At 38.4% G+C, this 204,778-nt stretch overlaps 5 protein-coding genes across 8 annotated transcripts; 1 reads left to right on the top strand and 4 right to left on the bottom strand.

Annotated features, from left to right (window-relative positions):
• Positions 1-28,317: 28,317 nt before the first annotated feature.
• pdzd2 (PDZ domain containing 2) lies at positions 28,318-135,549 on the bottom strand. Of its 3 annotated transcripts, XM_051682266.1 has the most exons (25): positions 135,248-135,549; positions 122,499-123,426; positions 85,191-85,674; positions 76,356-76,501; positions 72,931-73,063; positions 72,370-72,540; positions 60,151-60,250; positions 59,520-59,668; positions 56,743-56,862; positions 56,009-56,123; positions 55,392-55,465; positions 54,746-54,962; positions 53,898-54,015; positions 48,503-48,635; positions 45,554-45,626; positions 45,077-45,183; positions 44,685-44,859; positions 41,921-42,804; positions 40,027-40,171; positions 33,963-36,795; positions 33,591-33,708; positions 33,075-33,176; positions 31,439-31,712; positions 30,941-31,075; positions 28,318-30,723 (listed from the first exon to the last, which is right to left on the bottom strand). In XM_051682266.1, exons 2-25 carry the CDS (start codon positions 123,008-123,010, stop codon positions 30,557-30,559), a joined length of 7,485 nt encoding a protein of 2,494 aa, XP_051538226.1. In that variant the 5' UTR covers positions 123,011-123,426; positions 135,248-135,549; the 3' UTR covers positions 28,318-30,556. The 3 variants fall into 3 exon arrangements, with proteins under 3 accessions (XP_051538226.1, XP_051538230.1, XP_051538227.1); XM_051682270.1 differs by lacking the exons at positions 122,499-123,426; positions 135,248-135,549 and adding an exon at positions 108,289-108,696; XM_051682267.1 differs by lacking the exons at positions 122,499-123,426; positions 135,248-135,549 and adding an exon at positions 108,317-108,696.
• A 6,812-nt stretch (positions 135,550-142,361) lies between these two features.
• Positions 142,362-158,376, bottom strand: golph3a (golgi phosphoprotein 3a). The gene is made up of 4 exons (XM_051682342.1): positions 157,942-158,376; positions 151,962-152,093; positions 147,581-147,695; positions 142,362-144,295 (listed from the first exon to the last, which is right to left on the bottom strand). Exons 1-4 carry the CDS (start codon positions 158,155-158,157, stop codon positions 143,871-143,873), a joined length of 888 nt encoding a protein of 295 aa, XP_051538302.1. The 5' UTR covers positions 158,158-158,376; the 3' UTR covers positions 142,362-143,870.
• Positions 158,377-161,556: 3,180 nt separating this feature from the next.
• On the bottom strand, positions 161,557-176,111 carry mtmr12 (myotubularin related protein 12). Its single transcript, XM_051682314.1, has 16 exons — positions 175,886-176,111; positions 173,432-173,489; positions 172,872-173,011; positions 171,729-171,801; positions 171,450-171,586; positions 171,280-171,367; positions 170,440-170,563; positions 169,823-169,892; positions 169,493-169,590; positions 169,017-169,141; positions 168,780-168,858; positions 168,601-168,671; positions 167,962-168,131; positions 167,204-167,380; positions 165,551-165,709; positions 161,557-164,468 (listed from the first exon to the last, which is right to left on the bottom strand). Exons 1-16 carry the CDS (start codon positions 175,994-175,996, stop codon positions 163,896-163,898), a joined length of 2,253 nt encoding a protein of 750 aa, XP_051538274.1. The 5' UTR covers positions 175,997-176,111; the 3' UTR covers positions 161,557-163,895.
• A 1,198-nt stretch (positions 176,112-177,309) lies between these two features.
• On the bottom strand, positions 177,310-200,564 carry zfr (zinc finger RNA binding protein). 2 transcript variants are annotated; one of them, XM_051682282.1, is made up of 20 exons: positions 200,421-200,564; positions 200,155-200,236; positions 193,358-193,640; positions 193,034-193,178; positions 192,367-192,597; positions 190,433-190,671; positions 189,266-189,469; positions 188,641-188,941; positions 187,334-187,527; positions 187,108-187,227; positions 186,761-186,906; positions 186,498-186,663; positions 185,854-186,062; positions 185,598-185,748; positions 184,775-184,916; positions 181,599-181,696; positions 180,654-180,749; positions 179,771-179,882; positions 179,330-179,427; positions 177,310-178,970 (listed from the first exon to the last, which is right to left on the bottom strand). In XM_051682282.1, the coding sequence occupies exons 1-20, from the start codon at positions 200,455-200,457 to the stop codon at positions 178,788-178,790; spliced, it is 3,237 nt and encodes a 1,078-aa protein (XP_051538242.1). In that variant the 5' UTR covers positions 200,458-200,564; the 3' UTR covers positions 177,310-178,787. The 2 variants fall into 2 exon arrangements, 1 of the variants encoding a protein (XP_051538242.1); XR_007895649.1 differs by lacking the exons at positions 177,310-178,970; positions 179,330-179,427; positions 181,599-181,696 and having other exon boundaries at positions 179,864-179,882.
• A 657-nt stretch (positions 200,565-201,221) lies between these two features.
• Positions 201,222-203,961, top strand: LOC127439735 (activated RNA polymerase II transcriptional coactivator p15-like). The gene is made up of 5 exons (XM_051695979.1): positions 201,222-201,237; positions 202,791-202,845; positions 203,129-203,243; positions 203,601-203,709; positions 203,882-203,961. Exons 1-5 carry the CDS (start codon positions 201,222-201,224, stop codon positions 203,959-203,961), a joined length of 375 nt encoding a protein of 124 aa, XP_051551939.1.
• The last annotated feature ends 817 nt before the right edge of the window (positions 203,962-204,778 follow it).

The raw sequence follows: 204,778 nt of genomic DNA, 5'->3' as shown, positions 1-204,778 counted from the left end.
TCCAGGGGGAAACTTCAAAATAAGAGTCCATAGACAAAATGACAATAATACAACATTAAGAATGTAATCAGATGTAATAATTTGATTACATTCTTAATTTTGTATGTTTTTTAATTTTATTTACTGTAAAATACTAAATCAAATATTCTATGTAATTATGCATTTTCACTATTTAGTTGAATAGTTCTATAACTGAATAATGACAGACAAATCAAATAGCAGAATCCCAGTCAAAGAGATTCTTCTTAAAGATAAACCTGTTCTACAAAATACAGTATATACTGTCCAAGCCAATGAATATACCATATAAATACATAATTAGACTGCCAGTTTTTTGTTGAAGGGATGTCATCATCATTCAAGGAAATGTACATCTTACGCATGTAATTATTTAACATTAACCCAGAAATTATAGTAATTATTAAACTAAATAATAATAAAAATAGCACCAGCAACAACATGCCACTGGTGACTTTCTTAGCCCAAGGGTCTAACTTTCCACTTTGAAATACATTTTAGTTCAGAATGCAGCCACAAGGTTTCTGACCGGAACTAGGAAGAAAGTATTACACCTGTTCTAGCTCTCTTCACTGGTTACCAGTCAAATACAGGATTGATTTCAAAGTATTATTGTATGTTTTATTAGCTATAAATGGCTTGGCCCCACTTTATCTCTCGGACCTCCTTATCCATCATTACTCCTCTAGGAGTCTCAGATCATCTGACAAACTTCTCCTACATATACCATGCTCTCGCATGAAGTCCAGAGGAGATCGTGCTTTCTCTGTAGTCGGCCCCAGATTATGGAATAATTTACCTTTGGACATTAGATCAGCTCTTATTGATATTTTTAAATCACTTCTAAGACTTATCTGTATTTCTTGGCTTTTGAGTGATATCGATTTGTTTTATTGCTTGTCCTTGTATCTTGTATTATTCTATGTCTATGTTCTTTGTTTTAATTGTTTATGTATAGCACTTTGGTATACATTTGTTGTTTTTAAATGTACTTTATAAATAAATTGACCTTGACCTTGACCTTGAAATAAAAACAATATTTTTACTCCACAAATCTAAACAGATAAATGCATCCACAAATCCCATTGACAAATTTACATACGATTTTAGATAATGTCACAGATCCCTATTTTCCAACGACACAAAATTAGACCAATTAACCTCAAAACAGTTCTGATGGAATACATCTCACAAATGGTGATATTCAGTTGAAAACTGAAGATTCAGAGGAACAAGGCCATTCAATATATGTGGGGTGGGAGGTGGTGGGCTTCTGATTCAGAGGTTGCATTTTCCCCCCTAACATTACATTTTTGCTCCACCAATGGTTAGGTTTAGGTTTGGGTTTGGGTTGTGGGGTACAAGTACAGCTGAAATCAACTCACTCTACAACTCACTTTTGGCATCCCTCCATGGATATTTCACCCAGAAAATGGAGCTCACACATGCCCATATGCCCAAGGCCCTGTCCCAAATGGCAAACTTTATGTGGACTTGCAGTGTCGTGGCCTTCATTTGCACTTTCCCGCCACAAGACCATAGGGTGTCCCATTTGACATTTTAGCGCTCTGAGGGGTGCTCACGAGCGCCCCCTTTGCACCCACAATGCGGCCTTCAGCTGAGCCTGCATCAGTGCGAGCACCACTGCAGTCTACTACCCAACAGTCCCCACTGCTGATCCTTATGACCAATCAGTTTCCGAGCTGGAGAAAAAATCATTACGTTCGAGGCGATTTCATTTGAGGATTAAATATTGATTTTACTAATCTTTTTTCCTGATTGTCAATGTTGGATCAGTTCCTTTTCTTATGTATATAGTATTAAAGTTTAGTCTGATGTGTATAACTGGTTAAAAACTTCCAGCTTTCCAGATGGAATTATTCCTATTCAGTTTTTATTTAAGTTTTTCTTGGGGAATTTCATAAAAATAACCAAACAATAAACCTTTGCTATTGTTGTTTCAAAGAGGATTTTAGAATAATTGTGAGTCCCTAATATATCAAGACAGGAGAGAATAATTTAATGCACATAGCTGTAGTTTGTATGATTGGTTGTCTTGTGTGACTGTGCATATTTTACAATGATTTTTGCTGTGTGTGGCAGTGTGTGAGACATATGTTCTCCTTTCTATTCAACTGAGGTGTTCTTAGCACCTGCCTGTAACCATCCATGTGTCTGAATCATGTTAACTGACTAGCGCGCCATCTTTCTGCACTCACTTACATCACCAAAGTCTGCACTCAGAGGAAGACCGTAAGGGCGGAGTGTGCCATTTACTCATCAATACTTACCGCTTCGGCCAATGGGGGAAGTGTTTTCTAATTTCGGTAAACACAGAAGATTTTACCTTAAGAGAAGTCAACCTACTCTTCCAATTTCACTGTGAGATCATTCTGGTTATTAACCAAACTTAATCAATGAATAAGAACAATAATAAGAAAATGACTAAATTTGTTTGGTTTATAAATTAGCATCCAATAACTACATTGATAAAACCGAGATTCCTTTCACACGAGAGACGACAAGCTGTAGAGCTGCACAATTAGGGCCACAGTAGCCCGTCCAGCCTGAAGATGGATGGTTGTGTTAGTGGCACTTTGATTAACAGTTCCATCCAGACTTTGGCTGGTGGCTCACCAGTCTGGAGTAGCTCCAAGGAGACCCCACTAACCCAGCTGTGCTGAAGCAGACAAGGCCTGTGCTGATGACTGCAGTGGCAGATAAATCCATCCCCTTTCACTGAGCTTCAAATGTTCCTCCCCCTTCTACATACACTCTGTGATTGAGGATTTATTGCATGTTCTGATGAATACACATACACAAACAAACACACTCATCATTTTTTTCTTTCACTGGAGAAAAAATCATTACGGACGAGGCGATTTCATTTGCTGATTAAATATTGATTTTACTAATCTTTTATCCTGATTGTCAATGGCAGATCGTTTTCTTGTGTAGGCCTATATAGTATTAGAGTTTAGTCTGATGTGTATAACTGGTTAAAAACTTTGTTTTATTTAAATTTCCAGATATATGGAATTACTCCTATTCAGTTTTTATTTAAGTTTTTCTTGAGGAAGTTCATAAAAGTAACCAAACAATAAACCTTTGCTATTGTTGTTTCAAAGAGGACTTTAGAATTATTGTGAGTCTCTAATATATCAAGACAGGAGAGAATACTTTAATGCACATAGCTGTAGCTTGCATGATTGCTTGTCTTGTGTGACTGTGTGTATTTTACAATGATTTTTGCTGTGTGTGGCAGTGTGTGAGACATATGTTCTCCTTTCTGTTCAATTGAGGTGTTCTTAGCACCTGCCTGTAACCATCCATGTGTCTGAATCATGTTTATTTGTTCTTTAAATATTTAAAATGATTGGGTTTTGTTTCTGTAGTTATGTGCACTTTGTTTTTCAGAGGTTCTTGACTAAATTGACTAATGCTTTGTTGTCAGTGTGTTGCTTATAATTATTTAATAAAAAAAATATTCAAGAGTGAGTTTAAAGTGTGTTCCTTTACCCTATCTATCAATGTCATGACTTTTTCCAAATAATAATTTGTAAAGTTGCATGTAGCCTATATGAAAAACATAAAAAACTGCGTCATCTGATTAAAGTCTTGAAGTCTGTTCCAAATGCAGACTTTATAACTCATGCACCCACATGCATTTACTGACTAGCACCCCATCATTCTGCACTCTTACATCACTAAAGTCTGCACTCAGAGGAAGACCACAAGGGCTGAGCATGCCATTTACTCAACAACATTTACTGCTTTGGCCACTGGGGGAAGTCTTTTCTAATTTCTAATTTTCTAAGAAGTCAACCTACTCTTCTGATTTCACTGTGAGATCAGTCTGGTTATTGGATGCTAATTTTATAAATTAGCATCCAATAATTACATTAATAAAACTGAGATTCCTTTCACTTGAGAGACGACAAGCTGTAGAGGGGCACAATTGGGGCCACAGTAGCTCATCCAGCCTGAAGATGGATGGTTGTGTTAGTGGCACTTTGATTAACAGTTCCATCCGGACTTTGGCTGGTGGCTCACCAGTCTGGAGTAGCTCCAAGGAGACCCCACTAACCCAGCTGCGCTGAAGTAGATAAGGCCTGTGCTGATTACTGCAGTGGCAGATAAATCCACCACCTTTCATTGAGCTTCAAATGTTCCTCCCCCTTCTGCATACACTCTGTGATTGAGGATTTATTGCATGTTCTGATGAATACACATACACAAACACACTCATAATTGTTTCTTTCACCTAAATGGCATCTCATCTTAATGAAATGTTGATGGATTCATTGCTGCTGATGTGCAATGAAGAACTGTTAATGATTCTCCTCTGTGTTGTCATCAACACATCATTCAGGGCTCCTTTCAATGATTTTACCATTATGGGGTTGATAAAGGAGCCCTGGTGTATTTCAATGAAAGATACTTTTGAGAAGAATTCTACTGATAGAGCTCTCCAGAAAGTAGCACGTAGTAAATACAAATATTTGAGGTACGTGTACGTATTTACTGCCAGCTGGCCAATGATGAAGGGAGAATGAGAGAGAGAGAGAGAGAGAGAGAGAGAGAGAGAGAGAATGAATTATAGAAGCTGGCAGATAGAGAGGAGATGCGCTGTCCCTATTCTTGTGGGGAGTCCCACATCATTTGTGTTGACTTCTTGCTGAACTCGGCTCATTAATTCCCAACAGAGCGGTTATCTGAGTTACCATAGACTTTGTCAGTTCAAACCAGTCTGGCCATTCTCTGTTGAACTCTCTCATCAACAAGGCATTTCTGTCCACAGAACTGCTGCTCACTGGAGGCTTTTTGTTTTTGGCACCATTCTGAGTAAATTCTAGTGACTGTTGTTTGTGAAAACCCAGGAGATCAGCAGTTACAGAAATACTCAAACCAGCCCGTCTGGCACCAACAATCATCCATGCGATTATCTAATCAGCCAATCATATAATTATAATTTTTTAATTATAATTTTTTATAATTTTTTTAATAAAAATTTTATGCAGTGCATAAAATCATCCAGATACGGGTCAGGAGATTCAGTTAATATTCACATCAACCATCAGAATCGGGAAAAATGTGATCTCAGTGATTTGGACTATGGCATGATTGTTGGTGCCAGATGGGCTGGATTGAGTATTTCTGTAACTGCTGATATATATATATATATATATATATATATATATATATATATATATATATATATATATATATATATAGGAAACCTTATTACCCTGGTAACTTATCTAAATTACCTAATTAAAGTTATAGGTCACCATTAATTTTCGTGTGTGTGGTTTGGATGGTAGATATGATTTTATTCATATGGCTCTCTTCTGCAATATGATTGCCATGAACAACATGAGCAGTCTGGGACTTGAGATGTCTTACAAAATAAAAAGTCCAAGGATAAATGTTTTGGTGGAACACTGCCATTTCCACCCTCCTTCTCCAAAACATTCTCCTAAAATAGGCATTTAGTTCCCAGATGGGCAAACGAGGACACAGATTTGTTAGGTGGGCACTGAGCCACTCCTCACTCAGTGGGCATGCATGCTATTTGTGAGCCATATAAGGGCTTTGTTCATTTACTCGAGATCATCTCATTTCCCATCCCGCACCTTCTGTAGACTGACCCAGGAATGAGATCAGCATTCCAAATATCCATGGCTGTGAGTTATGTAATTGATTAGCTTAGCTTACAGGAACCATCATTGTGTGACACAGTGAGCAGACAGGTACTGCTGATAATCTGGATGTTTCTTGATGAAACTTACAATACTGTATTTAAAATTTTCACAACAGTTAGTTTCAGTCCTCTAATCTGATTGGACAAGCGACAATATTAAGTACAACTGCATGATTGTGAATGTGATATTGAAATTCTGAACTTATGTTATTCTTTGGATGATTTAAGGCTTTTTGTCTACAACACAAATCTGTATGTCAACCTCAGTAAATTCTTGATTCACATTTAAGGTTCACTTTCATCTATAAATTAGCTTGAACTTTTAGAGGGATTCTTCATTTGTACAACACTACAGACAAGTACATTGATGTTTCTGTTCAATTTCAAGTTTCAGTTACATTATTCAAGAAATCCTCTGTCACTCAAAGAGTTTGTGGTGAACAATTTGACTGACAAAGCCTACATGACCTTGCAAAGTGATCTAGCTTAGAATACATGGATGCCTAAATAATACAGCAAGTACTGTAACTGTAAAATTTAACACAATTACATTTTCTTTGACCACAGTTATTTAGGTGGATGAATTGCTGATATGTAATAACAATGAGAAATGCACTGAAGAAACATTTATAGATACAAGCCCTTTTCGTTTTTCTTGTAATCAAGAGTCTAAATCTGAATACAAAAAGGGGCTAAATTTGAGGTTCAAAGAGAGCACATCAGAAAAGATTTTAGGGAAAGGTAATTTGCAGAATGACAGAATAGTCTTTCTTTGAAAAAGGAACAAAGGAGATTGAGTGGGGCACAGGACTCCCAAGGGGAAGGCAGAAAGTCAACTTCAGATGTTAGATTACTTCAAAGCGTCAGAAAATGAGATGGAAAATTTCAAGGACTGTGTCCCTCCAGAGTATTTTATGCTTAGCAGATTTTTATTTTATTTTATTTTAGTTAATTTTAGTTATTTAGTTTAAATAGTATTTACATTTGCATCTGTTCATTTTACAGACACCCTTTTCTGATCCCTAAATAATAATGCTGCATACAGTGATGCATTGTCTCTGATATTTTACATATATATATATATATATATATACAGTAGATAGATAGATAGATACAGTATACTGTGTATATATACACACACATTACATATACAGTTATTATAATTATTATAATTTTTTATTATTATTTTATTTTTAACAATTTTATTGATTCCCTTCCACAAATTAAACAGACATAACAGAAAATACATAATCAATTTATATAAAATTGAACCCTTCCCCCTGAACATGAAATGAAATTTGAGTGTCCAATACGTCACACATAAAACTCTGAACCCTCAAACAAAATGCTTGGATTAAGAAAATTAACACACCACCAAAAAACATGGGTTGTGTCCCCATCTTCTGATTGGCATTGCCAGCAGGTGGGTGTGTCTTTAAGACCAAGCCTATACAATCTAGAGGGGGTCCAGTAGAATCAATGTAAAATCATATATTGCATAAGTCGCATCCTTGCATCCCTGGATGTAGACTTGATGTTTTTTAGAATCCTAGCCCACACTCCCTCCTCCAATACCAAGTTTAAATCTTTCTCCCATAATCTCTTGAGAGAATTTGAAGCTCCATCCCCCAGACTCTGAATTAACAGGGAGTAATACACTGATGCCTCATGACCTTTTCCAAAGGCAGTAATCATCACTTACAGAGTATCTGCTGCTTTAGGGGGGTGTATGCTACTCCCACAAATAGTATAGAGCAGGTGGCGAAGCTGAAAATACCTAAAGAATTGAGACCTGGGAATCCCAAAATGTTGAACCATATTTTCAAAGGATCTCAACACTCCACTCTCATATAGGTCACCGAGCGTATTAACCTCCCTTACAATCCACTCTGACCAGCAGAATGGGGACTTATTAATACATAATTTTGGGTTCAGCCATATACTCGAGGCAACATTTAAATAAATGTCCAAATTAAACACTCTGGACACGTTTTTCCATACTGAGTGCAAATGCAAGATAACGGGGTGTAACTTAACTTCTCTGATTAGTTTGAAAGAAAGGCTTTGCATTGGCGAAATAGGGGCAAGAACTTCCTGTTCAATACAAAACCAGGGAGGGGCACTCTCAGGTGGAAGCGACTAATGAGCCAAATGTCTGAGACTGAATGCAATATAATAAAACAAAATCTTGGGTAGGCCTAGCCCACCTTTGTCAATCGGACTATGTACCTTACTGAAATGTAATCTGGGACGTTTACATTCCAAATGAAAGACTTCGCTATGCTATCAAATTGCTTGAAGAGAGGGGGACACCTATAGGGAGAGATTGTAGCAGGTAGTTGAATTTTGGAATACAATTCATTTTAATAACATTAACCTTCCCAGTCATAGATAAATACAGTACAGTATATTTGATATTTGATAAAGACCAGTGAGTCTACCTGTGTGAGTCTACCTGTGCGAGTCAACCTAGCAAGGAGACTGACAAGGCACTTAAGTAATGCACTTATTATCTTCTTTTCTTGTCTACTGCTTTTTGACATCTTTATTCTCTATCCTATACCACTATGTGCTTCCAAATTCCTACTATAACTAACACTCATCACTCATGCTCCAGACACAGGAGACTTGCGTACTAGTTTTAGAATTACTTTCTCTTCCTGTCGGTCTTTGGAATTGCCAGTCTGCTGTAAACAAAGCTGACTTAATTCTGTCCATTGCTAGTCATTCAGGTCTCAATATTCTGGCCCTGACTGAGACCTGGATCAGACCAGAGGACACTGCCACACCCACAGCCATCTCCACCAACTTCCTCATCAGACAGGGAGGGGTGGGGGAACAGGTTTGCTGTTCACTGTCTCTGTTTGACAATATATCCTTTGAATCACATGCAATTACTATCACCCACCCTGTTAAAATCCATTTTGTAGTTATATACCGTCCCAAAAGTCAGATAGGTAACTTCTTGGAGGAGCTGGATGTGTTGCCCTCAACTTTCCCTGAGGATGGCAGCCCTCTTGTAGTACTTGGGGATTTCAACATCCACCTGGAAAAACCTCAGGCTGCAGACTTCCACACTTTGCTTACCTCATTTGACCTCAAACAACTCACAACTGCGGCAACACACAAGTCAAGTAACCAACTGGACCTCATCTAAACATGTAACTGCTCCACTGTTCATGTTCTTGTTACTCCACTGCACACTTCTGATCACTTCTTCCTCAGTTTCAACCTTAACTTGCCTCGTGGTGCAACACACACTCCTCCTCAGGTCTCTTTTCGGCATAACCTACACTCACTCTCGCCCTCCTGTCTCTCCTTTATAGTGTCATCCTCACTTCCTCCCTCTTTAACCAGTTCTCCTCACTTGATGCAAATAATGCTACTAACTCTCTATGCTCCACTTTAACATCTTGTCTAGATAAAATTTTTCCCCTTTCATCCAGGTTAGCCCGTGCTACACCTTCCACCTCCTTGTCATCCGATGTTCTCCAAGAACATCGCTCTAAACTCAGAGCAGTGGATAAGAAAATGCAGCAAATCGAAAGATCTTGCTGACCTAAGTACTGAATGTATCAGTCACTCCTCTCTTCTCTGCTAACGTCTCCACTGCAAAAACATCATACTATCACAACAAAATTAACAATTCATCTGATACTCACACACTTTTCAAAACTTTTTCCTCTCTCCTTTGCCCACTTCCTCCCCTCCCAACATGCTAGACAGCAACCATTCTGGGTCCAAAACAGACACTCTACAGAGACTGCCCTGCTGTCAGTTACTGAAGCTCTGAGACTGGCGAGAGCAGCATCCAAATCATCTGCACTCATCCTGCTGAATCTGTCTGCTAATTTTGATACAGTAAACCACCATATTCTCCTGTCAATCCTCAAGACAAAGGACATCACAGGAACCATGTCTTGCCTCACAGGTAGGTCTTTCATGGTGTCTTGGAGGGGAGAGGTGTTTAAGTCTCACCAACTAGCTACCATGGTGCCTCAGGGTTCAGTGCTTGGACCGCTCCTCTTCTCCGTATACATGTCATCACTAGGATCCGTCATTCAGGCACATGGCTTTTCCTATCACTGCTATGCTGATGACACACAACTCTACCTCTCATTCCAGCCTGATAATCTGATGGTAGTGGCCCAGATTTCAGCCTGCCTAGCAGACATTTTGTGTTGGATGAAAGATCACCACCTCCAACTCAACCTTGCTAAGACAGAGCTGCTTGTGCTTGTAGCAAGCCCAGCAATTCATCACAACTTCACCATTCAGCTAGACTTGTCATTGATTACACCATTCAGGACAGCCAGAAATCTTGGAGTTGTGTTTGATGATCAGTTGAACTTCACAGACCACATCGCAAGGACTGCCCAGTCATGCAGATTTGCCTTATACAACTTTAGGAAGATCAGGCCCTTCCTATCGGAGCATGTTACACAACCCCTCGTCCAAGCTCTTGTTATATCCAGGCTGGACTATTGCAATGTTCTTCTGGCAGGACTTCCAGCATGTACTGTCAAACCTCTGCAATTGATCCAGAATGCAGCAGCAAGAGTGGTCTTCAACGAGCCCAAGAGAGCGCACATCATGCTTCTCTTCATCAAATTGCATTGGCTGCTAATGGTTGTTTGCGTTAAGTTCAAGGCATTGATGCTTGCTTACAGAACAACCACTAGCTCCACACCCCACAATCTAAACTCAATACTTCAGACTTATGTTCCCTCCAGAAGCCTACGTTCTGCGGGGTGAATGGTGCCTCGTGGTGCCATCGCATAAAGGCACAAAATCACTGTCCCAGACCTTTACCTTGACTGTTCCCCACTGGTGGAATGACCAGTAGTGATTTTAACCACCACGCAAACCACGCAATTAAGAGGGGCCCCAGACATCGGGGGCCCCCCCTCTCTGGTAGGAAAGCTCCAAAAAAAAAAAAAACACTTGAGGGGTAACATGTCACATGTTGTTCTGGGTACACATGTGAATATGCTGTTGTCAGGTCTCTCAGAGCGTTTTATGTTAAAGGTCCGCCGGGTTCAGGACAGTTTTTCAATTAGGAGTTCGGTTTGTAATTTATGAAAAAATATCCAGGCCTTCCGAACTTGTTTCACCCACTCACTCTCACTCACAGATATACGCAAACGAATGAGTAAGGGGCCGTTCACACTGAACATGTTTTGCGCGTGTCTGCTCTGTTTTTCAGTGGTTTTCCTATGTGAATCACTTCTATTTTTCTCCTCATTTGTAAGTCGCTTTGGATAAAAGCACCTGCAAAATGAATAAATGTAAATGTATGTATATATATAAACTGTGTACTGTTCGGACGCTTCTGCTTCCTGCTCTGGGCTTTGCTCCGTTGCTTTTGCATTTTATCTCTAATTTTCATATCAGAAGTTTAGCACAGTGCTCAAAACGCCTAATTTGGCACCCACACAACAATCAGAGACTTTTGGGACTGAAATATTACTACAAAATGGGGATTTTCTGTGAAAGCAGTCTACCAACCTCCTATTACCAGCAGTATACATTCCTGAAAAGGGACAACACAGCTGCCTTCATACAGACAGATGAGAAAGAAAATGCCTCCTTTCAGATCAAACTCCACTTAGTGCACAAACTGCTATAGATTTCTACAAAAGATCACATTTCTGAAAACAAAACTACTTGCAGTACTGCCACCCTTGACGGAACACACAGGAAAGCGTCACCATGGACCCCCTCAGCCTACAGCCGGTGAGTCCTGTGAATCTAACTTTCCTCGACAGGCTATACTGAACTTTAGAAAAACTAGCAGAACAGGTGGCAAAAGTGACTGATGAAAGTGAGATCAAAAATCAATGGCATAAACAGGGAGTTAGACCCAAAGGTGCTCAACATATCAGACAGTCACAAGCGTTGCATATTGCAGCATTGGCATCTTCCACTCCACATATGACTCGACTAACCAGTACTGGTATTCTTCCACCCCTGATGCATCTTGAAAATAGATTTAAACCATTAATGAATGTGGAGGAAGAAACCCCAAATGTGATCAGGTATAGATCACATCAGCCAGCAGCTAACATTGCAGCTGGCAGGCACTCAAGTTTAAGCAGGCAGCGGCATTTGGCTGAGACCACAGCTGAGCCCAGCACTCTGATAGTGGAAGACTCCATTATTAGAAACATTGGTAGCAGGGCTACTACCACTTGCTGCCTTCCTCGGGCAACAGTTTCTGAGGTAAATAAGGAACTTCTGAACATTCTGATTAACCATAAGACTGTGAATTGGGTTATTATACAGGTGGGGGGAAAATTATATTCAGAAAGAGCAGTCTGAATGCTCTGAATAACTCCTTAAGAGGGATTTAAATTAACTCTATGAAACATTTGGTAGATTGAAAGTGCAGTTGTTCATCAGTAGACTGCTCCCAGCCCGAGGAACAAATATGTATTCTCGGTTGCTAAGTCTAAACACTTAGCTCCACAAAACCTGCAACATGAGAGGACTGAACTACATTGATAACTTTAAACTTTTCTGGAGTCAAAGAGAACTGTTTAAATCAGATGGCCTCCACCCAAACAAACTTGGTGTAAAGGACAAAATCTACTTCTCCCTCCTACATCCATCTGCAGCGTGCACAAATCCACTCAACCTGGATGGCACACAAACACCACCGCAGTGTCAGGATGACCACAGGATCACACTTCAGCACCTGGATGGACATTTGATTGACAAATCCCACAATAACACAGTGCAGCCACAACATTCACTGCACAGGGACACAATCCAGGCTGAGCACCACCCACAGAGCATACTACTGTCAGACTGTGACAACTTAGAACTGCTCCAAGATACAGGACCCAAGGACGAATTCCTGGAAAAAAGCAAAGGGAGCTAGATAACATACTTCAGCCTCCAGAAACAACAGAGCCACAGCCTCTCTCACCACACACTTTCTCCCTCTCATCAATATCCCTACTTCTGAGCTTCTCATAGAGAATGGAGGAACTAGTATATGCTGGAAGAAAACTCTCCCACTCCATTGCTGCGAGCCCCCAGATACCAACCAAAAAGCGGTAGGCCCCTCTAACACCAAAGCCTCCAGGCCCAGCTCACCCTCCCACTCCCTCTGAGAGAGCTCTCTGGCCACTGCCACAATGCCAGGGCACACATCATCCTTCTTCTGCTCTCAGTGAACAACAAACAACTGATAAAAGCTCTCAGTGATATGTGTCAGGTCCCCGCTATGGTAGCAGCAACACTCACAAATGTTTACAGAACAAGCGGGAACCTGCTGTGCTAGTAACATTTTCTAAATTTGTTATGTTAAGTGAAAGGAAGACTAAGGCCTTCTCAAGACATATGGCAAACCTATCTAATCTGTTGCCTACTAGACATCAATCCAACATTGCTGTGGGGTCAAAAACAGATAATGTCAAGTTAGCACTTTTAAATATCCGCTCACTAAAGAACAAATCATTTTTTAGTCAATGACCACAAACAACCTGGACTTTATGTTTCAAAATGAAGCTTGGTTAGATAACAGCTGAAGTGCAACAGTCCTCAATGAATCAGCCCCTCCAAACTTTACTTTTATTAGTGTCTGCAGAGCTATTAGGAGAGGTGGAGGTTTAGCTGTGATATTTAAAGATGTTTTCAATGCAAGCAAGTGTCACTTGATGATTACTTGACCTTTGAATATCTAAGTATTGTACTAAAAGGTATGCCACACATTCTATTTATAGTTATTTATATGCCTCCAAAATACTCTCTTGGCTTTGTTGATGATTTTACAGAACTGTGAACAACTTCCTCTGAATTTGACTGTTTTGTTATTATTGGGGATATCAACATTTATATAGATAATCCTGAACACAACACTGCCAAAGAACTCATAAAAGTTTGAAACCTCTTTGATCTGACTCAGCATGTAGATGGACCCACACACAATCGCGGACATGCTCTTGATCTACTAATTAGTCACGCTATCTGCCCATTTCTGTATTTTCTTTGAAGTATTCAGTTCTCCTGCCACTGAAGTTAGATCTGTCTCTGTCAAAAAGAGGTACTTAAATGAGAATACAAGTGTGCAATTTGTCAAGGCTATATCTTTTACACCGAGTATATCCGCAGACTGTGTTGATGTTCTTCTCAATAACTTTAACTCAGAAGTTAAAAATTCTATTGATGGCACTTGCAGGCATAAAGCACCTTGGAAAAACACAACAGCAGTGCAAAACATGAAAAGAAAATGCAGGAAAGCAGAATGAATGTGGCGGAAAACATAACTTGAAGTCCATTATAATATCTATAAAGACAGCCTTCATGTTTTCAATTTGGAACTATGCACAGCTAGGTAGACCTTCTTCTCAAACATTATGTTGGGCCTCATGTGCTCAGATAGGAGACAAAGGCAAGCCTACATACAGTCATAAAGCCTGACTGAGGCCTGTAGGAACACTCAAAGCCTGATAACACAAAATCGGATCCAAAATCAAACAAAGGGAGTCCAAACAGACTGCAGATCCCATCAAGCCTTGCTCACTTTACATCTAGGTGTGAAATTCTGAAAGATCGAACTCTCAACTCCGATTGGATGAAACGCACGACAGAACATGTACCTCAACCATGATGCCATCAAGAGTATAAAACCCTGGAGATTCCTCCTAAGCCTTGCTTCCAGCAACAGTATTTGCCACATCTAGTTGCAGCCCTGCTGCTCCCAGGTGTAGCTTTGCTGCCCAAGGAAGTAATGTACGTACCTGAACTTTGGCCATACAATCTCCATCTCGCTGGATGAGCTGAGATTCTCCATGTTCCACCGAGCACACTAACGCATCCAAAGGAGACCGCTGAGCAATCCACGTCTCACCCTTTTGCCTGCAGAAGTGAAGAAAGAAGATTTCTCTTCCTTCTCCAACCGGGTCGACTTCACTGATTTCTCCACCAACCTGCCGAGAATCAGTGGCCTTACTGCCTGCAGACAGAGCGAGGAAATGGCCTCCCACTTCGAGGAACCGATACGGAGTCAAACGATGAACACACATTCTACCTGCATCCTCACACAACTCAAGTAGGGTTACGTCTGGGCAGAGATAGATTATTATAGTGTGTTTTTCTTGTGTATCAAGGTTATTGCTTGTACAGTTTACGGACTGCCGAGTCCTCTCATTGCTGCTAATAACACACACACACATACACATACACACCTACACCCATTCACACACACACACACACACACACACACACACCTCTACCCTCCTCTCATGTATTATAGGCTTAAATATTACCATATCTAAACATGTTACTGTTTAGTTTGTAGTTGGAAGTTGGAAGTTTAATGACTGCACTGTATTGATTATTAATTGGTATTACTGCATCAATACACTTTGTTATACTTTAAAGAGAAGTGTTTTGGCATTGTTCTGCCTGCACCTGTGCCAAGGGCTGGCAGGGGATGTCAGTGCTCAGATTCAAGCCTTCATTGTTCCCCTTTTGAATGTCGATGTTCTCCGGATGTTGACTTTCCTAAGAGAACAATCCTATATTGAGACTGCTATACTGTCTGGTTATAAGTCCCTGATTCCAGGGTGGTACCCCAGCAATATTAATTCTTATTAATATTCTATTGATTTTGATAATTGATGGTTATATATGAAGGTATTTTTGGAGCAAATCAACTGAGCGCCTGTGACAGTGGAATTTGTAGTTGTAGAGATTAGCCACACATATGTACCAGTAAATTTGAAGTCACAGAGAAAAATGTTTTAAGAGTTGCAAACTTGTAGATTTTTTTTTTCTCTCCCACAAACACAACACAACAGTTACACCTTCTCAAATTCTTCATTGCAGGTGCACAAATCCTATTCTACGAATCACAAATTAAGAAACTCATACGATCACCTTTTTGCTACAGTTGCTGCAGTGAATATGGTGTAAAACACATTCACACACCCGCATCAAAAAACGTGAAGTCGCGGATATTTTTAGCTCATCCGCAAATCAGTATATGAATTCATCCAATGAGAGTTGCACATTTATAGAATATATTTTCACAAATAAATTTTTTTTTCTTGGATATTTTTCTAGCACAAACATAAGTACATAACTACAACTGCTTGAATCTGCTGCTACGAGTCTCACACACTGTTTATCGCTTGCAAATGACAAATTTCGCGCACTCACCCTTTTGCACCACATATCTGTGGAAAATATGGAGCAAAAGTGATTAGTGCATCTGTAGAGGCAGCAGCCTCTAACGACCCCAGTAATTATTACTCCCATAGGGAAGCAGTCCCGAAATTAGAAGCTGCAGTGAGTCACAGAGTGGGTTAATTAACATTTTATAAAGCCTATAGGCGATTTAAAGCATGTTTTTCATCCAACGTCACTGCAAATATGTGTTCCATATAATATAAAATCAATGTTTACATAGTCTAAGAATAGTAAGTCATCTCACTCCCATGTGCCCTGCAGTGTCCCACTAAATCACATCTGCTGACCTACAACAGAGGATTAATCACTTGGAAACAGGTGCTTCCAGCCCCCTTAGTTTATTTGGTTAGTTTCGCTCAATTTCTGGATACCTATGGGATCAAGATTATGTTATTTATAGCTTCGAGTTTCGGGACTGCTTCCCTATGGGAGTAATAATTACTGGGCTAATTGCCTACCGTAGTGCAAACTCTGACATCACTTTACTTTACTATGGTATTCCTATAAAAATTACTAATCACCAAAACAAAAAAAAAAAAAAAAAATGGTACCCATGGTTCTGACCATGGTAAATTCTCATAAGGGTAATCTTAAATTAGGTGCATACTTATGATATGATACTCAACTGCGAAGACCTACCCTTTTCTGTCATTTTTCTAGAAGGTAAAGCAGAAGAGAATATAAGGAATAAATCGTTTAATATGAGGGTATCATTTAATATGAGACGACTGAATAGCAAACTTAACAGTGCAGGTAGTCTAGCGTTAGCTTACCTTTCGTGAAACAAGAAAGGCTAACCTAACTAAGAAACATTGATTACCAACGTAGCTGACCAGCGCGCATATTTAAACTATAAACAAATGTATAATGGTGAGTGATTTCAGAAAAAGAAAGAAAAAACATACCTTTATTGGTATAACTAGCTCTTCTGATTGGCCAAAATGCTCTGATCTCTGAACAGTGCCCACTGCTGCCTCTACAGATGCAAAAAATCACTTTTGCTCCATATTTTCCACAGATATGTGGTGCAAAAGGGAGAGCACGCGAAATTTGTCATTTGCAAGCGAAAAACAGTGTGTGAGACTCGTAGCAGCAGATTCAAGCAGTTGTAGTTATGTACTTGTGTTTGTGCTAAAAAATATCCAAGAATTTTTTTTTTATTTTTTATTTTTTTTTATGAGAAAATATTCTACAAGCGTGCAACTCTCATTGGATGAATTCATATACTGATTTGCGGATGAGTAAAATTTGTCTGTGACTTTTCGTTTTTTGATGCGGGTGTGTGAATGTGTTTTGCACCATATTCACTGCAGCAACTGTAGCAAAAATATGAGTGTATGAGTTTCTTAATTTGTGATTCGTAGAATAGGATTTGTGCACCTGCAATGAAGAATTTGAGAAGGTGTAACTATTGTGTTGTGTTTGTGGGAGAAAAAAAAATCTACAAGTTTGCAACTCTTAAAACATTTTTCTCTGTGACTTCAAATTTACTGGTACACATGTGTGGCTAATCTCTACAACTACAAATTCCACTTTCACAGGCGCTCAGTTGATTTGCTCCAAAAATACCTTCATAGTTATCTTTGATGATTGTTGATTTGAATGATTAATAAGCTAATGTTGATTCTAATCAATGTTCTATTGATTTGAATAATTAATAATTATCTTTGATAATTATTAATTATTGAACCGTTTTTCAACCAGCTGAACAAATTCTTAATCTCGAATGGCTACTTGGACAATTTCCAGTCTGGTTTCCTACCGCATCATAGAACAGAGACAGCACTCTTAAAGATTCTTAATGATATTCGGCTAAATACTGATTCAGGCAAAATATCAGTGCTGGTATTATTAGATCTCAGTGCTGCTTTTGACACTGTTGACCACAACATTCTCGTAGACAGACTGGAAAACTGTGTAGGGCTCTCTGGGACGGTCCTCGGCTGGTTCTGGTCATATCTACAGTTGCAATCAAAAATTATTCAACACCCCTGACCAGCAATACATTGTGGTGATGTGAATTAAAACACATCAACTAAAACCTCAGTAAACAGTCAAAGCAAGTTTTTAATACACATTTGAGTGATTTTGAGAACAAAGTGTTCAGTTTACCCACATTTTAAAATAAAAAATATCTAATTCTCTCCACAAATGTCATGTCAAAAATATTCAACCCCCAAAGTCAATAATTTGTGGAGCATTCTTTATCCTTAATAACAGCAAATAAATGTTTCAGGTAAGTGTTCTCAGGCTTCGGACACCTCTCTATCAGAATATTTACACATTTCTCATGAGCAAAAGCTTCCAGCTCATTGACATTCTTTGGTTTCTGTGCTGCCACTGCTTCCTTGAAATCCCAACAAATGTTTGCAATGGGATTTTAATGATGGACTGAAAGGGCCATTTAAGGACATTCCACGACCTATCCCTGAACCAGATTTTGGAAAACTTGGATGTATCCTTGGTATTATCGTCTTGCTGGAAAGTCCAGTGATCACCGAGCTTCAATTTACACACTGAAGGCATCAAATTTTTCATGCCAAAATGGCCTGATACCTGAAAGAATCCATGGTGTCAGTCACATAGTCAGGGTAGCCGTTTCCTGCAGCCGCAAAACACCCCCATAACAGGACTTACCCACCTCCATGCTTGACTGAGGGGATGGTGTCGTTCTTGTCATTACCTTGTCATCTTACTCCAGACGTACTGCTGACCCATGGGTCTAAAACTCATTTTCAGTTTAGTGTCATACGTCTATAAAACCTTCTTCCAGGACTCCACAGGTCTTTCCTAATTACTTCTTGAATTTTCAAGTCAACATTTCCCTTGGTGAAGTTTTGCTTTCTTCCACACCCCAAGAAGGTTGCTGTTGTACCATATTTAAAAAATGTATGAATGGTGCTGCCAACTTTGTCTATTGGAAATTGAAGTGCATTGGAAATGTACTTTTAGCCATGACCTTTCTTGTGTAATGAAATAACCTCCTCTATTAGCTTTTGAGACAGCTTATTTTTAATTGCATTTTTTGCATAGAAATACATTTTTGCTTACAACGCTAAACTAAAATTCTAAAACTTAAATAAGTGCCATTGCAGATTGATGACTTAATTTTGTTTTAAAACAATTACTTGTGTAGCCTTACATATTTAAGATACAGCTACATGCAATAGGGGTTGAATAATTATGACATGGCTGTATTTTAAAAAAAAATCCTGCTATTTAGAAATATTAGGTTATATATTCACACTATGACTTTGAATGAGTCACTCAACTGGGGGTTGAATAATTTCGATTGCAACTGTAGAAGGGAGGGATTACTATGTGAACATAGGCAACTATTAATCTGAGTAGATGATGGAGTGGATTCCCACAAGGCTCAATTATTGCACCACTCCTGTTTAACCTGTAAATGCTCCCACTTGGCCAAATTATGAAAAAGAAACAAATTTCATACCATAGCTATGCAGACGACACCCAGATCTATCTAGCCCTGTTGCCAAATGACTACAGCCTCATAGACTCTCTGTGCCAGTGCATTGAAAAAAATGAACAGTTGGATGTGCCAAAACTTCCTTCAGTTAAACAACAAGTCAGAGGTCATTGTATTTGGCAACAATGGCTAAATTCCCAAGGTGAACACATACCTTGACTCCAAATGTCTAAAGACAAAAAATCAAGGAAAGAATCTTAGTGTCATTTTGGAGTCAGACCTTAGTTTCAATAGTCACATCAAACCAATAACGAAATTTGCCTACTATCATCTCAAATATATGTCCAGAATTAGATGTTTTTTATCCAGTCAAGACTTAGAGAAACTTGTTAATGCTTTCACCACCAGTAGGGTGGACTACTGCAATGGACTTCTCACCGGCCTTCCCAAAAAGACCATTAGACACCTGCAGCTCATTCAGAATGCCGCTGCCAGATTCTCACCCGAACCAAAAAATATTACTCCAGTCCTCAGGTCTATACATTGGCTTCCGGTTACATTTAGAATTGATTTTAAAGTACTATTACTCGTTTGTAAATCGCTCAACCACTCCAGGCGGCCAGCAGTGAGCCCCTTCTCCACTCGCGGACGGCGGCCGCTCCTTTGGGACACGACAGTGCATCCCTCCTCCCTTCCGGGTATCGGCACCAATATAACAAGGTAAAAATGAGCAAGGAGGAGGCAGGAACCGGATGAAGCATCAAAGTAATATTTTAATAAAAACTTAAACAACAAGCATAAACACACACACACGGCAGCTGCGTGTGGCTCTCTCTCTCCCGAACTGTCACATCTGTCTCAGCCTTATCCCTCTCCTCGACTGATTAGCCCAACTGGGGTCCGGCGGTGCGCAGTCACGGCCCAGCCCCTCCCTCCTCCTCATCACAACAGTACTGTGCAAAAGTTTTAGGCACTTGTGAAAAATGTTGCATAGTGAGGATTTCTTAAAAAAAATAGTGCCATAATTAGTTTTCATTTTTCAATTAACATCATCCAAAGTAAAAACATTTTTTAAAAAAAAAGCTAAATCAATATTTGGTGTGACCAGCTTTGCCTTCAAAACAGCACCAATTCTCCTAGGGACACCTGGACACAGTTTTTCTTTGTAGTTGGCAGATACGATTTTCCAAGCTTCTTGGAGAATTCACCACAGTTCTTTATATTTACAGTTTATATATTTAGGCTGTCTCAATTGTTTCTGTCTCTTCATGTAATCCCAGACTGACTGGATGTTCAGTGGGGGTCTCTGTGGGGCCATGCCATCTGTTGCAGGGCTACATGTTCTTCCATTCTATTCTTTTTGCAGAAGGAATGTTTGGGAGTCTAAAATGTATATTACCTATTGACACACTACAGCTAAAAATATAAATAACCATCTTAAGACAAATTTACTTGTTAAACATCTTATGTGCCTCATTAAGCTACTAAATTTAGTTTGATGGAATGTGTAAATCTTAGAAAATACACTGAAATATATATTTCAGTGTATTTTCTAAGATTTACGCATTTCACTTGTATGACACATTTCCATCAAACTACATTTAGAGCTTAATCTTTAAATAGTGTACATATGAATTCAGAATAAATGTATTTCATTAAGAATATGAATTCTATAATGAGAAGTTTTAAACAATACAGTTTGGTAAATGGCAAAGCAACTACATCTGCTTTGACATTAATTTAAAAAAATGTATGCTTAACAAAGTAATATAATATTTCAAATAATTCCAATTTAAACCATTTGTTTAAATCTTAATTTTGCCAGGTTTCATTTTTGAGAGATTTTTATTCATTCATTTATTATCCGTCATATTTATAATATTCATAGTTTAAACATATCCAGATGGGATAAAGTCTGTACACTTAGACTTGGAATTTATAAATATCCATATCTATGTAAATATGCATGCTTAAGCCTACTTACTTTTTTTCCATTCTAGTTGTCAAGTCATGCAGGTCATACATTAAAATATGCCCCACAGTTTTGCTCCCACCCACACAGCTGACATTTCATTTGGTGTGCATAAACATCACATCCAAAATCAGTGTCATATATCAGTTATTCAATGCAATCTTGTAAAAAAAATTACATCTGAAGTCATACACAAAAGAAATTCTGCATTCTGTCATTCATTAGAGCTTATAGCAAGTTTGTGATATGTCATATTTTTTTCATCTGCTGATTTTACAAGCGGATCTTGTGGCTTATAATCATGTGACTGTTAAAATGTAGAACAGGAAATGTGAGAAGTGAAACTTGTGACATTTCAAGTGTCAGCTTATTTTTTAGATGACCATTTAACTTATAGCTTTAAGTAAATCTGCATTGTTTTAGTCATCATCCTACATTGTTTAATGACAAATGTTCTCTCTATTTCAGTACAAACTGGAAATAGGCTATATTATTTTTCTCAAAAGACTATATAGTGTCTGACATATTTTGAAGAAAATATCAAAAATAGAGATAAAAAAAAAATGTCATTCAATTGTTACACTGCAAAGGAAGCACAAGTGTTGCATCTAAAGCACCATATGTACTACAAAAAGGTGCATTTAAACAGAGACTACTTAATGTTGCACAAAGGCAGCATAAATGCATTTTACACCAAAATTACAATTGTGAAATAATGTAGTGAAATTATTATTTTTTTTGTATATATAATTATAAATAGAAAACATTAATTATGAATTAAAAGACTGATGCATTTTAAATAAAGAAATGAAAATATAAATAATAAAATATAAACAACAACTAAAGTTTAAGGCTGCAATGAAGTTGCCTTTAATTTATTGAAAACAAAGCAGCTTCAGAGTCCTTTGTTATTAGGGGCTGAGGTGGGTCAGAGCTGGCATATTTTAGTATAACTTTTCTTTGGAATTGAGTCTTAATACAGAATATAAAGCCAACACAGAGCCTGCTCAAAACAGCCTTAACTCTGCTGTGTAATGACCCTTTTGTTTTGATAAGGCTATCATTGAAACCATGTGGTTCTATATATTGTATTGATATCGCTTTGGTTCACACAGCAGTCTCAAGTTATCTGCACAGTTACATCACTTCTGTCTATGGTTATAGTCCTGCATACTGAAACAGGCTGTCTGCTGACAAAGAGAAACCCTCTACAACTGTTCTACTGAATGCCAGGACAGTCACAACAGCTGTCGCCATTTTGGGATAACAGAATCACAGACAGGTATTCACATAGAACAGAGACATATTGTGAGAAGATCGATGTCTGCCAGCAATTAATGACCCCTTGGCAGGTAGTGCAAGATGGTGGTAGTTCCCAGGAGACTGTAGCCACCATCTGGACTGGAACAAGATGCAAATAATCCCCCCCCCTTTTTTGGGCTGTTGCGTCAATGTTCTTGCATTAATATTACTAAGTACTGTAGATATCAAGCAAATTGAAAAATGCTAATATGGTAAATCTTACAATAAATTTTGATTTAGTGCCATAAATGTATCTAGCATTTTCTTTTGTTATGTTAGAGAAATGTTTGCTTACAGGACTGATAAAAAAGCCGAGCAGAGTATCTTCTCTTTGTCTTAAAAGTGGTCAGTAATCATGATCAAAAGTGGAAAGCTAGCGAAAGGTTGAAGGCATAATGTTCAAATGAAACACTCAACCTTATAAACAATAAATATATAATTTTGTAATTGTTAAATATCTGTGGATGGTTCTAAGGAACACAAATGCTTTAGTCAAGTTTGAGTACAACATTTAAAGGAGCAGTTCACACAAAAATGACAATTATTTACTCAACCTCATGTTGTTACAAACTTGTATGACTTTCATTCTTTTGCACAACACAAAAGGATCTATTTTAAAGAATGTTGCGATATTGACTTCCATACAAGTGACTCACTTTAAAACTTAAAAAAGCATCCAAATGTGTCATAAAACTAGTCAACTTGTGGGTCGTATTCCAATCTTCTAAAGGCATGAAATCACTTTGTACAATGAACAGACCAAAAATGTAAGTCTTTATTTACCACAAAATCAAATTAATTCTACATTAAAGGGGTCATTCCATGAGGAATCTAATTTTCCTTGATCTTTTAACATAAAAGAGTTCATTGTACAATTAAAATATATTTCAGACCTCAAAACTTCATCCTCACTGCAAAAAGAACATTTGTTGAAACCAAGCTGCCTCCACAACAAACACATCAAAGCCTACTTTGTAGCACCTCCAAGTATTGGTGAGCAGTGAGATGGCAAGGAGTAAGCAGGTCAGTCAAGAGCAGAGAGCCAGTCATAATTGGGCATTAAGGCCTCGAAATGCTTCCTATGAAATCGTAGAACAAACGGGTGTAACAACACTGTGGTGGTGGGGGTGTGGTTGAGCGCCGGCTTGTGAATGGAGAGCGAGATCAGGAGATGCACAAGGAGGGTGCTGCCGCCGCGACCCCGCGACCGCCCAACCCCATGTTCCGCTGTTCAAGATGGGCCCCCAAGATGATACAGAAGCGTTACTGGAGCTCTTTGAGCAGACGGCGGGGGCCTGCGGATGGCCGAGAACCCAATGTGCGGTCTGGTTAAGTGACCTGTATTATCCTGTAGTGACTGTGATGGTTCAATTTCAGGGACAAAATCATAGTGTTGAGGCTGTGGTTAGTTCCCGCCTCACCCATCCCCTAATTTTGGGCACAAATTGGGCAGCGTTTTCCACCATATTAAGGGAAATTTGTGCGGATGGGTCCTGTAACAGAGCGTCTCGGTCTGGGATTTGTGATGTGCTGGCTGGGGAGGCGGAGGCGGTGTCGTCAACGTCAGCTTCGAGTCAGTATGACGTAAGGGAGGGGGAAGTCTCGGCTTCCCCAGCACTTAGAGGATTCCCGTCAGGGATTTCCCTCTGGAGTAGACACGAGATGAGACTCTTAGGCACGCCTTTGATCAAGTGAGAGTGAATGATGGTCAGTGACGTCAGCCAGACATTGCACTCGCCTCTCCATACTTTTCTATTATAAATGACCGGTTGTATCGAGTGACGCAGGATGTTCAGACAAAAGAAGTTACAACCCAGTTGTTGATACCGAAGAGCCGTCGGGAAATGTTATTCCAGACGGCTCATTATAATCCGATGGCAGGTCACTTAGAGCAGGAAAAACACTGAACCATCTAATGGCTCGTTTCTATTGGCAGGGCATTTTCGGGATGTTCACAGATGGTGTACGGCATGCCGTGAATGTCAGCTGGTGAATCCGCCTGCCACCACAGGAGCGCTTTTGCGCCCGCTTCCTTTGATCGAGGTCCCCATTGAAAGAATTGGTATGGACCTCATCAGGCCATTAGAGTGGACGGCACGCAGGTATCGCTTTGTGTTGGTTCTGGTGGACTACGCAACGCGATATCCGGAAGCAGTGCCTCTATGCATCATATCAGCACGTGTTGCACTCTTCAGAATTATCTCCAGAGTGGGGATTCCGTAAGAATTCCTCACTGTTAAAGGCACTACTTTCATGTCACATACACTATGCTAGCTGTACAAATGATGGGTATTAAATCAATTCGGACGAGCGTGTACCACTTTCGGCTTGGTCGAACGGTTTAATAAAACCCTGAAAAACATGATTCGTACATTTGTGCACGAAGATGCTCGGAACTGGGATAAGTGGCTTAAACCCCTGTTATTCGCAGTTCGAGAGGTCCTGAAAGCCTCCACGGGGTTCTCCCCATTTGAATTATTGTATGGGTGTAAGCCTCGTGGTGTCTTAGATGTCATGAAGGAAAATTGGGAGGAAAAACTAAATTCAATACGTTCTTGACCTGAGAGCAAAATTACACACTTTGGGGCAACTATCACAGGAGAATTTGCTACAGGCTCAAGAACGTCAGTCCCGGCTGTATAACGGGAGCTCTACTATGGGAATTTATACAGGGAGATAAAGTCCTTTTATTACTACTCACATCAAGATCTAAATTACTCGCAAAGTAGCAAGGGCCCTTTGAGGTCACACAGCGAATCTGGGAAGTCAATCATGAGGTTAAACGATTGGATGGGGCGGAGTATGGCAAATTTACCACCTCAACCTCTTAAAACCGTGGAGGGAGGTGGTCCCAGTGGCTTTGGTGACAGTGGTACCAGAGAAGGAGGAGCTCGGGCCGGAGGTGAACTTAAGAGCCAATCGAGGCACCCCGGTCACTTGCGGAGACCATCTCTCACCATCGCAAATCACGGACATGGCCCGGTTGCAAAGAGAATTCTTGGGTCATACGAACCTCATAAAACACCATATTGAAACAACCCCAGGGGTAGTGGTAAGCAGTCATCTCTACCGATTACCCAAGCACAAAAAAAGGTGGTTCGAGAAGAATTAAAGGCCATGCTCGATATGGGGGTAATAGAAGAATCCCACAGTGACTGGGCCAGCACGGTGGTGCTGGTTCTGAAGAGAGATGGCTCGGTCCGGTTCTGTATGGATTATAGAAAGGTCAATATGGCATCTGGGGTTCCACTTGGGCCATGGGCAGATGTGTCCCGAAATTGACAAGACCGCAGCGGTTGCGGCCTTATAGAAGGTTTGTGCCTAATTATTCGGATGTCACCAACCCGCTGACCGATCTCTGCCCCAGACCTGGTCCAGTGGTCGGAGCCTTGCCAACAGGCGTTTATGCAGGTAAAAGCTGCGCTTTGCGGTGGGCCGTTGTTGCATGCTCCTAATTTTTCTCTCCCTTTTGTTGTACAGACCGACGCGTTGGACAGGGGGTTGGGAGCCGTGTTGTTCCACTTATTATAAAATAAAAATCTTAATAAATTATTATAAAATGTATTATAAAATAAATACAGTTTGAGTTGGATTTGCCATCTCCCGCTTCCTCCTTGCAACCCCATTACGAACTTTGTTACAGTCATTTAGAACAAAATATGGCCAGAAAGGTGTTTTTCTGTTCGTTTCGGTGAACTTTTAGGAAAAATTCCAATCGGCTGCCAAACACCTTCTTACTGCCAATGGTCCACGTCATCGGTAGGTCCTGGAGCTCCACCTGCCTTGAGGACCTGGAGCTCCAGATCAGCCAACATGAACACATCGATGTGCAGAGTTACTAGCGAGCTGGTGCAAATGTACCTACATCTGTACGGTTGTTCGCTTAGAGACATTTTCCAAGACCATGTTGTGTGATTTTTTTTTTGTCTACTAAAGGAGTCAAATCTTCTCAAATACACTCAAGTACACATTCACTCATGTGCCATCTGCAGCAAAAGCAATTCACACATCTGTCTTAAGTAATATATGCCTCTATCTTCATTGTTTTATCTTTGTCCTGCACATTAACACTTTTATACACTCGTCTTTGCAATGGTATCAGTGTCATAATAAATTACAATAACAGAGTGTAACCGGTGCATATTATGGATGTGTGTAGCACGTTAGCACATTAGTGCCATTAATTCATAATGTAAATGTGGCAGGGCGAAGGGCGGGGCCGGGTCGTGATTCCGCACACCCGGCCCCTAATAAGGCTGATTAAGCCGGAGAGGGATAAGGCTGACCGGAGATGGCGGTGCGACAGAGAGAGAGTTATGGACAGCTGTCCGACATCTGCGTGTGTGTATTTGTCTTTTTGGTTCAGTTTATCATTAAACCTTTATTTATATTATCAAGCCGGTTCTCACCTCCTCCTTTCCATTGAACTGTGTTTCACTGGTGCCGAAGACTGGGAAGGAGGAGGGATGCACCTTAGTAGAGTTCTCGCCGCTACCATCCACCCCAAAGGAGCAGCCGCGGCCATCCGCCGGGGGACGGCGAGGGGAGGAGGGGCTCCCAACCAACTGCCTGGAGTGGTTCCCAACCAACTGCCTGGAGTGGTTACCACTGCCAGGAGCGGGGGAGACGCCTACCATCCACCAAAAGAAACGCGGCGGGGCGTTCCGTTCGCCAGGGGCCGGAGGACTGCCTCCGATCCACCCGGGGAGGTGTGGCTGTTGTTCACTAGAGGGTGGAGGAGTGGCCGAGGACCAGACTATGGTGTATCGGAGAACCGGCAAGTAAACTATTTTTTTTCTCTCTCTCTCTCTCTCTCCTTGCTGCTCCGTGTCATTGATAACACATTTTTAAGGTTTTGCATGTAGCGTCCTCAGATTTAAGTGTATTTCTAAATGCCTCCCACATCGGTGTGTCGGGTGTCTGAATGTTCAGAAACAGTATATTAAATCTCGGCTGTTTAGAACTTCTTTTTACCCCTGAACGAAGAACAACTTCTTTGGAAGTATATCGAGGCCTTTAACTGTCAAGTCTTAGACAGAGGGTCAGAATGAGGGTGGAAAATGATCATGTTTTACAAATATATGACGCTTTTTGTGTAAAAACCTTTTAGAGTATAAGTGAACCTCAAGGAACATATTAAAATAATAAAAAAAGGCATGAATGCAAAACGTCATGACCACTTAATTAAACTAGTGAATCAATGTGGCAATATGTCAGTAACATTAAACCTCATTGTTTTTTGTGTCATGACATTGGGACGTGTCTTCGTGAAACGTGGAAGAGCAATGAGGTCTGACGTTACTGACGCATCACCATATTGAATTTATGGACTTTATTAATGATTTGATAACAAACAAGGTCTTTTATTACCCTTTAAGGAACTTTTTTTTTTTAAGCTTTTAAGTGAGACACTATCACCTGCTATTGTATTGAAATTAGCGATCACAACTTTCTTTAAATATCTCCAGTGTTCTAAAGAAGTCAAATGGGTTTGGAATGACATGAGGGTGAGTAAATAATGACTGAATTTTTGTTTTCGAAATGACTATGGAATGGAGTTGAACAACAATAACACAGTTAACAAGGTCGCTGTAATTGTGGATGAGGAAAACGGATTAATTAATATAAGACCTGTAGCCCTGTCAAATCCAATAGGCAGAATTTTTTTTAATGAATGAGCATTTCAATTACTGTACAAAATATTCTTTATTCACAAGAGCAGAACAAAAATTCTGATAGACAATAGAAATAATTATGATCGTTTCATGTACATCACACTTTTGCTTAAAGGGATAGTTCACTCAAAATGAAAGTTCTCTCATAATTTACTCACCCTCCTGGCATCCCAGATGTGTATGACTTCCTATCTTCTGCAGATTTCTGCAGATTTTTAGAAGAATATATCAGCTCTGTAGGCCCATACAATGCAAGTAAATGGGTGCCAAATATTTGAAGCTCCAAAATCCACATAAAGAGAGCAGTGGTTAAATCCATATGTTCAGACACGATATGATAGGTGTGGGTGAGAAACAGGTCAATACTTGAGTCATTTTTGTCATATATTCTCCTCCCAGCCCAGTAGGGGGCAATATGCATGAAGGCTGTGAATTACCAAAAACAGGAGAAAGAGAAAGTGAAGGAAAAAAGACTTAAATATGTATCTTTTTCTCACACACACTTATCGTAACGCTTCAGAAGATATGGATTTAACCACCAGGGTCGTCTGGAGTACTTTTATGTTGCCCTTATGTGAATTTTGGAGCTTCAAAATGTTGGTACCCATTCACTTGCATTGTATGGACCTACAGAGCAGAGATATTCTTCTAAAAATCTTCATTTGAGTTCAGAAGATGAATAAAAAGTCATACGCATCTGGGATGGCATGAGGGTGGGTAAATGAGAGAATTTTCATTTTTGGGTGAACTAACCCTTTAATGCTTAGTTCAAATAAATTACAGTAATATCAGTGGGATCTGCAATATTTACATAAGACAATTCAAGTACAATAAAGAAACAGCACTGAATACTCAGGGTATTGACTTTCTTAATTTTTTAGATGCGAGTAAACATGACAAATATTCACAGCTGAAAAAATATCAAACAGACCTGAAGGACCTTGTTAAAATGTCAATACTTTAAAAGTCAATATTATTTCAGTCTAATTAAACAATGCGTTTCCACACCAAAAATTTCCACAAAAATAATATTTGCTCTGGTCTCCCATTCACTGCTATAGAAGTTTACCCCACTATAGTTGCAAGTGTTCTGTATCTGGAAAGGGTCCATAAACAGGCACTGTAGTCCTGCCCAAAACTCACCATTGGTTGAGCCAGAAGCTGACAAACAAACAGATTAATGTTTTGACAGTCACCCTAGACAATGCTCATTTTATAACTGTATATTTCAAATGTTAATAATCAGATTGAATTCAAGTATTTTAAGCTGTAGTAAGTGTGGCACTGTCAAAACATTGATCTATTTATTTGTCAGCTTCTGGCTCAACCAATGGTGAGTTTTGGGCTGGACTACAGTGCCTGTTTATTGAAAAATGGACACTTTCCAGATATGGAACATGTGCAACTATAGTCGGGTAAACTTCTATAACAGTGAATGGGAGACCAAAGCAAATATAATTTTTGTGGAAATTTTGGGTGTGGATACATGTCATCGCAGGCTGTGAAAAGAGTAGCAATAAGGAGTGTTTGGGAAACCTTTCAGAAACAATCATGATTTTGTAAATACGCTTAATCTCGCTAGTGGAGAATTTACCTTGAAGATAAAATAAAGAATGAATTAAAACCAAAAGGAGCATTGAATTTTCAAAAGGAACAATGAAAATTCAGGTACATTTCAATGATAACAGAGGAAAGATCAACTCTACAATTCCATTTAAAGTTATAAACCTGTTCAAACATAACTTCACTTTGATATCTACTGTATGTTGATCAAAATAACTAATCCATCAGATTAGGCAGAGTGACTCTTAAGTGGTTTGATTTATCACCATAATTATAGCTGTAGAACCATTGCAGATACTATATATACAGTACAACAATTTCACAATATTGAAATTAAGTTAAATTATACAAGGGATGCAGTTATAAACATATCACTCATAATTCTTACAAGTATGTTTTAAATGTCTTCTAAAAGTAATAAATGACACAGTTCAAAATTTTGTGTGATACAAAGTTCAAAGTCAGGACACACAAAAAAATATACCATAACCTCACATATTGTATGTGAGACCACCGCAATATTGCAGAAGCCTCGTTTGTATAAAAAATCAATGTGCAACAAATTCTTTATCACAGAGATCCTGTTATAAACACATATAAAAAAACAATGCAAAGTCGGAATATGTACAATAAGACCACCACAGTTTGGCACCTTCATCACATCTGTGTAATATGTGCAGGTAGATCAGACGTCATACAGAAGTCCTGGGTTTTTTGATGACTAACTGGACGGGGCCCTCAGAGACCGTTTTAATGATGTTCCAAGCATCATAGTGCATAAGGCCTTGCAAAGACCTGCCGTTGATGGCTAGAAGTTCATCTCCAACATCAATAACCCTGGACAGCTCAGCAGCTCCTCCTGAGTGGTGACAGAAACAGCTCACAATCCACACTTTTACATTTCCCATAATAAACTAACCCAAAAGGACCGAAAGCACTTTTGTGTGTCCCTACTAATACAAGGGAATGTTTTTCCTCTAATTAGGCACTGTGATGAACTGAACTCTTTCTGTTTCTACTTAGATTAAACCATGTGTCACCCCCTTGTGGACATCATTAAAAAGTGCAGAACTCACCTCGGAAAATGCGTTTGATGTAGAGTGATCGATCTCCATGTGCAGATGCTTTGCCTCCATCTAGACTGAAGCCTAGACCAGCTGTAGTCTTCTGTAATTCCACACTCAAAGCCCCATCCGGTCCCACCTCCACACCTACAACACACCAACAGCCAATTAGTGACAAAGTATTTTTCTGGAAATATATTTTTGAACAACGACTGCTAAACTGCATATTTTTAGCACTCCTATACTGTGCTAATTTTATGTTTATCATAGAACTTCACATACTCTTTCATCTCACATATTAAAATAATTAGCAACTCAGTATTTCATGTTACTTTTATAACTTATTTGGGAAGTATAACCAAGTAACAAGAAGAATAACGTACAGTCAGCCAGTCATTAAGATAAAATAAACCCCTTAAAATGATACAAGACGTTTATTGAACATTATCCCTCACCTCTACCTTTATATGCAAGGCTTAAGTGTCATTAACAATAATTCCTGCCACTTACTTGCTTTATTCTCCCTGAAGCTGCCTTTAAGGACAGGTGAAGGGAAATGTCTAGCCTGAAGGGGAAGTTCTGGTCTTGGTGATGTTGGCTCGGTATCCTTGCCCTTCTGGATCACCACTAATGCCTGTCTTGGCAGCCTGGTCTGATGAAGGCAGGACAGCGCCTCTCCGTGTGTGATCCCACTCATGCTGGTCCCATTTATTGACAAAACCCTATCTCCTCTGTGAATGGTACCTTCAACTCCTGCCACCCCACGAGTGAACACCCGATGAACCTGTTCAAAAAAGATATTTAGTGTGCTAGTCTAACAGTGGATTATGTAGTTTATTAATTAGGGGCGTAGCAACCATTATAACATTTAGAAATAACAAAATACGTCCCTTGCTTAATTGTAGTGCAAGGGGAAAAATCCAGCTGGTTGCTTTGGCAGTAGGCGGAATTGAATCAAAAGCAGTGATCCCATTGGTTAGCGCTCACATGTCAACAAGATAAACAGATGAAAACGTTTGACATTTTGGTAACTTTTAATGATTTTTTTTTTTTTTTTTTTTTTTTTTTGCCATTAAAAATTTTATTGATTCCAAAATTAAAATTAACACATACAACACATGAAAACTCGGAATCAACTTTTAACCATATATGCCGCCCCCCCCACCCAACATACATCCCAGTGGTCAGACATTAAATAGCAACAGACACACATATAAACATGCAGTTAAAAGAAAATACTCTATGACATAAAAAGACAAAGAAATTAACCAACCAAAACAAAAAAAAAAAAAAAAGAACAAAGATTCCACATATTAATTACAGAAATTACCCAATTGTCCCTCTTCACTACTCCTGCCCCTCAACCCCCCAGGAAGGCCAAATAAGTGCCCCACTTCCTGCCATAATCACCCAACCTGCCCAGTAGTCTATATGATAGCTCTTCAAAAGCTGCCACTCTGCCCAACTCGGTGCACCACTCATGAAATGAGGGTGCACCCGGTGTCTTCCATCCCCTGAGTATCACCTGCCTGCCGATCATCACGCAGGTAAGGACCCAGTTTTTTATGTGTTTATTTATAATATTAATACCCGCCCCATCACCCAAAATACAAAGTCTGGGGCAGAATAAAGTGTCCAAGACCTTGCAGACAAATCTCTGAACCCCAGACCAAAACTCCTGAATCTCAACACAGGACCAAGAAATATGGGCCATGTCCCCATCCTCCAACCGGCATCGCCAGCAAGTAGGACCAATGTTTGAAATGTTTGATATCAGTCATTAAATTATATGATAATTATTTTGTTTAATATGAAAATTTTCATTCATACATGGTTTCTACATTTTACCTCTAATTATTAAAGTTCTATCATAAAAAAAAAAAAAAATGCTGCTGTTTCTTAAAAATTCAGTTGATATGCTTTCTTTCAAATTATATCATATACTTTCAGATTGTTTTAGTTGCTAGGTTGTTCCAGTGGAAGCAGGTTCTTTAACTACCACAAGGGGGTGACAATATGTTGTTCTATATACTGTAATTATAAATGCTAATGAAAACAAATAGCTAAAAAAAATCTTTTTTTCAAAAAGCCAGTTTATGTACTAAAACAGTCAGTTTCTGTTTTTGCTTAAAAAAGAACAGCTTACCGTAACAGATTTCTGCTCCAGGTCTACCCCTCCAGCGATGCTGAAACCCAGACCAGATCCCTGCTCTTTCGTTAAGATGACAAAGTAAATGTCCTCTTTAACCTAGATACAAAACAATTCGTGAAAAATGATATTTTGTTAATTTTGAAGGATTAAAATAAATACAGCTTTCCTGATTTTACCAGGCTCAAAAGAAATACATGTATATGAAACTATAAATAGGGCCTCCATGGTTTGGTTATGAGCATTTCTTCTGTACTTTTAAAGATGATAAAAATAACACAAAAAGTGACAGATAAGTAAACATGGTAAGCTTTTTAAATATGAATAAACCAGAACAAAGAATTTCCATAACTGCCTGTGCTATATCTGAAAGCATATCTTCCCCATCTCTTAAAAGATACTTCAGACAGTCAGATGGTCTTTTAACATAGACTATACGCTTTTTAAAAATACATAAAATATCATTTGAGATGTACTTTGAGGAATGTATGTGGGAGAGATCTTATAAAGTACCTCTGAGAGAGATTCTGTCTCCTGCATGAGAGCCATCACATCCACTTTAGTTGTGAGGGAACACAGCACATCTTTTACCTTATTTTGGTCCAAGGGAGAAGATTCAAGATCTTTCAAACTGTCATAAGAAAGACACAACACAGGCATCAGCTGCAATATTGCTTTTTTCCTAGCCAAAGATATGTTAAAATTGTATCAACTAATCATTGAATATATTGGTTCTGGTTTTAAATAAGAGCATTTATACAGAATCCAGTTACATATTACTGAAATCCGCACTATGATATGTGGGCAAAATGTAAAACCATACAGCTCTAACAGCATTACACAGAATCTTAGCATTGCACATTTATAATACTACCCTTCACTCACCTTATAGACCAGCATGAAAGTCCTGTGGCCTGACCTTCATGTTGCTCCACATTGCTGGTGGTACCAGGTGCCCCAGTGTTAACGCTGCTCACCCTGGTAACCACATTGTACTGCGGGTTGTGTGATGCTGGGTCTGTGGAACTGCGAGGATGGATTTCCAGTTCGGTCTTAAAGATCACATTGCCAGAGTCACTGGAAAAATCCTCAGTGCACAGCTTGTCCAGATCAGGCATGCTTAGCGCCCTAATCTCTCTCAGTTTGGAGCGTGACAGGCCTCCATTTGCACGCGCATTGCGGTATCGCAGCACTGGTGGTGTGTGAATAGTGGGCTGGTTCTGAGAGGCTTCATTATTTGCTTTCTCCTTCATAACTGGCTCTGTTGTTCCATTTGAAGGAGCCACCTCAGTGTTGGTGATAACTGCACTGGAGGAAGAATTCTGCAGTTGATGCAATGGAGATGGAGCTGAACTCAAATTGTCCACACAAGAGCTGAGACTCCTCCTCAAAGAACGACTGTCACTGGACTGACTGCTAACAGAGTCAGTGTACTCAGACAGCCTCCGATTGAGAGGTGGTTTGGACTTTATAGCATAAGAAGGAATGTCTAAACACCTAACCACAGAGCCATCGAAGCTGGCCAGGTTCTCAAAGGACTGGATTCGTTGTCGAACTGAGAAAGGGTTTGGGTCAGAAGACCCACTGGGATCGATAGAGTAGCTTCTGTGGTCAGGTGCTCTTAGGTACAGTTTGGATTTGCTTGACTTGAGACTAGAAACCGCATCCTTATTATTTGAGCTCCCTCTGGGGCTTTCTTCCTGGCCATTGCAGTACATTTTCTCAACAGTTTCATTTGTACTAACAGTACCATTATGTTGCAGAGGACTAGATAAAGAGCTGATTGATTCTAATGAGATTGTATGTGCTCCTAGAGACGGTTCCAAATTAGATTCCTCCAACTCGACTTTATTGTCTGACACTGAGACCAAATTTAAATGGCTTGTATTCACAACTTCCTTGCGTGTCAGGATAGGTGTGGACGTTGAAGAAGATGGGATTGAAGAGGATGAAAGTCGTACCTTGATGAAAGTTCTTTGTGTGGTGGCCACGGTGATGTCAGACTTAGAGACTTGCTTCTTTTGATCCAAGACCTGTTCCTCTCTTGCAGATTTGAGTTCTTCTTTGGCGAAGTTGGTGAGATTTGCCTTCAAGGCACTGGACACAATTGATTGAATTTGGTCAGTCTTGCAAGAAGAAACCCTAGTCTTATCAGACATTCTGCTTGATTTTGGGCTACCAGTCGGTGTAGTTCTTCTAGCATGGAGTTTAGGAGACTGACTTGGGGAGCTGAGAGCTTTTTTCAGTACTGGACTTTCTGCCCTGGGCGATCTGGAGACAGACTGTTCTTGCTCTTTGCATTTACTCTTAATACTCAATCCCTTGAGTTTAGAAGTAGTGCTTGGTTTTTTATCATTAAGTTTGAGTCTACCACTCAGCAGGGGTGAGACAGGGCTGTCATTGGGGGATTTAGTGCCCAAAGACCTGATACAGTAAGTGGTGGATTTACTCTGGTTTTGGGAAAGTGATGATTTAGAGTCAAGTGTGGGATAAACCTTCTCTTTCTCCTTGTCTCTTGGAGTGAATGTAGTGGAGGCCTGTACACTAGATTTTCCATTGGCATAATTTGATGCCATTGGCTCTGACACATTTGACTTCAGTGGCACTTCCGCAGTGTTGTGTTTTTCTGTAGACAGGGTTGCATCTGAGCGCAACTTAGCAGTCCTCTCTTGACTCCTAAGGGTGACATGGCGGTTGCTCTGAGTAATAGGGGGACAACTGACACCTGTCGGTGACTGGCAGGTTTTGACAGGTTCTGAAACAGTTTCACATATTTCACCAGCATTGCAGTTTGAGGGCACTGTGCATGGCGAAGTTCTCTCACACATAGCCTCTTGTTGTGTGGGACTGTGTCTGGTGTCCCCATTCAAAAGGTTATCACCTGAAAACTGAGGGCAAAGCGGGCCCTGTAACACAGGTGAAACGGAATGATTGTTCTCTTGTAAATCCTTGTCTGGTACGGATAGTGATGGAGGGTTGTGGAGATCAGTGCTAGCAAGTGTCTGGTCAACAGTTTGACTATAAGTAATGCTGTCTCTCTGTGGAAGACAGCAACCCTCTGATTGGCTGAATGCAGGCTGACTGACTGCAATGTTGAAGCAGTGTTCAACCTCTTCCTCATCTGAGTCAGTGTCCTGAGGTTCCTCACAGTCACGTTGAGACTTCTCTACTTTGATAGCGCTGTCAGTGGCAGAATCACTCTCAGAGTCACTATCCTCAACCAGACTGTACATACTTGGTTTCTCTCCAAGTCCTTTCTCCAGAGGCACAATGTCCTCTTCCAGATGACTAAAGTTCCTAGAGTAACTATTTAAAAATGTCTTTCCTATAGGAAAATGGCAAGCGCTATTACCCACATCTAGTGCAGAGAAATCCAGAGGATTTGGTTGTGATGGTGCTGTGGTTGAACTCCCTTTGTCTTCTGCTTTACTGCACTCTCCTGTATTTGCAATTGTGTCTGTGAAACCTGAGACATTTTGGTCCATATATTTGTCTTCAGCAGAGTTCAGTTCAGTTATTACATCATCAATATTAGTGACACTGTTGCTGTGGATTGCTACCGCTTGTTTTGCATTGGTTTCAGATAAAGGGCTCTCCTGAGCCACAACTGGAGTTTTGTTCATATTGCTGCTTTCCTCAGAAGGAGGCCTAGGTGCCTCTAATTTAGGTGAGCCCTCACAGCCAGAGGACATTATTAAGCTGGAAAGTCGATTTACAGCTGCAAATGTGGACAAAAATACACTGTTATGCATTAAAAAATTGTCTTGGAATGGAAAAAGAATGGAAAAAGAATGGAACAATAATTTCAAACTTTAAGGTCAGTTGATCACCAAAGTTGACAAATCACAATTGGCAATTCAAAACAAAAATAAATTACAGGCAGTTAAAAATATGGCAGACTTTATATTAAGATAACCCACCATTAATTCACCACCAGGTGCTGCTAGAAAAGCTACAAATTGCCTCAGTTTAATAAATCAACATTCCATTTGAAAACTATTCCAACTAAACCTTTTCCATTCTCCAGAATGTTCCTTGAAATTTGCGTTATCAAATTATATATATACACCCAGACCACTACCTGTGCTAAACACACTTCTGTCTGTTGCTCATTAGTGGAAGGAGTCTGTGCTCAGTCTAAACCAGCACCTCCAAACTCCATATTAAACTTTGGACTACTGTCTCTTAAACTTTTCCTCTGAGGAAAAAAGTGAACACTCTGAGCCTTTCCAGGGTATGGTGGTGGTAGACATGATAAAGCCAATCTGCAGAGAGGAGATTTTTTTCCAATGATGTAGTACTGGCATCCTGGAGACACTCATATTTTTAAAGACTTTAGTCAGTTTTACCTGAAGCAGATACCTCTTAATTCAATTCACAATTTAATTAAACACATAAACTTAAAATATGCAACATCTCCTGAAATGTTTTCATATTTAAAAGGGTATTTAATTATTCAAAGGGCATAACTAAAAGAGGTAGACCCAAAAATTGTGCATTCAACATGAATGACTATGAACATGAACATGACTAAGTGCAAGTTATTTTAAATATCATACACACAGCTGATAAATGCTCATGTAAACAAACATGTATATGAGCATGTTTGCTCTGTCAGGGGTTCTCAGAGGGGCCGTACCACCCCCCAGTGGGCATTCAAAGGATACCAGGGGGTGCTGAGAGCAGATTAGTAGAGAAGGGGGGCATTAGGTTGCAAATGGCTCAGGTTTGTCAATCATGTTAATCAAATCTATCATCAAGTTCCTGTTTGCATTAAAATGTTTATATAGACTCCATTATACGGGTTGGTATACATTTGTACCATGGTTCATCTGATTCTGAAGTCTAGCGACGCATCAGAAGTATCTGGTTTAGCAGCGTCAAATAGACAGGCAAAGTCACAACTTCTGCTAATGCACCTGTATGGCTCTGTAGGTGGATACAGCTCAACGTACAGAGCAGCACGAGCGCAAAGCAGGTGTGTTTTTACTCACAGACCGGTCTCAAGCTCTTAAATGCGCACCTCTGATCATTGCAGCACTGCGAGAACCAGTGAGAATCTCGGTGCGAGACGTGGAAACCATTTGAATTCGGCACAGAATTCTACATCACCACCCTTGAATTTACTACAGTAACACTACTATAGGCAGAAATAGATTGATAATACATATTATCATATCACTACTTCAGCTCTATTAAATTTGTCATACGCTACATTAGGGGAGTGAGGGAATATAATAATTTATTACAACTTCTAAATGTTTATATTTTGTATTTATTGTTTTTAAATGTGTTTAGAGTTTTTAATTACAAAACTGCCATAATTTGTTTAATAGAAATCATGTTACATCTAACCACGATAGTGAAGAAGATCCATGCTTCCATGTGCTTACTATGGTCTTGTTACAAATACCACTGTTAAAACTACAAAAATAAATAAATACACTTACATTTTCATACGGGCAAATGCAAAATACACTATTTTTTTTAGATGAAATAGGAATGCATAAAAATAGGCTAAAATATTTTTGAGTGTAAGAAAATATAACTGATTTTGTTTGCCTTCAGAAATTCCAAGAGATGACAGAATTTTAATCAATAAGAACCTCATGAAAGGAGTTCCAACTCAGTCACACTGTTAGAATAATTTTGTCACAAAAATTAGGTGTTAACTTTAAACTTTTTACAGATGTTAAAAATAACCTTACTGTTGTTGATACCAGTAAATTTACATCTTCATCCAACTCAAAATCAATGCTGTAATGTAGAATGAGCATTTCAGTGGGACAAAATATGCAATTGGTCTTTTAACTTATTTTTGAAATATAATAACAATACCCATTTTATTATTAGTTTCTGTCTCCGCATTTTCATTTTATAGGCCCCAGATATAGCCCTCCATCTGCTTGAATTCAAGAAATGCAAAGGGAATGAAGTATTGGGGCCTACATCAAAAAAGGTTGAGAACCACTGCTCTATGTGATAGACAAACAATGTATTGTTAATCACATATAAACGTTAGGTGACAGACAGGTGTTGTAGGCCGACAAACACATAACAAATATAATATATTAACACAATTGAACAGTTGTTTTTTGAGGCTATTGCTCTGTATGCCAAAATCAAAAATATGATTCAAAAGATCTACTAGTAAGAAAGAGCAAGAGTTAATACAGTATAGTAAAGATTAGAATGCTTTTGACAATGTAATATAAAATATTATGAATATTACCTCTTTCAAGAAACATTTTAAATTTTAAGGTGGCATCGCAACAGTTGTCAGAGCAATAACACCAAATCTACATTCCAAAATGACTAAAGGCCTCTAAGAAGCATTAGCGCTGTTAATCTACACTTCTACGGAGGCTACTGTAGTAAAATAATCAATAGTCACCATTGACAAATAGCCAGCAGCCTGCAGTTCCCTTTGAGCTGGTGAAGAGTACTGCCAGAAAGGGGAAGTCTGTAGTACTCTTATCTCTTTAAGGCAGCATGGGAAAAGACAGACTGGTCTTTTTATTGCAGTGGCAACTCTACCTGTGCTAACAGTCTCTTGTGAAGTATAAACAGGATTTGTTTAAATTGTTATGCACTCTTTATATAATTAGGAAATAGCTGTAAGATACTGAATATGATGGAGCACCACAGACTGCAGGGAGTGGGGAGGTGATGTGGACAAGACCTAGCCATCTACAGCAACATGACACTAACACAGCATTGACTTCTATTCTTTCAAATCAAATTAATTTTGGATTGATTATAACTTGTATACAAATAAATTAGGAGTTGTTTAGTTATATTATACTGAATCCTCAGATTAGAGAAAACAGGCTGTGAAGTTAGGAAGTTGTTTTAAAGGATCAACTTTCTTGTGGAACATATAAATGAGCAGACAAATTGGAAAAATCCATACCTCAAGGAAACAACAGACATTCTGGCTGCTACTCACCTGAGACTGGCTTCTTAATCTCTAAGGTCAATGTGATTGGCAGGTTGTGCATGAGGTCACAGATCTCCTGATAGGTGGATGTACACACAGAGGTCTCACCAATAGTTACAATCTCGTCGCCTACACTCATCTTCCCGGAGGCATCCTAATGAATAGATAAGAGAAAAATGGGTGAAATACATACCTAAGATTAATTCTGGAGATAGTTCCTCCATGCCTCTGACCACAACCAGCTGTGTATATTAGAACGACTGCCCTACACCTAGTATTACCTAATATAAACCACACAACTTTTTTCCCACGGTCACCTTAGGGGCATTTCACACAGGATGCGTTCTTGCATTCATCTGCATTGTTTTTAAAGGTACAGTAATATTTCTGTTTAGAGTGAAAACATCCAATTACAGGGGATTATCGAGATAAAGCGACTAATATTCTGCTGGTCATATGATCTCAACATGGCAGTGCTCGCCACCATTTAGAATAAAGCAACTTTTTTCTAAGATTAATATGACTAGTGTTTGTCTCATTTCAGTGTAAAACATTTAAACTATGAATTATTTTTTCTTTAAAATTTTAGCAAATGGCAAAAAATAAATAAATAATAATAACTGGGCACACCTTTAATTGTACATGAACACGCACCAGACTGCCATGTTTGAATGCTCTGATGACTTAATTTTTTTAAGGTTTTTAAAGTTAAAAACTCCTCTCTTGACACCTGCATACTGCTCTATTCTGTTGCGTCTAATTGTTTTTGAACACAAGAATGCATCCTGTGTGAACGACCCCTGATTGCATTTTTTTAATACAATTAATATGAGAACATATCTTATAGTGCAAATTAACTGACATTTCCAAATTTACTTGAAACATTATAGGAAAATATCAAAACAGTTGTGTCCGTAATACCTTCATGAGTGCTAAGAGATAGCTTGTTCACAGTGGCACTAATAACAACATGAGCAGCATGGACTACTTTTATGATACTTTTGGGTCCTTTAAGCTTTAAATTAAAGGAATGTTCCAGGTTCAATACAAGTTAACCTCAATCGACAGCATTTGTGGCATAATATTTATTCCCAACAAAAATGCATTTTTACTCACCCCTCCTTTTCTTTATAAAAAAAAAAAAAAAAAAAGCAAAAATCTGGGTTACAGTAAGGCACTTACAATGTAAGTGAATGGGGCCAATCCATAAACGTTAAAATACTCACTGTTTCAAAAGTATAACCACAAGACGTAAACAATATGCGTGTTAACATGATCTTAGTGTGATAAAATCACTTACTAACCTTTTCTGTGTGAAGTTATAGCCAATTTTACAACTTGGTTACCATGACAATGTAATGTCAACAAACCCTGAAGCCCTAAAATGACTGTAAAAACAACGATTTAACCAACTTTAAAGCTCAAATAATACACAAGTTTTAACAGAAGAATTAATGTTAGTGCTTTTATAAAATTATAGGCTTGTGATTTCTGCCTTTAAACCCCTCAAAATTTGGCCATATTCACTTTCATTGGCCAAATTCACTTCCATTGTAAGTGTCTTACTGTAACCTCGATTTTCGCTTTTTTAAAGAAAAGGAGGGACAGATAAAAATACATTTTCGTGGTAATTAATATTATGCCACAAATGCTGTCGATTGAGCTTAACTTATATTGAATCCAGAACATTCCTTTAAGGCACTATCCACTGCAACTGTATTTCAAAGACGCAGAGGGATCTTCATTAAAACATCTCCTTTTGTGTTCCGCATAAAAAGGAAAGTCATACAGATTTGAAATGACATGAGGGTGAGTAAATTGTGATATAATTTTTATTTTAGGGTAAACTATTCCTTTAAAAAGTTGGAAAATCAATCAAAATATCACATTTTGTTCAACCTACCCTCTCTGCAACACCTCCTGTTCTCAACCCTGTGATCAGCACCTTGAGAGGAGAGGACTTAATCTCCAGATCCAGACCAAAAGACTCCATCTGACTACGCTGGAGCACTATGGTTTCAATAGTGCAGACCCCAGCTAGCTCGCTGGATTCAGCCTTCTTGCAGTGTAGCAGTCTGCAGGGAGGCTGTGTGTTGTTCTGCATGACCTGAGCAGGGGTTGTTGGGAGTAATGGTGACTCCTCACCCTTGGGCCTTTGAGGAGGGTTGGGGTACTCGATGCTCATCATGCTCTTCACACGAGTCACGGCTTTGTGCTCCAGCTTTGGTGAGCGTCTGATCTCCTGCCCTTCCCGATGGGGTTCTTTTTTCACACCTAGGTTCATTCCCACAGCTGCCCCAGAGTTGTGCTCCATACAGCGAATGGGCATGAAGGGAGATTCCACACCGGGTAGCCCACTAGGCCCTTCCTCTGATTCTAGCGAGCTGCCGTAGAGTGGAGTTGTAGGCTCGCTGCCGATTTGTCTGTGGCTTTCGCTGCTGTCCTGGCTTTCGTCATCAACTTCAAGAGATGAGGTGGCTATTACAATACCAGAGTCTTCCTCCTGGTGGTGGTGGTGGTCGTGGGCTCCCTCCGTTACTCCACGGAGAAGACGATGAAAGGGACCACTATCCCCTTCAAGGTCGTTTTCATCGTCACTGGGTTCATCCTCATAGCAGATGACCCGACGCTGGCGGAGAAGAGGGCTGCGCACAGAACTGGGGCTGCTGCCCACACTGGCCTGGTGGGGAGGGTCTCCAGCACGACCAAAACCAGCAGTGGCTTTAGAACAGTCTGGGGTTGTAGGACTACTATCTGAGCCTCTATAAGTACCTTCCCTGTACATCTCTGTATGACAAGAGAACAGACAAATATATAGCTCTAGTAATTAAGGAAAATCAATTACAGACCTTTTTAAAACAGGCAATAAAAATAAATTTCTTTTGGTGTACTCGACTCGCATCCGTTTAGCTGTTTATAGAAAAAAAAAAAAAAACATGAATCTGAAGGGGGGAAAAGAAAAAAAGTGTTGTGGGGTTTTTTTTATTTTAATTATTTTTTTTTTTTTTACAACCCCTATCCAAACCACATCAATATGTAATTTGAAATCTGATCAAAATAAGATTTTTGGAAATGCATTTCAGTCAGAACGGTCGGACCAGATCTGAAGTATTTTTTTTTTTCATCATCTGGGACGTGGCGTGACTATAACATTTTACACAATGTGCAGTACAGTCCAGTCCCCCCAGGATTCCGCTGCACTTTTTCTTTATTATTGAAGCCCAAAATGCGGCTTTTGTCAAAAATTGTGATGCGATTTTCAGCTGGTTTATTTTGTGTTACCTGTAAATATTATTATGCATAGTAACTGTATATGTATTTACTATTATACAGTTAGCAAGTAAAAAATAAATACACAAAAATCCCATACATTTAAGAGGTGAAGCCCATGATATGGCTAATACGAGTTCAATGGAAGATCCTTAATGGAAGATCCCCAAAAAAAAAATTATATTTAAAATTTCAGCCTCAAACAATGCAAGTAAACTTTGGTTAAAACAGTAGACCTACGTTAAAACTGTAAACTAAAAACATAGATATATTAATTGGACCTGTTGTGCTTATTACATCAACAGATAGCAATCATTTGATCTAACTGTGATAATTTAGGACAAGTGCAATTTTTGAGCACTTAAAATTTTAATCACATTTGACTTATTTTAATATATGACATGACTTATTTATATGACTTATATGACTTATTTTAATATATGACATGAACTCTACGTTTTCTTATTTTCTGATACAAAAGTGCATAATGTGAGCACTCATCGACCTGCACTGCCCACCGCACTCAGAGCAGCTCTTGAAGAGCGCGTGAAGAAATGCTAGATGTGATGTATGCGCGCCGTTTGTGGTCCCCTGAAAGTTTAGATTAGGTATAATTTTGAATTTGATAGTGAACGCAATTGGATCCCCCTCCAAGCATTTAGGCTCTACAATACAGGACTAGGATTCCCGTTAGACATCGTTATTTCAGCCAAAATATGGGATGTCCCGGCTACTATGGGACAGTTGTGTAACCCTATGTGGAGATGACAGAATGGCAGCTGTGCAGTTGGATATGTTTTGACTGCGTGAAGCGTTTCAAGCATTTGTTTTGCTGCTGTCAAACATAGAGAAAAGCGATCTGATTACCTCAGATTCACTTTTTTTTTTTTAAAGAAAAAGTTCGGAAATAATACAAAATTGCAAGTTACCACAAATTATGCGGAGAGTGGCTGAATTTGCATTAATTCTTGGAATCACAAAATCCTGGAGGGACTGATTGTCTACAGCTGTCTAATTTCACTCATTTAGAGCATTAATGCTCTGACACTTATGTTATTTGATGTGCCTCATGAGTTCAGCACCATGGTGAGATGTCATGACAATTTTTCATTTTTTCTTTCCACAGCGACAACTACTCTCTTACTATGTATAGTCATTACTATAGCAACCACTGTATACCAGATATTGACTACACTGTCAAACTAAACAAACAGATCTGATTTCATCACTTGCAAAATGACAGTGGGGACAGTCAGTCCTAAAGATTTGACAAAACAAATCAGATTTATGCACAGTGTGAACAAAACCTTGGCTTTAGCCAAACACTGACATATTGTGATTTATCTTTTTTATACACAGGAAAAATCAGCATGGCACTTGAGATTTAGTGGTGCTACCATGTGGCTGAGGTGCAGCTGATTCCTCCATGGAAGTATTACAGCTCCTGCTGCTGTGCAGCATGTCATCATCACTGGATCCCATTGGCATGGTCTCGGAGAGGGAAGACTGACTGGGCACATTGTGAACTGAGAAATACTGAGAAAGCTCTGCTTCTGAACTCAGCGAGCCTTGCTGAAGGGACACATAAACAGAGAAAGTCACATTGGCAACTCAGTGAAATCAGGTTAAAGGGTGATGTTTAAATATTTAATTTAAAAGCCTCTTTCTGATGCAAAAGTGTGATATGCAAATTAATGTCGTAAAGTTTCATAACTCAAATTTAATGCAAATCTGTTACGGCTGAATAACTGATTTCCCCTGTGCACTGAAGTTTGAGTTGCAAGTTTACCCTGCTAGCTGGCTCCAGGAATCTCTTCATGGTCCAGCTAAGAGCTGGGTTACCCTCACCACCCTGCTTGACCTTAACAGTGGGAGATGGACTCTTGGATGGCAGGCCTGTGCAAGAGAGCACAAAGGAAAATGGCAGTCTTTAAAATCATAGAACAGACATCAAACAAAACATGGCCTAGATTCAATTTCGAAAAAGCCTTGTAGTAATCCTTACTGATGTTCAAAAAATAATAATTTGTTGTGTTTCTCAAGGCAATCAGGAGACCACAAATGATAGTCAGATTTTAACTACAAATATTTGGTAATCATTTGTTAATATGTTGTCCAACACTTTAGAAATCAAAGCCAAAACAGCTTTTCAGAGCTTTGAACTAAACAGAAAACCATAAACTAAAGTTAAATACCATCCAGCTTTTACATTTCTGATACTGTAGATACCATAAAGGCTTTAGTTAGAGTAGAAAGGGCATCTTACCCAGTGTATGGGAAGAATGGCTATCTCTGTGTGTGGAGCGAGCGATCACTTCATCCATCTCTTGTTCAGACACCTGCAGGTGAAAGAGGCAATGAGGATATAAGATATAAAACACTTGAATACCATAGAGCTTGGAAAAACACCTGTGTGTTATCTCACAGCTCCAGCCAGCAGCTTATGCCTTGATCAAATATCACACAGTAACAGCAAGAGCAAAACTTTTACTGTAAAATGCCTGCTGTGTAGGAAAATGTCATATTTTGGAAATGTCAGTATTGACCACCAGGTGGCACAGTTTGTTAAGCAGAATAGAGTCAGCTTTACATTGGTTATAAATTTTATGTTCAAATGGACATACTCTTGTAATCTTTGTCATATTCAATGCAGGTTCTTTTTCTTATCAGTGGAAACCTTTGAAAAATAGACACCACACTTAACCCATTCAATGAAGAAAACATTTATTTTGTTGTTATTGCTTCTGTTTCTGGCATTTCACATTAAATATGGATAACATTTACATAATGGAGAGCATTACTGCTATTGTGACAGTGACTGGCTGTGAACGCTTCAGATGTTGCGCTGTGTTGTGTACACTAAGGATGTTGCTAAAGGCAGATCTATTGTTATCTTTTAGAACTCTGGCATAAAAGCTCTTGTCTCGATCAGGAAACCAATCAGGTTGTGCAAGATACATTTTCGGTGACTTTTTTTGTTGACTTCAATGCAAGTGTCTTTCTCAATGCAAATTCAACAGAACTGATGAAATTTCTAATGAATGCCCTGGTTTTCAAAAACAAAATTACAGTCCATCTATGACAATCAATCATAAAGACCCATCTGCACACATAGTACACACACACACACACACATGTTGGTGCGGCTACCCTTATGAGGACTCTCCATGGACATAATGATTTTTATACTGTACAAACTATAGATTCTATCCCCTAACAAAAAACTTTCTGCATTTTTACATTTTCAAAAAACATTGTTTAGTATGTTTTTTTTTTTAAGCGATTTGACTTATGGCGACACTAGAAATGTCCTCATAAACCACATTTATAGCATAATACCCTTGTAATTACCAGTTTGTAACCTAAAATTTTTTTGTCATAAACCACCCAAAAACGCCCCCCCCCCACCTGACATCATAAACATAATTTTAAGAAATTAATAACCCCTGTGAGAAAGATTTTTGACCTAGTGTCACATGGTAAGTGCTAAGCTAGTTCTAACACTGCCGCTCTCATGCCATATGAGCATTAACTATCATTTACCAGATGGAGTGAACAGGGAGACGGGGGAGGAATGTTGTTTACTTTTTGGCGAGCTTCAGTGATTCATGGTGGGGCAAATTAAAACTTTAGCAGGTGGATGGTGCTTTTGATTTCCACTTGATATATGGCAGAGGGAGAGGACTGAGATTACAAGTGAGTTACTGAGGAGATGACTGAAAAACAACACTGATGGGAGTGTGACCAAATTACCACACAGATGTTTGGGGCTTATTTAATTATAAACTGAACTTTAGCTGAAGATCAGCTTTGCCAGGCTGGGAGATCATCTTAATCAGTGATAATCTTATCAAATGTTTGTTAACAAAACAAAGACAAAACGAAAAAGACGCTTATGATGATAACAAATAATGTTGAGGAAAACGTTGATGAGAAAAAACATACTGCAAGATATTAACAGTGCACAAACAGGAGAAACAATTGAATCACCGAATCCAGTGTGTTGGAAATTTCTCTGCTTGAGCTGCATGAACACAAAAGCGCTGAACACCAGCAAAATAAACCACTATACAAACAAACTAATTACCATAGTCAAACACATGCGATTTATTTACTGTATATGTAATCTGCACAGACAATGAAGCAAATCAGCAGTTGATCTTGAACCAAGTTATGTGCTGGTCAGAATGCGTAACTTGCACTGAGTTAATAATGTTTGCCCAAAAAAACATGATTTCAAAATATAATAACTTGAAAAGTAGCTAATACCTTTATTTTTTATTTTTATGCAATTATTTCAGAGCTCTGGTTTTCACAAGTAGTATTTTGTTGTATCTTTAATGTTGTATATATGTTTAAATGAGTAAATGTTTAAAACAAATTCTAAATGTTTGAATATTGAATTAAATTTTGGTCTAGGGGCCTGGGTAGCTCTGCGAGTATTGACGCTGACTACCACCCCTGGAGTCGCGAGTTCGAATCCAGGGTGTGCTGAGTGACTCTAGCCAGGTCTCCTAAGCGATCAAATTGGCCCGGTTGCTAGGGAGGGTAGAGTCACATGGGATAACCTCCTCGTGGTCACGATTAGTGGTTCTTGCTCTCAGTGGGGCGCATGGTTAGTTGTGCATGGAGGGTAGCATGAGCCTCCACATGCAGAGTCTCCACGGTGTCATGCACAACGAGTCACGTGATAAGATTCACAGATTGACTGTCTCAGAAGTGGAGAGACTTGTCCTCCGCCATCCGGATTGAGATGAGTAACCGTGCCAACACGAGGAGCTACTAAGTAGTGGGAATTGGGCATTCCAAATTGGGAGAAAAGGGGATAATAAAAATAAAAACCTTTGGTCTATAACAGTTTGACAAATGTTTTTGTCATTTTGCACATTATCATTAACTAAAATATGATATTATCATTGACTAAAATTATGTCATTTTAAAACTGACTTAAATTAATGAATATGGCGAAATCTTGACTAAATTTAAGGGACATTTTTGTCAGAAGACTAAAACTATGACTAAAACACAAACCATCTAAGACCAGCATAACCAGCTAAGACCAGGAAACCAGCTTATGCTGGTTTAAGCTTTTTTTCAGCAGGGTTCCCAAACTCAGTAGCTTCCCAAATTTAGTACTTAATGAGACAGTTTGTATATAATTTTTTCAAGAGTTAGAACAGAGTTAAATTGAGATCATACAAAGTTTGGCTCTTACTTTGGGTTTAGGATGTCGGCTAATGATGAGGCTGACTGGGCCGGGTCCACATTCACTCAGAATGGCGTATGCTTCACTCAGGGCTGCATGTCTCAGGCTCACAGAATCCACCTCTAAGAGCTGGTCTCCTCGACTAAAACACAAACACACACACACACACACACACACTCATTAGTCTTTATTATCAAGAATTTGATAAAACTTTGCATTTCAGAAATTATTAGCTTTATTTAGTATATTCCAGCATGATTTCAGAATTGTGACACCAGTCTCACAATCAGCCAATCAAAGTTCTCCATCCCCAGCCTACTGACACCACATGTGGCTCATCACAGTTGCCCATTAGTATCATTATAAAAGACTTTGTTTTCAGTTGTAGCTTTGTGAAGTATTGAGTGCATGCACCTTACTGAGCCTGTACTTTTTCTGCTATCTTGTTCTGCCATTACCTGTTTTCTGACTACGATTTTGGATTTGTCCTTGTTACTAACCTTAATTCTTAAGTAAAGTTTCTGGCTTTGCACTTGGGCCTCTGCTTGCTTCATTACAGAATACTTCACCATGGATGAGGATCCAACAAAGCATCTGATTGAACCAAGAGATCCTATTGCTAGTGGGCTTGAACATCTACATGCAGCATTGCTTAATCAAAGAGCCACAGCAGGAAGACATGCCACACTTCTGAATAGCCAAGAGGAAACTTTAGCCCAACATGAACTGTTGCTAACTCAAATACTGGAAATCCTACAGCCTATGACCAGCCCCAATTCCCCAGCCCAACCACCCACAGCAGCAGCTGCTAACGTATATGATCATTCCAGATCCCCTCCAGTGCCCTTGTTGCACCACACCTACCAGCGCCCCCTTGATTTGATGGCAAAACAGCTGAGTGTTGGGGATTCTTAACCCAGTGTTCCCTTTCATTCGAATTGCAACCCACCACATATCCCACTGACCATTCCAGCATTGCAGCCATTACCACTCTCCTCACCGGTAAAGCTCTGGCCTGGGCCACAGCGATCTGGGAACAACAAGGGACCTTGTGCTCCAACTATCAGCTTTTCACTAAAGAAATGCAGAAGGTCTTTAACCATTCAGTCAGTGGTCGGGAAGCAACTAACCAACTCAAGCTTCGTCAGGGTTAGGGTTAGAGTTTTCGAACCCTTGCCACAGAGAGCCAGTGGAACACTGATACACTCATCTCAGCCTATCACCATGGCTTGTCTGACCCTCAAGGATGAACTGGCCTCCAGAGAATGGGTGAACGACCTCGAGTCCCTCATTGACCTCTCCATATACGCCTGGATAACAGGATACGGGAAAGATGAAAGGAACGCCACACATTGAGCCTCAGTCTTTCAGTGAATTGTCCAGTATCAATCTCAAAGTCCACCTAACCCTGATAATCAATTTATAACTCAAGAGGAACCTATGCAGCTAGGACATGCCCCATTGTCCCAGGAAGAACATAAAAGATGCTATCAGCTTGGTCTCTGCCTCTACTGTGGAGCAGCTGGACATCAGCTATCAACCTGTCCCATGCGCCCTTCCAGAGAAGAACATCCGTCAGACTTCTGGGAGAGAATTTCAGCCTTACTCAATGTTTCTCACAATTCTCGGTGCCTGTGCATTAGGGCTGCCCCCTGATAGTCGACCAAAGGTTAGTCGATGAGAAGAGTCTTGGTCGACCAAGTTTTGATTGGTCGGTTGGTCGCAGAAAAAAAAAAAACGAACACAGGTATTAGTGCTGGATGGATGCTAGGTGGTACTATGGGATCATTTTCATTACGCAGGGTTAGGGTTAAGCTTACACAATAAAGCAAGACACCTTAATTTCAAACTTAGAACTTTATTTTTATTTATTTTAACTAAAAATTCAAATGAAACTGGAAAAAAAAATATATATATATGTGCAATTAAAATGCACATAAATGCAATTAAAGTGTGTTGTTCAACTTTTTGAAAGATGGTTTTACAACAGTTGTCAACATCTCTCTGACAAAGAACCTACTTCATCTGTGCATTCTCTACCAGTATCCGGGAAAATACATCATGCGTGTGAATAAATTCGTTTTGTTCCCTCCTTCACTAATATATATATATATATATACACTATATTGCCAAAAGTATTCGCTCACCCATCCAAATAATTGAATTCAGGTGTTCCAATCACTTCCATGGCCACAGGTGTATAAAATGAAGCACCTAGGCATGCAGACTGCTTCTACAAACATTTGTGAAAGAATGGGCCGCTCTCAGGAGCTCAGTGAATTCCAGCGTGGTACTGTGATAGGATGCCACCTGTGCAACAAGTCCAGTCGTGAAATTTCCTCGCTACTAAATATTCCACAGTCAACTGTCAGTGGTATTATAACAAAGTGGAAGCAATTGGGAATGACAGCAACTCAGCCACGAAGTGGTAGGCCACGTAAAATGACAGAGTGCGGTCAGCGGATGCTGAGGCGCATAGTGCGCAGAGGTCGCCAGCTTTCTGCAGAGTCAATTGCTACAGACCTCCAAAGTTCATGTGGCCTTCAGATTAGCTCAAGAACAGTGCGTAGAGAGCTTCATGGAATGGGTTTCCATGGCCGAGCAGCTGCATCCAAGCCATACATCACCAAGTGCAATGCAAAGCGTCGGATGCAGTGGTGTAAAGCACGCCGCCACTGGACTCTAGAGCAGTGGAGACGCGTTCTCTGGAGTGACGAATCACGCTTCTCCATCTGGCAATCTGATGGACGAGTCTGGGTTTGGCAGTTGCCAGGAGAACGGTACTTGTCTGACTGCATTGTGCCAACTGTGAAGTTTGGTGGAGGGGGATTATGGTGTGGGGTTGTTTTTCAGGAGCTGGGCTTGGCCCCTTAGTTCCAGTGAAAGGAACTCTGAATGCTTCAGCATACCAAGAGATTTTGGACAATTCCATGCTCCCAATTTTGTGGGAACAGTTTGGGGATGGCCCCTTCCTGTTCCAACATGACTGCGCACCAGTGCACAAAGCAAGGTCCATAAAGACATGGATGAGTGAGTTTGGTGTGGAAGAACTTGACTGGCCTGCACAGAGTCCTGACCTCAACCCAATAGAGCACCTTTGGGATGAATTAGAACGAAGACTGCCAGCCAGGCCTTCTCGTCCAACATCAGTGTCTGACCTCACAAATGCGCTTCTGGAAGAATGGTCAAAAATTCCCATAAACACACTCCCAAACCTTGTGGAAAGCCTTCCCAGAAGAGTTGAAGCTGTTATAGCTGCAAAGGGTGGGCTGACGTCATATTAAACCCTATGGATTAAGAATGGGATGTCACTTAAGTTCATATGCGTCTAAAGGCAGATGAGCGAATACTTTTGGCAATTTAGTGTGTATATATATATATATATTGCAATATCCAATTACATCGGCAACCCCTGGGCTAAGGGATCGGTGAATATTCTTGCTTTAGTGATTTTGCATTGAAAATTAAATTAATTTATTTAAAAAACAAAAAACTTAAATCAAATAAATTTCTAAATTCAAATTGCACTCCAAACGAAACGAAAAAGCAATTAAAATAATTAAGTGATAAAAGAATAATATATATATATATATATATATATATATATATATATATATATATATATATATACACCTTTCCATTTATCGTCAGGCAAGAATCCGTCTTAACATCATGGTGGAAAATTACTTACACAAATGAAGACATATAAACAATTATAAATGTAAAAATAATAATTATAATGATGATAATAACCACTGAAATATAAATCATGGTTCGAGGTGAATGTGTTTTTGTATTATTTTATGTTTTAATCACAGATGTATGCTATAGGCTGCAGAGTTGGTCACAATAAACTGCTCTGTGGAAATAAAGCGAATTGAACTCAAAACACCTCCTGAGCTGAGATGTTTGAGGTCATTTACAGCACTCATAGACGATACCGTTCTTGAAAAAAAAAAATAAATCCGAAGACAGAAACAAAGAGTGAGAACCTTTTACATGCATGTGTTCCACGAGACTGCACACCTCCGTACAAACAGTGTGTCATACATGCGCATAGATGGCTTTTCTGTTCTTAATAATATAATAAAGTGTGTTTCTTCAAGCGCGTGTCTGTGTGTCTACTGGCAAATTATTTGTAATATTAATTAGATAATAAGAAGAAGAAGAAGAAGAATTGAATACATGGGAAAATGAGCAAATATCATTTTGACACTGCCAAAGGCATCAGCTATTGGTGATCACTCTGACCATCGTCGATCCCCGAGATCATCGTCTGTCGGCACGACCCTAATTTGCATTTCTCTCTATAAATTAACAAAATGCTCAGACAGTCTCCTTGCTGGTTTTTCCGACACATTCAGGATCATTACAGCTTTTGCCGGTGTCACATTTTCCTATGTGTGCTTCAATGAATGCAAGAAAATCTGAACTTTTGACTTTGACAACTTTTCATTTTACATCATAACCAAGATTTCTTTTTCTTTTCAAAATCCTAAAACTTGTTTAAATTTGATTTTGAATCCCAGATTTTCAATGTGGTCTCAGATAGTTGGACCCCACGGTATAACATAAAGATTACCTAAAGTTTATTTCAAGTGTAAAAAACCAATAGCATTTGTGTATATATATATAAAAAAAAAAAAAATGTCTGAAAGTGTATGTAGTCTTATCTTTCCCTTCAGACAGCTGCAACCACTTTCATGACTAGATCCAACATTCAGGACCTCATTCTATCTCTAGACATAAAGACCACATTCATGGTTTTCTGGCTCTTATTGCACATTCTTATTTAGTCAAAAACAAGTCTGCGAGTTACATCTTAAAAGGCAGAAGCACATACACCTCATACACTATTAAATCACAACAAATATACAAACAAGTCAGAATTAGGTTTTTAGGATGTTATACGCATGAAAGGGAATTGGCAACACTTGTACAAACACACACAAATTGTGGGCTCTATTGGGAAAATAAAGATCTATGCGACTGTTTTCCCTAGTGGGGTTTTACTCCTACCTCTCCCTTCCTTAATTAACTTTAAGTGAAGAATTTAAGATCAAAGATCAAAGGGGCCCATGTCTGCTAAGTCAGAGAAACCAACACCATTCACTCTAAAATATGTATCTTTTATATATGGCAACATACTGTTTGCATTATGAATCACTTCACTGCAATAGCCATGAAGGAGAGTAACACCATAATCGAACGGTTTCATTTGACTGTGTACACTGAAAGCCAAAATACTGCATGACGTGACACAATCACAGCCAATCAGAGCATATTTGATGTTTAATAACCACTATAAGGAGTGGGATTTTGGACCTAAATTTCAGTTTTCTCACATGAGAAATGCGGAACTTGGTGGAGCTATAATCTGACCACTATTTGACCAAAAACCTACCTGAGTCTGCCATCCATTTTTGCAACAGATCCTGGTGCCAAGCTGTGGATGTAGATTCCAGGAGCGCTATTCTCTAGTGTTAGACAGCAGGCACCAATACCCAGCCCCACACCTGGCTCTGATACACACACAAACACAGCATTCCAAAAGGTTTAGTTCACTACAAGCAAGAGTCTCATTTCATATTATATCCTGATATAAAAGTAAAGGTATTTCAGACATTGTAATTATATAATTCAAAGTATTTCAGACATTGTAATAATATAATTCAAAGTATTACAATTATTCAAATTAATAAAAAATAATGTCAAAGAAATATGCATTGTCCCTGAATTGAATATGTTAAAGGAACACAAATAATGAGAATATCTTTTGAAGGGTCTACTTAGCAGAACAATCCAAGAATAACAGTTTTTATTTTGGCAGAACATATAATAAGCCCATGACTTAACCACACATTAATTCTCATGCACAGGTGTGAGTCTAAACAGCTGAAAATTACTTGGAATAAAAAATATTTTGCTGATTGCTGAAGCCAGTTTCACATGCCAAGGAGAGTTGCCATAACTTTGAAGCTGATGGAGAAATTAACATGGGCCTATGGGTCTTTTCAAGACTATTTTGGCCAACTTTGCAAATTTTACGCTAAGCACGTACAGTATATAAAGTGAATTAGCAGAACTTTTACTATGGTGATACAGAAGTGTTCCAAGACCAGGGTTAGAAACCCAATGGTGCCAGGTTCAAACACTGGAGCAGATGAGTGTGCTCAACATGCTTTTATTAAATTTATAAACAGATCTCATCAAATCATTGTATTTGTTTGTAATAGAGACACACGATTGTACCTTTGTTTAATGTCACCTCCATGATAATGCGGTCTTTGGGACCCGGCCCCTTGCGAGAGTCCCCATCTTCAAAGCTAGAAGGGACTGGTGTCCCACCACTGGCGTTTGAGTTTGGTGAGCTGGATCTACTGAGCAGCGTAGGAGTGGGACAAGGGGTAAGACTGGGGCTTCTCAGACGGGTCCGCACAGTTAGGGTAACTACTCCCTTCTTCAGTTGCTAAAATGGAGAAGTCATTCATTAGATGCTGGATGGGACAAACAACCAAAGAAGCCAGCTGTTGCAAAAAAATAAAAAAATAAAACAAATAATTGGTTTTAAATGTCTCAAAATCCTTAAACTTTTTTATACCGAATTTGATTTTGAACTCCAGATTTTTAATGTGGTCTCAGACTTTTGGACCCTCACTGTAAATGTTTACTGTACAGTAAAGCTACTGATGGACCAAAGAAAATCAATTAGAATCAATCTCATTGAAAGCAACAGGTTACACATTTCTAGGAATTCCTTTCTTTACAAACTGTTGCTGAGAAAATAATTCAAGGGCATGGAATTGAGTTCAGTGATCTGGATAAAGGCAGGGATTAATTCCTTTCTGTGGTTTCATGCACCGTTGCAGTTTTGTCTGAGGATGACTGAGCAGTTTACCTTGAAGGTCTGAATGGCCTGCTGGTGCGTGAGGCCTTGGAGAGATTCTCCATTCACCTCCAATATCTCATCACCTGAAAGAGACAGAATGAAGAAGCAAGAGTTAAGAGTTAGAGGAACAGTTTACCCAGTTCGGTTCATTCAAAAATTTGCTTCAGTACTGTATACTGTAGATATCATTGCCGCCAAATGGCATTGGTTCTCACATGTTACCAATCGTGACACATTGAAAACGTGACCACAATTGACATTTAAGCACGATGGAGGTGCGGAAGATTATCTGTTCCTTTTTGGAGCTTGGCATTTAAAATTATTATTCACTTTCATTGTATGAAATAGAGTTGCACGGCCATTCTGCCAAGATCTCCTCTTTTGTGGTAGAAGGAAAATAATACTGTGTTGGAACGGTTAGGAATTAAATGATGACAAAATGTTCACTGAGGAAAAAAGAGAAGGGACAATGGATAGATATTCAACAGTGAAAAGCACATGATAAAATGCAGAGAATATGAAAACACAACTAATTATTCTCATGCCATTTTGAGGTCCAACTGCTTTGATGACCAATTGTTTCAAGTGCATTAGAGCTACTGTATCATGATCAGGAGTGTGTCTACCTTCTTTGAGCCTCCCGTCAGCTGCAGCTGCTCCATTGGGGAAAATGGTCTTGACAAATATACCCATCCTCCCCCGAGCTGAATCCTGCCCTCCGACAATACTGAACCCCAGACCCTTGATGCATTCAAAGACATACACCTCTATGAGCCAGGTTTACAATAGTACAGGTGTTGATATATCTGTATGTTGTAAATGGTGCTTACGCAGAGGTTTCTATATGAATTTCTTTACTATTTGAACACTGCAAAATAATAATTTTCTTAAATAATAAAAAAATAAATCTTGTTTTCAAGTCTTGTTTTCTGGTATATATCAAATTAAGTTTATTTTTCTTACACAAATGGCAAATAGCTCTTTCTTGTTTTAAGCATAAATCTAACAAAATTGAATGAGGTTTTTGCTTAAAGCAAGAAATAAACATAATTCAAGCTATATTCTCTAAAAACAAATTAATTTATCTAGTTTAAAGAATTATTAGATATTTTACTGGAATACAAGACAACACTGATCTACGAAAATAGATCTTTTAAGTTTTTTTTTTTTTTTTGCAGTGAATCAGGGTATGCAAAACACGAATACCCCGAATATTTAAAATAAATAAATAACCAATATCAAAGTGCACATTCATGTACAGATTATATCTAAAATTTTATATATATGGAAAAAAATCCCTTAAAAAAAAGAATACTTATGGTGACAGCATATATTGTCAAGGCTGCAGGGCCTCCCTCACCTTGCCCTGTCCTTTCATCAGAACAATGTTGGAAATTATAGATGGCTGTGCCAGTCGCCATGGAGACTCCACTTGAACGGTGCTCAGTGAACGAGACGATTTCTTGACGATTTGATATTCCTGAAGTGGACGATAAAAGAGGGTATGAATAAACAATGATGAAAAAAAAAGCATTATTTTTATTGTTTATAACTGAGAACAGAGAAATAAGTAGCTATCTTAAGCAGGAACAGTATAGTCATTTGTAGCTATGTGTCATGATTCACTGTTGTTTTGCCTTGTGTTTTGCCCCTGTCATCTGTTTCCCCCAGACTACACTTCCCATAATTCCCTGCCCTCATCACTGCCAGCTGTTCCCTATTGTTCTCACCTGTGTTTCATTTCCTCATTTACCCCTGTGTATATAATGCCATTATTTCTACCCAGTCTTTGTGAGTTGTTGTGTTTCTCCCCTGTTTCTATGTACCAGTTCCCATCGTGGATGTTTCTAGTTCCAAGTTCTGCCTCGTTACTGTGTTTACCGAGTTCTTTTATACTTTGCTTATATTCTTTATTAAACTTCTTCCCGCATCTTGATCCAGCTCTCGTTCCAAACGTTAAAGAACAACTCACCACAAAATGGATCTAGCGGCATACTTCGTGTAACTAAGCTAGGCCGACTTATCGATAAGGGAATACTCCCACTTCTTCAACACCGTAGCCTGCCACACGGGTTTTGATGATTCCACCCTGAAATCCATATACCAGATTGGACTCGCAGCTTGCCAGTGGAGGGAATTGCCGGAGACTACACGTGGGAGGAATACGTGAAGCAAATATTAGAAACACTCGCTTCAGAGGATCCTCCTCTCTCAATCCCGATGTCACAGCCACGTCTGAGTCCGCTCCACGCCATGTCACAGCCACGTCTGAGTCCGCTCCACGCCATGTCACAGCCACGTCTGAGTCCGCTCCACGCCATGTCACAGCCACGTCTGAGTCCGCTCCACGCTATGTCACAGCCAAGCCTTCCACGACTCCTTGCTCCAAGTTGAATGATCCGCCACTGATGTTGGTGCGTAGGGCCATGAAGACCCTTCCTCACAAATAGTCAGTGCCTGCCACAGCCAACAAGCCAACGCCCATGCCTGCCACGGCCAACGCCCACGCCTGCCACGGCCAATGAGCTGGAAGCCTCGTCCGTCCCAGAGCCAGCGTTGCCAACTTCGGCCATCCGGAGAAGGAGAAGAAAGGCTTCTAGCCTCAAGTCTCTTCCCGTGTACATGCCCACAAAGGTCGTTTCCAAGTCTCTTCCCATGTTCGCAACCACAGAGGTCATTTCCCAGTCACCAAGACTCTTTGTCTCGAGCCTCCCACAGCTCCGCCTTCCACGGCTTCGCCCCTCGAGCCTCCCACGGATCCTCCTTCCACGGCTTCACCCCTCGAGCCTTCCACGGCTTCGCCCCTCGAGCCTCCCACGGCTCCGCCTTCCACGGCTTCGCCCCTCGAGCCTGCCACGGCTCCGCCTTCCACGGCTTCGCCCCTCGAGCCTGCCACGGCTTCGCCCCTCGAGCCTGCCACTGCTCCGCCTGCCACGGCTTCGCCCCTCGAGCTTGCCACGGCTCCGCCTTGCATGGCTTCGCCCCTCGAGCCTCCCACGCTCCGCCTTGCACGGCTTCGCCCCTCGAGCCTCCCACGCTCCGCCTTGCACGGCTTCGCCCCTCGAGCCTCCCACGGCTCCGCCTTGCACGGCTTCGAGCCTCCCACGGCCCCGCCTTGCATGGCTTCGCCCCTCGAGGTCTCCTTGGTCTCCTTGGTCTCATGGCCGTCCGCCTGATCTGCTCTGGGCTCCTTGGTCTCATGGCCGTCCACCTGATCTGCTCTGGTCTACTGGGTCCCCTGGCCATCCGCCTGATCTGCTCTGGCCTCTTTAGTCTCCAGATCCATCTTGGCCCTGCCTCCCTTGGGCATCAGGAGCTGCCCATGGGGGGGGGGGGTTTATGCCACGATTCACTGTTGTTTTGCCTTGTGTTTTGCCCCGTCATCTGTTTTCCCCAGACTACACTTCCCATAATTCCCTGCCCTCATCACTGCCATCTGTTCCCTATTGTTCTCACCTGTGTTTCATTTCCTCATTTACCCTGTGTATATAATGCCCTGATTTCTACCCAGTCTTTGTGAGTTGTTGTGCTTCTCCCCTGTTCCTATGTACCAGTTCCCATCGTGGATGTTTCATTTGTTTTATGTTTCTAGTTCCAAGTTCTGCCTTGTTCCTGTGTTTACAGAGTTATTTTATACTTTGCTTATATTCTTTATTAAACTTTTTGCTGCATCTAGATCCAGCTCTCGTGACTTCCTTCCAAACGTTACACTATGAAATAAATGAAAGTCACTTTGGAGAAAAGCATCAGCTAAATTAATGTAAATGAAATGCAGTGCTGTTGCACTGGCTTTCGGTCAGCATTGGGGCAACAAATTGTGGCTATTACATTAGATTCATTTACAAACTACCGGTAATGTTATATTTGGGTTCATGTAATGGTTGAGACTTTTGATAAACATTGTAATTAGTGCAGCCAAAAGAAACCCTCCAGCCTAATGTAAAGAGAGACTGAGTGGGGGGATTGTCTTTGAAGTGGTCGTACCACAAAATAATTTTGGTTTAGGACAAGAATAAAACTCGCAACCCATGGAATTTTAACTAAGTACTTCATGGCTTGATGCTAAATAAGCCAAAAATTAACATACTGTGTGACCATCTAGCTTGTAGCTCATGGTTGAAGAAATTCAGTAGTGACCTGTCGGATGCCGACTGTGTCCAGTTGCTGAGGAAGAGAATGTTTGCGTCCTCCTCGTGCAGGCTTTTTTGCCATGTCACTTCCTGTATCACCATTTTCCACGACTAGTTCATCGTCTTCGCCAACAGACTCCAGACGACTCCCTCCACCTGATCAAAATGATATCAAGACATTAACTTGGTAGAATGCATAAACTGACATCTAATTAAGAAATTTGCATTCACAGTGGATGACAAATCTAAAATTAATTCCAAGCAATACGGCTGACAGAAACTTTTCTTAGGGATAAACAGATTTAAAGCCATGCATAACTAGAAAAATGTATATTCACTTTAGAAATTTTTTTTTATATATATTTATTTATTTTCACAGACTTTCTCAGGCCTGGATATCACAATAATAAAATTCCCTGACATTTCCAGGTTTTTCATGACAGTGGGAACCTTGTTCATAATGTCTATGCTGATTAAGTAAGCATAATTAAAGCATAAGTTCAGTACACCTTCACATGGTACAAGAATCTATAATAAAGGCATTAGAAATGGTGGCTACAGTCCAGTACAGCGCAATCCAATTACAAAATTTTCATGCTCTACAGTGTTTTGACATGATTCAATTGGACATGTTTGACCTTGAGACCTGCTGCGGAACTTCATAGGTGTGGGGCTACGGCAACATCCCTTGGGACCCTCAATCCTGCCACATTCCTCCAGTTTATCAAGCTCTGTAAACTAGAGAAAAGGCAGAGGGAATTAGTGAACTTTCCTTGAACAGTCTGACAGGGAAAGTCATGAGACAAATTGGAGAAAGCAAATGGAGTACACATTTTTCTGTTTCCTGTGACCTGTGTCCTCTTAAAAATGTAAGCCATAACCTTTTGTTTGTCTTTCACTGTGCAGGGCAAGAGGAATGTTGCAGGCTCATGCTGCTGAACTGTTAGTCATCATTTTACAGAGAGAGATCAAATCTCATGTGTATGTGATAAGAAAGGAATTCACAGAGGCTTCTTGGAAAAGTGGAATGGAAATGTGTCATGTGATTGTGCCCTTACTCAAGTGATCTGGTATGGTAACTAAACTGAACCAATGAATGTAAAATCAGCATAATACAGATTTGCAACAAAAACAAAAAAAGATTTAAAAAAAAAAGAAGTTTTTTAGACCACAGTACCTGTACAAACCATTTTAATTCTGGCAAGAATGTTCTATTAATAAGTGCTTTGGAGGAAGTCAAACATTTCAATTGGCTTGAAAGCCTCAACATTATAAACAGCATCTATGAGGAAAAAAGCATAATGTGTACAAGTCAGCATAATTTAACTAGCCCTATATAAATAAGGTGTTAATTTACTTCCATCTTACTATAAAGCAGAAAATTCTGTTTCAAATTCAAAAGGCTCCAGATGCTTGGATGATCAATAATAATCAGTAACATAAAATGTAATTAAGTTGCTTATGTTAATAGAATCACTGATTACGTAAACAACCAACTTTGCAGGTGTGGATGTCCATAAATGTAAACTATCACTGAACACCTTTGTAATAGTTGTCAGTAGTATTTAAGTGAGGAAATCTCTTCATTCTATGCAACCCTTCATGTGTTGAGCTTTGGACTTCAGAGCAGTATTTGGCTGAGGATCATGTGAGCAACCTCACCCACTTGTTTTAGTGTGCTTTGTGTGTGTGTGTGTGTGTGTGTGTGTTTAGCGTGTTCCACCCCTACTAGCAAAATGTCTAATGTTTTTTGTGATAATGGGGAAAATACTTAACTGACTGAGATAACGGAAAATAAACTCTCCTTTAATTATGATGCACTCACAGAATCACAGAACACTCAAGGTACTGCAAGATACAAGCAGGTTATATTAGTTTGAAAGTTAGCACCATCCTAGTGTTGCTCCACCCTGGCTGCTCTGAAAAAAATCGAAATAGTTTTCCCTTTCCAACTGTCTGAGCTTTAAGAATGAGCTACAGCTCCTGTTTCTTGAAACAAGTTTGAACAGCAACATGTAGGGGAAGTTCCACTTTTCAGTCATGCATACAGGAAGCCATTCTCTCAGTTGACAGAAATGAGATCTGTCTCTTGCATGAGGGAGCTACGCTAGTGTGTCTGTCGCAGGTGAGCCTGTGGGCTTCCTAAAACCCCACACCTCTGTGCCTCACAGGACTCAACGTGACAGTCACAGCTGTGCTCTTCTTCTAGATCCTTTCCCCTTCTTTCTCTTTTTTTAAAATTTCCTCCCCCGTTCTTCCCTCCCTTTCTTTGTCTCATCAAAATCACTGAGCCTGCCACTTCAGAACAGATCTGACAGGCTGCTCTGTTCTGGAGACACACCCAATGCTGTCAACACTGGACGCCCACATAATAGCAACCGTTCATTGCCTTGTTGTAGGCCGTAGAAAGGGAGTGTAAACAGTTTGGACAGGTGTTTGGTTCTGGAATGTCAGAGTGAAAGAGAAAGCAAACTGAAAAAGTAATTGACCTATTTACACTCTCCTTGTATCATTTTCCATTAAATATTTTAAGAACACACTAAACAGAAAACCACAATGACCATGAACACACTATAAAACGTTGGGAGTGACAACTGCACTTAAATGCAGGAGTGAATCCTCAACGTTACTGTCCCGTGTATATATGGAATACAGGAGGCACTCCCAAATCTGTGATGATTTTTAAACGAGAAACATGGATGCTAACAGTTTAACCAAAACTTGCTTAGACCAAAATAATTTAAGTGACCAAAGATGTACTATCATCTGGCAATATTTAAAGGTGATGTGTCTAATTTCTGCACCAAACAGAATAACAAAAATAATGAAAGAATAAATAAATAAATAAATAAATATTTTGGCACCATTTTGTTTATGCCGTTTAAGATACTTTTAAACATACTCTCTCTGGACTGTAATGTACGGGTAAATGCCCCTAGATCGAGAGCTGGTGGGAGCAACTTCAGTTTAGAGAGACTCATGTCAAGGCACTTCATGAAACACACACTTTAAAAGAAAGACGTGATGTGAGATGTGCATTAAACACTTCCTCAGCTAACAACCTGCATTCAAATATTTGCTTGTCATGTATACTTGGACAGATAATTGTACAGTTGTGGCCAAAAATGTTGGCACCCTTGGTAAATATGAGCAAAGAAGGATGTGAGAAATATGTCTTTATTGTTTATCCTTTTGATCTTTCATTCAAAATATTCACAAAAATATAGCCTCTAATGCAGGGTCTTCAACCATTTTCAGGCCAAGGACCCCTTGGTATGTAGAGAGATGGAGCAGGGACCCCCGTTGCATATTTTCTGAAAATTGAATGTTACATTTTTGCCTATAAAAACGTGTATGGTACAATATTATTGTATGTACATATTTTATGATGTTTACATTGCAAAGTCATTAAAATAATTATTAAATTAGGCATAGCAGAGATCTGCAACATATTTGACATGAAGTGCTATTTTTAATTTTCCTTTTTAATCAATGTTCCACACCCCCTCCAAAAACAAAAAACAGAAAGACAGACCCTGTCCACGCAGAATTAAAAAAAAAACTTTTATAAGGTTACTGATAGGCCTATACCTGGAGTCTTCATCTTATGTTAGTGTTCGATTTTAGACATGTTTCAAAATTATTGTTAATTTCTGTAGGAAATGAGGAAAAAAATTACTGTATACACGTTTAATTATGTTGATTTGACAGTCAAAGCAGACGCGTTTACTTATGAAACCCTCTACTGCTGCTCAGCCTGATTTGTGTTGCATTATGACTGCGTAATATGCACATAGGGAGTGGCGGTACTGTCTCTCACTCGTGTGCGAGTGATTATTACGAATGCCAGTGGTGGATCAAACAATAATTTGTGGACCCCCTGCGGTACCACCACGGAGCCCCTGTTGAAGACCCTTGCTCTAATGGATATCATACAATTGCAAACACAACACAAGTTTTATCAAAAAACAAATATTTTTGTCAAATATATGTGTAGCACAATTACTGGCACCCTTTTATTCAATACTTTGTGCAAGCTCCCTTTGCCAAGATAACAGCTCTGAGTCTTCTCCTATAATGCATAATGAGGTTGGAGAACACATGGCAAGCGATCTGAGAACATTCCTCCATACAGAATCTCTCCAGATCCTTCAAATTCTGAGGTCCACGCTGGTGGACTCTCCACTTCAGTTCAACCCACATGTTTTCAATGGGGTTCAGGTCAGGAGACTGGGATGGCCATGGCAGAGCCTTGATTTTGTGGTCAGTGAACCATTTTTGTGTTGATTTTGATGTTTGTTTTGGATCATTGTCTTGCTGGAAGATCCAACCAGGGCCCATTTGAAGCTTTCTGGCTGATGCAGACCGGTTTAGATTTCTTTACCTTTTGGTATTTGAGTCCATGATGCCATGTATCCGAACAAGATGTCCAGGACCTTTGGCATAAAAACAGCCCCACAACGTTGAAGATCCACCACCATATTCAACCGTGGTCATGAGGTACTTTTCCATATGGCTACCTCTCTGTGTGCACTAAACACATCTCCGGTGCTTGCTGCCAATAAGCTCTATTTTTGTTTTATCTGACCATAGAACCCAGTCCCATTTGAAGTTCCAGTAGTGTCTGGCAAACTGAAGATGCTTGAATTTGTTGTTGGATGAGAGCAGAGGCTATTTTTCTTGAAACCCTCCCAAACAACTTGTAATGTAGATGACATCTGATTGTAGTTTTTGACCTCAAGACCCAACTAATTTTTGCAACTCTCCAGCTGTTTTCTTTGGAGAATTTTTGGCCACTTGAACCATCCTCCTGACTGTGCTTGGAGACACTATAGACACGCGTCCCCTTCCAGGTCAATTCCTAACATCTCCAGTTGATTGGAACTTGTTAATTATTGGCCTGTTGTGAAATGGGCATTTTCAATGCTTTAGCTATTTTCTTATAGCCATTTGTGAAGCTCAACAACCCTTTACCACACATCATAACTTTATTCTTTGGTCTTACCCATTGTGATAGATGTCTAAGGGAATTTGGCTTGTGTGTTACTTCATATTTATACCCCTCTGAAACAGGAAGTCATGGCTGAACAATTACATGTTCCTAATCACCCAGGTGTACTAAAAAAAATTAAAATATGAATGGGAATATACTTCAGATATATTTTACTTATAAGAATTTCTAGGGGTGCCAATAATTGTGGCAAACATATGTATGAGAAAAATATGTATTTAATTATGAGACCCCATGTTTTGGAGAAAAATATTTAATTATGAGACCCCCCCCCCCCCCACACACACACACACAATCATGTGTTGGGCCTCATGTATTCAGATAGAAGACAAAGGCAGGCCTAACAGTCATAAAAAACATTCCTCAAGCCCCCTCCTTTTAAGTCAGATGTTGTACTGATAAAAATCGCGCCAAAATCAAACAAAGGGAGTCCAAAACAGACTACAGATCCATGAAGCCTTGCCCTCTAAAGGATCGAGCTCTCAACTCCTATTGGATGAGGCACACAACAGAACGTCCCTCAAACATGACATCATCAGGACTTCAAATAATTCTGAAATGCTTCCAAAGTGGCTTCCAGCGACTTAGTTCACCGAATACGGACGTAGCTTTTTGCTGCTCTCCGGTGCAGCCTCGTGGCATAAGGAAGTAATGTCCGACTTGAAACTGTAGCCATACAATCTCCATCTCGCTGAACGAGCTGAGATTACTCTGTGTTCAACCGAACACTCTAACGGATCCGAAGGAGACCGCCGAGCAATTCGCATCTTCATCCGTTGGCCTACAGAAGTGAAGAGATTAAAGATTTCTCTTCCATCTTCAATCAAGTCGACATTTCTGAGTTCTCCGCCAGCCTGCCGAGAATCAACAGCCGTACCGCCCTCTGAGAATCAACAGCCGTACCGCCTGCCGACAGTGCATGGAAATGGCCTCTCGTCATCACACGAGCCTCAAGAAACCGGGTCAAAGTTAAAGGACGGAGGAAAACACATTCTACCTGTGTCCTCATGCGATTCAAGTAAGAGTTTACGTCTGGGCAGAGATAGAATATTATAGTGTGCTATTCTTGTGTTTCGAGGTTTTTGCTTGTACAGTTTACGGACCGCCATGTCCGCTAATTATTAATACTCACGGTATTAATTATCACGAATTTGTTTTGCTATATTGTGGTCCAACCAAATTGGACTGTTGTGCATTTTCGCCATCGCAGGTGAGACAGCAACTGAGTTCATCCATTAAAGAGTCAAATAACAAGGGACTTTTACGAGCCCCGCTCGTAAAACCGCATCTCTGAGTGATGAACACGGCTGCTTTATCTCCAGCTATCGCAAAACCAGCTTTCGGGCTGTCACTTAATCATCTCTCTCTCTCTCTCTCTCTCTCTCTCTCTCTCTCTCTCTCTCTCTCTCTCACTAACCACACTGACACACACACACACACACACACACACACACTGTCACACACACACCTTGTGTTATAGAATTATTTTTATTTCCATATCTAATCATATCACTGTTTAGTTTGTAGTTGTAAGTCGGAAGTTTATTGACTGCATTGTATTAATTATTAATTGATATTACTGCATAAATAAACTTTGTTTATATTACAAAGAGAAGTGTTTTGGTTTGTTTTGCATACGCCTGTCTAATGCTGACGGGATGTCAGTGCTCGGATTCAAACCTTCATTCATTGTTTTTTTTCCCCAAAAATCGATATTCTTCGGATGTCGATTTTCCTAAGAAAACAATCTAATATTGAGACTGTTTTAATATTCGGTTATTAGTCCCTGATTTCAGGGTGGTGCCCCGTCAATGTTAATCCTTATTAATATTCTATTGATTTTTGATAACTGATAATTATCTTTGATTGAATTTGAATAATCAATAAGCTAGTGTTAATTTTAATGTTTCATCGACGTTAACAATTAACGATTATCTTTGATAACTGTTGATTTAAAGGATTAAAAAAAGCTAACATTGATTCTCATCAATGTTCTATTGATTTTAATAATTAATAATTATCTTTGATAATTATTAATTATTGCTAATAACCAAACTTGCTCCTAAACGTAGCACACTACATTTACTGGAGTCCCATATGAGGTTTTAATGAGTTAGATCCAATTAATTAATTTAAATATTGATTAATAACTACAGAAATAATTATTAATTATTTCTGATAGTAACCCTGATCTAAACAACCAGTAAAGCCCTACACATGTTTTACAGCCTTCTTTGCTCATAATTACCAAAGGTCCCAATATATTTGGCCACAACTGTAACTGTGCATGTAAACATATATGTCAAAAACAGTGTCTTCCCGGTATTGACAACTTCTGTACACACTGACTTAATGAATTCAGACACCACAACCTGAATTGTGAATTGAGTGAATCAGTTCGGTCATAGAATGCAGTTGTCACTTCTGTAAACAATGTGCTATGTGTGTAAAGAACAGGATTAAGCACCAAGAAGGGGAGAGACGACCATTTTTGGCTGCAGTGTTTACATGGTTTATGTGTCATTTGAAAATCTCAGGCCCTCTGAAAAATAATATAAATCATAGCCTCAGTTTTGCCTGCTTTTTTCCCAGCACATTTTGCTCTACTGACACAGCTCATGATCCCTTCCGAGTCAGTGAATCATGGGAAAGTGGAACACGGGTGAATGAAGTGGTTTATTCCTCCTTCAATCTCTTTCATTTTATAAGAGCTCCCACTTTGTCATTCATTAGAGACTGGAGCCTGGAGGGAGAGAATCCTAACTAGAGACAAGAGAATGCACAAGCATACAAACACACACAGGATGAGAGGAAGCTACTCAGGCTCTTTAAACCTGATCACTTTATATAAGCTTCTGCTTACAAGTGTTTATCAATTCACTGATGAAGTGAAATCCTCCTGTTGTTTAATTAGGATAAGATGGTCTTTGTCTATCCTCTTGGAAACAACTTCTTTGGCATTTTAACATCTGTGGCACAGAAACATATGTACTTACATATACACTTATAAACAGTATGTGTATATATGTATATATATTAATTTATATATATTAATTTCCGTGATAAATATTTTTTAACGTGTTAATAATTAACGCAATTAATGCAGAATCCTGTATTTATTTTTAATTCATGAAACTTCACGCAATAGGAGAAAGGTGTCCCGAGTTGTTCCTGGCAGGCTACTCAGCCTTCAGACTCCGATTAGGGTGGGGGCGGGGTTAGAGCATCTGCTGCCTGCCAGGAACAAACTCAAAGGGCGAAACATCACTAATGTTTTTCCACACTTTCTGTGGCTACAATTGCCATATATACATTTTCAGGAGGTACACACTCGACTCAACTGCACATCCTAGCACTGAAACTAATTGTGTGAAGCAGTGCATGCTTATTCATTACGCAGTGCATGTCTCGGGCAAAATAAACACAGGAGCGGATTTACTGTACGGAGAATGAAGACTTTCCCCGTAAGCAGTGAACCAGCGGTGTCTTATAATGCACACTTATGCTCTCTTGCCTATAAAGTTTGTTAGGAATTTAATCTGCCCATCTGATCCTATTATAAAAAATAAAAAGATTTTGCCCAAATTGTAATTACAACATGTCCACTGATTTTATGGCATGTAAACATATACTTGTATCAAAGAGCAATACCTGTAAAAAATTTGTCTATCCGCAAAAAAACAAACAAACAAAAAAAGTCTAATGTCTTAGGCAAATAAGATGTTTCACAAAAGCATTTGTCTTAAGATGGTTATTTATATCTTCAGCTTTAGTGTGTCAATAGGAAATATAAATGTTAGACTCCCAAACATTACTTTTGCAAATAGAAAAGATTAGAATAGAAGAACAGGGAACCCCGCAACAGATGTCATGGTCCCCACAAAGCCCCCCACTGAACATCGTGTCAGTCTGAGATTACATAAAGAGACAGAAGCAACTGAGACAGCCTAAACAGACAGAAGAACTGTGGCGAATTCTCCAAGAAGCTTGGAACATCGTATCTGCCAACAACCAAGAAAAACTGTCCAGGTGTACCTAGGAGAATTGGTGCTGTTTTAAAGGCAATGGCAATCACATATTGATTTAGCTTTTTTATGTTTACTGGACTTTGTATGACATTAAATGATAAATGAAAACTATTTATTTCATTATTTTTTAAGACCCTCAATATGCAACATATTTAAATAATTAAAATAAATGATGACTTACCAATTTCTTGCAAAGTATAAAGTAAATATATATACTTTATTTACTTATGATTTTTTTTTAATGATTGTTGTAATGTATCATGTACCATAATTTAATTGTGAGTAATCACAGAAAACTGTGCAATTAATTAGTAAAAAATGTAAATCGATTCACAGCCCTAATATATATACAGTATATATTTCAAAACCTTTTTTTAAATAGTTACTGCCTTCTAAGGCAGCTTCCTAAACATGCCTTTTGGAACAGCCTTCATGCCAGGGGTGAGCATATGATGCCTTAAAATGCATCCTCTGTAAGCAGCTGACTAGATTCTGAAACAGAGCTAATTGTCAGTACAATAAATTGAACAATATTCAGTATGTAATAGTCTTTGCTATTTTTATGAAAGCTTGAAAAGTGTCACTATGTATAACTTGAAATAGACACTGGAATTCTACGGAAAAGCAAACAGAAGCTTTACTCCCCCAAATTCAAGACTACAATCAGCAGGAGATGCAGAATGCAAATGTAATTAGACAGCAGGCAGGGAAGGCTGTTCTTTTAAAAAAAATTGTCCTGAAACCAAAGAATGTGTGCGCAGTAAAGGCGTGGTGGGGGACGGGGAATGACCCACTTTACTCTGCACTGCACAAGATTTCAAGCAAAGCACCATGGGGACTGCTCTCCAAAACAACAATGCTTAAAATGCATGATCCTAATAAGTATGTTGGGTTGTGTGGTCCTGTCAGTGTGCCATTGAATTAATTAATGACTGGCATTAGCCATGTTGTCATCACTGATCATCAAAAGAGTACAACATTTAGTCTTGTATGATTAAACATTAACACTGTGTAGCGTTGCAGATTTGATGCACAGCTGCTTGCGCAGAGCAAATTAATCATTTGTTATCTGTGATGAGACCAACAAATGCAGAACAAACGGCTGCTTTAGTGAACAATGGCACTAATTTATATTATATACAGGTTGTGGCAAATGAATAGGGGTGGGCGATATGACCAAAATTCGATATCACGGTATGAGTAATTTTATATCACGGTAATGGCATGTATTAATATACAGTACTTTGCTAAAGTCTTAGGTGCATTGTATTTTTCACAAAAACATGTGTCTTAAAATGTTTTTTTATATATTCTGCTTTTAGTTTATCAGTAGGAAATATCAATTTTGGATTTCAACATTGCCTTTGCAAATAGAACTGAACTGAAGAGCAACAAGAAGTCCTACAACAGATGTTATGGCCCCCACAGAGCCCAGATCTCAACATCATCGAGTCAGTCTGTGATTACATGAAGAGACAGAAACAACTGAGACAGCCAAATAGATAGAAGAACTGTGGCAAGTTCTCCAAGAAGCTTGGAACATCCTATCTGCCAACAACCAAGAAAAACTGTGTCCAGGTGAACCTAGGAGAACTGGTGCTTTATTAATGGCAAAGGCTGTCACACCAAATATTGATTTAGCTCTTTTTTATGTTGACTGGACTTTGTATGACATTAACTGAAAAATGAAAACTGTTTATGGCATTATTTTTGAAGACATCCTCATTATGCAATTTTTTTTTTCAAGTGCCTAAAACTTTTGTACAGTACTGTATATTTAAAAATACAGCTTTTCTCTTCCAAAAGTTTGGAATTATGTACAGATTTTGCTCTTATGAAAAGAAATTGGTACTTTTATTCAACAAAGTGGCATTCAACTGATCACAATATATAATCAGGACATTAATAAAGTGAAAAATTACTATTACAATTTGAAAAAAATGTTCAGAACTTCTTAAACTACTTCAAAGAGTTCTCATCAAAAAAATCCTTCACGTGCAGCAATGACAGCTTTACAGATCCTTGGCATTCTAGCTGTCAGATTGTCCAGATACTCAGGTGACATTTCACCCCACGCTTCCTGTAGCACTTGCCATAGATGTGTCTGTCTTGTCGGGCACTTCTCCCACACCTTACAGTCTAGCTAATCCCACAAAAGCTCAATGGGGTTAAGATCCATAACACTATTTTCCAATTATCTGTTGTCAAATGTCTGTGTTTCTTTGCCCACTCCAACCATTTAAAAAGTGGCTTTTTCTTTGCAATTATTCCCAAAGGCCTGCACCCCTGAGTCTTCTCTTTACTGTTGTACATCAAACTGGTGTTGAGCGGGTAGAATTCAATGAAGCTGTCAGCTGAGGACATGTGAGGCATCTATTTCTCAAACTAGAGACTCTGATGTACATATCCTCTTGTTTAGCTGTACACCTGGCCTTCCACATCTCTTTCTGTCCTTGTTAGAGCCAGTTGTCCTTTTTCTTTGAAGACTGTAGTGTACACCTTTGTATGAAATCTTCAGTTTTTGGGCAATTTCAAGCATTGTATAGCCTTCATTCCTCAAAACAATGATTGACTGATGAGTTTCTAGAGAAAGCTGTTTCTTTTTTGCCATTTTTGACGTAATATTAACCTTCAGACATGCTAGTCTATTGCATACTGTGGCAACTCAAAAACAAACACAAAGACAATGTTAAGCTTCATTTAATGAACCAAATAGCTTTCAGCAGTATTTTATATAATGGCAAGTGATTTTCTAGTACAAAATTAGCAATTTAGCATGATTACTCAAGGATAAGGTATTGGAGTGATGGCTGCTGGAAATGGGGCCTGTCTAGATTTGATCAAAAATGACTTTTTTCAAATAGTGATGGTGAAGTTTTTTACATCATTAATGTCCTGACTATACTTTGTGATCAGTTGAATGCCACTTTGGTGAATTCAAGTACCAATTTCCTTCCGAAACAGCAAAATCTGTACATTATTCCAAACTTTTGGCCGCCAGTGTATATATTTATTTATTTATTGGCAAAACAACAGATAAAACCCCAAGAACATAAATGGGCCTCTGGCACACAGATCAAAAGAGGTAACCAGATAAAGGTACAACTGTGCTGTCCTTAAAAGGAAAAGCTGTATTTCAATTACAACAGGTGGGTATTTTGAATTTGTTGAAAAATATCAGGAAAGTCCTCTCATTCTTATCAGACAGACTGTGTGTTGTGCATTTACTCATTATCAAACACTGAAACGAGGTGCAAATGAGGGGTAAGAGGAAAACAATAACAAATGCATACACTCACACTAACATCCAGATATATGCTTATAAAAACATTATACGTACTAGGACTGGGAAGTGTGATCGTATATATACATATTTTTAAAATGGTACACCATGCAGAAAATTATGAAATACTCTCCAAACTGTATAGGTAGCTACAATGATTGTAATAGGACCAATATAGTAACAAAGCAAAACAAAAAACTAAAATAAAACAAAACAAAACAAAACTAAAATTACCAGAAAAAGGGGAAAAAAATATATTAAGACATGGTTATGTAATATATAAAACATTTTGTGGTTGAATTCCCAGCAAAAAATGACTATATTGAGATATCTTCTGTGATATAAAATTACTCATTCCACTATATGACATTCTGATCATACTGCCCACCACTACTCAAAACCAACTTTTAATCATAAACATAGACACAAAGGAAAACAGCCTGTTGTAGCTCCAGCTGTGTATGGTAAGGGCAGTGGAGGCAGCACAAGATGAAAGCGGCAGATAATCAGGCTGATAGGCAGCATGCGAACGTACCAAGTCCTGGGTGGGCAATGAAAGGCTGCTGGCCCTCACGTCCTCCACGTCTGGCTCCATGTTCTCCTTCTCCTCCCTGGGGGAGGGTGAGACATCCGGACCCAAACATGTGCTCACTAGGTCGGGCAGGCTGGTGGATGGGTACTTGTGAAAGTCCACCTCAGATTCATCCTGGAAAAGGAAGGAAGAGCAGCTGGAGATAGCATGTTGTGTGCTGTTGAGCTGCCTGAGAGTACTTTTAACTTTATCTCAGAAAGCCGAGCAGCAAGCCCGTCAACGTTTCCCTCTTCAATTTTTTAGCTGCTACAAGCTGCCGGTCATTACATCTTTATGTGCTGGAATGGTTAATGCACTTTTTATAGAGCAGAACTCTTACAATGAATGGAGGAAGACCAGTTCATCATTTGTGTGTGAAGACACTTCCTTTTAATGATACACAATTATTGATTATGTACAGTATGGGCTTCATTTTCAAGACAAAATCATAAAGGAATTAAAACTGTTACAGTATATGTTTGTGTTTGCATTGACTCACCACTCTTCCCTTGAACTAAAACTCACCCTGCTGGCGACCACCAGCTGCACTAGTCCAGCAGTAGAGCGGAGGACAGCTACGGCCTCCTGGTGTGAGAGGCCGACAAGCGAGTGACCGTTAATCATCAGCAACTCATCACCTGCCTTCAGACGTCCATCTCTGAAATAAAAAAGAACCACAGACAGCATGATCAGGTTTTACCCTCCTAAAGAAAATACTAGTGCATCCACCCTGGATTTTACCTGGATTTAAAGTGAAATGTTTAAGTCAGCACGAAACAACATTAGCAAACCATTTTTCTTCCGCAATGTGATGTATTTCAGAGCGAAACAATATTCAGCGACTCCGTAGAGAATTGATGAATAGTGAAAAGTGGTCTGTATGACAGGTTGGCTGGAAGGGAAGGGTTATAAAAGTAATAGGGCTTAGTGCCATCAGCTGAAAAAAAAAGTTGTTTCAGAGGCGGAGCAGTTATAACATTTAATAAAAGATTAGAAAGACAAATTTCTCTTTTATTTGGAATAACATACACTGATCAATCATTCACAATAAAAACATGTTTACTGAGAAAGTAAATAGGGTATATTTTGCAGAGCAATGAAACAGAGCAATTAAAAGGACAGATGAATAAATCCTAATACTGTTCAAGAATTTGTTAAAAATTACATTTTAAACATGATGGCCCATGTGTTGTGAGACAAAAGGAAAGCAAGGATGACATACTCTTGGAGATTTAAATCAACAAAACACTCAAATGATCCAGTTCCATCATACTTTTATCAAGAAGCAAAATAATAGTTTAGCTACAGCCATGAAAATCCCCAAAGGCATCTCTTTCTCTTTGCAATTCATTTTTTTTTTTTTTTTTTTTCATTTTCAAATAAGCTCAGACTTCATGGATCATTCTAGCATGGACACTCAATTGATGCATCGTTATGATCAAGTTGATGAATAGTGTGCAGTGAAGAGATTTTGATTTAAAATGTTAAGGCATTATGCCTCTCGCTGGTCAAAATCCTCAAGACTTCCCTCGCAGACAAAGGAATTTGAGGTTATCTCAGTGTTAGTTGTTATATAAGAACAGGAAGCTTCAGAACTATCAACATCATGTTGCAGTGATGGCACTGATCTGACTGCCCTCTTTGTGCCTCACTTAATAGAAAGAAAGATTTGGAAAGCAGCTAATTTGATTAATGCACATGCTTCATGTCCGCACGTTTCTCAGAAATGACCCCCATTAAAAACTGTGTGGGAGAAAACATTTTATTGTTAAATCATAACAATAAATCTCAGTGCTGTTACAGAAATAGCCCACTCTGACTATGGGGGTTCTGGACAACACTGTGTATGTACAGTATTTTCCAACAGATCTTTAATGTATGATCATGAATTTGTATCTCCTGATATTGATTTGTTTTTTCACGGTCTGTTAAACAATCCCAAGGCAAAGCCACACAGACTACTTTTTCTCTGAATGGATTAATTTACCTTAACATATCACCTAGGGGGAGTAATTCAAATGTTCTGAGGCAAGGAGGGTTAATTTCAGCTTTTGGCTCATTACCTTGAGGTTTTTGTGCTTCCTCCAAACTTTGCCAAAGTGTGCATTAATGAATAACAAAGGGAAGCAAGTCAGCAAATTCCCTAACATGTTACAGATTAAAAAACAGAGTCTGGGGCTAGTATGCCTAAGGACTGAGAGGGAAAGATTTCTTCAGTACTGAGAGACATACGTTAGTCTCAGTATTATTATTTGTTTTTTACTGTATTTGTATAAAGTGAAGGAAGATATCATGTGCGTACGGTTACAGGTACACGACACGGTTAAAAGTGTGTTGACACCCAACGAGCACACTAATATGTGTTTGTTAAGCATTTAATTTAAAAAAACCATGGGCAAAATTAGGGAGTTGCTCCTCCTGCAGCTGCCATAACTGTTTCCATTCTTCTGCGAAGGTTTTCCACTAAGTGTTGGGACACAGCTGTGGGGACTTGCTCCAATTCGGACAAAACCAGTGAACATCAGTGAGGTCAGGCACAAAAGGTCATTGCAATTGAGTATTGCAAACCACCTCACGATACATATCGCAATATAAATGTGACAATTCAATATACATCACATCACAATTGTATTGCGATTGAAACTGTGATGATCGTTTGACATTGTATGGCTGTATGATTGATTTTATGCACCTGTTAGTAATGAGTGTAGCTAAAGGAGCCAATTAGGAGGTGGTACCCACATACTTTTGGCCAATCAGTATAATTGCTTCTACACCATGGTACTGAAAATTGCTCAGTTTAAAATAAACAGTAGACACAAAGTCAACAAAGTACAAAGAGTATTTACACACTCTGTGTTTTTCCAAACCTCTAAGACTTTCTTTCTTCAGTGAAACACAAAAGGAGATTTTAGAAAATGACAGCCTCAGTCACCATTCACTTTCATTGCTTCTTTTTTACCATACTATAGGTGTGTCCCAAACTGCACACTTTTGCACTATTCTACGCCATTTTGTAGTGTAAGTAGTGCGAGTAATATGTAACACTGAAAATGTAGCAAAAAGAAGTGTACTTAAGTATCCGGATGATGCACTTTTTCAACCGTCAAAACGGAGTGTGGAATGTTGGACACCGTGCACTCAGAGCTCGCGGCTTGCCGTACATAGCGGAAGGAGCGGAGTTACCTGGCTGCGCTGCTGGTCTGACAAAACAGTTGTAAATTATGAAGAATGTAGCAGCTAGCAAAACTTCAGTGTATACAGCACCTTACAAATGTGAGTTGAATGCTTTACCATCACCCCACACTGTGTCAATATGTACATTGTTTGAGATACAAGTGTTAAACTGAGGTTGGCTAATGCGCTAAAACTAGTGGCAACACATCACGTGCGCTTGAAACGTCACTTCCGTCAGCTGTTAAATGGCGAATGCTTCCGTGCAGTAAAACAGCATTAAGAGTTCCATTTGGGATGATACTACACTTTGAAAATCCAAACACTACATGGCTGAGTGCATAGTATATTTTGTAAGTGTAATGTGTATAGTGTATTTTTGGGACACAGCTAATGAAAAAGAATAGTAAGTGAGGTTTCAGTAATTAACATTCAGCCTAACAACTCTTACGTTTCACTGAAGAAAGAAAGTCATGCAGGTTTGGAATGACATGACTTAACGATGACAAAATTTACCATTTTGGGTGAACTATCCCTTTAATCTTTTGAAACCTTGTAGACTGGTCATTATCATATATGCGGCAGCGTGACAGGATATTTTCCATGAATCTCTGCGAGGATGTCAAATTGGCTTTGAAGATTAATGAGTATCGTGGAGGGCACTCAAGACTGCCTGACGATTGCATATGCATGAGATGCTGATTGACCAGTGTCACCACGGCACCTACCGTTGCCACGGCAGCAAATGAAAACCATTGCTAATGCAAGCTTTTTACCTCTGTGTGGCTCCTCCCTCCTCCACGTGGGCTACGATGATGCCGTGAGGAGAGCGTTTGGACCCACGTCCACCAGTGATCTGGATACCCAGTCCATCCTGACCTTTCACCATGTGCATTTTCCAGATTCGGCTGCCCTCACAGGGCTGTAGAAAAGTAAAAGAGAATATATTTACCCTTAGAGGGCGTTTACAAGAAACTAATAGAACGAATAGAATAGAACGCAAGTGTCTCAAGAAGAGTTTTTCAACAATTGAAGTTCTGTTTAACTTGACATGGCATCTAAAAAATGTGGCATTCCTGTGCAAGACACTGAAAATAAAACTGTGAGATGCAGCGCAATGATCAAATCCATCTAGTGCATGTTTACATAAGAAAACAATTGAAGAGCAAGGACGGACTAAAAAAACGTGTTTGGTTTTAACAGACCCTTATAGTGAAAGAATAAGCAATGTGCTTTATTATAAAACACTAGCTAAAGCACACTTCCTTTTTTTGTGGTTTTAAATAACATTACAATTCATTTGTATTTTACATTGTTTCATGTTGAAATAATGACCTGTAATCTTTTTACAGACGTTTCAGCTAATAAATACCTTTTTTTTTTTTTTTGGGATCATTTAAAGAGAAAATACCATCTTAATTTACTCACTCTCATGTTGTTCCAAATCCAAATTCTTTATTTGAACACAAAAGATGTGTTAACCTCGGTCACCATTTCATTGCATATTGTTTCTATAAAATAAAAGTGAATTGTGACTTCTGTGTTCCACAGAAGAAGGTAAGTCACAACACAAGGGTGAGTAAATGATAACAAAATTCTTTTTTGGGTGAACTATCCCTTTAAGTATATTTACAACTCTTTACCCTCACTCAAGAAAAAAGTTTTGTAAATCCACAACTGAGTGGAAGCACTGAACTTTTTATGTTTTTATCCAGGCTAACTTGTTCCTTTGGTGGGTCTATAAATCAGAGTAAGGGAAACTTTAGGAGCACCTGTTTCTGAAAGCTTCAAGAACCCACCTTGTCTCAACCAGCTCTCTCACTGCCTGAGGAGCACTTCATTTATCTAAATATGCCACTGTCATTATGTTCCCTGAGTGTTCTCATACTTCTAACAGGCAAATATGTCTCAAATATGAATTCAGGTTGATCAAATGACAGAAAAGTAACTTCTGAGATATTGGGAGAAAGTGTTGGATATGGTACGGGCTAACAAGAAAATAGGTTTAGAATTAGAAAGATTTTGTTCTATGTCCCACATTAGGATGGCTAAACTAATAAACAAATAAATAAAGGACCTTCTTTTTGAAAAATAAAAATCATAAAATTTATAGACGGCTTCAGAATACATGCCTACATAAAGGTTAAATGGACCAGATCCTATTTCTCAATTCCGTTTCTAGGCACAAATGGCATTTTCCTAATGTACAATATATTAAATGTTTTCAATTCAATCCAATCGTATCTTTAAGTCACTCTATCAAGATGTTGGTCATTCTTAAAAAGAAGGTCAGGAGGAAGGCCCCTAATTGTCTTCACTCATAAAATGAGCACCACAAGGCCAGACTAAAGCAGTTCAACGTTTGAGCAAGAACCCTACAGCTACTGCAGGAGTAAGATCCACTTGACTTTATTTATATGTCTTTATTAGTCATAAGTAGTTGCTTTCCCTGCTGTGGGTACCCAGATCAGTCAAACTGATGCAAATGCCTGATACACAGTTGATTAGTCAGACATCCAATACTAAGTTTTAGTTCAGAACCAATTAAAGCAAGCAGGTGTTACAGCTCTAACATTGCAGAGGGTAGAATTACAGCAACGTGTTCCTCTCAGAAACATTTGTTATGTACTTCATACATTGACTCAACACCTTTGTTTGATTTTAGGTTTTAGGCTCTGGCTGGGTTTAATGAAGCAATAAGCAGAACGTTAGTAGCACACAAGAAGTGCTAAATCTCTACGGCATGTTTCCCAAAAGCATCTTTGTTGTTGTCATGACACTCACAGCATGCTTCCAGTCGGCTGCACACAAGAATCAATGGTAACAGTTTCTATGAAGCCCATATTTATAATGCACTGTAAAGGCATAATAAATGCATTATATAATTATTACTACAGTTATTATAATTGTAACTACAGTTATAGTACATTATAATACTTAACCTATTCATAGTAATACCTAAAAGAGTATAATGCAATATAACACAATCAACATGCAATTTTATCCTCAGAAGGTGTAATGTAATATACAGTATATATTAGGTATTGTAAAAGTGCTGTCATGCAAAAGCAGCATAGTGCAATCAGTCATAAGGCTTGACAAAATCATATCCCATTATATGTGGTCTTGATTTGCTTTAAGTTACACAGTGTCTTCTTATAAACATGTAATATACAATACATTACAAGTCAAGCTTATATAAATGTAATTTATAGAATTCACAGAATACAAAGTAACACATTCAAGATGTAAATCTTTAGACAATTTTTTAAAAACACTTGTAAAGCTATAAGAATAAGACTTATGTAATGTATTATAATACCATATAAACACGTAAAAATATCTTATGGATGTTAGTAAAACATTGCTTTTGTCACTTAAAGCATACTTATTAATAGATATAATACATTATAACTTCTAAAGATCAAATTTAAATGATATAATGCATTTAACTCTAAGGTATAACTATGAATAGGAAAGTATTACAGTTTATTAAAATTGTGGTTACAATTATTTATAAGAAGTTACAAGATATTATATGAGATGTTACAAATGCATTATAATACCTTTACAGTACATTATAAATATGGGCTTCATAGAAAGTATTACAAAATCACTAGTGCAATGTAAAAGTGGCTATAAATGGTTACAGTTATATGCAAAGAAGGAAAGACCAACCACAATTCAGCATACAAATATTACAATGATGCCAACATGGTCGGTTAAATTTTAAATGCTTAAGATTCTTTTACTCTATTACTAAGTCAGTGGTAGATTTTCAAATGTAATCTTTTTATAAAACAGAAAATAGACAGCACACCTAAGGCTAAAATTATCTACAAAGCAAATAAATATTGGCAAACGTACATTTTAAGTTAATACGATCTTAAGAGTGTGATTTGTATGTTACTGGAAAGCCTGACTTAGAAATAATATTTGAGACATTTATTCAAATCAACACAAGAGCCATCTCATGGACATTTGGATAGTGTTTCTATCACGTGTAAGTACACATGGCCATGTTTACCTCCCCCTTCATCAGGTGATGTGCTAACCTGAGCACATGAAAAGTATGGAGAATGCTACAGCCTTCTGTTCTCATGCTAATACACTCACTTCAAAAGTGGCCAATTAGACCACAGCACGTGATGCTTCAACTTTCCATTTTAAATAGTGCCCTTGTTGCCCTCTGCTCAGATATGCCCATGAGCAACAACACATCAATATTAAATTATAAAAACAAAACTAATGAATGTGTATTTCTTGTTGGATTTTAAGAATTAAAATAGAGTTGTACACATCTGGATTAGCCATATCTAAATTTCCCATTCTATTCATCTGAATTTAATAAAAACATGTCTTTTCTAAACTGCTTGTATCACAGTTTCAATAGTCTTACTCAAAAGATAGCCCTAAAATGCATGAATTAATTTCAGCCACTGAGCCATTTACAGCACAGCTATTGTGTCTAATACACGGAATTATAAGTCCATGAATTTTTCAAACACTATTTCAAAGATGTGTCCTGAAACTAGCGTAAAATACATTTTTAAACAATTATCCTAAAAATATTCCCTTAGCATACTAATATGATCTTACATAACGTAATGCTTACCCTTCATATTGATAATTCTGTCATCTGTGTTCTTTTGCTATTTTGTAGTTCAAAGCGCTGTAGTATGTCTGTATTTGCACAGTTAAAGTATTAACAAGTATTTAAAATACTTTCTCCAATCCCAGTTTAATGTGCAAAGACAACTATACTCCCCGAGGAGACTAAACACAGTGGTACCATAGCTATGTCAAACAGACTTTTTGTTTGAGAGGAATCAATAATCTGTCTTTGCTGATGGTACACTTTGCATTATTTCCAACACAGACGTTTTCTAGTTTTTGTTATCATGCAGACAGAGGACCCGACATGTTTATATCCTCCATAATGTTAACAGTTACACAAATGATGTGAGTATAACGATATGCTGATGGCCACCAGCTTTTTTCCACACTATTTTGTTGTAAGAGCTTACTGACAAGATTCCACACTTTCTTCAGCCTTTGACTTCAGCAAGGTAACTTTGCTCATTATTTTGCAATGCTATGTTAATTTAGCAGTTCCTTATGTAAAGTTACCTGTATGTTTAACTTTAAGAGTGCACTGGGAGAGAGAAGTAGAGAGAGGCACCCTCCTTAGCTAGTAAGCTAGTGTGCAAAATATTACCAAAAGAAACTATTTGCATATGAATTTTGATAGATTTTGTTATCTGGTGACATTTAGTTGATAACATCATCAGTTCGGTGTAGGAGTAACATTACTGGATAAAAGTTCAATTGGAATCGTGTGTGTGTGCCCGTGTGTATGTGTGCGTGTGTTGGTGTGCTAGCTAGCTCCGTTTGGAGAAGCTTGTCACTCGTTTTTCTCTTGCTAGCTACCGTGAGGCATGGGATACCAAGCACTAAAGCGGGCCGAGGCTAAACAAAATGCAACAATGGGTAAGACTTTCAAACAGCATAACATTTTTGATAGGATAGAAACTTGGTGGGTGTATTACACTCCCATGGAGCAGCAAATACCACAATATGGGTAAGACTAACTATCACTGTTTTTCTCCTTGGCTAGGGTAAATGTATGATGCCTTTTATATTTACAGATTTTTTTGTCAGGATAAATTCAGAGCAGAGTAAGTGTGCTTCCAAGGTCCAGGTGAGCAGAAGGACTGGCAAGATGGTCCAATGAAAGAATGAGTCCCTCAATCCACATGTGGCATCGTTCATCAGGGACTTCATTGAGTATGACTGGCAGAACAACTGATACCAGGTGAGACTGTTAATTAATTTTTACCCTGAATACTTTCCATAAAGACATTACTCTAGAGTTCACAGTTACACAGAACATAGGGCAGTGGGACTTAATAATGCCCTTTTGTGTGTGTGTGTGTGTGTGTGTGTGTACCATTGTACCATGCTACTGCCCTTTTATGTAGTGTTGTCAGTAGTAGAAAAATATAGTGGTATTTCTAATGGGAAGTAATGAGCCATCAGTCTTTCCTATACATTTCTACATTAGTAACTAATTCCTTCCACTGCAGGGAAGAAGACTCCAGCCCAGGAAGAAGTATACAGTTCAGGAAGAAGAATACAGTTCAGGAAGAAGAAATGTCAGTCTTAGACATTTTATTGTTTAAAATTCTACAGTTTTTGGTTCATATTTAATTTAATTTCCACTTTTAACTGAACATTTTAATTGCTTCCAGTGCTTGGATTTTACTGTTTTGTTTGTAAAAATTACTTGAAAATATCTTGTGTGACAGAGTTTTCTACATAGGTGATGCTTTTGTGTGTTGTTTCACATTGAATCAATGTTTCTAGGATACATGTGACTGTCAGCGAGTCTCAGAAAGCAAATGTAAAACAATAGAGGACTTGCATACAACTTTATGATTAACAACTTCCCTTTGTTTTTTCTTTTTCTTTCTTTTATATTTGTCACTAGAAGTACAGTCAAATTAACTAAAACTCCTCAAACAATCAATCAATCATTTTAAAACTCGAAATGAAGTCTTCATTTTACAGTATGTAATTATTTTACAGTATTAAAATTAATGCAGTAATGCCTGTTACAGTAGTATAATATTTGCTGTGATAAAAAATACAGCATCCTATTACTCTGATGACAATTACAATACTGTGATTATTACTGCAATAACAATTACAGTATTTTATAGGTACTGTGATTAAATTTACATTAAGCATACTGTGTAATGTACTACAGCAACTTACTAGCTAATTGCTGCCAGCCAGTTACTGTACATTTCACAGTATTCTTTTTACAGTGCAGGTACTGTTACATATGTAAATTTGCTAATACAGTACTCTACAGTATATGTTTCTAGTCATTTAGATAATGTTTTAAAGCCAAGCAAAGGTTACAACTCAACTTTATGTAATCTTAAAATATATGAACTACAGAATTTTGATTTAAAACAAGAATAAACTTATTTCCATTTTTTACCCAAATTGTTATTATGGACAATGAAAGTCAACTGACAAGCATCAGTCATTTGCAGATGAAATACAGTATATAAATCCTGTAAAAATATAAGCCATTAAAAAAGACCTTCAAAGAGTTTGACATGTATTTGCTAAATCTGCCTGGGAAAGCTTCAGTTTTATTTTGTTTTAAATGGAAAGTAAAGGATATAGTTATAGAATTACGCATATGGATTTAGTCTGCTGTCCTCTCATGTGGCTTTCTGAAAATGGCATGTCGCAGAATCTCATGGAACCCAGTCCATCTTGGTCTTTTAAATCCCCTGTGATTTTTCAAAATCAGACTCGTACAGCTTCTTGGGATGACCCCTTTAAGCAGTTCTTGTAACCACTGACACATGCATATATTTCAAAACAAAAACCCTTATGGTTATTTTAAGTGAGCCACTCGGTCTAATGTCACAAGGCTTACATGTTCGGAGGAACAACAGCAGTCCTAATGGAGGATCGAATTAGAAACGCATGCAGTTAGCTGCACGGAGGGGTCCAAACTACTAATTACATGATGAGCATCAAGCAACCACTCATCCTGACTCAAAGGGAAGCCAATGGCATAGTGCATGTATGTTCAGTTTGTGCACTTGATGGGGGTTGACTTTAAAGCGATCTTCTGTTTTCTGTTTGCTTGCGCTTTTTTTTTTAGCTATTTAAGTAGCTAGGGGCTAGGCAACATATTCAAAATGATTTTGCTGGAGATTTAAAATTGAGCAACATCATTAATACTGAAATGATTCTAATGCATTTTTTATTTGGGCTCTTAAGTTTCCTAAATAGTGTGTCATTAGACAAGATTTGCAATCCTTCTTTGACTTGCAATCCTTCTTTTGACTCGTATGAGAGCATTAAGGCAGAGATGTTTTACATCTCTGATTTAAACTTAGGAAACAAATACAGCATTAGAGTAAGTTTGATTCATTTCTGTTATTCAGTTCAAACTGTCCGTTTCACAGAATTGATTAAAAACTCTGATTAACTATTAGTTTGTGTTATTGCTCAAAAATGTGTACAGAAGTCCCCATGTGGCATTTTTAATGCTTTAATATGTTTTAGTAAAACACATATGTAGGTAAATATTGTTGTCCCCTACTATGTATTGTTACAGTATACATAAACTTCCCAGCCCTAATTGGCATCCTTAGACCAGTGGTTCCCAAAGTGTGAGGTGGGCACTGCAGGGGAGGCGCAGGGAGACAGTGGGATTGGAGAAGTCCATTAAAAAAACTAGCTAAATTATTATTATTATTATTATTATTATTAAGTGTAAACTTTTGATGCATGCTTCCAATCCAATTGACTGTCAATTGTGCAACTGACTGATAGCCTATATTTCAGCTGGACTGTTGAGTCTGTAGAGGACAAAGACTCTCAGTGGAGAGAGATGGCTACCATGCCAGTTTGTTTTCTTGTTGTAAATATTAAAGTATTAAATCCACTGTTTAATCCTCTGCTTTTGTGAGAAAAGGGGTTTCCTGCTTTGAACATTTTTAGGCAGAATCCAAAGCAAATTATATGATATTCAAATTCATCTTGCTTTTGCCATTTTATAAGCGCTAAATATGCTTCTCATCCAGAGCGTGGACGGGTTTCATGTGAGTGTTGTGCGATCCACCGAGAATCACACGCTAGAATTGCTAGAATCGCATGCTCTACTCTATCCTATTGTATCTCTGGAGCACACAGGTGCGCGCACGACACGCGTCAACCAGGCTTCCATCAATATGTGAGCTCCGGTAACAGGATAGCTCAGAGCGGATCACATGACTGTCTCATTAAACTGGGCTTCTCTCAACATCATGGCGCAGATGACAAAACTTACGTGACCCATTTGAATTCTTCATGAGAATTTTCTATTTTAAAGCGCTATGCAGCAATTCAACCATTTCAAATGGCTACAGCACTGACATACAGAACAGTTTTCTGTCCTTTCTGACAAGAGAAAGGGAAAACACCTGCTCTTCACCAGCATTAATTACAAGACTTTTTACATTTATGCACTTGGCAGACACTTTTAACCAAAGCGACTTACAGTGCACTTATTACAGGGACAATCCCCCCGGAGCAATGGGGGGGCGGGTAGTTGTTGTGCTTTCAATATAGCAAAGAGTGAATATAATTTACAAATCACTCCTTTTTGTTTTTAATTAGCATTTTTCATACTGTCCCAACTTTTTCAGAATTGGGGATGTATTTCAAAATTAGTTATTAGTAATTAGTTACAATTACATTTGAACAAAATGACATCAACTTTAGTTTTATCTTTTGTATTCTTTGTTTATAGAGACAGTAAATCACTTTTTGTATGACTGCAACCATTACAACTCATTTTACTATGAAAGGTGCGAATGGATTTGGGGGAGGGGGCTGAACATTTTCTGATTAGTAAAGGGGGGCTTGACTGAAAAAATTTGGGAACCACTGCCTTAGACAAAATATGGCATTATTCCACAGCTATAGTGGATCCATGAATACATTCAATTCAGATTCCGTTATGTTATTCAATAACCAGTTCTATCAGCCAGGTCTTATTATATTAAAACAACTTTTACTGTTCACCAATCTCTTACCTGAGTGGAAGGTTCACTGCTTATTGACTCTGTTTTGTAGCTTTCAGAGAGGCGTGAGTGGGAACAGCAAGGTAGGGTGGCCGTGCTCCCCACCTTCAAGTGACTGGCTATCAGTTCTGAGGAACCAGGGACTGGACTCTCATCGGTTGGTGTGTCCTGAGGGGTGCTGCTCTCTGGGGACATGACCTCTGCCTCCATGGAGCAATAGCCATTCTCATGCTCAAAGTCCTGGCTATTATTTCTGTCCCTGCTGTCACGAGTGAACGAGGAGCGGGAAATGACGCCAAATTTGCGAGTTCGCTTGCCATTCTGTGTGGGGCTGCCTGTAGGCTCAGAGGAGACATTGTTTCGGTGCTCGGTGGGGACGTCCATGCAGTTGCCCCCACTGCTGCCATTGCATGGAGGAAGAGAAGCCTTGCGTTTGATTCTTCGCAACATGATCAGGTAGATGCAGCCTCCATTCCAGCACTGGTCTGCCAAGTAACTGTAGAGAAATTAGAAAACATTGTTGAGTAAACTGAACACTGAACTTCACATGAACACTGCCCTGCTGCTGAAAAAAGACCAGCTTAGACCATCATGAATTTCCATGCTGGCCCAGACTGGTATATTGGTGCTAATCTAGGTGATCATCCAGCATAGTCTTTCCAGTGAAGCTGGTTGACTAGTGGTGACCAGCAATGATGGTCTGTTAACCAAAAGGTTTAATGACAAAATAAGATTTTTTTTCTTGGTGGTGTTGATTATAGAGGTGGCCATCAAATTGAACATTTGGAATCACACTTTTAGATCCACTGACATGCAATCAAATGCTGTATGTTTAGAGAGCTGACACTAACCACACTAACCTGTATCAGTCAGAAAGCACTCAAGGAGTTTCTCAATATGCCATAAGTCATTAATGATAAGGGATTTTCAGTGAGTTTTTGAAATCAGGAAGGGCATTGATACTGGATACTGTAGAGCACATTTTACACCATGTCTAGACAAGTGCAAAGGAAAAGTCATAGCAAAAGAAACTGATACTATTGATATAAGGCACCTCAGGGCCAAGGCATGAGAAACATGCTAACTTAACGTCACTTCCAAAGTAACCTAGATTTTCAACGAGTCTAACTGTAAGCTGCACAAAACAAGTTCACATGTCTATCTTTTATTATACCATTTTAGGCTGTCTCTCATGTGACTCTTGTAATGAGTGACTGGATTCACACAAATAGCTGTATTCTGAACATGACTGACAATCTCGGCTGGACCTGCAATCTGTCACTGAACATTAACAAGTTAAAATGATAATTTAAAATTAATAATTTGTGCAGCTTGTTTTGCAAAGTTTGGTTTTAATGATGTCACATAAAAGGTGACCTCATGGGAGCACAAACCATGAAGGATTTAAAACTCTTACATAAAGCTATAGGCTTGATCACATTATGACATCCTGTTACTTAATCCATTAAAGCTGACCAATGGAAGATGTAGCTAAAACACCAAACAACTGTCTAGCCAAAGAATCGCTATATAAGAATCGTTACAAAAGAGTGCACACACCTTTAACTTGATGAAGTTATTTACAAGACTGTGGTCAGGGTCCCATGGTCAAAAATTGAAAATTGTCCTTCAATATTTTGGTAAAACTATTTCCTTATACCTCTATATTCCTGCACATACATCTAGCCTAATTAATTGTGGCTGAGTGGTACTTTTCCCCAGTTTTCCAAGCTTACAGCTGGACACAAGCATGGGGGAGTGGACTCTCTATGACAATGTCCTTCTGACTAGCTGTACTGACAGTGCTGATGCAACACACCAACTAAGAATTTGCAACAACCCCTAAACAGCAAGCCAGACAATGGAGGGAGATACTAATGAAAGAAACAAAAGAGAGAGGAGGAAGTTTCATAAAAGAAAGAGTGGAAGAGAGTGATGTGTTATGAATGGACTTTCATAAATATATGTTAACCCCTGCATTTGCAATTTTGCTGATATCCTTTTAAATATCGACAACCAATGGACCCTTTTCACATACTGTGATGACACATTTCTGCATTAATTTAGCAGTGTAAATCTAGCTTACACTTTTATATTTTCAGTTTTTTAATTATTTAATGGCATTCAATAAATTAAAAAAACTAGTTCACACTGAAGCAATGGAGTTTCTTATACAGCTGCTGAGGAAAAGAGAGAAAATTTGGCATCTTTCTGTCTTCTGACTGCTGTAATCCACCATTCTGTTTTTTCCTCTTTTGGAAAGTCATGAAAACTAATAGTGGATATTTTTCTTTTGCAGTTGGAGCTAGGGATGTTAATGAATACTCAATGATCAATTATTTGTTGTAATTAAGGATGCCACGATAATACGGTTTCACTATTAACCACAATTAAAAATGTCACAGTTCATTTAACTGCAAGAATTTAGAATCCACGGTTAGAACTGTGAAATTCTTTATTTAGACGTGGCAAAAATAATATACATAATTTTAAATATATCATATAAAAAAGTTATTCATAAGATTTTGTAAGCCTAAATGTGAGAACACTTGTGCCTGTGTGGGTACTGGAGCTGTTACTATGGTTACAGACGGTGGCCGCGTGGTGCTTATCCAGGTATCGCGGATTGAACTTGAACTTTGAATTCATGTGAAACTGGGGTTTAAATGCACGAACTACAAAATATAATTCGATCTACCAGACTCATATCCACCAAAAAGCGACTTAAATAGTCTGTTAGGGAGCATTTAAATGACTGACTGAATAAGACGGATGAAAATTATGCAGACAGAAGTCATAGAAAGAAACACATCTTACAAATGCGACAGGATGCTCCACTAGTCGTCCACCATCAAACTAGTAAGTTTAATATTTTTAGCTTTGGTGATTTCAAAGTGATGAATTAAAAGATGGCACATTTTGTAATGTTTAAGCATGCTGACAGCACGCGGTGCATTGCGTGTAGTTACATACTATCAGCCAGTAAACATTGAAAAGTTGCGTCTTCATCCTTATTATTGAAATCATTGCTTCTGTACAAATTCATCGTTTTCAACAATAAATGTAAATTTTAGTAATTATCAGACTTTAAATGGCCTGCTGTGAGCAATGTTCCCGTTATTATTCGTAGTCCAAAGGTTTATTTGTAAGGTTGTGGAGAGTATTTTTATAGACTGTTTTATAGTCTGTTGCCGATTCTTTATGTTGGGGTGTCTGACAGACAATGGATTGCTTTAATAAACTGTTGCAGATGAAAAAAACTGTTGGTTGCCTTGAACTAGGCTACGTGTTGTGCACCCAAAATAATCTTGCATTTACACACTTTTGAAGCACTCCGATTACATTGAAGCACATCACTGAGCTCGGGATGCGAATAAGCGGTGTCATGCCCTAGATTGAAGCGTCTCTTATTATATATCTCCAATTAATTTTTTTGTGTATTTATCAGTTTTCTTATTATAGGGCTGCCCTTGGCATCCACATATCCACCAGAAATACGTCCACAAAGGCGTTCAGCTGTTATATGTTATGCATTTTTTTCATCAGTGCTATTGTATAATAAGAAAAATTGCAAATAATCATAAAACTGTTAACCGTGATTTTTTCCTCAGATAGTGTTGCACCGATCAGGATATTTGAGGCCGATATGATCTCCGATTTTATTTACACTAAGATCGGACGATACCAATTTATTTTTAAAGTGCCCTTCGACCACACTTTTGCACGTTATATTGTGCAGTTATATGTTTATGCCCCACACAGTAAAATTATGGTAACCCTTTACAAAAAGGTTCCATTTGTTAACAATATTTAACAACATTACTGTAGTTAACGTGAACTAATGAACTTAAATGTGTTACAACAAATACGATTTCATTTTTAAATTCAAAATTTGTATTAGTTAACATTAGTTAATGCACTATGAACTAACATGAACTAACAATGAACAACTGTAATTTTATTAACTAACATTATAATTAATAAAGGCTGTAAAAATATATTATTTATTGTTTGTTCATGATCTCTAATGCATTAACTAATGTTAACGAATGGAACCTTTTTATAAAGTTACCAAAATTACATTAAAATTACATTAATTGTGAATTATTAACATGTATTTGTTTTGAAACAGTTATGAATAGTTCTGTTGTCAATATCAAAAGGTCATTGTGACATACTGGTAGGCAATAAAAAACATGAGAGCATCACACACAGCAGAGATACATTCAAAAATAAGAAAAATATATCCATTACAAGCTCTAAAACTGCTCCAGTGAGAAATCATTATTATCTATGATTTGCTTACGGTCTCTGGCGTTTTGCTGTAAAACAAATCACAAATTATTAAGCAAATGCATAAAGACGCGGTACCGTTATGGTTAAAATGTAATTGCTGTGATTAGTGGTAATGTGACCAATATTAATCTGATTTAAATTGGGATCCTCACAGAATAGCGCTGAGATGAGTGACTGATGAGATATTGAGAGCACCCGGAGAGTGCACATGTTTGATTGACACCGCGAGTGAGCATATTGAAGAGAGTGAAGCTGAAAGTGCTCATGATCGTTCAAACAGTCTCTATCGCTCAACACAACGTCTGATTGTCATGACTCACGTTACATCACATATACTCAGATTTGTTTATGCATGTTTATTTGTTGTTTAATTTGTTTTTATACCCGTTTGCAGTCTCTTTATCCTCTCGAGTCAGATTACTACCATAATGACTCTAGAAAATGGGAAACTTAATATTCATACACATGTAATTCTTAAACATTTTTAAAAAAAAAACCTTCATATTCATCTGAATAACAGCATGTCTGAAAGTTTACATTTGTGAATACTTAGAACTGCCAACAATTCACCCTCCAGAGGCCACACTGTCATGCATCAAGGGCTGAGAAAGCACTCATTCATTAGAGTAGCAGTGTATGAGTGACTCCCTGCACACCGCAAAAAAGATCGGCCCCGATTCTAGGCATGTTTGACCAATTGCACCCCTGCATCGAGCATGTATGACATGCTGCTGCACAAATAAAAGATTACAAACAACCCCCCAATAAATCAGTGAAGCTGCACAAAATACATAACACATAAACACAAAATACAGCCCCCCAACCAAGAGGATCTATTACCAAGACTTGTGTATTGCTGCTACTCCGAAGAGCCATGTGCACTGAGTGTATACTAGCTATGCATTCCTTGGCCACAGGCCAAATGTCGCAATGCTAATTAACTAAATTTCTGTGTATGCCTCGGCCTGCTTAGCCAAATTGCTTAACCCTCTGTGGTCTGAGGGTGTTTTGAGCCCTGGAGAAGTTTTGACATGCCTTGACATTTGTGCTTTTTTCAGTTGCTTAAAAACATATTAATGGCTAAAGTCTGATAACACTGTATTCAGCACAAACTGGGCTACAATAATATGTGAACAACATGTATGTACATGTTTGTATTTTTGAGAAAATAACGTTTATGCATGGTTTTTGAAAAAACAAACATTTTAAGTCACTGAAATAAGGCCATATAACACATACTTGTTCACTAGACTTTTGAGAACTGGATCTTGTAGCCTAGAGTTTTTGCTACAAAAATGATGTGAAAACCATCCTGATCACTCATTCAGACAAAACAATATAGTCATTTAACATTTGTAAGACACTTTTAGTGTTAGAAAGGCCATATGTGAGGAGGCGTGGATGATCATGAATATTGATGTAATTCACACCTGAGGAGAAAAAGACCCATCCCCTGAGAGAGAATGAATGTGAGGAGACTTAATGATTGAATGTATTGTTTGTAGCTTATTCACAAAATCATGTTTAAGTTAAAAGAAGTAATCTGACTATACATTTTCTTTACATAAAGACTTTACTTAAAAACTTTAGACTTACACTACCATTTAAAAGATTTAGATCTGTAAGATTTTTTTGTTTTTTAAAAAAAGTCTCTTCTTCTCACCAAGGCTGCATTTATTTGATCCAAAATACAGCAAAAACAGTGATATTGTGAAATATTTTTACAATTTAAAATAACTGTTTTCTATTTGAATATATTGTAAAATGCAATTTATTCCTGTGATCAAAGCATCATTCCTGTTCATCCTGTTTTCAGCATCATTACTGGAGTCTTCAGTGTCACATGATCCTTCAGATATCTAATATCAAAAATTCTAATATGCTGATTTTCTAATATGGGCATATTTACAGTTACACATTTACACCCGAACAGATATTTGCAAGCACAAGCTTAGTTCATGATAATGAGGCAGCATAAACACTAGTTAAAATATAATCTAAACATTCATATTATTTTTATATCATATTACATATCATATTGTTATCATACAGCATACAATTTAAATACCTGCTTTAGCCGAAACAATATTTAAACATAACTAAAACTTGCCTATTAGGACATATTTCAAATTTCAATACTCTGAATCCTGGCTGGCAAGTCTGGAAATAGTCCAACTAGTAAAATATGTACAGGTTTATTTAAAATAGCATGTCAACTAAAACTAAATGATTTCCTCATCCAAAATTGTATCCTCGGCTGGATCAAGTCACTCTTCAAAATGCAAACGTTCCTCGTCGGAGTCCCGCTCTTATTCTGAGGAAAATGTGAACTCTTCGTCACTATCCAGGACCATCTGAAGAGCTTCCTCACCTGTGTAGCGTGCCATCTTTCAAACGTGCAGAAAAGTGAATGAACTTGATGCTTTTTAAGGCACTGTCGGGGGCGTTTACCATTTACATTGATCGCCTCAGCACATTACCGTATGAATAGCGCGCTCTGTTGGTGGGTGGGATCTCATTAGCGATAATTAGCTGAGCCAGGAGAAACTGTACATCTCTTTGTTTCATACAGATTACACGGCAGGAGAATATTTGTTTTAAATTTGAATTGTTTTATTTAAAAGTAGACATTTTAAGCTTTCTTTAGACATATGTTTCATGTTTGTCTGATAAGTATTCGCGGAGTTTCAGTTTATTTTTGTGACGTGTTTAAGAAAGATGCTCGCGAAGACAGAGACGGCTGAAAGCGCACCGTTTATTTTCTTTATTTTACAAAAGCACAAGGTTTTGTTGTAATTGTGAGTGTAAACAAATAAAAGTAGACCCTTTATAGTCTCTAATGATGTCTTACACTTATCTGTATGCCCAAAAATGACGGAGTATTTTAAGTTGTTTCCGCTGTTATGAGGACAAAATCCAGCAGGTCGCGCCGGTGCGTCCGTCGACCCCAGAGGGTTAAACGGCTATTGACCTAACTCATATTGTGTACCCGAGACAGGAGAGCCCACATATTATTTAACTAGTGACTTAGACTAGCAATGTGTGAATTTATTTAATCGAATGACCTAAAATAGCGATGTTTGCCAGCCAGATTTGGCTAAGGCTTACCTTGGTAAAGATGTGCTTCTATGTTTCATGGCAAAAAGCAGACCTTGCCATGCAAGCTGATAGAAAAACAGCCCCTGCAACTACCTGAGCAAATAGTATTTTTATAGAAAACTCTTGCAATGCTCTGCAGAGAAATCAGCTTATCTGCAAATCCGTTTTGAAATGTTGCCTTGTGAAAGTGAACCGAACCAAGAAGAAAATGTAACACTGTAACATTCACAAGGCAACATTTCAAAACGGACCAAAACTATGTCAATAAAAGTCACATGTGAGCAAGCTGTCCCCTTATTGGTCACTATGTTTGTTTGCTGTTCCAGGATTAAGCTCATCCATTGATATACCTGTTAAAATTATATGCCTGTAAAAAATTTGTCAACCATTACAAATGTTAGAGAATTTCTGAGCATTGCCAGTTAGAGGTTGTGCTCCAAATACAAATTATCCATCACTCAGATGGATATGAGTTGTAAAGTTTCTGTCATGGTTATTTTTATTTTTATCCATCATAAGTTGCTTTTGCATTATTTCTCCATTGAAACGTGCCTGTCCTCACAGATCTCTCTCTTGCACGTACACACACACACACACACACACAGCAGAGTAAAGCCGGGTAAAAATGTTTTTTATTTGTCAAAAAGTTGCTAACGCCATCCTACCCGTGTTCTGCCACTATCCATAAGAGAGAAACGATCGTACTAAACTTACCTCAGGAATTATAAAACAGCTCCTATTTTAAACATGCAATTATATCTAATATAGTTGCCAAAAGTCTATATCCATGTTTTGATGATGAATTACAGAGAAGTGCTGATCTACAGATGTCGTCTCCAAAGATCCCTCAGTTATGTTCTTGGTTTTTATAGGGATATTGTTTGGTTTGTTGGTCCGTTAGGTCGGTTTGCATTCTTACCACAAGCGAACCGTTCCAGAGTTCATTTGCAATCGGTCTGAGACCACCTCATTCAGGCTGTCTTGGATCGATTGTTTTGGTGCGGATCCGAGTGCGATTGCTATATTCATATATGCCTAAATGAACCGAACCAAGGGAGAAAACGCATCAGGTTCCAAAACAAACGCTCCAAACGAGCCAGGTGTGAAAACGCCCTAGTTTCACACTCATGTTAACATTGGCTATTGGAAGAGTGGAACTCGATGTTTTCTGAAATTGCGCCTTTTATGTAAATTTGGATAGTGCCTCTTAAAATGGCAAAGTGCACAACAAATAATACAATGGCGTATATCAGTGCTGCACAGAAATGTTTCCCAGAAAGTTCTCATGACCCGGTAGCAACTCTTCCACGGCCCCGTACTGGGTCGCGACTCGGGGGTTGGGGACCTCTGTCCTAAACAACTTGCCAAAACTATAGTTTCCTAATATTAAATCTGTGGAGTGGTAAAAAAAAAGTTTTAATGACTTCAACCTACTGTAAGTGTATGTAAACTTCTGACTTCAACTGTATTATTGTTATTTTTGTTATAACTATATATATTTGCAACCCTAGTTGGAGCAAATAAGAAAGCAAAAATAATAGGCTATTAGTACTCCCAGTCAAAGCTATAAAAGGTGACAAGATGACTCACAATAGTTCACTTCCACTTTCCAAACCTGGAAATGTGAAAAGGGTCAATGCCAGTCTACCAATCTATATTTTTCACTGTAAATTTATGATTTTTTTGGAACTATTTTTGACTGTAAAATTTAAGCCTAAAAATTCTCAAAATGTGTTGGAAGGGTAAAGTCTCCTCCTTTTTTCTACTTAAAATGTCCTCATTACTATAAAGAAAGGTAGTATGTAAACATCCAATCAGCTGGCAGAGCTTTATGTACTGCACCATCTATGTTCCATTTTTATTTCCAGACTTACTAGGACTTATGTTATTACCAAAACATCTGAAACAACACGTTAAAAAGTAAAGTAATAATAATTTTTTTTTTTTTTGTTAAGACTAACATCAGTTTTATGCAATCAAGTCATTTCTATTTGTATAGCGCTTTCACAACACACATTGTTTCAAAGCAGCTTTACAGAAAACCCTGCATTAACAGAAAATGAAACTGTAATACCTATAAAGTCTTAAGAGTCATCATTGTGTAGTTTGATTAAATATGATTGTAAATTGTGTATAAAAAGAAATAATTAAATAGTTAAATAATAATTGCATTTAGAACCCCAGTGAGCAAGCCAAAGGCAACTGTGGCAAGGAACACAAAACTCCATAAGAAGTTGGTTAATGGAGAAAAATAACCTTGGGAGAAATCAGGCTCAATGTGGGGGCCAGTTCTCCTCTGGCTAAACACCATGAATATAATGCCAATATTAGTTATTTATGTGCAGTGTAAGTCATGGTTTAGTAAACTGAGTAAGTATTAAGGGCCAGTGTTTAAACATGCAATGACATATAAAAATAACAATATTATTCACCCCTTAAAAAAGTGGCAATCATATTCAACTACCTCTGAGTTCCAGCTCAAATCACTCAAATCTTCGGTTTGAATTAGACACAATCTTAAGAAAAGAACACTCTGGCAAGTTGCTAATGAAAGAGCATGGTCAACTGAACCTGTTCATTAGATGATTACACAGCTTAGACAACATCATGCAAGAATTCATCATCGAGAACTACAAAAATGGTTGTTTAAATAAACAACAAAAATCACTGACAGAAGGAATTAAAAAAACAGCCAGGTAATTCAGTTCAAAATAATTACTGTTGCATGATAGCTTCAGGTCTAATAATCTGGAGATCAAAATCACAGAGATGGTTCTTTGCCTTCTCAACGTGGTGTGCAAATATAGTCACACTGGATCTCCTGAAACTAATACATTCAAGGACTGAAAATGCTAGTTATAAATACAACAAATTGAGGAATGTTCAGGAAATAGCAAGTCGATGGAGATCACAATTCCCTGAAAAGGAAGGAGGCAGAGTATTTATACAATATTTGACAGTGCGATTGCTTGGAAGGTTCAGACATTTTCAGGTAAGAGAGCACCGGAATTTGTCGGTTTGACACACCACAGCTGCTTTTAAGTTTTAGTTGGTCTCGTTTTTTATCAAAGGGAGAAAAATGGACTTTGGGCCTCTAGTTTTCCTTCACTGTGGTGATTTGTTTCCCTCTGTGATTTGGCAGATAATGAAAAGTGACTGACCCATTTCTGCCATGATCTGTTTTCCTTTAGTGTTTTTTATTTTTATTTTATAAGAACGTACTTAACGGTGTGGGAATCGAGACCAAACTTGTCCCAGACACTTGAAAATCAATGGAAAAAATATCTCAACAAAGTTTAAGTGATTCACTTCAAATATCTTGGAACAAAACTGACACAGAAAAAAATTCCAAATCTGCTTTCCTCCTTTTAGAGTCTGTTGACAGCCACAGTCTCAATGGCTGACTGGAAATTTTACACTGCATTCCAAATCATAGTGTTGTGAGAAGATAACTGTGAGATAGATGATTCTTCTACCATCTCTGTTGCATAAAAAGCTTATTGTATGCTGGAATGCCATTATCTTCGTTCCAGCCCATAAAACATGACCGTTACGATGATGTCCTCCCAGATAACAAATATTATATTTGGTCTAATATTATATTTGTGCCAACAGTGGAAAAAATATTTAAAGGGATAGTACAACCACAAATTCTGTCGTCACTTGCCTTCATGTCATTCTAAGTCCCTATGACTTCCTGTCTTCCATGGAGCACAAAAGGTGCATTTTTGAAGAATACACATATTTGATTTGAGAACAATGGCAGAGGTCAAGAATTTCAATGAATGATGACCTAAATTTTTGTCTTCTCCTTGCACACAGCTATCGTGTGGTTTAATAAGACTTGAAATATGTACAATATGTACCACTTTTAATAGGGGTGGGTAAAAATATTGATTTGACGATGCATCACGATCTTCATTTGAACGATCTAGATACAGATTCTTGAATCCCAAGATCGATCCTTGACTCTATGCGCAACCCTCCACTACAATGAAAGGAAATTACTCGCATTTGCAATTAAACTTTGCGCTATGAAACTAAAATGTATATATTTGGCAAATGCTTGGTAAATGTTTAGATTTCACTCACCAGTGATTGTGTAGTATAGTGGCGGAGTATTCAGCAACGAGATCCTTTCACTGTGTGTTTAGAGTAAAAGTTGTTCCGGGTAATGTTTGTCCAAAGATAAGATACATGCAACCCACTGGTCTTTGAATAACATCTCTTTTAATACCCTTTCTCTTCTTTACAGTCAGTTGTTGATCAAAAACAACAAAAAAGAAACTAATCACGCATAGTACAGATGAGGTAAAGTCGTTCGAGTCTCTCTCATTAACATGCGCTCATTTAGAGACGCTCTTTAAAGAAATACCGGTTTTCTTAAAGAGACAGTACCGGTTTTTAGCATGTGTTCAACAAATCAATGTAAATACATATAAATTAGGGATGGGCATTTTGGTCATTTTGTCTACTCGAGGCAATGACATGTACATAACTGTAAATATAATAACATGTCTGACAAACGCCTTTGGCTGCTGCATTGCATCTTGTTGCTTCAGTGTATCGTTAATTCATTATTATAGGCTGTTATAAAATAATCTGTTACAAAATGTACAAAAGACTGCATAATAAAAATATAATGTATCATATTTTGTCATTATGTGAAGATTCGCTGCCCAACTCAATGAAAGAATGTGCACAATGCGCGTCTGCCTGTTCTTCCTTCAGGTTACCGTAGTAATCTTAGTAAGCGTGCACCAGTTTTTTAGTGACTGTCTGAACTGTCTATTTTCAAATACTTAAAATGAGACGCCACACCCATCACGTTTTTAATATGCTTATTAATTTGAAGTTTACTTTTGAAGATGCTGCATTCTGTTCCATTTAGCTGCACTCTGTCTAGCTGTTTGAAACACTCGCCTGCTGTATATGTGCTGCTTCAGCATGTTGAGTCCACTGCCACACACCTGGTGTGTGTCTCCCCAAGTGTTCGCTCCTGTGGGGAAAGCTGCGATGTTCCGTATTATTGTTGCTGTGACGATTCCATTCAACTCGGGAGAGTCAGAATTTCCACCAACTGGGGAAAGTGCAACAGAATGGCAGTTTATGTCAGACTTTTAACTTGGAAACTCGTGCGGAAATGTTCAACTCCCATTTCGTCGAGATGTAGGTTTGTGTTACATCACGCAAACATGTCGGCACCCAGGGAAGGGAGGTTTACAGTCAGGGACAAACATTCACTTTTATTAAATGATACCTATTAATGAATCAAAGTTCTTACATTAAATGATGATAAAACGTGTTTAGCAAACGTTTGGCAGAGACAGGTGTTCAAAACGGTTAATTACACTCTCTTTTTATTAGCATCGTATATTAGTTTGGTTGCTATGAGATGTCTCTGACAATCAATGTACCCCTCAAAATCACAACCTAATCGATCTCAAAATAAAAAAAATTCAAATTAAGTGAAGTCACATCATCCATGATCACCATCGATCATCGTTTTCATGATTGATCATTGCTGCCACGTCCGAGTACCCAAGTATTGAGTACTCATGCCCATCCCTAATGTAAATAGTATATAATTATGCAATTAAACAATAACAATTTAACAAAAAAAAAAAAAAAGAAAATGTATACTTTCATAATGCACCTAGTTAGAAGGTCCCCTGTATAATTAACAACATTAGCTGTGAGAAAATTTCTTCCATATGTAAGCAAAAGGGACATTGTAACTGAAATATACCCATCTGAATCGATATTGAATGAAATCCAAATCAGAATCGAAAGCTTGTGAATCGGAATCGAATCGGGAAATCTGTATCAATACCCAACCCTAACTTCTGAGATACTTTTATGGTGCTTTTTAGTAAATTTCGAGCTTGATGGCACCCATCCCCTTTCACTTTCATTATATGCGTGGATATTCTTCAATATTTCACCTTCTGTGAAAGAAAAACAGTCATAGGGGTTTGGAACAACATGGGTGAGTTAATGATGACATAATTTTCAATTTTGAGGGGGTTGAATTTCCCCTATAATAAAAAGTAAAAGGTGCATCTTAAGTCTGCAGTGAGTAAGCTGTTCTAAACGATTTATGTGTGTGATGTCATCATGTAAGTACTGTCCATGGCATTACTCAAACTTGCTAAACAATTCAACTTATGCTTTGCCAACCCACACATGCTGGATCTTATGCTGGAGTTTTAAGCAGTGGGCAAAATAAACAGTACAATACCACACACAATAAACTCCAATAGTGCCCATCAAACTCATATCATTCAAATGCTATCAACCATTTCATTCAGGTCAAATGTTCACCGAACTACCATAGCTGGTTTTGCAGTCTCTGAGGCAGAATGATGGATGAAAACCACAGAGCAAAATGGAGGGAATGAAAAAGATATTGATGAAAGTAACATTAAAAGCAATTTTTAAGCTAATGTGTGTAAAATAAAATTTGTTATTAGCGCCACCATACAAAAAAGCAAAAAAAAAAAAAAAAAATATATATATATATATATTTTATTTTTTTCTAACAGGTTTCTTAAACACTCCCACCTGTCTTCCACTGGTCCAATTAACAGATAGTCCTGGCCCATACTCAAGCCATTTATTGAGCCAATGTTGCTATGTCGGACTGGTTGGAATGCGCAAAAAACAGAGCAATGTTTTGATAGCGCTACAGAACCACAGTGTATTCCATTTTCTAGGAAATCAGCCTACAAATGCTTACTTAAGTTGTCTCTGCATATTAAGCTGGGATATGACAAAGTATTTTAACATCGAAAAATTGCAGACTCAGAAAAAGAGGAAAGAAGGAATGTGGATACGTATGAATGGTTACGTGGTGAAAAAACTCATTCAAGGTGTGTGTCATGCACTGATGAAGCCCTGTATGACTATCACCATATCAGTGTACCACCCAAGTAGACACGTGTTCATTTTACACATACAGCACACACACACACACACACACACACACACACACACACACACACACACACACACACACAAAGGCTCAAGTGGAAAATGAGATCTCTCCTTAAACCTGCCATTCTGAAGACTTCATGCAAATCAGCATCTGATAAAGACCAAACAAGAAGAAAAACAAGCCATGATCTCAGCTCTGGCATGCTGACAAGGAATTTAAGCTGCAATAGAAGCTAATGGGTCTCAGAGAAACCCAGCAACAGGCTCTACCTTCATTGCCTCTCTCAGACTAAACCACAGCTGCAGTGGGGAAATCCATCTATTCCAACCAAGCACAATTTAAGGAGAACGGTGACCAAAACAGATTGGCTTAAACAGTCCTTAAAGACTGCCTTTTTCTGTGCGACATGGAGTGATTTGTTGTCATGGAGTGGAGGATGCCCTTTCCCATACAAAGTTGTGTGAAATAATTCAGAACTATGTCTCCCTCCAAAGCACTCTGCCTACAAAGGCAAAATGCAGTAACTAAAGTGTGGACTTTGTAGTTGCTGGAATTTCCACATTGCTGACATAATCTAAGAGACCTGTTTTGGGTCATACCTCAAGTTTTGTGTTTCGCCTTTGAACAGCAACACTGTGTTTGCGTTTCTGCATGCTTGGATTGGCAAAAAACTCCTCAAAGTGGGACCTATGCATGGATGGGCAGACGCTTTTTCATATCCATTGCTATAAGTCTTTTCCCATGGCTGTGAGCCAACCAACAGCAGATGTGCATTAAAGCGTGCACCTGGATATCATATGTTGCAAAAGATCCTGCATACTCACAAGAATATACTGATACTATGACAGACCTAGCAAGGAAATCTAGGGTTGGATTTTGCAACTTTTCCACCATATTCACCAGAACGCCTCACGCCCACACGAAATGCTAATGAGTGAGATATTTTGTGACATTATGACATAATATTCCTCTTGCGCCCCCTGTAATCCAGAGGTCCCTGATCATAGTCATCAGCACAGTTCAGGGGTTAAGTCCTCTGAAGCAATGGCTTAGTGTCAGTGATCATTTTTTAGTCTTAAAGCAGATGCACATTAGGGTTCTTGCCAAGCTCCGTGAATTCCATCAGTCTGCTGGAGACACAAAGAGACAGAAAATCGTTCTACCACCTCTGTCAGACATTCTGGTGCGTTTATGATGATTTGTAATACTGTAGCTGAAATTTCATTTGCTTTCTTGGTGCGATTTTATGTAGTCAGTCAATTTTGAAACTGATAAAATCAGTCAGTCATTATCCCCAAATAAACCCTGATAGGGTGATTAACAGTCTGATGCAAATCTGCAAATATTTACGGGTATTAAAGCCCAAAGCATACTTCGGTTTTGACACGGACGCACAGTCGAACGCGAGTCTGTCAAAGTATACTGCATTTTACTGTGTGCGCACACACAGGGGGTTGACAGCTATGTTTATTCCACTATGTTTTGGTCTCCCAAAAACTCATGTCCATTTTTATTACATCCAAGTTCATTTTCCGCTCTGTGCAATCATAAAGCCCTGTATCTGCAGGGTTTTATGATTATACAGACAAATGATTCGATATATGTGAAGATAAATTTCACGATTTCACGGCAAATATCACATCAGTAAAGCTGGAATTGCAGCTAGTGATTTTTAACCTATTGGCAACTGTGGCAACGGTTCAAACCTATTCTATATCCAACCATTTTATTTCTCTTGATGAATTAAAATAATTCTGTCTTACTTGAATGAAGCCCTGACGGCAAAAATCAGGAGTCTCCGTCCAGCGCACTCTCAACAAAGTGTGTGTGTGTGATGCAGAAGCAGTTGAATGACACTTTTTTGGGTGAAAAATGCTTATTGAGAATCCACCGGACAGGACATTGTCGATGAACTCCTCAGGATGTGGTTTGAGACGCATTCCAAATGAAACTTTCTGCCCAAACAGTGCTACATAGTATTTGCATGTGGCTCACATTGTGCAATAAATGATAAATTAAGAAATGGATGCACATTGTAGGAGAGAAAGAAGTTTTATTCTTTATTTATTTGATGCAAATGACTGACAAAACTGAAACTAAACAATGAAAATAAGAATAAACATATAGAGCAGGAACTGAAGATCGGATTTATTTCCGTTTGGCAGACACATTGATGTGGCCAAGTGTAAATGGAATGCGCTTTCAATCGGATAGCAATCCGATCAGTAAAAACGCATGAAGTGACCAAGTGTAAATACCCCCTAAATCACCCTGGAGGAGTTTCTTTTGCAATAATAACTGGCTGCCTGTTCTATATCCAACTTATTACATGGCTACTATATTTCTAAATCAATACATTGAGATGAAATACTGAAGTTGACTGTTGAGCTGAAATCATTTTATTGTATAGACCAGACCACTGAGTGATACGAGAGACCGAATGCAAACAGAGCAATATAGGAAACACCTGCATGAGCATGGTCACTTATACAGTGCTGCTAAATATAATGTAATTATTCCAAAATATATTACCACCGAATGAATTCTGATTTGACCAATCAGAATAAAGAAATCTAGAGAGCTGTGTAATAAGTATTTTTAAATACATATAATTTAATTAGTATTTAGTTAAATTATTATAATTAATAGTATTTTAGTATTATAATAAACCTATCTGATATCTATGTAATGCTCCAAAACTCTTTTGAAACAGACTTCTTCATACAAGGACCACTGCTCAGTGCACAAGGAAATGCATGTCAGAAACAATCTACAATGTAATATCAGAACATTTTTCCAAATCCTATTCAAAAAGTGCCTGCCCAACTGCATCATCATCATTCTGTTTGTCAATTTCTGAAATTTTGTATAAAAGAAATTGTCAGATGTGATTAACCTGAAGGGGACAACATGTGAATGAGTCCTCACATTAATAACAAGTTCTAGAGAAAACCGGATTAAGATTAGGCTCACTGCTTTACAATTGCTGCAAGAAAAAGACGTCACAAAAAGCTAATAATATTGAAAAATGATTTGATTAACAAAGAGCAAATCTCTTAAGCTTATTCTCTGAGCTAAAGTCATTAATGTGTGGAGAAGTACACAAGGAAAAAATTACATAACAGCATTTGATTCATGTAGCATGTTACTGAATCTTAAACTAAAGGCAGCTAAGTTTCAAATGGTTAATTGAAAGGAGCATGAATCCAAGTTTCATACTGTCTGTATTTCAAATATACCATTACAATAGTTGTGTCAATAAAATATCCAGCATATATTAAAATGTAATTCATGTAATTAAAAAAATTAATGAACAAATGAACTGAATGAACTCACCTGGTCATGAGTTTTTTCTACATTCTACGTTGTAGAAAATGAACAGCAAAATGTACAAGTTGAACTTTCACTCTTTCAATGCAAGTAAATTGTTACTGGCTCTGTCAAGCTCCAAAAAGGACATAAAAAGCACAAAATCTTCTCCTCTGTCATAGCTGTAAATGCGTGCTTGTATTCAAGTCAAACCATTAAAATGTGTTGTACCTTGACTTTTTAAAATGACAAAGAAAATGTCAACACTCAGACCTCAAAGAAAATGTTAACTGGTGGATGAAAATTTTTGCCACAAATCCAAAAGCCAATGCTGGCAGAAAAATTGCTAATGTGGATTAGAAAGATAATTCAAAATGAGAACAACTTGTGAGGAAACATGGAGGTGTAGAATTATTTTTGTGTGAGCAGATTTGCGGGTTAAGGGAAACAAATAAGCAAATCTAAACTGTCTAAAATATCCACCATACATTCTTCTGACAAACTGAAAGGCAAATGCAGTCACTTAAACAAGAAAGATGACGTCTCTAGTTCCAGGTTCAATTTGGTGTCCGGCCACAGCTTTGACACTGAGAGGAAGAGACAGTCAGGCCTAGGACACCCAGGACTTTGGTTTGCAATCTGCTTTCAAAATGACCAAGCAGATAAAGTCACTTCCAGGTCTGAAATGTTACCTTCTTTCTAAAGGTAAAGAAGACACACAATTGAGCTTATTCACAAACTCAAAACTTATAATAAAGTGTAAAGTCCTGCCAAATGATCCTTCGGATTCCTGGTTTTAAGCATCCACCTGCGTTTGTAAATGTTTTGACTTCATACATTGTATAAAGTTTGCCATGGTAAGAAACACCATTTATGATTAATTTTGAAAACAAGTTAGGAGAGCACTAACTCACTTCCCAGGTTACAGCTGCAGGCAAGTCAGCAGCCACAGTTCCATGCAGACACTGTAGTAAAGACATTCCACAGTGTGGTGGGGAACTAAAGGAATAACCTCAGTCAGCACTCTCCACATGAACAAGCCTGCAGAGGGGAAACAGAGCCCACCACAAGCAACTCTGTATTTGAACGCTCTCAGACGGAGAGGCAGATGTCAGGACAACACAGAGGTTCTCATTTTTTTCTGTGTTGTTTAGCAATCATATGCATTTGTGTGTGAGGGGGCCAGGATTTGCCTACATTGGGGGACAGGACAGTAGAACCTGAAATCACATTGGTGGGGACCAGACAATGGACAAATGCAACAGGAAAAAAATGCAACAGGAACAGGTTTCTGTGAGGATTAGTGTGACGAGGAGGAGAGAGAGATAAAGGGGAGCCAGAGATGCCAGTTCGGGAGAGAGAGAGAGACACGCAGCCGCACTGTGTGTGTGTGTTTGTTTGTTTGTTTTGTGTTATTTTAAGTTCAGTTATGCCTTTAAAGTTATGTTGACTGTTCTGCTGGTTTCTGCCTCCTCCTTGCCCACCCTGAACCTGTTACATTGGTACCAAAATCCGAGAAGGAGGAGGGATGCTCTATCATGGAGTCCTCGCCGCTGCCGGCCGCCCGGAGTCGGAGGAACTGCTGCCATCCCCCAGGAAGGGGAGGAGCCGTTCTGTCCGCCAGGGGTCGGAGGACTCGCTGCCATCTGCCTGGGGAGGAGCGACTGTCGTCCATCAGAGGGCGGAAGAGTGGCTGAGGACCAGGCGACGGCATGTCTGGGGACCGGCAAGCAAGTTTTTCTCTCTCTCCATGTCTCTCCCGCTCGCCCTTTCCCTCTCGCCTCTTCCTCCCCTCGTCTCTCCCCAGGTTCCCAGGAGGCGGGTGGACTATCAGCTGGTAGAACGGCCGGAAGGGCAGCGTCTCCCCTCCAGAGATAGGGGGTTGTAGGTCAGTCCGGATGGCGCCCTGGCCTGAATCGGGCGGGGGAGGAGTGTGACTAGGAGGAGGGTGTGGCCGGGCCGTAAGGGTGCACGGCTGGTGCCGAGTCAACTAATCAGCGGGAGAGAGAGATAAAGGGTAGTTGGAGACGCCAGTTCGGGAGAGAGAGAGACACACATGCCCGCGCAGTGTGTGTGTGTGTTTATTTTATGTTGTTTTAAGTTCAGTTACGTTATTAAAGTTATGTTGACAGTTCTGTCGGTTCCCGACTCCTCCTTGCCCATCCTGAACCCGTTACATTGGTGTCGAAACCCGGGAAGGAGGAGGGATGCGCTGTCGTGGAGTCCTCGCCGCTGCCATCCCGACAGGGGAGCAGCCGCGGCTGTCTGCCTGGGGACAGAGGGGTTGCTGACGTCCGCCGAGAGTCGGAGGAACCACTGTCGTCCGCCGAGAAAGGGGCCGTTCCTTCCACTAGGTGTCGGAGGACTCGTTGCTGTCCACCAGAGGAGGAGCGAGCTGTCATCTGCTAGAGGTCGGAGGAGTGGCTGAGGACCAGGCGACAGCATGTCCGGGGACCAGCGAGCCAGTTTCCTCTCTCTCTGTCGCTCTGCCTCGCTCTTTCCCTCTCCCCTTTCCCTCCCCTCGTCTCTCCCACAGCTCCAGAAAGGCACAGCCAGAAGGGCAACACCCCCACCCCCCGATGTTGATTGTTCAGCCGGTTCCTGCCTCCTCCTTGCCCACCTAACCCCGTTACAATTAGGTTAAAGATAGAGGTAAGTTTATGATATAGAAAATATCATTAGCTAGTATTAAAATGATAGAAGTCAATGGAAAATCCTCACCACAACAGAAAACGAGAGTGTGTGTGTGTGTGTGTGTGTGTGTAAGATCAGTTTTCAAAATAGTTAACCATATGGCAGCTCTGAAATAAAAGCTAACCTATGGTTTCTTTTAGCCTGTAACTTAAATTGGATATAAAAGCTCACCCTTTTATATGGTGAGCTGCTCTAGCAGCTTCAAAATGTTCAATGCCAAATCTGATGATACCTTTGCAAAGGGACTGCTTCTTAAAATATTAAAGCAGCTTTATATTTTTATGTATAAATACAACATTTTACTGTGTAACACCCTGTCTATACAAGAGGCGAGCGGAGCAGCGCAACGATAAAAGCAATTTGCTCCCATTAGAGTCAATGATGCTCTCTAAGCGTCTGTCATGCCTTGTCGTGCATTAAGTAAACGGATGCCCCGCTCTATTTTGCGCTGCACGTGCTGCCGCTAGTACTGCCAACAAGACAAATAAATGTTTTAAAACATTAGCTTTGATGAGTCCAGTGTAGACAGCCACAAGGCGATTCGACATCACTCGCATCCGGTGTTGACAGGGTGTGAGAAAAATAGAAAGTATGATATTGAAAAGAACGTGTTGGCGAAATCAAATAATTGGCTTTCATATTGTCACTGTACTAAAGCTAAGAGAAATTAAAATATTATACATAAAATATTAAGTTTACAGTGCATCTTTTTTCTTATCTTATTTCCAATAATGTTTGTATATAAAGTAAACCTGAAAAGAAAAGTTTTTAATTCATTTCAAATTTTATCATATAGCACTTTCACATTAAATATTGTTCCGAAGCAGCTTTCCAGAGAATATGTCCTTACAACCCCCAGTAAGCAAGCTAAACAAGGTGATAACTACAGGTTCAAGAAATATTTTTATCACAAGTATATATATATATATATATATATATATATATATATATATATATATACAGATTTTTTTTTTTTATCATTTACATTTAAACAAGCACAATGGCTGCCAAAGGAAATAAAATAATTACATTATCTAAAATTATCTTTAGAAAGCAGAATTAAACTATTAATAATAATGTTAAATTCAGTAATGTCAAACTTTTTTTTTTTTTCCAAGTATTTACACTTTGTTTGAAAACATTTTTACCGCAGACCCGCTTGTGGACCCTGGGGGTCCCTGACCCTTGAAAAAAAGCAGGCAAAATACATTCATTCTCAGCTACAACTCTATAGGGTCAATGTCTTGTCAAACATTATGACATCACTACCTGTGCCCATAAAAGCACAGAAATGTACTGTACATAAGATAATAAAAAAGGGAATCATATCCCCTCGCTAAGATTACTGCCACCACAGAGCCAAATGTTCATCCATCTCTAACCAATTAGGATTGCAGAATGCACAACAAAATAGTTTGTTTGGGACAGTGTGACTGCAGTCAAACAACCCAACTGACCCTTTGCTTAGAACAGAGCTTAATTACCACAAAACCTCTTCCAATTGGCTGCTCAAATCTATTATTTCCTTTGGAGGCTAAAAGGAATTTTGGGAAACACTCATCTCCAAATCCTGACAGTGATCTCAGAAATGGCATGGGAATTCTTTATTTTCAATGCAGTGCAAAAATAATGCACATAGTACATCAACATAGAAGAAAAGCTTTTGGATTTTTCCACAGAATTTGGAATGCATAAGTGACAGCCGCAATCCCTGCTAAATGTAAAGACTTAGGATGCTGAATTTCAGAAACTAATTTCTAAATATTCTGTGGAGGCTGACCAAAGCACATAAATTCAAGCCCTTGACAAGTGAGTTTCAGAAAGCAGTTTAAGCCACGAGAAGATAGTGAGTATCCCTCTTTGTGTAGTGCTGCTGGGGAGCTTATGTGACTCAGAGATAAGTAGATTTATATAGTCTTTATTTACACTGCGCTCCCTTGTTAATAGAATGCTTCCATTCAAAAGCAGCACTTGGAGTAGCTGACACTCTCCCTTTGATTTCATCCACTAAGAGCTCAGAAGTGACCACTAGGATACATGAAGATAAAACAACCTAATTACAATGATGAAAAAGCAACAACAAATGGAGTCAATTCACCAGACAAATACTGGATTAGGCAGCACTCTAAACACCAAACAGACTTTAAAAAAGCTTTATAACAACGTTAAAGGCAAACCAATGTCTGAAATATCTTACAATGCAATAATAAATATTTAAAGTGATATGTTTCCCTGTAAATGTGTCTTCAGTCTATATTCCCCTTGACTGTGTTTCTTTCCTCAAAGATCTAAACTGGATCAAGGTAGCACATGTTAAATAATATTGGCAGAGATTAACCCAGATTTCTAGGGCAAAGTAAACTGTAAGATTGTTTGTGTGTGTAACCCGCATGTCAATTTCTGCAACAAACATGGGAGGACGTGCACTCAGGGATTCTCTGATTCTTTTTAACAAACAACTATGAATAGAAACAATAAAAGCTGTTGCATAATGATCGAGAGCACTTGACAAGAATGAAATCCACCCCTTGTTTTAAAGTCTAATTCTAACAGTGCTATCTGCCAACCTATGGAACTACGGCTTTTTACTGGAAATAAATGTGAGCAAAATGTTAAAATAATGATAACCTGTCGTATTTATATTATCAGTGTCAAGTCTCCAGTTCAACAGTTAAACATGTCTGCTTTTCTTTAAAGAATATGTCAAGCGCACACACACATACACACACACACACACACACACACACACACACAAATTACAGGGAGAATACACACGTTTCAAATTAAAAGGAGCAGTTTATACCAGAACGTTCACTTGAACCTCCTCGTCATCATTGTAGCAGTTCCCGACAGCTGGCGCGCTGCTGTTTGGGCTCTCGTGAGTTCAATAATCATTCTAATCAGCTGCTTGAATAAGTCCCTGAGCGACTTCACTGTATGTTCATGAAAATAATTCTAATAGCTCCAACGACTCGCCCCTTTCATGTGATCTGTTAAGCGCTTGATTAAAGTCCATGGCTGCTCTTTTCCACAGCACAGTCTGTCAGTGGAGATGCGGGCAGTTTCCACGGCTCTGAGACATTCAAATGAAAATACGACTCGGTTTGGCGCTCAAATACTTTGCACGAGCGTCTGGGATCCATTATCCTGCGCGTTATATCTAAACCGTTGTGAGTGAGTGAGATACTTCTTATCGTCCCGCCCCTTCTTCTAACTCACAACAGAAGACGCACAGAATAAATCTCAGAAACACTGACACATGCTTGAATCCCACAGTGGATGTCTCTTAATACAGCACTTGAGAACTGCCTACTCAGGGGCCGTTCACACAGAACGCGTCATGGTGTGCGTGTGCGCTGTTTTTCCATTGTTTTTTTTAAGCAAACATGCGTTAGACGGGCGTCTTTGACCGTTGCGTCGTGTCAGGAACTTCAGCTTTGAAAAACGCGTCTCGAGACACAGGCGTTTTGCATTTTCAATGCGCTGCGTCAAGCATGTTTAAGTCCTCAGACAGTATCAGCACTTTTGCACGTCGCGTCTTTGATTTCCAAAACTGCCGCACGCCCCTATGCTGCCCAAAAGTGCTGCACGCGGTTAGGATGCACAGGTAGATACAGCCATAGTTACCGCAGTTCAACAAATAGCACAACGTTTTGACCTGAGGCAATAATAAAAGAATCATCCTTGTATATTAAAGTGAGTATTAAAAATGATATAAGGTGGAAATGGGATGTTTTTAGCAGTATCACTTCAAACGTGACATAGTTTGGTTATAATGTGAGTTATAGAGCGCACGCACAAGATTGACGAATCCGAAGCAGCTGTACAAAGCTTTACTGAGTCAAACTTCTTTCTCCAGTGCCATCTATCTTTAAAAGAATGTACTGCAGATTGAGAAAACTGGATAATTTATCTGTCATTCATTGAACGTAGTCACTTACAGTACACAGCATAAATGAGTACACCCCCTCTAAACATAAAGATATATTTCTAAATGATTACTATTACAATTCATGCAAAGATGACAAAATTGAAATGTATTAAACATATACTTAATAACAAAATCGAAAGATGTTATCAATATCTGTAAAATACTGCTCTGACCCTTCTTGACATCAAGTGTACAAGTTCATGACATATTGTCACGTCTATCCTCTTCCACTCCTGAAGGATGACCTCCTTGAGTGCTATGATGTTTAATGGGGAGTGATGCTCGACTTAAATAGGGTTGAGGTTGGGTGACATACTATATTGTTTATATACAGGAATGCAGCATTGGCTTTGGAATCATTTTTAGGGTCATTGTCATGGTAAAAGTGCCCGACAGCCCAGTGTGGGGAAAGAGGGTCGCATCTTCTCTTTTAAGATTTTGCTGAACATCTGTGAATTCATGATGCCATTGATAAAGTACAATTCCCCCACACCTTTAGCACTCAAAAATCCCCATATATTATAATCCACCACTGTACATCACTGTGTGTACCATGCACTTCCCACCGTACTCCCGTGTGACGCCATGCATTTTGGATTACATCAGATCCAAAAAAATAAATAAAAAATGAATAAATAATAATTACTTTGGCCTCATGAGACAAGCTTATAGACTCTCAAAGGTCTGCACCTTTATCAGTATGGGTCTTGACTAAGGCTAAACAAGCTTTTTTTATGCTTTGGGTTCAGCAATGCCTTCTTGCCTGGATGACAACCACTCATTCCACTTCTTTACAGAGTGTGTCTTACTGTGTGAGATGAAACAGTCACTCCAGTTTGGCTTCCCACAGCTTTTGTCAGCTCTGAGGCAAGAGCTTGGCGATTATGAGCAAAAATTGCTTATCATGAGGTGAAAGCTTACAGCGAGGTCAGAACATTTCAAGAATCTTGTCACAGGTCCATCCTTTTTGAATTTATGTGTCACTTTTGTTACTGTGTTTTGACTCAATAACAGTGATTTGCTAATTCTCTTGTACCATTTTCCCCTTTTGTGCAATTAAATAATTTTCTTCATTTACTTGACAATTCTGTCCCTTGTGGTCCATTTGTTGTCTGCATTGAGTCTGAGAGTGAGTCAATGGGATAAGTAAAACTTTTACACTTTAACCAACTATGTCTATTTGAGTGTGATGGTTCAAAAGAATAATCTGCTGATCAATGTCCTTGAACTAGCACCAGAAAACATTTGATTAAGTTTTACATTATAACTTTCAGGAGGGTGTACTCAATTTTGCAACTTGGCCTTTTATCATTTTGATAAGAAAGTGATTTTTTCTTGTTTAGTGTTGACATGTTCCATTATCTGATAAATCAGAGTTGCTTAAACATTACATTATACATGAATACCAAATATGTCTTATTTATAAAGAGAGGGCTGAATTTGTTAGGTTTCAGAAGGGGTGTACTCATTTATGCTGTGTGCTGTAAATTAAAAACCTTTGCAAGGTTGAGATTTCTGAATGTGTGCAATGTTTTGAGGTTTATGGTTGGATTTTACTTTGCAGGCTTTGGCATGTCATTTGTAAATGACATGTGGTACAGTAGATTTGATTTAATTTGGCCTGTGCAATCCTGTTAAATTGAAGAAGCATATTTTAATATTTTACTGAAATGGAAAGCAGTAGGCTAAACTAAGAATCTGGGAGTTATGTGTAGTCATCATGTGATAATTAACATGGAAACCCTCTCTTTGGATTTATTTGGAAACTACAATGAACAACATTTTCTATTTTGGTGATAGATGGCAGTGCCATTCATTCTGATGGACAGAACTTTAAAGGAGGTGAGCATTTACCATGAGTATTGAGCTATTCAACGATTAAAGGAATATTCTGGGTTCTGACAAAATCATCAGCAGTGCCATAATGTTAATCACAAAAATAGAATATAGACTCATCCCTCCTTTTCTTAAAAAAGCAAAATACAAAACAAAGGGGAAAAAGTGAATGGGGCCAATTTTTAGAGGATTTAAGAGCAGAAATGTGAAGCTTATAATTTTATAAAAGCACTTACATTAATTTTTTGGATAAAACTTGTTTTATTTGAGCTGTAATGTTAAATCATAGTTTTTCATTTAAGGGTTGAAAGCATCATGTTGTCATGGCAATGGAGTTCTAAAATTGCATATAACTTTAAAAAGAAAAGGTCTGCAAGTAATTTTATTTAAAATAAAATCATGTTATAACACTTATTGTTTCTGTTTTGTGGCTTGTAACCTTTTGAAACAGTGAGAATTTTAGCCTTTATGGATTGGCCCCATTCACTGTTACTCAGATTTTTGCTTGCAGGGAAAAGTTGAAATTATTTTTTGTGGTAATCAATATTTTGACACAAATGCTGTCGACTGAGCTTAACTTGTATTGAACCTGGAATATTCCTTTCAAGTCACTATTTTCACATGAATGCCTTCAAACAAAATTCAGCAGATTTGGAAAAGCTGCCTCAATGCGCTTACCTCTCTCTTTGCAGGATCATAATTTTCCAAACTTTACTCCACTTCAACAAAACAGATGGGGAGAAAACACTTCATAATAATTTACCATAAAAAGGAATGTCTCTACCAGGTTATGAATAAATCAAGTAAACAATCAAATAAATATCATAAATCTCAATGGAATCTCCTTTGAAAAGAGATTTATAGACCTGCACCTGAGTTTGCACTGGCTGGGTGTCTCCTTCCAAAGACTGTTTTCATTATGAAGGACATCCGGTCGCGGGATGCTGTCTGTGCACACTTTCTTTACAGAACCCTGAGAGGTTTGCAGGGAAATGTCCCAAACACAGTAGCATCATTCTTGCCTTACAACCATATTCATGCACTTGAAATGGGCGCGCACCCATTTCTCTGGTAGCTATTATTCCTACTGTTTTCACCATATTTATCGAGTACACTATGTTGTTTAACTAAAACTTATACACAAAAACTTAAATACAGAAGAAATGTGCTATCTGACATTATATTATCTCTAGCATTCATAAAATAACATTCATATCCATAAACCTTTAGATTATTTTGTACTACACAAAATGTACAGCAGCATGTCAAGTATAACAACTATTAGGAGGCCTTATGGCAGAAAAGAAATGGCATGAAGAGTTACATTTAATTTGGTCCTTTACCCATATCATGATGTTAATCAATTCTGAAGTGCAGATAAAATGATTTTTATCAAATGTAACTAGAAAGTTTTGTACCACTGCCCTCTTGTGGAAAATTCCATAACTGCACAGCCCAAACTTGATTCTGGAATGTGAAACAGGGTTTATAAAGAAACATTATCATTAATATTAAAGCATATTAAAGTCATGCAATGTTAGGTGTATATTTGAATCATGTTAGGCCAGAATCAAATACTATAAAATCTTCCCAAAGGCCATCATCAACTTGATACACCAACTCAAGACCAAATTAGCCTACTAACTTACAAAGTCCTTGTCCTTTGCCTCACATACATGTTAATGGTTTGATTTAGTTACTGTCTTTTTAATCACGTTCTCTTAACAAACAAACAATTGACCCAAAACTTGAAATTAATTTAAAATAAAACCTGAAAGTGTTTGAAGGACAAAAGTTTTCCCTGTGTGTTTAAGCCTTAAATAGAACGTGTGTGACTTTCTAATAGATTCACTTACATACAATTCAATTTTGAAATTTCACAGACTGCACCAGGATGTTTAAATGGTAAAAAGAGATATAGTAACTGTACTGTCCTGTGCATGCATTGGGCCTTGTGTATTTGCAATTGCAAATCATCATTGTTCAACCTAATTCTATCATCAACAACACTACCCTGAAAGTTACAGTCTCAGCCATCACTTTTTCAAAGTAAAGCCACAATGGGCATGAATTAAAATCACAGAGCCAGACATGGTGGAATGTAATCTGAGGGGCTTCAAAATGGTCAGTTCCCCAACCAGATAGTATTACCTGAATATCCGGATTGCACAGAGCTAATCCTTATAGCTCCATCTGTGACCAGAGAAATCTGGGGGTTCCATGAGGTTTGTCAATTTTGTTATCAAATTGTGTGATGATGGGTTCTGTGCACAGAGGTAGATAAATGTCTTGAAAGCAAGTTAATGTTGAAATTTAGAAGTTAAAAATGTATCTTTAAGTATGAAATAGGCCTATAGTTATGAATGCATGGCAGCACAGAATCATATCTGTATACAAAAGTAGGCTAATATGTATGCTATTGAAAAATTATGATTTCTGAGCACAGCAATATTATCTTTCATCTGGTTTATTTAAAATAAAAAGACTTTCTGTGAGTTGCTGAGTTTGATTTAGCTTGACATTTAAAACGTTACAATGCATATTTTATTTCCACCCTACAACCATGAATGTCCTCCTATTGTAATTAAGAAAGCAAAAGAGAACCTACATTTGAGCTGATGATCTCAAGCTATTTTCAATCAAAGAACCTTCTTGTATGTTTTAATAAGACCACAGTCTCTAATTTGAATCTCTAATTTGATCTCTTCACTAAAGAGCTGATGCCTTCTCTTGCTTATGAGAAAAGTGCAAACTCAGACAAAGTTAATGCCAGGGAAGAGATGGCAGTCTTTCTCTCATTCATCCAAGTGGTAAGTTAACTAACCACAGAGAGCTGGCTCGCAAATATAGGACCTTGAGTGGGAAGAGTAAATCAGTTCAAAGCAAACATACACTAAAAGTGCTAACTCACAGGAGGCTTTGATCTTTAACACTGACAGGAACCAGGCAGACTTTATAGAATACAGTGCAGTTACAAGTTTAAATGCTAATTTGTAATGTTTCAATTGTGGTTTTGAGAAGACAGATGGATAATGCAATACAGTTAATCAATTTGACACAGTATACAGTATGTCTGTGTAACAAGTTCGCAAAGAGGTGAAAGGAGGAAGCGGGAGATGGCGAATCCAACTCAAACGTTTTAATTTGTATTATTACTCAAAACTCTCCATTCACAAGCTGGCCCTCGACCACGCCCCCACCGCCCGACCATCCGGCCTGCCCAGTACTCCACCCCCCCCCCCACACACACACACATATTTCTGGAGAGGAAATCCACAACATCCTTCTGTGCCCCCGGCCTGTGGACTACCTTGAACTTAAATGGCTGAAGAGCCAGATACCAACAGGTGATCTGCGCGTTGGTATCCTTCATTAAATGGAGCCACTGGAGCGGGGCGTGGTCCAATCCGAGGGTGAAAACTCAATCCAGGAGGTATTACCGAAGGGTGAGGACCACCGCCCACTTGATGGCCAGACACTCCTTCTCAATGATAGGCAGCAGCGTACGCAGAGAACGGTCTGAGGATTTGGTCCATAAGGCACTGAAACGTAGCTGGGGCCCCAAACAAACCGAATGGAAGGGTCGTGAATTGGTGTAAGAAAATTGTGGAAAAGGCCATTTTCTCACAGGACATTGGTGTTAAGGGGATCTGCCAATATCCCTTTGTCAAATCCAGTGTCGAATAAAAGCGAGCCGCGCACCAAACGATCAAGCAGTTCGTCAATATGAGGCATTGGATACGCATCAAATTTAGACACAGTGTTGACCTTTCTATAATCCACACAGAACCGGACCGAGCCATTGCTCTTTGGAACCAGCACCACCGACCCAGGGAGATAAAGTCCTTGTATTACTACCCACATCAAGCTCTAAATTCAACTGACCCAGTCACTGTGGGATTCTTCTACTACCCCCATACCGAGCATGGCCTTTAATTCTTCCTGAACCACTTTTTTTTTTGTGCTCTGGTAATCGGTAAGTACGACTGCGTACCACCACCCCTGGGGTTGTTTCGATATGGAGTTATATGAGGTTCGTACGACCGGGATGGGGCGAGAACACGTCAGAGAATTCTCTTTGCAACCGGGCCACATCTGTGACTTGTGAGTGGTGGTCTCTGCAAGTAACCGGGGTACCTCGATTGGCCTTTAAGTTCACCTCCAGTCTGTGCTCCTCCCTCTCCGGAACCACCGTCGCTAAAGACACGGGAACCGCCTCCCTCCATGGTTTTAAGTGGTTGAATTTAGAGCTTGATATGGGTAGTAATACAAGGACTTTATCTCCCTGTGTAAATTCCCATAGCCGAGCTCCCCTGTTATACAGCCGGGACTGATGTTCTTGAGCCTGTAGCAAATTCTCCTGTGATAGCTGCCCCACAATGTGGAGTTTTGCTCTCAGGTCAAGAACGTATTGAATTTAATTTTTGCTGTTTGAAGGTCCCTCCTCCCAATACAATAATTCAAATGGGGAGAACCCTGTGGAGGCTTGTGGGACCTCTCAAACTGTGAATAATGGGTTCAAGCCACTTATCCCAATTCCGAGCATCTTTGTGCACGAACTTACGAATCATGTTTTTCAGTGTTTGATTAAACCATTTGACCAAGCTGTCTGTTTGCGGGTGGTACACACTTGTCCAAATCGATTTAATACCCAATAATTTGTACAGCTCACGTAATGTATGTGACATGAAAGTAGTGCTTTGATCAGTGAGGATTTATTTCAGAATCCCCACTCGGGAGATGATTCTGAAGAGTGCCTCTGCAACACTACGTGCTGAAATGTTGGTTCTGGAAATTGCCCGGGCCAAACCATTGGTCCTGTTTGGTAGGGGGAACAGAACGGGCGGAAGGGGAGAGAAGAGAAGAAGGGGAGACAGGAGAGACGGAGAGAGAGAGAGAGAAGGGTCTCAGGGCTCGTCGGCTCCCGAATACGCCCCCATGTGGTCCTCTACCAGCTGGATGTCCTTTTGGATGGCACTGGACCCACTCCGCCGTCCTTCTTGGAAGCCGAACAATAAACTACTCCAGTACCACCAGGTCGATCACAGCCATGACGTTGCATTGTTCAGCCAGCCACCACCTCTGGAAGGCGTCCCGGAGCTGCTGGGGGAAGGCAAACGGACGGCCGTGCTCGCCAATGTTCAGTGAGCGGAAGCATTGGCGTTGTTGCTTGGGTGTCCGGCTGACCCGTTGCAGGATGGCTTTCTTCAAGTCGGCTATACCAGGAGGTTCTCGGTTGGTAACTGCTGCGCCGTGAGCTGGGCTTCTCCGGACAACAGTGGTATTAAACGGACCACCCACTGGGTGCTTGGCCATCCACAGGCCCCTGCTGTCCACTCAAAGAGCTCCAGTAAGGCCTCCGGATCATCTTGGAGGCCCATCTTGACAAGCGGAACATGGGGCGCGGCAGTCGCGGGGGGACGGGGTCACAGCGGCAGCCCTCTCCTGAGGCAGCAAGCTCCGGAGCACCTGCTGGTCCTCCACTTGGGCCTGGAGGAGCACGATTAACCGCTGCTCCTGTTCTGTGCACAGCTGGGGGAGGGGCTGATGCTGTGACTGGTGGATGCTGGTGAGGGTCTTGAATGCATCCTCCAGAGGTGATGCATCCATGGCGCTGTTCTTCTTCCTAAATCCAGGGTTTCGGCACCAGTGTAAAAAGTTCGCAAAGAGGTGAAAGGAGGAAGTGGGAGATGGTGAATCCAACTTAAAAGGTATTTTTATTTTATAACTCAAAATCACGCTTTTCAGTGGCAACAACTCAACACAGTCTCTAGGTGTGTGTGGGTAGCTCTCTCTCCCTCACTGGCGTCTGGCTCGCCCTTAAATTAATCTCCAACTCTCACTGCAATGACAAGACAATCATTGACAGGTAATGATCCTTACCGTTCTCATCTCCCGATCTCGCTCTCCATTCACAAGCCAGCACTCGGCCACGCCCCCACCACCACAGTCTGTAAAAGCAGTTGTGGTGGAAAAACATTTGGCTCATAATTGATTTTGCGCAGTCCTTAATGTCTTCACACCTCTGTTCTAAACTGCCAGATATTCGTGGCTTCTGTATCCTCAAAATCTCTGGAAAATTCCTTTCAGTTGATTTATATAGCCGAGATTAATGTATAAGAGCCAATCTGCTGAGTGTAGCTTTCAAGATGAACATTAGATCAAAAAGCCATTTCCCTTGTTTCACTGAATCCAAGTAATTTAATAAAAAAAAAATAAAAAAATAATTATCATTCTTAATCTTGCATTCTCAAAACTCTCTTATGTGGAGAACACTTTGCATGGGCTGTTTGGTGAAGTGCCACTGAGCTATTTTCCATGTTACCCAAAGACAGATGTTGGGCCAGGCTGTTAAAGAAGTAAAATACTGAGAGACCGAAATTACAAGAAGCTTTTTGTGGTGAGCTCCATTTGGGCCCAGAGGTTTTGCACAGAAACCGTTAACATGAAAAGCACTTGATGAAAAATAAAGTTTCCATCATTTGTCTCTTTTTGTGTTTGAAGGCTTCAGCCCATTGCTTTTTGAACAGTGTCGAACCCTCGTCTCACCAGCTCTCTCCCCAAACCTTCTGTTGCCTTCTATAACAGTCCTCAGTGCTTGCTCCCTTACAGATTTAAGTCCTACCTGAGAGATGAAACAAGAAAGCAGTAATGAGCCAATATAACACTGAGGCAGCCTTATAAACCTCACTTAGACTGAAATTTAACCAAACATTTATGTGAGGAGTGGAAAAAATAAGCTAATGTAAAGATGAGAAATCCTTAGAAAATTAGTTTGTGGTGTCTTTTTTCTATTGAGGTTGGCTGAGGATGGAAGTCTTGCTTGAAAAGAAGCTAGTAAAGAAGATTGGTGGGGAAACCAACTCACCAGAATCTCATGCTAGGGATGACAAGCCATCTTTTGGTCTTTTCAGCAGAGAACACCCTCCCATATTAGATACTTAAAATAAAAGCTTTTGCTCAGTTTCAAAAGAAAATCTGGAATGTTACTTTGTTGGAAAATGGCATCTTTTCTGTGACAACATTTTCATAAATCACACAGACCTGACTCTTTAATCTTACTAGTTTGCACTCTAACTTTTTTCATTTCAAGCTCTCACGCAACTGTGTTTGTAGGGCTAAAGTTGAGCTTTAAAAAAACTTCACTGGAAATTAAGCAAAAAGTAAGCAAGCAACTCTCTCGTCCATAGAGCTCTACAACAACAGAATGGCTTACAATATTCTTTCCTGCCAGTAAATAGCAATAAAGTTACCTTGAGTCAGAATCTTCCTAGACAGTTTTACTAACGCAAAAAAATTAGAACCAAGACTTTTTTATTGTTTTGCAGGTTTTATAGAGTGTGAGCAGCTTAAAACAGAAAGGAACAAATATAAGTTCTCATTTCAGAATAACGAGCAGAAACACTGCCTTTGTTTCTCTCCCAGAGATGTCTTGACATCAACAGCTTTTCTTTAGCTTAAGAAAATTATATGTCTGTGAAGACAACTCAGTTCTTGGACAAAACCACGAGCCACTCCCAGGAACCTCCTCCCTTATACCCTGCCGTCCATCTGCACGGGAGACAGTTGTCCCAAAGCAGATTCTGTGTGAACACTGCAAAACTTCCTTTCATTTATCAGTTACACAATACAATGCCTAATTATAGAGCTCAAGTTACAGGGATGAATCAAACTATCACAAACCACAAAATTCAAAGGACATCTGAAGGAAGCGGTCTTCATTTTACGTTTATACAGGACTTCTTAGGATATAGGACCAAGACACTGTCAGTACATTTATATGTGCAGTTATAATCGAGCTACAGTGATTTTTTGCATAGTCGAGCTATAAGTCTTCATCTGTCTGTCCAAGTATAGATGACAGAAGTCTCAATTGAATATTTGAAGGAAGGACCTCTGCCGAGGAACTGTTAAATACACATCTTGGGTCACTTCTGTCTTTCAGAGAACGTGTACAATGGCAAGGCCAATTGTGGTCTGATTAACGTGTACTGTATACATGGTAGACGAAGATGAGATATAATGACATTAATCATAAAAATCACATAAGCTTTTATATGACATTTTAAAAAGACTAATTATTGTTTTAGTCCGACCAAACTTTTAAAGTACATGTAAACGTTCTGACAGACATATGTACTCTGGCAATATGCCAGCTTGGCTGGATATAGGGTAGCCAACTGGACAAATGATACATTTGTACAGTACATTAGTTGCTAGTTAAGAATAATTATTAAAGTTCTTTTGGTCTTACATTTTTTAATTAACCAAAATGCGGTCACAGAGAAAAATTCTGGATTGGTCAGCGGTTGCTTTTTAGGGTAACTAAAGCTAAATGTAATTCAGTCACTTAAGAAGTGGTTACATTTACTGGCATTATATTCATGATGGTTAGGGGAACTGACCCCCACAGTGAGCCTGGTTTCTCCCAAATTTATTTTTCTCCATTAACCAACATCTTATGGAGTTTTGTGTTCCTTGCCACAGTAGCCTTCAGCTTGCTCACTGGGGGTCTAAATACAATTATTTAATTATTTAATTATTTATATTTATACACAATTTACAATCATATTTAATCAAACTATGCAACGATGACTCCAAGACTTTAAAGATATTACAGTTTCATTTTCTGATAATGCATGATTTTCTGTAAAGCTGCTTTGAAACGATGTTGTGAAAAGCGCTATACAAATAAAAATGACTTGAACTGACTTGAATTTTCAAAATGCAGTCTTCAGTTGTTATGTCATTTTTGCTCACCCAGCCACAGTATTGTCACAAAGTCTGCATGCAATCATCATTTGAAGTCCGTTTGTGAATAAAGCACTGAATCCAGCAGAAACTCAATCATTAAAGGCATATTTTAAGCGCTTATGACAGAAGCCACTGCTTTCAGCTCAGTGATTGGCTGGCGCAAGGCATTTTTCGTTACTCATTTGCATAAAGCAAAGGAATTTGAACTTTTTCAAACATCCTCGACCACCCTCAATGCTTTCTCTGCACCGCTGTAAATGCCAGAATCCACCTCGAGAGAGTGCCGCTCGACTTCCTTATGGATGATTTGAGAACCTTCACTTACAACGCGTTAGTGGAAGCGTACGTACCAAGCCTTTATGATCAAGGTTGAACTACATTAATTAAAGTGCAATGCCATTATATTTCTCACTAGAAATTTTGAAATAACAATGTTTATGCAAAGTGTAATATAGTTTAAACTTGTGTAGTTCACTAAGTGATCAATGAATTGAAGAAACAAAAGTTTTGAGGTAGTACTAACTGCACAAATATTGTGGATTTCATGAAGGAAAAAGTGCAAATGTGCATTACAACATGTTTTTAAAGTTATTAGCATGACAGGACAGAAAAGTACTAGTAATGTTGCAAATTTTTATTCAATAGTTATTTTTTCAATGGAAGGCATAGGCAAAAAAGTTTGGCATTGCAGAATAGCAATGCTGATTATGAACTGGTCGTTTGAGGATTGAACTTTGCAGCAGGTCCATCCTTTGTTTTGGTTAGACAGATATTTGGCAGTCTGAATGAAAGCTGAAAGTGTCAGCCTGTCCAGATGGAGCACAAACGTGGAACAACATGGGGCTGTTCACCAACACTGACACATGCAGCCATCTCTCAGAGCTGTCAACATGGGGAGGCAAACAAGGAAAAGACTATCTGGCACCGATCCAAATCTCATGCCCTGGGACAAACCAGCTGACCGTGGGGCACACGATGAGTCCCTGTACATAAGACACAGGGGAGCACTAGCACTGAAGCATTTTAAACAAAAAGATGCGGACAGGAGATCCTGTTTTCTCAGGCCGGCTGTGACCCTGATTTCTAAACAACCAGCTGCCACCCAGACAGATGAGAAGCTACATAGAATTATCTCTTGTGGTGTACACATCTACTCTTTTTACACCAAGTGAATCTCATTTTTGGCTGTGAAACTATTTTTTTTCTTCTTGGCTCTTTTACTTCACTTTCTAAACCTGCAAAAATAAACGATTGACTTTTCTTCCTCTGTTTGTAAACCAGTGACATCATTATTCAGCCTTCTTTTGCTTTTGGAAATTTTGATGGCCTGAACTGAAATGACATGATTTTACATAGTTGGACATGTAATTTTCTTGAGAATGGGTCTTCAGTCAGTTCAAAGGAATATTCAGGTTTATTTCATCTATGGTTTATTTAAATAACCACAGAAAATTATTCTGACTCATGCTAACACGTGCAACGTGTTATAGTTACTGTGTGATAGTTGCATATTAGTCTATATTAATATTATTATTATTATACAGTATAAATTGCATATTAGTCTATACTAATAAACAGTTGCCTGCTACGGTCACACTGTATGCAACTATGCGTATTACTGTAAACACGTTCCCATTCATTTTCACAAACTGAGAGATGAGTTGAAATTATTGTCTTTATAATCAAAAGTATGTTCGGGCTAATCAGCCGAGGAGAGGGATAAGTGCAGCGGGACGTGGCAGTTCGAGAGAAAGAGAGCCACACGCAGCTGCCGTGTGTGCGTTTATGTTTTGTTTCTTTTTGTTTAAGTTCTTATTAAAATATTACTTTGACTGTTCAGCCGGTTCCCGCCTCCTCCTTTCCCCATTTGAACCCTGTTACATTGGTGCCGAAACCCGGGAAGGACGGCCTGGCCCAGCCCCGCCCTCTTCCTCGTCACAAAGGTTAATTAATTTTGATTGTTCTGATTATTAAATATATTAAATAAATAGCAAATGAACTGCATATTTTGAGCCCTGATTTTAATTTTTGAAAATTATTTTTTTCATAATGTACGAAGTTACCAAATCTCTGTATAATTTACTGCATTAGCTGAGAGAGAATTTCTTTAATATGTAAGCAAAATGGATATTATAACTAAAATATACACAAGTGAATCAGAATCAAATCGTATCAAAATCGAGATCAAGAGCTTGGAATCTAACCAAATCAGGAAATCATTGATACACAGCCCTAGACAGGACAGGACAAGGTTGCTTTCAGTGCACACTTATCACAATTTCTGGAATACAGAGAGGTTCGGGTCAAAACAAACTGATGAAGATCAACAGCATGGTCATGATCAGAGAAGTACAGAAAAAGTACTACCTTAAGCATCCACCCTGAACATTTATTTTATTTCTGAATGTCATAGCAAATGACAGACAGCTCAAGTTTTATATAGTGACAAATTAAGAAATCTTACCTGGCTCCTGTGACATCAACTCCAACCATCAGCTGACCGTTAAGTGACAACAGTTCATCTCGCAGTTTAATATCTCCACAACAGGCTGCTGGGCTTTTCTTTTTCACTTCAGTCACCCAAATACACCCAACATCCAATACAGGGCCTTTATCGCCCTTCCTGCGCCTCCTCCTGACCCCTTTCTTCTTCCCTTCGGGGTCTCCAAAAATCGGAATATTTCCAAAGCTGAGACCAAACTCAGTGCCATCTCCTTCACATTTGTGAAGGCAGACTGCCCTCACTTCAGCATCAATTTCTTCTCTGAATGGGCTGCTACTGAACGAAGGGCTCTCAGCTTCAGCAAAGTTCAGCTGGATGTATTCCACAAGCTTACGTATAGCAGCCTGGCAAAGAGCCTCACTGCCTGTGCTCTTCTGAGGCCCATCACCTTCATCTTGGTCTTTCTCTTGAGCCCAGAGCCAGTTCTCCAGCAGGGGGAGATGGCTCAGGGCATTTTCTTGGGTGATAGGCATCCTAGCTGCTGGTGCTGGACCTGCCTGGGCCTCCCCTGCATGTTTAGTCAAAGTTCTCCCCTAATACCGGGGCTTCCAGTAGTGGATGTAATCAGACACATCTAAATGGGTTCACATTCATCTCTAAATGACACAGTTCCTTGCAGATTTTAGATCTAGAGTGCTGGCGTCCACCGATGTTACTGTTACGCTTAAACCACAGAGATCCATGATGTCATCCGTAGAAACAAAGGATAAGAAGGGAGATGGAGGAAGTAGGGCAAGGTTATGCTTTGAGGAGTAACAAGAGAATGTGTGCCATTAGCTGTTCTTCTCGGCACATGCCAAATCTGATTTCCAATACCATTAAAGTAATAAAACACTGGATCGCTGGGAATTGAGCTCTATCTTGACTCATAGGCGCCACAGACCTTCACCTATTAAGAGAGAAAATAAATAGAAATGCCATTACAAAGAAATTCAGCAAGCGTGAACTCCATTTACAGGCACATATATAAGACTGTGTTAAAGCTTTGCAGTCATGCCTCATTTAGTGCTCAACCAATGAAAGGACAGGAACAGAAATTAGCGTAAGTATGACAACAAAGACAGCTTCTCATGTACCAGTCGATTTATTTGAATGACACAGTTCATGAACTGGAAAAGGCTCCAATAATAGACTTGTGCGCCTATTACACAAATGTTATTTGGCTGTTTATACAGACATTCAAACAAGCATGAACATCAGTTGGGGCAGAATAAATGCAGTTAAGATTAGTTGATGCACAGTGAGCAAACAGAAAGGCAAAGCAAACTTCCTTTCAGTTCTTATTCACCTTAACCATGTGGAATGTAAGGTGACAATAAACTTTCAAACTGCCAGCCAGATGTTGTGATGGTGTAGCTAGAGCTCTTACACAGTGGACTTGCAGACTACATTTCTGACATATTTAACTATACACTGTAGTAGGCAAAGACCACAGTCAAATTGCTACTCTGGGGTTTTTCTCAAAATAACATGAGATTTTGGCCTCTGTGAGCATCACACAAACTATTAGGCATTCCATTTGAGATTTGCTTATGAACTTATACTACTTTCATATGACATATGACAGATAATGGAGCAGTAATGTGAGTAGTTGGGTATTTGAAAAGCATTTACGTCAAACAATACATCAACTTCACATTAATGTCCATTACTGGAAAAAAAGAGATTAAACTGTGAGAAGATTACATAGCACAGCAATATAAACAAAAATGGGGGATGCGTAACCAACTGTCAACTGAAGACTCATTTGAATCAGGCTAAGTCTAAAATGACAGCTAATACCAGATGACAGCCACCACCCTCTTTCCCCAGAGTTTAACCTCAAAAAGTCAATTAATAAAAGACAATATTAAAATATGTCTATCTACAACTAAGCATCCAATAGGCAATCATTTCAATCACACGCATATAAAAGCAGGCATACATCAAAGCATTGTCTTTTAAAAGGAATCTGACAAACTTATTAGTCTGTTGAAGGACAATACCAGTGTTTTCCTAAATTTTTTGGGATTAAAAATTGAAAATGAATCAAAAAGACTGTCGCCCTTAAAACACACTTATCACTGTCTTCCTCCTACCTTTCCCATATTTAGTCCTTTCCTTTCTCCGTTTGTTTAAGCACATACACGTCGAGTCTCGCACTACAGCATGCTGTGACACAGAAGGTCTGCAGACCCCAGACTCACTCTCCCAAAACACTCATATGTAATAGGATTAGTCTCACCCCTCCCTCGTGCCTCTTACAAACACAATGACCTCCCATTTTCTCTTTGCTCCAGTCGCTAAATGGCCAGTTGAAGTGTTTATATTTCTGCCATCATTTCATTCATGATTATTGATGTCTCTGTTCATCAAATAAAAACAACTCATTTAACAAATTAGATGCAGATATATAAAACACACTCACACACACAACCACAAACACACACACACACACACACACACACACACATACATGTTGGTTTAGCTATCCTTATGAGGACCCTCCATAGACATAATGATTTTTATACTGTACAAACTATAGATTCTATCCCCTAACCCTAACCCTACACCTAAACCTATGCCATTTCCCTTGTGAGGACCGCTGGCTGGTCCTCACAACGTAGGTGATCTCAGGTTTTACTAATGTCCCCACAAGGATAGTAAAACCTGTACACTCACACACACAAACACACACATACACGGGATGGGATGTTATAATGAAAGAAGGAAACACTTTATAATAAAATTCTATACGTTAACATAAGTTAATGCATTATATCATGAACTAACAATGACAATTTTATAGTGTATATGATTCTTGTTTAATGATACTTAATTTTTTTTATATACAAATTAGAATCAATTGACAGCATCTGTGACATAACTATGATTACCAATAATATATATATATAGAATCTCTCCCCATGGTTTTAAAAAACATATGGCAAGTTCAAAAATTGTTGTTACTGTAAAGCATTTGAAATGCATTTGTGTAAAGTTATATTTAATATTACTTTTATATATCTATATCTATATCTATATCTATATATATATATATATATATATATATATATATATATATATATATATATATATATTACTTAATATCTAATATACATGTAGCTTAGCTGTCATGACAAAGTAATGCAAGTAAACCCTGTATCTGGTAAATGCTGTAATGCCGGTAAATCACTGATGTTATCACACTAAAATCATGTTAACACATAAAAAGTCTTATCTTGTGGGTACTTTTAAAACTGTGTGTCTCTTAAAGTTTATTGACTGGCCCTCCATTGTAAGTGTCTTAATATAACCAACATTTTCGCTGTTAAATAAGCAAGGGACAAGTCAAATTGTTTTTTTGTTTTTTTTGTGCTAATCAACATTAAGCCACAAATGCTGTCGATTGAGCGTATCTTGTGTTAAACCCGGAATTCCTTTCATTGTTAGTTCATGTTGCTTCAGAATACATAACTAATGTTACTGTAATGTAGATAACATGTAATGTTAAAAATGTAATAGTGTGTAAATGTACCGAGATGAATAAATGCTGTATAGTATGTATATTGTGTGCTAACTATTGCATTAAATAAAGTTAACATATATACATCCTTATTGTAAAGTGTTACTGAAAAGCTCAGATTAAAATGAATGACAATGTGCAAACTATGCACTACTTCCTCCAGTCCAATGGCGTGTATGCAAAATGTTTGCAAACATTATTGATTCAATGGCACCGAGAAGAGCTTCTGCCAATGATAACATCCCATGAACAGCCTCATGTTAAAGATATGTACTACCGGTCAAAAGTTTTGAAACACTTGACTGAAATGTTTCTCATGATCTTAAAATGTTTTTGATCTGAAGGCATATGCTTAAATGTTTGAAATTAGTTTTGCAAACAACAATACAATTGTGCCAACATATTAATTATTTCTTTTTTTTTTTACATTTCTGAAATTGATGATTTGGACCAAATAATAAAGAAAAGCAGCCAATAAGTGCCCAACATAGATGGGAACTCCTTCAATGCAGTTTAAAAAGCATCCCAGGGTGATACCTCAAGAAGTTGGTTGAGAAAATGTCAAGAGTACATGTCTGCAAATTCTAGGCAAAGAGTGACTACTATGAAGATGCCAAAATATAACACAGTTTTGATTTATTTTGGATTTTGTTTAGTCACAACATAATTCCCATAGTTCCATTTATGTTATTCCATAGTTTTGATGGCTTTACTATTATTCTAACATATGGAAGAAAAAAAAAAAGGGGAAAAAATTATAATAAAGAATGAGTAAGTGTTTCAAAACTTTTGACCGGTAGTGTGTGTATATATAAAATATATTTTTATATGTATTTAATATATATAAAATAGATTAAAGAATGGGCCTTATACTGTATGGTTAATCATGGCCATTAAAGTTTGTGTCCAAGTCTCTTTGACTAATTAAATCGCTTAAAGTCGTTTTTTTTTTATTATTTAGATTTTAACAACACACATCTCCAGCAAAGCTCAATCAGTGACATAATGGAAGCTGAATGGGCTGAGCTCAGAGCTCTGTAAATACATAAAAATAAGAAATAAATAAGACTGAATTTCAAAGAGACACAAGTCCAGTGCTAACTCCAAAATCCAAGACCATTTGTCACTCTGTAAGGGTGGTCATTCAACTCTACTTTGTTTAATCCATTAGGATCACATTACTGCTCTTTCTTGCAATTTACTAGACAAGTTTACCAAGGATATGTACGTTTTCATTCAGAAACGTAACTTCATTTCACATACGCATTCTTGACATACAAATCAAGTGTGAGAAGTGATTCCTGAAAAAGAGGAATATACCCTGTGGTCGGAGAACACTGAATGATACATATAAAGTTGGATGCCAACTGTGGAAACTTGAATTTACATTGAGTTTTCTAAATAAAGGCTGTACTGCCACTAATCACAGAGATCGTGCTGAGAGCAGCCATAAACAGACTCCCTCCAGCACAGGGTTCTGCCCTTAGGGCAACCCGCCAGCGATATATCTTCTACAGGTATACCCATTGATTATGGGCTGGACCAAGCTTTGATTTAAAATCCTCTGATCTGACAAATGTGATTCTTTATGACTTAAATAATGGGTGACATTATAGACAAAACTGTTTGAGTTTCCAAAATAAACAAGAAGATTTTGCTCTATATTACAGCATGCATCTATTCATGAGTGGAATCAAGCTATTTGTGATGCTAAATAGAGTTTGATTTGTTAGTTAATGAGGCACTAGGAGCACAGGATACTATGTAGTCTGTGTGATCGCACTAGTTCACACACACTGTCAGATCACCAACAAAGACTGGATAATAGAGCAACAAATCGCTGCCAAAAAGTGGCTTTAACAAACTGGGTCAGCAACTAGTGGCATCAGAACCCATCTGAACCACTCGTTTTATGCGTCCTTATTTGAGAAGGCATGGTATTCATAATGTCATCACGTCTTTCTGCTGACAGAGAAGCATGATGGGTCCAGAGGTAACCCTGGTTGCTAAAGCTGTGAATGCAGATGGACAATATTGAGGACAATCTGCTTAGGGCATGGAGCTCTAATCCTGGACTGTGGGTGTAACTCAAAGAATGACTAAACTCGGGGGAGGGCTGCAGGTGGAAAAAAGGAGGAAACAAGACAAGCTTTGACCATGTTGGTTATGTAATATTGCCCCCTAGATTTTCCTTTTGCGCTCCTCCCCCCATACAGATGGCAAAACAACCAAGGGGTACCTGGGACCTTGTGTTCTGTGGGTGCTGTGTGTTGCTTATGTCTGATTAGTGCTGGTCATAGCAGCATATTGATCAAATTAATGGACCGTGATTTTAATTTTGATGTGCAGAGATAAACTAACAACAGCTTTGGCCTCATATACAACCTACACCAATTTGAATAATCAGCTACAATTTTATGAACATTTAATTATTTATGCTTTTTCAGACAAATGCTTACAAAAGGTTGACTTGATGATCCATTCAAAGCATGACCCTTTCTCATTCATCCAGAAATTGATTAATAGAGGTCATGGTCTGAATAACAGTTTTATAGTTTTATTATTGCATTATTGAGAGAGAGAGAGAGAGAGAGAGAGAGAGAGAGAGAGAGAGAGAGAGAGAGATTGTGAGATTGTGAGAGATGGAGAGATAAAAAACAAATAAAAGAGCATTGGAGGAGAAAACTGGAGACAGAAACAGAGAGAGAGAGAGAGAGAGAGAGAGAGAGAGAGAGAGAAACATCATAATAAGTAGAATGAATAGGCTTTATGTCTTTTGTATTACATTTTCCTAATTTAATGCGCCATTTGCAGCAAGTATCATCTGTTTTATTTATTTCTCATTACCAGTAACTAAAAACATTTGTGGGGAAGGACTCCATACACATTATTGTCATTTTAAAGCACATATTTGACCAGAAAGCAAAATTAAATTATGATTACAGATTAGACCCCTATAAAGATGTATAAACCAGCATAACCCCTAGTCCAAAAATAGCAGGAATGAAGATAAACAACCATGAGCAACAGCACAAAACACATTATAACCAGGGAGCCATTCAGATGAGGAGGATTTAACCAACAGACAGTTGTCAGCTGACATCAATATGAAACTTCCAGCAGCAAATGAATGAGATTAAATCTTGTCTCTGTCCAGACAGTCTCATTAATTTACTTAACACTTGAAATGCTGGTGGTTCAGTAATATACACCATCATTCCCCAGATGCTTGTCAGTAAACTCTCAAAACTTTGGCTAAACACTACACTTTAAAATTGGATGCACTTCTGGACCTTGAGTTACTGACCAATAGATCTCATGATGTCAGGATTTGTAACCAGCTTTGAACCTAAGACCTTTGGGTCACAAGATTAGATTTATAACTACACTTTTCAACAGACAAGCGGAATATCTGATCAGTACTAACAACGACTAGCCAACACAGCCCTCCATCCTCGAGACCATATAACCACAGACTACTGAACCCCCATTTCAGTTCTTTAAAATCCTAAAAGCCTATTGCCTCATGGCTACAATCACACTTCCTTTGATTGAGTAAGAAATGAATGCTAAATTTGACCAATTAGTAAAATATTACAGTTGACAGTAAACCTGGAGAAAGCACAAAGAAGAATTTAATTATACAGCAAACCTGTTTCTCTTTGTACATGACTTGATCTGACTGTTAGGACTGTTAATATTGTTAGGAACCTCAGAACAGGTGCATCAAAAGAGATAAAAGATGAGTGATAGGCCTTTTAATTCTCTTAATTTTTTGTTAGGATTTTGTTTATAATATCAACTCCCAAGTCAAGGAAATGAAGTGGAGCTTGTTAGTAAAACATGTGCAACATCTGTGGTGTGAACATGGTTTGGGTTCACAAAAGCCAACAGAGCAGAAAAATAAAAATCTGCAAACTGTGCCGTATAAAGATAATCACTCGTAGTAATTCAAGCAATCTGTTTTACCACCTCAAAATAAGGCATGCAAAAGAATATTAAGAAAGCCTAAAGATGCACTCTGCATTAATTTGGCCAAAAATAAATACATATTTGCAAGAAGTTTTTATATTTATTTGAACTGTATACTTTCTGCAAGAATTATTTATTTTCATTGGACATTTTTTTTTTTTTTTTTTACTTAGACATTATTTTCTTTGTTGCACTGCTTTGAGAAGATCTTGAGTTTATTGTGGAAAATCTACAGTATTTTAATAATAATATTGTTTGACAAAATATCACGCCGAAATGTGGCATAATGTTAAAGTTAGCATTATGGTATGGTAGATTTTTTTTTTTTCTTTGACTATGTTTGTCAAGTTCCAAATAAGAGATAATTATATAAGATTATGTAGTTTTCATTTATAAAGTATTTAATTCACTGACTGTATTATCCAAAAGTAGGCATTACAATTTGGTTATATAGTATATATATATATATATATATATATATATATATATATATATATATATTATTATTTTTCAGAAAAAAAAAACTATATATATGTGATATTTATTGTTGTCGTGATATAAAATTACTCATATTGTGATATAAGATTTTCATCTTATGGCCCACCCCCATCTCAGTCACCATTCACTTTCATGAAAAAAAAAAAAAGATGCAATAAAAGTGAACGGCAACTGACACCAACATTCTGCCTAACATCTTCTTTTGTGTTCCACAGAGGAAAGTGATACAGGTTTGGAACAACATGGCGGTGAGTAAATGAGGACAGAATTTTCATTTTTGGGAACTATGAACTATCCATCTAAAACTCATTGCAATTACAGGAATATGGTTTCACCTGAATAAAGTTAGCAAGAGGAATTTGAAGCCATGCGCTCTGTAAAATGCGTCTGTTCATATTCACAGTTTAACATGAGGAAGCTGTTTCAAAAGCCGTGTAGTCTGGAACCAACCCCACACCTGCCTGCTCATTCAGTCCTGTCAGCGGACACGTGGAGAAAGTCTCCCAGATTCTCAGCTACAAAACACAGTGTGTTCTGTCACATCTCATGAGTCAACAAGTACTTTGTGGTTTGCGGCCCAAAATAGCCACTGAACCTCACTAACACAGACATGTTTAGATTTTTTCAGAAAGACTTGACAGGTGTTTTCAAAACTGGTTTTTGGCAGCCATTCAGATGGTTACACTTGAGGCAACAGAAATTCTGAGCTGCTCAAGGAAATGTAATATAACATCCCATTGGTCAGCATTGTTTTTTTACTATTTATTCTCTTCAAACAGAGCTTTGTAGTCTAGCTGAGCATATGGTTCTCAGTGTTTAGTGAGGTAATCTCAGGGGAATTATTCTCCAAGCAAACGCCAAACATAGTTAAACGGTATTTGACATGTGGAAATTTACAGCAATAGCACAAACAACCCTAGTCGTAGAACATGAAACAATTAGAAGGAAATTTCACCCAAAAATAACAATTCTATCATCATTTACAATGAGTTGTTCTTGGCATATACCTTTAACAAAGACTTGAATATGTAGTGGGTTAGTTCACCCAAAAATGAAAATTCTGTCTTCATTAAAACCTGTATGACTTTCTTTCTTCTGTAGAACACAAAAGGAGAACTTATGCAGAATGTTAGCCTCCATCTTTATTGCTTCTTATTTCCATACCATTAAAGTGAATGGTGACTTCAGCTAACTTTTGCCTAATATCTCCTTTTGTGTTCCACGGAAGAAAGTAAGTCATTGTGGTTTGGAATGTGATGATGAGTAAATGACAGAATTTTCATTTTTGTGTAAACTTTTCCTCTACTAGAGTTAAAATATGGCTTGACTGATTAAATATGTCTTGGAGGGATGTTTCCAGCCTGAGGGATTGGCTTTGCTATCCCATGATGAGGGAAAGAGCCTCATTTAGGGTGAAAATGATCAAACACCGAAAGAGCACTTCCCAGTCATGAGTGTGAGAAGGCTGTTGGGGGTGGGCAGAGCAGCAGTGTAATATACACAGATGTCAGAGGTGAGCCACTGTAGGAGTGAGACCCCCTCATTCACATTCATTCATTCAGTCTCCGTTCTCATTGAGCACAATGAAATGCACTCACAGAGGGCTCTCATATGTAAATGAAACCCAGGGTACAATTCATCAAGTACTTGCCATAAAGAGCAATATAGTGATGGCCATCCATCCACAAATGAATGGCTGTTTTCAACATAATTTACAATGATGTCAATAAGGACTGAATTATAGCAGTAACGAATGAAAAGATGGCTTTTTCAATGGAGCCTCAAAACCTGTTTATTTATGGACACTTCTTTAGTAGTACATCTGGATTTGTTTTTTTAGTTTCATTTTCTTAGTGCAAATGAGTTCACTTCAGCTATTGAGAAGAAAGGTTTCTGCCAAATGAGCTATATTGTAATCGTCTTTTCACAAGTAAAGAATTAAGTCTAAAATAGACAAAGGGTTTGTCGCTGTGCATTTCAGAGAAGTCAGTGTAGCCACATAAAATAAAAGAAGAAAAAAAATTGTTAGTGGGTGACAAAATACTGATTCTAAAACCCTTCTGATGGCAAAATTCAACAGAATAAACCTCTCACATCTGACTGAGTTTACATTAATTAAACTATATTATGCAAAGTATGGGGGGAGGGGGTCCTTTTATTTTAGAAAAGGTAAACAACCATGAGTGGTGGAGACTCCCCAAAAGACTGGAATCAATTGGAACACTGACTGACTTTACAGCTCAAATAATACACCAGTTTTAACAGAAGAATTCATCTAAGTGCTTTTATAAAATTATAAGCTTCACATTTCTGCCTTTAAACCCTCAAAAAATTGGCCCCATTTACTTCCATTGTAAGTGCCTCACTGTAACCCAGATTTGTGCTTTTTTTAAAAAGAGGGATGATTCGAAATTAAATTTTGCGGTAATCAACATTATGCCACAAATGCGGTCGAACCCAGAATATTCCTTTAAGAAATGGCACTAATACTGAAGTGTTCAAACTTTCTGCAAAACATTAAAACATATCAACAAACCTTGAAATGTTAATAGTGGTTCATATACACCTGATATTTTCATAATTTATTTTGCATCCAACCGCCATGCATCATAAGAAAAAGATAAATATTAAAATTTCATACCAGCATGGATCCATTCAAATATGACTGATAATAAAGCTGAACTTTGACCATCATCAACTGGCAATTTTATATAACAAGACTGATAACAGACAAATGTTATGAACTCAAGATCACAACCAGAAGCTATACTGTAACTAGCTGTTCTTACTTAGCGTAACAGAGCAGCATGAGATGAACAGATGTAATCCCTCAGATGAGACTCTGATGTGGAGGGGACAGGTTAGTTCAGTCCTGTGGTCTTCCTCTGGATGAGCCATGCAGTGCTGTCAGGTAGCATCCCAGATGCTGTCCAGCTTAACCCAAAAACAACTGTACCACAGCCCACTGACACTCGCCTGATCCCAGTCTCACCACTATCTCAGAGACGCACCATTACGGTGTCTTTTTTTTTTAGAGTATGCACAGTGATGTTCACTTTTTCCAGTATGACCAATCTGCTTTAGTGTGGTAACAGTAAAAGTGAGAATTGACCTTTAGGAGCAGTACAAAGAAGTGTTAGTAAAATGAATTTGACCTTAATAATATTTCAATTGAAGCTATGGGCAGGTCAGAAGTACCCTACCCTTACAAAAAAGAGAACAGTGGCGGTACTATGGTGCAGTCAAGTTATCTGTTGATAATGCCATGGTACTTTGATATAGGCCTATATCATGGTCCTTAATGGTAAGAATATTCATATACCATGGTATTTACATGGTACTCCAAGGTACATCAAAGAATATTATGGTATTACCTGCATACATATCCAAAAAACATTGTAATACATCATGGTATATTTCGGCAGCATAGTGTATTGTGAACATCATTAATTATATATATATATATATATATATATATAAAATGTAACAATTTTTATTTATTTATTTTATTTTCAATAAAAATGAATCACATGATCATGAGAGTTGCTGATAACCTTTAAAACTGCTGATGAATATAAGTAGAAATTGCCCATGGTCATATTGCAGATTGGCACAGATTATTTCCAGATATTTCACACTTGGGTGTTCTTTACCTTCTGCATGAGTTTTAAAATGGATTAGTACATGAAAGTACATATTAAAAAGTGCAGACAATCAGCTAACAAATCTGTGCATGAGAATCACTTGGCAAAAGACCAATGATTACAAAGCCTCAATCTGATCCAGAAGTTTAATGATCTGTAGCCTTCAAACTTGAGCAATTTACTTCTTGTTTGTTGCATTATATGGATATGGTAGGCCTACTTCTGAAACTTGAATCAATTTGAAATGCTGACATTTGAGGCATAACAACCATTTTAAACACAGCTCATTGTGTATATTAGATCTTATTTATTCTTTCCCCAGTGGTATAGGAACAATGGAAGAATGGCAATGGGAGGTGTAAAAGCTGACTGCCTTGCCTGACAACAGTGTGCAGTTCTCCCCTCTCAGCATTAACGGACACAAACAAAGGCATGGAATTACTCAGAAGAGAACACTTCCGACGGCTGAACACATTAAGTCATGTCAATCTGAACTGAAGGTAAAGATCAAACGGTAGCGCGCACACATGAACGCGCAAGCGCGCACAGACGCTGTAGAAACAGAATGCTATAAGAACTCGTAAACGTAAACGAGGCAAAGCGGTCCTTAACAAACAATTTATTCATAGTCTAGTGCCAAAATTGTGCAACAAATGAGCTTATTTGAGGATTATTTGAAGTTCTTTAATAAAGCATCTCCTTACTATTAGTCAACTAACTTTACACCCTTCCATCTGCTGCTTGAATAAACCACCAGCAGTGCTGAAAACTGACCGAAACAGGAAGAATTGACTGAACTATTGACCACTACTTTTAAAAATGTGGCAGGGTCTATACATGTGAGGAAACCGATTTAATTGCGAAAATAGGAATTCATCATAATATATACGAGCTCTTATTTGGTAGAACTAACCCAACATGACTAAACAAGTAAAGATCTCCGTTAGTCAATAGTAATGTTTTGGCATGAATTCACAATCAGATTAAAAAAAAAAAAAAAAAAAAAAAAAAACAGCCTCTCGTTTCATGCGCGAGAAGTTCACTCCGTCACTTTGGTGAAGTTAAAAACAATATAAAAAACTATGACTTACCATCCATGCAATTGCATTTAAATATGAGAGCATACTGCATTTCCATTACTAGAAAAAAAACATTTGAATCCAAATCAATGAAATCCGCTGCGATCCACACGTCGTATCCTCCAAAAGCGACAGTCAGAGGTGTAAATAGTAATCTGGAAAAAGCACAAGATGCTAATCAAACGGCTAAGCTGTTTTCGTCTGACCTTAATTGTAAAAATCGACAGCCTTTTGCCCAACTTTGACAACTCTTTCACAAAGGATGTAGAGGTAACTGTTCATGCTATTCGCCTTGAGATTGACGAAGGGAGTGGGAGGAGCATGTGCACTATAGCGTAATATACTTCTGTTTAATTAGGTGCTGGTTGGCTCTGTCTGTAAATACAAAGCAGTTGTTAAATGGCTTGTGGTGTACTGTGGTGATCTTTTAAGAGCTACATTTGGCATTTTTAAGCTTTAAAGCAATGTCCCATTTCAATTTTACATCCTCCTCCATATAACAATGATGTCAAGTTGAGGTCACATAGAGATTGTTGCCTTGATTTTGCTGTTAAGGGGTGATGTTATAAAAGGACAGGCGTGTATATGATGAACCATTCTATTGTCATAAATGGTCTCTCTGGAGTTAAACTATGAATCAGGACCTTGGAATCCCCAGTTGAGGTTTGTCTGGGCATGGCAAATCAGATCATAAAAGCCAGAGCTTATAACTCTCAACTCCTTAAGGACCAGACTTGCCCTGCCTTTAGCTCGGTCATTGTCTCTCAAACACTATCATCACTTCTATTTACTACATGCCTTTAACAGTCAAAAGCATTGCTTTTGTGAAGAGCTTTGTCACGGGTATGAAATCAATTCTTTTTCTTGGCTAGAAGAAAAGGTTCCAACGGTTTTGTTTCAAACAGGAACAAAGCATGTCTTAGAACAAAATCAGCCTTCATGCACAATTTGTTTCACTCTTGTTGATTGTGGCTTTAGTTTGACTTGATTACAGTTAAATACTCATTAATTTTGATATATCACTTACAGTTGTGCTCAAAAGTTTGCATACCCTGGCAGAAATTGTGAAATTGATTTTGAAAATATGACTGATCATGCAAAAAAAAAAAAAAAAAAAAAAGTGTCTTTTATTTAAGGATTGTGATCATATGAAGCCATTTATCATCACATAGTTGTTTGGCTCCTTTTTCAATCATAATGTTAACAGAAATCATCCAAATGGCCCTTATCAAAAGTTTACCTACCACAGAAGGTGACACACACAGGTTTCAATGGCAATTAAAGTTTAATTTCCCACACTAAACTTGCAATTAGTGTCCGTGTATAAATAGTCAATGAGTTTGTTAGCTCTCACATGTATGCACTGAGCAGGCTAGATACTGAGCCATGGGGAGCAGAAAACTACTGTCAAAAGACCTGCGTAACAAGGTAATGGAACTTTATAAAGATGGAAAACGATATAAAAAGATATCCAAAGCCTTGAAAATGCCAGTTAGTGCTGTTCAATCACTTATTAAGAAGTGGAAAATTCGGGATCTCTTGCTACCAAGCCAAGATCAGGTAGACCAAGAAAGATTTCAGCCACAACTGCCAGAAGAATTGTTCGGGATACAAATTAAAACCCACAGGTAACCTCAGGAGAAATACAGGCTGCTCTGGAAAAAGACGGTGTGGTTGTTTCAAGGAGCACAATAAGACGATACTTGAACAAAAATGAGCTGCATGGTCGAGTTGCCAGAAAGAAGCCTTTACTGTGCCAATGCCACACATGACAACACCTTGACACGCCTCACAGCTTCTGGCACACTGTAATTTGGAGTGATGAGACCAAAATAGAGCTTTATGGTCACAACCATAAGCGCTATGTTTGGAGAGGGGTCAACAAGGCCTATAGTGAAAAGAATACCATCCCCACTGTGAAGCATGGTGGTGGCTCACTGATGTTTTGGGGGTGTGTGAGCTCTAAAGGCATGGAGAATCTTGTGAAAATTGATGGCAAGATGAATGCAGAATGTTATCAGAAAATACTGGCAGACAGTTTGCATTCTTCTGCACGAAAGCTGCGCATGGGACGCTCTTGGACTTTCCAGCATGACAATGACCCTAAGCACAAGGCCAAGTTGACCCTCCAGTGGTTACAGCAGAAAAAGATGAAGGTTCTGGAGTGGCCATCACAGTCTCCTGACCTTAATATCATCGAGCCACTCTGGGGAGATCTCAAACGTGCGGTTCATGCAAGACAACCCAAGACTTTGCATGACCTGGAGGCATTTTGCCAAGACGAATGGGCAGCTATACCACCTGCAAGAATTTGGGGCCTCATAGACAACTATTACAAAAGACTGCACGCTGTCATTGATGCTAAAGGGGGCAATGCACAGTATTAAGAACTAAGGGTATGAAGACTTTTGAACAGGGGTCATTTCATTTTTTTCTTTGTTGCCATTTTTGTTTTATGATTGTGCCATTCTGTTATAACCTACAGTTGAATATGAATCCCATAAGAAATGTGTTTTGCCTGCTCACTCATGTTTTCTTTAAAAATGGTACATATATTACCAGTTCTCCAAGGGTATGCAAACTTTTGAGCACAACTGTATGTGATATGTCACTTGTGCAATACAAGTGATTGCGGAAGAAAGTGCAAGTCATTTTTGCTCACAGACATTTTTTAGCACAGAAACCCAGGCTTTTTCCACAAAACATCAAATTTAGGAGGCTGTTTTGCAGATTAATTGTTCTCTTCAATTGCAAGACTTTATAGAAGCAATGAGGTGGATAGGCATTCTTTGGCCCAGGTGGTTTTGATTTGGGAGGTGCTTGTGCCTATAGGTCATTTATTATTTCAAGGGAAGCAAAATTTGAAGACAATGTAAGACTGCTGGACACCCAGAAATTGGACCATTGGTCATGCCAAGTCAAGCAGTGAAGTTTTTGTATTTGAAAGAAAAATGTAATTATGTAAAAATTATACTGAAATGGAACATATATTAATGCAGTGTAACACTGAAAAAGCACACAGTGTCGTCAGAGAGTATTCACCCCTTTATACACTAAAATTTGACCACTGAAAAGACAAATTTAACTCAATTCGTCTTGGTTATATCTGTATGAGCTTTCCACAATTGGATTTTTGAGCACAAATTCGATTGCCCTCGTCTCATTTGTCTTGTCATTTTGGAAGGACAACCTGTTCTTAGTAGTGCTTCTATGCCATTTCTTTCCAACAGCCTTCACCGTGTTCTGGTTCAGTGCTGATATTTTTATAACCTTCTCTGACAAAATAATCATCACTATATCAAGTTCCAAGGGCAACTCTTTGGTCTCCATGACAGCAGAACTTATTTGATTTGCTGTTTTAGTTGAGACCTCAGAAAGTCAGTGATATTGTGCAATCAAGCAATGGAACAGGTGAATTAAAGGTCTTCATAGGAATTTAAATAAAATAGATGATTTCTAAATATTTCTTGTGTTGGTAGGTTATAACAGTTAAAAGGTTACAGCGTATCTTATTCTCACAACACATACTGTATTACAACGTTAGCTAATTCCTCATCTGTGGTGCAAATAACAGCCAGTATCACTTTAGATACAATTTTTAACCACAGCTGGCTGAATGTCCAGATATCTGCAGACACCACACCCGGTCAGACACAAGAATAGACCAAACTCAACACTATATAGCGTTTGTAAATAAATTTCCACTGTTATGGGAAAGCACTACTACTAAAAGACTAATTTTAAAGAAGTAATAAAAAAGAAGAGTGCATTATTACAAGAGTCCTGACTGTTTTGAAACTGTGATGCAGAATAAAACTCTGTTTACTCTCAGCAGGGAAAGATGTACTCATTCTAAATGATCTTTTTGGCAATGGACCTGTTGCCTCTGAAAAGATGAGAGATCACAGACATCATTATCACTCTTTGTGTTTTGGTATTTGCAACAGTAATACCTTAGACATACTGATGGATATGCCATGGAGTGAAAGATAAATTCAAGAAATATTGTCTGCCATGTGAAATTAACACACTTTGAAATAAATATAATCAATTCCAAATTGTTGCAAATGCTTAACTTTCAGATACCATAGCAGTGGTAACAGGGCACAGCATCTACATTTTGTGTGGAAATATTTGACCTTTGTCTGCGAATAATACAAACCTATATGGGAGAAAAACCTCGTGCAACAAATCTCATGCATCAAACACTTTCATCTTCGCAAAATAACAGATGATGTTTGAGGCACTTTCAAGACCATAGTTTATTTCATAGTAATAAGAAAGTATATACATTGGGCTCCCTTTATAGTGAGTTCTAAAGCATGTGATTTTCCTTTACTCGGCGACACAGTTCTGACACCTGAAAGCCCCTCCATGTCACAAGTCGACTCTTTCAAACAATTGGTGGATTTCCCAAAGACATTGCTACATACAATTCAGTATTGTGATGCAAGCGTTTACCATCATAGTGAAAGAAACAAAGAGCAAAATGAAAGCATGTTGATATAAATTATTGCTATAAAAATGAATAAAAACCAACAAAAAACATGACCACTGGAATATGATCAAAGTGTGATCAAAGTGATCAAAGGCTTCAAACAGATTTCCATAGTGTAAAAATAAAATTAAGACATGCTTGTGCTAGCTTTTACATGTCAGGCAAATTTATAAAGACTGATACAGAGCTCGCTTACGGACTCTTAAAAATAAAGGTGCCACAAAGAACCAAAAAGGGTATTTCACAGCGATGCCATAGAAGAAACTTTTTTGGTTACACACAGAACCTTGTAGTGACAGGTTCTTTGAAGAACCATTTTTTCCTTAGTGCCACAAACAACCTTTTCAGGTGCTACAAAGAACCCTTTCCAAAGGTTCTTTGTAGAACCACTAAAAAAGGTTCTTTATGGCATCAATTGATCCAAAACCCTTTCATTTATGCTTATTTATATTAACCCTTATAAATGAAAGGGTTAATGTTAATATAAATTAATTAGTTAAATAAAACCAGTGAAAAAAAATTTAAAAAAAACTTTTGAGGAATGGAAAGGTTCCACAGATTGTAAAGGTTCTTCATGGAACCATACACCCCGACAAAGAACTCTTGAAGAACCTTTATTTTTAAAAGTGTAAGCAGCATGTATACACAAGAAACTATGCACAGATTAAACCAAACTGTGACAGAAAGCAATCAGAGTCTGTCCTGCTTATCTCCTGCCAATCAGCTGCTTCTAATGATAATATTATCAAAAATATACTGATTCAAGAAAATGGAGGAATCTGCTCTTACACACACACACATTATATAATATATATATATATATATATATATATATTATATATATATATATATATATATATATATATATATATATATATATATATATATATATATATTATATAATATATATATTACATTATATTATATATATATATATATATTACATTATATTATATATAAATATATATATATAAATATATATATATATATATATATATATATATATATATATATATATATATATATATATATATATATATATATATACACACACACACATTAGTGTGTGTATATATATACAGGTGCTGGTCATATAATTAGAATATCATCAAAAAGTTGATTTATTTCACTAATTCCATTCAAAAAGTGAAACTTGTATATTATATTCATTCATTACACACAGACTGATATATTTCAAATGTTTATTTCTCTTAATTTTGATGATTATAACTGACAACTAAGGAAAATCCCAAATTCAGTATCTCAGAAAATTAGAATATTGTGAAAAGGTTCAATATTGAAGACACCTGGTGCCACACTCTAATCAGCTAATTAACTCAAAACACCTGCAAAGGCCTTTAAATGGTCTCTCAGTCTAGTTCTGTACGCTACACAATCATGGGGAAGACTGCTGACTTGACAGTTGTCCAAAAGACGACCATTGACACGTTGCACAAGGAGGGCAAGACACAAAAGGTCATTGCAAAAGAGGCTGGCTGTTCACAGAGCTCTGTGTCGCCAAGCACATTAATAGAGAGGTGAAGGGAAGGAAAAGATGTGGTAGAAAAAAGTGTACAAGCAATAGGGATAACCGCACCCTGGAGAGGATTGTGAAACAAAACCCATTCAAAAATGTGGGGGAGAACCACTACGCACAGACGTATGCAAGACATGGGTTTCAGCTGTCGCATTCCTTGTGTCAAGCCACTCTTGAACAACAGACAGCGTCTGAAGCGTCTCGCCTGGGCTAAAGACAAAAAGGACTGGACTGCTGCTGAGTGGTCCAAAGTTATGTTCTCTGATGAAAGTAAATTTTGCATTTCCTTTGGAAATCAGGGTCCCAGAGTCTGGAGGAAGAGAGGAGAGGCACACAATCCACATTGCTTGAGGTCCAGTGTAAAGTTTCCACAGTCAGTGATGGTTTGGGGTGCCATGTCATCTGCTGGTGTTGGTTCACTGTGTTTTCTGAGGTCCAAGGTCAACGCAGCCGTATACCAGGAAGTTTTAGAGCACTTCATGCTTCCTGCTGCTGACCAACACTTTATGGAGATGCAGATTTCATTTTCCAACAGGACTTGGCACCTGCACACAGTGCCAAAGCAACCAGTATCTGGTTTAAGGACCATGGTATCCCTGTTCTTAATTGGCCAGCAAACTCGCCTGACCTTAACCCCATAGAAAATCTATGGGGTATTGTGAAGAGGAAGATGTGATATGCTAGACCCAACAATGCAGAAGAGCTGAAGGCCACTATCAGAGCAACCTGGGCTCTCATAACACCTGAGCAGTGCCACAGACTGATCGACTCCATGCCACACCGCATTGCTGCAGTAATTCAGGCAAAAGGAGCCCCAACTAAGTATTGAGTGCTGTACATGCTCATACTTTTCATGTTCATACTTTTCAGTAGGCCAAGATTTCTAAAAATCCTTTCTTTGTATTGGTCTTAAGTAATATTCTAATTTTCTGAGATACTGAATTTGGGATTTTCCTTAGTTGTCAGTTATAATCATCAAAATTAAAAGAAATAAACATTTGAAATATATCAGTCTGTGTGTAATGAATGAATATAATATACAAGTTTCACTTTTTGAATGGAATTAGTGAAATAAATCAACTTTTTGATGATATTCTAATTATATGACCAGCACCTGTATATATATACACACACACACCCCCTTTAAATGGCTATGATTCTTTTTAGTCCTAGGTTTGAGTTGAGAGCATAGGACAAATGTCAGAAGTCACAAACATTATTTTTTGACATTCAAAGCTCCACCTCCACCATTAAACATCTGACTTGTACACACCTCTACATAATCAATGGTAAAATACCAAAAAAAAAAAATGGCACTATGTGCCATACAGATGTTTATATTTTTTGTGGTCCCTCCTTTATTTTCTGGTAGGTATGTACAAAGAGACTACAGCGCAACAATGCTTTCTGAATCTAGCTCCATTAATGCCATGTCACAAAGAGCTACAGTACATATTGCATTTTGATTACTACCCATTCTGTAACCAATATCAGGCACATAAAAGTACATTTCAGTTCAAGCTAGAGAAAAGGTTTTAATTAAATTCATGATAATAAATTGGTGAAGTCTGAAAGGTAGAGTCTGAAGCATTTGTAGGGTGTTTATCAGCAGAATGGAAGGAATCTGGATGGGACATTAATCAAAAACCATAGAGAATTCTGATCTCAAAATTAACAAGCTTTCTGGTAAAATACATTATGACCACTTAACATGGAGTAACTGTTCTACTTGCATACAAACTGACAACTCTCACCCTGTAAAGACAAGACAGGTCCCCTGAATTGCCTGCACTTAGTTTCCACTCAAGAGTTTGATTTACTGGCCATCCAATAGCAATGCTGTTGAGATAGCACGTCAGTTGTGTGAACCTGAAACGGTCTAGCTCTACCTCACTCGCCACAAACTACTCATCTGTTATCAAAACGTGATTTAGTCCTTGATAACCTTTTTGGTTTCTTTTCTTGCTCCATCATCAATATGATAACGAGTGAAAACAACTTGATTTAGATTATATAATAAATGATAAACTGCAGTGTACTTTATTTTCTTGTACATCTGTTCAGTTGTACCATATGTAGATACTGCTTTAGTGTAAGTGTACACTTTTACGCTTTTCTCACATATTGCAATTACAATTAATCGATTCCCATTAAATGCAAGAAACTGAAGACTTAAAGAAAAAACAGTGATTCCTGCTCAATTATCCAATTGGAAAATCTGTTAGGTACCCTACATAGATGTCGAGGCAAGAAAATTATGAAAAAGAAGATTCTTGATCCAGTGACGCAAAAGGTAAATGTTCCAACAGTCTACGGTGAGTAGATACCAATTTGCATTCAACTAAACCAACGAACAATGAAAGTAGGAGAAAGTAAATCTGTGTGCTTTCTTTTTCATCCCTTTTCAAACAAAAGAGAGCAAACCAATGATTATTTTTGCAGAGAGAGGAGCAAGGAAGGGAGATATCTACAAGGAAAAAAAAAACAAAAGACAGTTTCAGAACTCCGTTTTGATAAACCAGGGCAATCATTTCTCAAACCTGTTTTTACCAGTCCAAGTGTTTTCTTTGTTTCCCAGCTTCACCAGAACTGAACCAGCTTCATTTGGTAAAGGCGGCCACAACAGCCCAGAGCAGCTCATTGGTGTTGGTCTTCATGCTTTCGCCCTCAGGTTCCAGGTCCAGAAGTTGTCGTACTCTCTTCATAGCCAGATCGTACTGGTCATCCAGCAGCGGGGCAAATGCATTCTCTAGAACGTCAGAGGAATGGGCGAGGAATATAAGGGCCAGAACACGCTTGTCCATTCGGTGAGGGTCGTTCACCCACTTGTCCAGCACGGCCTCCTGCACCTTCTTAATAAGGCGCTGCTTAATGTTATTGTTGGTAAGCGGGTGTGTGGTCATGTCGAAGAGAAGAAAGTTCTGTTTCTCGGTGGTGAGGACGCCCTTCTCAACAAGATTCTTGGCCAGGCGCTCACGAACATTACGTAGCTGGTAATGCAGCTTTAGTGGGTTCCATGTCTCGCCTGTGAAAGACAAGGCAAAAGACTTAACAACAAACGTCTGCTTACATTCACCATTTTTGCTGTTTTCAAAAGGCCAGAAAATTAAACTATTCTATCATAGTTAATATGACTGCTGTTACACTTTGCCAGCATTCATTTAAAGAAATATTCTGAGTTCAATAAAAGTTAAGCTCAATCAACTGCATTTGTAATAATATTGATGTCCACAAAATATATTTTCAACTCGTCCCTTTTATATTTGAAAAATAAATAAATGAATAAGTCAGGCATTTACAATTAAAGTGATTTGGGCCAGTCCATAAACATTAAAATGCATATGGTTTCAAAAGTACAGCCACAAGATGTGGTAACATGATTTTAGTGTGAACAAATCTCTGTTCCACATGATTTTAGTATAATAAAATTGCTTATAGGTTTTACAGGCATTGCATCGCCATTGGCAACGAAGTTGTAACATTGGATATGTCTTTACACTGATAAGATTAGTATGTGATTTTATCAAACTAATTTCAAGTTAAAATGTATAATGCTTACATCTTGTGGCTTTACTTCTGAAACAATGTGTATTTTAACGTTTATGGACTGGCCCCATTCACTCGCATTGTAATTGCCGTACTGTACCCACGATTTTTGTGGGGTTTTTTCCCCCAAATAAACGAGATTTTCAAGACGAGTTGAAAATATTTTTTAACCAATATTAACCTACAAATACTACAGATTATGTTTAGGGTTTCACTTGTATTGAACCTGGAATTTGCCTTTAATATTTTTAATACCTATTAAAATCCTTAAGGAGGAACTATTACGGCAAATTTGTGACCATAATATTATCACAGGACCTATAATCAAGGTTTTCTTACCCAAAGATGTGATATGATCTTTGATATGAATTATCATCATTATATGAAGACATTATAGCCTAAACTTACAATACTGAAAAGTATAAAAACAATACCTGAAGGACAAATCACCATAATAGCCTAGAAAACGTTGGACATAAGAGAAACAGCTCCCGAACAGAGTTGGCCAATTAACTGAACAAATCAGGATTTCTCTTGCTTGCAACTTGTGCTGATGTTGCCAAAATTTAAAAGATTTAAAAAAAAAAAATCCTCATGATTTTGATCTTGATCTAGTCTACTGAGCACCACCAACTCAGTCACTCAGTTCACCCCTTACAACAAAAGAAGTGAAGAACAGATATACCAGGATCAAAGCAGGCTGTGGTAGAGCATTTGCTAGTCATCAGCCGGCAGTAATTCATGACTCTGATCTAATTCTGAGCAGATTTTTATACATTCCCTAAACGAGGACAGCAGCTCCTTCTCTCAAGATTCTTTGATCTCACCCCTTGACCCTTTGGCTCTCCATATTGAGTCACTTCCAACTGAGCTCATAGCCACAGTAGGTACCAGAAATCTCTCTATAAATCAGCACTTCGGACTTAATTGAGCGACGCCACTTCACGGAGAGCATTTTGTGTGATGATAGCTTGCTGTGCTAAACAGTGAATAACAGTCAGCATGATAAAACTCTCTGCAAGACGTTTTGTCTCTTTAATGTTTTAAGTTTAGTCTTTTTAAGCGCTGCTGTTACGGCAAAGCACCACATCAACAATACATTTCAATACGCTCACTGTCGGACATTAAATCCTCTGCTGTGCGTAACGTTCCTGTATTTGTGAGGTATTGTAGAGAGATTAAAGTTATTTGCTGATTCTGTCTGAAACTGTTTAAATATTAGCAGTAAAAGCGTTTGAATTGCTGGATGTTGTGTACCTGCAAAGTAACAGTTTGCGCTTTTGAATGTACAGTGAGGATCGCCCTGAAGCACTCCAGTCAATTTGAAGCGGTTTTGTACTTTCATACGCGGTTTTGTGCTGCTCTGTACTGGAGCCTTGCTTACTTCTTACTCTTCTTACTTTTATCCACCTTTTTCCTGGGGGTCTTAGTGCAGAAACGAATGTGGATGCGACTTCTGCCGAAAGCCGTTCTATAGCATTCGCTAGCTCCGGCTGCAATCATTTTAGACACTGTTTACAGCTGGCATTAAGAAGCGTTTCAGATGATCTGATCGTAAATGGTCAGCGCTATATACAGTATAGTTGTAAACGGGGTGCAAAACATTTTGTAATTGGATCACGAAAAACACATCCAAAAAAGCATGTGGCCACATCAAATTTAAATGCCATCCTGATGCATCCTGGACGGCAGCGAAGCACCACCTCTCACCTGTCAATCACCCGCAGCCCGCCAAACAAAAGTGTAAACTTACGTGTGGATCGGACAACTTGAAAAAGCGATTACAAACCCAAGGACGAGAACTTCACGGCTCTTCCTCAGTGTGTCTGTTTGATATCAATATGTAGAGAGACAAGATGACAAACACACACATCTGAAGCTGAACTAACAGAAATATTCCACTAAAAAACTGATAATTTTGCTCTAAATGTTGCGTTTGTGCTTAGATTAAATTTCAACTGCATCTGGGAGAAACAGTGCACCGGTTATGTTTGCACAATCTTTGTCTTTATTTACATTTTTTGCAGTTTATCATCATTCAGTAACACACCGACATAGTGATTGATGTATGTCATCATGAAATCAGACATCCTCTCCTCAATCTTAACACCGCAATGAAAGAATGAATGGATGTATGCCGCAACAACAACTATGTTTACTTGATAACAGAAATAACGCCCACATTTTGCGCTTAGCATCACAGGACGTAGAATATAAGTGGACAGTTTCGCACGATAAGATGTTATAGGTACTTAGCCTAATTATTTGTTGAATATCCTTTAGTTCTGTTGAGGTGCTGCGCTTAGTGTCTCTATATCTCTCTGAAATGCATCTGATTGGGGTCATGTGAACATAACTTGGCCTAATTATACATTGGTTCCTTAACACAAACTAGTCGACTAGCCGTTCATTAGTTTTGCACATCCCTAGTTATTACTGAAATCATGATTCTTATTCTATGATGTCCTGTGACAGACTGGTTTGGTTCAACTATACTCGGATTCAGAGAAAATTTAGAAAGATTTATTAATCCAAATTTGGCTGGATGATCAAAAAAACTTCTAAGCCCTTTTTCTCAGTTTCAGTGTTGATGTAGTTACTGCGTTCTGGCTTATTAGGGCAGATTGGTCGATCAACACTTTTGAAAAAAGAAAACTAGAGTGCTGGGTTCATGCTGTTCTTTAAAGTCAAGGCAATACTGTTGTAAATAGAATAAATAATGTACAAGATCGTGGAACTCAAATGATCTGTGCAGAACTCTGACCACTGAGCAACTCTATCCAGCTCTGCACGGTCTCAGGCGGTTGAGTGTCTTTTATGTGTTTCAGAGCCTCATCCAACAGCACATCCCCCGTTGGAGCATCAGACTTACATATAACCTGAGAGAGAGAGGAAAAAAAAGTGTCACTTAACACATTAAACATGAACAAAACCTAATGCACAAAAGCACTACATGGACTTACATCAAGGCAGTGAACTCAAGAGGGTAAATATTATGTGAAGGAGATGGACTATTTCTACTGAACACCAAAGAGCTTTACCTCAGATTTTAAAGATAATGCATTTTCCAGGGTAACATCTGAGCCCGTTTAAATAAAATAAATAAAAAAACTGCACCAGCCAACACTAACCGCAAAATAGTTCTCTTGACATGCAATTAATATCAAACAGCACCCTCTTTTGGTAGGAACAGTCATACACACTTGTAAAAACTGACACCAGGGTGTTGGATTTAACAAGCGCATAAAGAATACACTGAGAATTTGTTCAATCCAGTAGGTGGTCTTGATTTACATGATGCCAAAAGATGAGATCACACCTGATGAGGCATTGAAGTTACACTATAAATACAAAAAAAACTATAAGTAGTAACATGGCTTGGTGCCATCATAAGTGATAAAGATCTGGAGTTACTGGAGCAACGTGTACACACACACACACACACACACACACACCCCCCTCAAAAAATTAGAATATTGTGGAAAGTTAATTTTTTTCCGTAATTTAATTCAAAAAGTGGAACTTTCATATATTCTAGATTCATTACACAAAGTTAAATATTTCAAGCCTTTTTTTGTGTACAGCTCATGGAAATCAAAAATCCAGTATCTCAAAATATTAGAATAAAGAATTTATAATACAGAAATGTCAACCTTCTGAAATGTTAATTTATGCACTCAATACTTGGTCGGGGCTCATTTTGCACAAATTACTGTATCAATGCGGCGTGGAGGCAATCAGCCTGTGGCACTGCTGAGGTGTTATGGAAGCCCAGGTTGCTTTGATAGCGGCCTTCAGCTCGTCTGTATTGTTGGGTCTGGTGTCTCTCATTTTCCTCTTGACAATACCCCATAGATTCTCTGTGGAGTTCAGGTCAGGCAAGTTGGCTGGCCAGCCAATCAAGCACAGTAATATCATGGTCAGCAAACCAGTTACTAGTAGTTTTGGCACTGTGCCAATTCCTGCTGGAAAAGGAAATCAGCATCTCCATAAAGCTTGTCAGCAGATGGAAGCATGAAGTGCTCTAAAATCTCCTGGTAGACGGCTGCATTGACTCTCGACTTGAGAAAACACAGTGGACCAACACTAGCAGATGACATGGCACCTCAAATCATCACTGATTGTGGAAACTTCACACTGGACTGCAAGCAACTTGGATTCTGTGCCTCTCCACTCTTCCTCCAGACTCCGGGACCTTGATTTCCAAATGAAATGCCAAATTTACTTTCATCTGAAAAGAGGACTTTAAACCACTGAGCAACGGTCCAGTTCTTTTTCTCCTTAGCCCAGGTAAGACGCTTTGATGTTGTCTCTGGTTCAGGAGTGGCTTGACACAAGGAATGCGACACTTGTAGCCCATTTCCTGGAAACGTCTGTGTGTGGTGGCTCTTGATGCACTGACTCCAGCCTCAGTCCATTCCTTGTGAAGCTCCCCCAAGTTCTTAAATCAGCTTTGCTTGACAAACCTCTCAAGGCTGGTCAACTTTCCATGAATATGCTTTGATACAGCAATTTGCGAACAGCCAGCCCTTTCAGCAATGACCTTCTGTGGCTTACCCTCCATGTGGAGGGTGTCAATGAGTGTCTTCTGGATAACTGTCAAGTCAGCAGTCTTTCCCATGATTGTGTGTACTGAACCAGACTGAGAGATTAAAGGATCAGGAAACCTTTGCAGGTGTTTTGAGTTAATTAGCTGATTAGAGCTCTTCTCATGTCGATATTTCTGTATTATAAATTCTTTATTCTAATATTTTGAGATACTGGATTTTTGATTTCCATGAGCTGTAAGCTGTAATCATCAAGATTCAAACAAAAAAGGCTTGAAATATTTCACTTCATGTGTAATGAATCGAGAATATATGAAAGTTCCACTTTTTGAATTAAATTATAAAAAAAAAAAAAAAATTCAACTTTTCCACGATATTCTATTTTTTTGAGATGCACATATATGTATATGTATTAGACACACATACACATACACACACACACACACACACACACACACACACACACACACCCACCAAGTAAAATTGCAAATGCATGTCAGCTGATATATATTTGGAGTTGGTGGGCATTATTTTGTTATAATCATTAACTTGACCAGTACTGGTCTCATCTGCTTACATTTGTGCATCTCTCTAAACTTTTGTGCTTTTTTTGTACATTCTTACATTCACACCTTTCTGTACAGTACACTGTGAAAACAACTTGTGTTTCCCACAGGATTTTGTGAGACTGTGGTGGGTAGACCTCAGACCTTCTAGGTGGGTCTGGGGGCATGCTCCCCCATAAGAAAATTTTGTACATTTTAAAATGCATCAATCTAGTGTACTTTGAGAGCAAAATTGAGAGGCTAGATCTATGAAGAACGTTGTGCCCTTGTAAACAATGTTGTGCTCTAGTAGTAATTTAATCACAAACACATTGGTTGTATAGATATGAATGATGACATGGCAAAAAGGTAACACCCACAAAGCATGGTAAACGAGACGATGTGAGAAACGTTCAAAAACTGAACTGAAACTACTGACCTACTGCCCCTTTCTCTGCTGTCAAAATCACCTGTTGTCCCTCCCTCAGGGGAGGCTGTCTCCCCTGCTGCCCCTATGGGAAGTACCTGCCATGCTGCCCCTCTCTGAATGGCTGTCCCTCTATAAGAGTAATGCTAAAATTCCATTGTTACTCCAGTTTATTTCTTGAAATGTCTATGAATCCTAGCTATCCTAGCTAGCTACCTCTGTAGCGGTTTCTTTCTCATCTGGTGGTGGATTTCACTCTCTCTTCTTGAAATATTAAAAAATGCTCATGATCTGAAAATCAAGGGTACAAACATTTAGCTTAAAACAGTAGCATTATTTCAACTTAATTAGTTAACATTACAAATAGCCTAACATTACATGATGAGCCAACTTGCTCCTCAGATGTTGAAAATAGTTATGTTGTCAGAGCCGCTAATAATAACGTTAGATAATTAGCGAACATTAGCTAGCTAGATATAATGTTACATACGTTATACATTGTTTTTCACGACAAGCAGCCAGATATGTCAGTCGACAAAAGCAAGGAGACTGACAGCAAATGTTAACGTTACATAACTTAGCTAATGTTAGATTATCATTAATTATCAATGATAACTTCTGCAGTAATGATATCTGTTTGCTGTCGTACATTGAAAATGATAGAATTGTGTTTGGACTAGTGGATTACTGCAGTGGATACTGTAATGTTAGTTAACGTTACTTACAGGCCAGGTTCCAGATCAAAATCACTGAGGGTGCTTCTGAAAATAGTGGGGGTGTCGTAATTACAAATTTGTAATAGATTAAATCATGCTACTAAAACGACGTAAATTGTTTTAATTTTTTTTTTTTTTTTTTTTTTTTTTAAATGTACAAAACATTTATTGCTTCGTTTTTTTTCCCCACGTGATCCGACACTGAAAATGACAGCAAAATGCTGCGCCTGCAGATTAGGACATACTGATTTGCAAAATCATACATGCAGTTTTGATGCAGCATTTTGTGTTTACACGCTCATGGGTCATGATGTGGGTCTCGTCAATGGTTTGTTTGGCATCCCATTCAACACACAACTGAATAAAACAGGCTGCATGACACTGAGAAATGATTACTGCCAGAATAACATTCTCATACAGGTGTGAGGGACTTCAGCATTTTACAAATAACACAAAGAACAAACATTTTCCTCTCTTGCTTGGTTTTGCCCGTGTATCCCCTCCCTGTGTGAATTATGCAAAGATCTATTGGGATTTTACTCAAGTTCATCACTGAAAAGGTTTGCTCGCATACTTGGACACCGAGTGACTGGCTGGGAGTGAGAGATGCTTTGCCGAAGCAACAGCGCAAAACACAACGTTAGAGATCTTTTATGTTATTATGAGAAATGTAAAAATATTTTCAGTTCATTATGAAACTGTGGCTGGACAAATTAGACAGGCCGCTACAGTCTAGGTAATTAATGGGAAACACTGAACTCTCTAAGACTGTTAATCACTGATTTTGGGTAGTTATCAGCATATTGTTGTGCTTGTAAATGCACTCACTGGAGGACGAGATCCAACAAAGGCAGCGACTTCCTGCCTTATTTATGATCAATTCTAGAGTGCAGAAAACTTTTTTTCTCACCTTCCTGGCAAGTAGGCTTTTCCTCCTCAGGCCACAAGCTTCCAGCTGCAGTCTCCCTCGTAAGGCCAGTTCAATAAGCATGCAGCCCCTCAGGCCAGATGAAATGCAGTCATTCCAGAAAGATGTGTAGCCCTTGTGAAAAAAGAGAGGGAATAAAGTCAGTATACATTCCCCATCAAGAGTTCAAAGCCCCAGTGTAGCTAAAACCTCTACCCATGTAGAAAGCAGTACATAAAACCCAGAGAGCTGCTAATACATTACAATTATAACCCAACTTCAAAGTAACTCAACTTCAGAGCCTGAGGACGACTGCATAATCAGTCTTACAGAAAAAATAAAGCAAGCTACTCGCAAAGCATGCATGGATAGTTATGATGTACGCAGTGTCATGCTTAGCAGTGGAAGTGAGGGATGATCTCTCTGTCATTAACAAGGCCTGCTTTGTGAAGGTCCAGCCTCCTGTCTCAGAGACCACTGCTGTTAAACAACAGGCCTATTTTAAGGTGCTGGCAACATTGAAAACGCTTTGCATGTGAAGCAACAAAATTACTGGAAGAACAATGCTAAATTATTCTGTGTTCTTAATGACCTTTTTGTTCCCTTCATCCAGACAAATCAATTAGTGAGGTTGACTAGTTTAGATTCATTTAGATGTACTCTAATTTAGATATGTTCTCAAATATTTGCATTTTTCATTTCTGTTCCATTCTGTTGCACTCCATCTAGCTGCTTTTAAACACAAGAATGCAACTTATGTAAACGCCACCAGGGCTGTTTAAACTGCCACAGGTCATGTAAACAAAAATCAGCAAGAGATCAGATTTTTTTGCATCCAATCTGAGCCACTTACAAATGTGGTTTTAAATCAGATACATATCCGATATCTGGTCATCTGACCAACATCTAAACATGTATATCTGATTCCCCTTGACAATGCTGTCACTGTTAGCGTTTGCACACAGGGATAGCTTTCTTAACGGTGTGTCCTTATGAAGCAGACATACCAGTAGGTGCTCACACAAAAACTCAAAGCTTCTCTTGTTGAGGCAGATATTTTGACCGACTTTGAAATTTTCTGACTTCTATATCTTAGCCACACTTCTCTTCTGACAGATATTGAAATCATTAAAGCCATGCTTACCATAGCAGCAGTAAAAATTCGCTTTCGCCTTTTTTGCCTAATTAATTGCAATCGTGTGCAATTTTGCCTACTTTTGAAAATACGAATTAGCACAAGGCCATTCAAAACCCGAGAGTGAACCGCGACACTCATAAGGGAAAGCGATTTGTAATGGAATCATTTGAGTTTGGGTGGGAGATTAATGTAAACCCAGATATCAGATTTGAGTCGTGTCTTCAGTGAATGTAAACAGGCAGGACACAAAAAAGATCAGATCTGTGCATTAAGCCTTGCAGTGTAAACGCAGCCCAAGAAACACGTATGTTTGGGATCAGGTGTAACAGAGACCAGCCTAATTATACCTGGCTGATTAGTTAAGACCGTTTAGTCGACCAGTCATCAGGCAACTTACCAACTAGTCGATTGTGAAATTATCTATTGTGAGTCAAGTCTGAAGTCTTTAAGCTGAAGTTTGAGTAAATTCTGTAAAGTCTCTAAATGACAAGTCTGAGTCAAGTTGAGTCTGAGTCACCAAATGTTACATCTTTAATTTCTTAATTTCTGCCATCTGCTTTCTTATCTAATTGTCAGACAACCCACCAACTAATTATTTTGAAAATAAACACATCCAGAGACTATTTAGCCCAAGGCGAAACACTTATATTAAAAAAAAATGAGCCAATCACCTTTTAGATACAGACATCGTCTGTATTAACTCGATAACGCGCCTTAGCTGGCCCAGTATGAAAAAGTGTTTTTAGCGTGATCTAAACTAAAGCACAAATTATGATACCATTGTTGTCAGACTTTATTGCCGACTTGAAATATGTTATTTGATTGTGATCTTCACCAACCGTTATGGAGAATTCCATCTTTGCCCATTCAAGCAGATAAGAGCTGTACTTTCATGCCACTTGTTTTCATAGAAAATAGCTGCCAAGGAGTGTTCCCAAGATGGCCGCCGAGAGAACTAACTTGCCTTGAAAGGGACTTTGGTGCACCCCTATTTCAAATAGGATTTTTTTTTTTTTTTTTACTCCGAGAACTATACTTTTAATGGAGGTTTGTTAGGTAATTTGTTGGTAATTTTTCAATTGTATTATATATGAAAGAGGAGGAGGAGACCGGAAACAACAGGGGAGAAGAAGGGGGAACAGGATTTGAAGAGGACCTCAGGCCGGAAATAAAACTCGGGTCACCCGTGACACTACTGTACCACATGTCCAGAGCACTGCCCCAAAGGCTACAACAACCTGATAAATAATCATAAATACTCAAAGTGCATGGTTTTGCCCTTAAGTCAAATACTTAAATTTTGCATTTATACCATTGGCCAGCAGGTACTGTAATGCCGGAAACCGAGTGGCATTTACGATAAGAGTCTTCTCTGAACTGTGGGATTTGATGGAATGAGAGCACACAGAACTAACCAGCACTAAATAGTGATGTCATGCAACACAGCATGTCGCAGATATTGTCAATAGACCTTAATTTGAACTGAACCCCGAACATTCATTTAACAAGCCTCTCATAGCAAAACTAAATGCATATGAAAAAGCCATTTCTTTAAATCAATGAGCACTCAAGCCTAAGAAAGTACTTTTCTAGTTGACACTGTGCACAAGTAACCCAGTTATATTACATAAACATCCTGGGTGAATACATCCTGGAGGAGCTGTGATTTAATACACTCCTCTTTCATGGACTTGGGTACAACAACGCAAGACACAAACCTCACTAACAGTTAGCACACAAGCAGATATTCATGATAATGAATGTCTTATGACAAAGCTGATGTAATTTCTGTTGCAATTGCAACTTCTGCAACAATACTGCTGGTTTTCAAATAGGTACACTCCCCCTATCTTCCATTGGTTAAACAAACAGATAATCCTGCCCCATACTCACACCATTTGTTGGGCAACAAACAGAGCCAGAGTGTTCACACTTTTCTGAAGAATGAACCTATAAATGGCTTAGGCTACTTTTAGTTGTCTTTGCATAGAAGAAAATATTTTACTATTACAAATATTACAAACTTCAGCTTTAAGGGGGTCATGACATGAGGAATCCAAATTTCCTTGATCTTTTGACATACAACAGGTCATTGTTCTACAAAAACATATTGTCAGTTTCAGAACTCAAAACTTCCTCCTCACTGCCAATAAAAGCATTTGTTGAAACCAAGCTGCCAAAACGACTTGTGCTCTACTTCCTGATGTCACACATTTGAATCTAACGGCCTCCACAACAACATCAATGCCTACTTTACCTCATCACTTCAGTAGCCCCGCCCAGTAGCGGTGAGCAGTGAGATTGGCTGCACCTGAAACCAGGAAAACGCTGCCTCCTGAGGTAGGAAGGGACCAAGGCATGTCCAAATCCACTGTTTGCGCCACATCCTGTTGTAACAGTTACAGGATGGGCAAGGGGGAGGCGGGAACCAGCTGAACAGTCAACTTAAAGTTTAATGGCATAAATGAACTTAAAACAACATAGAACATAAAACATGATGAACGAACACACATGCAGCATGGCCGCATGCGTGTCTCTCTCTCTCTCAAACCGGCGTCTCAGGCTGCCCTTTATCTCACTCTCCCGCTGATCAGCTGATTCAGCTCCATCACGGCCTGGCCACGCCCTCCTCCTCATCACACCTGTCTACTAAGATACCTCCATCTGATCAATTTTTGAAGGCAGCATAGACATATCCTTCGCTGGATATGAAATTCCACAATCCTATGCATGCCGTTCCACAAAGGTTGAGCTGAAGAAAAAAAAAAAAAAAGGAGGTGGCCGAAGAGGCAGTTGATAGCCAATTTGTGCATAAATGTATTTTATTCACTTTTTCCAACTTTTGATTGCATTTCTGGTGAGATAGTAGTATTGTAGTCATTAAATTTACACTTGGTTATCACCAAAACTCTCATGATTTTGTTCTAGATTATTAGACCATTCAGTCCAACCAAACCACAATGAAGCAGACGTGCCTTTTACGTTACCTTTAGTGGACACCAGATGGCGATAATCAGTTGCAGGTATCCTAGCAACGATGTGACATTATGCTGCCTCAGTAGCCTGTCCGAAACCAGTTCCTGGAGGTACCTTCATAAATGAATGCTGTCTGTTGAGTCAATGATTGATAGGGCAGCAAGGCAACAAGACAGCTACCTTCGGTTTCGGCCGCAGCCACTGAGAGTCAGCAGGTCAGTCAAGAGCAGAGCCAATCAAAACAGTGGGTGTTAACTGTCAAGTCTTAAAGGAGAAGCAGCACAAAAACTGAGCGTTTCTGACAGAGGGTCAGAATCACGATGGAAATTTATCATGTTTTACAAATATATGTTTTTTTTTTATGCAAAAAGCTTTACAATATTATAAGTGAACCTCAAGGAACACATTAAAATAATTTTAAAAAGGCAAGTTATGACACCTTTAACAATCTGTCAGGTTTTGTTAGAATTTTAAATGTGTTGAACAGATGTTATCAAGTTCCAGAAGCAACAGACAAAATGTCCCCACCTTATTATCTGTTTGCAGACAATGTTTGAACTCTTAAAGTTGGTGCAGAGCATTAACATAAGCAAACTGTAGTATTGGGCCATCTCACGTTAACCCTTTTATCTTTCCTGCTACTTTCCATAAAGATAGGCAAACAAGAGAAACTCAGGGCCTTCAGTGAGGCTTCCATGAAAGAGAGTGAGATTTTTTATTTTTATGCCAAAGACTTTAGGAATTTACTGTAGGCTATGCTATGATCTAAATCATTCCATCATTTACATGCAACAACAATTATTAGTGTTAGTGTTAATGGAAACAAGAATAAAGTAGGAGATTATAATTAATAAATAAATAGATTATAGATTAGAAATTATAGATTCAAATTATATTGGTCAATTTACCCCCAGATGGCTAATTTTACCAGGAGCAATTTACCCCTAACCTGAAGCAAGATGACCCAATGGATCACTTTTTTTAAAAGGCCAAATGTTTGTGGCTTTCTGCCACAGGCTCATTTTTGTCATATCAAGTGATAGCAGACACCTTGAAATAAAGGTAGCTCTATTCCTTTTACCTAATTGTCTATACATTTAAAAATTGGATAATTTTACCCCACTCTCCCCTACTGGACATGTTGTAGAACAGTAACCTAACACTTCCAGGATCAATGTTAGATGGATAACAAACACCTAATTTTGAAAGTGACAGAAAGGAAGGGACTATATCAGCTGAAAAGTTTGGTTTTCACAAATTTCTGCTGTGAAAGTAATATGGCACAACATTTCCTGGTTTGAGAGAAGGACTAAAGGTCTTGTGGTAAAACAGCCGTTGTCATTGTTAATACGCCACACACACAAACTAATCCTTCTCAAATTGGGTTTTTCAATAATTATAACCCACATATAGACATTGTTACATACTTTAGGTAGAATAATTACTCTTCAAAGACCCATGTTGTCACACTGAGCTTGATGTGGGCCTTGACATTAAATTATATGTTATATGAGATCACATATGGCAGTCACTGAGACGGCAGTCCTCAGTTTTTAAAGCTCTGACACTTGGTGTTAATTTTATAATAGTTTTAGTGTTCTGACAGTTTGATATGCATGTTAATGACAACTTAAAAATGCAGTCGATGCTAAAAGCTACCTCATATCAAAGCAACATAATGTGTTGATTTCAACAAAGAACGCTACCAAGTAAAAATTAATAAACGGGAAAAATAAAAACATGTTGATTTCTGGTTTATCTTTTTTAAAAACAAGAGCTTATTTATAACGACCAAGCGGTCATGGTGAGACAGTGTAACTGGCTAAACATCGACTACTCAAGCAGTGAAAAATACAGAAAAGCAACCACCTCTCGATCCTTCAGCCCCAGCAGCAGCACTTCCTCCATCAGGGTCAGTCTGGCTTCCTTTGAGTCGCCGCTGTCATCGTCGTCCTGCTCGTCTCCGCGGCGGGGCTCGTAGTCCTCGTCGCCGCATCCGTGGTCTCTGTCTGCGGCTGCAGCGCTACGCGAAGCCTCGGTGCGTCTCTGCACCAGGCCGGAGCTCCGCTGGGTCAGAGTACTCATCTCTCATCAAAGAATACTCATCAAACACTCTAAAACAAAAACCTCCCTCCCAGACAACTTCTGTCCGAGAACACAAGGGATTATTCAGTCCAATACATAAATGATTCCCGGAGTGAATGGGAGAAATAAAGGTGTAAATCGAGGTTTGTTTTGAAGAGAGGCCCTTAACGATCCCAAATGCGGAGCGACGTGTAGACGTCGCTGATTCCGTTCAGGTTTAATATGGCGACCAGCCGTGACGACAGCAGTCAGTGGATGTGGCATCTCAACACAAAGGTTGTTTTTCTTATTTGTCAAGTGTTAACCACGCTGTTTAACAAATTGTCTTTTTTTTTTTTTTTTTTTTTTTTACATTGTAATTACTTTCTTCAAAAGATTTGAAGTCTTTCTAGTTGAGGTGTCCCGTTTATTGTTCAGTCTCTTAAAAACTGATAGATAATGCCAAGAACTACGAAGTTATTATCTTTTTTCTTTCCTATTGAGTTTCTGTTATTTATTATCATTTTAATTTACATTTCATTTAAATGATACAAGTATTTAAAATAATACTTTTGTTGTAGTTGTAATTGTAATACTAGGGCCTATTGGTAATAAATTCTCTCTCTCTGTAATATATACACACACACAGTTGAAGTCAACTGTATATATACATATAAGTTTAAATAAACTTAGTTTGAAGTCATTTAAACACATTTTTAACCACTCCACAGATTTAATATTAAGCAAACTATCATTTTGGCAAGTCGTTTAGGACATCTACTTTGTGCATGACACCAGTAATTTTTCAACAATTGTTTACAGACAGATTGTTTCAATTTTAATTGACTATATCACAATTCCATTAGGTCAGAAGTTTACATACACTAAGTTAACTGTGCCTTTAAACAGCTTAGAAAATTCCAGAAAATGATGTCAAGCCTTTAGACAATTAGCTTCTGATAGGAGATGTACAGAACTGGAGGTGTACCTGTGGATGTATTTTAAGGCCTACCTTCAAACTCGGTGCCTCTTTGCTTGGCATCATGGGAAAAATCAAAATAAATCAGCCAAGACCTCAGAAAAAAAATTTGTGGACCCCAACAAGTCTGGTTCATCCTTGGGAGCAATTTCCAAATGCCTGAAGGTACCACGTTCCTCTGTACAAACAATAGTACGCAAGTATAAATACCATGGGACCACGCAGCCATCATACCACTCAGGAAGGAGACGCATTCTGTCTCCTAGAGATGAACATAGTTTGGTGCGAAAAGTGCAAATCAATCCTAGAACAACAGCAAAGAACCTTGTGAAGATGCTGGAGGAAACAGGTAGACAAGTATTTATATCCACAGTAAAATTAGTCCTATATCGTCATAACCTGAAAGGCTGCTCAGCGAGGAAGAAGCCACTGCTCCAAAACCACCATAAAAAAACCAAACTACAGTTTGCAAGTGCACATGGGAACAAAGATCTTACTTTTTGGAGAAATGTCCTCTGGTCTAACGAAACAAAAATTGAACTGTTTGGCCATAATGACCATCATTATGTTTGGAGGAAAAAGGATGAGGCTTGCAAGCTGAAGAACACCATCCCAACCGTGAAGTATGGGGTTGGCAGCATCATGTTGTGGAGGTGCTTTGCTGCAATAGGGACTGGTGCACTTCACAAAATAGATGCCATCATGAGGAAGGAAAATTATGTGGATATATTGAAGCAACATCTTAAGACATCATCCAGGAAGTTAAGCTCAGTCGCAAATGGGTCTTCCAAATGGACAGTGACCACAAGCATACCTCCAAAGTTGTGGCAAAATGGCTTAAAGAGAACAAAGTCAAGATATTTGAGTGGCCATCTCAAAGTACTTGCCTCAGTCCGATAGAAACTTTGTGGGCAGAACTGAAAAAGCATGTGCGAGCAAGGAGGCCTACAAACCTGACTCAGTTACACCAGTTCTGTCTGGAGGAATGGGCCAAAATTCCAGCAACTTACTGTGAGAAGCTTGTGGAAGACTACCCAAAATATTTGACCCAAGTTAAACAATTTAAAGGCAGTGCTACCAAATACTAACAAAGTGTATGTAAACTTCTGACCCACTGGGAATGTGATAAAAGAAATAAAAGCTGAAATAAAACATTCTCTCTACTATTATTCTGACATTTCACATTCTTTTTTTTTTCTCTCCCCAATTTAAAATGCCCAGTTCCCAATGCGCTCTAAGTCCTCGTGATGACGTAGTGACTCCCCTCAATCCGGGTGGCGGAGGACGAATCTCAGTTGCCTCCGTGTCTGAGACCGTCAATCCGTGCATCTTATCACGTGGCTTATTGAGCGTGTTACCGCAGCGCATGTGGAGGCCCATGCTTTTCTCCGCGGCATCCCCACACATTATAGCGACCACAAGGAGGTTACCCCATGTGACTCTACCCTCCCTAGCAACCGGGCCAATTTGGTTGCTTAGGAGACCTGGCTGGAGTCACTCAGCACACCCTGGATTCAACCTCGCGACTCCAGGGGTTGTAGTCAGCATCAATACTCGCTGAGCTACCCAGGCCCCCGACATTTCACATTCTTAAAATTAAGTAGTGATCCTAACTGACCTAAGACAGGGAATGTTTTCTACGATTAAATGTCAGGAATTGTTTAATGTTTAACAATTGTGTCAGGAAATGTTTAAATGTATTTGGCTAAGGTGTATGGAAACTTCTGACTTCAACTGTATACATTTTATATATATGTATATATATATATATATATATGACACAGATCAGCCACAACATTAAAACCACCTGCTGAATATTGTGTAGGTCCCCCTCGTGCCGCCAAAACAGTGCCAACCCGGTACAGAGCAGCTATCGGAGTTACCGTAGACTTTGTCAGTTCAAACCAGTCTGGCCAGTCTCTGTTGAGCTCTCTCATCAACAAAACATTTCCGTCCACAGAACTGCCCCTCACTGGATGTTTTTTAGTTTTTGGCAATAAACTCTAGAGACTGTTGTGTGTGAAAATCCCAGGAGATCAGCAGTTACAGAAACACTCAAACCAGTCCGTCTGGCACCAACAATCATGCCAGTCCAAATCACGGAGATCAAATTCTTTTCCCATTCTGTTGGTTTATGTGAACATTAATTGAAGCTCCTGACCTGTATCTGCATGATTTTATGCACTGCACTGCTAACACACGATTGGCTGATTAGATAATCACATGGATGGTTGTTGGTGCCAGACGGGCTGGTTTGAACTGCTGATCTCCTGGGATTTTCACGCACAACAGTCTCTATAAATTTACTCAGAATGGTGCCAAAAACAAAAAACATCCAGTGAGCGGCAGTTCTGTGGATGGAAATGCCTTGTTGATGAGAGAGGTTAACAGAAAATGACCAGAATGGTTCGAAATGACAAAGTCTATGGTAACTCAGATAACTGCTCTGTACAATTGTGGTGAGAAGTGTAGCATCTCAGAATGCTATTCTGAGATGCGGGTTGGCGCTGTTTTGGTGGCACAAGGGGAACCTACACAATATGATATATAGGTGGTTTTAATGTTGTGGCTGATCGGTGTATATATACACATACATATATATGCTTTTTTCTTTCTCTCCCTCTTCCAATGCAGTGCTAATTGTTTTTTTTCATTATTTGTAGAATATGCGATGAAAAAAATGCAATCAAATCAAATAAAATAACCCACCCCCATGACTCCCCTCAGACCCAGACATGAAGCTCAATATATTTGAAACACCTCAATTGGGGCCATTAATGAAATATTTATTAAAAGCGCATAAATTTAACAGGTGTCCATATTCTGCGTTTCTTGTATTTTACTATATATTTTTCTGTATATGGGTTATTTCTCAACTTTTTCACACATTACTTTTTTTAATGTTAAAAAGTTATATTAATAAATCTATAAAAAACATAAAATAAAGACATTTGCAATTTGATATACTAAAAGTAGGAAAAAGGTGGTTAGCCAACTAGGAGTTGCAGCTAAAACATTTTTTGAATAAAGAGAGTTTAAAGTTTATTAGATGAAAAACCTCATTAAGGGTTCAGTCACCGACAAGGCCCTTCATCTAGCAGCAAGCCGTTACCTTTTACTAAAATTAATCATTAATGCAAAGCATTTATCTAGTCTTTTATTTGAATTATATTTTTCCCCAAGTGCAGATATAAAAGTATTTCATTTTATTCTTACATGGAAATTAAAATGTTGAAGTCAATGGTCCAAAATAAGAAAAACCTATTGACATATTCCATATATTGCAAGACTAAACTCTAAGTTAGTTATAGAAATATACACACCAATTATACAGTAATATGTTACAGCAGAGCTGAACTGAACAGAATCAGATTTACAGCTGACTGTTCAAGTAACAGTAACAGTGACTGACTGGCAGAGAGCAGTAGTGCAAAAACAAGGGTGGAGGAGGCATAAACAAACTAACTGGGAAGAAAACTGCTTTCTATACACTTTTCCCAGCAAATAACAACTTGGTACTGGAGCTTACATCATCTTCATTACATTAAATTAGATACTGAGACAGAACCCCCCCCCAAAAAAAACTGAAAAACAATTGGTAACATGCTAAAAATATATATATATAATTTTAAAGGAATGGTTTACCCGAAAATGATAATTCTGTCATCATTTACTCACCCTCTTATTGTTCCAAACACGTATGACTTCTGTAGAACACAAGAGAAATTTTGAAGAATGTTGAAGCTGCTCTTTTTACCATAAAATATTAGTATATGGGGAACTGATGCTTTCAGTCCCTAACATTTACCCAACATCTCCTACTGTGTTCCACGAGAGAGAGAGAGGGAGAGAAAGTCATACAAATTTCAAAAGACATGATGGTGAGTAATTAATGACAGAATTTTCTTTTGATTTGTGGCAGTAGTTCTGCAGGTGATGCAAAGAAGAAAAAACAATTGCAAATGCAGATAGAGTATGACATTAGCTTATGCTCGAATAGTTAAATTTGCAAACTCTTGCAATCTATTAGGATGTTTTTTCCTATATACTGTATAGATACTTTATAAATGATTCTTTAGATGAATTCTTCTTAAGTTGATTAGCTGAATCCTTCTGTATTTGTACTGACTGAAAATTTCTCACATGCTTGAGTGACATTTACTCAGAACAAATGGTTGATAAATTCCTCAGATAAAGGACTAAAAAAAAGTTTGTTTGTTTTTTCCACTAACATTCTGTCCTTAGACTTGTGAAATAAGCATGAGGATATTCATATTCAGTTTTGATTTCATTTGTTTCTAGGTATTTTTTTTATGTTATGTTCAGCATCAAGATCTACCAGTTACAACATCCAATTCAGTGAAAGGACCAAAAAAAAAATAAAAAATTATGTCTATCCTTGGCCAAATAAGAACCACACAGTGCACATAATACAAAAGAGGACTGTATCTCTGAGACACTGCTGATCTCATGTATTGTTCTGTGCTTCCTGTTTTCTTAAGTTTGGGACCCCCCATGTGATAGACAAAAGCTTACATCCTGTCTTAAGGCTCATTTTAACACAGAGCACATTTGGTTTGGCAAAGGCCTATATTACTTTCCAAAAGGACCTGCTTAGCACCAAAGGCACTTTTGATGCACCATCAGCATTTTTAATATCTGGATCTGACAAGTTAAGGCCACTATAATCCTGTATTTACCTAACAGAAATAATTAATGAATGAATTTTTTATATATAGATAATAGGAATAGGAATTCCCTGTTAAACCAAACTCACAACCTAAACTACCTCATCCTCTTGGTTGGCTAAGTTGTCAGTTAACATAAGACTTTGCAGCAGACCTGTAGGAATAATGGGCCTGAAAGATCGGTTTCGGCTGTAGGTGAAGGGGAATGAGGATGACATGCGCCCTGAGGAGCCAAATGAGATTGGCCTGTGCTGAAGCTGTGGACGGTGATCAAGTTTAACAGCTTGTAATGGGTCTCTCTGCTCCAGCATACGCTTCATGTCCTGCACCTGACCTAGCAGTTCCATAAGCTTGGTCATGACGGCCACAGAGCCTCCACCCAGGATGTGCACCTCAGGTATCCAGCGCAGGTAGCGCTGCATCCAGAGGCGGAGAGCCGGTCCGTCCAGGCAGGGGAGCAGGAGGCCGTGATAGTCCAGAGGACGCTGTTGCCAGGACTCATAGAACTCTCTGGAGGCCACCGCGGGGGAGTCAGGAGACCCCATCCAGCGACTGATACGTTTAACTCGCAGCATCTTTTTAAGGCTTTCGGTCTCATCCTTAAAGAAACCTTTCTTTGGTGGCGTTTTGAAGGCAGAGCTGGGTAAGGATAACTGTCTTTGGTGCTATAATTTTAAATAAGATCAAATTGAAATCTTCATAAATAAGAAAAAGACTGAACCCAACTTTAGATACTATTCAGTACTCTACAGGCAGAAAGACAGCGCTAAAGCAGCTTATTAATTACATTAATTATTTAATAAATTAAATAATCAATTACATAAAATGAAGTACATTATTAAAGGTGCTGTAAGCAACTTCTTCATGGAAAAGTATGCAAAAAATGTTCCAACTCCCATAAAGATATTAATGAAATAAGTGTCCTGATATACCTCTTTGGTCTCTGTGACAGTTGTAGACTTTGTAAACAGCAAACAAAAATGTGTTTTTGGTCATTCACATGCTTTTCACCTGTCAATGATTTTGCTAATTCTCACAGTGTTGTACTTGAAGCAGATCGTTGAGGCTATGATTCATAATGTTTGTCAGTTGAGGGTGCTATTGTGCACTGTTGAATTTGACAGCCACAGGAACAAACAATGCTGCTCTTTTGCTCGGTTTTGGTCTCAAAATTATCTTTGGAGGGCGGGGTTTTGGAATGAGGGGGTGCGGCTAATTCAACGGCTTAGTCACGTGAAAGCTTCAGAATGCTAAAATCACTTACAGCACCTTTAAGTAATACTTATTATTGTTGATTTAGCAAGGGTAAAAGCCCTTTCACATGACTCGCAAGCATCATGCGCTGCTTTGACCTCCATATGGAAAGTGTTGCAAATAGCATCGCAGAAAGACGTTTATTTTTCTATACATTACACATAAAAAAGCACTCCCTGAACATTTACTCGTGGAACTTTACTGTCTTGGGATGCTCTTGGTGAAATCAAATTAGTTTAAGAACTGGAATTCAAGATCTCTTCATAAAGTTTGACAGGTTTTAAACATTTCTTGTTGCGTTGTACTCTAAAAGAAGCCATTAGTGAGGCAAAATCATGAGTGAAAAATTAGGTGCAAAGTTGGACGTGTCACTGCAAAGACAGACATACTGTATGTCATGCAAACTGTCCGGTAATCATTGTATTGGGCAAAGCAGTCGCGAGTCATGTAAAAGAGTCTTTAGAGATGGTATGAGGGCATTTCATCCTCTCACCTTGGGCTTGTGAGTTTTGCGTATAGTTCTCTCAGGTTTCACCTTCTCCGAATACAAGGGGTTAAAGAAGTAGTTCTGGGCCTTGCTGTCATACTGCACAGACCAGTCCCACACGGTAGGGCAGCTCAATGAGCCGCTTTGTGCAATCGGTGACTCTGCCTGCCAACACAATCAGTAAAGGCAGTTAGTGGGAGGCTTGCCCAACAACGTTAGGGAGGCAGCGGCCACCAACTTCGGAGCAAATGTGGACTAATGACTACATTACAAATGGCTGACTGTTTTTCTTTAAGCCGGAGTTTTCTATAGACACACTGCATCATCTCAAATACTGTTCAACTGCCAAAATGGTAAATGCAGTGTGCAAAATGCAAAAGTTTCGTCAGAACAGTTGTACAATCTTTAATTTACAAGAAGCAAGAATGCTTGGAAAACTAAATCTGAGCTGCGATCACAACATCAGAATGAGGGGGCCTGGGTAGCTCAGTGGTAAAGATGCTGGCTACCACCCCTGGAGTTCGCTAGTTCGAATCCCAGGGCGTGCTGAGTGACTCCAGCCAGGTCACCTAAGTAACCAAATTGGCCCAGTTGCTAGGGAGGGTAGAGTCACATGGGGTAACCTCGTGATCGCTATAATGTGGTTCGTTCTCAGTGGGGCGCGTGGTGAGTTGAGCATGGATGCCGCGGTTGGTGGCGTGAAGTCTCCACACGCGCTATGTCTTCGTGGCAACGCGCTCAACAAGCCACGTGATAAGATGCACGGGTTGACGATCTCAGATGCAGAGGCAACGAGGACTTAAAAGCACATTGGGAATTGGCCATTCCAAATTGGGGAGAAAAAGGGGAAAAAATAAAATAAATACATTTTAAAGGAACAGTTCACTCAAAAATGCAAATGAGGTTTAATGTCATTGGCGTGGCATTACTATTGATTTGATTTGAGTGATTGTATGCCTTCAGAAGACTTGGAATATGATGCATGAGTTGCATGGACTTCTTTTATGACACTTTTGGGCACTTTAAAGGGGTCTTGACTCAGCTCAAAACTAACTTCCTCCTCACTGCAAAAAGAACATTTGTTGAAACCAAACTGCCAAAACATCTCATTCTCTAGTTCCTCCATATTGTGATGTCACACTGTAGTAGACATTTGAATCTGACCGCCTCCACAACAAAACATCAACGCCTACTTTACCTTATCACTTCCGTAGCCCACCCAGTAGCGGTGAGCAGTGAGATGGCAAGGAGAGAGCAGATCAGTCAAGAGCAGAGAGAGACAATCAAAACAGTAGGCGTTTACTGTTAAGTCTTAAAGAGAAGCAGCACCAAAACCAAGTGTTTTTACAGAGGGTCAGAATGAGGGTGAAAAATTATAATATTTTACAAATATGACTTTTTTTGTGCAAAAAACATTTACTTATATAAGTGAACCTCATGGAACATATTAAAATAAGAAAAAAAAATGCATGTCATGACCCCTTTAAGCTTTAAAGTGATGCACAATCATCTGCTATTATATGGAAATCAGCATTGCAATGTTCTTTAAATTAAAAATATGGCTTTAAGATGACATGAGGGTGAGTAAATAAATTACAGAATTTTCATTTTGGGGTGAACTATTCCTTTAATATAATCCATAATAAAGAGCAGGTTCACCTTTATAACACTTTCCCTATGATGGGCAGAGTTGAACAGGAAGGTGCTGAAGATTGGCACATGAACACTGTCGGACAGCACAGTCAGGTAAGTCTCGGAGAACTGGAAAGCCGGGCTGTGCTGCTGAACAAGTTGCCACACGCACTCCAAGAACAGCAGGAAAACTGGAGACTGACACTGCACATTTAGAAAGAAGAATCAAAATAAGTAAACATGAATTCACAATGGACCCTATTTATTTATTCTCAAAATTCATCAGTGCGTGTTTTTTAACGGTTGATTAAAAAAACTGCTTGTCTTTGTATGCAATGATCAAAAAGCAATTACATTTTCCTCTTTTTCAACCACCATGCTCCATGCTGGTATGGAACGGACACTGCACGATCCAATCAATTCCCGATGGATAAAATCCATCTCAAGGCCATCCCTACATGTTTTTGCATAGATATTCTGAAATATGTCACATTACCAAAGTAAAATGGATTTATGCTGACTTTAAAAACACAATGTGGGTGATTATGGGTACACATTAACTCACAAAAAAGTCTGATTCAGACCATGAACATCTACTAAGCCTCGGAATAACCTGTATAAAATTAAACCTGAAATAAGATTACAGATATCTGCAGCTTGCTTTCCTTTTTCTGGAAAACTAAAAGATGTTTTTAGGGGTTTTGAGTAACAGAACATATGAAACGGTAACAGTTCCACTTAGCTTCTGAAGAAACAGCAGGCAAGAATGAGCATGCAATAATAACCTCTTTGTCTTTCTGATGGAGGTGATTACATCGATCCAGGAAGGCATGGCAACCAGCCACCCACTCCTTCTGCACCAGACTCTGGAAACCCATCAGCGTTCTGTAATAAGGGTCCAGCATTAACTGAGCCAGGCTGGAGATCACACAGCACAGATCTGTTCCCTCTTCCTCTGAAATGAATCAATAACCAGATAAAAGATCAGGGGATCCCATCAAGTTGCAACACTATCTCAGTGAAGGTTTTGCAGTATTTAACATTTAAAGGTGAAGTGTGGAATTTCTCCGCCACTAGTAACACCAAACAAAATTGCAAAAATAGCGATTGTTTCCCAAATAAATTTTGCGAACACTTCTACTATCCCACCCGCCAACGTTTTCCATTGTTAAAAACAGGTAGCCCTGCTCAAAACACATGCCATTGGTTGAACCAGCCCTGAAGTCATCATATTGGACCGTTTAAACAAACAAAGCAATGTTTTTAAGTGCTACAGTGTTTATATGTTTCAGAAAGTTAACCTACGAATAACTAATAGTTGTCGCTGCACATTAAACTGGTATACAATACAGAAAATACAGTATGTTAACATAAAAAAACTACACTCTTCACCTTTGTGGTTGAGACAAAATTACTTGACCTACCTGTTAAAAGGACATTTGTGTTGTCTTTTTCAAGACATTCAACCACTTCTACAGATTTCTGGAGACATTGTCTGTAGAGTACATTAAATACAGCTTTATAGAATTGACTGAAATGTTCAATTTAAGATTATGTACAGGAATATAGATACTAGTAAATAATTGTATTCATGAAAGCTGACCTGATAATGTCAAGCCAACCTGAACTCTCAAGGGACGAGAACCATTTCACATCTGATAGCCAAAACTCTGTTGAATTATCTAAGAGACAAATAAAACAATAGTCATTATGCAGTTACACATTGATTGCAAAAAATAGCCATGCTTTCATTTAATATATATATATATATATATATATATATATATATATATATATATATATAAAAAGAGACTTAATAAATGTATATTTTGTGACTCACCAATAAGAAAGAACTGTTTGAACTTGTTGTATGACTGCTGGATGTCTTGGATGGTAGGAAGTGATTCAGAGAGGTCCTCTGTTTTTACAGAGTACAGGTAATTATGCGCAACAGCATTTATCATTCTGAAACAGAATAAAAGTGGAATTCTGTAAATGTACTTGTTCAGTCAAGATAAGTCAATATTTTTTTGCTGTGAACGTCCTTCAATGGGGGGGGGGGAATACAAGATTGGTATATGTTGATGGCATCTAGAGTATGACTAGATAACACACTAGTGTGTTGTTTTCAGATAAAGAACAGTGCCCTTGAGTGTCAGAATGATTTCCAATAGACAGTTTGTGACTGTAGGTCCTACAGCACAAACACAGAAATTCCTAAAGCACAAATGCGCTGATACATTAGGATATTGCAGCAATTGAGCAGAGTTCAGAAGTTAAATGGGAGTTAGATACAGTAACAGTGTATTCCTTTACATGTCCAAGTGCTTATGAAAATCCCCGTCTTCCTGTGTCACCGGCATGACAGACGCTTTAAACAGAGCACAACCACTGTGATGAGACCAACACCAGATCTAAAACAAAACAAAGAGGAAAATAAGCACCATTAAACTTCAGTTTCATTCAACAGTTTTTATGATGCCATCCAGTCTGAGAATGGATCTAAATACATAGCTTTATTTCATTATACTTTAATAACATTTGTAATATATTAAGATCTTGTTAAGAGCAAATAATTTCACGATGACTCAAAAACAGCATCTTAAGTTAATATTACAATAATAATGGATAACACTCATGACTCACTGGTAATCCCCTTCCTTGGTAGCTGAATATATCCTCTAGTGCTGGTGGGATGACAAAGTATTTTGGTAACCTGAAGAGAATGACAGAGCATGGTTTTCATTGGATACATTTATTTCACATAAACATTTACAGCAAAGTTTATACAGTATGTCTGCATTTTAATGAACAAAAAACATGTTAAAAAGATGTCTTGAGAGCAATTCACTCTTACTAATCTTTTCTGTGTCCTAGACCTGCACTATGACATGCTATACTGCATCTAAACAATTTCTAACTCTTGTTAATGATCATGTATGCAGTTTTTGACCTCATATTAAATGAAAGACTACATGGAATATTTGTACTTTTAAAAATGCATTTGTCAAACTGCAGAACCATTTAAGTTGAATAAAACAAATTGTCCATGTTATATCAAATACTTATATACTATTTAAAAAAAAAAGTTTATTTTTAACACAAATTTATAAGCATCTTGTTAAGCAGCACATAAAGACACAGATCCAAAATTACAACCAGTTAAAGAACATCTACCTTGACTGCAATTGCATCTAAAACCGATGTCATTCAAACAGTAATGCTTTACCGGACACTTCACAGCCAACAACAACATTATTTACCTCTGAGAGAGTTCAAAGTTCTCATTTTCAGTGACTAATCTACATTTTGCTTTGGTCCGTTTCATCTCCTGGGACCAGTCCTCTGGTGAGTCAAACAGAATTGTCTCCTGTTTCCTCTGCATGTCTGCAAAAGCATCATTTACTGAATTTCAGAAATGAAATTTGTTGTTGTTCCAAGGTTGATTAATGAGCCATTTGTGTTTCAGTTTTATCATTTAAAACTATATGACATGAACCTTCATCCTAAAACCACTTAGTTTTACTTGGAAACTTAAAAAGATGCACGTCATGACTCATGTCCCATAGAAATTACATTACATTAAGACAACATGATATATTTAGGTGATATAACAAAGTTTAATGGGTTGCAAAGGGAAGAGTATTGCTGTCTGAAGCTGCACTAACTGAAATGAAGAGATAATCCAAAAAGATTCAGAATAAAAAAAAGATTCCAGAAAGATAATCTTGAATTTATAGTCACTATTTAGAGAGACCAACTGTTACTCTTCCAACCATCTGTTGGATTCAAGTTACAAAGACTAACAATTCAGCAGCTTGTGCTACAACACCAGTGCTGGATATAGGCCTGCATTTCAGACATGCTCAACATTCATGTTCTGCATAAACATAAGTACAGAAAGTTCATGATGATGCTTTTCCTCATATAGCATCAGCTACTGTACATCACTTTATGGATTACCGTTTTGGCTGCTGAGAATGTTGCACTCATATAAAAACAGCTGTTTTTAATCTAAAAGTTAAGCTATTGAAAGTAAGAACTGCACCACAAATGAAAACACTAAACATGTAGACGGTCTAGAAAACCTGGGACATTTGTACCTGGGCTTGTTGCACCTGCATAGGAAAAAGCAAAGACACACTTCAGAGATTTCTCCTCCAAACAATGGTGTGCAATGCCTTGAAAGATCTGAAATAAATAAATCAAATAAATAAATAATAAATATTCAACCCTCTTTCAAATTTAAAATTACATTATTTTCTCAGGTTACCCTTTTGGCATCTTCCTCCTTAGTGAATGTTAGACTGAACTGCAAAACACGCAGATCTTTACAGTGGATGATCATTTTGGACGGACATTTGTTCTTCACAAGGCCTCCTGTTATCAGCTTCCTCTTTTCATCATACACTTGAAAAGAAATGAAACCAAAAAGCACTATAGCGAGATTTAACCCATTATAAATATTTTTGCTTTCTAAGCTTGCATATATCTTATACTATTAATAATAATATTAGTGAGAATATTACAAATAAATAAAAACAATTATTACCACCATAGATATGGTCCACACACATTAATGGAATGTCATTTTCTCCGTAGAGTTTGTTCTTAAAGTTCTTGGCCTGGAACAAAGAATCAGTGCGTGATGCAACAGTCTTGAGTTATGATGTAAGAGATAACAGAAGCCTTTTATTGTACTTTCAGTTCATGTGAAGCTAACGACCACTTATTTGTAAGAGGTAGACATGATGACAAAAAGTAAACAACGCTTGTGAAAAACAGTGATTAACAAATGGCAACTCTCTGTGAAAGGTGCATTTTAAACACGGGACAGACATGTTCAGCTGCCTTGTTCAGTGAGCTGTATCAAACTTTCACACAATATTTTGTTTGTGAAAGCAAGTGTGAGGCACACTTCACTTCCCGTTTACCCACCCTCAAAATATAAGTCTGAAAGAATCCTACTGAATCTCTCGATTCCAACCAAAATTAATATCTGACCAAATGTAGCTCTCAACTATTCCTTTAAGATTACTGATAAAAGAACAGTAATGTTTACATATGGCAATCTTGATCATTGTCAAAATGCACAGTAAAATCAAAAACTGATCCGAAAACAGGGCACTGGCACTTCCATTATAACCGACTTAGAGCATGCTCTACTGTACATCACTGGTTTCCACCAGAATTTCACTGTCGGTGAGTCAGACACATAAGTTCCTGAAATGGCAGCTAAAGTGAGAGCACTCAGGCAGCACGGTTCCTCATGAAAGATCATTAAGCATGCATTATGACAAACGGTCTTTCAGTTTGTTAATTTTAGATTAGACACTCCAAGGTTTGAAGGCAAACACTGAAACTTTAGGAGACAAATGCATCCAAACAAGGTTGTTTGGCTTTAATGATTATGTGAGCAACATCTTACAAACAAAATCGTGCTGATACACCACCCACTAACTCAATGGACCTTCCAAAAAGACACTGTTGTTCTTCGGTTGAATAGCCTGAATTACTCAATTGAAGGTTGCTGACGGCATTCTACTGTACCTCATAGTGTATGTGAATTACCATGACATTCCATTTTTGCTACATTATATATGGTGTTGCATGTAAACAGAAGGGTCAAATGGCTACATCTTTTCACCAACAGAATCAAGATGCTTGTTCTATAAGTACTATAATGTGTCCTTACAGTCTCCTCCTGCAACATCTCATCAATAATGAATGTAACACGAAAATTGGTACAGAACAATGTGCCAAAGACGCCACGCTGGGAGAGGTCATCTTGAGTGTATTTGAGAATGGGGCTGGCACTGCAGAACACCACTTCTCCTAAGAAGCAACAGAAGAGTAAAGTTATGTCAGCTTACTTAAACAAAATGTCAATATGATGGTACAAGTTGATTCTGGTCAACTGTTTTAATGTAATCAGAACTAGTGATTTTACAGATACATAAAAGAGGGTAACAAGTAATAAAGAGCTGAGATATTCTTCTAAAAATCTTTGTGTTCAGCAGAAGAAAGTCATACACATCTGGGATGGCATGAGGGTGAGTAAATGATGAGAGAATTTTCATTTTTAGGAGAACCATCCCTTTAATGTGATCTCTGGAAATCAAAGAAATAATGCATTCCATAGTTCATTTGTGGATGGTAATCTAAATTGATTGACATCACCCTGGCCTAGTAATAGAGGAAAATGAACAGAATAGATGGAAGAGAAGAAAATTAAGTAAGGAATTTCTTATTTACCTGGTAACAAATCAGGATGTATCTCTTTCTTTGGTGGTTCTTTTTCCAATTTTATTTCCTTGAGAAAACAGAAGCAATAGAAATGTATAGTCTGCAACCTTTATTTATTTAAAATACCCAACCAAATGACATTGTAATGGACAAGAAATATATTACTAATGTCAAAAATATAATGTAATATTTCACACACCTCACAAAATGAATGGTAAATGCTAAGTTAATAAATAATTAAGGACTATAGGCCTCCATTGGACATCTGCTCTATAAGGAATATCCCAACTGTTGCTGTAGCCTCATGTATATGTATGAGAAACCAACTCTGTCATGTATTACATAACACTGAGATGTTGAATATTTGAGGAGGAGAAGGGAGTCAAAATGGAACAGCATAAGCACCGTGCTCTATGATATCCGTAAGGTATGATTTGCAACTTATTTCCCCTTTTAGTAGTTAAAAATAGATTATGTCCTAAAAGTGGCTGAAAACATCAACACCAGTATACTTATGGCAATGTGATGTAATTATAGAATAATTATAGAAGTCCAGTCGAAACAAACAGGATAAATAAAAGAAAGGAAGCCATTGAACATCCTGGCTACAATGAGGTCAGTGGCAAACACAACTATCAAAACTTTTAGAAATGGTTCCAAGTATTTGGGACACTCCTTTCCCTAATGATATCCTGGGAGGGAAAACATTCTCTTAAAAGTTGCTTTTGAAACCTAAGGCATTAAAATCACATGGCACTGATGTAAATGTTTTTGCATTCAAGTTCAACAAAATGGATCACAGTGGGTTTTTATTAATATCCAGCCAACACAAATGAAGAATGCTGACCAAGAGCCAGTTACTGATCTTCAGAAGGGGAATCAGCTGAACTCCTCACATAAGACCACATTGATCAAAACATACCTCTTTACGATTACTTTGCAAGACATACAAGGGTCACTGATAAACATGATTGTTCGAGGTGATAAAAATAAGAAAACGTTTAAAAATCTTGTTTAAAACACACGTGTCAAGTTAATACATTTTTGAAAAACATTGATAGCATTTTCCTCAAAATAACCGATTTCATTGTCATGGACAACATTTTTTAAATGATTATTCAAGTTTAAAACCAAAATTGTTTCAGAGTAATTTCATTTAAGTCATATTATTAAAAGATTATTCTGCACTAGCACTACTCATGCCAAATTGCCAACATTTCTTTTTTTTCCAAGAATTTCAGCTTTTAATAAGACTAATGAGACTCTGAACAGTTACACCACATGGCATGTTTTAATTTAAGCCACAGAAAAAACCAAAACCAAAACCAAAAAACAAAATGAGTTTGAAATCAGAAACGGAAAATATTTTCATAACAGAAGATGTGTATTTAAGTAATTGTTTTGTGTCGGTTTTATTTGTATGTATTTATGAATAATTTAATAGATCTGGACAAAGCAAAATGTGCATCACACCATTGATCCACAATTTTCATTTTCCAGCATGTAGCCTACTTAACTGCACTATTTTAGTGATTTTTATTGTGGGTACTTATAGACCCCCCCCCATACAATCCAGTCTGTTTTCATTCACTGATCTCATATGTATAAAACCTCATTTTGCAACTTTGCAAGTGACAAAATGCAATATCATGAAAAATAGGCCACTCACCCCTTCCTATTTAGAGTCCAACAATTGTATTCCATTATGCTTTCATTAGTGAACAATAAGGACACACATATTGTGCATTGGGGGTCATGACACACCCCATGACATCTAATGCCATGCCCTATGCTCTCTCTCTCTCAGTTTAAAATTCAGAATGGCTTTATTGGCATGACTGTAAACAATACAACATTGCCAAAGTTGAGAATGTATCTAAAAACAGAACAACATTAATAGGTAATTAAATTTACTTTAACCACTTCTCTCTCTCTCTCACTCACTCACTCACTCACACACACCTCACTGTAGACATAACCAAGAATGAACTTCAGACAAATCACATGCCTGGCAGGTGAAGACAAGACACTTGTGTCCACCGTATAAATATGATCATGTGCTTACAATGCAAATTAATCAATAAGGATGACCTGGATCATAAATATTGGAGTGCAAAGTTGAGGACTTTATCGATGCCAAAACTAAAACCGCCTTTTCTTTTCTTTTCTTTTTTTTTTTTTTTTAATCCTCAAAACTGGATTTTAGCCGTTGGACCGACAGTTTTATACAATCAATCAGGTATATAAGAATGACAAATCACTCTCGCTCTGTTACTTAATTCGAGATTTCTCTGTTCCACTAAATTTGAACTCAGATTAACAAATGTAAACTTCGGCATGGGACATAATAACCCCTCCCAGTGCATATGACTGTGTCTACTGGTTCAGCTCTTGTATCAAATCATTCTCGCGATTGTTTTGTAAACACCGCCACTGTAATAATGTATCAAAGCGTTCGCTTACCTCCGGTGTAACGTAAGACACAAATGACGGTTTGGTAGATTTCGCTCCTCCGCTCCCCAAACTCAACATTTTGCCTGACCCCAGCCAGTCTCCCGCTTCCCGAGCAGTCATGTGGAAATCCGGTAGAACTCGAACACAACTTTCCTCTCCCTCTCCCTCTCTCTCTCTCGCTCTCTCTCTCTTTCTCTCCTCTCCACCGGTCAGGTTTTCTTTTGGTTGGATGACAAACCTGTACTGACAGCAAACCGCGCCCTTTTTACGTCATTGGTTATTGTTGGACAGGCTGTCCACTATCAGAAGTAGGGTCAGCGCAAGCCGCTTATTAGTGGTTGGATGACTCGGCTGTCAATCTCATGCGCTTCCTCGTTCTTGAGCCAATAAGAAGTGGCATTCACCATGACCTACGCCCTGAAGTGAGAAGGGACTTGTGTTTATGTTGTGAATGTGAAGTAGGCAACATATAATATGTAGACTAGAGCAGAAGCAAGGACCTCAAATATGATGATCCCCTTGCGAAGACCTCCAGCTAGTTATTTAAATGTACTAAATCACTCTGATACTGTAACATTACAAAGACATGTAGTTTGCAATATTGAATAAATGGTTTTTGAATGGTTATTGCACTGAAAACATTTACTCTGTTGAAAGCCTATCTTTTTACCATTGGCTATACAATATACTGTACAAAAGTAGTATACTACTACATTTTAAACCTGTAGCGAAACAATTTCCATTAAAATGTATTAGTACAGCACTTTACACTACAGTACAAGGACAACACAAGTACTATCTATTCTTGAAAGTATGTACATTTCAAGGAAGGCGAGAAAAACACTTAGAAGTAACTAAGAGATGTTTTCGTTCTGCACAAACTATATGTAAATTTGTTTTAATGTATTACTGTTAAAACCAATGGCTGTCAATAGAATAAAATAATCATGATTAACCTCATGATTTCTGGCCAATCTTTTGTCAAATGTAAACCTCTTTAAATCTAAAGCAATTTTTTTTACCTGAAAATGTTCACCTACCCCCGTTTGAAAAGTCCTGGGCTAGGGGTTGAATTGCATAGCTGATTCAGTCGTTTTAAAAGTACTGACCTACAACAGCAATCTGACCTGATTCGCTCTGTTTTATGGTTATTATACCTTACACATCTCATTTGTGCATACTACAGTAGGTGTTCATTAGCACAAGCAACAGGAAAGACAGTCAAAGTACCTGTGACTTGTGAGGCAGTTTAAGAAAAACAATTAACTGACTAAAATCCTTGTATCTTTGATGACTGAATCATGCATAATTAAACTTCTTTACAGATGAAGTACCGTAACAGAATGATTATCTGAGAAAACAATCAAATTAAATGGCTGAAAAACACATACATAGGGTTTTAAAAAGGGAGACACCAAAACAAAAACAAAAAATATTCTGGAAATGTCTTTATTATATGCATTACAATGCAGTAGTACCTTGACAGTGAATGACAAGCATCAAAGGGTAAGTCTACATCAATCTGCAGTTACAACACAGAAATTTCACTTGTGTCCCTCTCATCTTCAATAGATTTAACAAACCAAAATTAAGGACAAGCAACTATTAATCTACAAATCAGTAAAACAAAATACATAAAACAACATAAAAAAAAACAACATTCCTGTGCTTTAAAACCATACAGGCATTTGTTTATGAAGATCTATAGTAAGATTAGATACAGGCTTACTAATGATCATATATTAGAGATCACACAGTTATATGATCATACTGTATGTACATTTAGAGATACATTTAGGGGTTACAACACAAACATAAACAGGCAGACCTGGGTCAATTACAATTTCTAAATGAAAAAAAATAAAAAAAGTCTTTGACCTTACAGTACACAAATGTTCACTGCTTGTATACATACGAATGCAAGCAACAGATCTGAAGCAGATAACTTAGTGACTCAATAGATTTATTAAAATTACAAACCTCTAACTTGGTGCAAAATGTTAGCGCTGAAGTCATGAAACAATGGGTAGATCACTTGGATATTGGTATTTGGCCCAGGTTGGATGTCATGAATCAGTGTCTTTTTAAGAAATGCAATACAGCTACACCACAGAGGCCTGTGAATATCAGAGCACACTTACACCCTAACTTTGACAAGTTCAGCTTTACACCACTTGCATTAAGCATATAGGAGAAACATGTTTCAAGGTTATTATTAGCCAATGTTGCAATTTACAAATGGTTAACAGCCAGCCCAGCCTTTTAGTGAAATACATGCTTGTATAAATCTGCACTCAGTCAAATGTAATCACATTCATCACAATATGACTAATGGATGAATCTCATTTAACCTTTGATTTTGTGGTTTTAAAAAGGAACGTCTATAACAAAAATATAATTATGAAAACACCTAGCCAATTTATTGCAAAGCTAAGGAAGCCATTTTCAAAGTTACTTTAAAGCCTATCTTATCCTTCCAGTCACAAATGTAAAGAAAAAAAATCTTCCACACTGACATTAGTACTTAGCTATCTTGTTCTAGAAACACCTAGCTTAAAATCTTAAGCTAAAATTCCACTAAGCGTTCTGAAGATGGTGAAATATTACATCCAAAGAGCTTAAAGTATTAACTTCTGGCTTAAATTCTCTGGTTTGTGAGCAATTTCAAATAATGCCAAGACAACAGACTATATTGTTTTTAAACAAGTGAGATGGACTTTATGTGTTAAGGAAACAAAGCCTAGCATTTCTGCAAACAGCCATCATCAGGGTCTTTACCATCTCTTAAAATATTTCTAGTAAGTAGTAATTGGTATGCACAGGGGTCAACAGACATAACATTTTGTATTCCGGAATGAAAAGATTTGTAATGGGTGCAGAGAGAGCAGAGCTAGTTGTACAGTAGTGCACTTCAGAACCCTTCGCAATCCTTCTTGTCCTTCTTCCCTTCAGCTTCAAAACCATCAGCCCCATCACTGTTGTCGCGACGCCTCTTGCGGTTATTTCGTACATTGAAGCGCGAGTTAATCTGGGGCAAGGGGTCCATACCCAGAACCTTGTGAATCTGACGGAATGCCAGCAGTCTCAAGGCAAACTGCAGAGAAAGTAGGACCATTTCAGGGCAAATACAAAGTAAATATTATGTGCATGCTTTTTTTTTTTTTTATGGCAAGAGCAAATGCCGATGCTACGTTGGAGTCCTGCAGTATCACTTTATCTGAGAATCACAAATGTCACACTTCCTCTTATTGTACCAGTGTAAGATTAGCCACGGCACCCTACTTTGCATAAGTAATAGACACAGGAAACCGAAAGAGGTACTGTTTAATGACAATAGCGTTATTCTTAAAGCAGGCCCACCCCCCCTCCCCCCAACCCCCTACAGTCTTTGGTCACATCAGGAGGAACCAAAGAGGAACTAACAATACGCTCTGGATTTACTCTTTACTTTACCTGAGCACTTGACATAATATCCTCTCTCTGCTGCTCTTCCATGGCAGCCAACGTGTCTGTTGGATTCTTCTCACAGGGGTCTATCAATCCTGGAGCACCTGCATTACAAGCAAAAGACCATAAGCCAGAGTGTGACATTACGCTAAAACCGCAAACTTAAATTTGGATAATATTTACAATATTATAAACACAATATTATGTGAAGTTAAAGCACATCAACTCTTGCTTGTCAGTAAAAATTAATTTAAAAAAAAATACTAGATTAGGAAGATTTCCATTTCACCATTAATTCTTTGACTTCAGTTTTTAAATTTACTTATTTTTACTTGGAAAAAAGGAACCACCTTATTATACAATTATATACCTCAGTAAATCCCAAAAGGCATTAAATGGGAACTGCAGAAGAACTACACAGACATTACCAAGAGTTCCCAATCTTACCAGACAGCAGAATGCCTGAGGAAATACATTCAAAGACTCTTCGCAGAGCATCTCCAGGACTCATTGGTCCAGAGGCACTGCTGATGGCCTTCTCCACCAGCAACTCCATAGCCTTGGAAAAGCAAACACAGTGACATCTTAACATAACACCATTTGCTTATAAATGAGGTAATCCCCAGAATGAGACACATTTTCTCATTAAATGGCAAAGTGAAAAGGGTTTAAGCTTTAAAACCTCTATAGCTACAGTGTTAGGGAAGCTACTTTAAATTACGAGTGGCTTGAAAAGCAACATTAGAAAGTAGTTAAGCTACAGAGACCGTAGGAAACATTCTCTTCTTTGAGAAATGAACTGAAATTCAAGCTATAAGGAAAGAAGTCCAACCTTAAATTAGAAGAGCCAAGTGCCTTATTGATATCGCTTGCATTAGCTTGACCAACCGTAAAACACTTAATTGGAGCTGACCAAAACGAGTGTGTATAAATGATTGAAACTGGATCCAAGCATGAAGCGTAACAACTTAAAGAAATGCATCTGTTACCAGATTCCAAATTATTTTGTGACGTTTCTGATCCACTGAAAAATGATTAACTTCTACACATTCTAAGAGACTGCACTAGCTCGGTTGTTTGCAGAGTCAACAGCAGCTCTGGCTACTGTGTTAATAGCTATTAAGTGCTTTGTCACGTTATTTCACTTTTTGATGGAAGAAATAGCTGGTTACAAGAAAAGCTACACTTTTGAAAACAGCTGAGCTATGGTCCAGCATCACTACTTAAAGTTACTCCTCCAACACTGTATGACTATATCAACATAAAACAAAAATCAACATGAAATTGTTATTTGAAGATACCACATTTTCTAGCTGCCTTTTTTACTCACCCAGCCAGGAAAGGCAGACCATGTAGGTACTCGCTGACAAAGGTCACGCAGTATTCGAATGACAATCACACATGACTGGAGTCCATTAGCTCTAGCCTTTAGTGCAGTGAAGTCAACATTAATTAATATGGAAAGGCAATCACTGACAGGCAGTCAATACAACAAGATGGGAATCAGAGAGAGGTGCAACACTACTGTTTACAATGGAAGCTTTTAAGTGATTTATAAAACTGGGCCAATTGCCTTTCATTAGCTGCCATTTCCAGCAGTATTTTACCTCATCATTAGTACGAGGTCAAAGTTTGCAAGATTCATTGGAATAGCTCCTTTGTAATTTTGTAAACCCTGACCTCAGTTCTCAAGATACTTCACAAACACATATTTTCATTTTACAAAAGATCAGTTTGCAAGACTAGTTGCATAGGAACTGAAGCAGTCAAGGAAATCTGCTTTACTTTGCCTGTGTTTGCAGAGAGCACAACAACACAGTAAACTAATCAGATATTCCTTTCCTCTCAATCCCTATTTCCAAAGATCATTAAAAATAAAATCACAAAAAACAAACGCTCAACATGAAAGCTCTTATCGATGACACTTTATGCAAAGGTATTCTGCAGCCTTATGGAATCATTTTACATGCTAAAATTTTATTTAATAGTTATAAATAAATGGCATGTATGCAAGGATGCTTCATTGTTTTGTTTTGTTTTTTTGTTTTTTTTTTGCATCATTTAGAGCTCATATTTACACAAAGAAAATGTAATATTATCAGGTCACCAAATTTATACTGCATCCTTGTATCACTTGTTTTCCTCACAAAATCAACTTTTGAGGTTTGTAATTTTCAACAAAATAAATAAATAAATAAAATGTATAAACAACTTAAAATTAAAAAAGTATACATCTCATAAGGCTACAAGAAGAAAGTAAAATGATGTTCCGAACCTGGAACCACTTAGCGTGGCGTAGGGCAGCCAGAGCGTCAAGGCATTTTTGCCTGTCCAAGACGTCCGCTGGGTCTTTCACCATACTCGAGGTTACATCTAAAAATGGATCGAATTGTCAAATGGTGGTAAGGAATGGGTGTTTGACCAGGTCAAAGAGACTGCCATGAACACATTGCCACACATACCAGATTGTCCCCCTGATCAATGTTCTTTTCCAAACATACAAAATAACCCCAAATGCAGAATCTTTCAGATCTTTTCAACAACATTACGGATCTGCTACACTTTGGTGATTACACTTTTGCCATTTGGTGCACTTCTATAGAATGTGGTGCAGGGTTGAGAGCTGGGAAATAGGACAGGGATGGATGAATCTTTTCAGGGAAACAATACAACACAGAAAATGTGCCTGCATTCACAACAGTGATGTAGGATTTCTAAAATTATTGTTGGAAATGCACTCATGATTTTTTGGTACTCTGCATATAATGATCATGACACTTATAATTACAAGCTAAATCATTCTCTCGATAAAGTGACTGCATGTAGGATAATGCTTTGCAATCCAATATTTGAAATTGCTCATAATACTTGAGTATCAAATGCTAAAGCCAGTGGACTAGTTTAGCAGATTAACGGTGAGTCTTAACCTTCACAATCCATAATCGTTACAACTAGCAGAATCACTAAAGCTATCTTTTGTAATTCCATGCCTTGTCAATGAGCACATTTACATGCACAACAATACACTTAACTTTGAAAATACAGCTTTAAAAAAAAAAAAGGAAAAAAAAAAAAAGAAAAACACAATTTACATGAGACTTGAAATCATCTGCTTATTCTCTAGTTTTAACGTCAAAATGTAAACAAGCATGTGCACATTGGATAAGCCAGTATGAACACCGGTAAAGGTGTTCACATGCAAAGCAAAATCAGGGTAATGGGCAAAATATGCGCACGTCAATTGGTTTGACATTTCCCTGATAAAAGAACACTGTTTAAGACATTTGCGTGACCTTACACACTGTCGGCTTATAAAGCATTATCGGTGACCATGCATGTAAACGGGCTCACTGATTTAAATACATTGCTTTAGAACTAGTAGTTTTTTCTTCAACTTCTAGACATTTGGGAATAAACAGCCCCTAAATTTGTAGTATTCTACTGTAAGATATTCTAAAAAAAAAAAAAAAAATAATTAATTACCCTTTGAAATGCTGGAATGTTATACCCAAACCTAATTTAAATGTATTTGGGGAGTTCATCATTCTTGCATTTCCTGCTTAACCAGCTGACATAGCATTTAAGGAGAGTTCTTCTCCTGTGCTCTAGGCAAAAACAAATTGTGGATTACAGTGTCTACATACTGTAGCTGAAGATCAAGTTATTATTAAAGCCATGAAAAATTAAATACAAAATCTAATTTAAGAACAAAAAGTCACTGTACTGATCCAGAAACACTGGAAAAACAATGATGGGTTACAATGGTATTGCATGTGTAATCATGAAAATGTAAAACAGGGATATCAAGGGAGATGTGTAATGTTTACAGCTGATGAGTATTTGTAGTGGCCCACTGCATTAGCAAGGCAATGGTAGGTGTGGCAAAGTGTCTGAAGGTATTCGGGAGGGGGACCTTGGTCAAAAATCCTTCCGGAGCTGGTAGACGTAGCCTCAGATGGGAGACAATTTGCTGAGAATGCAAGGAGGCTTTGGGCTGGACTTGAAAAGCTTTGTATACATGAAGGCAGCAATGCGTGCTGGCAAGAAAAATATGAAGCTCCCAGCAAGAAGATTAGGACATCACTGCATGCATACCTGTCACGACTGGGTTAGGAGTACACCCCATATCTAAATGTATACCGAAGGCTGTAAAACCCAGGTCCAACCAAAGATTCCAACAAAGCCTTCCTCCCAAAAGCTTACTGATACTCCCCTAAGGAGCCAAAAAGGAATGATGACAGAGCATTGAGCGAACGCCTGCATTTAAGATAACCATTTCAGCAGCTTCTTATAAACTAAAACTCTTCATAGTAAAGATAAAAGAACACAAAGGGTTATTAACGCAATTGGTCCATTACCTGGGGAAACACTGTCTTTGTGTTTTTTTTTTTTTGGCTAAATGGTTTACTGTGTTTCTCCAGATTTTAAAAATGCATTAAAAGTAACATACTGCTCCAATGCAGAATTTTGTAATTTATAGAGGTGCTTCTCTCAGGGGAGCACTTTCATTTTGGAACAGGGGACCTCAGAATGGTGAACCTTCTCACCACCATACAAATACATTTTTTTTTTTTTTTAAATTTGTTTCCTGTGGGAACATGGCAGGCATTCCAACTACTCCTAACTCAGACCTATCTCAACCATTTCTCCTTAAACTTGTAATTCAGGAGTTTCTGCTTTGTTTGCTTAGAAAAATACACATGATCAAACTTTCAACCAAACCTTATGATCCCCTTGGAAAGAATGGAATACCATCTGGTTTTGTGTACAACAAAATCCCCTTGAACACAGGAAACAAAAATGAATCTTACCTGGGACTAACTAGACTTACACAATGCAAACACTTATCATGCTTGTTTTTGGGAGAGCTTCAAGAGCACTGGAGAAGTGTTACAAAGAGAAGGGCCTGAGCAACACTGCTGGCATTTGAGACGGTTGGGTTGTAATAAAACCTGGTAGTGTTGAACTCGGCTCTATAACAAGGCAGAGTACACAGCGGGCCTACACCAACCTGAAACCACTTGAACTGGTTTCAATCCTGTTCAGGCAGACATGTACATATAACTGACTTCACCACATGGAATCACTTCCATCAACACATAATATAAATAATGAAATGCATAGAAGATCCAAAGAGGCAATTTACCTCAGTGGCACAAGTGTTACTGAATACTAATGCGTTTCACTTTAAAAAGGCTTTTGAATGTAAACAGTTTAGTAGGATACTCCCTCCTTTCTTATAGATGACCAAGCTCAAGCACATACCAGGTTTAATTTGTACCACTTTTTATCCTTTTTTCTCTCAAACAAAATGCTCCAAAACATGCAAAATAACTAACATTATTTTTGTTATCTAGTACCATCTCCACAGTGCCAACAGATGGGCTCTCTATAGCATGTAATATTAATCTCAAAAGGTAGTCGGTTAATGTGAGCAACATCTTTTCCAACCTCCATCCCGGGTGTTCTCCTCTCGGATGACGGGTGAGGTGAGGGTGATGGTCACCTGCATCTTGGGCTCAGCGCAGGAGGAAAGGATAATGGCAGACTCTTGGATACAGCCTTTTACCTCATATTTCTCTGGTGTTACCACCTGACAAACACATGGGTCAACAGAAAAAGTCATGACCAAGTCTAACCTTCCTTGCAACCTTTCCTTCAAAAGCTAAACAGGACCTTAAAGGGGTCATGACATGCCTTTTTTATTATTTTATTATATTCCTTGAGGTTCACTTATATTAAAGTTTTTTTTGCACAAAAAAAAAAGAAAAAAAAAAAAAGAGTCATCTATTTGTAAAACATGATAATTTTCCACCCTCATTCTGGTGCTGCTTCTCCTTTAAGCTTTGACAGTAAACACCTACTGTTATTATTGGCTCTCTGCTCTTGATTGATCTGTTCTCTCCTTGCCATCTCACTGCTCACAGCTACTGGGTGGGCTACAGAAGTGCTAAATGTAATTAGGCATTGATGTGTTGTTGTGGAGGCGGTAAGATTCAAATGTCTACCACAGTGTGACATCACAATGTGGAGGAAGTAGAGAATGAGTCATTTTAGCAGCTTGGTTTCAACAAATGCTATTTTTGGCAGCGAGGAGGAAGTTTTGAAACTTGCAATAGGTTTTTTTATTATAGTACAATGAACTCATATGTCAAAAGATCAAGGAAAATTGATTCCTCATGTCACAACCCCTTTAAGGAAACTCTGTGTGATTATAAAATACATTGTTTAGTTGGCTGGAAAAAGCACTGAACAGCACTGAAATGGCTGGTACCGTGAGCTGTTTGGGAAGATGTTCCACAATGCGGGAGAGCAGATTCTTGGTTGGCTTCTCAGAACAAAGGAGGACCAGGTTGACATTTTTGTCTCCTCGCAGAAGCAGCCCCTTAGCAAGAACACCTACTCGCATCACTCCTTTTAGAACCCTGTGACACAGACGAGGTGATGCATTGCTTTGCTCTTTTCCTTCTCACCACTTTGAGATGTGATAGAGAGATAAATAAAACTTTTTTTTTTTTTTTTTCACCCACCTGTCTTTGGGAGGCTCTTTCTTCTCTTTGTCCTCTTCTTTGCCCTTTGCACTATCTTGGTCAGTGATGATGTCAGAGACAAGCTTAAGAGCTCGCTCAGTGATTGACACTATCTTCTGGATGGCCTGGAGCTCATCCTCAGATGGGTAAATAGCTGCATGTTTGGTCATCACATAGCGATCGTCTGAGGAATCAGGGCGACGTGGAGGCTGCAATAAAATCTAGGTGTTACAACAGTTTGACTGACATGCAAAGTGACCAAAATCAGTTCGTTTTTCGTAGAAAGCATACATCAGTTGCCAGCTGTGCAACAAAAAGGTAGCTCATTCAATAACGGTGGTCTCTGCAAAAGAGATAGAGGTTGTATACCGAAGTACTGACATGGCTGTAAACTACACATTAATGAAGTTATGAACAAGTGGATACCCAACAAATAAGCTCTGCAAGTTATCTTTCTCCTGCTGTCTTTATAGGGCATGGCAGACTTATCAAATCACTGTGTGAGGGACACAAGAGATATCTCTTATACCTCATTAAATTGAGCATCAATGAACTTTCAAGCTACAGCTCCATGAACTGCAGAGAGGAATTTTCCACATTTAATTTCAATCCTGTTAGTGTTGTGAAGTGGTCTCAGCACCCACCACTGGTCCTTGTGGCTGTAGAATGGGCATCCCAGGCCTCACTCCAAGGAGACCAGGAGGTCCAGGTGGACCCTGTGGATAACCTCCATCAGGCATTCTGCGCCTATCCTCCCAGTGGTGCTGCTCTTCCTCCATACGCCGCCAGTACATGTCTTCCTCATAGCGCCTGAGAGAAAAACAAAAACAATTCAACATTTTTAGAGCCTTTTAATCAAAAGCAAATAGTTAGATAGATATATAATAGAAGAAATAAAGCTTCACACCGCATCTCCATTCTCCAGCGCTCCTCTTCTTCACGTCTTCTCCAGTACTCTTCCTTCTGCATTTGCTTTCTCATCTTTTCCTCTTGGATCTTCCTGGCTCTGATGCTAGGTTTAACTTCCACCTGGAGATCTGGGTTCACCTTTTTCTATGATGGTGGAAAATATAATAACCTATACTGAAGTAATATTTAAACAAAAGGATGTTCTTCAGCAGGAAGATTATTCAGTTTAGCTGCATTTTATCATGAAAAAATTCTAAAGGCTTTTTAAAATAGAGAGCCTGTGGAGACAACATAGGCTATACTGGTACCGTGTACAAAACACATTTGTAAACATGTCCAACTAACCTTATACTGCAGTCGATGTCTCCTTCCTTTTAAATGCATTTCCTTGGCATTCGGGTCATTGAAGCTGCATTCACACAGTTTGCAGTGGAACCGGATAACCTTTCCTTCATCATTCCTCACCTGAAAAATGAAAACATTTAAGCTGTATAGCCAAGTGCAATAAATAAAACTACTTTTATTTCTTTGTAGGAACACTGTCTTTCTGAGTTTGACTGCCTTCTGATACCTCTTCAACATAGTCATGTCCGACAGGCTGAACATCACTCTGCAGAGCTGCGAGTGCTGACTGAGGTGACAAAGATTCAGGAGTTTCATTCTTTAAGTCTGGTGGTGGTGCAGGCACAGCAGACTGAGCCGGTTTAGCTGCCTCAACCTTGGACTCTTCATTTTTTGCAGCAGTGGTCTGTAACTTGTTTCCACCTGTTTTGGTAATGCATGAATAAATTAATAATGTAAACTGACAAAACATGCAAGTCCAGTGACCAGGTAACGGAGTGTGTTTACAAGAAATTTGTATTGTAAAAAAATAAACATCAAGTAGGATCTGTTTATCCAAGAAGTACATTTGCCTGACAAACCACATCCATGCAAATGAATGAATAATGACAAGTGAGACTTTATCTCAAAGCCAATAAGCATTAAATCATGCCTGTAATAGGATGAGTCTAGAAGGGAACTTCAGCCCAAATCTGAATCACTTGAGAAAATGAGATTTAACCTTTCAAGTTGTTTGTATTTTTTCAAGGTGAAACAGGTTACAGCGTAATAAAAATAAAAAAAAAGTATAGTGATTAAAATCTATAAGGTTTTTACATTTATTTTTATAAAAACTCTAAGGGTCTGTTCCAAAACTTAGTGAACTGCCTCGCTGTCTCCTGCCTACATAGAGAGCTGTCTTCTATAGCAACATCCTTACTGAAATGATGCCTCAGAGTGTGATTTGGAATGCTCTACATAGGCGGCAGCTCCGCGCATCATTCAAATAGGGACTCGACTCGATTCAAAACAAAATCCCCTAATGAGCCTTAATATACATGGCTCACACACATTTTGGGTAAAATAGTCAGTTTTGTGTCATATTAAACTGTTATTTATCGATACTTTTCAGTATTTAATGGATTATAAGTATATTTATAATCCAAATTTCTCTTGCGTCCACCATCTTGGATTTATTTTTCCACCGAGCTCATCACAGTGCATTCTGGGATTGCCTACCCAGGGAAGGATACATCCGATGCTACCTTAAACTTTGGCCAAAACAAGATATCTTTGAGGCAGCATAACTGAGATACCTACCTACTGGAACAGCCTTCGCTTTGAGAGCACACCTATGATGCCTTAAAATGCTGCCTCAGGAGGATGCTCACTAGGTTTTGGAACAGACCCTAAAACTGATTCGGGTCTAACTTAATATTTTGAAAAGGATCAGCCGAATAAAACTTTTGCTCAAGGAATTAAATTATCCATAAATTTAAACAAAAGCAAAGAAGGCATATCAAGTAAAAGGCTCAAGAGCATAGAAGCACAGCCTACCAACAAAGTTGATCTTGGGGGTGTTCATCTTCTTGACAGTGTTGCTGTTGACTGCAGCATTGTTGGGCACAGTGCTCTTGCCCTGTGTGGCTGAAGGTGCCATGCTGTTGCCCATGCTGGCAGACTTCAGGTAAGAGGTATTGGAAAGAGAGGAAGTTGACCCGAGGCTGCTTGTGGAGCTGTTGATGGTGGAGCTGGCAGTCTTATTAGGAGTTGCCGAGCTGGAGGTGGAGGCCTGGGTAACCACACTGGGCTCAGTGGATGGGATTGGCTTTCCTAGTTTGGTATGCAGTTTCACAACCTATAGAAAAAAAATGTAAACAGATATTGGCAAACATTAATAAAGAGACAAAGATTCCACCCACTTTATAAAGAACCCAGTGCTATGAACATTGTATTTGAACTTTATTAATTTGAATTTCATCTTGCATGCCTGTGATGCACAATCATTCCCCTTCAAACAACTTTCCTTTGGATATTTTAACAGATAGAGCTCCTAAGAGGCACTCTCTAAAAACACAGAGCTTATTTTCCCTCTAAAATAATAAGTGTTCAAAAATAGGGCTGCCAATACATGGCTGAAAGCAGATTATTATGTGGCAAGATCACAGAGTGAGTCATGTACCTTCTGGTGTTTGGCTCCTCTGATGTGTGCAGCGTAGGCATCAGCCCCAGTGCAGGAAACATCACAGAGCTCACAGCGCAGCTGATTCTGAGTGCCACGGGCGGAGCTTCCACCACCACTACTGCTGCTGCTGCTGTTCTGTGACACCTTCAAAGCGGCCTCTTTCTTTTTGTGCTTCTGACCCTCCAGGTGCTCCTTATAGGTCTGAAAAACAGGTAAAAATAGGTAAGAAATGTATGTGGCAAAATAAATGTTTATTCACCTGGCCATTTAATGTTTGAATGCTCCAGAGGGCATCAGGGATATGCATGGTCTATGGGTGTATTGTCTGAACAAGGGATATGCCATGTTAGTCAATTGATTAGATGGTTGTTGGGATGATTAGTGAGGTTGACTAGCTTCTTTTTGTTTTTCTTCTGTTTTTTTTTTTTTTTTAGCTATTTTTAGTGTAATGCGCTTTAGCTATTAGACAATTTGCATGATAAATATCTCAGAAACATTGAGTCTTTAAATTCATCATCTTTAAAGCACTGCTGCTAAAGCCAGACAAAATTTTTTAGTACCGCCACAAGTATTACATTTACTTAAGTCTGAATCTCGAGAACCCTGCATTCAGTCTTGCTGTTTTTAAAAGCAAGACTGCGACTTATGTAAACACCCCCTCCTAAAGGGTCAGGTGAACCTGACACCAGCATAAAGGCCCGGGTATTTTTAGTTTTTCCGCGTTCTGTTTCGGATCGTGTTGCCTTTCAGAGTATAACTCTTTTGACCATGAGCAAAAACGTAGTTTGCTCTATGGCTGCTTTGTGATACTCTTCAAGTAGTCAGATAGATAGGCGCATGCGGCGACGATGCGCACACTCTGTGCCGATGACGACATTTGCGTCACGCATACTGTGCACATTCAGATTAGCAACATGGACAGCTGAAGTATACTTTGGCTTTAATTTTACAGGGATTCCAAGGCAACCACACTTGACTAATCATTTTGGAAAATATTCGGTTTGGCGTACTGCAAGTCAACCACCCAATTTTGCATTACACACAATCTCAATACTTCAAAAGATAATCCTCCAACCATAAAAGAAATGGCCTATCATTATTTCAACAAAGCTTGCTGACATCAACGTAGGACAAATGTTAAACCACACCAGCAGAGAAAGATACCTGGGGTCCAGCACAACTGATCTTACAGACGTCACAGTAGTGTATCTGCGGTGGTTTAGGGGGCTGTTTGGGCTTGAGCGTTTTATTCTGGAAGGGAGTTTTCTTTGTAAAAGTGCTGCCGGTCCACGCGGCAGTGGCCGCTGCAGCAACAGCCGCCTGTTTCTGCTGCTGTTGCTGCTGCTGATAATAGGAGGAGGCAGCCGAGTACACAGCAGCTTCATATCCAGAGTATGATGTTCCTGAATTTGAAAAAGAAGAGTGATGGATTGAAGAGATAGCACTGCACTTTTGAACTGCAAGTCTGTAAACCTAATTAGTTCCCTTGCCTAACCTTGTAAAGCACAGTGCTTGAACCACCAATGTCATTGGTTTAATTCACAGGGAACGAACATACTGACAAAATGCATATGTTGAGCACATTATCAAATGAATAAATATAAAAATAATCTAAACATAAGCAAGCTTTCAAGAGTCTTATCTCTAGAAGACACTGTATATGTCCTGATTAATGTTACTAGACACAGTCTTCCATTGTAGTGTTGGTAATGAGTCATCTGTTGTCCGTACCAGTTTCTGCATGTGGTACTTTGGGGTGCGTCCCGTTTTCACTGTGCAAGGTAAAGTAACTTGATCATAGGGCTGGGCGATATATCGAATATTAACGATATAATCTAGATATTTTTGCTGACAATGTAAAATTGACCAAATTCGTGAATATCGCGATGATTTTAATGTGCTTTCATTTGGCCATTAATTTTCATAGAGCGCATCAGTAGACTAATTTCACAATCCTTCAGGGTTGCACAATTAATCAAAATAACATCAAAATGGCGGGAAGATCATATGTGAATATTAATCCATAAAAGTCTGTGATTTAAAGACAGATAAACATGGTCTGTGTGTGATTCAGAACAAACCAGTGACACGCTGATCTGTGTGCACGCGCATGGCGGCGCTCTCAGATCAGTTCACATGCATTGTGAAATCAAAGCAATGCAGGTTCAAGCATTCGTGCAATTCCAAGCATTAGTAACCGCTACAAGATATTATACAAATCTACAAACACGGCACAATATAACAGAAAAGGAGATTACAGCGTTTCAGGAAATGTGGAACATTGTAAACTGTCAAATACACATTGCCTTTCCTGTGTTGAAATAAAAGCTCCTTGTGAAGTTTAAGTAAATACGACTGCACTTTCGGTGTCAAAATAAAAGCCCCAGGTGAAGGTGAAGTAAACAGGACATAAATATATTACTTTTGTATAACGCAAATCTAATAATCAGAATAATGATAATTCAGCATTATAATAATAAACCTGACGTGTCCCACAGTAATAATTTAGGATTATGCAATGTTCAACTGGGGTTTCAAAAATTAAGTCAGTGAAAGTAGCTTTGCACACCTTGTTCGTTCACAAAAATATATTAGTACAAACATTTGAAGGTAAATAATACTTTTTATTAAGCTACCATGTATCATTGTATGCAAAATATAAAATAAATGCATATCAATGAAAATGATTTAATTTCATTCTCCCTTGTGTTTATTTAATGAAAAACTCATTACTATATTTTAATGTCTTTAAAACATTGAATCTACTTGGCTACAATGGCTGTTTGGATGAACTTATGGTTCCACTGATTAAAAACAAACAAACAATTTTGAGCTATTTAAGAGCAAATACATAATTATCGAGATATATATCGAATATCGTCAATAGGCTGAAAAATATCGAGCTATAATTTAAGACATCTCGCCCAGCCCTACTTTGTCATGATGCTATAAACTCAAACTCAAATAAACCTTTGGTGCTAGAACCAAAGTGAAAATTTTATCAACTTTAAAAGTGTAATCCCAAAGAAAAAAAAAAAAAAAAAAGAAACCACTCATGGGCATTTGAATTCAAAAGAACAGAACTGTGATATTCTTACCAGAATAAGTGACAGCGTTGGTGCTGTAGGTGGGACTCTGAGAGTAAGATGGGACTACAGAGGCAGCCGCAGCGGCTGCAGCTGCGACCGGCTGCACAGCAGAGGACACTGGGTAAATGGAGAAGGTTGAGGTAGCAGGGCTGGGGGTTGCTGGCTTTATGGCTGTAACCTGACGTGTTTGCTGGGTCTGGGTATACACAGTGGCGCCTTGGCTGTATCCAGTTTTAGGGGCTAGAGGAAAGATGCAAAGTGCCATTTCACCGCATTATGGGACATTTTAGATTCAATATCATTAAAATGTCATCTATAAAGACCTGAAGAGGCCAATGTCATGCTTCAGTGTGAAAGGCCCAATCCGTCCACATAGCAATATACAGTAATACACAGTGATTTGGAAAACGTGAGCACAAATGTAAAAAAGAACCATCAAAATCATTGGGCCTTATTCATGAAACATGAGCAGATGAAGTTTGTGTAAATCATCTATGCAAATCATCAGTAAACCCACTAAATGTAAAAACACAACACTGATTTGAATTTACACAAGAATGGATTGATGAACAATGTTTACATGGAAATTCCTCATGCTGATATTTAATGAATAAGGTCCACTGACTTTAAATACTTTATTGCAGACTTCCTCTTCCCATCTGAAAGCAAAGCGTACCTGTCTGATAGTAGGATTCAGCCACAGTGGGTTGCGGCTGGGCTGCTGCAGCGGCCACTGCTGGTGTAGCTGCAGGCTGCTGGTAGTATTGTTTACTGTCATACGCTACAGCCGGAGCTGTGGACCGCACATATGAATACGAGTCCTGCAACAGTAAACAGTCCTTTCTTAAATTGGAAAAGGATTAGATATTTTTTTTTAATAACGAGACATTTCAAAATCAGAGCAAGATATGAGAACTCGCCAATGCCAAGTAAAACTATTGACAAAATAAAATGAGTGCGTGTGAACATGTACTCTGGAAAGTTTGGTTTACTCTTTTACCTGGTAGTTTTGCGAGGTAACAGGAGGTGGAGGTGGGGGGACCTCTGGCTGTCTCTGTGCGTATCCATAATCCGTGGCGGCATGGGCTGGCTGGTAACCGCCATAAGCAGCAGCAGTGGCTGCAGCTGCCACAGCGACTGGTGCTGGCCTGGCCACGGCAACAGTGGCAGCTGTAGGGGCATACGCTGCCGCCACTGTGTGTGCCGCCACAGGTGCTTGATGCACAGTATAGCTGGCCACAGTAGTGGGATGGGTGTATGCTACCCCAGCGGCCGGCTGCTGACTGCAGAGAAGAGGATGAGAGGCTCAGGTCTCGACACTAAATATCTCTTTGCTTTTATAGTCAGTCAGGTGAGCAATGTCTTTGCTCGCCTGAAATTCAACACACTTGCACATCATTTGCAATTCTATAATATGCCCATATTCTAAAAAAATAAATAAATAAATACTTGACTAAAATTGAAAGATGGGAATTGTATAGATGATACATTTCATAGTGGTGGGCTTCAATATAATTTTGAGACAGACATGTTAACATTTGGCTTATTCCAAAGCTGATTATCTTGGGAGATTAATTCAGGATAGCCTTTCCTAATTGCTTGTCTTAATGCATCAAATCTATTTGTGTGTGTGTGTATGTGTGTGAGTAAAACTGAGAAACAAGGAAGATGCATGTCAAAGAAGGAAGGAAAATCAAATCTGGGGATTTTGCTCTGCATTCTCTGGATAAGAGGCAGACAAAACGGCATCCAAATAGAAACAATTCTCATTAATTCTCTAACACCAAGGGGGCTTTCACACTGGGCACGTTTGCTGCGGTCCGATTCAGAGTTCAATTGTTCCCGGTGCCCCCTGCAGCGTTGGTCTGGTTTCACACTCAATTGATTCCATCGAACCCCGGTCCATTTGCGTTCATCTTACGTCATCACAAACACGCATGGAGAACAACGCGACTCATCATACTTTTTGTTTTTTTGGTGCCATTATGCACAGCAGAGTGAACAACAACTGCATATATGTGCGCTTCATGGCGTAACTCATCAAATGTCTAGGGGAAGGCGGTTTGCTGCTGCTCGCAAATGGAGTTTTTTTGATGAGACAGCTGATTGCAAGGAAGTCATTTGCATCTTTGTTTACACTGCACGCTTGCGCTCGTGTCCAAGGTGAAGTTATCGCCACTGTCATCTCCTATTATACCCTGTATTTATAACCTATAATTGTTTTTATATATAGTATTTATAAGGTGTATAGATAGATAGACAGACAGATAGACAGACAGTATTTATAGTGTTGATTGTACTTGTATGTCACTGTGGTGTCATTACTTTTTTGGGACTTTCAGGAATGTGTGGATCCTCGTGTGTTGTCGAAACTAATGTCGTCGTCATCGGCTAAAACGCATGCGCAGGTTACTTTACTTCCTGAATGAGTGCACACCCGAGTCCGCTTTCACATTCACGTGAATCGCGCTACAGTTCCATTGCAACCGAACTCAGACCACCTCCTACAGGTAGTCCCACGGTGCGCTCCCCGGTCCGCATGACAGCTTTCACATTACCAATTTTTCATGCGAACCGTGCCCCGTTTCGAACTAAACTGCCAGTATGAAAGCACCCTAACTCTCCATGGGTCAAAAAGCTGAAAGCAACGGACCCTTTTGACAGACTGTGACGTGTTTCTGCCTTTTTAGCAGCGTAAAAATAGAAAACTTTTTGATATGCAATTTTTAAAGCTACACCATGTAAGATTTTTTAGAAATGTACAAACTTTCATTAATGATCAAGTGCACAAACAATTAGTCTTCCAAACCATGTATTTGCCTTACCTCAATTCACTATGGTAAGCCTAAAATAATTATTTCTATTTTAGAGCTGTTGGGGCGGATATGACGGGAAATTGCTTACTTCGGACAGTCGTCCGTGTGTTTAGCTACATCATGTCCGTAAATAAAGAAAAGAAGGTCTAGCTATACAGCACATGTATATGCGCAGTGATAGGTGTGGAAGTAGTTTGAAGCAGAAAGCTTGTAGCCACAACAAATGAGCAACATTGACCATGGATCAGTGTAGTCGGGGCCATACGCACGTATACACCTTATGCTTACTTTTTTTCCCAGGGCTGTTTGCGTATAATGACTTCTAAGGATCAACATTTGCGTATACCCTTGGTATACCCACTTGTTTTGCTGCTTCAGAAGTCCATAATCTTCTGTCGTTAGTTTCCCTTTAACTGTATTGGATGCTGTTTTGTGAAACTGGAGATTCTTTGTTGTAACTGGTGCATTATCATTTGAATTCTACCATTCCCTACCCCTGACAACTGTTGTCCCGCCATCATCGACTGAGGAAATTTATGACAGTGAGTGGAGAGTCACCCTCACACTGAAGCAGTATCAGGTCATATTAATTAACAAAATATGCCAAACGTCCTGTAAAATAAGGAATCGTCCCGTAATTAAGGGGTTAATTATTGCGTTCCGTATGAAATCCATACACGATGCCGTTTGTCCCGTATTTTAGCGTCACATACCCAAACTGCTGAGAATGTTTCACAAATCGAGAGAAATTGACCTGAAACACACACACCTTTCATTTGAGTTGTGAGATATTGGCCGTTGCTTTACACGGACGCTAAACTTGAAAGAAATGGGGGAAAGATCAGTGACAATCAGTGGACGTCTTCTGTCGTGTTTTCTGTCAGAAGCAAGATAACTTTGTCAAAATCATATAGCATTCGAGTACATGTTAATTGTTTCCCACCATTGGGATTTTAAAACACCAGTACACACACCTATTCATGACATGCCATTATATTTTATTGCATAAGTTGCAGGTCATTCTGGAAGAGAGTGAGGGGTAAGAAAAACTGCATTACTTCAAAATAAAAGTACAGTAGTACAGGTTTAGTTAAAACACTTAACATGATTTTCTTAAATTTCCCTCATGATAAACACTATTTACTGCCAAAACAACAACACTAATCCAATGAGATATACACTATTTTCATGTTTCACGCACTGTTTTTCAATATAAAGCAGTGTCTCGCGCTGGAACGCCTGTACATATGGGCCTTTCCTACAATTATTTGATATTCAAGTCCCCATTACAAGTGTGTGTGGTATTGTTTAATTTCACCCGATTGCAATTTTGATAGGCTTGTTAAAAAGAATAAAGACTTTTTATAATTTTACACACTTCTATGGGCTTAAGTTAAATTTCAAATAACTGAAATCCTTTTCTATTGCACTGTATCATTTCCTCATGTTCCAAAAACTGCACATACAGTTAAGAGTTTAGTGTTACATTCTCTCACTAACATGTATTCATTTGTGGTAAATATAAATGTGTGTAAATGTAAGATATTTGTGAAATTAATATAATTTTAACATTTTATTATACAGTATTTATGTTAACAGAAATAAAATCAAATATTAGTTTAAAAATATGTTTCTTAGATATCAATCACAGACCATGTAGTGGCTAATTTATCCACTGAATGTCCACCCTGTTATTGTCCACCCTTATGCTGCCCATTTAACTGGATGGACATCTGAATTTTTCAGTAATTTAGCTTGCCCAGTATGACTAATACAATTTTTAAGATGTCCCTCTACTGATGAAACATGAAGAAACTTGTAAAATAAAACTTGTTTTATTTTCAAAAGGTTCAAAGCCAGAATGTCACCGAATTGTAGGAATGACCCATTTACAATATGTACAGAGTTGCAGTTCCACAGCTCTCTATACGCAGATTACGCAGTCTACAGTAAAGTACAGTACATAGTAACAACACTCAAGAAGTGTGAAAAGGGTCCATTACAAGAATTTTGAGCTTCAACCCAACACACCAAAGGCTTCTTAATACACGATAAATGGAATATTAACAAAATTACATAATAGGTCTATAGAAAATGTGCACATTAAGAAACTGGGCCAACAGAAATTAATCTATAACTTGAGTCCAACTATGCTCCATCTCTAGGTCCTTTCCTTCTCTGCATAAAAGTAAAAATTGTTTCCTCTTTGGCTATATGAAAGCCATCAATCATGTCTTAGACCTGTCAGGAAGAACAAACACTTAGCTGATGAAAAATTGCTCAGAAACTGTTCTGAGATCAGGTGTAGGAGAAACATCACATCCCTATATTCTTTGACAATGGTCAAAGTCCCTTGGCACACAAAGCCAAAACAACTAATCTAAATGCCTACATTAGGATTATTTAAATAATAAAAACAATCTAGGCTAAATAAACCATTTAAAACATGGATCAGTAGTGACATTCATCGCCCTTCCCAACACACACACAAGCGTTGAGCTGTTCAGTCATGCGCAAAACTGTGGTGGTGCAGAACTGGAAGAGAGATGACAGCTGCAGTCTGCTCGCGCCATTTATGCTAGCTACTCTGGCTAAATTCACACATTATCACAACACAAGAATACCAAAATTAGATTACAACAATGTTTATTCATGAAAAAAGCTTGTTGCTGAGAAGAGATAATAAAACACACAAATATAAAACCCATTTGGTGTTAACGTTGCATAAACAAAAGTCTTAACCAAACCTAGGTCATTTGTACGACAGCGTTTTAGTGCCATGGAGGGATAAAAATAATTCAAAGATTTCAAGAATAAAGTCATAATATTTTGATAATAAAGTCAAAATAATGAGATTAAAGTCGTAATATTTTGAGAAAGTCAAAATTATGTGAATAAAGTCATAGCATTATTAAAGTCTGAATATTTTGAGAATAAAGCCAAAATGACCAGAAACAGTGCATCATCACAACGATAGAATGCCGAGCCAGCAGCTTCATCAATGCAAGAAATGGATTTGGTTGATTTAGTTAAATCATATTTTAGTTTAGGATTTAGCAACAAAGAAATCCTGTCATCTTTTGGCACATAAGAGCAAAGTTATTATTGGGATCCGGACACTGGAGCGGTTATGTAGGAATTTAATTTATTCAGATGTTCGAGCAGTCCCGCTCGGCGTGGGTGATGTTTGGGCTGGGTTTCTCAAAGCTCTAAGCTGAATGTTAGTAGCACTTAAATTGTACTTACTACAGCACGTTTCCCAAAAGCATTGTTATCTAAGTAGCACATAAAAATGCTTGTAAATTAACTAGAGCTATGAACCACTCATGCCAATATTGTAATTATTACACTTATTGTTCTCGCATCTTTCACAGTTTATCAGATACAAAGGGACACTGCTATGTTGCTCGGATTTGCACCCAAGACTTTCACCCACTGTTGCGCTTGTGTATATGGTTGAGTGACAACAAAGTGATTTGATATTTAATAAATTATATTAATACATTTTGATCATTGTAAAGCCATTGTACATTAGGGCCAAAACGATATTATCGACAACGGCGACAAAAATTGTCGACAAATTTCTGTTGTTGAATAGTTGTTTGATCTCATTTAATGTAACATGAGATCACATTAAACTCTAATGATGACGCATGAGAGCAGCACTGCAGTAGACTGAGGAGAGAAAGTATTACACAGCTCACAGTCCAGATGCACTCTAAACTTTCACAGCTTCAGGTGATGTAGACTGCAAAGTATGAGAGAACTACACAAAAATACAAAATAAGTCAATACAGAAGCACTCACATTGTGGAATAAGTGGAGCTGGAGCTGCCACTCTGCTGAAGCAAAACTTGCGTATTGAGCGTCTTTAAAGGAAACACCCTGGCGTTACATCTTAAATGCAGTTATATTTAATGCGTTATAGCTTTATTAAAGTTCAAATAATACTGAAGCAGATCATGTAAATAGCTAAAAACTCCGAAACTGGCATTTCTCTGCGACTCTTCTATGAGTTGCGTGAATGTCCCGATCTAAGGGGGAGAGATTGAAAGGCTGATGCACACTCTGTCGTGGGGACACTCATCCCTTGAGCGCGCATGCTTAATGCAGCAAGATTATAACGTGATGGCTTGTGACTTATTGAATCATAATGTGTCACTGTGCATTTCTTATCATGAAGAGAATTGGAAATACACAGCTTTATTAATAAGAGAGTTTGTTGTTTTGTGAGTTAAAGATGGATTGAAGTGAACAGAAAGGTGAGAGAGATAGTCTTCGCCCCATTATATACACCGCAACAAAATAAGTTTTTGATTTGTGTTTGTTTTGGCTTGTTTTCCAATATACATTTCTAAAACTCATTTAAAACAATGTACTTTTTCTTTAGCAGCTATACTGCAGAAGAAAAAAATGTTATCTGAGAATGTTGAATATAATATTAAAAATACAAATATTTTAAAATATCTAAAAATCCTTTAAAACAAGATACATTTATTTGAGAAGCATAAGATATTTTGACTTGCTTTTAGAGATTAGATCTTGAATATAAGTATATTTCACTCACAGAAGTATAACCAAGTGAAAAAAATACACTTATAATACTTAAAATACATTAAGTCTTTAAGCAAGTCTTGCAACATAGCAACACAGCAACATAACAACAACACACACACACACACACACACACACACACACACACACGCGCGCGCGCGCACACACACACACACACACACACACACACACACAAACAAACAAACTGGAAATCGTGGATTTCTCACTTATATATACACACAAACACGTGTAAAATAACGTGTAATAATGCATTACTTCTAATTCAGACGATAGTCTTAACGTTTAAAACACAGCCAATCGCTTCTCTCCCCTACCCCCACCCAAACCCTGCAACAAAGGCAGCAAGGCCCAATCCCACCATTACTTTACCATCACCGCAATCCCCGATAAACATCACGGCCCTTACCTATACTGCGCCGCAGCACCATGGGTAAATCCAAAATAGTTGCCGGTGGCCATTTTGGCATCTTCACCTAGCCGGCTGGGCACTGCAAAAGGACAAAGTCATAGAGGGTTAGCGGCTGTGTGCAATGGCAACCATGATAAAGAGCCCGTATTATACAGAGAAAAAAATACGCAGGAGACACCCATAACATAATCCCAATCGTATCTTCTCTGGTTTAAACCGCGACTGATGTATCAATTTGCTTTTAAAACCCATATTTTACTCACCATAGGTGAAGGAGACTACTGGACATATGGGAATCATTGGTTTCCTGTTCTCTTACGCACTCCGTCTCGTAACCCTGCCTTTTTTATATGAGAAGGTCTAACCCAGAATGTGGCTCTTACTGCACATGCGCACTGGTGCTTGCGAGAGACGGGAAGTGTAGTTTTTCCATCAATCATTTGTCAAGGTCGTTGAGTTGTAGACCCTCAAATGTTTTGTGTATGATTTCGAGGACAAGTGGCTCGCCGGGTGCCTCACCATTCACTAAGTATTGTTTAAAACTTTCTAGAGATAATTTTCCTGCAGAAAGTGTAAGTGCTGGGAATAGGGGGGGTGGGGGGCTGTTTGCAAGAATAGTGTAGTCTATGAGATGTGTGAGGTGCTGTGAGTTTAGTTTGCTTTATTTCCACGGAGCAGTTCGCTCTTACGCATTGTGAACGCAACTCTGCAGGTCCAATTATATATATATATATATATATATATATATATATATATATATATATATATATATATATATATATATATATACAGGAATCTTTGTATAAAAGAAACAAAGACGAAAGTGATTAAATTATAAAGTAATACAAGACACGTTCACCTTGAACCTTGAATTTTATTTTCTTTAGGCAGCATTATTTCCAAAATGCAATACAAACATATTCGATGGGAACCCAAGGGAATTTATTAGGCTTATTTATTATGATGATTTTTATGATTATCTTTACATTTATAATTGTCTTTAGTTCTTAATCTGTAGGCTATTAGTAATTTTTCACCTGTTGTCATTGATGGATGCTTGCTTGATGGCAAATGGAGACGGTAAATGTGGTTGTATATAAGATTTTTTAATCACTTCTTTGTTTTATTGCTTTTTTCATTTAGTTTAAAATGCAGTTTGAATTTAGAAATTTCTTTTGTTTGTTTTTCATGTTTCAATAAATGAATTTAATTTTTAAAGCAAAATCAATAAATCAAAAATATTCACCGACCCTTGGCAGGGGGGTTGACCATATAATCGGATATCACGATATTTTAAAGGCGATTAACATTCAAATATTTTTTACATATCGCCCTACCCAAAAGAGAAGTTAAATTTTTCATGAAATTGTAAGATGAAGTAATTTTATGGAGACCCGCACAAACACGTGTACTCAATTCCATATTGCAACGTTACCTATTTGTTTTGCATATTTGTTTGTTTTTGTGTTTTTGAGTAGTCTATGGGCAATATAAGCATTTTATTTTATTGAAAAATTTTGTTTTTGAAAATAATAAATTATTCGTTTGTGCTATGGCACTTTCAACCAAAAATTGGCTCCTTAGTGAAAAAAGGTTTGTGACCCCTGCTATAGGGCATATACTGTACATATCTGTACAAATGAAGGACCATTTAGGACCATCAAGATTTTTTGTGAGATGTTTCTTTGTGAGATGTGTAAGCACATTTTGCCCATTGCAGTAATGAGAAATGTGTGTAACTGTCAAAAAAAAAATGTCACAATGAAAAAAGAATCGGAATTATCCTAAAAAATAAGCTTCACTTTCTATATGCAAGGGTTAGGATTAAGGTTTATTTCTTGTATTACAGTGTGTTGTTTCAATGTTCATTTATTGTAAAATTTTTTTGAAAAGTGCACTGCAGACCCAGTGAAACGGCATTACGTTCCACTGTATACTTGTATATGGCTGGAATGCAATAAACTTGAAAGAAGAAAAGAGGGTCCCCTCATAGGGGCTGCCATGTTAGGATCACATGACCAGCCAAATATTACTCGCTTAATCTTAGTAACTGCCTGTAATTGGACACTTACTTGTGGCTTACATTAATCATGGCTGACTGTGAGTAGTGCATTTCTACAATGGCATTAGTAACTGAATACTATTGTGTTTGAATGATGCTGCATCAATACCCTTAGTTGTGTGTATAAGTCCAAGTCCACATAAACACAAAAATTACTGAGTGCACCTTTAATAGGATTTGTGAGAATCAGCCCACTATATTCATTGGCAAAGTAGTGTTATGAGGACTACAGATGCATGTGGGGTTTGGGTGATATTAGGCTTGGTATAGCACTTTCTTTGTCCGTAAAAATCTTGATTATTAGTAATCAGGTCATCATCTTTTCTTTTAAAAATGTTTGATGTTACAAGCCAGTCTTTTATTTGTTTTTCTTACTTTAAAATCATTATCAAGTACTTTCCTTTTCTGTTGAAGTATGTTATTTAATAACTCATCTGTCTCTTTGTTCTGAAGGTTTATTATTCAGAATGATCTATAACTAAGTTTTATAAGTGGCCATGTGGGGACAGTGTTGAATCATATTTTAGATTAAATGATCTGTGCTTATCTTCATCAGCATGACTAAATCTAGAGGTGCTGTCTTCCAATTCTGGTAGTGATTCTGACATTGAAGCAGAAACAAAGGTATGACCATGCATTGATTTCAGACTGCTTACATAGAATACAACATAATTAATATAGATATACATTTGCCATGAGAAAATAACAGGTTGGTTTAAGCTTCCTGTCTTCCACTTAACATGAAATTAAGAATGACTACTAATATTTAGTGAGATTGTTTTAGTACTCATTTAGTCCTAACATTTGATGCTGGTCCAAACATGTAACCATTTAAACCAAGGCAACATACTCACACATTCATTTGATTATGAGCCCTAATTTTCACCAAAGGCCAAAAAAAAAAAAAAAAAAAAAACAGAAGGCAAGTGCCCCCGAGAAGCCTTCAAAAAAACAGAAAAGCGGAGGGACCTCCAACCCAAGCGGCTCAGCTAAATGTAACATAAACTGTGATAACATGTTCCAGGTTGAGTGTTCTTACAGTTTGTTCAGTAATAACAAACTGAACAATTTTGTGGTTTGGAATGTGCATCTTGCCAACTGTGAAAAGAAATATATTATTGGTATTATGAAAGGATAAGGATTATTATAAAATCTCTACAGAATACATTCATATGTATATATTAAGTAATTCCATAGGTAACTCGTAAAGGTTCTGTAATGATTAAGGTAACTTAATTTTTACCATGTTTTAAAGTTATTCTTGAGAGTTTTGACTTTAAAAGTTAAAGTTTAGTTTGATTGTAGGGTGTGCAGATTAATTGGCTTGCTTATTTTGTAGAGTCCTTGTTAGTAAACTCATTCCTGTTCTGCTATGCGACAGATTGGGAAGCTGAGATACGTCAGCCTCAGGGATTTCAAAGGCAAGGTTCTGATTGACATTCGAGAGTACTGGATGGACCAAGCGGGTGAAATAAAGCCTGGCAAAAAAGGTAATTATGGAGCCACTGATTTTTATCTATTTTATTCATTTTGTGTGTTCATCATTCTACAGTTGCCTTTTGTCAGACAAATACCTTTAAGTGCAGTTAAAAATGTTCCTGGGATGTTTAATGATTGTGCCATGGTAGTTTTTGTTCATCAATTGCATTGAATCACCCTCAGGCATTTCATTGAATCCTGAGCAGTGGAACCAGCTGAAGGAACAAATGTCAGACATTGATGATGCAATTAGAAGATTGTAAGATCTTTGTGCATTAATGGCTGGCAAATGCTTTTTAGAATTCCATACTCTGTTACACAGGGACTTTGTTAAAGAACTGTTCCCCCATTGTTCTCTTCTATAACTCGTTCTATATGTTTAGTTTAACAGCAAAGAGGTTTATATATATATACACACAGTGCATCTGGAAAGTATTCACAGCGCTTCACTTTTTCCACATTTTGTTATGTTACAGCCTTATTCCAAAATGGATTAAATTCATTATTTTCCTCAATTCTACAAACAATACCCCATAATGACAACGTGAAAGTTTGTTTGAAATCTTTGCAAATTTATTAAATAAAACGAAGAAAATCACATGTACATAAGTATTCACAGCCTTTGCTCAATACTTTGTTGAAGCACCTTTGGCACCAATTACAGCCTCAAGTCTTTTTGAGTATGATGCTACAAGCTTGGCACACCTGTTTTTGGGCAGTTTCTCCCATTCTTCTTTGCAAGACCTCTCAAGCTCCATCAGGTTGGATGGGGAGCGTCGGTGCACAGCCATTTTCAGATCTCTCCAGAGATGTTCAATCGGGTTCAAGTCTGGGCTCTGGCTGGGCCACTCAAGGACATTCACAGAGATGTCCTGGAGCTGCTCCTTTGTTATCTTGGCTGTGTGCTTAGGTTCATCTTCCAACAGGACAACCCTTTCAACCCTTCGCCCCAGTCTGAGGTCCAGAGCGCTCTGGAGCAGGTTTTCATCAAGGATGTCTCTGTACATTGCTGCATTCATCTTTCCCTCAATCCTGACTAGTCTCCCAGTTCCTGCCGCTGAAAAACATCCCCAAAGCATG

The sequence above is a fragment of the Myxocyprinus asiaticus genome, chromosome 4, assembly GCF_019703515.2.
Source record: "Myxocyprinus asiaticus isolate MX2 ecotype Aquarium Trade chromosome 4, UBuf_Myxa_2, whole genome shotgun sequence".
NCBI lineage: Eukaryota > Metazoa > Chordata > Actinopteri > Cypriniformes > Catostomidae > Myxocyprinus > Myxocyprinus asiaticus.
This window is presented reverse-complemented; position numbering and strand designations above follow the sequence as displayed.

Bases quoted from the DNA above. Each gene is read 5' to 3' on its own strand.
- LOC127439735 (XM_051695979.1), top strand. The intron at 202,846-203,128 runs ATGACCATGCAT...AAAAAAAAAAAA, and splicing joins ATTGAAGCAGAAACAAAGGT to AAAAAAACAGAAGGCAAGTG. The intron at 203,710-203,881 runs GTAATTATGGAG...AATCACCCTCAG, and splicing joins AATAAAGCCTGGCAAAAAAG to GCATTTCATTGAATCCTGAG.
- zfr (XM_051682282.1), bottom strand. From the start codon at position 200,457: ATGATTCCCATATGTCCAGTAGTCTCCTTCACCTATG. The intron at 192,598-193,033 runs GTACGCTTTGCT...TCTTTCCTCTAG, and splicing joins TGAATCCTACTATCAGACAG to CCCCTAAAACTGGATACAGC. The intron at 187,528-188,640 runs GTAGGCTGTGCT...TTACCAAAACAG, and splicing joins CCCCAAGATCAACTTTGTTG to GTGGAAACAAGTTACAGACC.
- mtmr12 (XM_051682314.1), bottom strand. From the start codon at position 175,996: ATGACTGCTCGGGAAGCGGGAGACTGGCTGGGGTCAGGCAAAATGTTG. The intron at 165,710-167,203 runs GTGAACCTGCTC...TTGTGTTGGCAG, and splicing joins ATAGGGAAAGTGTTATAAAG to GCAGAGTCACCGATTGCACA. The intron at 164,469-165,550 runs GTGAGAGGATGA...TTAAAATTATAG, and splicing joins GCAAAACTCACAAGCCCAAG to CACCAAAGACAGTTATCCTT.
- golph3a (XM_051682342.1), bottom strand. From the start codon at position 158,157: ATGAGTACTCTGACCCAGCGGAGCTCCGGCCTGGTGCAGAGACGCACC. The intron at 152,094-157,941 runs GTGGTTGCTTTT...TTTTTTCACAAG, and splicing joins TGGGGCTGAAGGATCGAGAG to GGCTACACATCTTTCTGGAA. The intron at 144,296-147,580 runs GTCAGAGTTCTG...TGTCTTTCACAG, and splicing joins CTGGATAGAGTTGCTCAGTG to GCGAGACATGGAACCCACTA.
- pdzd2 (XM_051682266.1), bottom strand. From the start codon at position 123,010: ATGCCTATCACCCAAGAAAATGCCCTGAGCCATCTCCCCCTGCTGGAG. The intron at 54,963-55,391 runs GTAAACTGCTCA...TCTCCATTTTAG, and splicing joins AGGCCATTCAGACCTTCAAG to CAACTGAAGAAGGGAGTAGT. The intron at 44,860-45,076 runs GTAAACTTGCAA...GTGTCCCTTCAG, and splicing joins TCCTGGAGCCAGCTAGCAGG to CAAGGCTCGCTGAGTTCAGA.